The sequence below is a fragment of the Bombina bombina genome, chromosome 5, assembly GCF_027579735.1.
Source record: "Bombina bombina isolate aBomBom1 chromosome 5, aBomBom1.pri, whole genome shotgun sequence".
Classification (NCBI taxonomy): domain Eukaryota; kingdom Metazoa; phylum Chordata; class Amphibia; order Anura; family Bombinatoridae; genus Bombina; species Bombina bombina.
The window spans coordinates 170323566-170569705 of record NC_069503.1 but is presented as its reverse complement, the minus strand read 5'-3'; the positions used below and the strand labels follow the sequence as shown (position 1 = coordinate 170569705).

General features: G+C 39.1%; 3 protein-coding genes across 3 annotated transcripts in view; 1 reads left to right on the top strand and 2 right to left on the bottom strand.

Moving 5' to 3' along the window:
* GORASP1 (golgi reassembly stacking protein 1) overlaps positions 1-6830 on the bottom strand; it is a 155261-nt gene extending 148431 nt beyond the window's left edge. Inside the window, exon 1 of the mRNA XM_053713785.1 lies at positions 6655-6830. Within this exon, the coding sequence (XP_053569760.1) occupies positions 6655-6717 (63 nt within the window). The 5' untranslated portion in view covers positions 6718-6830. The remainder of the gene's footprint in view (positions 1-6654) is intronic.
* A 2589-nt stretch (positions 6831-9419) lies between these two features.
* TTC21A (tetratricopeptide repeat domain 21A) lies at positions 9420-170931 on the top strand. The gene is made up of 29 exons (XM_053713784.1): positions 9420-9602; positions 11108-11237; positions 21000-21110; positions 23572-23738; positions 26480-26602; positions 32045-32202; positions 33519-33603; positions 35948-36046; positions 39142-39334; positions 40184-40281; positions 44210-44410; positions 48981-49110; positions 56233-56390; positions 56904-57104; positions 59463-59701; positions 93184-93256; positions 94243-94353; positions 96550-96688; positions 97607-97710; positions 105634-105822; positions 107443-107553; positions 109324-109405; positions 112406-112556; positions 118530-118691; positions 134555-134750; positions 138049-138273; positions 140346-140466; positions 169505-169572; positions 170495-170931. Exons 1-29 carry the CDS (start codon positions 9576-9578, stop codon positions 170570-170572), a joined length of 3930 nt encoding a protein of 1309 aa, XP_053569759.1. The 5' UTR covers positions 9420-9575; the 3' UTR covers positions 170573-170931.
* Positions 77095-78763, bottom strand: LOC128660136 (DBIRD complex subunit ZNF326-like). The gene has a single exon (XM_053713783.1). The coding sequence runs from the start codon at positions 78649-78651 to the stop codon at positions 77476-77478; it is 1176 nt and encodes a 391-aa protein (XP_053569758.1). The 5' UTR covers positions 78652-78763; the 3' UTR covers positions 77095-77475.
* Positions 170932-246140: the final 75209 nt, after the last annotated feature.

Below are 246140 nucleotides of genomic sequence, written 5' to 3'. Positions count from 1 at the left end.
AGATATTGACTACGGGTTCATTCTCCTCCATTGTAGGGAGGTCTGCTGTTTTTATAGCCACAAGTGTTTCTCTCTCTTTCCACGGTTTAAGTAAATTCACATGGTAAATCTGTACCTCCTTTCGCCTCCCAGGCTGTCTTACTTTGTAATTTACTGCCCCCACTCTGTCAATGACTTCATATGGCCCATGCCATGTTGCCAAAAATTTGTTCTCTACAGTGGGAACCAGGACTAGTACTCTGTCTCCTGGATTAAACACACGAACCCTGGCATTTCTATTATAGCTGTTCTGCTGGTGTTGTTGGGCATTTTCCATGTGTTCTCTAACTATGGGCATAATGGCTGTCATCCGATCCTGCATCTGAGTTATATGTTCAATCACACTTCTGTGAGGGGTTGACTCCTGTTCCCAAGTCTTCTTAGCTATGTCTAGCAACCCTCTGGGGTGTCTTCCATACAAAAGTTCAAAGGGCGAAAACCCAGTAGAAGCTTGAGGGACCTCTCGGATGGAAAACATTAAATAAGGCAAAAGGAAATCCCAGTTTTTCCCATCTTTATCAATTACTTTTTTGAGCATAGCCTTTAGTGTTTTATTAAATCGTTCTACCAGACCATCAGTTTGTGGGTGATATACGGATGTTTTCAGATGCTTTATATGAAGAAGATTACACAACTCCTTTGTAATTCTCGACATAAATGGAGTGCCTTGGTCTGTTAATATTTCTTTGGGAATCCCAACACGGCTGAACATTATCATTAACTCCTTAGCAATTGCTTTTGCTGAAGTAGTACGCATGGGTATTGCCTCAGGGTAACGTGTAGCATAGTCTACTATTACCAATATATACTGGTGCCCCCTTGCAGACTTTACAAGAGGACCCACAAAATCCATACCAATGCGTTCAAATGGGACCTCAATTATGGGTAAGGGTACCAAGGGGCTACGGTATGCTGTAAGAGGGGCAGTTAATTGGCATTCAGGACAAGAAGAACAATAGTTTGTGATAGATGCCATTACACCTGGCCAATAAAACCTCCTAAGAATTCTCTCTCTGGTTTTTTCAATCCCCAAGTATGTGGCTATGTGCCAGATTTAATACAGTGTGTCGATATGCCTGGGGTACTAACAGCTGTTTGACAGACTCCTTTTTCCCAACTCTGTACAGTAAATCATTTTCCACTTCAAAGTATGGATAGGTGAGCGCTTTATCAGTATTAATGGGGGTGCCATTTCTTATGGAAATATAGTTTCTAGCCACAGCTAAAGTTGGATCCTCCCATTGTGCAGCCCTAAAGTTACTTGGGCTAACCTCTAGGTCAGTTATTTCTACATCAGGTTCAGATATATTAGATTGACCTGTATTATTCTGTTCAGTATTACCTCCAACTAGGGTTTCCATAGGGGTTGAGTGTTTCCCTCTAGCAGGAGTTATTTTGTCTAAGTCATCCCCCAATAAATCATAAAAGGGAAAGTCACAAACAGCGCCCTCTACTGAATCCGGTGAATTTTCCTCAGCAGCATCCCATAGATTCAAAAAATGGGGAAAATCTCTGCCTATAATCATTTCATGGACTAATTTATCCACTAAACCAACTCTATGATTTATAGGGCCATTTTGAGTTTCAATAAGTACTTTAGCAGTTGGATACTTGTGTATGTCCCCATGGACACAAGCAATATCTAGGTTCTGGTAATTATCAATAGGAGTATTTCTCAACAGACCCCTGTTTATGAGCGTAACCATGCTACCAGAATCCAGCAAAGCTTTAATTTCATTTCCCTCCACCCTTACAGTGCACCAAGGGTGGCCATTTAAACAATCATTTTTGGTAATTGCATATACTGAGCGAGTGTACAATGAATAATTGTCTCTCATATTGCCAACGTTACATTCCATAGCAACATCATTCTCAGGGCAGTCCTTTGCAAAATGTCCATACTCTTTACATTGAAAACATTTAATATTAGCATTAGACAACATTGAAAACATTTAATATTAGCATTAGACAACATCTTTGAGGCTATTGTGGACCCTTCCTGCCTCACAAAACTCTTGTCCCTTGCAGTAATGTCCCTCGGGATGTAAAAACCCATCTGCTCCTCCCGATACCCCCTTTTCCCCGGAACAGTCTTACCCAATTTACTGGGACTCTGGATCTTCGGGGTTCTAGGTCTTTCCTGGTTGGGGATTTGTAGAAACTCTCCGGCAGTCAAATAGCGTTCCACCAGGGCAACTAGACCATCAGCAGTTTTATGTTCACTCTGGCTGACCCACCGCCGCAGGGAAACAGGCAATCCTCGCAGGAACCGGTCCATCACGAGCTGTTCCACAATGTGACTAGCTGAGTTGACCTCTGGCTGTAGCCATTTCCTGGCAAGATGTATCAAGTCAAACATCTGTGACCGCACGGCTTTGTCTTGACTGTAAGTCCAGGAGTGAAATCGCTGGGCCCTTACTGCTGTCGTTACTCCCAGGCGGGCCAAGATTTCTGTTTTTAGCTTTTTATAGTCACTGGACTGCTCAGGCTCCAAATCATAATATGCCTTCTGAGGTTCTCCACTCAGAAATGGCGCAAGGAGACTTGCCCATTCAGACGCAGGCCACCCTTCTCTTTCGGCTGTCCTTTCAAAAGTCATCAGGTAAGCCTCCACATCATCTGTAGCCACCATCTTTTGCAAATAGTTACTCACTCTCAGAGTCTTAGAACTGTGTGGAATTTCTGCAGCACACCTGCCCAGTCTTTCAGCTAGGCCTCGAATCTCCTGCTGCATGGTACGTGTGATATTCTGCTGTTCCTCTCTTTGTGTTAATACCAGTTTTTGTAGCACTGCAATATTTTCTTGCTGGCTGGCAGTAGCTTGCTGCTGTGTGGCAGTGGCCTGTTGCTGTGAGGCCGTAGCCTGTAGTAAAGCCTTTACAACTTCCTCCATTTTAAGTGTGGTATTGTTTCCTTAACAGACTATTAGTGTGTTGCCCGCATTCTCCACCATATGTGACCTGGGATCTTGGAAACACACAGTCCTCAAAGCTGGAAACACCACACAAGGTTGTAGCTTTATAAAATACAGTCTGTTTATTATCAGGTCTGGCAAAAAAACAGGCAAAATAAACATAAACAAAAGAGGCTTGCTCCACTGAGCACTTACTAACAAGTACAACTGTCTGCACTAAGTAGCTTTTCACAAAAGTAATATTGCACAGACCTTTCAAACTTTGTCCTTTAGAGAGAATTCCTCTCAGTCTCTCAGGAGAGTGTTTGCAGTTTTCCTTTACTGCTGGCAAATCTAAATCTCAACCCCTGACTGGGGATTTTATTAGCACCTGCTGTTAATTACCACATGCAGGTGAGTAGCTAGCTGAGTCAGACAGAATTCCTGGACTGGACTTTTTGACATAATGTGCTACTTGTAAACTGCGGGGTGGAGCACTGCAACACTTTTGAGGGAATATAGACACCTTCCATTACTATGCCTTGGGTTCTGTCACAATATATACACACACACATATATATATATATATATATATATATATATATACACACACACATATATATATACACACACTGTACTGTTCTGTCATGCCATGCCTCCTACAAACTATACATGACATATTGAAATTCATTCACAAACAATCATAATGATTGTCTGTGAATGAATGTCAATGTCATGGTTGTAAATGATGCCTGATGAGCCTGTCACATACCTACCAATATTTCAAAATTTGAAAGAGGGACACCCCCGCACTGTTGTCAGTCTGCCGCGGCACACCTGAGGATCTCTCACGGCACTCTAGTGTGCCACGGCACACTGGTTGAAAAACACTGATCTAAACAATCTCTTATAACATATTGCAAGGTCAGCTTACCAAAGCATAGTTACAAATGATTCCAAGGGGAATAGAAAAAGCTCAATTCTCATAAGCAAATTACAAAAAAATAGTTGACAAAAATCTTGAATGTATATGGCATCATTTTATTTTTGTATTTATTTACTGTAGTACCAAAGATTTTTACCTAGGAGTTATGTTTGTATGTATTTCCCTTTTGCAGTACAAGGATAAACATCTGACAAGCAATCACATGACCCACAGCATGTGTCTAATAAAAGATGTCTATGCCCACTCATACTGTCTTGTTATGCAACAACAAACCCAAGAATTAGGACTGGCTGAATACAGATGATTCAACCATGAGAAATGTTGCCAAAATTATGGGCAGACATGATCTAATCTCCTATAGCAGTGGGGCCTGTGTGTGCTTCTAAAGGAAAACACTCTGCTGCTTTTGCCTGCACATGCTACAAGGTCTGTTAGATCTGGAAACTAAGTAGCCAGTGCTAAAATTTCTTGGTTTAATAAATAAAATATGTTTAGAGGAACATTAGCAAAAAGAAAATACAATTTTAAAACAACTTTCCAATTTACTTCTATTATCAAATTTGCTTCATTATCTTGTTATCCTTTGCTGAAGGAACAGCATTTCACTACTGGCAGCTTGCTGAACACATCTAGTCAGCCAATCACAAGAGACAAATGTGTGCAGGCACCAATCAGCAGCTAGCTCCCACTAGTGTATGATATGTGCCAATTCTTTTTCAACAAGGGATACCAAGAGAACAAATCACATTTGAAAATAGAAAATAATTTAAAAGTGTCTTAAAAATTTCATGCTGTATATGAATCATGCAAGTTTAATTTTGACTTTCCTATCCTTTTAAAGAAAGCAAAAATCCTTTTGTAAGAAAATAACAAAAGCGTTGTACAGGCGATATCTTTAATAGCTAATAGTGGATACAATTGCAAGATGTCATGGGCTTCAGTGTCCTAAAAGCTTTCAATTGTATGACCAGAACATCGCTTTTGTTATTTTCTTACAAAGGGATTTTTTACTTCCATTGAATACACTTAACACAGCACTGCCCTTTTTTCACCTTTTCTTTTCAAGTAAGAACTTTAATGTAATGTTTTCTCTGTGGACTGAAAATGGTACTGCCCTTTTTCATTTCACTTTGCAATAAAAAGTCAGAGAACTGCCTAGTTAGGCCAATCTCTAATTAATATTTTATGCTATAGAGATGATCACTGGGAGTGGTGAGATTACCCTTAAAGGGATACTAAACCCACATGTTTTCTTTCATGATTTAGATAGAGCATGCAATTTTAAGCAACTTTCTAATGTATTCCTATTATACATTTTTCATTGTTCTCTTGCTATCTTTATTTGAAAAGGAGGAACGTAAAGCTTAGGAGCTTGCCCATTTCAGGTTCAGCACTCTGGATAGTGCTTGCTTATTGGTGGCTACATTTAGTAGGTGCTGAACCTAAAATGGGACGGGGCTCCTAAGCTTTCATTCCTGCTTTTTAAATAAAGATACCAAGAGAATGAAGAAAAAAATAATAGGAGTAAATTAGAATGTTGCTTAAAATTGCATGCTTCATCTAAATCATGAAAGAAAAATGTCACTTTAAGGGTAATCTCACCACACTCAGTGATCATAAACGTGGAAAAGCGGTTTAAAATTTAAAGGAACATAAAACCGCAAAAAGTAATTGCTTTAATGTGACATAATTTCATTATTGCACTATTTATTGCATTTGCATTATTCAACACAGGAACATATATTAAAAAATTAAACTACGTTAGAAAGCAAAAATAACTTATTCGAGTATGGTGACCCTTTAAAAGAATACAAAAAAGTGAATTAGTATGCTGGGGATGTATTCTGATGCACTTTGCAATATCACATAACATATTAACATGACATACTCACTGCTACTAAATCAGCTACTTTTTTATGTCAAAAACACACACACAAAATATATAAACAAAAATATAAATATGCTATAAAATAACGATATACAAAATACAGCGCTCATTTTATTGCCTTCAATTATGGCCAATACCTAACTACATTTACAGAAATTATAAGAATAGTTCATTTTAGGGACATGAACCCAACATTTTTCTTTTATGATTCAGATAGAGCATACAGTTTTATACAATTTTCCATTTTACTTCTATTATCAAATTTGTTTCTTTCTGTTGGTATCCTTTAGTGGAAAAAATACCTAGGTAGACTCAGGCGCAGTAATGCACTACTAGGATCTAGCTGCTGATTGGTGGGTGCACATATATGCCTTTTTTCAATGGCTCATCTGATGTGGCCAGCTAGTTCCTAGTAGTGCATTGGTGCACTTTTAACAAAGAATACAAAGAAAATGAAGCAAATGTGATATTAAAAGTAAATTGGAAAGTTATTTAAAATTGTATGCTCTATCTGAAATATGAAAGAAAATGTTTTGATTTCATGTCTCTTTAAGCTGCACTAAATTTATGTATTGCCTTTTCCATCCACTACTTGAATCACCATGTATGGGCAATACATAAAACCAGGCACCTGCGATGGGATATGCAATAATAATAATTATTATTTAAATGACAACGTGGGATACATTCCCAGCTCACAAGCTTCTCTACACCTGACTTAGTGAAGAATGAGCACATTAGTGAACTTTAGTGAATATTATAGGGAGAGGAGAGCGCATTTAGAGAACAGCCAGCTATACAGTGATAGTGTAAGCAGTATCCAGCGAGGCACACACAGACGTGTACAGTAAGTGTCAACCCTACCGGTGGGTTGTTTAGCAGCCTTACCCCATGCACGTGGTAGCCCTCGTTGCCACGGTCCGGGCTATCTGAGCTCATTGACAGCCCCATGTTGGGGATACCGGGCACAGTGCGGTGACAGTAAGGAACACAGAGCCGGTGAAAACATGCACGACAGGTCAACTAATCCAACGCCGAGTTAGGCCAAGTCACTGTCGGGGATCGACTGCTACGGCTGGCGACGTCACTTGACAACGGGGAAAGGAGGCGGTAACCAAGGACGCACTAGGAAAGGAGCACCAGGAGAGTCTGAGATGCAGAGAGCGTGAGGGAAGAGACATCTACACAAGAAAGAGAGAGCCGGGTAAAGCTGAGAAGTGAGAGTACGGGGGAGAGAAACGGAGCCGGGAAACATAAAGAGTGGGAGAGGATTAGAGGTAGATGTTAGATAGAGATACAGAGGGAGAGCTATATGGAACAAAGACAGATAGTAAGTGGTACCAGATATATAAAGTAATTATATTTTGGAAAAAGATACGAGAGAGACAAACTAAAAATATATAGCTAGGGAAGATGCAAGAGAAAGCTGCAAAACATCGTGAGACATGTGACGTAACTATTAGGGCTTCTGTGGGTAAAAACACAGTACTACGTCATCGTGGCTGACTATAGATATAGCTGTATGTAAACTTGATAAATATGACTCAGATATGTACAGGGCAATCACAGCAGCATGATTATGGTCTGAGCAGCACTCACTTTATAAATAGCCAGACACCTGTATTTATTATAAAATTGGGTTTATCCATTACTGTTCAGTTATAGTTTGTATGTAAGCACATGATGGGCATATATGGGGAAGATACTACAAAAGGTAGTGAAGGAATATGTACAGCGCCAATAAAGGCTAAGGGATAAATATAAACAATAAAAAACTAAAAAACGAAATATATACCTGCTAAGGCTGAAAAAGGATTTATTACAATTAAATAGTAATGGTACCAATGGATAAAATGAGTAAAAACAGTTAATAAAAACAATGGTAAGGTAGAGTGATGTGCTGATACACTCACAAAGTGCAAATGGCAATTGGATCCAAGGGTTGGAAAACTAAAATGGTGAAATCCACGTGTGGGTGTGGACACACAAATAAACCAAAATGTGTATGCAACATAAATGTGTATACAACTTAAATGTGCAACATAATAGTGCAAATGTTTTACAACATGAGTGAGAGTAATTTTGGTCACTGGGTATATAATAAAAAGAAAAATCGATTCACATCAAAAATTCACAAAAAATCACAATAAAATATATTGAAAAGTCCTGATGACACTGCAGTGCAAAAAATGAATCACAGGTGAGTTAATGCCATTGAGTGGCAAATGTGGAAGAAGGGTGGTTTGACACAAAGCAAAGAAAGGAAATCCAGTGAAAAAACAAAAATAAAAATCAAAAAACAAAAATCAAAAACAAAAATGATGTTCAACAAAAGATCAAAAAAGAACAAAAAGAAGTGTTGTAATCCAAATAACAGTAAATTAAAAGGCAATCATATGAAGGAACCTTGAATCCTGAGGGGAAGAGTTCCCAGGCGAATCCTAACAACGGTCAGCTCTTTGTCCAATGTCCTAGAGATGTCCCTGTAAAAAAAAATTATTCCAAGTTTTTTAACCACTTTGAGGACTTGTTACGCTATGGTACTCCCTTTTTTTACAGGGACATCTCTAGGACATTGGACAAAGAGCTGACCGTTGTTAGGATTCGCCTGGGAACTCTTCCCCTCAGGATTCAAGGTTCCTTCATATGATTGCCTTTTAATTTACTGTTATTTGGATTACAACACTTCTTTTTGTTCTTTTTTGATCTTTTGTTGAACATCATTTTTGTTTTTGATTTTTGTTTTTTGATTTTTATTTTTGTTTTTTCACTGGATTTCCTTTCTTTGCTTTGTGTCAAACCACCCTTCTTCCACATTTGCCACTCAATGGCATTAACTCACCTGTGATTCATTTTTTGCACTGCAGTGTCATCAGGACTTTTCAATATATTTTATTGTGATTTTTTGTGAATTTTTGATGTGAATCGATTTTTCTTTTTATTATATACCCAGTGACCAAAATTACTCTCACTCATGTTGTAAAACATTTGCACTATTATGTTGCACATTTAAGTTGTATACACATTTATGTTGCATACACATTTTGGTTTATTTGTGTGTCCACACCCACACGTGGATTTCACCATTTTAGTTTTCCAACCCTTGGATCCAATTGCCATTTGCACTTTGTGAGTGTATCAGCACATCACTCTACCTTACCATTGTTTTTATTAACTGTTTTTACTCATTTTATCCATTGGTACCATTACTATTTAATTGTAATAAATCCTTTTTCAGCCTTAGCAGGTATATATTTCGTTTTTTAGTTTTTTATTGTTTATATTTATCCCTTAGCCTTTATTGGCGCTGTACATATTCCTTCACTACCTGTTCTCTCCCTTGGGGGTTGGTTAGACCCTTCATTTGTATTCAGCTTAAGGGATTATCTTAGCGCTTGGCTACCACACCTCATTTTTGAAGATACTACAAAAGACAACTATCATTACCGTTTTTTATGTAAGTAAATATGAATTAAATAACATTTTAGATAAATAATTAAGAGTATAACGTTTTAAAAGACAGAGTATACAGGTTCAAGGATTGCGAGTCATAGAAGGGAATGTAAAGAAAGGAGGCTCAATGTTATGTCTCAGAAAAGTCAGAGCAAAGTTTCATTCAGCTGAATAAACTAAATTTCATTTTACAGGTCCAAGAAAGAAAATAAAAAAGAGAATCAAAAGGTTCATCACACAGGTGACAGAAGATTACAAAAAGTGGCATCTAATGCCTGTGCTGTAAAACAATACAGAAGCACAGAACTAATCTATAAACAGCAAGACCAAGAACATAAAAAAGATAACACTGAACCATGGCAGAGACAGACTCTCACATCATGGTGAGCTCATGCAAGCTGATCAGACATTAGTGGTTAAAAAAAGGGGTAGTTTAAAGTAACTAAACTTAACAAAATGTTTATTTATGGTGTTTTGTTTAATTGTTTCACTCCTTATGTTATCCTCAAATAACAAGTGACTACTTAGTAATCTAATTTATGTGCAAGGCTGTGAATATAACCAGGATTAAATATATGCCGAGGGGCATTAAACACTTTGGTTGTAATATTAACTTATTAAATATGAAGAGTAAAAAAAAAAGCGAAATACTTGTATTATTTACAGGGCTGTCTTTAATATTGATTGGACCCTATGTATAATACTAATATAACTGTGTTGGTTATGCAATAATGCAAAACTGGGGAATGGGTAATAAAGGGATTATCTATCTTTTAAAACAAAAAACAATAACAATTCTATGGTAGACGGTCCCTTTAAGAATGTGTGTTAAAAATAATGAGAGGTAGATGAGTGAGGAAGTTTAAAAAACCCCCAATGTATAACACATTGTGGCCCTTGATTATTAGGCTAGAGGACCCAATTATTAGAGAGGCACAGTTAATGTATAAAGCTTATGAAAAATGTTTTATATGTTCTGTTCCAAAGAACTTGCAATCTAATCCAATGATTAAACTCATAAATTTAATCTACTAACCCCTGAATCATACTAGAAGAACTACAATAAAATATAATTATTAGATAATCTTCCAGTTCTTCCACATCACTGTAAATTACAGTTTAAAAGGTTTTGCACTAAATGGTTCATAACATTAATAATAAAAAAGTATATTATTTTATCTAAACTTCCACAAGACAAGGGAAACATAACTTATGTTTCCCTTGTCTTGTGGAAGTTTAGATAAAATAATATACTTTTTTATTATTAATGTTATGAACCATTTAGTCCACTGCTATTTGCAATAAAAATCTGTATGCAACATAAATGTTTTAAAGCGTAGTGTCATCAATATTTGCATTGCTTGTCTGTTTTAGAGCAGTCCAGGGACTCTTGAAAAACCTCATTATCATTATTATTATCTCTTACTGTTTCCAGTTAGTACCAGATATAAATGATCAAGTAATCACTAGGTTGAATGTTGCAGGTTTAGGCTCTGAATTTTGTAGGATCCACTCCAGTATCTATAGTTGCAAAGACAATACCACCATTTTCAGATGTAAATTACATGAAAAGCAAGCAAAATACATAGTCAATGCACACTACATTTTTTGTTATGCATTAATAATCTTATATATGTACCTTTAACTCTTTTCTCTAACATTTTTCCTTTTGGGTTGCCTCACCATATTTATTGGTTCCAGATCACTAAATCAGCTAGTCATTGAAAAAAATATTTCTAGGATACTTTTGCATAAATACTGATAACATAGCAGTGTCATTTATAAATAAGAACATTTAAAAAGGATTAGTTTCTCAGTAATATACGTAACCCATTGTGTGTTATACACAACATAATGCTAGCTCACTGACTGCTCTGTTTCCTTTCAGGCTGCTATTATTTATTACAGCCACAAGAAATACTTCCGCCATGTGCAGAACCTAACAAGAGAAGGTCTTCAAAAACACAGTCATGACCCAGTGCTTCTATTTTTTAAAACATACGGCATGCTAATGGAAGGTAACTAAAAAACTAAATTTATGCTTATCTGATAAATTCATTTCTTGAATAGGGGTGAGAGTCTACAAGAAATTACTCATGGGATCATGATTTGAATTGCATTAGTAATGGTTCATTAACTCTCCCCACCTTATGAAAGAAAACAAAATTTACGCTTACCTGATAAATTCATTTCTTTAATAATGATGAGTCCACAAGGCATTACTCCTGGGATCAGGATTTGAATTGCAGGAGTAATGGCTCATTGACTCTCACCACCTTATGAAAGAAAACAAAATTCATGCTGACCTGATAAATATTTTTTTTTATGGTGGTGAGAGTCCACAAGCCATTACGCATGTGATTTAACGCCTGATTACAGGAGCATTGACTCGTGGACTCTCACCATCTTATGAAAATGATGAGAGTCCACAAAGTATTTCTCCTGGGATCAGGATTTGAATTGCAGGAGTAATGGCTCATTGACTCTCACTACCTTATGAAAGAAAACAAAATGTATGCTGACCTGATAAATTATTTTTTATGGTGGTGAGAGTCCACAAGCCATTACTCATGTGATTCATCTCCTGATTACAGGAGCAATGGCTTGTGGACTCTCACCATTTTATGAAAGAAAAATGCAGTCTATATAGATACAGGTTACAGAGTTGCATGTTATGATACCCTGAGTGACTTTTATACACATATATTATTTGTTTTATTGAATAAATAGTACATCTCAGAGTTCCAGGTCTGACCGGAGTTTGTGTATTGAACTATTATCTTAGAGCTATTGTACGTCTTTGTAATGTGAGTAACGCTTTGGCCTGTTGGTTTCATACACTTTAGTGTTACAGCATTGCACTATGTTTCTTTTCTCTTCAAGTAATCTATTTAGAAGTCACAGCATATGGAGTAAATCATCAATAAAACAAAGAGAAGGCACAATATAACTATTGTTTGATGTTCTCTCTTATAATGCCATCCCATAGCAAGGATACTCACAAAATAGAAGCACCTAGCACAAGGTGCAAAATAAAGCAGTCTGGGAGAATTTGGCGCTTCCCAGCTAGTTCACCGGTATACAGTATCCTTATGGCCACTGCTAATAAGTATTAATAGATTCACACTGTTAAGTGTATAATCATCACTAAACTCTGATACACTTAAAAACCCTTGTAAACCACTTCAGCGATTATTTATTAAAAGATATATAATGAAAACAAATATCCGGACGCGTTTTGTAATACAGCCGTATTGCTTCCTCAAGCGGTATAAAAACAATGCACTCACAGGTCCTATATACAGTCGTATGCAAAAGTTTAGGCACCCCTGACAATTTCCATGATTTTCATTTATAAATAATTGGGTGTTTAGATCAGCAATTTTATTTTGATCTATCAAATAACTGAAGGACACAGTGATATTTCAGTAGTGAAATGAGGTTTATTGGATTAACAGAAAATGTGCAATATACATAAAAAAAAAATTAGACAGGTGCATAAATTTGGACACCCTTGTCATTTTGTTGATTTGAATACCTGTAACTACCTAGCACTGATTAATTGGAACACACAATTGGTTCGGTGAGCCCATTAAGCCTTGAACTTCATAGACAGGTGCATCCAATCATGAGAAAAGGTATTTAAGGTGGCCAATTGCAAGTTGTTGTTCTCTTTGACTCTCATCTGAAGAGTGGCAACATGGGGGCTTCAAAACAACTCTCAAATGACCTGAAAACAAAGATTGTTCAATATTATGGTTAGGTGAAGGCTACAAAAAGCTGTCGCAGAGATTTAGGCTCTCCGTGTCCACTGTGACGGACATAGTGAGGAAATGGATAACCACAGGCACAGTTCTTGTTAAGGCGAGAAGTAAAATATTGGAGAGGCAAAGGATGGTGAGAACGGTCCAAAAACAGCCCACAGACCACCTCCAAAGACCTACAACATAATCTTGCTGCAGATGATGTCACTGTGCATCGTTCAACAATTCAGCGTATGGGAGAGTGATGCGGAAGAAGCCTTTTCTGCACACACACCACAAACAGAGTCGCTTGAGGTAAACAAACGCACATTTGGACAAGCCAGCTTCATTTTGGAAGAAGGTGCTGTGGACTGATGAAACAAAGATTGAGTTATTTGGTCATAACAAGGGGTGTTATGGATGGCGGCAAAATAACACAGCATTCCAAGACCAACACTTGCTAGCCACAGTAAAATTTAGTTGATGTTCCATCATTCTGTGGGGCTGTGTGGCCAGTGCTGGTACTGGAAATCTTGTTAAAGTTGAGGGTTGCATGGATTCCACTCAATATCAGCAGATACTTGAGAACAATGTTGAGGAATCAGTCACAAAGTTAAAGGTACGCCGGAGCTGGATATTTTAACAAGACAACGACCCAAAACACTGCTCAAAATCTACTCTGGCATTTATGCAGAGGAACAAGTACAATGTTCTGGAATGGCCATCCCAGTCCCCAGACTTGAATATCATTGAAAATCTGTGGGGTGATTTGAAGCGGGCTGTCCATGCTCGGCAACCATCAAACCTAACTAAATGAAACAAAAAAAGAAAGGGCGCCTCCTAGTGTAGCCAGTATATATAAGGATAAATAGAATGAGATATAGATTTTGTACTCACATGTAGTGAAGGCAAAGATAATGCCTAGATAAGCAGTCTGGAAACTTATCAGTGTCCCAGTTGACTGTGCATTAGAATGCTAGGGCAGCTCCTCTTAGTAGATTTCCAAAATTATCTGAAAAGTAAAAAGATATACAGAGGGCGACTCCTAGTGTGGAATTAGTAAGCAGAGTGTGAACCCACCAGCTTAACCCTTCAGAGATATACTCACAAAGTATAGAGCACACTGTAGTGCTAATGAAGCAAGCTGGGTATATTAAAAGTGGCCCAGCGCACATACCACTCTGGTGAAAGATGGTCCAATGTATTCAAAATGTTCAGATAAAAAATCCAGGAGACTCCAGATATATATAAAAAACACTTTATATAAAGATATAACAGTGTACAATAAAAATCAGTAGAATTCGCTACGCGTTTCTCAGAGCTACCACTCTGTTTCCTCAGGCAAGTTATACTGATCTAGAACTGAAGTCTCCTATTTATACATCCTCAAATAAATTAAAACATTGGTCACACCCAATCTACCAATTACTTATGCAAATGTTGCTATGGTGACCTTCACAATACAAACTGACTTTTCTTGATACCAGTATGTGAATATATAACCCATTGTATGCATGTACTTTAACATATACAGCTAGTATCAAAACAAGTATGTGGCAGATATTACAATATATCTCATAAACATTTCAGAAGAAAACATATATAGTTTGCACACTAGTGTTTCAGCAAAAAAACAAATACAGCACTCATATAGTCGGTTCATTAGATTTTCAGCAATCTCTCTTTATGAAAATGAATGCACTATTTATTTATATTCTATATGGTTAATAACTTCTTTATTTCCTGAGGATTTCTTTCCTCCCCTTTGTTCATAATAGAAAGTCTAATTTATTTATTAATTAAAAGTATCAGCTCGTTTGTTTGTATCATATATAAAGCTGTCAGCTTGTGGGTGTGTGTCATTAGCCTATCTCACACTCCCATATGTGTGGGTAATGGCTAGTGGGCGTGTATCATTTATCGCCGGTCTTTAAATACAATTCCTCAACTTTCTTCCTAATGTATTCTTACCCCTTTTGACATGATCTCCTACAATAAACTGTTTAAATGTTATCTGAATTGTTGTATTGTGCATATCGTAAGCTGATTTTATGAAGGGCTATGTCTATTTGTTTAAAGCTCCCTCTCTGATTTCACAATGTCCAATGTGTAGGTGATAATCCGTGGGCGTGTAGCATAAACCAATCGCGCATCACTATGTGTGTGAATCACAGCTTATAGGCGTGTGTTTTCTATCGTTAAAAAAATAGATAAATAAACTATTGTCTATTTGTTTAGGCTCTCTCTCTGATTTTACAATGTCAAATGTGTGGGGGGTGGTTCGTGGGCGTGTAGCGTGAACCAATCACGCATCACTATGTGTGTGAGTCACAGCTTGTAGGCGTGTGTTTTCTAACGCCCAAATGTGAAAAAATAAATGATACATATACCATCTCAACTCTGTTGAGAAATCCAATTCCCGATTCTTCACTACAACTCCTCAAACTGACATAAGCTGCCTACCATAATCAGTTGTGGTATTTAGTGGTTGCACGTCTAAGATTTCACATGTCCGCAACTCATAAATGAAATGTATTATTATTTTTTTGGGGTATGAACTGCTTTGCTATTATGATGTATTTATATATAACCCTATGGCTATGTTCGAGATAGTATCAGCCAATTTGTGTAGCCCTATGGTGTTACTGCTCTGTGAAAACATATCCTATCCTCACAATATTCGTCAATTTTTACTGAATCATAACATTCAAAATAATGCCAGTCTCGTAATCATTGCGCTTCAATCGAATAGATGCATATACTAATATATTTTTATATATTGTAACCTGTAAATGTATATAAATAAAACTTTATATATATAAAAAAATATGAATTATAGTCTTCCATTTTTTGTGTGTGCTTTCTGTGCCCTAGTGAATTAATAAATTGTTCTATATGAAAAGACATTTGAAAAAACATATAGAGGAAAAATTATGGTTACTATATGCTATAGATAGTGAGTATTAGTGAATTCTATGTGAGACTAGTGTTAAGTACTCTAACTATATCTTTTTTTATGTAAATAAATATATATAAAAATAGATGTGCTATTATAAAAACATATGTGACTAGAGTGATAATATATAAATAATATAACTATAATAATATTATGTGTATGACCATGAATATATCAATTCCTATGTGACTCATATGATTATATGTGTATAGTGTGACAATGTTAAGTGTTTATAATTAATATAATAAATTCTCTATGTGTATGAATATAGACAAAGTGTATGTTTATAGTATTCTAAATATGCATATCTCCATTAATGTGATTAAATGTGTTTTATAGTGATATGATGCTTGAATGATTGTAAGATGGATAGTAAATACTGAATATATTTTCAAGATGAAACATTACTGGTATATTAAGATATTTACTGGGTGGTGACCTCAGGTGATCTATACTTACATTCCTTCTGAATAATATATATCAATATCAATGAGGATATGATCCATTATATACACATTAATATTAAGTACACTACTAATGTGAGAGAACAGATATAAAGCTTGTATAACAGAACCCTTAAATTGAAAGATAGAATGTACTGAATGTTTGTACTCGATTGATCTAAAAGGCTGCTGTATCAATTACTTCATTGAGGCCTTCTGGATGTAAAGATGAAAATCTATAGATCCAGAAGGTCTCCCTTTGACGAAGTTTAATCATTCTATTTTGGGAATTACTAGCAGTCACTACCTCAAGTGGGGTTATCTTCATAAGGCATTTGTTAGTGCCATGTGATGCTGTATGATGTCTAGAAGTACTGTATTTATCTAATCCTTTCACAATGCATCTGAGATGTTCAGACCATCTCTGTCTTATCATCCTGCAGGTGCGGCCTATATAATGTAGGCCACAGATGCAGGTGATACAATAGACCACATAAGTAGAACTGCATGTTATTTTTTGTGTTAATGTAAAAGTTTCCCCTGTGTTATTTGCTTTGATACTCTTTTGTCCATTGATGGTATATTTACACATACTGCATCTATTTTTGTGACATCTGAAAAAGCCTATTTTTGCACCTTGAGTGCTACCTTGTATGTTTCCTCTATTGAATGGTGCATTTGTTTCTCTTTTGCACATCACTATCTTACTAGGTGCAAGTTTTTCCTTTATTGTTGGGGCTCTCCTAAAAGTGCATATTGGTTTCTCCCCTAAAATGGATCGCAGAACAGGGTCTTTCTTTAATAATGTCCAATGTTTAGATAAGATCTTTCTAATCTCCCTATGGTTGTCATTATATCTCGTAATGAATGTTGATTCATATCCTGAATCAAATGTAGATTCTTTCTTCTTTTTACTAGTGAATAATTCATGCCTATTTTGGGCACGTGCCCTATGGTAACTATGTTCAATGAGAGATGCAGGGTAATGTTTTTCTTTAAAACGATCTATGAGGGTCTGGCTTTGGATATCAAATGTATTGATATCTGTACAATTTCTTCGAATTCTTCGAAACTGACTGTATGGTATGTTTATTTTCCAACTGGAGTAATGGTTACTGTGATAGTCTAGTAAATTGTTGCTATCGACTGTTTTGAAAAAAGTGCATGATTCCACCTTATCATCTATGCCCCACATTAGGGAAACATCCAAAAAATCAATTTTATCTATTTGCACGTTCCATGTGAACTTAATCCCCATATTATTCATATTTAGTTCATTCTGAAAGGCTGTCAGAGAATCCAATGGACCCTTCCATAAAAAAAGCAGATCATCTATATAACGGCCATAGAAGACCAGATTTTGCTCCCAGTTGGAATCATAGATGTAAATTGATTCAAAATAACCCATAAATAGGTTAGCGAAACTGGGAGCAAATCTGGTCCCCATGGCCGTCCCTTTAATTTGTATATAAAAGTTATCTAAAAACTGAAAATAATTATGGGTCAAAATAAAATTGATGAGTTCTAATATGTAATTTTTTTGAAGGTCCGACATATATATGTCTTCACTTAAAAAATAATCTATTGATTTTAACCCTATGTTATGTGCAATATTTGAATAAAGCGAAGTGACATCACAAGAGACCCAATACAAATTTTCTTCTTTTTTGATGTTAGAAAGTTTGATTAATAGATCAGTAGTGTCTCTAATGTAGGACCTCAGTTGTGATACATATTTTTGAAGATAAAAATCAATATAGGAAGATAGATTGTCAGTGATACTATTCATTCCTGCAATGATAGGCCTACCGGGTGGGTTATTTAGTTGTTTATGTATTTTGGGTAGGTGATAATAATAAGGTATGTTCGGACTTTTGGGAATCAAATATGTTTTTTCTTTTTTATTCAAAATGCCATTTGTATGTCCAAAATTAATCAATGTTATTAACTCTTTTGAAAAGTTGTCTGTGGGATCTTTTTCTAATTTATTATAATATTCTTTGTCAAGAACTATTCTGTATGCTTCATTGATATAATCCAGGTAGTTTTGGATCACTATCCCCCCGCCTTTGTCCGCCTGGCGGATGACTATGGAACAAGTACAATGTTCTGGAATGGCCATCCCAGTCCCCAGACTTGAATATCATTGAAAATCTGTGGGGTGATTTGAAGCGGGCTGTCCATGCTCGGCAACCATCAAACCTAACTAAACTGGTGATGTTTTGCAAGGAGGAATGGTCCAAAATACCTTCATCCAGAATCCAGACACTCATTACAGGCTATAGGAAGCATCTAGAGGCTGTTATTTCTGCTAAAGGAGGCTCTACTAAATATTGATGCAATATTTCTGTTGGAGTGCCCAAATTTATGCACCTGTCTAATTTCAATTGATGCATATTGCACATTTTCTGTTAATCCAATAAACCTCATTTCACTACTGAAATATTACTGTGTCCTTCAGTTATTTGATAGATCAAAATGAAATTGCTGATCCAAACACCCAATTATTTATAAATGAAAACCATGGAAATTCTCTTGATCTCATTATTACAAAAGTAATCAGGTGTATAACAATAAACTGGAATACCTCTTCAGCACTATCCGATGGAGTAAATCATGTACTTTTCATTATTTCCTCCTAATTTTATCTCCATACTTTTGTAAATGTGTTACCTTATTGGGATAAGTGCACAGTGTTTATTTTTTAGCAGTTATTTGTATTATATAGGGATATGACCCAAGATATATCTGTATTTTGGATTTAATTTCTAGTTCTTGGTTCTTACTAGATATTACTTACTAATGAGACAAGTAAAAAGCAATACAAAGATTGGGTGGGAAAATGAGAAAATAGAGCAATATATTGACATTTATAATAGTAATAAAGCAAAGGATATATGTGGTGTGATATAGGAACTGGTAGTGGCTCAAATCCTTAGTGACTTTATTTTGCATTGTATATGGCTTTACAGTAAATAGCTTTTTTATTTACACTGTTTGCCTATCGTTTTTAAAACAGGTATCTGGCTACAATAGAGCTGATGTGGCTCTAACCCACATGAGCAGAAACTTTAGGAACAGAAATGAGTCAATTCTTCCATATTTCTATTTTTATTAGCTAATAAAAAAAAAACTGATTCTGTACAGATATGTTTTTAAAAAAAAAAGTACACACAATGAGAAATAGCTGACAGATGCACAAGCAACTGCACTGTCCCTAAGCTAAAGTGAAAGTAATTGAGGATGGCAGTGCTTCGCTTAGTTTCCCACCTCCCTATGCTAGTAAAGTAATACTTTGTAACGATTTACAGAAGTTGTTACACATGTATGGTCAGACTCCCTGCACATCACTGCAAACGAAGTAGCTAATTTGTCAAACGATTACAGCTCCTTTCCCATTTCCTGTGTTCTCTGACCCATTTTTTCATGCAGAAAGTGCCGAATGAAAACAAAACAAATGCAACTAACAGACATGCAAAATTTCTTTACTTTGCTATTTCGGTCCCCGGTTCATAGATGGTATACTGATGAATGCCCGAATGGACCAAACTTTGGATGAATACCTATTTGTTTGAAGCCAAATGCATGTCTAGTAGAAAGATATTTCAAAACAAATAGAAAAAATCATCAATCTAAAATAGATGGTTCCCTAGCAGTTAATTGATATGTCTAGAATACATAGGCTTCTCAGAATTAGTATAATTTAACTATAAAAATATATATAAGTTACACCACAACAACAAAACATTGGCATTAGACGGTAATAAAAATTGACAGCTATTGGTGGTTATCTTAAAGGGATAGGTCTGCTGATTCCCAAAGTGCCAACAACAACTCCTCTATCTCTAAGTGCTCAGATTGTAAATAATGATATTGTTCTAGAGTCAGGGTGTCATGTACACTATTGCACTTTTTATGATTTTTTTTATTCAAGCTTCTTGTAGGAAGAGGATTTTCCACACCGGAAGACTACTCATTCACTCATTAATAAATCCTGTGCCATTTGAAGGCACATATACAGTATATTATCAATGGATTAATACTGGGTATTTATTGATATTTGTATTCACTATTACTTTTTTATTAATTTGTGATGTGTAAGTTGTGACAATTTTATAAGAATTAAACTAGTTGTTCAGATGACAAACTGGAATAACACCATAGCTCCCAACTGCCCCAGGTCTTAAGGGATTGTGAGAGTTTGGAGGTCTGTGTGCTGTACCTCCCGCAGTTTCCTCAGTCAGGGCAAATATACCAATTTCCAGGTATTTCCCTAATCAACGCCCATGATAGAGTTAACCCCTGCTCAATCCCACCTATGACACGCCCATCCTGTCTTTGGCTCACCTATAACCCTGCCCATCCTGACGTGGTTCCACCCATAAAATGCGATTGGGCCAGCGTCCACAAGTCCCCGTCACCTCATTGTCCTGGAAAGCCTCTGGGAAATCTTGGGAGGTTTGTAACACTTTTGTCTAGATTTGGAAGGGATAGATCATTTCTGATATGACACTGTACAGTTTATAATTTAGGCACAACATACTTTATCTAAAAACAAAGAATACTCTCTGAAATCTAATCTATGGTGTAATTTACACATTTGTTTACCTAAACATTTCACACATCTTTTGTTTGCAGATCGTGTACAGGAAGCCATTAGAGAGCTTGACTCCATCAAAGATGTCCCCGAAGTGTCGTTATGCTGCTCCATGGCACTTATTTATGCCCACAGGAAAAGTGAATTAGTTGGTAAGAATTTGGTCTTAATAAAAAGCTCAATATTTTTGAAGGGACAGTCTACTTGAAAATTGTTATTGTTTAAAAAGATAGCTAATCCCTTTATTACCCAGTTTGCATAACCAACACTGTTATATTAATATACTTTTTACCTCTGTGATTACCTTGTTTCTAAGCCTCTGCTGACTGTCCCTTACCTTAGAGGGTTTTTTTTGCTTTTTACAATCTTGCATTTTAGCCAATTAGTGCTAATTATCGTGAACCCTTTATCACTCTCCATGGGAGTGAGCACATTGTTATCTATGTGGCACAGATGAACTAGCACTGTCTGGCTGCATTGCAAGATTGTAATTTATTTATTTTTTAAAAACACAGAGATAAAGAACTGCTGGCAGGGGCTAAGAAACAGGCAAACTTAGAGGTTATAAAGTATTTTAATATAACAATGTTGGTTGTATAAAGCTGGGGAATGGTTAGTAAAGGAGTTATATATCTTTTTAATTTAAAAAAAAATTAAGTAGACTGTCCCTTTAGTTGAAAAAATAAGGGAGAATGCAATATTTTGAGTATCTAAACATATAAAAACAGAATAATTATTGGTTTTCAGCCAGTGTGTTGGAATATGCTGGTGTATCTTGGGAACCAAGGGCTGGGAATAATAACTGACTGGTAGATAATCAACAAAGCCAGATCTTTAAGCAACGTATAGGATATTGTCTGGGTGTTGCAAAGATATTTCTAGATATAAATAGTTCTGCATAATTTGACATCAGGACACTTTGTGTTATGTCTGTATATCTTGTATATTGCTGGTTTTGTGTCCACACTGACAGGCCTAGATTACAACTGGAGTGCTAATTCATCACACGCCGGCAAACAAGACAAATTTGCCCGTTTACTGGCCCACGATAAATAACCAGCCATTACAAGTGGCTGGTTATTGGTACCGCAAGCTTGCGGTAGCAATTAGTGCTCAAAAAATTAACCAAAGGTCAGACCCCCCAATTACCCCCCAAAATAACACGTGAGGTCCCTTTTTTGAAAAAAACCAAAATGTAGCTTTTTTTTTTTTTTAAACTGCACTAAGCAGTTTTTAGGGGCTAAAGTTGGTGAGAGTGGGGTGTTAGAAAAAAAACGGCACTGAAATTTACATTGCGTTCTATGGGGAACTGTGTGATCCCAGTAAATATATATGTATATGCTTAAATACTGTACATATATATTAATGTGTTAATATGTGCATTTGCTGCCCATTGCTGTGCTACTTACACCCTTCGCTGCACTAGGTTCTCATGTCTTGTCAGACACAACATGAGAACGAGGCTCCCATTGGAGCCTATTGAAGCGGGCTCTTGTGAGCACAATGCTTCCGTGCAAAGCGAACGCAAGGTCGCATTCGCATTGCACCCAACTTGTAATACCAGCGCACATTTGTGTGCACTGGTATTACTAAGTTGAGCGCAAATATCGATTTCGCAAAAGCAATATTTTGCGCTTAACTTGTAATCTATCCCATAGTTTAGAAGGTATCTTATTGGATATTTACATGCAGATCACCTCTTTATCTTAAACCTTTTTGTATCCAGGAGGGCCATTGAGTCTGCATGTGCCATTTAAATAATTCTCTACAGCAGATCGTATGTAGATGATGTTCTGGAATATAAAGGGAATTTTCTTGCATTTTGTATAATTTTTATAATTATTTTCATATACACGAAAGCCTAACATTATCTGCAGTTATTTGGTTGTTGTCAATCACTCTCTAATAACACAAAATTGTCATGAGCCCACTGCTTTGTATAATCAAGTGAATTAAATTCAAAACGTGCATATTTTTTAAATTTTAATTGTATGGGATTAAATTAAATTTGCTGCATTCTGCTTGATTTTTTTTTTAAATCCAACAAAGAAAGTCACATAAACTGTGAACACTAAAGGATAAAGTTTTTAAAAACAAATACAAAGTTATTATTTATGCGTAGTTGCAAAATATTTACAGACAAAGAAAAATGTTTAATAGCATTTGGAACTGTAATTTTGCTAGCACACCCTATAAAATCCTTCATGAGTATTCTTATATGACCTCCTTTTGCTGCGACCAATCAGAGACCAGATCTCAATAAGCTTTTTCACTGATCTAACCAATCGTGTAGTATGTAGCTGAGTCAAACTGCAGCTTACTTATTTATGGCAAATGTATATCAGCCTTTATTAGGCTAAGCAGAGTTACAATTTGTATTGGGAATAGATACTGTATATAGAGGGCAACATTTATCATTTGTGTAAGTTGCATTGTTTATTTATTAATTTATTTTACTATGCTCAAAGTTATGATTTCATGGAGGGTTACATTTCATTTTTAAAGATTATTTCCTCCTTTTTATAAATTTGTCTTTTTCTTCAATGTTGTATTGTGTTTCATAGGTGAATAATAAATACCCTTTCTTTCTCTTCTTTCTTTCTTTCCCTTTAGATCATGAGGTAGTTACTGAGTTAGAAAATAAGGTTAAAACTAACCGGAAGACAGCAGGTGCCAAAGCCTTGTACTATGCAGGTATGTTCCTGTGGCTACTGGGAAGAAATGACAAAGCAAAGGAATATGTGGACAGAATGCTAAAGTTATCTAATATGTCGAAAGAGGTAAGTAACATTGCATGTTTTATATAGCAACTGGGCAGGCTTCCCTTAGTAACAAGGCTTAGTAACATAGCAGATTTCACTTAAAGAGACATTTTACCCTTAAAGGGACATTAAACCCAAACTTTTTCATTAATGATTCAGATAGAGAATACAATTTTGAACAACCTCCTAATTTACTTCTATTATCTAGTTTGCTTCATTCTTTAGATATTCTTTGTTGAAGAAAAAGCAATACACGTGGGATAGCCAATCACACGAGGCATCTATGTGCAGCCACCAATCAACAGCTACTGAGCCTATCTAGATATGCTTTTCAGGAAAGGATATCAAGAGAATTAAGCAAATTAGATAAAAGAAGTAAATTAGAACGTTGTTTAAAATCACATGATCTTTTTAAATCATGAAAAAAAAAATGTGGGTTTCCTGTCTCTTTAAGTTAAATCACATTTAAGCGATGCAGCATATCTGAAAAAAGCAGACTAGAAAATATTACATGAATTTCTTTGTGTGAAAAAAGTAAGAAATTTCACCTAAAAGTACTCTATGATTCAGAGCTGCTCGTTTTACTGTCATCTGCATGGTGGAAAAAAAAAAACAGCCAATCAGCATCATCAGTGCTGAGTTTACACTTTGCTTTACTGTTATCTTGTGAAAATTTCACTATAACATTGCAAGATGTTTTGATTATTACCCTCTTCAGTTTAAGTAGGCTTAAAGTGACAATTCCTACACATTCCAGATGCATGCTCCCTTGCAAGTCCTGGGACAAGTAACCTGATTGGATGCATAAAGCTCCTTTGCAATAGTATATTGAGTTAAATATATTCCTTTTTTTACACAGATGTTCATGTAATATTTTATAGTCTGCTATTTACAGACAGGCTGCATTACTTTCAAGTGATTCAGCATTTGCAAAAAATGTCCATTTAACAGTATTTGACTATTTTTCCTACATTTACTTAGCAACCCAGCACATTTTAGTGGGGCACTATGGGAAAATTTACATTAACATAACATAATCATAGTATTAAAAAAAAACAAGTTAAAATGATTAACTGCATTAATGTTTTAATTTTACCTCATGTAATTCACTTTAATGCATCACTTACAGCCCTTGAAGTAACATTCATTGGTTTATAATTCTCCATGTTTAAAATGACATAATTGTAATCTGATGTTATCTTTTGCAGCTGAAATCCCACCCCCTCCATTTAGGCATTTTTTTTAAGCAGTGGCTTGTGGAAATTCAGCTACTCAGAAATCACGTCATCATAGCCTTTTTTAGTCCAAGGGAGCATGCTATACGGTACTATGTGCATACAATAAGCACTGTAATTAGTGCGTTAAAAGTAACAGTTGTATTATCAACTTACCCGAAGAGAAACCTGTGTGTTCCCACCGATTAAAATAGCTGGATAACCACATGTCTCTTAATAATGTATAAAGGCTGGATCTATCCTTTCAGCTCACAAAAAAAGGTAATTTAAAGGGACATAATACTCATATGCTAAATCACTTGAAACTGATGCAGCATAACTGTAAAAAGCTGACAAAATATCACCTGGGCATCTCTATGTAAAAAAAGGAAGATATTTTACCTCAAAATTTCTTCAGCTCACCAGAGTAAGTGCTGTGTAATCAGTTATACTTCAACTTTTGTCCAACTGCAAGTTGAAAAAAAAACAAAAAAAAAAAACAACAATAGCCAATCAGCATCAGCAGTGTGTAGTTAATGCTTTACCTTTGCTGTGATCTCATAAAAATTTCACTAAAAATTTCATGAGATTTCATAGAACTTACTTAAACTGAATAGGGAAATAACATGACGGTGCCTGCACATGAAAGATGCACACTCCATAGCTTGTCCTGGGACAAGCATCCTGACTGGCTGCTTAAAGTCTCTATAGTGGGGTGTAAATACTTAGGAAATTTGAGGTAAAATATATGTACCTTTTTTTTAAATAGAGTTGCTCAGGTGATATTTTCTAGTCTGCTTTTTACAGCTATGCTGCATCACTTTCAAGTGCTTCAACATTTGGGTATCACGTCCCTTAAAGATTAAAATAAAAAAATAAATAAACCTTAATTAAATAAATGTATCACTTATATCCCCATTTATTAATAATGAAAATAAGGTTAAAACTAACCGGAAGACAGCAGGTACCAAAGCTTGGTATTATGCAGGTATTCTCCTGTGGCTAATGGAAAAAAGCGACATACCTCTCTCTACAAAGTATCCTTATGTGCCTCTTGTGTGATTTACTGGTTAGTATACTATTTTAGTTGCATCACAGAACTGATTCTAGCAATATACACTGGATCTGTCTTTAGTGAAAGGTTTTACTGTTATTTTCAGTAAACATTTATTTATATGTAAAGGCAGCAGAACATATTGCATTCCCTATTGTTTTTTGTCAGATATACATTTTAAGATGTTCTTACTGTCTTAAAATTTTGCAGAACAGTCCCAAGTTGGGAACTTGCCCAGAACTCCCCCTCTGCTTTCCAGTTTTTAAAAGACTGTATATGACAGGGATAACTATCCATCTTGTCATTTTATTCCAGCCTAACACCCAAACCACACACACATTTACTGTCTCAGGAGCTGAGCAAAAACGGCACCTGACCACCCACACCCCGGTTTCCCACATCCTACCCCCAGATGACAATAACACGCCTTCTTGATTCTGGTTCCCAAAGGTATTTCTGTGGTACCTATTAACACTATGCTCTGTTCTTAGGGACTAGTGCTAAAAGGATGGTTAGATTTGACATCTGGCAAAGATTTTTCTATAAAGAAGTCAATCAAATATTTCAATGAAGGTGTCCAAGATTCTAAAGAACTATTTGGGATTATTGGAAAGGTAGGTTATTTGGTTAGTAGTTTAAAAGTCACATTGTATATAAAGTTGCATGTGCTTACATTGGGATCAAAAATAAAAAAGAACAAGAGTATTGCTCTAAATAGTAGGAGTTGGACTAACCATGCATTTTAAACCACAAGCTTTCAAGGGGTTCCTCTCTTCTTATGGTCTGATGAAGTATTGAGCAATATGATCTTAAAATACAAAATGATGAAAAGGTCAGAAGGTGATAGAGTAGTGAGGGCGAATTAATTAATTTGCTAATTTGTTAGAGCATGTGACTTTAAGACTAGCGAACCTGCACCTCTATGTGCTTAACTCTCACAAAGAATTTGTCATTTTTCTACTATAACTGCCCTATAAAGTGCCATAAAACATGTTGAGATCTGTGCATATCCTAAAAGGGCTAATTAAGTAAAAATAGTTTGCATAAATATTTTTTTTAGAAAATTGCTGGCAAGTATTTTTTTTTATCTTTCAAAAATAAGCAAAATGACTTACATAGCCACGCTGTCTGGAGTAGTCTGATCCAACCCCCTTTAGCATCAGAAACACAGGCATTGTATTTCAACTGAGTTCACAACTGCTTATTTGGTTCTAGGTATGCTGCAGCAGATAATGACTGTGCAGTTCTGTATTCTACCAAATAAAAGGTTGATATAGATACAGCCATAAAAGGAATTTTGTGGGGGGAGATAGAGCTGTACAATTCGGAAACTTAAAAGAAAGGGTTAATGGCGAGGCACTGCAGTATAAATTTGCAGGTAACGTAATTGAAGTTCATATTATTATATTTTGTCTCTATGCCAACTTGTTTTATGTCCCTTTAATGATTCAGATTAAAACAACTTTCCATTTTATTTTTTATTATCACATGTACCTCCATTTAGTAAGAGCATACTGAGGTAGGTTCAGAAGCATGCTTCTCTTGAGTTGTAAACACAGATGCCATATAGTGTTTAGGACACATTCACATTTGTGAGCCTACTCAGTATGCTGTTTCAACAAAGGATAACCAAATAATGAGGTAATTTCTTTATAACAGAAGTAAGAAGAGATAAAAGGATTATTTTTACCTGAATGCTCTCTCGGAATCATAAAAATGTAATTTTGACTTCATGTCCCCTTAACCCCTTAACGACCGAGGAAGTGCAGGGTACGTCCTCAGAAAAAAGGCAGTTAATGCCTGAGAACGTACCCTGCACGTCCTCGGTTTGGAAAGCAGCTGGAAGCGATCCTGATCACTTCCAGCTGCTTTCCGGTTATTGCAGGATGCCTCGATATCGAGGCATCCTGCAATAACAATTTTTGCCCCTCCGGTGCAGAGAGACCCACTCTGTGGCCCTCTCTGCACCGGACATCGATGGCCGCATTCGTTGGTGGGTGGGAGCGTAAATGGGAGGTGGGTGGGCGGCCATCGATGGCTTCTTAGTCAGAGAGGGGGGCGGGATCGCCGGGGGCGCGCACAGGCGCGCGCGCGTGCACAGGGGGCGGCGGGAGGGCGCGTGCACGGGGAGGGAGCGGGTGGGAACCGCTTACACTACAGAAACTTGTACATATTTTTGTACAAAATAATAAAAATAAAACGTAATGGAAGGGATCTGGGAGGGGGTGGGGGATTGATCGGGGGGGGGGGAGCTACACTACAGAAAAAACTGAAATAAATGAAAAAAAACCACTTTTATATGCAAACTGGGTACTGGCAGACAGCTGCCAGTACCCAAGATGGCCCCCAAAAAGGCAGTGGGGGGGGGGTAGAGAGCTGTTTTGGGGGGATCAGAGAGGTTGGGGGCTAAGGGGGGATCCTACATAGCAGCATATGTAAATATGCTTAAAAAAAAAAAAAGTAAAAAAAAAAAAACCTTTTATTTTAGTACTGGCAGACTTTCTGCCAGTACTTAAGATGGCGGGGACAATTGTGGGGTGGGGGAGGGAAGAGAGCTCTATGGGAGGGATCAGGGGGTCTGATGTGTCAGGTGGGAAGCTGATCTCTACACTAAAGCTAAAATTAACCCTGCAAGCTCCCTACAAGCTACCTAATTAACCCCTTCACTGCTGGGCATAATTCACGTTTTGTGCGCAGTGGCATTTAGCGGCCTTTTAATTACCAAAAAGCAACACCAAAGCCATATATGTCTGCTATTTCTGAACAAAGGGGATCCCAGAGAATCATTTACAACCATTTGTACCATAATTGCACAAGTTGTTTCTAAATAATTTCAGTGAGAAACCTAAAGTTTGTGAAAAAGTTGACTATTTTTTTTAATTTAATCGTATTTGGCGGTGAAATGGTGGCCTGAAATATACCAAAATGGGCCTAGATCAATACTTGGGGTTGTCTACTACACTACACTAAAGCTAAAATTAACCCTACAAGCTCCCTACAAGTTCCCTAATTAACCCCTGCACTGCTGAGCATAATACACTTGTGGTGTGCAGCAGCATTTAGCGGACTTCTAATTACTTAAAAACAACGCCAAAGCGATATATGTCTGCTATTTCTGAACAAAGGGGATCCCAGAGAAGCATTTACAACCATTTGTGCCATAATTGCACAAAATGTTTGTTAATGATTTCAGTGAGAAACCTAAAATTTGGAAAAATTTTACTTTTTTTTTTATTTGATCGCATTTGGCGGTGAAATGGTGGCATGAAATATACCAAAATGGGCCTAGATCAATACTTTGGGATGTCTTCTAAAAAAATATATATACATGTCAAGGGATATTCAGGGATTCCTGAAAGATATCAGTGTTCCAATGTAACTAGCGCTAATTTTGAAAAAAAGTGGTTTGGAAATAGCAAAGTGCTACTTATATTTATGGCCCTATAACTTGCAAAAAAAGCAAAGAACATGTAAACATTGGGTATTTATAAACTCTGGACAAAATTTAGAAACTATTTAGCATAGGTGTTTTTTGGTGGTTGTAGATGTGTAACAGATTTTGGGGGTCAAAGTTAGAAAAAGTGTGTTTTTTTCCATTTTTTCCTCATATTTTATAATTTTTTTTATAGTAAATTATAAGATATGATGAAAATAATGGTATCTTTAGAAAGTCCATTTAATGGCGAGAAAAACGGTATATAATATGTGTGGGTACAGTAAATGAGTAAGAGGGAAATTACAGCTAAACACAAAGACCGCAAAAATGTAAAAATAGCCTTGGTCCCAAACGGACAGAAAATGGAAAAGTGCTGTGGTCATTAAGGGGTTAAAGGGATACTGAACCCAATTTTTTTTCTTTCGTGATTCAGAAAGAGTATGCAGTTTTAAGCAACTTTCTAATTTACTCCTATTATCAAATTGCCTTCATTCTCTTGGTATCTTGATTTGAAAAGCAAGAATGTAAGTTTAGAAGCCGGCCCATTTTTGGTGAACAACCAGGGTTGTTCTTGATGATTGGTGGATAAATTCACCTACCAATAAACAAGAGCTGTCCAGCGTCTGAACCAAAAATTGGCTAGCTCCTTAGCTTAGATGCCTTCTTTTTTTAAATAAAGATAGCAAGAGAACGAAGAAAAATTGATAATAGGAGTAAATTAGAAAGTTGCTTAAAATTGCATGCTCTATCTGAAACATGAAAGAAACATTTTGGGTTCAGTGTCCCTTTAAGGGGTTTGAGGGGAAAGGCGCAGGGGGTCTGGCAATAGCCAGTATAGGAAAACAGGCAAGGAGAGAGACTTCATAAGCACATTTATATTATAGTTTAGCAAAAACACATTATTGCAGCACTGAATCTCTAGACAAACATGATGGCTCCAATCATCCTGGCATCAAAAAGGTGAGAGAGTGTTACCCAGAAGTGTTAAAAGTTTACATTTAAAGTGGATAGAACATAAAGGGACTTGAAACACAGATTTTTTATTTCATGATTCAGATAGAACATACAATTTTAAACAACGTTCTAATTTACTCCTAGTATCAATTTTTCTTCGTTCTCTTGCTATCTCTATTTGAAAAGTAGGAATGTAACGTTTAGTAGCCAGCCCATTTGAGGGCCATCAATCAGCAAGCACTATCCAGGGTGCTGAACCTCAAATGGGCCAACTCCTAAACTTTACATTCCTACTTTTCAAATAAAGATAGCAAGAGAACGAAGAAAAATTGATAATAGGAGTAAATTAGAAAGTTGTATAAAATCACATTCTCTATCTGAATCAAGAAAGAAAAAAATTAGGTTTAGTGTCCCTTTAATGTCTCTTGAGAACTTGATTCACTAGCATAGAGAAAGATTGTTTGCTCCATAAAAACATTGTATCCTCTACAAAGAAAATTCAGTACGTAATGGGAACCACTGACTTAGGAATAGATTACGCACAATCAAATTTAACACGCGTCGAGCTTGTTTGACTTCAGAGCTCTGCTTAACTGTTAGTGAGGCAAAAAAGTTGCACAAAACACATCAAAAATACATTTAAAAGTACAGTTACACTCATGATAATACTATCTAATACAATTATTAAAAAAATATTGCATTGAAAGTTATAAGGTCTCAAAGATTTGAGGTCTCAGGTGTTAGAAAATGAAAGGCTGCAAAGGGCTTTAACATAGAGATACATGCATGTCTTAAGATGTATATATGTGTGTACAGATGTATGTGTATTTACTGTACATATTTCACATTCCAATGTTCTTTACTTATAGGATAATGTCCTTTTTATTGTAAATACATAATTCTATATTTTACATGAACAGTATCAGATATATATATATATATATATATATATATATATATATATATATATATATATATATATTTTAGTAATAAAAAGTATATTAATATCTGATACTGTTCAAGTAAAATACATATCTATACTTATATCTATAGGAATAGATATACAGGTATAGGTATATATAGAAATATGTATTTACAATAATTTATATCGGGTTAGCGTGCGAGTATAGGTGTTCGTTTTTTTCAGTTTGTGATCTCCATTGACTTCTGTTGGAGAAGTTAACGTGGTTGCAATATTTTTTTTGTGCGTGTCGGGTTTAATCTAGCATGCAAACGTTTTACTTTCAACTTGTAATACAAGGGCAACCCGACCTAAGCAAAAAGCATCTGTCTAGCATAGTTTATGCTCAAGCGGCAGCGCTAAAAAGCGTTCCTCCTCGTATTCTAGCCCTTAAACGGGCACTTCTTCAAAGCTCTAAATATTGAAAAAATGTATCTACACGTACCAGTGATTTGAAAAAAGTGCAACATCACTGGCTTTAAACCATAAAATGAAGTACAGCATAAGTAAATATTATTGAAGTTGATACGATCTAAAGCACATTTCCCTCTGCTCCAGAAGTTAGATTAGGAAACTTTTAAAGATAATGTGTTTGGTTGCACAGGCAGCAATATGGAGAGTTTTGATGTTAGTGGCTATTATGCCCCCTCAGACACCTCATAGTATTGTGATATAAGCACTTACCAAAATCTTTCTTTTCCACAGGCAACACTTTTTATGATGACTCAGAATTATTCAGAAGCACTGGAGGTCATAAATCAAGTAATAGTTAGTTTTCCTGCCTTCATACCTGCTCTGATACTCAAGATGGAGCTGTTTTTAGCACAGCAAGACTGGGATCAAACGTTAGAAATTGCCCAAAGGTAAGTTTAGAAAAGGAACAGTCCACAAGACATCACATTTAGGATTCCACTCGATTCCACTAGGAGGCAAAAACACATTCATACTGGGATTTTACTGAGATTTTAATCCCTCCCACTTTCCCTGAATTCTTCAGTCAGTTTATTGCACCTAAAGTTAACCAAGGTAGATCTAGTATCACAGAAATTTCACAAACTGCAAAGATGGCATCTTATGACAGTGCCAGATTTAAAGTCACTGTGCTCTTTAGTATAACCCATTGTACTGCCAATGTTTTTCTATGGAGATTTAATGGATCTGTGCTAGATTGTATGCACCTGTTAGCAGTTTGTGGCTAATAACACCTGAGCTCAATAATGAGTAGATTTGTTGACATACTTTTGGCCATATAGTGTACGGAAAAAAATGCAAGTACACTCATAGTTCCAATTAGAAGATGATCTGATCTGGCTGGTTTTGGTCCTCAATATGCCTTACTCATAGATCTAGTTCATTCAAATTACAGCCACATTTAAAAAGACCTCATTGCAATATGGTTGGTTACAAATCAAACATTAACTGTGTAGACATAGCTGAACAGGAATGCTCACCTGTAATATAACACACATGTTATTTTACTCTATTATCCCTGGTTGTTCTACCTATATATTGCCTGGAACATGATGTGCACATATATGACACATTTAGAAGTTCAGTTTACACAACCTTTAGCAAAAGAGTCACCTGTAATAGTCAATCTCAATCAGTAATACATTCTTACAATATCACAAGATCTAGATTTATTGCACCTCAAACAAGAGTTGATAGTGTTCAATTGTATCCTTAGGAATACAAAATTGGGGAATGGGTAATAAAGGGATTATCTACCTTTTTAAACAACAAAAATTCTAGTGTTTACTGTCCCTTTAATGTTACAGGGACACTATCCTCTGTACCTGTTTTTTATGTATTTTAGGCAAAGATAAAACATTACATTGTATCTTAGATGTTTTCAACGGTATATAAATTATTGGATTACATTTTAATCTATCACTTAAATGGACATTTAAAGGGACATGAAGTCAAAATTAAATCTTCATGATTCAGGTAGAACATTCGATTTTAACAGACTTTTTAAAAACAGATTATCACATTTTTAGGTATGTTAATATGAAGGTGCGTGAATGTGTGTGACGGTTTAAATATAGAGGCTGAAAAGTGTTGTTGGAGGAGTGTAGAGAGTATGTCTGATATTGTTTACTATCCAATGGCTTCTTGTTATGCCCCTATTATAATTCTCTCTGTTGCGTGATGATGTATCACGTTTATTTTATTACAGAATACTAACAAAGGATGTGACCAACTTTGATGCTCTTCAAATTCAAGCAATTCATAGTCTTACAAGAGAAGGAAATGTAGAGAAGGTAGGTGAGCTATCTAACATGTAGCTATGAGTTTCTCCTAAATGTATGGTTCTCAGGATTTATAACCAGGCAAGCTACTTACTATAACACTGTAATATTGCAGTCCATGATGGTGACCTTTGTAATGTTTTAGATTTTGCTCATAATGTAGCGTCCTTAAATCGTCCTTAAAGGGATATGAAACCCAAACATTTTCTTTTGTGATTTAGACAGAACATACCCGATGCACGTTAGATTAAATTGAGTTTGGGTGAACAAGTTTACTTTCAACTTGTAATACGAGTTCTACTTCCAATGCACACAAACACCCTCGATAAACCCCTTATTGCTTGTGCGTAACCTTTACAGCGCCACGCTAATCTGGCCCTAATTAAACTTACACTTTATGGAAATGTTACAAGGTTACTATCAAAGCGCCAACAAAAATGAGGCAGGGTCTATAACTCTAATATTAGGCTAAAAAATATATTTATTAAAATACATGTACAATCAAAATGTTATCGAATAACAAAAAACAATATTAAAAAAGGTTAATAGTATAACCCTAATAGTTCTTTTCCAAGAACTATACTAGATATGCAGATATCGTTAATTTACTTGTTAATAACAATGAGTCACAGATATAATTTAACAATTCCTAAAATCCTTAAAATTCCCTCATGGATCCATGTTTACAGTCTTAAATATTGAAATATGTTCGTGGTTGACCAATGTTAATAATATTGGTCTGATAATGTCCTGAGTATAAAACTGATAGTGTTATTTCACTCAGATATTATCTTGCTCAGATATTGCTCACATCAGAGGCTTAAAATAGTAGTTTCAACTAAGCCTCTGATGTGAGCAATATCTGAGCAAGATAATATCTGAGTGAAATAACACTATCAGTTTTATACTCAGGACATTATCAGACCAATATTATTAACATTGGTCAACCACGAATATATTTCAATATTTTAGACTGTAAACATGGATCCATGAGAGAATTTTAAGGATTTTAGGAATTGTTAAATTATATCTGTGACTCATTGTTATTAACAAGTAAATTAACGATATCTGCATATCTAGTATAGTTCTTGGAAAAGAACTATTAGGGTTATACTATTAACCTTTTTTAATATTGTTTTTTGTTATTCGATAACATTTTGATTGTACATGTATTTTAATAAATATATTTTTTAGCCTAATATTAGAGTTATAGACCCTGCCTCATTTTTGTTGGCGCTTTGATAGTAACCTTGTAATTGTATTGACCACTAGGGGTCAATTTATCTTAGCTAAGGGTCATCCCAACAGGCGCTAGGTGTTATATATATTTTTTATATTAAACTTTATGGAAATGTGTCAAGACTTGTTGGGCTTATGGTTCTTATTTGCTGCCAAAATCTATGTTAAATAAATTAAAATAAAATTTAAAGCAAAAAGAACGAATAAAGCAAAATATAAACAAGACAAACCATCATCTTTGAAATAGCGACATGAGATACTTTACAAGGACAATACAGTATTTTCCATATGTTGGGTCATGGTGTAGGTGACAAATCGTGGCCATGCCTCTGGAAAAGCCTATAGAGACACCTATTGTTCTATCCAACTAGACTACGTTATCATAACAACAGGCGTGAGAATATTTTACAATTCCTAACCTTTATAAAAACCACTTTGTGAGCATGTTTACGATGTTTAGCCCTTGTAATTTAAGGGATAGGAAAGTCAAAAATGAAACATATTTGTTATCTTGGTATCCTTTGTTGAAAAGAATATGTACATATCCTACACTACTGGGAGCTAGCTGGTGATTGATGGCAACACATTTGCCTCTTGTCATTGGCTTTCCCAATGTGTGAGCATAAAACGCAGGGGTTCCGAGGCTGCTCTTGCAGCCTATTAAATGAAGCCCAGTGTCTTCTATCTAACACTTAGCTGACCTCTCTGACTGACTCTAGCCAAGTGAGCAACATGTTTATTTAAAGGGACATGAAGCCCAACATTTTCCTTTCATGATTCATATAGATTATACATTTTAAAACAACTTTCCAATTTACTTCAGTTATCAATTTTGCTTCATTTTCCTGGTATATTTTATTTAAGATGCAGAAATGCACTTCTGTGAGCTAGCTGAACACGATTGTAAGCCAATGAAAATGGGCATACACGTTCAGCCACCAGTTATCAGCTCCAACCTAATGAGCCTATCTAGATATGCTTTTCAATAAAGGATACAAAGAGAATGAAGCAAATTAGATAATTGAAGATTGGAAAGTTTAAAAGTGTATACTCTATCCATGTCCCACGTTTATATGTTCATTTTAGCACAGAAGAAACTCTACTCTTTATTTTACAGGCTCTACATTTCGTGAAAGATTTTATCAGCTCTTTGGAAACAATAGAACCCAGAAATCCTAAACTGCACCTCCAGAAAGTCCTTGTCCTTTGTAGTGTGGTAAGATTTATTTAAATTTACATTACTATATCAGAAAAAATAATGAATGTATTGATGTTCAAATATTCTGCTACAAAATGTCTTGTTTGTAATAGCTTCCTTTACGAGTGATGTGAAACAGATCTATTGCAGTAAATTAAACATTAATAAATGAAACTGCAGTGTATTTGGTTTTAAAAATACATTTTTTTTTACTTAATGTAGTTTTTAATGTAAAATATCTCCGTTCCAATCTCTTTGTGCAACCCTGTATCGTTATTCATCTAAGAGGCACATGCCATTAAAGGGACAGTCTGCACCAGAATTTTTATTGTTTTAAAATATAGATAATCCCTTTATTACCCATTTCCCAGTTTTGCATAACCAACACAGTTATAATAATATACTTTTAACCTCTGTGATTATCTTGTATCTAAGCCTCTGCAAACTGCCCCTTTTTTCAGTTCTTTTGACAGACTTGGAGTCTAGCCAATCAGTGCCTGCTCCCAGATTAATTCTCGTGCACGAGCACAGTGTTATCTATATGAAATACGTGAACTAACACCCTCTAGAGGTGAAAAACTGTTAAAATGCAATCTGAAAGAGGTGGGCTTCAAGGTCTAAAAAATTAGCATATGAACCTCCTAGGTTAAGCTTTCAACTAAGAATACCAAGAGAACAAAGCAAAATTGGTGATAAAAGTAAATTGGAATTTTTTTTATAATTACATGCTCTATCTGAATCATGAAAGTTTATTTTGGCCTAGACTGTCCCTTTAAGTGAGTTTCAGGTGTATTTGGCTCCCATAATGCACAGCAAGTGCTGATGAGCTTTTGAGTGCTGTTACTACAATTCACTGTACATGAGGCTCAGAGCCAGGGAACTGTTTTAACACACAAAAAAAAAACAACCAAATAATGGCCATTGTATAATATAATATAACAATAATTAAACCACATAGGGCGCAGCTTTATTTATTGGGGCATGTATTGTAATCTAAAGATTTTTAACTGTTATAGCCATTTAAGTTTACAATTAACTATCCAGTGACTACAATAAAAGAAAATATCTCCCTATTGTTTATGTTATTCTATGGAGTCAATATTTAGAGAGCTGCCACTCTGTTTAGTGAATCAACCACATTAGGATAACAATTGGAAAAACATTGAATTATTTTGAAATGTTAGAAAATCTAGGCTGTGTAAAGCAAAGAGCAAGTATTTTTATGTTAATATTTTCATGATTGAGACAGAGGTGCTGATTTATCAAGGGCCGAACGGCCCCTGATGTGCCGGAAACAGCAGTTATGACCGCTGCTCCTTAACTGGTCTGCAGCCTCTGAGGCTGCGGACATCAATTCACCCGATCCTAGAAGATCGGGCTGATTGACACCCCCTGTTAGCAACCGATTGGCCGCGAATCTGCAGGGGGCGGCTTTTCACAAGCTGTTAACAAGAACTGCTTGTGCAGTGATTCAGCGATGTCAGGTGGATATGATACTCTACAGTGGATCATGTCCGCCAGACAATGATAATTCGGCCCCAGAGCATACAATTAACAAAAAAAATTACTTCCATTATCAAATTTATATATGTCTCTCTGTATCATTTGTTAAACGTTTGTTTCTTTCCATGACAGCATACTTAGGTAGGTAGTGGAATGTTCACATATTGAGTACTAGAAGGCACCAGTGTTTGAAACAATGTTTGTATTAATGTTGTAAGCCAGCATTGCAGATCTTGAGCAAGAAACAGCCAGTGATTGGCGACTGCAGCATTTGATTGGCTCACTGGCTGTGTTCCGTTTGGTAGCTGCAATACTTACGGCTCTTGAGCAGGACTTTCTCTTTGCGTATAAACTCTTTGTGGGGGTTATCAATAACACAAACATTACATGCTCTAACAGTTTAGAGCAGGAGTAGGCAAACTACAGCCTGGGAGCCAAATCACCACCTGTACGGCCCACGAGCTAACGATGTTAAAAATGCTTCAAAATGATATGAAATTCAATTTCAATGTCCGTAAGAAAGTTTTTTGGAACATAGTCTGTCCTATTAATCTATGTATTACTTAATCTACATTAATACACACCGCAGAGTCTTACACCAAATCCAATAAGCAAAAAAAGAAACAGCAGCAGCAATTCAAAAGGTCCAATTTAGTTTATTGCATCTTGAAGATATACAGTGCACAACGTTTCAGATCACTATCATTAATTATGTCTGAGACATGACACGTCTAAAGTAAATTGGACTTTTTGAAGTGCCGCTGCTTGTTTTTGTATTACAAAAGCAGAGCTGAGTAGTTGTGACAGAGAGACCGTGGCGCTCTCATTGCTTTGCACTACTGCTTGGTGCACTACAATATACGTCAACATAATATTCCCAAAGGAAAGCAAAATTAGAACATTCAAAATTAAATCTTATCGCAGCATGATTTCTTCACAGAAATAAATAATGAGTCTTAAACTAAAGTGACTCATTTGTTTTTCCTTTTAATTTGAATTTAATTAAAAAAAAATGTATGGAAATTCATTTTGTCACGTTATAGAAGTATCTACATAATATCCTCACTTTTATCACTTGGCCTGTCAGGTCCTTTATAGAAAACATTTGCCAACCCCTGATTTAGAGCATGCATTTTTTTTTAAATTAGAACGTCCCTTTAAACCTTTTTTTCCCACTGTGAAGTAAAACCTGTTAAATTGAAACTAATAAAGCAATATGAGGTAATGGGTACTTCCTACAAATTCTTATTGGCAGATGTATAAATGTTCTTTATGCCTATCAGCCAATAAGCATTACTTAGAATTACACAGCTGATATTGCTGTATTACTTTTAGTTTAAATCTAACCCACTTTTACTTAACATTGCTTAAGGCAGAAACTAAATTTTAATGTATTTTATGCTGCTCATTTATGTGGTCGATTGAACATAGAGTACAATGCCTCTTTAACTCTTTGATGATAATCACACATTGTAGGGAAGAGGGTAAAATACTGCAAGTAATTTTTTCACTTTATTTATGTTAAAGTGAAGAATAACTGTAGATATGGTTATATAGCAAATATCAAGAAAACATGATGGTAATTATAATTTTTGTCATTTTCTTTTCAGTGTGGGCACAACCGAGAAGTTTTAGATTGTGTTTTTCAGCTGATGGAGCGTTCATTTAGGATGGCTCCTACACATGTAGAATTTGCCACTGAATTTGGCTATCAGAATCTTCTTCGTGGAAATGTTACAGAAGCTGCCAGATGGTATTTAGCAGCCATGAAGCTGGATGAAAGTTGCATAGAAGCACTAACTGGTAAATGTACAGATTATAATGTTAAATACGACATTAGAGAGTCCTGTACGTAGGGTTGCCACGTTAGCCATGTTTTCTTGGACAGTTATGAGTTATACATGCTGCAGGGTGTGCAGGGAGGAAAATGCACTGTGTATCTGGACAGCCAATAGTGCTGCTGGACAACACTATACATGTTCCTCCCTGCACACCCTGAAGCATGTGTAACTCATAACTGTCCAGGAAAACATGGCTCACCCTATCACACATGATTCCCCAAAAAAAACATTACAACTAAAAACTATAGTTAACTAGTGCTTTCAGTATTGTATGAAAAAAATGCTTTTCTCAATCTGACAGAGATAAAGAATTGTAAATTATTATAGATTATTCTTAAAGGGGCATATAGTTTACTATTTTTTTACGATATATTTCTGTTTGTAAAAATGCCTCTTGTTTAATTAGCACTGGTCGAACATTTCACGTGTGGAAAAATATAGTTGTGTTTGGATAAATAAATATTAAAGTGCAAGAAGAAAATACTCTGTGTGGGAGCATTTTGTTATTTCACTATCGACTGCGTATAACAGTGTTTAACCTCTGCAAAAGGATTTAAACACATAGTTCAGAGCAGCAATGCACTACTGGGGGCTAATGGAGCACATCCAGTGAGCCATTGGCGAGAGGCGTGTGTGTAGCCACCAATCACCAAATGGTGCCCAATTTGATAATAGAAGTAAATTGAAAAGTCTTGTAAAATTGCAAAACAGTAGGCAGTACTATCTCTGAATGCTATTAAATAATAAGGTTAGTACAAATTACATACATTTCTGTATTTCTCTCACTGAATCACTCTAATATGTATTCCAGGTACTATATGGTGCCAGACATTACAGGGTCACCTAGAAGAGGCAAATCAACAGCTTGATTTCTTACATGAAGTTGAGCAATCAGTAGGGAGGTCAAAGGTTGGTATACAACATGATGCACTCTCTTCTATTGTGTCATTTATTGAGTTACTAATACCCTAACTAGTCACACCAATTCTATAGCTGGAGAGATGTGAGAGTTGTCCCGGTGTTATGCTCTAGCTGTTTTGCTATTAATAATGGCATGCGTAGGATCTAGCCCATAGTGTGCTCAATCTGTGATTCCACAATTCCAAAATCATTTTAAATGATGGTTACCCATAATGCTTTTTTCTCAATTTGAATCAAATCTTTTACAAACCATTGTTTAATGGATGAGTTAAACAAACCATCCACATATCATCAGTATGATCGTGTTTATTTTGACTTATTCCATGAGTAAAGGGAAACGACAACATGCCATTTAACTTTCGATGGGGAAAAGAGCCTCATTTGATTTCCTGATAGGAAAATGTGGTCACCAGGCTTTTGTCATTTGAAATTCCTATTTTAATAGACATATATAGTCGATATTCTTAAAGGGACAGTCTAGGCCAAAATAAACTTTCATGATTCAGATAGACCATGTAATTTTAAACAATTTTCCAATTTACTTTTATCACCAATTTTGCTTTGTTCTCTTGGTATTCTTAGTTGAAAGCTTAACCTAGAAGGTTCATATGCTAATTTCTTAGACCTTGAAGCCCACCTCTTTCAGATTGTATTTTAACAGTTTTTCACCACTAGAGGGTGTTAGTTCACGTATTTCATATAGATAACACTGTGCTCATGCACGAGAAGTTATCTGGGAGCAGGCACTGATTGGCTAGACTGCAAGTCTGTCAAAAGAACTGAAAAAGGGGCAGTTTGCAGAGGCTTAGATACAAGATAATCACAGAGGTTAAAAGTATATTATTATAACTGTGTTGGTTATGCAAAACTGGGAAATGGGTAATAAAGGGATTATCTATCTTTTAAAACAATAAAAATTCTGGTGTAGACTGTCCCTTTAACCACTGGAATACAATCATTACCAAGTTACTAATAAATTTAAATGTCCAAATAACAACAGAATTATATCAACAGTTTTAAGTAAAGGTCTTGATCAGACACAAATACAGCACTAAATCCACATTCCATCAAAGTGTAAGAGCTATTGAAAGTAAAAGAGGTCCTTTGCTGTGACTCAAAGCTTGTAACTGTCATGGATCCAATAGCTTACCAGAGCACGGTAGTGGCTGCGCCAAGTGTAGGATCAAGGCTGATATTAGAGTCTGGGGGTGCGCTAAACTTACGGCTGGGCTAAGAGGTGTCTGGTTAGCACTGCTGCAGGCTTTGCTAAATGTGTCTCCATGTTGAAGATGGATCCAAGAAGGTGCTCTAAGTTGAACGCACAGGATCTAGAGACCTTCCCTGTTAATAATACCTGTGTTCCCTGACCTGGCTGTTAGATGTGACCCTGCAGATGTTTTAGAGGCAAGACCTATGGGAAGAAATGTTAAAAGGCCAAAGCTGCTATTAGAGTCTAGGGGCACGCTAAACTTATAGCTCTTCAAACTCTAGGTATAGAGCTCCCCTGAACCCTAAAGCAGATATGATCCTACACATGATAGCACCTTTATAATCTTTAGTATTTTTGGGATATCTCCAATATTCTGTTTTTAAAACATGTGTATAGTAATCATTCTATGGTTTAAATAACATGCTGATCAGCAACTTGAGCTACAGCCCTACCAGTTTGTCACTTAACTTTCTAATGTGTAAGCTTGAATGACTCTTGTATATTCCTATGGAGTATACAACTTCGGATGAGTATCAAAATTGCTCTTCATAGTGTCGTATTGAGAGCGCACGTCAGTTGACAAATATGGTGACTGTAGTATATTTTCCTACTAGATAAACTGTATTTGAAATCTGTATTAAATAGATGAAGTAACCGATACATTTAATCTAAAAAGAGGCTGCTTCTTGGATGGTAACTAGCCATAGAACAAGCTATTATGCTATTGTTTGTTCCCAGGTTGAGCACTTCTCTCTTTTTATTTAGATAAATGAATCTAGTCTGTGTAGTTGCAAGGGTTTACTGATAAATAAAAAGGAGGGGCTGTTCCATCACTCACAGTTATATCACCAAGAGAGGGTCCTTACTACTCAGATCCCTTGGTCTTACAGACTACAGGACACAGGATATGTTCATCTCCTCATTAATCTCTGCAGCCACAGTCAGTCTTTCTCCTCGAGCAGTTTCTTTACCACTTCCCCAGTGTAACTGCTTTATTGCAACTATCCGAGTTCCATACTTGACTTGTTAGTTCCTGACATCATAGCCATCTTTTGGAGCACCTATCATTTTAAAGCAATTCTAGAGATTTTTCAGTTTGATCTAATGTTCAAAAAATTAGAGCAGAAAACAAATTCTTAAACAGGTCTACTCAGTTTTCTCAGATGGAACAATCTGGCTGGTGATTTACAACTGAAATGGTAGCAAGTTTACTGAGCTTTTGTTAAAGAAGATGGACCAACCTATCAGGATGTCCACGTGTCCATTTACTGTACTATTTGCATAAATAAAATACAGTACTTAAAGTGACAGTGTGCTGTAAAATTTTCTTCCCTTTAATACCTTTGCAATTATTCATTTTACCTACTGATAGTATTAAATTGTTTAAAAATAAGTCATTTACCATTTTTTTTTTTATATTAAAAAAAAAATATCTTTTTCTTGTTGAATTATCCACCTATGCTAAAAAAATAAATACTGCATTATTGGCTACAGAATATCTATGCGAGTAAAGGTATCAGAATAGATTTAACCTCCCACTGGGGGGTGAGAGAGAGAGAAAGAACCCAGCCCTTTTTAATGGGTTTCCAAAATCAGTTTTAAGTACAATTAAAATAATATGAAACCCAAAACTTGTGTTTCATGATTCAGATAGAGCATGCAATTTTAAACAACTTTTGAATGTGCTTCTAATATCAAATTTTCTTTGTTCTCTTGGTATCTTTTGTTGTAAGGCAGGGACGTAGGCTTAGCAGCCAGCCCATATCTAGAGCACCAAATGACAAAAGTTTTGCAAGAACGTTATCCCTTTGCAAGAGCAGTAGAGGGCAGCACTATTTCCTGTCATGTAGTGCTCCACATGCTTAAAGGACAAGTCAATACAGTAGATTTGCATAATCATCAAATGAACTTCAAATGAGTAGTAGATTTTTTTTCTGACAATTTTAAAAGTTATGTCTTTTTCCACTCCCCCTGTACCATGTGACAGCCACCAGCCAATCACAAATGCATACACGTACCATGTGACAGCAATCAGCCATTCACAAATGCATACACGCTTATTCTTGCACGTGCTCAGTAAAATTTTAAATTTAAAAAGACTGCACATTTTGTTAATGGAAGTAAATTGGAAAGTTGTTTAAAATTGTATGCTCTATCTGAATAATGAAAGTTTAATTTTTATTGAGTGTCCCTTTAACTAGGTATTTTATTCAACACAGAATATCATGGCAACAAAGCAAATTTGATAATAAAAGTAAATTGTAAACTTTTTGAAAATAGAATCACAAAATGGAATTTGTGTGTTTCATGTCCCTTTAACTCTTTATCTGCTGCATGCCTGAGTACATTGTCCCTTTTAAGTCTTCAAAAAATGACATTTTACTCAAGAACTTTCCATCATTCAGATGAAAGAATTCCATTTCCACCTCTTTTTGCCTGAATATACATTTTGTTTACTTCCTACTAATGCTCATTGGCTAAAAGGTGCAATGACCATTTGTATCTATCATCCAATACACATTATTAGGTAGCAGCCTTTTGTACTTTACTTAACTTCACAATTCTAGGCAAAAAACCCCAAAACAACATGTTCAAATAATGTTCTTTAATAGTGATGATAGAAAAATGATAGAAAAATACCCTTTAAGTTTAATAAATATCTGCACAGTGAGCTTGAACTGTATGTGTCGTGTTGCTTCTTTTCAGGAGATGTGCTACGCTGAGGCAATTCTGGCTTCGAAGAGTGACAAAGGACAAGTTGTTGTAACAAATCTCTTGAAAGAGGCTGTGGGAATGCACTTCGCAGTAATGGATGGGCTGCCTCTTGGCGTGGAATACTTTGAAAAGCTGAGTCCCAACTTCCTTATTAATATTGTGAAAGAATATCTAGCGTTTTGTCCAAAACAGGTAATGGGTCATCTGCAGCTGTTTCCATTATCTTATAAGTGAGTACATCATTTTATAATTAAAATTCACTACAGCTCTACAGGGAACTGAAATGCACTCATATAATGCCATTAAATAACCCGTTAATACAGTAGATTTGCATAATCAACAAGTGCATGATAGAAAGACAATGTAATAGCACTTAGTCTGAACTTCAAATGAGTAGTAGATATTTTTTTCTGACAAATTTCAAAGTTATGTCTATTTGCACTCCCCCTGTATCATGTGACAGCCATCAGCCAATCACACATCCATATACATATATTCTGTGAATTTTTGCACATGCTTAGTAGGCGCTGGTGACTCAGAAATTGTAAATATAAAAAGACTGCACATTTTGTTAATGGAAGTAAATTAAAAAGCTGTTTAAAATTGCTGCTTTATCTGAATCATTAAAGTTAAATTTTGACTTGATTGTCCCTTTAACTATGTCAAAATTAAACTTCATCATTCAAATAAAGCATGTAATTTAAACAACTTTCCAATTTTCTTCTAATATCGATTTATGCTTAGTCTTTTTATATGCACACTTTATGCCCACTTTCTGAGGCATCAGATCGTACTATGCATGTGCAAGCATTCACAGTGTGTATGTATGTCATTCTGTAATTGGCAGATGGATGTCACATGATACAGTGGGCAGGGAAATTGAATCAATCTTTGAAATTTTTCAGAATAAAAATCTACTAATACAGTAAATTAAAATTCACAGTAAGTGCTATTGCATCGCTTTGTATTGTGCATTTGTAGATTATGCAGTTCTACTGTATTTAATGATAGGTGAAATGAACTTCTATAATGGTCTATATTCACTACAGTGGTAGAGAGAGGTGAGGTGCACTCACATAAATCCTAAATTCACTATAGTGAAAGAGGAGAGATGCACTCATATAATGATCTGTATTCCGTTCCGTTCTAGAGAGAGGTGAGACAGTCATATTATGGTCTATATGCACTACAGTTGGGGAAAGATGCATTGATCTAAGCCAGCGGTCGCCAACCGGTGGTCTGTGGACCACTGGTGGTCCGCGTAAAGATGTTGGTGGTCAGTGACACCATCAAGCAGGAATTAATCTCCTCTGATGGTGTCACGCCCAAACTCCCTACAGTGCCTGGTTGGACATCAGTGAAAACTGACGGAGGAGGAGTTAAATTTCAATTTCCCTACACACGTTGGGTAGTACTGCTAATTTTGCGTGGCTAGATTGTATTTTTAACTCCTCCCGCCCGGCGCGCTGTTTAGAGGAAGATGCTTCCATTCTAAAGCCAGCAGAGGTTGGTATAGTCTTGGCTTGAAATAGTGGAATTAAAGTATATAAAAAAAGAATAGCTTAAAAAAAAATTCTCTCATATTTAATTTATTTTCTTCATTTTACCTGTCTCTTTGTAGTAGTTTTCCTAATTCCTTCAGATGGATTTACATCACTGTTTGTCTTCCTCCCCTCCATCTTCTTTTTTATTATATATTAGTTACCGGTATTTTTCATTCTAATAATTTTCCCGGGCACAAAGCCATTCCACCTGAATTCCAGTAATTGCCATCCAGCAGATTAGCAATGTCCCACCAGTATTATAGTAATTGCCAGTAACATCAGTTGTGGTTAGTTCACATCCATATTGAGAGCTTTCTGATATTAATTTATGATTCCAATGTCTGTTTTGAATAATTCCTAACTGAGGAGGTAACTTGGAAGTCTTGTGGTCCTTTTAAACCTAATTCTTTTTTTCCCACTTTCTGCCTCTCTGTTTCCAGCTCAAAAGTTGGCACTCACCCTTCATCTGTCATTTGGAAGTATTCTCTCAGTTTTGTCATTCGTTTAGTTAGATCCAAAAAATAATTCTTAAAAATGTGTAAATATGTACATAATGTAAACTTAGCTACAGCTATACTAGTTATGTACAGTATATGTGTGTGTATAATATATATATATATATATATATATATATATATATATATATATATATATATATATATATATATATATATATATATACACATATACACATTATAGAGGTTTATAAAAATTTTAAAAACTTCATGTTAATGGTCCACGGGATTCAAAATTGTGAGTTTAGTGGTCCCTGAGGTCCGAAAGGTTGGCGAACCCTGATCTAAGCAACCAAAATGATTATGATTAACTGCGTCGCTGCTGGGAATTTCAGAGGAAAACTTACCCAAAATACTGTATAGTTTTTACACTCTGTTTAAACAGAAATAGAGCCTTTGTTTTTTTTATTAACTTATGAAAACTATAAAAAGTACACAACCCAAGGTATTGATCTAGGCCCATTTTGGTATATTTGATGCCACTATTTGGCAGCCAAATGTGATCATATAAAAAAATGTATTAACTTTTTTGCAAACTTTGGGTTTCTCAATAAAATTATTTACACACAACTAATGCAGTAATAAGACAAATGGTTATAAAAGCTTCTATGGGGTCCCCTTTGTTCAGAAACAGCAGACATACATGGCTATTGTTTGTTTTTTGGCAATTAGAAGACTGCTAATTGCAGCTGAGTATCAAACTTCTTAAATTCCCGGCAGTAAAGTGTTAATCAGGTAGCTTGTAAGGTTAATATTAGTTCTAGTGTAGGGATTACCCTACCACCCACCCCCTGATCCCTGTATGATCCCTCTCAAACGGCTCTTTTCCCTCCTCGCCCCCACTATCTTAGGTACTGGCTGCAATTTGCAGTTTAGGGATATTTATTTATTTTTTGTAGTGTAGGAAACCCTCTTCAATCACCCACCTCCCTGATCTCCCCCCCAAACAGCTCTCTAACCCTCACCCCTCCCACTACTTTCCACCATCTTTGTTACTGGCTGACTTTTTCATTAGGTTGTGAATTTCATAGCTGTGTTACATCAGTGGAGGTATGCAAAGTGGCTCACACAGTTTTTCAACAAGTTTCCAAATTCATGGCCATTGGTGTGAGTTGAAAATTCATAGGATACCTTGTTATCTCGTGTTTGGAGTTAACATTGGAGTTAACATTGTGCAATGTTAATACTCTCATTGGAAATCTAATCCACAGTTAATTTGTGTATGTTTTTTTTTCCTATTTCTAACTCAGCCAACTTAATCTTTTGAAAACCCATGTTGAACTATACAGAATGGCATATATTAGCTGTATACATAGTTTTTTTTTTGTGTGTGCTTGCTCAGTACTATGTACACATTAATATACACAACAGCTTCCTGGTTTAATAAAAAGGTAAAAACCATAGTGCAAGTCTTACTTTTAAAGTACCATAAAACGTTGAAATCTGTGCATATCCTAATTAAGTAAAACATAGTTTGCATAAAAAATTGTTCAGAAATTGCTGACAAGTATTTAAAAATATTTTTCAAAAATAAGCAAAATTAGTTACATAGCCATTCTGTCTGGAGGAGTCTGATCCACCGCCCCTTATCAGTGTTTAGCATTAGAAACACAGGCATTGTATTTCAACTGAGTTTACAGCAGCTAATTTGCTTCTAGGCATGCTCCAGCAGATAATGAGTGTTAATGTATTGCATTCTACCAAAGCAAAGGTGGATATAGATACAGCCATTTTAAATTTGCAGGTAAAGTAAGTAAAGTACATATTATTATATTTTGTCTCTATCCCAACTTGTTTTATGTCCCTTTAAACTATGAAACTATTATACTAAATACTAAAATATGATATTCAGAATGTTCATTATGATTTGAATTAAAGGGGCATTCTAGTTTACATATAAAAAAAAACTGTATTTAATAAGAGGATTTAATTTTTAAACAAGTTATTTTCTTGTAGTATGTGTTTAATGTTGGGGTTAATCTGTTGCAATATCCAGACAAGAAAAGGCTGTTTAAGCTGAATGTTTTTTCACTGGAGAGGCAGTTGCTACATCTAGAAGAAGCTCAAATTAAGATTTAAAAGTGTGTAAAATGTCTCTAGCAGTCAAAACCAAAATGAGTAGACACCATGTTCATTGCTATGTGTAGGGCAGGTTTTATGGTAGTAGATAGTTCTGTAGGGCAAAGCCTAGAAATAGAGCAGTTTAGTAGAAAACTAATGACTAGCAAAGAATATTGAAGGGTGACAAAGATTGGTAACCCCTCAGCAAAACTCTCATACAACCACTCGCGATCTCTACCACTGATATTATAGAAAATAGATTTTAATGCCAGATAATAACCAGAAGACCCGACAATTCCGCTCATGTTTCATTCTGAAGTGTATAATTCAGTTTTAGAATAGCCATATCCCTGTCATTCTTGACTTTCTTATATGTATCCTTACCATTTCTATTATCTCGTCCATGTATCAGCTACCCTTTATGTAAAGATGTACTCCTGCAAATTATACCTGAACACACTACCCTAGATATTGACCCCTTGTTTATTGTTGCTCTTTGCAATGTCTATTTCTGTTAACGTTATTTTATAAGAGACCAGTATAAAATACAACATATTTTTTCAATTAAGGGCAAGTTCAAATACAAACTTACACTTGTTACTAATGAATTCTAACATAATTTAAGGTATTTTTCTTTTGTAGCCCAAGGCCCCAGGTCAGCAGGTGCCACCATTGCTGCATCAGATTGCGGCTATTTTATCTCCCATCATCGCTGTAGCTCCGGCTTTAACAGAACCTCTTTTTTACATGGCTAAAACCAAATACTTAGCAGGTAAGTGAGCATTACTATCTCAGTATTATAGTCTTGTTTACTTTGTCTTGCTGGAACACCATCATTTCTTCATTGATAAGAGTCTTAAAGGGACACAACTTCAATTTTGTTTTTCCTTGATTCAGATAGAACATACAATAAAAAAAAAAGTATTTGTTTATAGAAAGATAGGATATTTCTAATCGATATCCCTAGGGGGCACACAAGCCGTGTGATAATAATAATAATGTTTGTAATAATATAGTTATTTCCCCCGTCGTGGCCAGTGCTATCAACAGGGCTATATAATAATAATATAGATATTGACGAAACATAGATATTGACAGCAGATAAGAGCCATAGGCCCAGCAAGTCTGCCCGATTATGGTGAATAAATGGTGAATAAATATGCAAAGATACAATATGAATGATATAATACTATTGACAAACCACCTAATAACTAAATATAGTCCTTTTAAAAAACTTGTAGTCCAAATTAATGTGGCAAAAAAGTTCAGGTGTAACAAAGGCAGCTACACTTCGACCACAATTGTAGAAGTCAGTCTAAGAAGAAGAAAAACAATGGGCGCCTCATAGTGTAACCATGCTATAAACAACAATCAGTATGCTGGTAAGAATTGCACTCACAATTTGGTGTTGCACCTAATGCAAAATGCTGCTGGCAGAACAGGCTGACACCCGCAGTGGTCAGCTCACTGATATCATACGGTCACAGCTCCTACCGGGGGTCTCAACCTCCTCTGTCTGGTCTGTGGGCCAAGGTGTGTATACAGCTTCCACTGGAACAGGTCGGATGGCAAAATGTAACCGGAACTCTACAAAGCCATATAGGGGCTCGCCGGAAACAGAAGTTATAAAGCAGCGGTCTAAAGACCGCTGCTCCATAAATTGCCCGCCTGCTCTGAGGCCGCGGACAGAAATCAACCCGATCGAATACGATCGGGTTGATTGACATCCCCTGCTTGGCCGCAAATCTGCAGGGGGCGGCATTGCACCAGAAGTTCACAAGAACTGCTGGTGCAATGATAAATGCCGACAGCGTATGCTGTCGGCATTTATCGATGTGCGGCGGACATGATACGCTACTTCGTATCATGTTGGCTCGCATATTGATAAATATGCCTCATAGGATCAAAATAACGTTCTGTTTGTGTATCAACAGGATGGGATAAACATGTATCCAATACACGGTTAAGATTAAAATCCTTTAATGCAACACGTTTCTTGGCCACACACGGACCATTTCCTCAGGCAATAAATGATTAAAAACAAAGAGCTCTTTTTAACACACATCATTACGTTGCATCCGGATGTACTCAATACAAACTGAGCAATTACAAAAAAGTAACAATGTATTACATGTGTGCATATATAATGTAATGTGTTAACATTGAACAAGCAAACATTTAAATTACTAAAAACACAATAAAATACATACAAAAACATGACTATTATACAAGAGTACAAAAATACCAAAACCTTTAAAAATAATCAATGTTAAAATAATATTGGGATAATTGACGGGGTGTAAGAGTGAGTGCCAGTATTGATTTATAGACATGAAACTATCTGTGTACTGGGACAGCGGAATGTGGATAATGTGTCCCAGTACACAGATTGTCATTTTATTAGCAATATCTGAATTGTTTAGCTGTTGAGGGACATACCCACTGAAAGGCATCTTATCTCCATTTGCCAATTTGGGACAGACATAAATGAGCAAATGCACTGATCAAGCAATCACTGTGTAGAATGAAGTAGGGTCAGTAATCGGAACAGATTTTCTGAGTTAAATTATAACTTTGTTGCTGAAACTTATTGAGATGATTAGCCCTTTAATTAATAATGGTATATACGGATAAACTGTATTTTATAATTACACTAGAGTTTGTGAGAATTGTTTTAATTACAATTTTTTCATTCTAATTATAATTTCTTGTGCGACTGTGCCCCCCTGCTCTTGCGTAACAATTTGTGTAAGAAGAGCTTGTCAATTATCATCACCGTCTTAAGAAAGCAGCTATTTAACTTACGTTTAATGCCCATTCACGTGAGCCTGCAATGCTCAGGTTTCAAAGCTGCACACACAGTTTCATAAGCGGAGCCCATAATGTGCGTATCATAATTATAAAAATTGATTATGTTTTACATGATTTTAGAAGTTGAATTTATACAATGTTACAAAAGAAACTGTCTACTTTTAAAAACAAAATTTACATAGTGCAAAGTTTATAAAACACATTATTGTAAACCAGTAACCTTGTGACCACTGTCTTCTGCTGGATATATCCCATAATAAAATCTTGTTCCCAACAATGAAATATTTTAATAACGAACTTAAAGCGACATCAAAACCAATTTTTTTTCTTTTATTGTTCAGATACGGCTAGATTTAGAGTTTTGTCGGTAACGACCCGCGTAGCTAACGCTGGCTTTTTTCTGGCCGCACCTTTAAAATAACTCTGGTATTGAGAGTCCACAGAATGGCTGCGTTAGGCTCCAAAAAAGGAGCGTAGAGCATATTTAACGCCACTGCAACTCTCAATCCCAGAGTTGCTTACGGAAGCGGCCAGCCTCAAAAACGTGCTCGTGCACGATTCCCCCATAGGAAACAATGGGGCTGTTTGAGCTAAAAAAAAAACTAACACCTGCAAAAAAGCCGCGTTCAGCTCCTAACGCAGCCCCATTGTTTGCTATGGGGAAACACTTCCTACGTCTGCACCTAACATTCTAACATGTCCCCCGAGTCTAAACACCCCTAACCTTACACTTATTAACCCCTATTCTGCCGCCCCCGCTATTGCTGACCCCTGCATATTATTATTAACCCCTAATCTGCCGCTCCGTAAACCGCCGCTACTTACATTATCCTTATGTACCCCTAATCTGCTGTCCCTAACACCGCCGACCCCTATATTATATTTATTAACCCCTAATCTGCCGCCCACAACGTCGCCTCCACCTGCCTACACTTATTAACCCCTAATCTGCCGACCGGACCGCACCGCTATTATAATAAAGTTATTAACCTCTAATCTGCCTCACTAACCCTATAATAAATAGTATTAACCCCTAATCTGCCCTCCCTAACATCCCTGACACCTAACTTCAAACATTAACCCCTAATCTGCCGACTGGAGCTCACCACTATTCTAATAAATGTATTAACCCCTAAAGCTAAGTCTAACCCTAACACTAACACCCCCCCTAAGTTAAATATAATTTAAATCTAACGAAATTAATTAACTCTTATTAAATAAATTATTCCTATTTAAAGCTAAATACTTACCTGTAAAATAAATCCTAATATAGCTACAATATAAATTAGTAACTTTGTATTTATTTTAACCAGGTACAATAGCTATTAAATAGTTAAGAACTATTTAATAGCTAAAATAGTTAAAATAATTACAAAATTACCTGTAAAATAAATCCTAACCTAAGTTACAATTAAACCTAACACTACACTATCAATAAATTAATTAAATACAATACCTACAAATAACTACAATGAAATAAACTAACTAAAGTACAAAAAATAAAATAGAACTAAGTTACAAAAAATAAAAAAATATTTACAAACATCAGAAAAATATTACAACAATTTTAAACTAATTACACCTACTCTAAGCCCCCTAATAAAATAACAAAGACCCCCAAAATAAAAAAAATGCCCTACCCTATTCTAAATTACAAAAGTTCAAAGCTCTTTTACCTTACCAGCCCTGAACAGGGCCCTTTGCGGGGCATGCCCCAAAGAATTCAGCTCTTTTGCCTGTAAAAAAAAACATACACTACCCCCCCCAACATTACAACCCTCCACCCACATACCCCTAATCTAACCCAAACCCCCCTTAAATAAACCTAACACTAAGCCCCTGAAGATCTTCCTACCTTATCTTCACCTCACCGGGTATCACCGATCGGTCCTGGCTCCAAAATCTTCATCTAAGCCCAAGCGGGGGCTAGACATCCATCATCCGACGGCTGAAGAAGTCCAGAAGAGGCTCCAAAGTCTTCATCCTATCCGGGAAAAAGAGTAGATCCGGACTGGCAACCATCATCTTCCAAGCGGCATCTTCTATCTTCATCCGATGAGGACCGGCTCCATCTTGAAGACCTCCACCGCGGACCCATCTTCTTCCGACGACGACTTCCCGACGAATGACGGTTCCTTTAAGGGCCGTCATCCAAGATGGCGTCCCTCGAATTCCGATTGGCTGATAGGATTCTATCAGCCAATCGGAATTAAGGTAGGAAAAATCTGATTGGCTGATGGAATCAGCCAATCAGAATCAAGTTCAATCCGATTGGCTGATTCAATCAGCCAATCAGATTGAGCTCGCATTCTATTGGCTGTTCCGATCAGCCAATAGAATGCGAGCTCAATCTGATTGGCTGATTGAATCAGCCAATCGGATTGAACTTGATTCTGATTGGCTGATTCCATCAGCCAATCAGATTTTTCCTACCTTAATTCCGATTGGCTGATAGAATCCTATCAGCCAATCGGAATTCGAGGGACGCCATCTTGGATGACGTCCCTTAAAGGAACCGTCATTCGTCGGGAAGTCGTCGTCGGACGAAGATGGGTCCGCGGTGGAGGTCTTCAAGATGGAGCCGGTCCTCATCGGATGAAGATAGAAGATGCCGCTTGGAAGATGATGGTTGCCGGTCCGGATCTACTCTTCTTCCCGGATAGGATGAAGACTTTGGAGCCTCTTCTGGACTTCTTCAGCCGTCGGATGATGGATGTCTAGCCCCCGCTTGGGCTTAGATGAAGATTTTGGAGCCAGGACCGATCGGTGATACCCGGTGAGGTGAAGATAAGGTAGGAAGATCTTCAGGGGCTTAGTGTTAGGTTTATTTAAGGGGGGTTTGGGTTAGATTAGGGGTATGTGGGTGGTGGGTTGTAATGTTGGGGGGGGTAGTGTATGGTTTTTTTTACAGGCAAAAGAGCTGAATTCTTTGGGGCATGCCCCGCAAAGGGCCCTGTTCAGGGCTGGTAAGGTAAAAGAGCTTTGAACTTTTGTAATTTAGAATAGGGTAGGGCATTTTTTTATTTTGGGGGTCTTTGTTATTTTATTAGGGGGCTTAGAGTAGGTGTAATTAGTTTAAAATTGTTGTAATATTTTTCTGATGTTTGTAAATATTTTTTTATTTTTTGTAACTTAGTTCTTTTTTATTTTTTGTACTTTAGTTAGTTTATTTCATTGTATTTATTTGTAGATATTGTATTTAATTAATGTATTGATAGTGTAGTGTTAGGTTTAATTGTAGGTAATTGTAGGTATTTTATTTAATTAATTTATTGATAGTGTAGTGTTAGGTTTAATTGTAACTTAGGTTAGGATTTATTTTACAGGTAATTTTGTAATTATTTTAACTATTTTAGCTATTGTACCTGGTTAAAATAAATACAAAGTTGCCTGTAAAATAAATATAAATCCTAAAATAGCTATAATATAATTATAATTTATATTGTAGCTATATTAGGGTTTATTTTACAGGTAAGTATTTAGCTTTAAATAGGAATAATTTATTTAATAAGAGTTAATTTATTTCGTTAGATTTAAATTATATTTAACTTAGGGGGGTGTTAGTGTTAGGGTTAGACTTAGCTTTAGGGGTTAATAAATTTATTAGAATAGCGGTGAGCTCCGGTCAGCAGATTAGGGGTTAATGTTTGAAGTTAGGTGTCGGCGATGTTAGGGAGGGCAGATTAGGGGTTAATACTATTTATTATAGGGTTAGTGAGGCGGATTAGGGGTTAATAACTTTATTATAATAGCGGTGCGGTCCGGTCGGCAGATTAGGGGTTAATAAGTGTAGGCAGGTGGAGGCGACGTTGTGGGGGGCAGATTAGGGGTTAATAAATATAATATAGGGGTCGGTGGTGTTAGGGGCAGCAGATTAGGGGTACATAGCTATAATGTAGCTGGCGGCGGCGTGCGGACGGCAGATTAGGGGTTAATAAGTGTAGGTAGCTGGCGGCGACGTTGTGGGGGGCAGATTAGGGGTTAATAAATATAATATAGGGGTCGGCGGTGTTAGGGGCAGCAGATTAGGGGTACATAAGGATAACGTAGGTGGCGGTCGGCAGATTAGGGGTTAAAAAAATTTAATAGAGTGTCGGCGATGTGGGGGGGGGGCCTCGGTTTAGGGGTACATAGGTAGTTTATGGGTGTTAGTGTACTTTAGGGCACAGTAGTTAAGAGCTTTATGAACCGGCGTTAGCCCAGAAAGCTCTTAACTACTGACTTTTTTCTGCGGCTGGAGTTTGGTCGTTAGATTTCTAACGCTCACTTCAGACACGACTCTAAATACCGGAGTTAGAAAGATCCCATTGAAAAGATAGGATACGCAATTGACGTAAGGGGATCTGCGGTATGGAAAAGTCGTGACTGAAAAGTGAGCGTTAGACCCTTTTTGACTGACTCCAAATACCGGCGGTAGCCTAAAACCAGCGTTAGGAGCCTCTAACGCTGGTTTTCACGGCTGCCGCCAAACTCCAAATCTAGGCCATAGAGAATACAATTTTAAAAAACTTTCCAATTTACTTCAATTGTCAAATTTTCTTTATTCACGTTATTCGTTGTTGAAGAGATACCTTAGCAGATAGTGTGCTCTTGCCCGAAGCACTGCCTGACAGGAAATAGTGCTGCCATCTAGTGTTCATGCTAATGTATAACATTGTTGCAAAACTACGGCCAATCCCCAGCTCAAATGATTATTATTTATTTTGAATTTTAACTATTGTTTTGAAACTAAAGCGTTTCAGTTCACACATGTAAATTGTATCGCCATTCCACACTGTCTAGACTCTAAAGGGATCATTTACGTTAAACCCTTGATGCATATGGCGATGCTGCTTTGAACATTTCACCTCTGACAGAGAACCTCGCATCCCACAGTGAAGTGTACTAAGACTCTTATTGGCGAGACTATGTTCAAACAGTGATTCTATCCCTTTAGAACATTTCATTTGTCCTATTGATTGTGATGCAGATACCTTTACAACGTATTACTTTTATGAAGCCGCTTTGAACACTGGGCCCATTATTTAGTTCTGTTTTTTATTTTTTTATTACGAACACAAAAATATTCTGAACTGTTTTATAGGAGACTTAGAGGTAGCCCAGGGATTTCTGCTGCGTTGTATCGAACTGGCACCAACCTCTGCTGATGTTCATCTTCTTATGGCTCAGGTCCACCTTTCACAGGGCAACTTTACTGAGTGCTCACGGTCTCTGGAAACAGGCGTCAGCTACAATTTTAAGGTAAACAGTGGGAAGTAAAAAATAAATCGAACACAATCTAAAATTTAAGTATAAATCTAAATGTTGTAGCTTTGTCTATTTTCAATAAAATATTGATTTAATGTATTGCGGAAACACTTTCTAGTAATCTGGATGATGAAGCCCAGTAGGGATGATCAATTTATCTGGGTAATGAGATCTAAATACGTTAGCTCAAACATGGTCTATTAAAGGTTCCATTGGCACAGCAAAAGTACTGTGCAACGTGTACATAGAAATGAAGATCATTATTACTAGGTCGTTTGTAATTGCAGTGGAAGTGGGGATGGGGTTTGTACAGCGGAGAATGCACCAATAGATTCAGACTCTGTGAAAGGGGTATCCAATCTGGTATGGCAATGTCAGGTTCTTCCTAAAAGTCAGGAGAATAGTCATTCTTATTATGCCATATTGAGTTTATTACTTATAAGTTGTATGTAGGACTACTGAACAGAAGCATACGTTTTTTTTAATCTTCCCTTTTGCATTGGTCAGGTTCGAGAGCATCCTATGTATTATTTCATCAAGGCAAAAATTCTGAAAAATGCTGGAGAGGTGCAAGAAGCCATAAAAAACATGAAAATGATCATGAGTCTACCTGAAGTGAAGAAAGGCAAATCAGATATTATGACTGTTAGCGAGCGGGCCTCAATATATCTTGAGCTTGCAGAACTTCTGCGTCTAAATGGAGAACAGGTAAAAATATTGTCACAACAACACAAGTTAAGTTTCTGAAAATGCACTTCCAGACATATTTGATTGATGTCTCATATTTATGTAATTGTTAAATAGAATTATGACCCTTTTTAAACATTTTGGAGATGATTACAAGCAGAGCACAAAGATATTGGTGGATTTTATTTCTGTGCCTATTTTACAAGTTAAGAGTAATATATTAATGCTCGAGCAAAAGCCAGACGTGCTAACATCTGGACGTCGTATAGCGTAGGTATGCTTAATCCCTCACATAATAGACCTCTATGGGGGTGCGCTGAAAAACTCATGTCGGCTATCGCTCAAGCGCTAAGCCAAAGGTGTGCTTGAAGGCGGTTAAATAAATTTTATTAGGGCAGACTTTTAAGATATATGTAAAGAATGTCATGAGATTTAATATGCAGTGGATGCTACCGTCTTCGCCCAAAGTTTCCGCTGACGGCGGGGTAGATAAGGTAGATGGTGGCGGGGTAGATGGGGTAGATGGCGGCGGGGTAGCTATGGTAGTTGGAGGCGGGGTAGATGGGGTAGATGGCGGCAGGGTAGCTAAGGTAGATGGCGGCGGGGTCCGGGAGCGGCGGTTTAGGGGTTAATAACTTTATTAGGTGGCGGCGGGGTCCGGGAGCGGCGGTTTAGGGGTTAATAACTTTATTAGGTGGAGGCGGGGTCCGGGAGCGGCGATTTAGGGGTTAATAGCTTTATTAGGTGGCGGCGGGGTCCGGGAGCGGCGGTTTAGGGGTTAATAAGGTAGATGACGGCGGGGTAGATAAGGTAGATGGCGGCGGGGTAGCTAAGGTAGATGGCGGCGGGGTAGCTAAGGTAGATGGCGGCGGGGTAGATGGGGTAGATGGCGGCGGGGTAGCTAAGGTAGATGGCGGCGGGGTCTGGGAGCGGCGGTTTAGGGGTTAATAACTTTATTAGGTGGAGGCGGGGTCCGGGAGCGGCGGTTTAGGGGTTAATAACTTTATTAGGTGGCGGCGGGGTCCGGGAGCGGCGGTTTAGGGGTTAATAACTTTATTAGGTAGCGGCTGGGTCCGGAAGCGGCGGTTTAGGGGTTAATACATTTTTTGCACAGATTAACAGCTGTTTCAAAACGCATGCGCAAATTGTTGTCTCCTCGGGAGCACGCTTCAAGCCTACGTAAGAGAGCAGGAGGGACTGCTCTATAAGCAATACAGGAAGTCAAGGATGGGAGGAGTTGGCGTTCAAGACGTAGATAAGTTATAAATTAAATTATAATATCACAAGATGCTTATTTTCCAAAATAAATATTGCGGTTTACTTTGCAAGTATATTAGGAATTAATAATGTTCATTATAAAGCATATAATTTACATTCACTTTAAAGGGACTCTGAACCCAAAAAATTTTCTTTTGTGATTCAGATAGAGCATGCAATTTTAAGCAACTTTCTAATTTACTCCTATTAGCAAATGTTCTTCATTCTCTTGGTATCGTTATTTGAAAAGCAAGAATGTAAGCTTAGATGCCGGCCCATTTTTGGTGAACAACCTGGGTTGTTCTTGCTGATTGGTGGATAAATTCATCCAGCAATAAACTAAACTAAACTAAAATAAAGTGCTGTCCAGGTTTCTGGACTTTCTTTTTCAAATAAAGATAGCAAGTGAACGAAGAAAAATTGATAATAGTAGTAAATTCTAAAGTTGCTTAAAATTGCATGTTCTATCTGCATCACAAAAGAAAAAATTTGGGTTCAGTATCCCTTTAAGTCGGATGTCTGTAACCCGGGGACTGCCTGCATTTATATGTATGTATGTGTGTGTCTGTATATGTATGTGTGATTTCTGCTATGCTTAATTTTCATTAAAATTGTGTAGCACAAAACTAAATAAAAAAAAACCTCCATTACTTGAGGGGATTTTTTTGTGCGCCATTGGCTTAGCTCTCAATCATTATCTTTTAGTGTGAGCCCCCATAGAAGTCTATTATTTGAAGGAAATAACACACCTGTGCTATATGAGATGCAGATTTTATTGTGTGCTAGACAAGCGAATGCGCAGTAGAAAAAAAATTAAACTTGTAGCATGAGCACAAATATGGATGCAGTATGTATTGTGCTTTGGCGATATTATTGCACCTTACCACTTGCATTTTTGCTCTCCACTTGTAATTTAGTATTAAAATAAATCTTCAATATTAAAAGAAAGCAAAAATATAATATAACCATGAATTTTAAGAGTATAAATTATACAGGTTTGCTTTGAAAACAAAAAGTTGGATTATTTAGAGAGAGAATTTGAAATATTTTAAAATAACCAATTTAAGGGTAAAAACAAACTCCTCCTTACATTTTTTTTTAACTGTAATATTTTTATTTCAGCATGAGTCTACAAAGGTGATGCAGGATGCCCTCCATGAATTCAGTGGTACTCAAGAAGAGGTCAGAGTCATTGTTGCAAATGCAGATTTGGCTGTCAGTAAAGGTGATGTGGAAATGGCTTTGAACATGTTGAGAAATATCTCTCCAAAGCAACCATACTACATTGAAGTCAAGGAAAAAATGGCTCATATATACCTCACTAATCGGAGAGACAAAAACTTATACATTGGATGTTTACGGTATGTTACCATAGAAACATGAATGAACCAGAAGGCCCATCTGTTCTACACAAATTCCTTTCTGGTAGCCATATTCCAGTCATTCTTGTATTTGCTTACTATATTTGTCACTATCACAAATATTGGCAGTCTGTTCCATATATCAACCAAATGTTCTTACCCTCACTAATATGCCTGCGCTGATATTAAAGAAATTAAATTACAATATTACATTTATATATAAGCAAATGCATTTTATACCCTATAACATTGCAATGTGTTTTAAAAATAGTCAGTAAAGAGTAATGAAAGTCACAATGAAACTTTCATGAGTCAGACAGCGCATGTCATTTTAAATAACATTTTACTTCACTTATTAAATTTAATTTGTTTTCTTGGAATACTCTCTTGAAGAGCATGCCAAGGTAGGCTCAGGAGTGTGCACATGTCCTAAGCACTATTTGGCAGTAGTATTTGTAACAATTTAAAAAAATGTTTCGCCTATATTGCGAGTTTTGCGCCATAGAGGGTGCAAAACAAAGCAATAAAAGTTGCGTTATTTCACCCTCCATAGCGCTGCCATTACAAGTTTCTAAAAAAACACATTGTGTGTGCAATATGGTGGCGATAAGCTCCAAGCCGCACAAAAGCCAGGGGCTGCTTTGACGTGCTCATGTATGCTTTCCCCATAGACATCAATGGGGAGAGCGTGTCAGAAAACCTGAAGCGCAGAATATAAAGCTCAGTAACGCAGTAGCAAAGAAAAGATCGGAGCACCGAGTCCAACAAGGTTAAAAATCAATTTTATTGAAAAGCGTACAGAATTCCGGGTATTATTAGGGAATTAAATTACTGGCTCCGTAACGCAGCCCCATTGATGTCTATGGGGAAAAAAGTTAAGTTTAAACCTAACACCCTGACATAAACCCCAAGTCTAAACACCCCTAATCTGCTGCCCCGACATCGCCGACACCTAAATAAAGTTATTAACCTCTAATCCTCCGCTCCCAACATCGCCGCCACTAATAAAAGTTATTAACCCCTATTCCGCCGCTCCCTGACATCACAGACACTAGAAAAAAGTTATTAACCCCTTTTCCCCCGCACCCCAACATCCCCGACACTATAATAAAGATATTATCCCCTATTCCGCTGCTCCCCGACATCGCCACCACTAAATAAAGTTATTAACCCCTAAACATCTGGCCTCCCACATCACCGCCACTAAATAAACCTATTAACCCCTAAACCGCCAGCCCCCTACATCGCAAAAAACTAAATTAAACTATTAACCCCTAACCCTAACAACCCCCTAACTTTAAATTAAAATTACAATATCTCTATCTTAAAATAAATAAAAACTTACCTGTGAAATTAAAAAACCTAAGTTTAAACTAACAACCTAACATAACTATTATACTAAAATTAACTACCAATTAAATAAACTAAATTACATATTAAAAAAAACCTAACACTACTAAAAAAATTGAAGTCTAAAATAATAAAAAAAATAAAAAATACTAAATTACAAAAATAACAAACACTAAATTACGAAAAATAACGAACAAAATTATCCAAAATAAAAACAATTACACAATAAACTACCAATAGCCCTTAAAGGGGCCTTTTTTAGGGCATTGCCCTAAATAAATTAGCTCTATTACCTGTAAAAAAAAAAGACCCCCCAAAATATAAAAACCTAACTCTAACAAAAACCTAAGCTACCCAAAGGGCATTTGTATGGGCATTGCCCTTAAAAGGGCATTCAGCTCTTTTATATTGCCCTTAAAAGGGCATTCGGCTCTTTTTAAAAAGCCCAAACCCTAATCTAAAAAAAACCCCACCCAAAAAAAGTTTAAAAAAAACATAACACTAACCCCTGACGATCCGCTTACAATTTCTGAAGTCCGGACATCCAGATGGTGAGGTCTTCATTCATCCAGGCGGCGTCTTCTATCTTCATCCCGGCAGCGTCTTCTATCTTCGTCTTGGCGGCGCGGGTCTATCCTTGAAGACATCCAGCGCGGAGCATCATCTTTATACGGTCACCGCCGTACACTGAATCTTCAATGCAAGGAAGCATTTTCAAAATGGTGTCCCTTGCAGGAAAATCAAATCAGCCAATAGGATGAGAGCTACTAAAAACCTATTGGCTGTTAAAATCAGCCAATAGGATGAGAGGTAATGAAATTCTATTGGCTATTCAAATCAGCCAATAGAATTTCAGTGGCTCTCATCCTATTGACTGATTTAAATTTCAAAAATCAAATTAGCCAATAAGAATGCAAGGGACGCCATTTTGAAAAGGCTCCCTTTCATTGAAGATTCAGTGTACGGCAGTGACAGTATGAAGAGGAAGCTCTGCAACAGATGTCTTCAAGGATGGACCCGCTCAGGGCCGCTGGGATGAAGATAGAAGACGACGCCGGGATGAAGATAGAAGTTGCCGCCTGGATGGATGAAGACCTTGTTGCCTGGATGAAGATTTCTCGCCGCCTGGATGTCCAGACTTCAGAAACTGTAAGTGTATCGTCGGGGGGTTAGTGTTATGTTTTTTTTTACTTTTTGGTTGGGTTTTCTTTTTAGGTTAGGGTTTGGGCTTTTTTAAAAGAACTGAATGCCCTTTTAAGGGCAATGTAAAAGAGCTGAAGGCCCTTTTAAGGGCAATGCCTATACACATGCCCTTTTCAGGGCAATGGGTAGCTTAGGTTTTTGTTAGAGTTAAGTTTTTATTTTGTGGGGTTGGTTGGGTGGTGGGTTTTACTGTTGGGGGGGTATTTGTATTTTTTTACAGGTAAAAGAGCTGATTTATTTTGGGCAATGCCCTACAAAAGGCCCTTTTAAGGGCTATTGGTAGTTTATTGTAGGCTAGGTTTTTTTTATTGGGGGGTGGTATTTTTATAGGACTATTAGATTAGGGGTAATTGTTTTTATTTTGGATAATTTCATTTGTTATTTTTCGTAATTTAGTGTTATTTTTTGTAATTTAGTATTTTTTTATTTTTTGTAATTTAAGACTTCAATTTTTTTAGTAGTGTTAGGTTTTTTTAAATGTGTAATTTAGTTTATTTCATTGGTAGTTATTTTAATTTTAGTATAATAGTTATGTTAGGTTAATTGTTAGTTTAAAGTTTTTTTTTAATTTCACAGGTAAGTTTTTATTAATTTTAAGATAGGGATATTGTAATTTAAATTTAAATTTAGGGGGTTGTTAAGTTTAGGGTTATTAGTTTAATTTAGTTTTTGCGATGTGGGGGGCTGGCAGTTTAGGGGTTAATAACTTTATTCAATGGCGGTGATGTTGGGGAGCGGCGAAATAGGGGTTAATAGCTTTATTATAGTGTCGGCGATGTTGGGATGCGGGGTAATAGGGGTTAATAACTTTATTATAGTGGTGGCGATGTCGGGAGCGGCAGATTAGGGGTTAGTACGTTTTTAATAGTGTTTGCGATGTGGGAGGGTGGCGGAATAGGGGTTAATAGATAGTTTATGAGTGTTAGTGTACTTTGTAACATTTTAGTTATGAGTTTTGTGAAACATTGTGAAACTACTGCTTTCAGATAGCAGAACAGATCGTGTCAGTATAGGCTGGAACGCAAGCATTTTAGCCTCACCGTACAACCTGTAATACCGGCGCAATGGAAATCTCACGCAAAAATGTCATTTTTTGAGTGTGGGATTGACGTTGCGTTACAGGATAAAATGCTTGCGATATAGCTATACCGTCAAGACCCTTAATGGCTGCGTTACTGTTTTTTACGCTGAAATGGCCATTTTTTTTAAAAACTGTAACCCAAAACTCGTAATCTAGGTGTTTATTTTTTATTGTCAGAAAGACAAGGATAGATTAAAAACATTGGGTACATATCTAAGTTGATGCTTATTCAGTCTTACCTGGCTTTTGAAGTAATAAATGCAACCAGTAATATAAACTGTCAAAACCATTAACATTTAGAAATAATCTGAAATACTGTGTCATTAAAAAGTGCAGTTGCCTGTTGGACAATCCAAATGGCCAGCCAGCCTTTCAAAGATACTATTATTGCTGCCACATAAGCCATTCCCCATTCAAAAGAGATTTGTGCCCACCATCTATAAGTCTTAACATTCCAAATATAGTCTCTATTTAGTCAGAAACTTACTCTATTTGTGACTATCTACCAAGGTATTAAATTGCTTTTTATTTCCAATGGCATGGAAAGTCCACAAATCCATTCTAATTACTAGTGGGAATTCAACTCCTGTCCACCAGGAGTAAGCAAAGAATACCCCAGCAGAGCTGTTAAGTATCACTCCCACTTCCCATAACGCCCAGTCATTCTATGCTTCGTTCATATTCGAGGGGGTGTAAAGATGGTGTCTGAAGAAAATCAACTATTTAATCCTTTAATGGGTACTTTTCCCTGTAAGCAAGGATGTGGGCAATGCTGTGTCCATGTAAATCTCTTTAGTAAGGGTAATGTTGGCTTTTAGCAGTTGGAAGACGGCATGGTAGTCCTTGCTTACCTTCCAGTACTTATGCTACCCCTATAAAGAAAACCAGGGTTGGTTACTCTGTTTTTCTTATTTCTTCAGGTCCCTGTCAGTAGTCGGATGAGACTAACACACGTGGAGCTGCTGCGACTGCTCCACAGCAGAAGACCCTGGACTGTAAGTCCTTGCCTTTATATAACTTAGCAGGGCTCATCAAGGGACTGCTCAGAAGAGAGGTGACCGGGTGGCATCTTATTCCCTCAGACGGGGTCTGGAACTGTTGAATCATATCCTCATTATAGGATATTATATGTAAAAGAGCAGAATGTTTTAACTTGCCCTAATTTGTAGGAGACATGGAGCTCCTGTTTTATTATAGCAACAGCGATTTGAGTGACAGGGCTAACCGGATTCTCATATGAAGAGCGGGAGAGCAGCCTCAGAAAATCACATAGGATCCGGTGTTAATTAGCCCTCATTGCTAGATCTGGGGTCTTTTATTATATCCCTTACTAGGGATATCCTTTTAAGGATTAGACTACAGGTTTTTCCTTGTCAGGACCCGGGGTACATAGTCGCCTTAAAGGGACAGTCTAGTCAAAATTTTACTTTCATGATTCAGATAGGCCATGCAATTTTTTTATTTTTTTTTATATTTTTATTTATGAACCAAAACATATTTCAAAAAACAATGATGATACATAATACATTTGTTATTAAAAAAAATAAAAAAAACAATAAGACACAGTACGGCCTAATGGCCTTGCATAGTTTATACAATATTATGCTAATTCTGCTTAACATACATATTTGAGATTATGCTTAGTATTTTTCAAAATATTGAAATAACTACTTCATTTGTCTCTGAAAATGCCATGGGTTTTTTTTTTATTTTATTTTTCCCCCCGTTCCCTCCCTTTATCATTTCTAAAAAACAAACAAACAAACATATTTTACGCCGCGTAAGGCTGATTATCTTTCCATATTACACAGAGCAACCAATGGTAAATATTTACAATTTGCAGAATTTTGTCAATTTATTTCAACCAGAATAATTAAAAAAGAAAGAAAGAAAAAAAAAAAAAAAAAAAAGGAAACCATATTAACTAATCTCTTCCCCTCTCCGCAATTTCTACATCTACCAGACCCCCAGGAGAACTATTTCTGAATTTTTAAAAGGGAAAATTAAATAATCAATTTCGGTTTCCTGGAGTGATTTAATAAATGTTGCCCATTTGCTAAATTTTCTTTATGTCTGATTCCTTGTCAATATCTATGTCCTTTTGTTCTAGCATACATTGTTTTTTTTAAATAATTCCTGATTTCAGAAATTGTCGGGAGTGCTCTTGTTTTCCATTTTTTGCAAATCAGGTATTTAGTAGTTAAGATAGAGAGGGTTATTATTTTATCATTATCCTGATGGCTATTTTCCATCTTTAGGCGCAATATAATTTGATATAGTGATAAAGGAGTTATGTTAACTTTTAATGTAGTTTTTAACCAAAATTCTAATCTATTCCAAAATCTTCTGATCTTTGGGCAAGACCAGAACATATGAATCAGGTCTGCCGCCTGAAGGGAACACTTAGGACATTTATTGAATTGCTGGTTGTGTATTCTGAGGCCTTTCTCTGGAGTAAAGTATGTCCTATGAAGAAGCCTAATATGGGCCTCCCGCCAGGTGGCAGATATCGTAGAGGCAGCTACTTTGTTTATTGATAATTGTATAGTTTTCGAGTCAATATTAGTCTGGGATATTAATGAACTCCATTTTAATGCCATATTATCTAGTAAGGGAGTACCTTTACTTATATTAAGTATACTGTAACATGGGGTAATAGACATATGATCGTTTTTTGTCAGAGTTAGCCAGTTTTCCAGTTTACCTAGCGTCCAACAGTAACCTTGCTGTTTAATTAATTCCGCAGCAAAATGCCTTATTTGCAAATAAGCAAAAAAGTCTCTATTAGGGAGATTAAATTCTGTTTTAAGTTCCTCAAAGGACTTGATGCATTTTCTATCTTTATCTAATATACAGATTATTTTATCGAGGCCAGAGTTATGCCACTTATTAAAGATAATTGAATTTATACCTGCTTGAAACTGTGGATTCCCTATTATAGGAAGATGTTTCAAAACACTTCTGGGGATTAAGAGGGATTTAGTCAATTTACCCCATGCCTTAATCGGGATATATATAGTGCTAAGTCCTTTAATATTCGCAGGCAACTCCCGTGATAAAGAGTGAATCATAGCCACTGGGAGATAAGGCTTACAAATATTTAGTTCTAACTCATTGTTTAAAATATAATTTTTTGTGTATATCCAATCAGCTACTATGCGTGCCAGAAAGCTAAGGTTGTAGAATTTAATATTCGGTAATGCTAGACCTCCAAGATCTTTGGATATAGTGAGTTTAGCAAGGGATATCTTAGGTCTCTTACCCTGCCATATAAATTGACTAAGTGCAGCATTGATAAAGCGGATATCCTTTTCTAGTAAAAGCAATGGCACATTCTGAAGGATATATAGGAGTTTAGGGAGGAGGATCATTTTAAATAATTCTACTCGGCCAGAGACTGACAAAGGCAAATTCTGCCAAGATTTGAGTTTCTTCTTAATAGAAATTAATATGGGTGATATGTTAAGTTTGTATAAGTCCCCTAATTTAAGTGGAATGTGAATCCCTAGATACTTAAAAGAGTCTGTGACCACTCTAAATGGGATATTTAAGATGGAGCTATTATTTTTCCTCAGCCAGAGTATTTCAGATTTTAATTTATTTACCTTGTATCCCGAGAAGGAGCCAAAATGGTCAGTTATTTGAAGGATTTTTGGTATGTTTAGTTTTGTGTTAGATATGTAGATTAACAGATCATCAGCATATAAACCGATTTTTATCTGATAATCTCGGATCCTTATGCCCTCTAGGGATTCCCTTATCATAATAGCCAGCGGTTCGATGGCTATATCGAAAAGAAGCGGGGAGAGAGGGCAACCCTGACGCGTGCCTCTGTCTATCACAATTGGGGAGGAAACAGTGTCATTTACTATCAACCTTGTTTGGGAATGAGTATGCAAATTTTCCACAAATTTGGGAAGATTACCAACTATCCCAAACTTTGTTAAAGCTTTCAATGTATGATTAAAAACTACAGAGTCAAAAGCTTTCTCTGCATCAATTGACAAGACTGCCAGGTCAGGGAGGCCCTCTCTCCCTGTGGCAGAGGGGTGATGGTTCTGAATGTAATCCATTGTAACAAGAAGTTCTCTCATTTTTGCCGCCGAGTTACGCCCATTTAAAAAAACCAGCTTGATCTGTGTGTATTATTTTTGCTAAAATGGGTTGTAACCTGCTTGCAAGAATGGAGGACATAATTTTGTAGTCTGAGTTGAGCAAGGCAATTGGTCTATATGACTCTTTTTGCAATGGATCCTTCCCCTCTTTTAGGATCAGAGTTGTATATGATGATGAAAAGGAGGCCGAAATCGGATTACCGTCAACATAAATCTTGTTATAGAGATTATTCAGGTAAGGTGTTATTTCTGCTGACAAGATTTTGTAAAATTCATTTGGCAGCCCATCAGGGCCTGGGGCTTTATTAGAGGAGAGTTTGAGAATTTCTCTCTCTATCTCTTCCCTTAAGATGGGGGAGTTAAGATTAACGATTTCCTCGGCTGTTACTGTAGGAATTGTAATTTTACTCCAAAACTCAGCAGCCCTTTCCCCATCATAGCCTTTACAGGCATAAAGATCCTGATAATATTCTAAGAATATGTCGGAAATTTCCTTCGGGTCTAAGATTTGCTTCCCCTTATTTTGAAGTTCTTCAATAGTTGGTTTCTTTCCCTCATTTTTGACTAATCTAGCTAACATTTTTCCAGATTTGTTGCCAAATTTATATAATTTGGCTTGAAATCTGAGTTCTTTGTGTGTTTCCTGAGACAGTATAAAAGAGTCTCTAGCGCTTTTGGCACAAATATATTTTGCCCAATTTAAGGGATTTTTTTCCAAAAGAAAGTGGTTATATGAGTTAATCAATGTATTATTGATTTCTTTTTCTCTTACCTTCAGCTTTTTAGTTAAAGTAGCAACATAAGTGGTGATTTCGCCTCTTAGTACCGTTTTGGCTGCCTCCCAGAATATATCTGGGCGCCCTACGAAGTCGCTGTTGTTATTAGCATAATTTTTAAATTTATTCCTGATCCGTTCCTTAAATTTGAAGTCCGTCGCTAAGTAATAAGGGAAGAAAAAACGAGAGAATTTGGGTTTTGGATGGCCCAGATGAATTACGAGAAAGATAGGCCCGTGATCGGAAAGAAAGATCGGCATTATTCCTGCTCTTACATTTGTTAAAGATAGACGTTCATCCGTTAGAAATAGGTCGATCCTAGAAAGAGTTTTATGGGCTTTGGAGAGACAAGTGTAATCCTGTGTGTCAGGATTTTTAATTCTCCAGATATCCCGGACTGCCAGGTTTTGCTTAATTTTGTTAAAGATTTTTGTATCTAAGTTATCTTTCTTTTGTTTTATTTGCATGGGATTTCTCCTGAGCCTATCTATGGGAGATTGTGGTGCCATGTTGAAATCTCCTCCTAGGATCAAATACCCTTCAGAAATTAATAAGAGTTTGGACTGTATGGTGTTCCAAAAGTTCGGGTCAGAAACATTTGGACCATATATATTACAAAGTGTGTATGTCAATTGGGCTGCCTTAAATTTCATGAGGATATATCTCCCCTCCGAGTCTGCCTCAGAACACAAAATTTCCACTCGTGATTTCTTCCCTATTAAAACGGCTACACCTCTCTTTTTCCTAATACTTGGTGCTACAATAACATCTTTAACCCATTGGGCTTTTAACTTTAGAGATTCTTCCAGATTTAAATGAGTTTCTTGTATAAGAGCAATATCCACCTGGGTTCTGCATAGATGAGAAAGTATTGCTTTACGTTTAATGGGGGTCGAGATGCCTCCCACGTTCCAGGATACTATTTTTAGATTATTTGCCTTTTGCGTCATTTACTAGAGGAACGGAGAGGGGGAGAGAGAGGAAGAGAGAAAAAAAAGGGATAACATATATAAATGATTTAGAGATTTACCATCGAAACTTCCCCCAACCCCAGGGGATTCCCCATCCATAGGCCTTATTCTATTTTTATGACACAGGATCATCATCTGTCTAAGATCACTGGTCCAGTGTTTTAAAGAAATCTGCAGCCATTTGAGCATCTTCAAATAAATGTGTTGTGCCATTAGCTTCAACTCTAAGTTTAGAGGGGTATATTAGAGTGGCACGGTACCAATTTTGTATGAGCTTTGTACAGATCGGGGCTAACTCTCTTCTCTTAGAGGCTGTATGTGCCGAGAAGTCTTGAAAAATCAGGATTCTAGCTTTGTCTATGATGACTGGCTGATTTTTACGGTAGGACTGCAGTAACATGTTTTTGTCTTGGAAGTTGAGTAGTCTCGCAATAACAGGTCTAGGGCGATTCTTATCTCTGTTGTCTAAACGAGGAGGACCCATTCTGTGCGCTCTTTCCACTAGAATCGGATGATAGGTTGGAGGAATATTTAGGGCCTTAGTAAGTGTATCTGATATAAAACGACATAGGTCATCATATTGTTTGTCCTCAGGAAGGCCAATTATTTGAATATTATTTCTTCTAGATCGATTTTCCAAATCCTCCAACCTATCATGGACTCCCCTGAAGTTAATCTTTAAGGTCTCAAGTTTAGAGTTATGTGTTGTTGTTGAGTCCTCCAAGTCTGACACTCGTTGCTCTACCTCCTGTAATCTGTTGGAGAACTGTCTTATCTCCTGAGTTAACAGAGATATATCTTGTTTAATTTCTGCCCTTAGCATATCAAATTTAGGTGTGAGGGCTTCGGAGATGCTAGTAACTAGGCTTTGTATATTGGTAGACTCAGGTATAGATGCCATATGGGTAGTAGTTGATTCAGTGAAGGGGTCTTGAGTATTCTTAGTTTTCCTGTCTCTATTTCTAGCTGCCATATTTGGTGAAGGTGTCTTAGAGGTATTAGAAAGAAATTTGTCCATGTGTACTGTATCTATTTGAGGGGTTGAAAAGGGGGGGACGTGTAAGTGAATTGTTTATCGGTGAAGTGAAAAGAGAAAAAAAATTTTTTTTCAAAAAAGGGCAGTGAACAATTGAGAGGAGTAAAGGTGCGTTTGTATGTTAAAGGAGTTTAAATCATGAGATGTGAAGGACGTGGTTGTGAGAATGTGTCAGTGTAGGGTGACAAAAGGGTGTAAGGTATAGTTGTTAAAAAAAAAAAAAAAAAGTAATTATTTTTGTGAGAAGGAAAAAGGAAGTGTTTTATTTTTAGTTAACTTCCCCTATTACTAGCTGTTATGCTGTGCTATAAAGTGAATATTTTGTGATAATTCTGTTTGCAGGTATAGACGTGGAAATTATACTGTTAGACTTGTTAAGGAGGGAAACGAGACAGGAAAGAATACTAAATAAATTTAAAGTATTAAATGTTTCTAGTGTCAGCTCATATGTGTGGGAAAAAAATTAACCAAAGATTAACAAATGGAATGAAAAGAGGTATTTCACCTGTTAATTTTCCCTGTTAGAATATTACTGACGTTGTACTCAGATATATATAACACATCTATAAAACAAGAAAGTTTGCTTTTCAGGGTTTTGTTTGTAGGTAGCTAAAATGGTAAGGAATCTCTACATTATCACATCTCTTCTTTCATTCTTTTGTTCTTCAGCAATGTATTTACTGTGATTATATGATTTCACCTGAGCAATGGATATACTTTTTAAATAAGCCTTTAGTTTTGTCATGAATAACACATCAGTTTTCTTTTACACCGGGGGCTGTCTAAGGCTGTTTACAACCAATGCCTACTGACTCCACCAGTTCAATTTCACTATGAATTATTACAGCGGGTGGAAAATAATTATATGCAAAAGCTTCCTTAAGATAAATACAGAAGATTTTGTGTCCAGCAATAATTGTAATAATTTTTTAAGGGCTTCTAGAATTTATGAAGCCTCAGTTTAGGACAGAAGCAAGTAAATACAAAGGGGCAAGGATAGTTATAACTTTTGCCCCTATATCTTTGCAAGTATCTTTTTATAACAAGCTTATGTTAAGCCATATCCCACACAGCGCCACCCAATTTCAGTTAGTTTGAGTTACTTAGTTTACTTTAATTTAACTAAGCAATTTTATCTAACTCGAAGATTTGTTTGATAGCTGATAGTTATTTAACGTGAGTAGGCAACATTCTTAATTCATGTATGTGGCATTAATTTTCTTATCCCCAACTGGAGAGAAAAAGAAAAAAAGATATAACTAGAAACTGAAAGCAGCCCAGTTAGCAAGTAGATAAGTGAAAGGAGCATTAGTATCAAGCTGCTGACAATTAAATGGTTATAAGTAAACAGTATTTTTAAAGCAGATTCAGGTCAGAAAAAAAAGAAAAAGTCTGATGTTCCAAAAAAAAAAAAAAAAAAAAAAAGAAGAAATAACAAGATGAAGTTATGTCTCTTTGTTTAAACTCGGCCGTGCTTGCTCCAGAGGGCCATGTTGAAAGAATAATTATTTAATAATTATTGCTCTATCCCAGTACACCCATCAAAGTTTGCCCAATTTATATAAAAAGTGAAACACTGTTCCAAGTGGGGAGGGCGGTGGGGGGTAGTAAGTAGTAAAGCAATTTTAAACGTTACCCGTTGTTGTCTGTAAATGTAGCTTGAAGACTGCAGGACTTTTCTCCAGGGCGATCCCCCTCACGCAGCACCGGTGGGAGGGGGAGCGCTTTTACACACGGGCCTCACCTGCGGGGAACAGAAACAGCCGGCTATCTTGTGTTCAGACCGGTGTTGGAGAGCGAGAGGCCAATCCAAAGTCCAGAAGATAGGAACAGCGGTCCGTGCCCCTCACGCAGCACCGGTGGGAGGGGACACCCGGACCCGATGCAGCAAACCACACAGCCGTCCGCCTCTCCACACCCTTCACCGCAGGCAAGCAAAGCCAAAAGTAGCCGGGAAGTGTCCAGCAGGAAAAATTCACCACCGCGGGAGGCCCAACAGGAAATCAGAGTCCGGTCTCCATAGGGTCCGCAAAAGCCGGTGCAGACAAACAACGGGCAGGCTCCCACTTCAAACCCCGCGAACACCGCCAGATCAGTCACAGGGAGACTTTAATCAGGTAAGTCTTCTGAGGTTGGGAACTGATAACCTCTGTCCTTGTGTGTTTGCAATAGCAAGTTTATGCGAGGAGACAAAAGAAAAAATAAATCTTCCAGTTTGGGGACCAGGAGAGAGAAGAATAGTCTCTTAAAGGTGTACAGTATATAGAGATAAGGACCTATAAATGCTGCAGAATGCAGCTCAGTGCATAGTCGTGGCACTGCTGTGGTTCCAGGAGCGGTGAAACAGCTAAGTAGGCCACCCTGGGTCTGAGGGTTTGGGCGCGAGGGTTTCGCCAATAGCCTAATGTGGAGGTAATGCTTAGACAGGTGCTGCAGCAGCCCTACACCTGAGCTCCTCCCCCGGAGTCCACCTCCTAGGGTATGCCCACTAGGGCATGCAATTTTAAACAACTTTCCAATTTACTTCTATTATCTAATTTGCTCAATTCTTTAGATATCCTTTGTTGAAGAAATAGCAATGCACATGTGTGAGCCAATCACACAAGGCCTTTATGTGCAGCAACCAATCAGCAGCTACTGAGCATATCTAGATATGCTTTTCAGCAAGTGATATCAAGAGAATGAAGCAAATTAGATAATAGAAGTAAATTAAAAAGTTTTTTAAAATGACATGCTCTTTCTAAATCACAAAAGAAAAAAAATTGGGTTCATGTCCCTTTTAATCCTCAAAGATAGTATTCGCTCAGCTGTATTTTAGTATACCCCCAGTGGGGGATGACTTATGAGAGCGTATCGGTTCTCTTTTAAAGCCGTTAGTATCGTGCTTGCTTATGCCTATATAGGCTTTTCTGTGTAATGTCGGCATCTCCATCTACAGTATAACAGGAGACTTCTGCAGCCTGCAGTTTTTTCAGTTGGCCTTTTTTTATAGAGGGGATCATAGACAATTATACTGTATATGGCTATACACATTACTTATGCACCATTCCTGCCTCTTACGGCAGCTCACTTGTGTGGGCAAGTTCTCAAAATAGGGTTGTCATTAGGATCCTATTATGTTTAGTGTTCCACAGTTGTTTATTTTCTTAGTGACTGTACCTTCAGGTGTCATCTAATTAGTTAGGCCAATAATATTCTCTTTTCATAATGGAAAGATTTTGGCTAAGATAATTTTCTTTTGGTTATGTCCAACGTAAGATCTTATCTTCCTTAGTGACTTGAGGATAGCTTCCCTGCTTTGCGTGTAGGAGGTCATGGGCATGCTTATTTCCATTCCGTCATTTATGTTCTGGTGATCTTAGGTCACTAATACGTTTATTTTATGTATTTGGGCTTTTAGATATATTCTCATAGTAAAGATATATTCTGCCCAGGCCTGTTGCATCAGGTTTTGATCCTATGTCAAAGCACAATCTTATTTATGTTGTTGAGACATTTATATTGTCATCCTCAGACTTTGGATGTATTCAGCTTTATTACTATAAGGTTTCTTATAGTAAGGAGGTCCCTTCTAAGGACTTTTTCAATATATATTGTACAATGTTCAATCTCTTTTTTGGACTCTTTATTCCTTTTGCTCGTTTCCATTTAAGAAAATGGAACGGAGACCATTCAGATCTCTCACAGAGGATAGTTCTAGATCCCTTAACAAAAAACTCTCTATCTTGGGGGATCTTCTGTCTCAGGGTACATGCTTCCTGAGACCATCCTGGGTGATTGTGACCACAGATGCCAGCCTGTCGGGCTGGGGAGCTGTTTGGGTTTCCTTAAAGGATCAGGGTCTTTGGACTCGAGGAGTCTTCTCACCCCATAATCATCCTAGAGTTGAGAGCAATCTTCAATGCTTTATCAGCCTGGCCTCATTTAAGTTTAGTCTGGTTTATCCAATTTAATGGTCATCTTCTCCTCAGTGGCATTCATAAACCAACAAGGAGTTCATTAACTATGAAGGCGGTGTCTCGCATTCTCCAGTGGGGATTTTTTTCGATTGTCTCTGCTCTGCCATCCATATTCCAGGGGTGGCCAGCTGGGAAGTGTATTTTCTGAGCAGGCAGTTCTTCGTCCCGGGCAGTGGGCTCTCCATCCGGAAGTATTCTCAATGATAATCCTCAGGTGGGGGGTTTCGGAGTCGGATCTATTGGCGTCTCGTCTAAACGCCAAGCTTCCAGGTTTGGGTCTAGATCAAGAGATCCACAAGCTGCGGGGGCGGAACTTGGCCATGCAGGAACATGGTAGCTTGGTAAGCTAGCTCCGTAGCTGTTATTTCCAAATCGGCCATAACAAGGTACTCCCAACTTAAATTATATGCTCGAAGGCACAGCAGAATATACCCTCATCACGCTGAGCTGCACAGCCGGATCTGTCGACAACAGAGAAGTCAATGTCGGAGCTCCGTGATGTTGAGGCCTACCTGAAAAACCATGTGATCTCTAACTACGCACTTTAGAGCAGAAGACATCACGGCAAGTAACCAGATCACTGCCGACACACAGCAGCCGTAAATCTCCAGCCTTTACAGTTGGCTAACAGAGGATTCTACAACCATGAGACGGCCAGACATGGATCTATAACAATGCTATAAGCGCTTAAGATGCAATGCCACCTGCAAGTAAACAAACCTAAAAACAAAAACATCACACTGCAGTCCCTACGATGAACAGATAACCTTCTACATCACATATGAGGGAATACATATAGCATATAAAAGGAGAGTGCAATCTAATGAAAGGAACCACCGCCTAATTATTTTTACTAACAACTGAGAGACTTAAAACCTATATAGACAGTTATATGTGGAGTACAACGCATAAGACACAGATGTATTATTAAATAAAAAGAGAGAAGCGCTCCACCTGGGAACAAACAGTAGCATAATAGCCTGTTTTATGGCTAATTACCACCCAAGAAGCAGCCTCTTTTTGCTCAACATGTGCCTTTCACAGAGAGGAACTTTCCTGAAGCATATCAGTCTGACCCTGACTTCACAGTACAGTCCAGCCCCGAAATTCCAGGCAATCCCTCTCTGAACAAGAGACACAGCAAAACCCCAGACGTACGTTTCGACCTATTGTGGGCCTTGTCAGTGAGGTGCAGCCATATCCCTCTAAGCACACTGAGCAATGGGTCCACGTCTGGATTCCCGCATCACACTAAGGGAGACTTCCCTAAGTGTCATAATTTGCATAAATAAAAAGAGAGAAGCGCTCAACCTGGGAACGAACAGTAGCATAATAGCTTGTTCTATGGCTAGTTACCACCCAAGAAGCCGCCTTTTTTTTGCTCAACATGTGCCTTTCACAGAGAGGAACTTTCCTGAAGCATATCAGTCTGACCCTGACTTCACAGTACAGTCCAGCCCCGAAATACCAGGCAATCCCTCTCTGAACGAGAGACACAGCAAAACCCCAGACGTATGTTTCGGCCTATTGTGGGCCTCGTCAGTGAGGTGCAGCCATATCCCTCTAAGCACACTGAGCAACGGGTCCACATCTGGATTCCCGCATCACACTTAGGGAGACTTCCCTAAGTGTCATAGTTTGCATAAATAAAAAGAGAGAAGCGCTCAACCTGGGAACGAACAGTAGCATAATAGCTTGTTCTATGGCTAGTTACCACCCAAGAAGCAGCCTCTTTTTGCTCAACATGTGCCTTTCACAGAGAGGAAGTTTCCTGAAGCATATCAGTCTGACTTCACAGTACAGTCCAGCCCCGAAATACCAGGCAATCCCTCTCCGAACGAGAGACATAGCAAAACCCCAGAGGCTGCTTCTTGGGTGGTGACTAGCCATAGAACAAGCTATTATGCTATTGTTCGTTCCCAGGTTAAGCGCTTCTCTCTTTTTATTTATGCAAATTATGACACTTAGGGAAGTCTCCCTAAGTGTGATGCGGGAATCCAGACATGGACCCGTTGCTCAGTGTGCCTAGAAGGATATGGCTGCACCTCACTGACGAGGCCCACAATAGGCCGAAACGTACGTCTGGGGTTTTGCTGTTTCTCTCGTTCAGAAAGAGATTGCCTGGTATTTCGGGGCTGGACTGTACAGTGAAGTCTGGATCAGACTGATATGCTTCAGGAAAGTTCTTCTCTGTGAAAGGCACATGTTGAGCAAAAAGAGGCTGCTTCTTGGGTGGTGACTAGCCATAGAACAAGCTATTATGCTATTGTTCGTTCCCAGGTTAAGTGCTTCTCTCTTTTTTTTTTTTTTTTGAAACAGATAATTTTTATAAAAGCCAACAGCAAAAGTGTACAAAATAAAAATCGGCGTATCAAGTCAGCCTGCATAAATGTTGTTTGTTTTTTTTTGGGGGGGGGGGGGGGGGGAGAAGATGTATCAGCGGTGCAGCAATTACATTAACATACTGAAATGGATAAGCTTTATTAACCTGAACGAAAACAAACACTCTTCAGGCAAATATAAACTAGCTAGGATGCCATCAGGAAGTTGACTGGTATACGTAAGAGGAGGATGTACTGTTAAAGGCACACTGACATCCTCTAATATAGGGGTCAACAACTTTGGCAACCATGACAATCCTGACTGCCCCTTCAAAAATCGAAGACATTAAACATCCGTTTTACAGTTAGCGTTTTCTTTTTTATAACAAATCAATATTTAAAAAACAGAAGCATCAATTTGTACTTTGAATATATACTACAACTGGTACACAAATGCCAAGACTTTAAATCAACTGTGTTAAAAATCATTTATAAATTTAAGATGGGAAAATATAAAATGAAAAATAACCCTCGTAATATATCTATATTTAACCTGACAAAACAAAATAATTAGTACTAAATATGCACCAGAAAAATTTATTTTATGCAGAACAAAGTAAAATTGCACATTTATAACAATGAGGAAAAACTGAATCTTGAATTAAAACAGAATTGCTATATGTTCACCAGACGAGATCTAAAAAAAACATTCAATTACAACTTAGCATAATTGTTAGCCGTCTCAGGCAGCCATGGGGTCTGAAGTAAAATATTCCACATGAGCAACACATTACGCTTCTTGCATTTTTTCCACTCCTGCTTCCTGTATTTCTTTCTCTTCTTGTGGTACCTGATCATTAGCCTCAGTTTCCTTTTCTTCAAATGGATTTTCACCCTTCAAATACTGTTCACATCGTGATTTTATACCAGGATTTCTCATCATTCTTTGAGCAGTCAAAACGCTATTTTTTTTTTATTTGTTCCTTCAAAGTCTCTTTGTTACTTATATGCCCAACAGATTTTAGATGCAGCTGAACAGAAAAATGTAGAGCAGGAATATATACATCGCATGCACTGCAGTGCACAGTATCAGACTTCACCATGTGATCATCTGGGGCTGCATCATCCAGTAAATTTGGTTCAGAAAGTCCTTTAACTACCCCACTCTGCGTCTTAAAAGATGCTATTTTTCTGTACTTGTTTACCAAATTTTCATGCAGAAATTCAACCACAGCTTTTTCAAGCACACCTTGCTTCTGTATGTAATCCAACATTTCCTTGTGCCAATCACTCTCAAAATGTTCTTCAATAGCCTTATGGTCATATGATCGGAATTTACAAAGTGTACATAAGTAAGGCTTCCATTCATTGGTCCCATTTTTCTCTATGTTCTTGTCTCGCCGACGTCGTTTCTGTTCATTAACTTTATCATCGTCATTGGCTGTCCGATTTTTTTTGGCAGCTGGGCTTGCCCCAGGAGTAGTCTGCTTTCTTTTCTTCATAGGCATTCCAGGAGATGCAGGTGTCTGTCCAATCTTTCTCTTTCCTCCTCTAGTATTAACAAAGCCACCTCTGCCTCTGCCACGTCCTCTTGTTTGTTGCTGTCCTCTGGCGTACGGCTGTCCTCTTGTTTGTGGCTGTCCCCTGATGCGCAGCTGTCCTCTTGTTTGTGGCTGTCCCCTGGCACGCTGCTGTCCCCTGGCGCGCAGCTGTCCCCTGGTGGAAGCAATGCGTCTACCACGATTCCCACTGTCATAAGCATGCATGCCTCTCCCCTGAAAGCCAGCTGATGGATCATTCTGATAGAGTAAAGCCAATCTGTTGAAGTGGCTCTCTCTTAATCTTTCTAATCGTTCAGCTTCGTATAATTGTTTCCAGCTAGATCCATTCTCATTTCTGTCGTCTAATGAGAGAAATCTGTCCCGATACAGGTTTGCATATCGATCCTCAATAGAATCTTCAAAGACCCTTTCTTTAGGTTCGCTATAACCAGATCTAAAAGGCCCTCTCCCACCCTGAGAAAGTCTGGGTTCATAGGAGACAGACCTTTCACTGTCACGTTCCCTCATAAACGACGGGCTTGCCAAGCTGTCCGAACCCCTTGCTTCATATGCTTGGTTTCTGTAGTCGTGATCCATAGCGATGAGTTCTCGTTGCAGAAAACAGAGTAGACCGTCCTTTACTTAACGACAAAAGCAACAACAGCCGCTACCACCGCACGATGCTTCTGTACTCTCGGTAGAGCCGGGGCCTAATCGCTTCTCTCTTTTTATTTATACAGATGTATTATTAACCTTCATAATATCTCCTTTAACTACTAATTCTCAGACAACAGGTAGACAAGAAATTTGTACTTAACAGGGAGAGGCTCTATTATTTCAAAAAAAATACTCCTTATTTACTGAGGTAGTGGAAAAGAATACCCAATATACTTTGAGAGGCAGACTTGTGAAACTTTTATGAAACGGCCCTTATAATTAAGGTCAGAAAGACCACATGGCTAATAGAAGGCCTAACAAGGCTGACAAAGGCGGCAAACAAAATTTACAAACCTCTAACCTAACCACATTCTTCGCTCCTTAAGAAAATAAGGACATAAGATAAATCACAAATGTCAAAAGAAGACAATATAGATCAACAGCAAACCTCTCTTGCTACACCTGCCTCTCAAGAGCAGTTACCACACATTCAAAACATCATTGAAAAACTTTTTTCAAAATCCGACATAGCAGATCTTAAAACATTCATAAATTTGGAACTATCAGCAGTGAGAGGATATAAATGACTAAGGGTCAAGAATTGTAGACCTAGACGAGGGACAAGAAACACTAAACACGCTAGTCTCTTCAGCAGAATCAGGCCTAGCACAACATGCATCCTCTTTAAACTTTACAGGAGAAAGTGGAAGACCTCGAGAACAGAGGCAGAAGAAATAATTTAAGGATTAGAGGGATACCGAAGGACATAACCCCAGATAAGCTCCTGTCGTACCTAATCAACATGTTCAACAATATAACACAATCTACTCATTTTTGCAGACATTTCTATTGAATGGGCACACAGGGCCCTAAGACCTGCTCCACCAAGAGATGTGATAGTAAGATTACTGCATTATAGAGATAAAGAACACATCTGGACAGCTGCAAGATATTCCCAGTCTCTCAAATATCAAGAGCATGACCTTCAAATCTATCCCATTTAGCTTAAAGGGACAGTCTACCATAGAATTGTTATTGTTTTAAAAGATAGATAATCCCTTTATTACCCATTCCCCAGTTTTGCATAACCAACGCAGTTATATTAATATACTTTTTACCTCTGTGATTACCTTGTATCTAAGCATCTTCTGACAGCCCCCTGATCACATGACTGTGACTGTGTATTATCTATTGTCTTAAATTTAGCATTGTTTTGTGCTAGATCTTAAATAACCCCCTGTGCCTGAACACAGTGTTATTTATATGGCCCACGTGTACTTTCTGTCTCTTTATGTTGAAAAGAGATTTAAAAAGCATGTGATAAGAGGCAGCCCTCAAAGGCTTAGAAATTAGCATATGAGCCTACCTATGTTTAGTTTAAACTAAGAATACCAAGAGAAAAAAGCAAATTTGATGATAAAAGTAAATTGGAAAGTTGATTAAAATTAAAAGTCCTATCTGAATAATGAAAGTTTAATTTATACTAGACTGTCCCTTTAATCATATCACATGCTGGACAACAATTTATTTATAAGGACATATCGGATTTGGGAACATTATCAAAAGGTTTAAATATCAACATTACTCCACCTCCAAGTTATGTTGAAAATGGATCTAATGTTTATCTCAATCGACCACCACCTCAACCCAAAGATCAAAGAACAAGATGGTCAACAGTACAGAATAAAAGGAAAGAATTATCTTCTACTACACATGAGACAACCTGAGACAACTTGCCAGTGCAATCAACTATATCAGATGAGTATAAGAGAAATGTTGTTTACATAGCTGAACTTTGTTTCCCTTAAATGTACTTTCAGGCATTGTAAATCTGATTAAGGTGGAAAACAATGGACCTTAATCAGAGTCAACTTAGCCCACCCCAAGCTTCTAATAATAATTTTTTACTCTACACTCACAGAGACAAACGCAAAGATGGAAGGACTAAACTCCCATGATGTTTCCTATCATGAGGACTAAACTAGATTGCAAGAAAGTTTTATTATGTTGTGAAGTTATAATTTTTGATATGTTCAGAGTTCATAGAATAATTATATTTAGCAACAGCTAGTTTCACTTGAACAGGTGATATTCCTTACCTTATAATCATATTCCCCAACTTTACTTGCAGGGGACTTGTTAATTCAATTTAATTTTTCTTTTATTTTCTACATTAGGGGTACTATATTGCTTCATTTGTTTAATTTTTCAGAGATAGTTTGAAACAGCTTCCTCTTGCTATTATTGATATATGATGGAAAATATCAACTTTTTCACAATTATGTTTGTTATTGTTATTTGATATCTATAGTGACTGGAATGTACTAATATTTCAATGCTCTCACAATGTTTTAACTGGTTTTGATACCCAACTCCATACTTCAGGCATCTTTATTATTATAAACACGACCAATCATTAAGAATCCTTGCAATTAACTCCAAAGGCCTTAACTCCCCTAGGAAACGCTCCACTGTATTATTTGACATCAAAAGGAAACCCATTTCCTTAAAGGCAAAGAACCTAAGACCTTTACGTTTAAATATGGCACCAGCTATTATGCATCACACCCAAAGCGTAAAAATTCAAGGAGTTGGCGTTCTAATTAAAGCTGGAATACCTTTCCAAGAACTCAAAATTATAAGGGATGGAGAGGGAAGATATAGTAGTCAAAGGCCTATTATACGGCCGCCCAATCACAATTATATCCTTTTATGCACCACAAATAAAGCAACACATATTTATCAAAAAAATATCTAATATTATACTGGAACACCAAAAAGGCACACCCATTATGGGAGGTGACCTAAATATACCACTACACCCTGACTTAGATTGCTCATCCAGACACTCCTCTACACCAACATCAGTGATAACTAAAACTAACTCCCTGCTGAAACAAATTACTGTCAAAGACATTTGGAGAACTTTACACCCAATCAAAAGAGACTATACCTTTTATTCTTATCCACACAAATTATATACAAGAATAGATTATGTATTTCCGTACATTACAGGAATGGGTTTGTTTGAGGCGGCGGGTATATCTTCAGTCTCATGGTCTGATCATGCATTATTAGTACACTCCACTTTCAAGTGGCCTACCAAACCTATTACGAATTATATATGGAGACTTGATGACAGGATGCTAGCTGACCCAGACATACAGCAAAAAGTATCAGAGCGCATCACAGAATACTTTCAAATAAATAATGCACAAAACATTCCCACAAAACAATTGGGAAGCACATAAATGTGTCTTGAGAGGGGATCTAATAGCACATAAAGCAAGATTAAACAAAATCAGAAGAGAAAAAACAACAGAACTAATCAAAGATATAGATAGCATAAAACAACAACACAAATCTAATCCCAAGGACACTAACCTCTTAGACATGCTTTCTAAAAGACGCCTTGAACTAGCGTCCATACTTAACAAAGAATTCAGACGTCAAAACGTATTCCTTAAACAACAAAATTATGAGCTCCATAGCAAACCAAACAGATCTTTAGCCAGATACCTAAGGAAAAAAAAAACAAATCAACCTAAATACTCCAAATTAAAGATAAAGGTAACCGGGGTGCGGAGCTAGCCACAGAGGAGACCAGACGCACATCTCATGAGCTCCTGTGATGATAATCTACATTTAGCCTAACGGAGACCATAATTTATGTTCCCTAACTAATTTAGTGGTTTATACATGTGCAGAGGGTCGGCAACTCTTCCCTATACAGCTTGATGAAACTTCACATGTGTCCTACAACCACTCTTAAGAACTGCGCTGTCTGGCTTGCCCACGAGGCTGCAGGGACTGCCTGATTTCTAATTATATCGGCATTTACACTACATCCCTTCTTGCTTAAGCAAATATGGTAGTTACTTATGAGCAGATCCTCATATCTCTAGCCAAACTTGGGGAGAAGATGGATAGCTGTTTTCTGGATTTGCGGCTGGTAGCAGGAGACCAGCTTAAAGGGAATGCTAGCTCAATATCTAAAATGGCGGATAGCAAAGATTTCCCGGAGTTACCCCAGTTCAATTCAAGGGCAATACCCTTAGTGCTTGCAACACCACAGTCTCACAAGGAGTCTCTTCTACAGGTCAGTTCCCTATGTGCCGCGACAGATCTCACAGTACAGAGTGGATGCGTTCTGTTGGCGCAACCTGATGAATGTTCCTATCTCGGAACTGAAGCTCCACACGCCGTTACTCCACCGTCTAGAGCTTGTTATCCCTATATGAGGAGCGGATCTCTTGACATCGCACTGACTAGGGCAACTAAGGAGGTTAGTGCCGATGCTTGCGGCTCTCTATGGTACACGGAGACAGACGGAACTATGTGGTCGCAGCCTTCTGCAACCACGCACACTCAGGATTTCTGTAAGTCTGACCTGACGAAGCTGCCATCTTGTTGCTGGACACTCAAAAATACTGTCGGAGTGGGCTGAAGATATTGAGGGCCCTAACAAAAGTGTTAGCAAGTCCCTAGTAATCAGACTAACGTTTTTACTTATTTCCAATGACTATGTGTTATTTCAGCTACTGAATCCAACGCTGAGCTTTTGATATCAGGGCACATTAATGAGAACCGTATTGTTTGAAAAAAGTGCCCAACCTGTTATACCTCGTATCAGTTTAATATATACATTGCTAATAGCACACTTGCTTACTATATCTGCTCTTAGTTAAATGTTCCCTGTCATTGTGCAATATTTAAATATGTTTTAAGGACCTTTCTGTAAAAATGATAAGGTTCAGTTACAAATGTTTATACTAATTTCTATGCATAGCTAATTTGTCCCAGCTACACATACCCCCTAGAGACGTATTGATAGCGCAATTAGCAATACCTGGACAATGGAACTATAGTTCTCCCTTTCGAACATAGCTTTGCTTTATATGAATATCGCCTGACCTGCTCGCAAGCTACTTTTGCATCATTATATACATCACTATAGACTATTTATCTATAAATATCCTACACATGTTAAGATAAGTTTAGGAGTGGGTTTTTATAGTTTTTCCTTGCTGTACTGAGGGGCATACTTAATGATGGTATGGAGGTCTCTTTATGGGGTACTCGTTACAGATTTAGTGACTTTCCTTGTAAATGAGAAGCGACAGGTCATGTCTACAGGGTAAAACTGTATTATTATTTGTAAGCCCAGAGCGTCCCTATTTGATCTTCATGGCTCTCCCATATGTCCCCACTTTCAGATAAGTTTAAAATATTTAATATCTTTGCCAGGCTTGTCATGTTGTTTAGTTATATGTTTTCTTTTTGCTCTTACTACCCAGTCCGCTTGTATTGCTTTTCTGTTTACAGGAGTGTATCTTGAGGTCTAAGGAATGGCCATTTAGAATAGAACAGGCTTTAATGTTTTCAAATATTGCTTTAGATTATAGATTAGTTGTGGTAAGTGTACATTTCTAATACGGCCAGAGGTGTAGGACAAGAACAGTTATTATGCATATTACAAATTAGGTACACCTGCTCTATTTGTCCCACATGTTAGTTATAATGGTAGAATAGACCCCCTATACATGTGTCCGCTCCTATGAGCTTACTAATTACTATACTCCCCTAGAACCATCTTGTATGAGTCTCCCTTCCCAAAGTAGGTTAAGAGTCACACATTAGACTCAGAAATACGCCTCATGTGTCCTAATTGGTGGTTATGTAGCTTCTTAAACGCATATAGAACCTAAGCATAGGGTCAGTGAGAATAGGCTAGAGAGGACTCTGGTACTTCCTCAAAAACCTTAAAGCAACTTGTATTTCTTCACTGTCAGGCAAGGGTTCATTTTTATTTGAGGTTACTGACTAGGTGTTTCTCTGTCCTTTAGAGTTTGACATTTTAATTACAGTATATATTCCTTACCTACTACCGATTGGATCATGAATAGCAGTCACATGCCAGTACAAAGGCAAAACATGTTACAAACTACCCTAACTGCAGCCATATTCCTAATACCTAGTTTAGCTCATTAGAAGGTTACACTTCTGAGGGTTGTATAGCCTCCTATATACTGATTCAAAATGGTTCTCTTACAGACATGTATATCTTTCTTGGGAAGTTACCCTTATTTTTGTACCTACCTAAGTTAGGATTTACGCACAATGTAAATAGATGACAAGTTTATTCTGTAGAGTGCATTATAGTTCTGAGTCCTCAGCATATTCCCGTACATGGTATGCTAACTAGCTCCGCCCTCCCACCCCTCCCACCCCCCCTATTATATTTTGAGCGGCTCTCGCCCGCTGCATCCCCTCTCCCTATAAAACCTATTGAGCTTCCTCCTCCCCAGCCTTAACCTTTCATGTTTAGATATCCAAACCTCTTCGTATATAGCTGGGAGAGGACCATTTTAGCTTATGTTACCTTTCAGACGCTCTATAACAAAACTGAAGTCTTTTCTATGAGTCAGCCCACATTTTATTGTAATGTTTAAGACAATTGAATACGCTGTATTACTAATTATGTTATGTCTACATTGTTCTGTTTACGTTTTGGGGCATACCCTATATTTTGTATCTGTATATGACTTCAATAAAAAATTATTTAAAAAAAAAAAAAAAAGATAAAGGTAACCAAACACACCAATCATCTCACGCAATAGCCAGTACGTTTCAAACTTACTACAAAGACCTTTATAACTTACATGCTACACAAACCACATATAAACTTAGTCCAACGCAACATCGAGAACAAATTGATTCCTTTCCAATTTAAACATCAAGAAACTTTCACAAGAACAAAGAGACAACTTAGAAGATCCTATAACATTGGAAGAAATAAAAAATATAATTAAAAACCTACCAACAGGGAAATCGCCCTGATGGTTTCACATACAGTATGCATACTACAAGAAATTTCAAGATTTATTATTCTCACACTTACATACATATTTCAACACCATAGACGAGAAACACCCATTCCCTAAAACAGCATTAGAAGCACACATCATAGTACTCCCAAAACCAGGCAAAAATCTAGAAAACCCATCTAATTATCGACCCATATCACTTCTAAATTTGGACGTTTTATGCAAAAATATTAGCCAACAGATTGAACCACATACTACCGGAACTCATAGATCCAGATCAAGTGGGATTTTACGGTTCGTACATTAAACATATTACATTATGCACATGAACAAAAGATACATTTGGTTCTTTAGTTGACAGACGCCCAAAAGGCTTTCGATCATGTGGCACATTAACACATATGGGATTTGGTGACCTAATAATTTAATGCATTTTTGCATTATACACACAATTTAATGCAAAAGTCCTTCTTAACGGTATCCTCTCAGATCCCTTTGCCATCAATAATGGTACTAGACAAGGCTGTTCCCTATCCCCCATCCTATTCTGTTGAATAACCTGGATGTTGTGCATACTCTAAAATTTTACCTTTCAAGTGTCTAAAGATTTTCGGGAATCAATGGCCCTGTTCGTTGTTTTCTCTGGTAAGTGTAAGGATCAGAAGACCACTTCTACTTCTCTTTCTTTCTGGTTAAGAAGTGTTATCCAGTTAGCTTATGAGACAGCTGGACAACAGCATTCTGAGAGAATTACGGCTCTTTCCATTAGGGCTGTCTCTTCTTCCTGGGTTTTCTAAATGAAGCTTCTATGGAGCTAATCTGCAAGGCGACCTCTTGCTCCTCATTACATTCCTTTTCCAAATTCTATAAATTAAATCCTTTGCCTCGGCTGAGGCTTCCTTTGGGAGAAAATTTCTTCAAGTGATGGTGCCTTCTAGTTAGGTCCGTCTGTCTTGTTCTCCTGCCCTTCCATTCTGTGTCCTCTAGCTTGGGTATTGGTTCCCACTAGTAATAAGAATGGATTTGTGGATTCTCCATGCCATTGGAAAGAAAACAAAATGTATGCTTACCTGATAAATTATTTTCTTTCCTGGCATGGAGAGTCCACAACCTGCCCTTAATTTATTTTTAAGACGGCGTTTGTCTATTTTAAACCTCAGGCACCTCTATACCCTTGTGTCATCTTCTCTTTCTATGTTCCTTCGGCTGAATGACTGGGAATTATGGGAAGTGGGAGTAATACTTAACAGCTCTGCTGGGGTGTTCTTTGCTTCCCCTTGGTGGCCAGGAGTTTAATTTCCACTAGTAATTGGAATGGATTAGTGGACTCTCCATGCCAGGAAAGAAAAGAATTTATCAGGTAAGCATACATTTTGTTTTTATTTATTTATAAAATATTTTACCAGGAAGGATACATTGAGATTTCTCTCGTTTTCAAGTATGTCCTGGGTCCACAAAACATTGCATTGATACAATAGGCTACAATAAAATACAAAAACAATATTAATACGTAATATATGCAACATTTAACATGGAACAGGTAGGAAATATATAATCAACCATGACGGGTACATTCTGTTTTGAGATATGTAGAGAGGGATCTCTTAAAGGATTTTAGGCTTGGGGAAGGTTTGGAAGTGTGAGGTAGGTCTTTCCATAATTGTGGTGCTCTGTAGGAAAAGGAGGATTGAGCTGCTTTCTTTTTGTATTGAGGCAAACTAAATAATGTGCTGGTATTGGTTTGGAGGTTATAGGAGGTGGGAACAGCCGGGGAAAGCATTCTGCTCAGGTAGGGTGGGAGCTTCCCAGAAAAGCTCTTAAACACAAGGCTGGAAAGATGGAGGGAGCGTGTGGATTCCAGCAACAGCCAGTTTAGTTCTCTTAGCATGTCACAATGGTGGGTCCTGTAGTTACATTGTAGCACAAAGCAACAGAACAATGTATTAATTTTTTTAAGGTGAGTTTGTGGTGCAGGTGCATATACTACATCCCTATAATCCATGATTGGCATCAGCATTTGCTGTACAATCATTTCCTTTACTGTAGGGCTTAGGCAGGGCACCTAGTTTTGGATAGAGTTTAGATGCAAGTTTTTCTATGTGGAGGCCAAAAGATAGATTGGGGTCTAACAACATACCCAAGTATTTGAAAGAATGGACTGCGGTCAGTGTGCAATTTGATTTTGTTTTGATGCGTAGATGGGAATTTTGTAGTTTGTGTAATTTAGGTACCGTTCCAAAGATCATTGTGACAGTTTTGTCAGTGTTTAGGAAGAGTTTGTTTTTTGAGATCCACTTTTCTACCTCTGTGAACTGGTCTTGGAGCACTGCCTCAAGCTGCGGTAGATCGGATTTGCTTGCATAGATTACTGTGTCGTCTGCGTACGTATGTACAGTTGAGGATTTGCAGACATTTGGCAGATCATTTATAAATAATGTGAATAGTAGGGGGGCGAGAATGGAACCTTGGGGAACACCACACATGACTGGGAGAGGGAGGGAGTCACTGTCAGAAATGGAGACATATTGTGATCGATCCGATACATATGATCGAAACCAGGTTAGCGGACTATCACCAATACCTATGTTTTTTAGTTTGAACAGTAGTATGTCATGGTCTACTGTGTCAAAGACCTTTGCAAAATCTTGGAAAATAGCTCCAGTTAGGTCTCCTTGTTCCATGCCAGTTTGGATGTCGTTGCAAACTTTTAGGACGGCAGTTGTTGTGGAGTGATTCTGGCAAAAACCTGATTGATCAGGGGTCAGATAGTTAGATTGTTGGTAATACTCACATAATTGCGTATGGACACATTTTTCTAAGATTTTTTACAATACTGGGAGCAATAATATTGGTCAATAGTTAGAAACCAAGGTTATCTCACCACTTTTATGGATAGGCACTACTCTTGCAGTCTTCCAAAGTTTGGGTATGTATCCAGACACCAAGGATTCGTTAATTAGGGTTGTGACAGGTTTAGCAGTTGCAGTGAGCTTCAAAAGCATTGCTGGGATTTGATCAGTTCCAGACTGGTTTTCATTTTTAGATTATTAAGGTGTTTCTTTATTACATTGATGGGTACAGGTCTAAAATTGAACTTCTCTATATTGGGTCTTTGCAGATTTAGTGGGGCCTGATCCACATTTGTAGTTTCAGGATGTGTGTCATTTGTTAATTTGTTAATCAGGGTGGTGAAGCATCTGACAAAATAATTGTTAAAGGCATTTGCTACTTCTAAGGGAAGTTGTAGGGTTTGGTTGTTCACTTTGACAATGGAGGGTTGGGAGTGGATTGGGGGAGTGTGTAAGTTATTTATGACTTTCCAAAACTTTCTACGGTTTGATATGTTATTGTTCAGATTTTCACAGAAATATTGGGCCTTGGAGAATTTTGTTTGTTTAGTGCATATATTTCGCCTTTGTCTATATACACAGTGATCGTTCATAGAGCCAGTATGCTTGAACTTTGACCACAATGAATCCCAAAACTGGTACATTTGAATGAGGTCAGCTGTGATCCAATTCATATGTGCTCCTTTTACTCTCACCTTACGCAGCGGGGCATGCAAATTTCAAACTTGTAGGAGTTGGACTGAAAGAATTCAACTGCAGAGTCTATATCTGGGATTAGGTTTAATCTGTGCCAGGGGAGGAGCTATAGCAAAACAAGTTGTTTTAACTTACTTACATTGGGAGCTTAAGCACTCTTCCAATGTCCTACATTGTTGACCACTTCAGGGCAGCATTATTTGCAAATCTAAACGCTTAAGAATGCACACACTCCTGTAGCTAGATATTCTCTGTAATAAAGGATACAAAGAGAATGAAATAAATTTGATAATAGTAGTGAATTGGAAATGTGCATGCTCTATCTCAGTGATGCCCAACTTCCTAACATATGGGGCCTACATATCAATATTTTAGAATCCTTAATAAATATAATATACATTTATGTCTATGAAACACACAAATAATAATAATACATTTCCAAAAAATGTGCTTTGACCCAGGGTATGTACATATGTACATAAAATGTTCAGGTTGGTCAAGTTGCTTTTTCCCCTACAGAGGGCTCTTTTGAGTTTGGCCATCTTGTCTGCCCTCCCACCAGAAGTCCCCAAAATGCAAATTTTTAGTTTTTCCTCGGGCACAACAAAATCGATGGCACACATTTTTAGTAATGCTTTTTCCCATTGTCTAAATTTGGTACTTCCTAATGTTGCTGATTCTGTATATGAATTATTGACTTCACAAATGAAGATATGTTATTATTGATGGGTTCATCTTAACATACTAATCCTCCATATTTTTCTTTTGAATTGGTAAAATATTTTTTGTTTCAAAGGTTTGCTGTAAAATTATCCAATCTGATAGGAGGAAAACTAGATTTCAGTTATTGTATTTGTAATTTAACAAACTGTAATGCCAGAGAAAAGGAACCATGGCCAGTCTTTGGCTTCTCATCTGACAAACACATGTTTTTTAAATGTAATTCACTGTGTATTTGGTCTGATTCTGTTTACTTAAAACATGGTAAATATTATCTATTTTGAATGGTTGAGATTAAAAATATCTCTGCTAATCAATTCAGAAAATTGTAAAAATCATTTACTGTGTATGTTTAAAGTATAATCACTGTTCCCTTTAGAATTTGAAAATTATCTTCACTCTTTTGTGAGGGCATATTCCTTAGGCAAAGTTTACATTGATGGAAATAATTTTTTTTGGTCTGGCCCAGTACCTGTTAAAATTGCTGCCATGAAAGATTTTTTTATTTTGCACTAGCCAAATTACAACGGAACAGTGTTTTGTTTACACTCCATGAACAACTTTTAGCTAGTTGTATGCTGTCATCAATGGACTGAAGTTTTCTGCTTTCTTTACTAAGCATAAAGGTTCAGCGTTCCCTTTACAACTAGTATTACCAAATTTGCATAAATAAAAACAGATAAGCACTCAACCTGGGAACGAACAACAGCATAATAGCTTGTTCTATGGCTAGTTACCACTCAAGAAGCTGCCTATTTTTGCTCAACATGTGCCTTTCACAGAGAAGAACTTTCCTGTAGCCTATCAGTCTGATCCTGACTTAACAGTGGAGTCCAGCCCTGAAATACCAGGCAATCCCTCTCTGAACGAGAGAAACGGCAAAACCCCAGATGTACGTTTCGGCCTATTATGGGCCTCGTCAGTGAGGTGCAGTCATATCCCTCTAGGCACACTGAGCAACGGGTCCACATCTGGTTTCCCGCATCATCCTTAGGGAGACTTCCCTCTGGGTCATAATTTGCATAAATAAAAACAGAGACGCGCTCAACCTAGGAACGAACAACAGCATAATAGCTTGTTCTATGGCTAGTTACCACCCAAGAAGCAGCCTCTTTTTGCTCAACATGTGCGTTTCACAGAGAGGAACTCAGTGTGAGCGCTTCTCTGTTTTGATATATGCAAATTATGACCCTGAGAGAGGTCTCTGTAAGGGTGATGCAGGAAGCCAGACGTGGACCCGTTGCTCAGTGTGCCTAGAGGGATATGGCTGCACCTCACTGACCAGGCCCACACTAGACTGAAACGTACGTCTGTGGTTTTGCCGTTTCTCTCATTCAGAGAGGGATTGCCTGGTATTTTGGGACTGGACTGCACTGTTTAGTCAGGATCAGACTGATATACTACAGGAAAGTTCTTCTCTGTGAAAGGCACATGTTGAGCAAAAAGAGGCTGCTTCTTGGGTGGTAACTAGCCATAGAACAAGCTATTATTCTATTGTTCGTTCCCAGGTTGAGCTCTTCTCTGTTTTTATTTATGCCCATTATGACCCTGAGAGCGGTCTCCCTAAGGGTGATGCAGGAAGCCAGACGTGGACCCCGTTGCTCAGTGTGCCTAGAGGGAAATGACTGCACCTCACTGTTGAGGCCCACACTAGGCTGAAACGTACGTCTGGGGTTTTGCCGTTTCTCGCTTTCAGAGAGTTATGGCCTGGTATTTTGGAACTGGACTGCACTGTTTAGTCAGAATCAGACTGATATTCTACAGGAAAGTTCTTCTCTGTGAAAGGCACTTGTTGAGCAAAAAGAGGCTGCTTCTTGGGTGTTAACTAGCCATAGAACAAGCTATTGTTTATTGTTTGTTCCCAGGTTGAGCTCTTCTCTGTTTTTATTTATAGTATTACCAAATGTCAAAGGTTTTAAAACACACACATATTCAATAGAAGCATAACAAAATTGAAGTATTATTGTGTATTTTATATAAATGATACACACACACACACATATATATATATATATATATATATATATATATATATATATAATGTAGAGAAAATAACTCATTGTGTAAACCATTTACAAATCTAAACAAGTCAGAAGACTTGCTTATACCCCAGAAACTCTCTGATTACACTGTTTCCAATGCAGCAAAGGACTCTGGGGGAAGATATGCAAATTAGGTTCACAATGACTCACTTTTTTACTTCTAGCCTGCTTTTTAAGACAGACTTCCCTTTACGCCATAGCATCGCTGCATTACACAGCTTCTAAGCTTAGCTAGGGTTAGTACAGTGATTCAGACCAATCCCAGGACAGCTGTCCTGGGATTGGTCTGAATCACTGTACTAACCCTCTAGGCACAGAAGCTGTGTAATGCAGCGATGCTATGGCGTAAAGGGAAGTCTGTCTTAAAAAGCAGGCTAGAAGTAAAAAAGTGAGTCATTGTAAACCTCATTTGCATATCTTCCCCCAGAGTCCTTTGCTGCATTGGAAACAGTGTAATCAGAGAGTTTCTGGGGTATAAGCAAGTCTTCTGACTTGTTTAGATTTGTAAATGGTTTACACAATGAGTTATTTTCTCTACATTTTGGATTTAGTGGAGGATTTTAAACTCACTTTTCGCCTCCCCATATTTTAAATTGCTGTTTTGTGTGTGTGTGTATATATATATATATATATATATATATATATATATATATATATATATATATTACACATATATTACACTAATATATAATTGATTTTTGAAATTGATGTTTTTAAATGAATTTGTTTAAGTTATTAAATATTTGAAAATATTTTTTTAAAGTTAAGCTATGTGCGCCTACAATAAAGCTTTAAACCAAGTGTAAGTGCTCATCACAGGATGAAGGATACAATGATCATTAATTTTCAAAAGCTTAAAGGGACAGTAAACATAGAAAATAATGTTATATAATTCTGCACATAGTGCAGAATTATATAACATTATATTAGTGCTAGAGTTATATAACCTAATATTGCCTGCAAAGTTTTATTAAAAAATAGTGTTTTCCAGACCCGCTCTCTGTGCTCTTCTGAGCGGGTCTGGTTTTACACAGAGCGCATCTGGCCAGCTGTCTAATCACAGCCCGGCCCGACCGCGCCATTACACTCAGTGCAGCTTGCTCCTACTCTGTCTGACAGCGCAGAATTATATAACATTATTTTCTATGTTTACTGACCCTTTAAGTTTGCATTTTGCTTTCATTCACACAGCGACTATTGAAATCAACCAATTGACTATAATTTGTTTCAGTAATAGAAACATATACTGTTGTAAAATGGGGATTATAAAAACCTTGCTGAGATAGGTTTGCTATAACATTAGACTAAGCCAGGCCTGGCATTATTTCTTTATAATAGGGAGCTGAGTGAACAATTACCTGGTCCCCAGACGAGCCTCCTTCTTGGAGATGCCTATATGAGCATTCAAGAGGTATGTTGCCATTTATTTACTGGAGTTACAATATTGCTAGTGTTGACCTGGAAATTAATTGAAATGACATGAAAGTCAAATTTAAACATTCATGTTTCAGATACAGCGTGCATAATTAAGTATGTTTTTAGTTTATTTCTATTATTTGACTTTCTTTGTATCCTCTGTTAAGAAGCAGTAGACTCAGGAGAAGAAGTGTTCTGCTGGGAGCTAGCTGGAGATTGGTGATTGTCTCTTGTCATTGACTCGCCATGTGTGTTCATCTAGCTCCCAGTAGTGCATTGCTATTGTGGAGCAGACTTTAACTATGTGCTTAACCTCTTTGCTGAGGCTATTCTGTGTTTATTCAATGAATCTCATTAATTGCTTTCCTTTCTTCAGTGATCAAGCTTCCCAGAATAATATATTTGTTACAGAGACTTAAATTGAAAGTCAATTGCGTTGTACAAACGCTAGGATTGACTATTGAAACAAATAAAGGGGACTTTCATTCATGAGGTATAAGATACTTCATGTAGAAAGCTCCTTTATTTGTTTCAACTGATCGCCGTTCTTAGCTGCTACAGCAGCCCACGGCAACTTTTTTTAATTTTTTTTTATCGTATACTTCATGAATGAAAGTCCCCTTTATTTGTTTCAATAGTCAATCCTAGCGTTTGTACTTTAAGCCCGTTTTCTAAAATTGTAAATCTAGCTGATGGCTTCTGGTTAGGAGATTTAATCTTATTGTAGGAATGAAGGTTGAGCTGTGTTCAATTTTGCAAACATTTAGACAAATGTGGCTTTTTAAAGTTGTTTTGTTTTTGTAGCCTTCACATAATGAGATTATAGCAATAGTAAAAACCATGTTAATTCAGTGTAGCATTACCATATCTGTCCTTGTGCCAGCAAATCTGCTCTGGTTTATGACACTGTTAATATTTTTTCACAAATACACAAACCAAATTATACAAAATAACCGATATGTAATTTTGTTTCGATTATAGCCAGAAAAAGCTTTAGAGGTGTATGACCAAGCTCAGCGGAAGAATCCACAGGATGCGGTTCTGGCTAGCAGAATTGGGCAGGCTCTAGTGAAAACCCATCAATATAAAAAGGTATTTAGGAAACACTTTTTGGTTTCCACAGGTTCAGGTACTACACGACACAGTGGGCCAGATTACAATTTTTGTTTTCGCTCTTGCTCTAACTTTGTTCAAAGGAAAAAAATAATTGCGGCTGCTTTAGTGCACATATTGAGTTAAGTTAAAAATAAAAATTAGACTAACGCGAGCTAACTTTAGGACTTAGGATATTATAACCCAGGGGCGTATTTAGGTTTTGTGCTGCCCTAGGCACTCAGAATCCTGCAAACCCACCCCCCCCCCACCCCCCCTTCCTGGATTTAGGTCATATTTGGCTATATCATTTTTTGGTCAGGGAGTCATGTGACCTTTTTTTTTTTTTTTGCTGCATTTTAAAATTAATTAGTGTAGTAATTAGTGTACTAAAGTATAATAAAATTATTTTAAATAACACATAAGACGTTATTGGCTGGTCAAATTTGGGTAGTGATAATCTATTCTAACTCAGTTAGGCTATAGTAGGCAGAGCATCATTATTAAATCTGAACTTGTTGGCCATTCACACAGTAGTGAGATGTTTTCCCCATTACTACAATTGTTTACTTTTTGGCGCTATAACTAACACTAGTGCTAATTAAATCAAGCACAAAATCTATGCTGGTATAAACAACTAAAAAATAACAATAACGTGTATGTTACGTCGATATAAGCACATTTCTCCGTCAACTGGTAGTTTTTTCCCCCTATTTAAATATATTACATACGTTTCAAAGCCTTCCCTGCCTGAGCCTTAGTTAAAATATTATCAGTTAAAGGGACACTATACACAAACATTTTCTTTCATGATTAAGGTAGAGAATACAATTTTAAACAACATTCCAATTTACTTCTATTACCTAATTTGCTTCATTCTTTAGATATACTTTAATGAAGAAATAGCAATGCACACGGTGAACCAATCACAGGAGGCATCTATGTGCAGCTACCAATCAGCAGCTACTAAGAATATCTAGATATGCTTTTCAGCAATTAATATCAAGAGAATGAAGAAAATGGATAATAGAAGTAAATTAGAAAGTTGTTTATAATTGTATGCTCTTTCTAAATCATGAAAGAAAAAAATTGGGTTTAAGTTTAGCTCAGTAATGCATAAGCAAGAAAGATATCGTAACTTATTTCCTTTTTTTTACAATTATTTCTTCCCACGAATGTAATCGCCTTGCAGGGAGAAGTGAACAGTGAACCATATATGGTTTGTACGTGTTGCATAAAGTCTCAAGTATTTCTTTGGTAGCTAGGTCAAGGTAGTACTACCGGTGACTTACCTGCCATAGCAGCCCCACAAGTAGTGATGACCACAGCCACCAGTACCCCTGCAGATTCCATTCCTGAGGACCAACACTCCGCCGGCGTGCACTGTGAGCAGACAGTAAGGCGGGCGGAAGGAGGGAAACTTCACGTGACATCGGCAAAAGCCGGGTCACGGGACCGCCGCACAGGAATTTCTTTTTTATAATAAAAATAATAATGCCGACATTGCTAAGTGCCAACTTATCAGTGGCAGTGCTGCTCCCTCAAATCTGTCGAACTAGGCACCGGCCTTGTTGGCCTATGCCTAAATACGCCCCTGTCGCAACCACGTTAACTTCTTCTCCCCATGCACTTCTATGGGAGCGCTGAAAAAAAACAAGTAGTTATTGCTAGCTCGCTAACCCGACACTGCGCTAGACCAACTGAGCTAAACCCGCAAGTTCATTAGGAATACTTCAAATTTCTACGTTCTTCACATAGAAGTAAATATTATTTTTATTTTTAAATATATATATATATATATGATAATTTTTATTTAAATATATATCTATAGCTATATATCTGTATGAATATATACAGACATGTGAGGAATGTCCTTTATAAGCCAATAAACAATAGCATTAATACTCCAGTCATTTAAGCCATTAAAGGGACAGTGTACACCAATTTTCATATAAATGCATGTAATTGACACTACTATAAAGAAGAATATTCACAGCTACTGATCTAAAAATTCAGCATAAAACCTTTTAAATACTTACTTAAAAGCTCACAGTTTAGCACTGTTGATGAGGTTATGCAAAGAAAAATCTAGTGTCCCTTTAAGCAATAATAAGAATCACACAGTTCAAAGACAGACTATTGATGACTAAATATTATGGTAAAATCCAGTTGCACTGACTTTTAATATCTCCTTAGGCGATTAATTACTATGAAGCGTCTCAGAAGATCAGTGGGCAGGACTTCCTCTGTCATGACCTTGCTAATCTTCTTATTAAGATGAAACATTACAACAAGGCGGAAAAAGTCCTACAACAGGCGCTGAATCACGAATCTGGTATTTCTTCTTCCTTCATTTTTTTTGAAACCACACAAATGTACATTTTTATGAAATACAGATTTTCAGATATGTCAAATGTGTAAACTAGTTCTTGCTAAATTTATATTTATAATTAATATACTATTTTTATTCATAGAAATAGTGTTTAACTGTTTCTTTTGGATCTAAATATAAATGTATTAAAATATAAAAGAGAAAGTGCAAAGCTTAAATGTAAAAATACTAAAATGGCCCAATCTGAAATGTGCTGGAGAGTTCCACCCTTTTTCTTTTGAGCATTTAGTGAATTCAGCCCCAGTGAAGTCTGCACTACAGTTTCTCTCTAAGCTTGATAATCCTTTAATCATCAGGCATTGTATATTGTATAGATTTAAAGAATTTAATAAAATGAATTACTTTGCCATTTAGATGATTTGTAAAATGTTAAACAACATAAGTTGACCTTTCATTGTGTATTACTTTATGAAAAAAGGTTATTTGTAGTGCTTTCAAATTTGTTAAAGGGACAGCGAGTCAAACATTTAAATTTCATGATTCAGATAAAGTTTCATACTAGTTTCCTATTTACATATGTTATCTAATTTGTTTGTTTCTGTTGGTGTTCATTGTTAAAAATAATACATAGGTATGCTTAGGAGCAGCAGTGCACTACTAGGAGATATATGCTGATTGGTAAATGCATATGCCTCCTGTGATTGGTACACCCAATGTGGTCAGGCAGAATTGTTGCTTCTTTAACAAACGCTATCAAGATAATGAAGCACATTAGATGATAGAAGTAAATTATAAAGTTGTATAAAGTCTAATTCATGGAATAAAATATTGGAGTTGTATGTCCCTTTAACTGTAAACTTTTTCGGTAAGATTACTTGGCTGGAAATTATGTTTGTAAATTCTTCTTTTATTTTATTCCAGTTATTGATTTGATGTCAATGATAAATGATGTAAAGTGCCTGATATTACTAGGAAAGACGTATGAGAATTATAAGAATGAAGAGGTGTTTGATACATTAAATAAGGTAAATTTCCATTACCATTTTTATATATTAATTTGCTGGCTGGTAGGTTGATTTGTATATGCAAATGCACATGGGAAATGTATTGTCAGAATCTAGAACATATTTATGTTTGTCAAACAAATAGAAATACAGGTTTGTTATATATGTTCTACATTCCACCACCATTCAGACAATCTTAGTGTAATATTCAATAGTATATGCCTCTCCCTTCACTATTAAATTGTCATATTGTCATATATGTAAGATATGCTTAGATAACACTGATATAGTGCTACATTCTAATAATTTGAACTAGATAACAACATTCGGTTTAAATGAAGTCTTTTTTTATTATGTAATTGGCTTAGTTTTAATGATATGAATGTATGTATGAACACCATTGTGTAGACATGTTCTGTAATGGGATGTTTGATTAGGAGTCAAAGAAACTGGGTGAGTGACCAGTCAGGCACCACAAAAACATACCTCCAAAAAACTTTCTGGACTCCTAGTGGGACTGGTAGGTCTAGGCTGTGTGATGGAGACTTGGTGCAGAACTGTAGGTGTTTCCTGGGTTGAGCCTTGTGGCAGTTGTATGAGTGGATTTAAGGCTGACTTTGGGTGGAGTCTGGGCAGTATGTTATCTAACACATACTCTGTTTATCAAATGAAAATATTTTTATTATACATTCTTCAGTAGATTAAAATACAAGAAAAGTGCAGCAATAAAAGAAACATGTTAGCATAGCTAAGGAAGCCCGCAGACGCGTTTCGTACTATACAGCACTTGGAAACCAAGACATTTGCATTGCAGGAAATGTGTAGGAGGGACAATTGGGCAGTGCTCCCTTACCATGCAAATTCTGCATTGCTGGACAGGAAGAAATTAAATCAGTTTATTAAAAACAAAAAATAAAATGGCTAATAAAGCAAACAAAGCTATCTCATGGGTTTTGATGGGGAATTCAAATGAGTCTGATTACATTACTTTCATAATAAATTCATTACAGAAATAGCATTCATATTAGTATCTAATAGATGATTGGGCTACAGACAGCAAGCATTGTAGGAACCAGAGACAAAGAAAAAACAAACAAGTTTGTATGCAGGAAACGTATGCGTTATGGTTACACTTCATCTTATCTTGTGCCCAGTACAACTATCTGTTGCTTGGTATTTCGGGGCTGGACTGTACTGTTAAGTCAGGATCAGACTGATATGCTTCAGGAAAGTTCTTCTCTGTGAAAGGCACATGTTGAGCAAAAAGAGGCTGCTTCTTGTGTGGTAACTAGCCATAGAACAAGCTATTATGCTATTGTTCATTCCCAGGTTGAGTGCTTCTCTCTTTTTATTTATGCAGACTATCAGCTGCATGTTGAAAACCAACAACCAATCAGCTTAATCCATGCAGGATATGTCACTGGTCATTAAGGAGTTAATATAGGGCTTGTATTCATTTGTAACTGTTTCATGTGCTCACTGTAAAAATAGGGTTTGGAATATTTAGTCTTCAGACTACATTGTGTCATACAGCTAAGCATTACCAGACAATTGAAGGTTTATGAATACTGTATGCAAATTAATATTCAGATACAGCAGCAGAGATCTTTATGCAAACTGTGAACTCTTGCACATGCTCAGTAGTAGCCAGTGCTTCAGAAATTGTGCATATATAAAGGCTCATCATGAAATTTGTATTTTTTTACTTTAGTGTGTCACTTTAAGGATTGCTAGAAAGGCATACAAAATAAGGGTTAATCACAATCCTTTAGAAAAAAAGTATCTATTGATTTTTCTACAAAACTCATCATTAAAGTCTTATGAGGATTTTTGTTGATAGATCATTTTACAACCCCAATATGTTTTAAAACAATATAAAACTGCATTTTTCAGTCCAGGGACATGACCCTTTAAACCAAAGCATCTTTCATATGTTTACGTCTTGTGGTCAGTGATGGATGGACTGCACTGAACAAGCAGTCACTATAATAGAATGAATGTTATAGAGCCAGTTTCTTTTTCCTGTGGAATGTGCTGCAGATTCTCCTGGCTAGTAGGAACATTTTCTGACATACATGAAAAGGGAATAAAATAAGTAGATAAATATTGTGAACAGCAGAAGGCCTATGTGAAATGCACTTTCTATATAGATGTAATATATGACCTGTTTTATGGCTAAACATGTTATTGGAATTTGTATTTACTTTAGATCAATAAATACATAAAAAATAAGCGCTAATAAACTTTGTTATAGCTTTCTCTTGTTAAGTATATCCAGTCCACGGATCATCCATTACTTATGGAATATATTCTCCTTCCCAACAGGAAGCTGCAAGAGTCCACCCACAGCAAAGCTGCTATATAGCTCCTCCCCTAACTGCCATATTCAGTCATTCTCTTGCAAGCCTCAACATAGATAGGAGGTCGTGAGAGTCTGTGGTGCTTTCTACTTAGTTTATTCTTCAATCAAAAGTTTGTTATTTTTAAATGGCACCGGAGTGTGCTGTTTATCTCAGGCAGTATTTGGAAGAAGAATCTGCCTGCGTTTTTCTATGATCTTAGCAGACGTAACTAAGATCCATTTGCTGTTCTCACACATTCTGAGGAGTGAGGTACTTCAGAGGGGGAATGGCGTGCAGGTTTTCCTGCAGATAAGGTATGTGCAGTAAAATATTTTTCTAGGAATGGAATTGACTAAGAAAATACTGCTGATACCGAAGTAATGTAAGTAAAGCCTTAAATGCAGCGATAGCGACTGGTATCAGGCTTATTAATAGAGATACATACTCTTGTAAAAATGTGTTTTAAAACGTTTGCTGGCATGTTTAATCGTTTTTTAACATATGTTTGGTGATAAAACTTATTGGGGCCTAAGTTTTTTCCACATGGCTGGCTTAAATTTTGCATAGAAACAGTTAACTGAAGCTTCCCACTGTTGGCTGTGGCAGTTTGTTGTGTCTGTTTTTAAAAACGTCTGTCTTTTTTTTTTTTTTTTTTTTTTATCTGTTTTTTGCATTAAGGGGTTAATCATCCATTTGCAAGTGGGTGCAATGCTCTGTTACCTTATTACATGTACTGTAAAAATTTCGTTTGTTTTACTGCCTTTTTTTCACTGTTTTTCAAATTTTGACAAAATTTGTTTCTCTTAAAGGCACAGTAACGTTTTATATATTTGCTTGTTAACTTGATTTAAAGTGTTTTCCAAGCTTACTAGTCTCATTATTAGTCTGTTCTAACATGTCTGACATAGAGGAAGCTCTGTGTTCATTATGTTTTAAAGCCATGGTGGAACCCCATCTTAGAATGTGTACCAGATGTACTGATTTCATGTTAAACAATAAAGATCATTTTTTGTCTTTAAAAACATTATCACCAGAGGATTCTGTCGTGGGGGTAGTTATGCCGACTAACTCTCCCCACGTGTCAGACCTTTTGACTCCCGCTTTAGGGACTCACGCTCAAATGGCGCCAAGTACATCAAGGGCACCCATAGCGTTTCTTTTACCAGGGTATTCTGTCGAGGGGAAAGTTATGCCGACTAACTCTCCCCACGTGTCAGACCCTTCGACTCCCGCTTCAGGGACTCGCGCTCAAATGGCGCCAAGTACATCAAGGGCGCCCATAGCGTTTATTTTACAAGACATGGCAAAGGTGGTGAATAATATTCTGGCAGCAGTATTAGTCAGACTACCTGAAATTAAAGGAAAGCAGTTAGCTCTGGGGGTAGATACAGAGCATACAGACGCTTTAAGAACCATGTATGATACTACCTCACAATATGCTTAGTCTGTGGGTGATTTTTTTTTTGACTCAGGGAAGATGATTTAACCTGATTCTGATATTTCTACATTTAAAATTTATGCTTGAGAACCTCCACTTGTTGCTCAGGGAGGCTTTGGCTGCTCTGAATGAATGTGTACAATCGCAGGGCCAGAGAAATTGTGTAGACTGGATAAATAATATGCAGTGCCGGTGTGTACTGATGTTTTTCCAATACCTAAAGAGGTTTACTAAAAATTTTTTAATAAGGAATGGGATAGACCAGGTGTGCCGTTCTCTTCCCCTCCTATTTTTTAGAAGAATGTTTTCTAATAGTTACCACCACACGGGACTTCTGGCAGACAGTTCCTAAGGTGGAGAGAAGACTTTCTACTCTAGCTAAGCGTACCACTACCTCTGACGAGGACAGTTGTGCTTTTTAGATCCAATGGATAAAAAATGTTTATTCAACAGGGTTTTATCCTGCAGCCCCTTGCATACATTGCTTCTGTCACTGCTGCTGCGGCGTTCTGGGTTGAGTCTCTTGATGAGGCTTTACAGTTAAGCGACTCCATTGGATGAATATATTTGACAAGCTTATGCTAGCCAATTCCTTTGTTTTCTGATGCCTTGTTCATTTGACTAGACTAACGGCTACGAATTCTGTTTTTTACTATACTGGCGCGCAGAGCGCTATGGCTTATATCATGGTCAGCTGTCGTGACTTTAATAAATAAGCTACTTAACTTCCCTTCAAGGGGCAGACCCTATTCGGGCCTGGTTTGAAGGAGATTATTGCTTATATCACTGGAGGAAAAGGTCATGCCCTTCCTCAGGATAGGTCTAAATCAAGGGCCAAAAAAAAAAAAAGGTCTAATTTTCGTGCCTTTTAAAAACTTCAGGGCAGGTGTGGCATCCTCTTCCTCTAAGGCAAAACAAGAGGGAATTTTTGCTCAGTCCAAGGCGGTCTGGAGACAATCGGACCTGGAACAAAGATAAGCAGGCCAAGGAGCCTGCTGCTGCCTCTAAGGCAGCATGAAGGAACGGACCCCTATCCGGTAACGGATCCTATAGGGGGCAGACTTTCATTCTTCGCCCAGGCGTGGGCAAGAGATGCCCAGGATCCCTAGGCATTGGAATTTATATCCCAGAGATATCTTCTGGATTTCAAAGATTCCCCCCCAAAAAAAGGGGAGATTTCGCCTTTCACAATTATCTGCAAACCAGATAAAGAAGGAGGCATTCTTACATTGTGTACGAGATCCATCCAGTTCCAAGAGAGGAACAGGGACAGAGTTTTTACTCAAATCTGTTTGTGGTTCCCAAGGAGAGGGAACCTTCAGACCTATTTTGGATCTAAAGATCTTAAACAAATTCCTCAGAATTCCGTCATTTAAGATGGAAACTATTCGTACCATCTTAACTATGATCCAGGAGAGTAAATAGAGGACTACAATGGATTTGAAGGATGCTTATCCTCACATTGTGATGCATAAAGATCACCATCGTTTTTCAGGTTTGCCTTTCTAGACAGGCATTACCAGTTTGTAGCTCTTTCCTTTGGGATATCTACAGCCCCAAGAATCTTTATGGAGGTTCTGGGGTCGCTTTGGCGGTCCTTAGACCGCGGGGCATAGAAGTGGCCCCTTATTTAGACGACATCCTGATACAGGCGTCAAACATCCAAATTGCCCAGTCTCATACGTACGTAGTACTGGCATTTCTGAGATCACATGGGTGGAAAGTGAACAAGGAAAGAGTTCTCTATCCCCAATCTCAAGGGTTTCCCTCCTAGGGACTCTGATAGATTCTGTAGAAATGAAAATTTACCTGACGGAGTCCAGGTTGTCAAAGTTTCTAAATTTCTGCCGTGTTTTTTCATCCCATCCGCGCCCTTCGGTGGCTCAGTACATGAATGAAATCGGCTTAATGGTAGCGGCAAGGGACATAGTACCGTTTGCACGTCTACATTTCAGACCGCTGCAACTATGCATGCTCAGTCAGAGGAACGGGGATTACACAGATTTGTCCCCCTGTTAAACCTGGACCAAGAGACCAGAGATTCTCTTCTCTGGTGACTATGTCGGGTCCATCTGTCCAAGGGTATGACCTTCCGCAGGTCAGATGGGACAATTGTTACAATAGATGCCAGCCTTTTAGGTTGGGATGCAGTCTGGAACTCCCTGAAGGCTCAGGGATAGTGGACTTAGGAGGAGACCCTCCTTCTAATAAATATTCTGGAACTGGGAGTGATATTCCATGCTCTTCAGACTTGGCCTCAGTTAGCAACTCTGAGGTACATCATACTCAGTCGGACAATATACACGACTGTGGCTTACATCAGCCATCAAGGGGGAACAGAAGTTCCCTAGCGATGTTAGAAGTCTTACAATAATTCACTGGACAGAGACTCACTCTTGTCTATCAGCTATCCATATCCCAGGTGTTGAGAACTGGGAGGTGGATTTTCTAAGTCGTCAGACTTTTCTTCCGGGGGAGTGGGATTTCCTCCGGAGGTCAAGACCAAGCAGGAGAGGGCTTTGGTGTTTTTGACAGCGCCTGCGTAGCCACGCAGGACCTGGTATGCAGATCTGGTGGACATGTCATCCTTTCCATCACGGTCTCTGCTTCAGAGACAGGTCCCTCTACCTCAGGGTCCTTTCAACCATCTAAATAGAATCAATCTGAGATGGACTGCCTGGAGACTGAACGCTTGATGTTATCAAAGCATGGCTTCTCCGAGTCAGTCATTGATACCTTAATACAGACATGAAAGCCTGTCTCTAGGAAAATTGAACATAGATATGGTGTAAATATCTGATTGTTATGAATCCAAGGGTTACTCATGGAGTAAAGTCTGGATTCCCAGGATATTATCTTTTCTCCAAGATGTTTTTGAGAAAAGGGTTGTCAGCTAATTCCTTAAAAGGGGACAGATTTTTACTCTGTCTATTTTTTTGCACAAGCGTCTGGCAGGTATTCTAGACGTTCAGGCATTTGGTCAGGCTTTGGTTAGATCCAAGCCTGTGTTTAAAACTGTTGCTCCGCCATGGAGCTTAAACCTGATTCTTAAGGTTCTTCAAGAAGTTCCGTTTGAACCTTTTTTGTTCCATAGATATCAATCTTTATCTTGGAAAGTTCCTTTTGGGTAGCTAATTCCTCGACTCGTAGAGTCTCCAAGTTATCTGTGTTACAATGTGATTCTCCTTATCTGGTCCTTCGTACGGATAAGGTAGTCCTGCGTACCAACCTGGGTTTTTTCCTAAGGTGGTATCTAACAAGTACATCACTCAAGAGATAGTTGTTCCATGCTTGTATCCTAATCCTTCCTCAAAGAAGGAACGTCTATTACACAATATTGGATGTGGTTTGTGCTTTAAAGTTTTACTTACAAGCTACTACAGTTTTCATCAAACGTTCACCTTGTTTGTTGTCTATTCTGGACAGAGGAGAGGTCAAAAGACTTCAGCAGCCTCTCTGTCTTTTTGGTTAAAAAGCATAATTCATTTAGCTTATGAGACTGCTGGACAGCAGCCTCCTGAAGGGATTACAGCTCATTCTACTAGAGCTGTGGTTTTCACTTGGGCCTTTTTTAAATGTGGCTTCTGTTGAACAGATTTACAAGACGGAGTCTTGGTCTGCGCTTCATACTTTTCAAATTTAACAAATTTGATACCTTGCTTCTTCGGAGGCTATTTTTGGGAGAAAGGGTTTTTTACAGGCAGTGGTAACTTCCGTTTAAGTACCTGCCTTGTCCCTCCCATCATCCGTGTACTTTAGCTTTGGTATTGGTATTCCATAAGTAATGGATGATCCGTGGACTGGATACACTTAACAAGAGAAAACATAATTTATGCTTACCTGATAAATTTATTTCTCTTGTAGTGTATCCAGTCCACGGCCCGCCCTGTCACTTTAAGGCAGGTAATTTTTTCATTTGAACTACAGTCACCACTGCACCCTATGGTTTTTCCTTTCTCTGCATGTTTTCGGTCGAATGACTGAATATGGCAGTTAGGGGAGGAGCTATATAGCAGCTTTGCTGTGGGTGGACTCTTGCAGCTTCCTGTTGGGAAGGAGAATATATTCCATAAGTAATGGATGATCCGTGGACTGGATACACTACAAGAGAAATAAATTTATCAGGTAAGCATAAATTATGTTTTTTGCTTGATTTGTATCCAGGCTTATGAGCTCCAATTACGGATTCTAAAGCGGGTCCCTCTAGAACAACCGGAGATAATGCCCGCACAGAAGCAAGTGGCATCCGCTATCTGTGTTCAACTGGCTGAGCATTTCCTGTATAAAAAAGACTATGAGAAATCCCTGAAATACTACAAGGAAGCAACAGGTTTTTCAGAAACAGATATAAAAGTGAGTAGTAGGCGGCACTAGCGGAAGAAAAGCAAAACCTTTTAAACACATTTATCTACAAATTGTTGAAGTTTCTGGAAGTTTTTGTAGTTAAATCCTGTGATAAGCAGTAGATATAATGGTATCCTATTGCAATGATGCAAGTGAGGGCTCCAAAACCACCAGAACAGTTTTACTTGCAGTAGTCTCCTTGACGCATTGTTTTGAATGTGCTCCATGACAAGCAGCATTTTGGCACCATAATTTCAACAGTTACTCAAATATTCAATGTGATTCTGCTTATTCAGAATACTTAAAGGGACAGTATAGACCAATTTTCATATAACTGCATGTAATAGACACTACTATAAATAAGAATATGCACAGATACTGATCTAAATATCCAGTATAAAACCTTTTAAAAGCTTACTTAGAAGCTCCAAGTTTAGCACTGTTGATGAGGTTAGGCTGGGACAACCACTGAAAGGGGCTGGGAAAGCAAGAAGTGCAGACACCCCCCTCCCCTGCATATGAAAAGACTTATTATACAAACAATAGCAGCTAGAATCTGTAGACATCCGTATACATCTGACACTGTATTATTAAAAAAATAAGCAAAACTCTACATTGTTACAAAAGCACTCCCAGATGGGCTATGTAAATGGATCATCTGTAAAACATTAATGCAAAGAAAAATCTAATGTACAATGTCCCTTTAATCTTCAAAACTTCACTGTAGCCTGGTATAAAGAGATTTGGTTATGAAGCCACTTAAAACATCAGCAAAAAAACTGCAAGCTGATAAAAAGCCAACAGCATGACCCAATAACGTTTATAAATCAAAATGAAAGGGACAGTCTACTTTATTTTTTTTATTGTTTTCAAAGTTGGATAGCGCCTTTACTATCCATTCTCCAGCTTTGCATAACCAACATTGGTATATTAATATACTTTATAACCTCTAAGTATGCCTGTTTCTTAAGTCCCTGTAGGTCACAACTCATTGGGGTCGATTTAACAAGGGCTGAATGGCCCTTGTTCCCGCGCAAGCCTTCAGGCTCTCCGGAAAAAGCAGTTATAAAGCAGCGGCCTAAAGACCGCTGCTCCATAACTTGTCCACTGCCTCTGAGGCTGCAGTCTTCAATTCACCCGATCCTATACAATCGGGCTGATTGACACCCTCTGCTAGCGGCCGATTGGCCGCGAATCTGCAGGGGGCGGCATTGCACAAGCAGTTCTGGTGAACTGCTTGTGCAATGATAAATGCCAACAGCGTATGCTGTCGGCATTCAGCGATGTCTGTCGGACATGATACGCTACAGCGTATCATGTCGGACAGACATTGGTAAATCTACCCCATTGACTAAAATGCAAGTTTGTGAAAAGATCTGAGATAAGGGGGCAGTCTGCAGAGGCTTAGATACAAGGTCATTACAGAGGTAAAAAAGATTATTAATATAACCGTGTTGGTTATGCAAAACTGGGGAATGGGTAATAAAGGGATTATCTATCTTTTTGAACAATAACAATTTTCAAGTAGACTGTTTAATACCTACATAGTTTCTGTTCTCACTGAATATTCTGGATTGAGATAACATTTAACCCATATATTTACAGCACAAATGATTTCCTTTTTTCCAGGTGATGCTGGATTTGTCACGTCTTTACCTAATTATAGATGACCTGGAATCATGTGAGCGACAGTGTGACGTCCTTTTACAGAATGAAAAGTTTAATGAAGGTGCAGCAATGGTAACGTTGTTGTTCCCTACTATTTAATATCAAAAATGTTGTTTTTTTATCAAAATGTCTGTAAATGCACTCGGCATGGTAGTGAGATAGTTATTTTATTTATTGAATTGCTGGTATGGAGAGATTGCTAAGCACTGGCTGCTGACACCAACTATTAACCCTAACCCAACCTTAGCCCTAATTACCCTAACCCCTAACTCTAACCATACACTTACATCCATGCATATTAAAGGGACATGAAAGTCTAAAAAGAAAATGTAATATATTGGAGCATTTTATTGTTGCACTATTGATTGCATATAGCTATGTGTTTTACCCTTGGAAAGAAGTTACAAATATTTAAATTGAGCTCTAGAACAGCAATGCATTACTGGGAGATAGCTGTACACATTTTTTTAACCAATGACAAGACACATATATGTGCAGCCACCAATCACCATCTAGCTCCCAGAAACTCATTACTGCTCCTGAGCCTACCTAGGTATGCGTTTGAACAAATGATACCAAGAGAACAAAATGAATTTAATAATTCATGTAAACCGAAAAATCTCTTAAAACTGTATGATCTATCTGAATCACATTAAATTTGACTTTTATGTCTCTTTAAACTGTTCGCTACCAGGAATTTCGGACACAAACTTGCCCAAAATACTGGAGAATTTTTAGCATTTTTGTAATCTCTCTGTTTAGAATTAAATGATAGGAAATAAAGGCTAAAAAGTAATACAAGTATATATAAAGTTTTTTTTACTGCTTATATAATTAAACATTTTATAGTGAATTCAATATGAGTTGTATTGCCCTTTATTTGAAGCGGTTTTCTACTGTGTTGGAGATAGTTTGTAGTAGCTTTGTCAGACTTATTATTAAAATTGTCTTCATGCTTTTGGAATCTTTTGTTAAAGGAGCAGCAATGCTGCTAGCTGGACACATCAGGTGAGCCAATGACAAGATGCATAATGTGCCACCATCAGCAGCTAGCTCTTAGTAGTACATTGCTGCTCCTGAGCCTGCCTAGGTATGCTTTTCAACAAATCTGCCCTATCTGACCCATGAAAGAAATATGTTGTATAGCGTTTTTTCCACATTGATTTCAATGTCTCTAATTTCATTACTAGGAAACCCATCCAGAATCTTAAAACTGCTAAAGTTACTTTTAAAAAGCCAAGAAATATTTAGATACAAAATGTCTACACCAAAGTGATGTGGTCCTAGGAGCAACATCAAATAAAATAGATTTAATAGCATTAAAGGGAAAGTCTACTTGGAATCTTTTATTGTTTAAAAAGATAGATAATCCCTTTATTACCTTTATTTCCCTTTTATTATTCTCCAGTTTTGCACAGTTATATTAATATACTTTTTACCTCTGTTATTACCTTATATTCTAAGCCTCTGCAGACTGCCCCCTTATCTCAGTGCTTTCTGCAAACTTGCATTTCAGCTAATTAGTTCTGGTTCCTGCATAACTCTACAGGAGTGAGCACAATGTTTATCTAAATGGCACATATGATCTAGAACTGTCTAGCTGGGAAAAGCTAATAGAATGCACGGAGATAAGAGGCAGCCTTCAATGTCTTAGAACTTAGCATATGTGCCTACCTAGATTTAGCCTTCCACAAAGAATGCCAAGAAAACAAAGCAAATTTGATGATAAAAGTAAATTGGAAAGTTGTTTAAAAATGCCCTATCTGAATCAACAAAGTTTAATTTAAACTTCACTGTCCCTTTAAGTGATTGATATATTTTCCATATTTTGATATTTGCTAGATGATGGCTGACATTATGTTTCGGAAACAAAATTATGAGACCTCTATAGAACTTTTTAAGCGAATATTGGAAAAAGCACCAGGTAAGCATATTTGTATTTGTCTAAACTCTTATTTTCTTGTGTTTTCCTTTACACACATGCACCTGTGCACATGCATGCACCACATGCAAAAGCGAATACACTTTGAATGGTGAGGAATATTTACAGTTCATGTCTAACATCAAAAATATTTATATACATAATATACTACATGGGACATTTCGACAAAATATGCATGCATTAGAAAATGTAAAACCTTTTGCAAAATCCACGTCTGTTCATAATCAAGTGTAGGCAAATCTGCGTGTAAAATGCATGAAATAAGTGGATCTGCTATTTAGAATCACTTGTTCTGGCAGAAATAAAATGCATATGTTGTCACTCCCAGACGTGTTAAAGGGACATAAAACCCACATTTCCTTCTTACCTGATGAGAGTCCATAGCTGCATAACATGTGGGATATATTCCAGCCTATCAGGAGGAGGTAAATAACCCTCACAGAGCTTTAGCCCCTCCCACCTCCTCTCCCTCTCCAGTTATTATTGGACTCTGAGGAGAGAGGTTATAGATTTCAGAGGTGCTCTACTATCAAGAGTTTATTATTTTTTTCATATGATTTGTGGGCTCTGACCTGACTTGGGACCCAGTACCCCTTGGCAAATTTACTCCAAGAAGATTTAAGACTCTGAGTCAAACAGGGATGAGGATTACCTCTGTTATGTGCTTTCCAGAGCCCTAGTGGCTAATCTAACAGCCATAACTGCCCTCAGGCGTCGCAGGGATCGTTCTCTAGCCTCCACCTGAGGGGGTTACAGGTATATCCGCAGTATCCTCTGCATTACAGTAACTTGCACTGGATGGGCCCTCTACTGGGTCAGCAACCTGTGAGGTAGAAAGGCCTCAAAATGCTGGTAGTGGAGGGGTGCTGCAGTCCAGGTAAGTGACTCATGCACTACACAGCCCAGGAGCTATACAATAGTACTCTCCTTTCAGGTACTACATAGCTGGGGGTCACAGCCTTACACCTGATAAGCTTTACCTATGTGTTTAACATGGGAATTTTAGGGGACCGAGGCACATTTTTTTTTTTACCTCAAACACCTTATTTATGCATTGTTGTAAAAAAGAGTACTATCTCTTTAATAGAGCCAGTAACTGTCTTGTGCAGTTATCAGTTAAATCTCTCACAGTGCGTTTATCAGTTAGATCTCAGTTTGCTTAATTTGACAGCGTGAAGGTTAAATGCTTAGACCTCAAGATCAGTGGTTTCTCTGACTCTGATATCTATACTTTGCTTTATGCAAGTAAGCCAGATAAGCAGATACTTTTTCATAACATATGGAAAGCTTACTTTCTTTGGTGTCCTTCTTGCGCTTTTTTTTGGAAATCTTTTAAAATTCCCAGAATACTTCAGTTCCTTCAGGATGGACTAGATAAGGGTCTATTGGCTAGCTCTCTAAAGTGTTAGATATCAAATTATCTGTTTTGTTTCACAAAAAAGTTGGCTTAGTTGCCAGTTGTTTAAACTTTTGTTCAAACCCTGGTGAGAATTTGTCCTGTTGATAGACCAATTTCTCCTCCTTGGAACTTGAACTTTGTTCTCTCTGTTCTGCAAGGTTCTTCTTTTGAACCTATGCATATTTTAGACTTTAAAATGTTGTCCTGGAAGGTTCTTTTATTCCTGTGGGCCAGATATGATTTTCTTCCAAATGTTGTATCTTCAGAAAGTATTAATCAGGAAATAGTTGCTCCTCCTTTGTGACCAAAGACTTCTAATCCAAAAGGAAAGATTACTTCACAACCTAGATGTTGTCAGAGTTTTAAAGTTCTATATTCAGGCTACTAAGACATTAGACAAACTTCCAGTTTTTTTTTTGTCCACTACTCTGGTCCTAGGAAGGGTCAGAAAACTACTGTGGTGGCCCTGGCATCCTGGCTCAAGCAGATTTGTAAGGCTTACTCTGTTTCAGTAAATCTACCACCTAAGAGATTAACTGTTCACTCCACGAGATAAGTATCTACTTCCTGGGCTTTCAAGGATGATACCTCCTTGGAACAGATTTGTAAGGCGGCAACTTGGTCTCCCCTTTACACATTTTCCAATTTTTGTCATTTAACATTCATGCTTATTCTGGTGTTGTTTTTGGCAGGAAAGTCCTTCCGGCCACAGTGTCCGGCAAATAGGAACTGTCTACTTTTAGTCCCACCCGTTAGTATGGACTCTCAGCTTGGGTATTGTATCACACATGTTAAGAAGCTATGGACTCATCAGCTAAGAAGGAAAACAGAATTTATACTTCCTGATAAATTTATTTCCTTCGGGCTGATGAGAGTCCATAGCCCCGACCCTATTTTTGTATATGGTTGACAGTTCTCATTTGCACCTCGTAACCTTTTTTTCTCTCTCCTCTGCTTGGCTATACGTAAACTGAAGAGGGAGAGGAGGTGGGAGGGGCTTAAGCTCTGTGAGGGTTATTGACCTCCTCCTGATAGGCTGGAATATATCCGACATGTTATGAAGCCATGGACTCTCATGAGGCCAAAGGAAATAAATTTATCAGTAAGTATAAATTCTGTTTTTTTCTTTCATGATTCAGATAGAGAATACAATTTTAAACAATATTACAATTTACTTCTATTATTTTATTTGCTTCATTCTTTAGATTTCCTTTGTTGAAGAAATAGCAATGCACATGTGTGAGCCAATCACATAAGGCATCTATAGGCAGCCACCAATCAGCAGCTGAGCCTCTTTAGATATGCTTTTCAACAAAGGATATAAAGAGAAAGAATCAACTTAGATAACAGAAGTAAATTGGAAAGTTGTTTAAAATTGCACACTCTTTCTAAATCATGTAAGAAAAAATAATGGCAGTTTAATTCTGACTTGACTGTCCCTTTAAAGAATTGAGTGTTTGATCTAACTGACTAATGCTTAAGTTTTATTTAATTTTGCGAATTTCTTTTTGAACAAACATAAAATATTACCTTTTTTAATCTTGCTGAATGTTTTCTTTAATCCTGTGTTTTGTACTTTCCAGATAACTTTATTGTGCTAAGAAAATTAATCGATCTGCTAAGAAGAAGTGGTAAACTTTCTGATGCCACTGCATTCTTTGACATGGCATTGGCAAAATCCTCACGAGTTGCTTTGAAGCCCGGATATAATTACTGCAAAGGCCTTTATCACTGGTAAAAAAACAAAAACATCTACCGAAAATAAGATGAGCTATTTCTATAAAATCCATAAGCAGTAGCAAGATTCTGGTAATTCTTTTCTCTGATGTGTTCTCTGAAATGGGCAGTGTCTCTCATCATAGAGTTTTATATCAGATTTAAAGAGCCAGGAAATGCCTTGTAATTAAAAGACTTTTCTGAATTAAACAATCATACCCACCAAGTGTGCAAATAAGTTTTTTGATATACATCATAAAATATTTTATATTACAATTTCAAAGTTGTTTATGTCCCTTTAAGCAACCGAGACAGCTGCATTGTATTCCACCTCTTGCAAAGTAAACGGTTAAAGTCACATTGTACTGTAAAAATGTGTCTTTTCTTTAATGTGTTCCCGCTTTTCTATTGTACTTGCTGTATTGTATTAAATGGTTTATAAAGAACCCCTTTACCTTTATTTTGTTTTTTAAAATAGTTGCTTTAAATTGTTGAAACCACAACCTATCCCTTTAAGACCTTATATCGTAAATTAGAAGAATATGATGAGAAGTAATAGTGAGTTCATATAATCTCCCTCTCCAAAATATGTGACTCTCGCGCATTGCTTTTCTAAATTTATCTCACTAGAAAATGTTGTTGTCTTCTTTTCTCCAACATAGGTGTGTCCGGTCCACGGCGTCATCCTTACTTGTGGGATATTCTCTTCCCCAACAGGAAATGGCAAAGAGCCCAGCAAAGCTGGTCACATGATCCCTCCTAGGCTCCGCCTTCCCCAGTCATTCTCTTTGCCGTTGTACAGGCAACATCTCCACGGAGATGGCTTAGAGTTTTTTGGTGTTTAAATGTAGTTTTTATTCTTCAATCAAGAGTTTGTTATTTTAAAATAGTGCTGGTATTTACTATTTACTCTGAAACAGAAAAGAGATGAAGATTTCTGTTTGTAAGAGGAAAATGATTTTAGCAACCGTTACTAAAATCGATGGCTGTTTCCACACAGGACTGTTGAGAGGAATTAACTTCAGTTGGGGGAAACAGTGAGCAGACTTTTGCTGCTTGAGGTATGACACATTTCTAACAAGACTTGGTAATGCTGGAAGCTGTCATTTTCCCTATGGGATCCGGTAAGCCATTTTTATTAAATAAGAATAAAGGGCTTCACAAGGGCTTTAAAGACTGGTAGACATTTTTCTGGGCTAAAACGATTGATTTATAAGCATTTTTAATAGTTTATAGCTTTGAGGAGTTATTTTATTCTTGGGAATTATGTTGAATAACCGGCAGGCACTGTATTGGACACCTTTTTCTCTGGGGGCCTTCTCTAATCATAGGCAGAGCCTCATTTTCGCGCCACTAATGCGCAGTTGTTTTTGGGAAGCAAGGCATGCAGATGCATGTGTGAGGAGCTCAGATACATAGAAAAAGCTTACTGAAGGCGTCATTTGGTATCGTATTCCCCTCTGGGCTTGGTTGGGTCTCAGCAAAGCAGATACCAGGGACTGTATAGGGGTTAAATATAAAAACGGCTCTGGTTCCGTTATTTTAAGAGTTAAAGCTTTCAAATTTGGTGTGCAATACTTTTAAGGCTTTAAGACACTGTGGTGAAATTTTGGTGAATTTTGAACAATTCCTTCATACTTTTTCACATATTCAGTAATAAAGTGTGTTCAGTTTAAAATTTAAAGTGACAGTAACGGTTTTATTTTTAAACGTTTTTTGTACTTTGTTATCAAGTTTATGCCTGTTTAACATGTCTGAACTATCAGATAGACTATGTTCTGTATGTGAGGTAGCCAAGGTTCCTTCTCATTTAAATAGATGTGATGTATGTGACAAAAAATTTAGAGAAAATGATGCCCAAGATGATTCCTCAAGTGAGGGGAGTAAGCATGGTACTGCATCATCCCCTCCTTTGTCTACGCCAGTCTTGCCCACACAGGAGGCCCCTAGTACATCTAGTGTGCCAATACTCCTTACTATGCAACAATTAACGGCTGTAATGGATAATTCTATCAAAAACATTTTAGCCAAAATGCCCACTTATCAGCGGAAGCGCGACTGCTCTGTTTTAGAAAATACTTGCATTGTTCCTGTCACTACAGCAGCGTGTTTCTGGTTCGATGAACTAGAAAAGTCGCTCAATAAAGATTCTTCTTATGAGGAGATTTTGGACAGAATTCATGCTCTTAAATTGGCTAACTCTTTTACTTTAGACGCCACTTTGCAATTGGCTAGATTAGCGGCGAAAAATTCGGGGTTTGCTATTGTGGCGCGCAGAGCGCTTTGGCTAAAATCTTGGTCAGCGGATGCGTCTTCCAAGAACAAATTGCTTAACATACCTTTCAAGGGGAAAACGCTGTTTGGCCCTGACTTGAAAGAGATTATTTCAGATATCACTGGGGGTAAGGGCCACGCCCTTCCTCAGGATAGGTCTTTTAAGGCTAAAAATAAACCAAATTTTCGTCCCTTTCGCAGAAACGGACCAGCTCCAAGTTCTACATCCTCTAAGCAAGAGGGTAATACTTCTCAAACCAAGCCAGCCTGGAGGCCTATGCAAGGCTGGAACAAAGGTAAGCAGGCCAAGAAACCTGCCACTGCTACCAAGACAGCATGAGATGTTGGCCCCCGATCCGGGACCGGATCTGGTGGGGGGCAGACTTTCTCTCTTCGCTCAGGCTTGGGCAAGAGATGTTCTGGATCCTTGGGCGCTAGAAATAGTCTCCCAAGGTTATCTTCTGGAATTCAAGGAGCTACCCCCAAGGGGGAGGTTCCACAGGTCTCAATTGTCTTCAGACCACATAAAAAGACAGGCATTCTTACATTGTGTAGAAGACCTGTTAAAAATGGGAGTGATTCATCCTGTTCCATTAGGAGAACAAGGGATGGGATTCTACTCCAATCTGTTCATAGTTCCCAAAAAAGAGGGAACATTCAGACCAATCTTAGATCTCAAGATCCTAAACAAATTTCTCAAGGTTCCATCGTTCAAAATGGAAACCATTCGGACAATTCTTCCTACCATCCAGGAAGGTCAATTCATGACCACGGTGGATTTAAAGGATGCGTATCTACATATTCCTATCCACAAGGAACATCATCGGTTCCTAAGGTTCGCCTTTCTGGACAAGCATTACCAGTTTGTGGCACTTCCATTCGGATTAGCCACTGCTCCAAGAATTTTCACAAAGGTACTAGGGTCCCTTCTAGCGGTGCTAAGACCAAGGGGCATTGCAGTAGTACCTTACTTGGACGACATACTGATTCAAGCGTCGTCCCTACCACAAGCAAAGGCTCATACAGACATTGTCCTGGCCTTTCTCAGATCTCACGGGTGGAAAGTGAACGTAGAAAAAAGTTCTCTATCTCCGTCAACAAGAGTTCCCTTCTTGGGAACAATAATAGACTCCTTAGAAATGAGGATTTTTCTGACAGAGGCCAGAAAATCAAAACTTCTAAGCTCTTGTCAAGTACTTCATTCTGTTCTTCTTCCTTCCATAGCGCAGTGCATGGAAGTAATAGGTTTGATGGTCGCGGCAATGGACATAGTTCCTTTTGCGTGAATTCATCTGAGACCATTACAACTGTGCATGCTCAGTCAGTGGAATGGGGATTATACAGACTTGTCTCCGACGATACAAGTAGATCAGAGGACCAGAGATTCACTCCGTTGGTGGCTGACCCTGGACAACATGTCACAGGGGATGAGCTTCCGCAGACCAGAGTGGGTCATTGTCACGACCGACGCCAGTCTGGTGGGCTGGGGCGCGGTCTGGGAACCCCTGAAAGCTCAGGGTCTTTGGTCTCGGGAAGAATCTCTTCTCCCGATAAATATTCTGGAACTGAGAGCGATATTCAATGCTCTCAAGGCTTGGCCTCAGCTAGCAAAGGCCAAATTCATACGGTTTCAATCAGACAACATGACGACTGTTGCGTATATCAACCATCAGGGGGGAACAAGGAGTTCCCTGGCGATGGAAGAAGTGACCAAAATCATTCAATGGGCGGAGACTCACTCCTGCCACTTGTCTGCAATCCACATCCCAGGAGTGGAAAATTGGGAAGCGGATTTTCTGAGTCGTCAGACATTTCATCCGGGGGAGTGGGAACTCCATCCGGAAATCTTTGCCCAAATAACTCAATTGTGGGGCATTCCAGACATGGATCTGATGGCCTCTCGTCAGAACTTCAAGGTTCCTTGCTACGGGTCCAGATCCAGGGATCCCAAGGCGACTCTAGTAGATGCACTAGTAGCACCTTGGACCTTCAATCTAGCTTATGTATTCCCACCGTTTCCTCTCATCCCCAGGCTGGTAGCCAGGATCAATCAGGAGAGGGCATCGGTGATCTTGATAGCTCCTGCGTGGCCACGCAGGACTTGGTATGCAGACCTGGTGAATATGTCATCGGCTCCACCATGGAAGCTACCTTTGAGACAGGACCTTCTTGTTCAAGGTCCGTTCGAACATCCGAATCTGGCCTCACTCCAACTGACTGCTTGGAGATTGAACGCTTGATTTTATCAAAGCGAGGGTTCTCAGATTCTGTCATTGATACTCTTCTTCAGGCCAGAAAGCCTGTAACTAGAAAAATCTACCATAAAATATGGAAAAAATATATCTGTTGGTGTGAATCTAAAGGATTCCCATGGAACAAGATAAAAATTCCTAAGATTCTATCCTTTCTTCAAGAAGGTTTGGAGAAAGGATTATCTGCAAGTTCTTTGAAGGGACAGATTTCTGCCTTATCTGTTTTACTTCACAAAAAGCTGGCGGCTGTGCCAGATGTTCAAGCTTTTGTTCAGGCTCTGGTTAGAATCAAGCCTGTTTACAAACCTTTGACTCCTCCTTGGAGTCTCAATTTAGTTCTTTCAGTTCTTCAGGGGGTTCCGTTTGAACCCCTACATTCCGTTGATATCAAGTTATTATCTTGGAAAGTTTTGTTTTTGGTTGCAATTTCTTCTGCTAGAAGAGTTTCAGAGTTATCTGCTCTGCAGTGTTCTCCTCCTTATCTGGTGTTCCATGCAGATAAAGTGGTTTTGCGTACTAAACCTGGTTTTCTTCCGAAAGTTGTTTCTAACAAAAACATTAACCAGGAGATAGTCGTGCCTTCTTTGTGTCCGAATCCAGTTTCAAAGAAGGAACGTTTGTTGCACAATTTGGATGTAGTTCGTGCTCTAAAATTCTATTTAGATGCTACAAAGGATTTCAGACAAACATCTTCCTTGTTTGTTGTTTATTCTGGTAAAAGGAGAGGTCAAAAAGCAACTTCTACCTCTCTCTCTTTTTGGCTTAAAAGCATCATCAGATTGGCCTATGAGACTGCCGGACGGCAGCCTCCTGAAAGAATCACAGCTCATTCCACTAGGGCCGTGGCTTCCACATGGGCCTTCAAGAACGAGGCTTCTGTTGATCAGATATGTAAGGCAGCGACTTGGTCTTCACTGCACACTTTTACTAAATTTTACAAATTTGATACTTTTGCTTCTTCTGAGGCTATTTTTGGGAGAAAGGTTTTGCAAGCCGTGGTGCCTTCCATCTAGGTGACCTGATTTGCTCCCTCCCATCATCCGTGTCCTAAAGCTTTGGTATTGGTTCCCACAAGTAAGGATGACGCCGTGGACCGGACACACCTATGTTGGAGAAAACAGAATTTATGTTTACCTGATAAATTACTTTCTCCAACGGTGTGTCCGGTCCACGGCCCGCCCTGGTTTTTTTAATCAGGTCTGATGATTTATTTTCTTTAACTACAGTCACCACGGTATCATGTTATTTCTCCTATGCAAATATTCCTCCTTTACGTCGGTCGAATGACTGGGGAAGGCGGAGCCTAGGAGGGATCATGTGACCAGCTTTGCTGGGCTCTTTGCCATTTCCTGTTGGGGAAGAGAATATCCCACAAGTAAGGATGACGCCGTGGACCGGACACACACCGTTGGAGAAAGTAATTTATCAGGTAAACATAAATTCTGTTTTTTTCCCTCTTCAATAGGTACATTGGGCAACCTAATGAGGCACTGAAGCTGTTTAATAAAGCTCGTAAGGACAGCGAGTGGGGTCAAAGTGTCATAAACAATATGGTTCAGATCTGTCTTAATCCTGACAATGAATTAGTAGGCGGAGAAGTGTTTGAAAGTCTGGATGACGATGAAAAGTAAGAGCTGATCAACTGTGTCTCTGTAACATTTTACCTGTAATTTGTCATTCTGTGTGGCATTTCCTTTTTGCAGTTGGGTTATTAACACTCTTGGTTGCTATAGAGATGGTGACTTGGTCAGATACATTTGTTTTTACAGAAATGTGTACAAAATTAATTAATTAATACAATTAATAAATGAAAGAGGAAAACTTTGTTCACCTAAGTTGAAAAGATTTTCTCACCATTTACTACAGTATTTTAGATAGATAGATAGATAGATAGATAGATAGATAGATAGATAGATAGACAGAAAGATATCTTTAAATATTTCTATAAACCTCGTTCTTAGGGTCTAAGTTGCTAATTAATATTCAGGAAATGTCCTATAATTTTATTTAACAACAATGCTGCTAGACTATCTATGTTTCTGTTATTCTAAATATATACTGTATCTGTTTGTACTATTCGTGGAAGGATTTATTGGTGAATGCAGCTAGAAATGAACCAAGAAAAAATAAATTTCTCCAAAAAAAATTACATTTTCCAAAATGTGAAAATGGAATTGTGAGTAACATTTAGATATTTATTATTATTGTTTTTTGTTATTGAGGTTTAAATGGATATGTACAGACATCAGAAAGCATGGTTAGGCAATGTACCAAGTACAGATATCAAGATGTCCATATTCCACTTTAAGCATAAATTATTACACAGACATCTAGTCCATAATAGGTAAATTAAAACAGATGAAACACAAAACCTAATTTTTTTTCTAAGATATGGAGAGTCCACTACATAATTTAATTACTAGTGGGAATATCACTCCTGGCCAGCAGGAGGAGGCAAAGAGCACCACAGCAAAGCTGTTAAGTGGCACTCTCCTACCCATAATCCCCAGTCATTCTCTTTGCCTCTGTCAATGGAGGAGGTGAAGTTTGGCACTTCAGAAGAATATTTCATATGCAGTAGACGGGGACATTTTTAAAATCCTTCATACAGGATGCTCTTTGTCAGTGGGCAAGCACATTATGTATGTTGAGACTAGGTGTTAATCTTCCATTTATTGGGACATATTTTCTCTTTGGGCTAATTTTGTTGAAACATTTTATTAGTATGTGTGTGGGGCTTAAGTTTTATACAGGGATTTATGTATAAACTTAAAATTTGACAGTTTGTTTTCTTTGCTTGCTTAGCTAGAACACGCTAACTGACAGACTGCTTGAGCGTTTGTGTAAATTTAGCTCCGGTGTTGTAGGCAGAGGAAAACACGTGCCTTTTACTTGCTGCATAGTTTTCTCTCTCTGCCAGTCATTTGACTTCTCTCTGCTGTCAGATATTCACGGAGCGGAGCGGCGTCATTGAATTTGTCTCTTCAGTGTTGATCTACTATACGATCGTTTTAGAGATATCTGGCAGGCAAATTGTGTTTAAGTGTTACGGTAAGGTACCTCAGCCTGTCTGAGGTGTAGGGGGCCTGATTGGTTTATTACTTTAAAGAATTTTTGCATAATGTTAAGCGTCTGTGGTATTAAAAATTCTTAAAGTGACAGTGTATTTAAAACATTTCTACAATTTGGAGAATTTTTATTTAGTATTATGGACATGGAAGACTCTGTTTCTTTTGACAAATGCTTGCTATGCCTAGAGGCACAAATTGTTTTGCCTATGCAATTCTGTGCTGCATGCTTAGCTAGAACACTTCAATTCAAAGATAAATGTTGCCCGCTGAGCCCAATGTCTCTCAGGATGATGCTGTTCAGGCAATGCCACAGCTTTCTCCTCAAACGTCCCAAGCCTCTATGGCGTCACATACAGTGCCCTGCAGTTCCTCTCAGCCTTCTGGACAAGTTTATTTGCCTGCAGATTTTGCTGCACAGGTATCTTCTGCAGTATCTGTGGCATTATCTGCTTTTCCTATGCTGGGAAAACGTAAGAGGAAAATTAGACATTCAGATAGTAAGGTTTCTGTTCCACCTACTGCTACACAGGTTGCCCTCCCTCATAAGTCTGATGAGGAGGATACGTCAGTAGCCTCTGAGGGTGAAATCTCAGATTCGGACAATATTATTCCTTCATCTGATACTGAAGAAGTAAACTTCAGATTTAAGCTTGAACACCTTCGTGCACTGTTAAAGGAGGTATTGGCTACTTTGGATGACTCCGATACTTCTGTTGTTGTCAACCCTAAGAAGTCTAGTAAACTTAATAAATACTGTGATGTTCCTTCCTTTGTGGAAGTTTTTCCTGTCCCAGACCATGTGACAGAGATTATTTCACAGTAATGGGAGAAGCCAGGGATTCCTTTCTCCCCGTGACTCCATTAAAGATTCTTGGCGCACAGTGCCTAAAGTAAAAGGGGCTTTTACTTTAAGGATCCCATGGACAAAAAGCTGGAAGCTTATTTGAAGAAGATGCATGTTCATCAAGGTCTTCAATGGCAACCTGCAGTTTGTATTGCCACAGTAGCAAGTGCGGCATCTTATTGGTGCAACACCTTGTCTGAATCAATTTTAGTAGAGACTCCGTTGGAGTAGATACAAGATATGATTAAGGCTCTCAAACTAGCAAATTCCTTTATTTCTGATGCTAACATGCAAGTTATTAGACTGGGAGCCAAGATGTCTGGCTTCACTGTTCTAGCCCGCAGGGCATTGTGGCTAAAATCTTGGTCAGCTGATGTTACCTCTAAGTCCAAGCTTCCGGAGCTTCCTTACAAGGGGAAGACCTTGTTCGGACCTGGTCTGGTAGAAATAATTTCTGATATTACGGGTGGAAAAGAGTCTTTTCTACCGCAAGACAAGAAGAACAGACTCAAAGGATGTCAAAGTAATTTTCGTTCCTTTCGTAACTTCAAAGGTCAAAAGTATTCCTCTCCCTCTTCCAAGCAGGAGCAGTCCAAGTCTTCTTGGAAGCCCAATCAGTCTTGGAATAAGGGAAAGCAATCAAAGAAACCCTCAGCTGAGTCTAAGTCAGCATGAAGGGTCAGCCCCCGGTCTGGGATCGGATCAAGTTGGGGGCAGACTTTCTCTGTTTTGTCAAGCGTGGAGACCAATGTCCCAGATCCTTAGACTGTGGACATAGTATCTCAGTATTGCAAAAAAGAATTCAAAACTTTCCCTCCCAGGGGCAGATTCCATCTCTCAAGATTATCTGCAGACCAGGTAAAAAGAGAGGCATTCTTGAACTGCGTTCTGGACCTTTCCTCCCTGGGAGTGATTGTTCCAGTTCCAGTAAGGGAACAGGGTCTAGGATTCTATTCAAATCTGTTTGTGGTGCCCAAAAAAGAGGGAACTTTTCGATTCATTTAAGACCTAAAGTGCCTCAACAAGTTTTTCAGGGTACCGTCCTTCAAAATGGAAACCAATTTGTTCCATTCTTCCTTTGGTCCAAGAGGGTCACTTCATGATGACCATAGACCTGAAGGACACGTATCTTCATGTTCCCATTCACAGGGATCATCACAAATTCCTGAGATTCGCCTTTCTAGACAAATACTTTTAGTTTGTGGCTCTTCCGTTTGGCCTTGCCAAGGCTCCCAGAATTTTCTCAAAGGTTCTGGGGGCTCTCTTGGCAGTGATCAGGTCTCGGGGAATTGCAGTGGCGCCCTACCTGGACGACATATTGGTTCATGCGCCATCTTTTCAACAAGCAAACTCTCATACAAAGATCTTGTTGTCTTTTCTATGTTCCCACGGTTGGAAAGTGAATCTGGAAAAGAGTTCCCTTGTTCCAGCTTAGGGACCATAATAGATTCCCTATTTATGAAAATTTCTCTGACAGAGGTTAGAAAATCCAGAATTCTCTCCTCTGGCCTTTCTCTACAGTCTGATGTTCAGCCATCAGTGGCTCAATGTATGGAGGTATTTGGTCTGATGGTCGCTTCCATGGACATCATTCCCTTTGCTCGATTCCATTTCAGAGCTCTGCAATTATGCATGCTCAGACAATGGAACGGAAACCATTTGGATCTGTCTCAGAGGATATATCTAGACCAGTCGACAAGAGACTCTCTCCCATGGTGGTTTCTCAGACCATCTGTCTCAGGGCACATACTTCCAGAGACCTTCCTGGATGATTATGACCACAGATGCCAGCCTGCTAGGCTGGGGAGCAGTCTGGGACTCGTTAAAAGCGCAGGGACTATGGACTCTGGAGGAATCTGCTCTCCCTATAAACATCTTGGAATTGAGAGCGATTTACAATGCTCTGATGGCTTGGCCTCATTTGTCCTTAGCCCGGTTTATCAGGTTTCAGTCGGACAACATCACCTCAGTGTCTTACATCAACCACCAGGGAGGAACTCAGAGTTCCTTAGCCATGATGGAGGTGGCACAGATTATTCAGTGGGCGGAAGCTCACAATTGTTGTCTATCTGCCATCCACATCCCTGGAGTGGAGAACTGGGAAACGGATTTCCTGAGCAGACAGACATTTCATCCCGGGGAGTGGGCTCTCCATCCGGAGGGTTTCTCCAGGTTAACCCTCAAATGGGGGGAGTTGGATCTGATGGCGTCTCGGCAGAACGCCAAGCTTCCATAGACCTGAAGCTTCCATAGACCATAATAGATTCCCTATCTATGAAAATTTTTCTGACAGAGGTTAGAAAATACAGAATTCTCTCCTCTGGCCTTTCTCTACAGTCTATTGTTCAGCCATCAGTGGCTCAATGTATGGAGGTAATTGATCTGATGGTCGCTTCCATGGACATCATTCCCTTTGCTTGATTCCATTTGAGAGCTCTGCAATTATGCATGCTCAGACAATGGAACGGAGACCATTTGGATCTGTCTCAGAGGATATATCTAGACCAGTCGACAAGAGACTCTCTCCCATGGTGGCTTTCTCAGAACATCTGTCTCAGGGCACGTACTTCCGGAGACCTTCCTGGGTGATTGTGACCATGGATGCCAGCCTGCTAGGCTGGGGATCAGTCTGGGACTTGTTAAAGGCGCAGGGACTATGGACATCTTGGAATTGAGAGTGATTTACAATGCTCTGATGGCTTGGCCTCAATTGTCTTTAGCCCGGTTTATCAGGTTTCAGTTGGACAACAGTACCTCAGTGGCTTACATCAACCACCAAGGAGGAACTCGGAGTTCCTTAGCCATGATGGAGGTGGCACAAATTATTCAGTGGGCGGAAGCTCACCATTGTTGTCTATCTGCCATCCACATTCCTGGAGTGGACAACTGGGAAGCGGATTTCCTGAGCAGACAGACATTTCATCCCGGGGAGTGGTCTCTCCATCCGGAGGGGTTCTCCAGGTTAACCCTTAAATGGGGGGTGTCGGAGTTGGATTTGATGGCGTCTCGGCAAAACGCCAAGCTACCAAGGTACGATTCAAGCTCAATAGATCCTCAGGCCACGCTGATAGATGCTCTGGCGGTTCCTTGGGATTTTGGTCTAGCATACCTGTTTCCTCCGTTTGCGCTCCTTCCACGAGTTATTGCTCATATCAAACAGGAGAGAGCATATGTAATTCTAATAGCTCTTGCATGGCCTCGCAGGATCTTGTATGCAGACCTAGTGAAGATGTCATCTCGGCCACCTTGGAGGTTGCCTCTGAGGAAGGACCTTCTAACTCAGGGTCCATTCCTCCATCCAAATCTCGTTTCTCTAAATCTGACTGTTTGGAGATTGAACGCTTAGTTCTGTCAGTCATTGAGACCATAATCCAGGCTTGCAAGCCTGTTACTCGAAAAATTTACCATAAGGTATGGCGTAAATACCTTTATTGGTGTGAATCTAAGGGGGTCAGGATTCCTAGAATTTTGTCTTTTCTCCAGGAAGGTCTGGAGAAAGGGTTATCAGTCAGTTCTCTGAAAAGTCAGATTTCTGCATTATCTATTTTGTTACACAAGCGTCTGGCCAGATGTTCAATTTTTTTGTCAGGCCCTGGTCAGAATCTGGCCTGTGTTTAAACCTGTTGCTCCTCCTTGGAGCCTTAATATAGTTCTTAACGTTTTGCAGCAGGCTCCATTAGAGCCAATGCATTCCATAGATATTAAGTTGCTATCTTGGAAGGTTTTGTTTCTTATTGCTATCTCTTCTGCTGTGAGAGTTTCGGATCTCTTGGCTTTGCAGTGTGATTCGCCTTACCTCATCCTTCGTGTGTATAGGGCGGTTCTTTGTACTAAATTGGGGCTTCTTCCTAAAGTGTTTCGGATAGAAATATTAATTAGGAAATTGTTCCTTCTCTCTGTCCCAATCCTTCTTCTCATAAAGAATGTCTGTTGAACAACTTGGGTATTGTGCGTGCTCTAAAATTCTACCCACAGGCGACTAAGGATTTTCTCTATACTTCTGCCCTGTTTGTTTGTTTCTCAGGAAAGTGTAAGGGTCAAAAGGCTACTGCTACTTTTCTTTCCCTCTGTTTGAGAAGTATAATTCGTTTTGCTTATGAGACTGCTGGACAGCAGCCTCCTGAGAGAATTACACCTCATTCCACTAGGGCTGTCTCCTCTTCTTGGGCTTTCACAAATGAAGCTTCTGTGGAACAGATTTGTAAGGCTGCAACTTGGTCCTCTCTGCATACTTTTTCCAAATTTTATACTTTTTCCTCGGCTGAGGCCTCTTTCGGGAGAAAGGTACTTCAAGCGGTGGTGCCTTCTGTTTAGGTCTGCCTGTCTTGTTCTCCCTCCCTGTTCATTCTGTGTCCTCTAGCTTGGGTATTGGTTCCCACTAGTAATTGAATGACATTGTGGACTCTCCATATCTTAGGAAAGAAAAAAAAATGTATGCTTACCTGATAAATGTATTTATTTCCGGATATGGAGAGTCCACGACCCCACCCTTTATTAAGTCCGTTATTTTTTACTAAACCTCAGTAACCTCTATACCTTTGTGTTATTCCTTTTCCATTTCCCTTCAGTCGAATGACTGGGGATTATGGGTAGGGGACTGACACTTAAAGGGACATTAAACCCCAAAATTTTATTTCATTATTCAGACAGAGAATACATTTTTAAAAAACATTCCAATTTACTTCTATTATCTAATTTGCTTCATTCTTTAGATATCCTTAGTAAAAGAAATAGCAATGCACATGGATGAGCCAATCACATGAGGCATTTATGTGCAGCCACCAATCAGAAGCTACTGAGCCTATCTAGATATGCTTTTCAGGAAAGAATGTCAAGAGAACGAAGCAAATTAGATAATAGAAGTAAATTAGAAAGTTGTTTAAAATTGTATTCTCTATCTGAATCATGAAAGAAAAAATTTTGTTTAATGTCCCTTTAACAGCTTTTCTGAGGTTCTCTTTGCCTCCTCCTGCTGGCCAGCAGTGATATTCCCACTAGTAATTGAATGACGTTGTGTACTCTCCATATCTGGAAAGAAATTTATCAGGTAAGTATAAATTTTGTTTTTCTTATTTTTTTTAAATAAATATGTCATACTACTAGGTGACCCTCTGAAACCAGTTTGAGGCCACTTTTGGACCTCCTGGACAACTTGAAGTTAACTCATTAGAGGTTACATTGGAAAAAAGGAGATCACTCATGGGTCTCATGAAACAAATTTAACTATCCAAAATAAAATATCTGTTAAGCTACAACAGAGAACAATGCTTGTGATATGATTGGCATTGCTACAACTATCTATAGTAAGAGTGGCATAGTCTAAACTGTAGGTGCAACGATGAGCAAATGCTTGTTGTATGATTGGCATTTCTAACATATAATAAAATAAAACCACAGATTAGCTGGACAAATTCTATAATAATGTGCTCAAACAAATATGAAAAGATTATACTGAATTTAAATATACTTGGCATCATTTATAGAGTGGCTTCACTGTACAGAAGTATGTGGTATAAAGTATAAATGATTAATTAGTTCTAGTAAAATTAATAGCCGAGCTCAGGGAACTAGGACTTAGATGGTGTATAGAAGGAAAAATATAGTAGTTTGGTGCATACTGAAGAATAACCATAAACTTAAAGGGATACTAAACCCATTTTTTTTTTCTTTCAGGATTCCGATAGAGCATGCAATTTTAAGCAACTTTCTAATTTACTCCTATTATCATTTTTTCTTTGTTCTCTTGCTATTTTTATTTAAAAAGCAGGAATGTATAGCTAAGGAGCCGGCCCATTTTAGGTTCAGCACCCTGGATAGCGCTTGCTTATAGGTGGCTACATTTGGCTAACCAATAAACAAGAGTAACCCAGGTACTGAACCAAAAATTCCAGCTTTTTAAATAAAGATAACAAGAGAACAAAGATAAATTGAGAATAGGAGTCAATTAGAAAGTTGCTTAAAATTGTATGCTCTATCTGAATCATGAAAGAAAAAAAATGGGTTTAGTGTCCCTTTAACAGTAGTTCACTGAAGGACCACATGGGCTAATATATGGATAAGAGAAAGGAAACATAGCGCACTTTAGAGCTAAACAGGCCATAATTAAATCTATAATTCAGGATATGACTCAATTGCAATAACTGCTCGCTCCACAGACTCTCCCCTAGTTTTGAAAGCTTCAAGCACTCCCTAAAGACTCTACTGTTCAGGGATGCATACAACCTACACTGACCTTTCTTTATACCAGTTCCTCTCCTTCATTGCTATCCCCTGTACCCCCTTAGCATCTAAGCCTAAGAGTCCAGCTGTTTGTAGATCACCTTCTTAAGAGCTGATAACAACAGTGCGACTCTTGGCAGGGCCCTCTACCCTTTTGATCCCTATAAATGTTTTGTTGTACTCCACCTGTGTCTATAGCGCTGCAGAATCTGTTGGCGCTCTACAAATAACCGATAATAACTGATCTTAAAAACAAAATATAAGGATAGTATCCACTCAAACAACATTTGTTGTAATATTGGTATATACTATATAAAGACTCACTAAAGCCTGCGGGTGAGTTCCAGTAGACTTAAAGTAAGGGATATATTATAGGTTACTCTAAATACTAAATATATTTCAATAAGCACATAAGTCAGGGAGCACCTCTCCCATTAAGCTCGATGAGGAACTATTGTGAGTTAGGTAAAAAAAATAGCATAAATCTTTTAGAGAGGGGTAAAACCAAAAGCACATAAATTGAATGTATAAATATAAAAGGATTTGGACATATCATGGGAATCCCTTTCTTGAGACCTACATTTAAGGTATAATATAGAACTGGGTATTGAAATATGAGCTAAAAAGCATCCCTCAATTAAATCTAACATAATGTAAGGCAAAAATATACAAACCAGGGAATGAGAAACTGTAATCTAGCATAGGTCAGATCTCAATATAGGTAACAAAAGAGAAAATAAAACATTATATGATACCCAAACATCAAACCAATAGGTCTTCACAAGAGGTATTCCTAATGTACCCTGTTGTTCAAATCTACTCCAAATTTATTTCATAATCCCTATCTATAGAAATTTTTGCCAAAGTATAGAAACTAAAAATTCCAAGCAAAACAAGTCCCAATAATAAACAAATCTAAAATAAGCTAAGGACTAAAGCACTGTTAGGTGTTCTGTCGAAATTTGCTCCCTCGTAGAGATTTGCTACCTGGATGTGCTCATGCACACAATTACGTAATCGCATCTTCAACATATGTTTGACGAGGGAGGACTAAATTACTCCTCGCATTTATTAAAGCAGCCATGTAAAAGCATGACTGTTATTAAATTTGGACGGGGTAATGTTTGCTTCAATTGCACAAGGTTTTTCACTGCTCAAGGTTCTGAGGTTTTTTTTTCCGGATCTGGGCTTATTTTCGATCCAGTTTGGAAATTAAGGGGTTAATTGTGAAAAAAAAATTGTGTTGCAATCTTAACTACCTATAGAGGGTCTACATACAAAATTTTGAAAAATTTGGTCCATGTTTAGGCTGTTTGGCAGAACGTGTATGCTTTTTTTCTCTTAAAGGCGCAGTACCTTTTTTAAGATTGCTATCTTTTTCGCTAAATAAAGTGTTTTCATGCTTGTTTGAAGTCATTACTAGCCTGTTCAACATGTCTGACATTGAGGAAAGTGAAAGTTTAATATGTTTAGAAGCCATTGTGGAACCTCCACTTAGTATGTGTCCCTCATGTACTGAAAGGTCAATTTATTGTAAAGAACATATTTTAGCTACTAAAAGTATGTCGCAGAATGATTCTCAGTCAGAAGAGAATCAGGGTATGCAATCTAATTCTCCCCAAGTGTCACAACCGTTAACGCCCGCACAAGCAACGCCAAGTACTTCTAGTGCGTCTAATTCTTTCACCCTGCAAGATATGGCCACAGTTATGAATACTACCCTCACTAAGGTTTTATCTAAGCTGCCGGGGTTGCAGGGGAAGCGCAGCAGGTCTGGTGTGAGAACAAACGCTGAGCCCTCTGACGCTTTCTTAGCCATATCCGATGTACCCTCACAATGTTCTGAAGTGAGGGATTTGCTGGCTGAGGGAGAGATTTCTGACTTAGGAAATATGTTCCCTCAGACAGATTCAGATATGACGGCTTTTAAATTTAAACTAGAACACCTCCGCTTATTGCTCAGGGAGGTTTTAGCGACTCTGGATGATTGTGACCCTATTGTAGTTCCAGAGAAATTGTGTAAAATGGACAAATTCGTAGAGGTTCCTGCCTACACTGATGTTTTTCCGGTCCCTAAGAGGATTTCGGAAATTGTTACTAAGGAGTGGGATAGACCGGGTATTCCATTCGCTCCCCCTCCTACTTTTAAGAAAATGTTTCCCATATCAGACGCCGTGCGGGACTCGTGGCAGACGGTCCCTAAGGTGGAGGGAGCTATTTCTACCCTGGCTCAGCGTACAACTATACCTATTGAGGACAGTTCTGCTTTCAAAGATCCTATGGATAAAAAATTAGAGGGTCTCCTGAAGAAAATATTTGTTCATCAAGGTTTTCTTCTCCAACCTATAGCGTGCATTGTTCCTGTAACTACTGCAGCGTCCTTTTGGTTTGAGGCTCTGGAAGAGGCTCTTCAGGTTGAGACTCCATTAGAGGATATTTTGGATAGAATTAGGGCTCTCAAGCTAGCTAATTCTTTCATTACAGATGCCGCTTTTCAATTGGCTAAATTAGCGGCGAAGAATTCAGGCTTTGCCATTTTAGCGCGCAGAGCGTTATGGCTTAAGTCCTGGTCTGCTGATGTGTCATCAAAAGCTAAGCTTTTAGCCATCCCTTTCAAGGGTAAGACCCTATTCGGGCCTGAACTGAAAGAGATTATTTCAGCCATCACTGGAGGGAAAGGCCATGCCCTTCCTCAGGATAAGACGAATAAGATGAGGACCAAACAAAATAATATTTTCGTTCCTTTCAAAACTTCAAAGGTGGTCCCTCTTCCTCTTCCCCTCCCGCAAAGCAAGAGGGGAATCTTGCTCAATCCAAGTCAGTCTGGAGACCTAACCAGACTTGGAACAAGGGTAAACAGACCAAGAAGCCCGCTGCTGCCACCAAGACAGCATGAAGGGGTAGCCCCCGATCCGGGACCAGATCTCGTAGGGGGCAGACTTTCGCTCAGGCTTGGGCAAGAGACGTTCAGGACTCCTGTGCTTTAGAAATAGTAACCCAGGGGTATCTTCTAGATTTCAAAGATCCTCCCCCAAGGGGGAGATTCCATCTTTCTCAATTGTCTGTAAACCAGATAAAAAGAGAGGCGTTCTTACGCTGTGTAGAAGACCTATATTCCATGGGAGTGATCTGCCCAGTTCCGGAAACAGAACAGGGGCAAGGGTTCTACTCCAATCTGTTTGTGGTTCCCAAAAAAGAGGGAACTTTCAGACCAATTTTGGATCTCAAGATCCTAAACAAATTCCTCAGAGTCCCATCCTTCAAGATGGAGGTCATTCAGACTATTTTGCCAATGATCCAGGAGGGTCAATATATGACCACCGTGGACTTAAAGGATGCGTATCTACACATTCCTATCCACAAGGAGCATCACCAGTTCCTCAGGTTCGCCTTTTTGGACAAGCATTACCAGTTTGTGGCTCTTCCCTTCGGGTTGGCCATGGCTCCCAGAATTTTTACAAAGGTGCTAGGGTCCCTTCTGGCGGTTCTAAGGCCACGGGGCATAGCGGTGGCGCCTTATCTGGACGATATCTTAATCCAGGCGTCAATTTACCAACTAGCCAAGTCTCATACGGACATCGTGTTGGCTTTTCTAAGATCTCACGGGTGGAAGGTGAACGTTAAAAAAAGAGTTCACTTATCCCTCTCCCATGTCACGGTGGACATGAAAAATTTTCTGACGGAGGTCAGGAAATCAAAGATTCTATCCATCTGCCGAGCTCTTCATTCCATTCCTCGGCCCTCAGTGACTCAGTGTATGGAGGTAATCGGTTTAATGGTAGCGGCAATGGACATAGTTCCGTTTGCTCGCTTGCATCTCAGACCACTGCAACTTTGCATGCTCAAACAGTGGAATGGGGATTATGCAGATTTATATCCTCAGATAAATCTGGACCAAGAGACCAGAGACTCTCTTCTTTGGTGGTTGTCACAGGATTATCTGTCCAAGGGAATGTGTTTCCGCAGGCCAGCGTGGGTCATATTGACAATGGATGCCAGCCTATTGGGCTGGGGTGCAGTCTGGAATTCCCTGAAAGCACAGGGATTGTGGACTCAGGAGGAGGCTCTCCTCCCGATAAATATTCTAGAACTAAGAGCGATATTCAACGCGCTTCAGGCGTGGCCTCAGCTGGCGTCGGCCAGATTCATAAGATTCCAGTCGGACAATATCACGACTGTAGCATATATCAATCATCAGGGGGGAACAAAGAGTTCTCTAGCGATGATAGAGGTTACCAAAATAATTCAATGGGCAGAGACTCACTCTTGCCATCTATCAGCAATCTATATCCCAGGAGTGGAGAACTGGGAAGCGGATTTTCTAAGTCGTCAGACTTTTCATCCGGGGGAGTGGGAACTCCATCCGGAGGTGTTTGCACAATTGATTCAGCAATGGGGCACACCAGAATTGGATCTGATGGCGTCTCGTCAGAATGCCAAACTTCCTCGATACAGGTCCAGGTCAAGGGATCCTCAGGCAGTACTGATAGATGCTCTAGCAGTACCCTGGTCGTTCAACCTGGCTTATGTGTTTCCACCATTTCCTCTCCTTCCTCGTTTGATTGCCAGAATCAAACAGGAGAGAGCTTTGATGATTTTGATAGCACCTGCGTGGCCACGCAGGACTTGGTATGCAGACCTGGTGGACATGTCATCTCTTCCACCATGGACTCTGCCACTGAGACAGGACCTTCTGATTCAAGGTTCGTTCCAGCATCCAAATCTTGTTTCTCTGCGACTGACTGCTTGGAAATTGAACGCTTGATCTTATCCAAGCGGGGGTTCTCTGAGTCGGTCATAGATACCTTGATTCAGGCTCGAAAGCCTGTCACCAGGAAAATTTATCATAAAGATATGGCGTAAATATCTTTATTGGTGCGAATCCAAAGGCTACTCATGGAGTAAGATCAGGATTCCTAGGATTTTGTCCTTTCTCCAAGAAGGATTGGAGAAGGGGTTATCAGCTAGTTCCTTAAAGGGACAGATATCTGCTTTATCAATTCTACTGCACAAACATCTGGCAGATGTTCCAGACGTTCAGTCGTTCTGTCAGGCTTTAGTTAGAATCAAGCCTGTGTTTAAACCTGTTGCTCCGCCATGGAGTTTGAATTTAGTTCTTAAAGTTCTTCAAGGGGTTCCGTTTGAACCTATGCATTCCATAGATATTAAGCTTCTATCTTGGAAAGTTTTGTTTTTAGTTGCTATCTCTTCGGCTTGAAGAGTTTCTGAACTATCTGCATTGCAATGCGACTCGCCTTATCTTGTTTTCCATGCTGATAAGGTGGTTCTGCGTACCAAACCTGGATTCCTTCCTAAGGTTGTTACTAATAAGAATATTAATCAGGAAATTGTTGTTCCTTCTCTGTGTCCTAATCCTTCTTCTAAGAAGGAGCGTCTATTGCACAACTTGGACGTGGTTCGTGCTTTAAAGTTTTACTTGCAAGCGACCAAAGATTTCCGTCAAACATCTTCTTTGTTTGTTGTCTATTCTGGAAAACGTAGAGGTCAAAAAGCTATGGCTACCTCTCTTGCCTTTTGGCTAAAAAGCATCATCCATTTGGCATACGAGACTGCTGGACAGCAGTCTCCTGAAAGAATTACAGCTCACTCTACTAGAGCGGTGGCTTCCACATGGGCTTTTAAAAATGATGCTTCTGTTGAACAGATTTGTAAGGCTGCGACTTGGTCTTCGCTTCATACCTTTTCCAAATTTTACAAATTTGATACCTTTGCTTCTTCGGAGGCTGTTTTTGGGAGAAAAGTTCTTCAAGCAGTGGTACCTTCTGTTTAACCATCTGTCTTGTCCCTCCCGTTCATCCGTGTCCTGTAGCTTTGGTATTGTATCCCACAAGTAAAGGATGAATCCGTGGACTCGTCTTACCTTTATAGAAGAAAACTAAATTTATGCTTACCTGATAAATTGATTTCTTCTATGGTAAGACAAGTCCACGGCCCGCCCTGTCATTTTAAGACGGATTATATTTTTTGATTTAAACTCAGTCACCTCTGCACCTTGTAGTTTCTCCTTTTCCTTCCTGTACCTTCGGTCGAATGACTGGGGGGTGGAGCTAAGGGAGGAGCTATATAGACAGCTCTGCTGTGGTGCTCTTTGCCACTTCCTGTAGGGAAGGATAATATCCCACAAGTAAAGGATGAATCCTTGGACTCGTCTTACCATAGAAGAAATCAATTTATCAGGTAAGCATAAATTTAGTTTTACCTGTACAACAGTTTTTAATATGCTTAGCGACTGCTTAGCAATTGCTGGTTTCACATGTTCAGCTGGCTCTCCCTGAGCCTCGAGATGGGTTAACCCTTTATCACGAATAATGCATATTTCCTCTTTTTTATTTTAGCTATAGTAAAGTCTTTTTGATCAGCCATATCTAGCCCTTCCAACAAAGCAGGAAGCCAGTCGTCATCCCCTTTAAAGCCCAAATATACTGCTGCTGCAAAACATTTTGCCATAGCACAAGCTATTTTGTGGAAGTGTTCCTCAAGTAGTGCTGCAATTGACCTGCCAAATTCTTCAGTTGTAGGTGCCATTCTGCCCTAAAATCTTACTAGAAAACGCAGTGTCTTGCAAGATAGCACTGCTGGCTGGTCAGGTTTAAGAATTACACTGCCAAGGAGGTATGGGGGTAGATTTATCAAGCAGCGGATGCTGCAATCTACAGTGGATCATGTCCGCCCGACAGTTGATAAATCTACCCAATAGAATGAGGCCGCCTTCCCCAACAACTGAGGCCTCCACAAAAAGTTCTGGAACATAGGAGCTGGAGCTAAAATAATGGTATAAATACATTCCCCAATGCACAACAAAACATAAGTACAAATTGTAGATGGATTTCATAGATATTTCAAGAATATTAATTCTTTCCAACTTTCCTCCAGCTCACATTTTTGCGACCAGTCATGGCCGTAGCCAGGACATTCTCCCCCAGATATTTATTATTTAATGTAATATTATTTAATATTTTAGGTAACAATACATGGTCTACAAGACAAAAGATCATATATTCTTGTATATTCTGTGATATAGTGAGTTTCCTCTTCATTTACAATTTACTGTTGATTTAAGCGTGAACTATGAATCTGCAGTTTTGCAAGATATATAATACATATATAAGATTGCACCTCTGACAACAGACTTTATATACGTTGAGAAAGGTGTTCAACTTGATGTAATTAGTGTTTGGTTTTGAAAAATTGATCAAATTGTTATGTCACACTTTTTTTGCTCTTGTTCCTATTATTGTTTATTTATTTATAAATAAAGGTTTAAAAGTGACGTTTTTTTGTATGTGAAATAGACATGGAGCTATTATTTTTCGTTCATTTGTAATTTGAATTCAGTATGTCAGGGGAAAGAAGAGAATCCGAAAAGCTGGGTATTCGCACAGCAGAGAAATTACTGAAAGAATATCATCCTAGCACAGTACAAGGACAGAACCATCTGATCATGTTACAGTGCCACTGCCTGATGGCCACCAAAGATAAAGTAAACGTGGAAACTGCTCTAGCTACATTTACAGAATTTGCTACTAATGAGGTACCACGCATTCTGCAAATTCTGCCCTATTTTTTTTAATATATTACATATGTGTTTATTTTTATTAAAGGGACAGTAAAGTCAAAATTAAATTTTCATGATTAATAAGTTGCAATTTTAACCAACTTTTAAATTTACGTCTATCATCTAAATTGACTTTGTTCTTTTGATATCCTGTATTGAAAAGCATACCTAGGTAGGCTGAGGAGCAGCAATGCAGGGGTACCAAGAGAATGAAGCACATAACTTCTGTGCTCTTTCTGAATCACAAAATAAACTTTTTGAGGTTTCATGTTCTTTTAACCCCTTGAGTGCTAACGACGGCTCTGAGCACTCTCCCACCTTGAGGGAGATCTGGGGGCTCCCACTCCCTCCTACCCCGGCGATCGTGCCTGTAGAGTGGCAGGCATCGCCGGGGCTTCCCGTTTTGCGTGGTGACGTCGTTGTGCGTAATGACGTGATGACGTCACCGTGCAACTTTATGTAAAAAAAGACAATGGACAATATAGGGAAAGGGGGCATGCCGCTTAGAAGCCTGTATCTATGGCATCTAAGCAGCTACAGACCCCCAAGACCCACCATTGGAAAGGTAATCGCCTAACCCTTCCAACAGTGTATCTTGGGGATCTGAAATGAAAAGAAAAAAAGTAAAAAAAAAAAATATATTAAAAATGTAAAATTAAAAAACCCTCAAATGTGCTTAGCACCCAGGTGGGAAAGTGCTTAGCACTCAAAGGGTTAAGTAAAAATAGCTAATATGCACATAAGACTAGACATAGGTTGCTTGGTACTCAGTTCTGATTTTTCCCACTTGTGCCTTTTGATGTCACCACTGCCATGTGTTGTTGCTCTCTTTGATTGGATGTACTTTGTGACTTATTGTGTAGCACAGGGGTGGGCAGACGTTTGTAAGGCAAGGTCTTCCTCTAATTTTATTCTAAGTGCCGTGTTCACCTAACTAAAAAAAAACACCAGTCTTGATAATAATAATTACAATAATGTATTTATTCAAAAAACACAAAGAATAGTCCAGCACACAAAAACACAAAATAGTCCAGCACACAAAAACACAAAATAGTCCAGCACACAAAAACACAAAGAATAGTCCAGCACACAAAAACACAAAATAGTCCAGCACACAAAAACACAAAGAATAGTCTAGCACACAAAAACACAAAGAATAGTCTAGCACACAAAAACACAAAGAATAGTCCAGCACACAAAAACACAAAGAATAGTCCAGCACACAAAAACACAAAATAGTCCAGCACACAAAAACACAAAGAATAGTCCAGCACACTAAAACACAAAGAATAGTCCAGCCCACTAAAACACAAAGAATAGTCCAGCCCACTAAAACACAAAGAATAGTCCAGCACACAAAAACACAAAGAATAGTCCAGCACAAAAAAACACAAAGAATAGTCCAGCACACAAAAACACAAAATAGTCCAGCACACAAAAACACAAAGAATAGTCCAGCACACAAAAACACAAAGAATAGTCCAGCACGCAAAAACACAAAGAAAAGTCCAGCACACAAAAACACAAAGAATAGTCTAGCACACAAAAACACAAAATAGTCCAGCACACAAAAACACAAAGAATAGTCTAGCATACAAAAACACAAAGAATAGTCCAGCACACAAAAACACAAAGAATAGTCCAGCACACAAAAACACAAAGAATAGTCTAGCACACAAAAACACAAAGAATAGTCCAGCACACAAAAAAACACAAAGAATAGTCCAGCACACAAAAAAACACAAAGAATAGTCCAGCACACAAAAAAACACAAAGAATAGCCCAGCACACAAAAACACAAAGAATAGTCCAGCACACAAAAACACAAAATAGTCTAGCACACAAAAACACAAAGAATAGTCTAGCACACAAAAACACAAAGAATAGTCCAGCACACAAAAACACAAAGAATAGTCCAGCACACAAAAACACAAAGAATAGTCCAGCACACAAAAACACAAAGAATAGTCCAGCCCACTAAAACGCAAAGAATAGTCCAGCACACAAAAACACAAAGAATAGTCTAGCACACAAAAACACAAAGAATAGTCCAGCACACAAAAACACAAAATAGTCCAGCACACAAAAACACAAAGAATAGTCCAGCCCACTAAAACGCAAAGAATAGTCCAGCACACTAAAACACAAAGAATAGTCCAGCCCACTAAAACACAAAGAATAGTCCAGCCCACTAAAACACAAAGAATAGTCCAGCACACAAAAAAACACAAAGAATAGTCCAGCACACAAAAACACAAAGAATAGCCCAGCACACTAAAACACACAAAGAATAGTCCAGCACACAAAAACACAAAGAATAGCCCAGCACACTAAAACACACAAAGAATAGTCCAGCACACAAAACACAAAGAATAGTCCAGCACACAAAAACACAAAGAATAGCCCAGCACACTAAAACACACAAAGAATAGTCCAGCACACAAAACACAAAGAATAGTCCAGCACATACTGTATTGTTGCTACAAATAGGATCTGCTGGCTGCAAATTGTATTTTTGCCACAAATAGGACCTGCTGGCTGCAAATTGTATTTTTTTTTTTTTACACAAATAGGACCTTCTGGCTGAAAATTATATTTTTGACACAAATAATACAGCTTTAAAAATCAGCCACACTCTTTAACAAATACAGCCTTGCTCTGTCTTTACTTACTGCGAGAGCTCTCTCTTAACGTCACGCTGGGACCGTCAAGCAACCTTATCTGTGTACCGCGCCTGCCTATGATAAGTAGTCTCACAATCAAGACAGCTCGAGACTCATTCTACAAACTAATTTTATTGGCTGTACTCCATGTCAGGTTGATGTGTGTTATGTGTGTTGTATGATAGTGTGTGGTTTGTGTGTGTATTGTATGAGAGTGTGTGTGCTGTGTGTTGTATGAGAGTGTGTGTGTGTTTATTACCTTTTACAACACTTTCAAGTTTAACTACTATCAGGAATAAATGACGCACACATTTTAGTCACTTTGACAAAAATTGCAGCTATCTTGTATATTTCTTTTCATACCAAGCATAAAAATAGGGTTGCGAAGGTATGTGGTATCATGGCACTGGGTCTTGGGGAAAATTTTGACATAGAACTAACAAGCATTTCATTTTATACCAATACTTTCCAGACGTTCTTTTATGATGATTTTTTCCCCAATGAGAAATGTTTTCATTAGAACCTGCATGTCTCCATCACAAATTCAAAGAATATCTTAGTTAATGCGGTATGCACGTCTGATTTCTTTATTATATTGCTTATGTTTGTAGAAAGAAAATGTGCCTGCTATTCTAGCCGTTGCCCAGGCTTACATGATTCTCAAACAAATTCCACGAGCCAGGAACCAGCTGAAGAGGTTGTCAAAAATAACCTGGTCCTTGACTGATGCAGATGATCTGGAAAAGAGTTGGTTGCTGTTGGCTGACGTATACATCAAGTCTGGAAAGTACGATATTTCAACTGAACTGCTGAAACGCTGCCTACTCTATAATAAGGTATGAGAAAAAAAAGCAGATGTTATTAAGTTGTCTTTACTGTAAGAAGCTTAATTATATTCAATAGTACAATCCCCTAAAATGAGTCTTTACTTCCTATTTATCTATTATTTAATTATTATACAGTATATTAAAGGGATAGTAAACACCAAAAATGTTATTGTTTAAAAAGATAGATATTTCCTTTATTACCCCTTCCATAACCAACACTGTTATAGAAATATACTTTTTAACCTCTATTATTACCTTGTATCTAAGCCTCTGCAGACTGCCTCCTTAACTCAGATCTTTTGACAGACTTGCATTTCAGGCAAATAGTGATGACTCTTAAATAACTTCACGTGCATGAGCACAATGCTATTTATATGAAATACATGAACTAACGCCCTCTAGCTGTAAAAAAAACTGTCAAATGCATTCAGATAAGAGGTGGCATTCAAGGGCTTAGAAATGAGCATATGAGCTTACCTAGGTTTGGCTTTCAACTAAGAATACCAAGAGAACAAAACAAATTAGATGATTAAAGCAAATTGGAAAGTTGTTTAAAATGACATGCTCTATCTGTATCATGACATTTTAATTTTGACTTTACTATCCCTTTAAATTAAAAAATGAATACTTATCGCTTGCTCGTTAACCCAACACTGATTTAAAACCACATCACTATACCCGAAAGGAGTTATTTATTTCACATTCCAATGTTCTTCACATACAGGAAAATGTTATTTTTATTTGAAATAGATATTTCTATTTATCTATACCTGTATATATTCATAAACATATATATTTTACATTAACATCATCAGATATATATAGAAATATATATTTAAAAATAAAAATATTTTTTATTCTATGTGAAGAACATTGTAATGTGAAATATGTCTTTGTGTTTTGCGCTGTAGGTCTATTGCGGTGTCAGGTTAGCAGGTGAAGAATTAATTATCTTAAGGCACGTTATGTAAATATTAAATATAAAATATTGCAAAAAAATAAGAATTATTAATAATTATAGATGTTATTAAAAATTCTAAAAAGAATTTAAATATTTATGTATATTTTACAGTAACTATAATAATTATTAATAATTATTCATATTTTGTTCAATATTTTTATATTTAATATTTACACAACGTACCTTGTTACAAGGTTTTTTTCTGCAGTCTTGCAATAAATGAAGATACTAGGTGTGTGTGATTGTTTGTAATGCATTAACACCATATTGGCTGCAATTGATTTGCAAAAACCAAACACTATCACCACCACTTGACTCATTTGCCTAATTTGTAACAAGAACTTTGGATATCCTGGTTGCGATATCCAAATTTCTCAGTTGTAACAAAGTATTTTATGCTATTCTATGGTTATTAGACCAAAATAATACACATTGCAGTTGTGATAAACATTAATAATTATATTTTTTCATCTGAAACCATTAGCAATGATCTGATATACTTCTTGTGCTTAATATTACCAATGAGAAGTACACTTTTAGTAAATGTCCTGACATCACCTTATTAGCAAGCACTAAAATCTCTGTAACCTCTGAGACACAGCAATCAGCATTAGTCAGATGAATTTACTGCACCCCCTCTCTGCCTGCAAAATTATTTAATATTATTTATTATTTTTATACTTTATTTATAAAGCGCCAAAAAAATCTGCAGCACTGTACATGGATACAATAGATACAGTGATACAATACTTATTAGAGACAAGACAACATTTGTCAAACAAATACATTGAGGGCCTTATTCATGCAAGAGCTTAATGATACAAATTCATAGTTTACCTGCACTTAGCGTCTAACAGTGGTCTGATCATTATAGTCCAGCACCATCTATGTACATTAAACACGCCAAGCTGCTTTATATCCTTTACACACTACTCATTCATTACTTTTTAAGATAAAAAACTGTATGTTTGCCTTTTAGGAAAAATTCTTATTATTTGTATACGATTAAAAAGGTTAATGATATGTTATTAACAGATAATCACTGTGATACTGTCTTGATACACTGTCCATTCATCTATAGAATATTATTAACCAAGCTTCCGTTTGTTTTTTAATTCAGTCTTGCTGTAAAGCATATGAATATTTGGGTTATATTATGGAGAAAGAACAATCGTACAAAGATGCTGCAGAGAACTACCAACTTGCATGGAAATACAGCAGTCAGTCCAACCCTTCTGTTGGTGAGTGCTCTACTCTATTGCCGTATGCCAGAGATTATCTTAGTCTTGTACTTAGTCTTGCACTTGGTCTTGTACTTAGTCTTAGGCTTTGAGTTCACATGATTTTTAGCTTGAGAGCTGTGTATTGTGCAAAGCAGTGCTCTGGTTTAAAGGGTGAAATAAACATTACAATATAATGCTCAGGGAGAAAAAATACACTTTTCTTTCTAATGACACGGTGAGTCCACGGATCATCATCAATTACTGTTGGGAATATCACTCCTGGCCAGCAGAAGGAGGCAAAGAGCACCACAGCAAAGCTGTTAAATATCACTCCCCTACCCACAATCCCCCAGTCATTCTCTTTGCCTGTAGTGCAAGGAGGAGGTGAAGTTTAAGTGTCTGATGAGAAGTTTTCTTCAATCAAGATTTTTTTTTTTTTAGCAGAGTAAACTTACTCTGTTACTTTCTGGGATCTAGCCTAGTCCACATCAGTCTCTTCAGTAGGGCAGTGGTGGCTTTTGAGCACTTGAGAACTTGTGAGGTACAATCCTCACTGCGTTTTCTCAAGAATCTGGTTCCCTAACTAGAAATCCTTACTAGGTTTACTCAGTTTTTCTCTCTTCACAGGTCCATGTTAGGTGCTGCACCCTCTCAAACTAGGTGAGCTGTCCTGCTGCCGGACAGCACTTTCAGGTAAGTGCCATTTTAATTTTCTTTTGCAAGAAGATTGCTGGCACTTGTTACAGCTAAAAGCTATCTTATTTAATATGGGACTTTATTAAACCTTCATGTTTGAGGTTTCTTTTAGGCAGTTTTGACATTGAGACTGTGAGGTGATTTATGGTGGCTCAGTGTGTTATAGTTGTTTTTATACTTTAACTGCAGCTCACAGAGTGACTTCCCTCACAGAAGAAACAATCCACTTTTCAAATACAGAGCGGTTACAGAGCCCTAACTGCTGAAAAAAACGGCTTACAACAGGTCATGGAGATTACTGTTGTAAGCCGTTTTTTTCAGCAGTTAGGGCTCTGTAACCGCTCTGTATTTGAAAAGTGGATTGTTTCTTCTGTGAGGGAAGTCACTCTGTGAGCTGCAGGACAGGTAGGCACCTCAGTAAAGCTACTGAGGTGTATAGGTAGCCTGAGGTCTATTTGGTTTGTCGCGCTAACACACATTTCTATTTAAAGACACAGTACACATTTATTTTTTATTTTCAAATAAAGAATTTTTATACTTTATCCTTATTTATTACATAAGATGGATCAAGAGTCTTTTCAAACCATTATCCCAGGCGAAGTTGCTGCTTTTAAGTTATGTTTTGATGCTCAGGTGGAACCCCCAGTTCCTTTTTGTTCCTCATGCATTGAGAGAACTTTAAGTTATAGGGATAAAATATTTGACCATGAGCCACTATTATCCCAGGCAATTACTGTTCAGGTGTCTCCTGTTGCAGATATGCCGCAGCTTTCTCCTCAAGCGTCCCAACTTTTTCAGTCTCCACATACAGTGCCCTGTGTTTCCTCTTGCAATCCTGCTTCCCAGGTATCCCTTGTGGTATCTGAGGCCTTGTCAGCTTTCCCCATGTTGCAGGGAAGGTGTAAAAGGAAATTTAAGTTAGTAAGGTTTCTGATCAAGTTCTGGCTATCCAGAGTGTCCCTTCCCATAAGCCTGAGGAAGAAGACATGTCGGTAGCATCTGAGGGGGAAATCTCAGACTCAGACAGTGTAATTACTTCTTCTGATGCTGACGTGGTATCCTTCAGATTTAAGCTAGAACACCTTCGCTTATTACTTAAGGAGGTTTTTGATAATTTGGACTACTCCGATACAACTATCGTAGTCAATCCTAAAAAGTCTTGTAAATTGAACAAATACTTTGATGTTCCCTCTGCGGTGGAGGTTTTTCCGGTTCCTGACCGTGCTGCGGAGATTATTGCTCGAGAATGGGAAAGACCTGGTATTCCCTTTTCTCCATCTCCTACTTTTAAGAAGATGTTTCCTATAGCGGATTCTATTAAGGAGTCGTGGCAGACGGTTCCTAAGGTAGAAGGAGCAATCTCCACTTTAGCCAAGAGGACTACTATTCCCATAGAGGATAGTTGTTCTTTTAAAAATCCAATGGATTAAAAATTGGAGGCTTTACTAAAAAGATGTATATCCACCAGGGTCTACAATGGCAACCTGCGGTGTGTATCGCCAATGTTACCAGGGCTGCGACTTACTGGTTTGATGCGTTGTCTGAATCTCTTCAGACAGATACCCCTTTTGAGGAGATCCAGGACATGATTAAGGCTGTCAAGTTAGCCAATTCCTTCATTACAGATGCTTCCTTACAGATTATTAAACTGGGAGCCAAAATTTCTGGTTTTGCGGTCATAGCCCACAGGGCCTTGTGGTTAAAGTCCTGGTCTGCTGATGTTTCATCTAAATCTAAGCTCATGGCTATTCCTTACAAGGGCAAGACCTTGTTTGGACCTGGTTTGGTGGAAATTATCTTAGATATTACTGGAGGGAAAGGTCCTTTTCTTCTTCAAGAAAAAAAGAATAAGCAGAAGGGACGTCAGAGTAATTTTCATTCCTTTCGTAACTTTAAAGGCAAGTCTTCCTCCAAACAAGATCAAGCCAAGCCTTCCTGGAAGCCCAACCAGTCCTAGAATAAGGGAAAGCAATCTAAAAAGCCTTCAGCTGATTCCATGTCAGCATGAAGGGTTGGCCCCCAATCAGGGAGCGGATCTTGTAGGGGGCAGACTCTCTTTTTTCTTTTACAAGATATGACAAGTCCACGGATTTCATCCTTATGGGATTACGCCTCCTGGTCAGCAGGAAGTGGCAAAGAGCACCACAGTAGAGCTGCATATATAGCTCCTTCCTTCCCTCCCACCCCAGTCATTCTCTTTGCCTGTGTTAGTGATAGGAAGAGGTAAAGTGAGGTGTTAGTTTAGATTCTTCAATCAAGAAGTTTTTTATTTTAAAATTGTGCCAGTGAGTACTATTTTTCTCAGGGAGAAATCGTCAGTCACTTAATTCCTAAGAGGAGTGGAGACATCTTATTTTTCTGCCCTGATGTTGATGATCTTAGCAAACATTATCTAAGATCCTGCTGGTTCCCACAGAGCAGTTGAAGGTAGTGTAAAGGAATATCTTCAGTATGGAGAACCGTGTCATGCTACAAGCAGCATTGAGGTATGTTCAGTCATTTGTTTCTGGGGAGACTTGATACATCAGAACAGGCTGACATTATTCCCTTTCTGGGGAGGAGTAATAAGTATGCACTATATGTATAGGAAATGGTGTACCTGGAATTCCCTTTTTATTTTGATCACTTATCAGTATGTTTGGTGTGTTATGTTCTATGTGGGCTGACGCTGGGTGATGCGGTTTGCTGTCTAGGGCTGTCGTTATTATATTACTATAACTGGCCTGAGAGAGTAGTTTTCATTAAGGTTGCGCTTTATTATTGATGCGTATGTATAGAGGGGCACATGCCTTTTTTAACTTTTTAAGTTGGGAAACCGACTTGCTGGTTTACTTCCCATGCGGGTCTCAGTACGTCTCGAGTTACGCCCACGGTGGGGGGGGGGGCCTATTTTCGCGCGCTCAGTCGCGCAGTATTAATCCGGATCGGCAGCAACGTCCAGGGCTCCGGTGGGGCCTAAATTGTTTTGTACACGAAGGGGTACAGAGAGACTTAGGAGCGCTACCTAAGCAGAATCAGTGTGATCTGGGGGCAGGTAGGCGGCGCAGCAGAGCTGTGGCGAGGTGCAGGGGTTAAATTTGATAAAATTGATATAAATTGTTATATTACATAACCAAGCAAGCGGTGCAATATTGTTAAGTTAATTTGGGCACATAAAAGCATTTTTTATTGCTGCAAACGTTGTTTTGTTCAATATCAGAAAAATTGTTGCGCTTTTATTATTTAAAGGCGCAGTACACTTTTAGTTCAAAATTTTTGAGTATATGTTTTGACTTCAGAGTTCAATATATCAAGTAAAGAACGACTATTATTGCTATTGCTAGTCTGTTTAACATGTCTGAACTTCAGGAAAATACATGTTCTATGTGTTTAGATGCCAATGTGGAACCCCCTCTTACTTTTTTCCCCTCATGTACTGAAAGGGCCTTACAATGTAAAGAACAGATTTTCTTTAATGCAAATATGTCTAAGGATGATTCTCAGACTGATGAGAATCAGGGTATGCCGCTACTTTCTCCCCAAGTGTCACAACCTTTAACGCCCACCCAAGCGACGCCGTGTTCCTCAACTGCGTCCACTTCATTTATTCTGCAGAATATGGCTGCAGTTATGTCATCTACCCTTACAGAGGTTTTATCTAATTTGCCAGTGTTGCAGGGCAAACGCAGCAGGAAAGAGGCCACTCTAATTCCTGCGACTTCTGATACTTTGATGGCTATTTCCGAGGTACCCTCACAGGGTTTTGGGTCAGGGAACTTCTGTCTGAGGGGGAACTTTCCAACTCGGGAAGTGTGTTACCTCAGACGGACTCGGACGTAATGCCCTTCAGATTTAAGCTTGAACACCTCCGCCTGTTACTTCGGGAGGTTTTAGCGACTCTGGATGACTGTGACTCTATTGTGGTTCCACCAGAGAAATTGTGTAAGATGGACAAATATTACTCTAATGTTTTCCGGTTCCTAAGAGAATCTCAGAAATTATTACACAGGAATGGGAAAGACCGGGTATCCCGTTCACTCCTTCTCCTAATTTTAAGAAAATGTATCCCATAGCTGACACCATCTGGGACTCTTGGCAAACAGTCCCTAAGGTGGAGGGAGCTATATCTACCCTGGCTAAGCGTACTACTATTCCTATTGAGGACAGTTGTGCTTTCAAAGACCCTATGGATAAAAAGTTGGAGGGTCTTCTAAAGAAGTTATTTATTTATCAGGGTTTTCTTTTACAACCGACGGCCTGCATTCTACCAGTTACAACTGCGGCGGCCTTCTGGTTTGACGCCTTAGAAGAGTCTCTTAAGACTGAGACTCCTTTAGAGGAAATTTTAGATAGAATTAAGGCTTTTAAGCTGGCTAATTCTTTTATTACGGATGCCGCCTTTCAGATTGCCAAGTTGGCGGCTAAGAATGCCGGATTTGCCATTTTAGCGCGTAGAGCGTTATGGTTAAAGTCTTCTGATGTGTCATCTAAGTCAAAGTTTTTGGCTATTCCTTTCAAAGGGAAAACCCTATTCGGGCCTGACTTGAAAGAAATCATTTCTGACATTACGGGAGGTAAGGGTCGTCTCCTACCTCAGGATAAAGCAGCTAAACTGAGGTGTAAACAAAATAATTTTCGTTCCTTTCGGAACTTCAAAGGAGTCCCCGCTTCTTCTTCCGCTAAACAGGAAGGGAATTTTGCTCAAGCCAAGACCTTCTGGAGAACCAACCAGGCTTGGAACAATGGTAAACAGCTCAAGAAGCCCACTGCTGCTCCCAAGACAGCATGAAGGGGCGGCCCCTGATCCGGGACCGGATCTAGTAGGGGGCAGACTTTCTCCCTTTACCCAGGGTGGATAAGAGATGTTCAGGACCCCTGGACACTGGAAATCGTGTCCCAAGGGTATCAACTGGAATTCAAAAATTCTCTCCCAAAGGGGAGGTTTCTTCTTTCACGATTTTCTGTAGACCAGATAAAAAGAGAGGCGTTCTTACGTTGTGTAAAAGATCTCTCTACTATGGGAGTAATTAATCCCGTTCCAATACTGGAACAGGGGCAGGGGTTTTACTCAAATCTTTTCGTGGTTCCCAAAAAAAGGGAACGTTCAGACCCATTTTAGATCTCAAAAGTCTAAAACTCGTTTCTCAGAGTCCCATCCTTCAAGATGGAGACTATTCGAACAATTCTACCATTGATCCAGGAGGGTCAATATATGACTACCGTGGACTTGAAGGATGCATACCTTCACATTCCTATCCACAAGGATCATCATCAGTTCCTAAGGTTTGCCTTCCTGGACAAACATTTTCAGTTCGTGGCTCTTCCCTTCGTGCTGGCCAGAGCACCCAGGATCTTCACAAAGGTTCCAGGGTCCCTTCTGGCGGTTCTCAGGCCGCGGGGTATTGCAGTGGCGCCTTATCTAGACGATATTCTGATCCAGGCGTCGTCTTACCATCTGACAAAGTTCCACAGATAAGGGTTCCCTTCTTGGGAACTCTAACAGATTCCATATCCATGAAAATCTTCTTGACAGAGGTCAGAAAGTTAAAGATTCTGAATACATGCCGAGCCCTTCAGTCCAATCCTCGGCCATCAGTGGCTCAGTGCATGGAGGTAATTGGATTGATGGTGGCGGCAATGGACATCATTCCGTTTGCTCGTTTTAATCTCAGACCACAACTGAGAACAAGCATGCTCAGGCAGTGGAATGGAGATTATGCAAATTTGTCTCCTCAGATAGATCTGGATCAGGAGACAAGAGACTCTCTTCTTTGGTGGTTGTCGCCGGATCATCTGTCCCAAGGGACGTGCTTCCACAGACCCTCATGGGTGATAGTGACAACGGACGCCAGTCTACTAGGTTGGGGTGCAGTCTGGAACTCCCTGAAGGCTCAGGGTGTGTGGACTCGGTCGGAGTCTCTACTTCCAATCAATATTCTGGAATTGAGAGCAATATTCAATGTGCTTCAGGCTTGGTCTCAGTTGGCTTTGGCCAAATTCATCCGTTTTCAGTCGGACAACATCACGACTGTTGCTCACATCAATCATCAGGGAGGAACAAGGAGTTCCTTAGCGATGACAGAAGTATCCAAGATAATTCGGTGGGCGGAGGCTCGCTCTTGTTATCTGTCAGCAATCTACATTCCAGGGGTGGACAACTGGGAAGCAGACTTTTTAAGCAGACAGACGTTTCATCCGGGGGAGTGGGAACTCCATCCGGAGGTCTTTGCCACCCTGATTCTCAGATGGGGCAGACCGGAATTGGATCTGATGGCGTCTCATCAGAATGCCAAGCTCCCAAGATACGGATCCAGGTCAAGGGATCCTCAGGCCGAACTGATAGATGCACTGCTGATAGCAGTGCCTTGGTCGTTCAACCTAGCTTATGTGTTTCCACCGTTTGCTCTCCTTTCCCAGGTGATTGCAAGGAGAGGGCTTCGGTAATTCTAATCAGGCCTGCGTGGCCTCGCAGGACTTGGTATGCCGATCTAGTGGACATGTGGATATGTCCTCTCTGCCGCCGTGGAAGATTCCATTGAGGCAGGACCTTTTCATTCAGGGACCCTTCCAACATCCGAATCTAGTTTCTCTGCAGTTGACTGCTTGGAGATTGAATGCTTGATTTTATCTAAGCGGGGTTTTTCTGATTTGGTCATTGATTCAGGCACGTAAGCCTGTCACTAGAAAGATCTACCATAAGATATGACGTAAATATCTTTATTGGTGCGAATCCAAGGGCTACTCATGGAGTAGAGTTAGGATTCCCAGGATTTTATCTTTTCTCCAAGAAGGATTGGAGAAGGGGTTATCAGCAAGTTCCTTAAAGGGACAAATTTCTGCTTTATCGATTTTACTACACAAGCGTTTGGCAGATGTTCCAGACGTTCAGTCCTTTTGTCAGGCTCTGACCAGAATCAAGCCTGTGTTTAGACCAATTGCTCCACCCTGGAGTTTGAATTTAGTTCTTAATGTTCTTCAAGGGGTTCCATTTGAACCCATGCATTCCATAGATATTAAGTTGTTATCTTGTAAGGTTTTATTTTTGGTTGCTATTTCTTCTGCTCGTAGAGTTTCCGAGCTTTCAGCGTTACAATGGGACTCTCCTTATCTTATTTTTCATTCAGATAAGGTGGTTTTACGTACCAAACTTGGTTTTCTTCCTAAGGTTGTTTCTAATAAGAATATTAATCAGGAAATTGTTGTTCCTTCATTGTGTCCTAATCCTTCTTCTAATAAGGAGCGTTTGTTGCATAACTTGGACGTGGTCCGTGCCCTGAAGTTTTACTTGCAGGCGACTAAAGAATTTCGTCAATCATCTTCTTTATTTATTGTTTTCTCTGGAAAGCGTAAGGGTCAGAAAGCTACGGCTACCTCTCTTTCTTTTTGGGTGAATAGTATCATCCATCTGGCATATGAGACTGCTGGACAGCAGCCTCCTGAAAGAATTACGGCTCATTCCACTATGGGCTTCCTCATGGGCATTTAAAAACGATGCTTCTGTTGAACAGATTTGCAAGGCTGCAACTTGGTCGTCTCTTCACACTTTTTCCAAATTTTACAAATTTGATACTTTTGCTTCATCTGAGGCTGGTTTTGGGAGAAAGGTTCTTCAAGCAGTGGTGCCTTCCGTTTAAGTTCCTGTCTTGTCCCTCCCTTTCATCCGTGTCCTATAGCTTTGGTATTGTATCCCATAAGTAAGGATGAAATCTGTGGACTCATCATATCTTGTAAAAGAAAAGGAAATTTATGCTTACCTGATAAATGTATTTCTTTTACGATATGACGAGTCCACGGCCCACCCCTGTCATTTATAAGACAGGTATTTACTTATTTTTGTTACACTTCAGTCACCTCTGCACCTTTGGCTTTTCCTTTCTCTTCCTAACTTTGGTCGAATGACTGGAGTGGGAGGGAAGGGAGGAGCTATATATGCAGCTCTGCTGTGGTGCTCTTTGCCACTTCCTGCTGACCAGGAGGCGTAATCCCATAAGTAAGGATGAAATCCGTGGACTCGTCATATCGTAAAAGAAATAAATTTATCAGGTAAGCATAAATTTCCTTTTTCCCAGGCTTGGATAAGAAATGTACCGGATCCCTGGGCGGTGGACATTGTCTCCTAGGGATACAAAATAGACTTCAAATCTTTTCCTCCCAGAGGCAGGTTTCTCCTCTCCAGATTATCTGTAGTGCAGTTAAAAATAGAGGCGTTCTTACATTGTGTCAAGGACCTTGCCGCCCTGGGGGTAATAGTTCCAGTTCCCTTTCAGGAAAGGGGTCTGTGATTTTACTCAACTCTGTTCGTAGTTCCCAAAAAGGAGGGAACTTTTCATCCTATCCTAGATCTAAAATGTTTAAACAAGTTTCTCAGAGTGCCATCCTTCAAGATGGAGACTATACGCTCCATTCTTCCCTTGGTACAAGAGGGTCAGTTCATGACAACCATAGACCTAAAGGATGCATACCTTCGTGTTCCCATTCACAGGGACCATCACAAGTTTCTGAGATTCGTCTTTTTGGACAATCATTTCCAGTTTGTGGCCCTTCCATTCGGCCTTACCACAGCGCCCAGAATTTTTTCAAAGGTTCTGGGGGCTCTTTTAGCTGTGCTTCGATCTCGGGGCATTGCAGTGGCACCTTATCTGGACGACATTCTGGTTCAGGCGCCATCTTTTCAATAAGCAGAATCTCATACGGAGATCTTGTTGTATTTTCTTCGATCCCAGCTACAAGGGTCGGATTTTTGGGGACCATAATAGACTCCCTGTTAATGAAGATTTTTCTGACTGAGGTCAGAAAAAGAAAGATTTTCGACTCTTGTCTTGCCCTTCAGTCCTCTCCATGGCCGTCAGTGGCTCAATGTATGTGTCAGCCGCTTTGGAATCAGTCCGGGATGCAACCCAACTGCTAGCGTGAATAGAAAGCACACGCTAGCACACTGAGAAATATCCAGGACGTGACCCACTCAGGAAACAGATGAGAAAGATTACAAAAAATAATAGTTGCTCCAGAATGCAGGGAAACCACAAAGGAAAAAACGTCCCTTTAAGCAGGTCAAAGAATATAAAGGAAATGCTCTTATTTGCAGCTTAGAAAAAAGGTCCTCATTAGCAGGCTTGTAACAAAGTTCCCTTTTGCAGCTTTGAAAAAGTAAATGTCCCTTTAAGCAGGTTTATAACAAAACAGAAAGTCAAAGTTCTCCTTTGCAGTTTGTAAAAGAAAATGTCCCTTTAAGCAGGTTTATAACAAAACAGAAAGTCAAAGTTCTCCTTTGCAGTTTGTAAAAGAAAATGTCCCTTTAAGCAGGTTTATAACAAAACAGAAAGTCAAAGTTCTCCTTTGCAGTTTGTAAAAGAAAATGTCCTTTTAAGCAGGTTTTATTAATCAAAGAAAAGATTGTGGAATAAGGCAAAAGCAAGGTCAGGCAGGCAGAAGTCGGCATCCAAACATAAGCAAAAAGGGTTAAGGCAAAAGGCTTGGTCAGACAGGCAGAAGTCAGTATCCAAATATCAGCAAAAGGGTTAAGGCAAAAGGCTTGGTCAGACAGGCAGAAGTCGGTATCCAAATATCAGCAAAAGGGTTAAGGCAAAAGGCTTGGTCAGGCAGGCAGAAGTCGGTATCAGGAAAACAGATTTTGACAAGGTACTCACAAACTCCAAGGGAAACAAACAAACGGGCCCCGATTCAGATCTCCCGCCGTGGTTTAAAGGCAGGAGCGGCAACGTCATCAGAGGGGTGTGTCGAGAAAGCGTCACGTTGCTTAGAGGAGATCCAGGAGCCGCGGCGACACGGCAATGAACGGACGAAATCATGACAGCACCCCCCTCCTCAAGGACCCCTCCGGGGGACAGGACCAGGCCTATCAGGATGAGTCTTGTGGAAGGTCTTGATCAAAGTAGGAGCATTTACTTGATGAGCCGGTTCCCAAGAACGTTCCGTGACTGGATAACCTTTCCAATGAATGAGATAATACAATTTCTTGCCACGCAACTTGGAATCTAGAATATGGCTGATCTCAAACTCAGGGTGTCCATGCACAAATAACGGTGGAGGTTTAGAAAAAGGCTTAGAATACCTGTTAGTCATCACAGGTTTTAAAAGAGAAACATGGAATACCGGATGGACTTTGAGAGTCTTGGGTAAAGCCACCCGATAAGCAGTAGAACACACCTGACCCAGTATTCGGAAAGGACCCACGTATCGTGGTCCCAATTTGTTAGAAGGTTGTTTCAGGCGAAGAAATCGAGAGGAAATCCAAACTTTATCACCAGGGCGATATTTGGGAGCTTTCTTCCGTCGAAGGTCTGAAAAGAACTTGTAACGTCTAGAAGTTACAGAAAGAATACGATGTATTTTCTGCCAATGTCGAGTTAATCTTCGGGCTGTAAGATCAGAAGCAGGATTCACTGTGGAGGAAGTATGCAAAGGGAATGTTCTGGGCTGATATCCGTAAGCTGCATGAAAAGGAGAAGTCTGAAGGGAGGAATTGTACCGGGCATTATGAGCCAATTCAGCCAAAGGAAGGTAAGAAGTCCAGTTAGAGTGATAATGATCCACATAATGTCTAAGATATGTTTCAAGACACTGGTTTACTCTTTCAGTCTGGCCATTCGATTGTGGGTGGTGAGAAGTAGAGAGAGATATAGTAGTTCCAAAATGTTTACAAAGTGACCTCCAAAATCGAGAAACAAACTGTACCCCTCTATCTGAAACAATATCTAGAGGAAATCCATGGATTCTTACAATATGTGAAATAAAAAGTTCAGAGAGTCTTTTGGCAGATGGTAATCCTGGTAAGGGTACAAAATGGGCAGTCTTAGTGAACCTGTCGACCACCACCCAGATAGTATTGTTTCCAGCGGACAAGGGAAGGTCGGTAATGAAGTCCATGGATACATGAGTCCAAGGCTGGTGAGGTATAGGCAATGGTTGGAGCAATCCTGAAGGAAGTTGGCGTGGAGTTTTGTTCATGGCACATTGTGTGCATACTGAGACGTAATCCTTCACATCTTGAGAGAGAGTAGGCCACCAGACATGTTGTTTGAGGTTTCGAGTGGTAATACTGATGCCAGGATGTCCAGAAAGGGGACTATCATGAGCCCAAAATAAAATCTTGGAACGAAGGCGTTCAGGAACAAAGAGTAAACCATCGGGAGGTTTACAGGACAAAGGAAGATTCCCTTGAGCAGACTGTAATTCTTGTAACCAGGAAGTTGTTAACTGGGCTATGACTTCATGAGGTTGGAGAATGGTACCAGACTCAGGAACTGGGGAATCTTGAAATTGTCTGGAAAGGGCGTCTGCTTTAATATTTTTTGAACCAGGTATGTAAGATAAATTATAGTGAAACCGGGAGAAGAATAATGACCAGCGTGCTTGCCTGGAATTCAATCGTTTGGCTGTTTGGAGATACAGAAGGTTCTTATGATCAGTGAGTATAGTAAATGGCAAAGAAGTACCTTCCAGCCAATGTCTCCATTCATCCAATGCCATTTTGATGGCAAGCAACTCTTTATTCCCTACGTCATAGTTAAATTCCGAAGGCGTGAATTTTTTAGAGAAGAAAGCAACAGGATGAATCTTTCCAGTCTCTGGTATTCGTTGAGACAGAACAGCTCCAGCAGCAACAGAGGAAGCATCAACTTCCAGGATAAATTGAAACTCAGGATTTGGATGACGAAGAATAGGTGCAGAGGAAAAAGCTTCTTTGAGAGACTCAAAAGCTTCTATAGCCTCAGGAGGCCATCTTTTACAGTTTTGTCCTTTTCTAGTGAGAGCAGTAAGAGGAGAAGTAATAGTAGCAAAATTCTTGATGAACTTCCTGTAGTAGTTGGCGAAGCCTAGAAAACGTTGTAAAGCCTTCAAAGAATCAGGTCTAGGCCAATCCAAAATGGCAGAAAGTTTAGTAGGGTCCATTTCAAATCCAGATGCCGATATTACATAACCCAGAAAGGGTATGGATTTTTGATGGAAAGAACATTTCTCCAATTTAGCAAACAGATGGAATTCTCTTAAACGTTGAAGTACTTTCTTGACGTGGTGCACATGATCTTGGTGATTCTGAGAAAAAATTAAGATGTCGTCAAGGTATATGATGACAAAGATATTCAAAAAATCACGAAAGATCTCGTTTACAAAATGTTGAAAAACCGCCGGAGCATTGCATAGCCCGAAGGGCATGACCAAATATTCATAATGCCCAAATCGAGTGTTAAAGGCAGTCTTCCACTCATCTCCTTTGCGTATACGGATCAGATTGTATGCACCACGTAGGTCGAGTTTGGTGAATATGGTGGCTCCCTGAAGATAAGTAAAAAGTTCAGGAATAAGGGGTAGAGGATAACTGTTCTTGATGGTAATCTGATTTAATCCTCGATAATCAATACAGGGTCTTAATCCGCCATCCTTTTTTCCTACAAAAAAGAAACCAGCCCCTACAGGGGAAGAGGAGGGTCGAATAAATACTCTAGCCAGATTGTCTTTAATATATTCTTCCAAAGCCATGTTTTCTGGTTTAGAAAGTGGATATGTCTTGCCTCGAGGATAGGCAGCCCCGGGAAGGAGATCAATGGGACAATCAAAAGGGCGGTGAGGAGGAAGACGTTCAGCTTCTTTTTTGGAGAAAACATCCACAAAGTCATGATAAGGCATAGGTAAGGAGTCCAGAGTTTCAACTGTGAGAGCAATAGTGAGTGGTAACTTGGTAATCTTTTGAAGACATTTAGTCTGGCATGTAGATCCCCAGGAAGTGAGTTCACCGAAAGTCCAAGAAAAAATGGGATTGTGAATTTGGAGCCAGGGTAATCCCAAGATAATGGGAAATTGTGGAGTGGGGATGACGTCAAAACAAATTGTCTCGGAATGAAGTATTCCTACGGTGAGGAGTAAGGGTTGAGTAGAAAACTGAATATATCCAGAACCCAAAGGATCTCCACTGACCGTAGAGACTGAAATGGAATACTCCTTCTTTAGTAAGGGTATAGAGTGAGTAGAGACGAATGTAGAGTCAATGAACACTCCTCCAGCACCAGAATCAATTAGAGCTTGGGTATAAATCTTCTTATGTCCAATTAGAAGGGTTACTGGAACAAAGAGTTTCTTGTATAGGGAATGGCAACTGTTTTGGCTTAACTCAGTTCCCTGGACTAGAGTTAAGCCCTGGCTTTTACTGGCCTAGTAGGACAATCCCTTAATAAATGCCCTTTAAGGCCACAGTACAGACATAAGCCAAGAGTCCGTCTTCTCAAGCGTTCAGTCTCAGTTAATTTTATACTTCCCACCTCCATAGGTTCAGCCTGATCAGTAGTAGGAGAGACTGGAGTGACTGGATTAGAAAAACGAGGAGCCAAACGAAAAGGAGTTCGAGTTGAAGACCTCTGTGTTCTATCCTTTTCTTGTTGGCGTTCACGAAACCTGGCGTCGAGACTGATACAGAGATTTATTAAGGCTTCTAAGGACTCTGGAAGTTCACGATACACCAATTCATCCTTGAGACGCTCAGAAAGTCCTTTACGGAATGCGGCTCTGAGTGCTCCCTGATTCCAAGTGGTTTCAGAGGCAAGGGTGCGGAACTCAATAGCGTATTGAGAGACTGGTTGATTACCTTGACGTAAATCCAGGAGATTGGCTTCAGCAGCGGATGACCTTCCAGGTTTATCGAATACATTTGAGAACATAGATAGAAATGTATCAACATCCAAAAGTATAGGATCATTCTTTTCTAGCAAAGGTGATACCCAAGCCAAGGCTTTTCCTTTCATTAAGGAAATAAGAAATGTGATTCTAGAAGAGGGAGTAGCAAAAAGAGTAGGGCTATTTCGGAAATGAAGACGGCATTGATTCAGAAAGCCTCTACATTCTTCAGGATTCCCATCATATTTATCCGGAAGAGGTATCCTGGGACTTAGTTGTACCTGAGACTGATTGTTAGGAATCGAAGGAGGTAATGCCTCAATAGGATTAGGATTGGGATTAGGATTGGGAGGTGCGGTAGCAACCAAATTTTGTAATAGAGCAGTTATTTGATCAAGTTTAGTGTCCAGAGACTGCAAGTGAGTGGCATGAGATCCCAAAAGCTGTCCCTGGTGAGCCACGGCCATGGATAATTCAGTGGGGTCCATTTTTTAGGCCCGTTTGTAATGTCAGCCGCTTTGGAATCAGTCCGGGATGCAACCCAACTGCTAGCGTGAATAGAAAGCACACGCTAGCACACTGAGAAATATCCAGGACGTGACCCACTCAGGAAACAGATGAGAAAGATTACAAAAAATAATAGTTGCTCCAGAATGCAGGGAAACCACAAAGGAAAAAACGTCCCTTTAAGCAGGTCAAAGAATATAAAGGAAATGCTCTTATTTGCAGCTTAGAAAAAAGGTCCTCATTAGCAGGCTTGTAACAAAGTTCCCTTTTGCAGCTTTGAAAAAGTAAATGTCCCTTTAAGCAGGTTTATAACAAAACAGAAAGTCAAAGTTCTCCTTTGCAGTTTGTAAAAGAAAATGTCCCTTTAAGCAGGTTTATAACAAAACAGAAAGTCAAAGTTCTCCTTTGCAGTTTGTAAAAGAAAATGTCCCTTTAAGCAGGTTTATAACAAAACAGAAAGTCAAAGTTCTCCTTTGCAGTTTGTAAAAGAAAATGTCCTTTTAAGCAGGTTTTATTAATCAAAGAAAAGATTGTGGAATAAGGCAAAAGCAAGGTCAGGCAGGCAGAAGTCGGCATCCAAACATAAGCAAAAAGGGTTAAGGCAAAAGGCTTGGTCAGACAGGCAGAAGTCAGTATCCAAATATCAGCAAAAGGGTTAAGGCAAAAGGCTTGGTCAGACAGGCAGAAGTCGGTATCCAAATATCAGCAAAAGGGTTAAGGCAAAAGGCTTGGTCAGGCAGGCAGAAGTCGGTATCAGGAAAACAGATTTTGACAAGGTACTCACAAACTCCAAGGGAAACAAACAAACGGGCCCCGATTCAGATCTCCCGCCGTGGTTTAAAGGCAGGAGCGGCAACGTCATCAGAGGGGTGTGTCGAGAAAGCGTCACGTTGCTTAGAGGAGATCCGGGAGCCGCGGCGACACGGCAATGAACGGACGAAATCATGACAGCATGGAGGTAATCGGTCTGATGGTGGCTTCCATGGGCATCATTCCGTTTGCTCGGTTCCATCTCAGACCTCTGTAGTTATGCATGTTCAGACAATGGAACGGGGACTATACGGACCTGTCTCCGCGTGTATATCTTGATCAGGCGTCAATAGACTCTCTCTTCCGTGGTGGCTTTCTCAGGATCATCACTTCCAGGGTACTTGCTTCTGCAGACCCTCTTGGGTGATTGTGACCATGGATGCCAGCCTTCTAGGTTGGGAAGGAGTATGGGGCTTGCTGAAGGCTCAGGTCTTATGGACAGTCAGTTAGTCCTGCCCATAAACATCTTGGAGCTGAGAGCAATCTTCCATGCTCTTTTGACCTGGCCTCAGTTAGCCTTAGCCCGGTTTATCAGATTCCAGTCAGATAACATAACCTTGGTGGCCTACATCAACCACCATGGGGAAACTCGGAGTTCCTTGGCCATGACAGAGGTGACCCGAATTATTCAGTGGACGGACACCCACAACTGCTGTCTTCCTGCGATCCACATCCCAGGAGTGGACAATTGGGAAGCGGATTTTCTGAGCAGACAGACTTTTCCTCCCGGGGAGTGGGAACTTCATTCGGATGTGTTTTCCAGCTTGACCCTCAAGTTGGGGCAGCCGGAGTTGGATCGCATGGCTTCTCCTCAGAATGCCAAACTTCCAAGATACGGCTTGAGGTCAAGAGATCCGCAGGCATTTCTTATCGTTGCTCTGGCAGTTCCTCAGAACTTCAGTCTAGCATACCTGTTTCCTCAGTTCGCTCTCCTTCCAAGAGTCATTGCTCGAATCAAGCAGGAGAGGGTGTCTGTAATGCTCATAGCCCCGGCGTGGCCTCGCAGGATTTGGTATGCAGACCTAGTGGAAATGTCATCCTTTCCACCTTAAAGACTTCTACTTCAGGGTCCCTTACTTCATCCAAATCTCATTTCTCTGAAGCTGACTGCTTGGAGATTGAACGCTTAGTTTTATCTAAGCGTGGATTTTCAGAGTTGGTAATTGAGACCTTTGAGTTGAATTGAGTTGTCTATTTTGTTACATAAGCGCTTGGCGGATGTGCCAGACATGCAGTCGTTTTGTCAGGCCTTGGTTAGAATTCGACCTGTGTTTAAACCTGTTACTCCTCCATGGAGTCTTAACCTTGTTAAAGTTTTACAACAGGCTCAGTTTGAGCCTATGCATTCTTTAGATATTAAGATGTTATCTTGGAAAGTTTTGTTTCTTGTTGCTATTTCCTTTGCTCGGAGAGTTTCTGAACTCTCTGCTTTACAGTGTGATTCCCCTTATCTTATATTTCACTATGATAAGGTGGTTCTGCGTACTAAGTTTGGTTTCCTGCCCAAGGTTGTTTTCGGTCAAGAATATTAATCAGGAAATCGTACCTTCTTTGTGTCCTAATCCTTCTTCTCACAAAGAACGCTTGTTACATAATCTGTATGTTATACGAGCACTAAAATTTTATTTGCAGGCAACTAAGGACTTTCGTCAGTCTTCTGTATTGTTTGTTTGCTTTTCTGGGAAACGCAAGGGTCAGAAAGCTACGGCTACTTCACTTTCCCTTTAGCTGAAGAGTGTTATTCGCTTGGCACATGAGACTGCTGGACAGCAACCTCCTGAGAAAATCATAGCTCATTCCACAAGGGCTATTTCTTCTTCCTGGGCCTTCAAAAATGAAGCTTCTGTGGAACCGATTTGCAAGGCTGCAACTTGGTCATCTTTGCACACTTTTTCCAAATTCTATAAATTTGATACTTTCGCCTCGACTGAGGCTTCTTTTGGGAGAAAGGTTCTTCAAGCAGTGGTGCCTTCTGTTTAGGTTCCTGTCTTGTCCCTCCCTTATCATCTGTGTCCTCTGGCTTGGGTATTGGTTTCCAACAGTAATTGTTGATGATCCGTGGACTCACTGTGTCATTAGAAAGAAAACAAAATTAATGCTTACCTGATAAATTTCTTTCTTTCTTGACACGGTGAGTCCACGGCCCACCCTGTATTTAGACAGTTTCTTTTTATATAAACCTCAGGCACCTCTGCACCTTGTGTTACTTCCTTTCTCTCCTTTCCCTTTGGTCGAATGACTGGGGGATTGTGGGTAGGGGAGTGATATTTAACAGCTTTGCTGTAGTGCTCTTTTCCTCCTCCTGCTTGCCAGGAGTGATATTCCCAACAGTAATTGATGATCCGTGGACTCACCGTGTCAAGAAATAAATAATTTTATCAGGTAAGCATTAATTTAGTTTTTTTACATCGAAGCCCTAGTGATACCGCGTGCCCTTCCAGTGCTTTAGTGTCGCCTCCTCTCCTTGACACAGTAACAATGTGTGTTCCATCTAAACAACTGGGTATTTTGCTGTGCTTTCTCATTTAAGACCATGTCTCTCCATACCTGTATTTCCATACCACGCTACTGATACCGTTTTGCCGCATACAGAATGCACACACAGTTATCAACAGGTGGCAGATGAAGTTGGGGAAGAATAACTCTTAGAAACAGAATGATATACAATACGGTTATCGACTCCCCTCTGGTTTCAGAACCGCTGCCTTCCCACAGTCTCTCCCAAAGGCTGTTCAATAGATTTGTATATACGGAAGGAGGAACTGGTCCACCAAAGGTCCCAGAAGATTCACTGTCTAGACCCCATGGTTTCATCAAACTCTTGTCAGGGTATAGTGGCTCCTGTTACTGATTAGAAATATCATATTGGTGTGTTGTATCCATACACAATCATAAAAAGTGTAGATACTCACAGAGTAGTTTGAAATAAACGGCTCCTATATAATCAAGGACATTTTCACCAGCTTTTATGTATCAAAATGCAGCTATATTGTGTCCAATGCGTTTCAACGGCTAGCACCGTCTTTATCAAGAGCATTCAAAGTTAGATTGCTTACAAAATTTGCATAAAGTACAGCAACTCAGGCGGCTTTAAATATACAATAATGGACGCTATCTGTTACCTCATTAACTAAGGTCAGATTTACACCCAATATACAAAATTAAAACTCTAAAAAATGCAAATAATCACAGTACCAAATACATCAATAATAAATAAAAATTCTATATATGTCTCTATAAAATTTAGCTCAATTAGCAAAGGTTAAAATTATACATAAAGTAAATTAATTATTGGCGACCAATCAGAATTCATACATTCAAAATTGCTTCAACCTATCCTTGAGCATGAACCGTTTCAGTTCCCTTTCGAGCCGTTTCCTATGCATGAGTTCCAAATCAGGTCTGTTACAGTTCTTTCTAGTCACGTGTGTACATCTGTCCAATCAGTGACAAGCAATAATGTTCCTTGTAAAGGAGTTCATGTATCTCATCGGCAACAATTGCCGGAATGCACTAAATAACATTGGGATATAAAGTGTGAGATCTTATTCTTATATTGATGACGTCTATGTCATATGCACCAATATCAACCCTAATTATAATAATATATCTTGCTGTGATAATTGAGTATAGAGTGACAAGGAAAATAAAAATAAAAAAATAATAAAAATATATCGTTCTTAAGATTCATTTTTGTACACCACATTATTAGTAAAATATTTGCATGATTAACAATATTAGCCAAGATGAAAAGTTTGCATCCTAAAGATCTTATTTATATTTTAAGCTAGACATGTTTATCAACATTATATTTCTAAACAAATAGAAATTAACATTACCACCACTAACCCTAACAGTTTGAGTGGTGATGAGAACAATTTAGATATAGAATACATCGTTCTTAGTGGTATAAATATCTCTAATGGAATTAAACTAATAAAATCACTATTAAAAAAGAAGAAATCATAAAAATGAATAAACTTCTTGAATACATACGATAACATAGCAAACATATAAATCATATGATCACAAAAATACTAAACAAAAGCAGTAATTCTAGTGCCCTTATTAAGGCCCCATTGTACCTATGTCTTAAGTGTATGAATCCATCTCAGTTCCCCTTGGGTCTAATTCTTTTGCCATATCAGCCCCTCTCCAGTGAACCATAACTTTTTCTATTCCCAGCCACAGGAAAGTTTCTTTCTTAAAGTGTCGACAATGGTATTCCATGATCATCGTGCTCTTTTTCAATTTTATTGAGATGTTCTAATATCCTTGTCTTGAGAAATCTGGACGTTTTCCCTAAATATTGACTTTTGCATTCACATTGTAGTAAATATATCTCGTATTTTGTTTTACGTTATAAAATCCTTTATTTTGTATGTTTTCTCAGTAACTGACAAACTAAATGTTTTGTGTGTTCTTTTTGTGTAGTTGCAACCCTTACATTTACCACGTGAAAAAACCTGTTAAATCACTAATTTCTATAGTTTTTTTTTGGGGGGGGGGTATCCCTTTGATCATTGAAGGTGCCAATTTTTGTTTAAAATTTTTTCCTTTTCTAAATATAATTACCGGCTTATCAGGAAGCGTTGAACCCAAAAATTCATCCTCCTTAAGGATGTGCCAGTGTTTTTCTATGATTTTTTTGATAGATTGATGTTCAACATTAAATGTAGTCATAAACTTGGGAAAATGTATCATTGTATTTTCTCTTTTGGTGTGGGTGAGGAGTTCTGATCTATTTCTACTTCTTACTTCATTTCTTTCTGTTTTAAGAGTTATGTTTCTGGGGGGCGGAGCCAGCTCTGAGCCTGAGCGGTCGCATGGAACCATAGCTCCAGCTATCTATAGCTAAAATGTATATCTTTAACCGCTCAGCTCAGAAGAAGCGATCATTGCTAACTATCTGACAACCCATGGCTCATGCTGGAGTAGTTTGAGGATTGTAGAGCATATTGGGACAAAGCTACTCGACCGGATCGTGTTGTGCTGTTTAGCGGGTCCCATGATGGCAGCCATCTTTTGGCCTCATGAGAGGACTCACGCAGGAGGGATTTGTCGTTAGCAGCACTTACTGATCATTAAGACCCGCTGACTATGTTGCAGCAGTGAGTTTTTGAGCTAGATACACGAAACAATACTAGTGCGGCAGCCTCTTATAGCCATGGCAGTAACCGGCTCTCGGTGGGGCGACATTACTCATGATGTCAACATGGGGACCTGCAATGAACATGTAACTACCGCTACTTACCTGGACATTAAGAAGCTTCTCAAGATTTTGATTGAGGAAGTGGAAACTCTATTTGCATCTAGCTGTGTCCCACCTGATGCGGCTAACTACTTACCATTAACCCAGAAACGGTGTGACGGGACCCGCTCTCCCAGATGGACAGATCTAAGCACTTAGGTATCAGTCCTTGCAGCCCCTCTGGACCCGCTCAGCTGATCCCATTACATGCGAGCAGTGACACCTGCTCGCTCTCACCGCCAGTCTACATCACGGATCTCACTGAGAGTAAACCCTGCCATATTTATGTTCCGTCAGACTGGGTAGTGGATGTGTCATATTCCCTTCATCAAGCACACCCAGCATTGCCATTACCCAGAGTGGATGACAGAGGCAACGATTGGGCAAGCATGTGTCTGGACATCTCCCTGACTTGTGAACTGCAGCACTTCCTGGACTGGAGACATGTTGTAACGGGTCTTATACAGACTGGAATCGGCTAGGAGGTTTCTAACTCATATTATTCAGAATGGATGATATAGTATATAGGGAATGTGCTTATGTTGCCGCAAAAGTTAGATGCAGCTCATAGACATAGCACACAAACATTAGTAACTCTTTGCAATATATGCTTTAGATCCCACTAATGATGGCAACAAGCCTGATGTCTGGAGGACCCTGAACTGCTAATTACTAGTGCACTCCTTTGTCATTCATTGCTAATAAGGGGGCTGATTGCATGCAGATATATATGTTCTGTAGTTACTCAGATAATTGTTAATTTGTTGTCTCTTACTATGTTTAGACCTAAGGTAAGCTACACTATCTCCCCACATTTACCGGTAAATAGCTAATTTCACAACTTTATGGTAGTAAATCACAGGTCATAAACCTTACCACTCCCTTCTCCACATACCTCATGAGGTCAGTGCAGTACCGCGCTCAGAATAGGCTTCTCTTAGCCATGTACAAGTAGACTCTTACACTAGAGTAATGAGACATATTCTTTGTATTTAAATGACCCCTCCAGTACAAATATGCCATTCCCATACCGCCCTCATACCATTGCTCCCACCACAGTAGATAGTTAATTGTTCTCGGACGTGTCGCAACACATAAAGTGGTTTCTTTGATATTTTTGAGACACTTAACGATCTAACAGGACTCTGATTGCAGACATCTAAATATTAGTTCACTCATCTATACACTTGGTGAAGATAGGGACAATGCCGCCTATAAGTCTCAGGGGGATTTTGGGATAGCTTCTGTTCTAGCTCCTTCTATTTTAATCCACTTACATGGGAAAAGTTTGAGGCTCATTATGATAGTATAGGACTCTTCATCCCCACCATTCACTAAAAACATTTAACTTTATGCAACATACACTAAGGTGAGGTATCAATTGGTTGCCGCTGTCATTTCTTGTGATATGAGTATTGGCTAGAGCTGTTATACCTTTGGGCTTAGTGTATTAACTTATTCATACAGCTCTGTTACATATGATACACTTCATATGTTCTATGATATGCAACAATACTTCAACCTATTGTAATGTCTAGCCCTTCTTAGAGCCTTTACTTTATCTTATGGAACTTCCCTGGTTTTACTTTTTTATTAATATAGTGGTAATTATGTGTTATATTTCAGTAACTACGTAAAGGGAGGTACCTTCTCCGTTAACCCATATTAGTTAATGCTCCGAGTAGATTTTTAACTTCGATACCTCATTTGAATAGTCTGAGCTAAATAATAAATAGCTTTCTCCCTTTCTCCCCTAGTCACAGATATCTAACGTTAGAAATAACCACCCCTTACATTTCTATTCGTGCTGTTTGCCTATCTTCCTCACCTCCTGATTATCCTACTATGATGTCTCTAATAGTATGGCTCCCTCCCCCCCCCCCCCCCTTCTCACTCTTTCTTTTGTTTCTCCTTTCTTCTCCTTTCCCCTATACGTCGAGCGGCTCTTGCCCGCTGCTTTTTCTTTCTCTTCCTTATACAATATGGCCTAGGTATGGCTAGTACAGTATCCAACCCCCCACTTCTAGTTATTGCCAGAATAGAAAGTTACTAACTACCCTTCCTATAGATGTGGGGATCATATATTTCGTTTAAAATACTATAAAAATGAAGTTCAATTTCTATGGCCCAAACATTACTATCTCATCTAATCAGGACATGATCTGTAACCTCCTAACTGTATGTTAAGATTTGTGTTTTCGTCTTTATCTTAAAAGTCTAGCTCCTCTCTCTATATAGACAAGTACTTCTGCTCATATCTATATACTCTTCAATAATAGAATATGGTCTTGGTATGTGATGTTACAGCATTTGTTATGTCTTAATAGGTTACCCTTCATATGAGAGTAATGTATGTCATGTCCTGTTGTACGTTATCTTAATGGGTGAATTATGTATGTTCTTTTACCTTGAAACTTCAATAAAAAACTGTTTAAAAAAAAAAGAGTTATGTTTCTATATCCTTTTTGTAAAAATCTCTGTTTGAGGATATCAGACTGTTTGTCATATTCCTCTAACGAATCCTAAGAAACTGACATTTGGGCACTGCCTTTAACAAATTAGTGTGATGACAACTGTCATGTTTTATATATGTGTTCGTATTGCATTTCTTAAAAAAGGTCTTACTATGTATTGTATTGTTATTAACATATAGGGGCCGATTTATCATTGTGCGAGCGGACATGATCCAATATTGTGGATCATGTCCGCTGCACATCGATAAATGCCGACAGCATACGCTCTTGGCATTTATCATTGCACCAGCAGTTCTGGTGAACTGCTGGTGCAATGCCGCCCCATGCAGAATTGCGGCCAATCGCCACTAGCAGGGGGTGTCAATCAACCCGATTGTATTCGATTGGGTTGATTTCCGGACAGGTTATGGAGCAGCGGCCTTTAGACCGCTGCTTCATAACTTGTGTTTCCAGCGAGCCTGAAGGCTCGCCAGAAACACGGGGCATCAAGCTTCTTACGGAGCTCGATAAATCGTCCCCCTAGAGTCAGATCCAAAAGATTAATTTCGTTATTGTGATGTTCCGGAGTTAGGATGATAGACAAATTGTTTTCATTAATACTTTTTACAATTTGAGCTAGTCTAGTCTCCCCTCCCTCGCAAATACAAATTACATAATCTATATATCTATGCCAGGACACCAGGACTGCACCAAATTCTTCATTTTGCCATATGTGTAAGTTCTCAAAATAATCCATGTAAATATTGGCATAACTTGGTGCAAACCTGGTGCCCATAACATTTCCGCATATTTGCATAACTTTGGATGGTAAAGTTTACTACATTCAGGTGTCCATTTTAAAATCCCTGAATTGTAAAACCCGGGTTATAGACTCTGTTATTTGATACATTGAAGTTGTATATATTGTTACTTGTGTGCATGAAGCACTAGGAGCAGGTCATTACAACAAGGAAAGTTGCTACAGCTACACCCTACAAGCGGTTACTATTCAGTTAATCTTTTGGATCTGACTATATGTGTTAATAACAATACGATACATAGTAAGACCTTTTTTAAAAAATGCGATACGAACACATATATAAAACATGACAGTTGTCATCACCCTAACTGGTTAAAGGCAGTGCCAAAAGGTCAGTTTCTTAGGATTCGAAGAAACTATAGCACTTTAGAGGAATAGGACAAACAGTCTGATATCCTCAAACAGAGATTTTTACAAAAAGGATATAGAAACATAACTCTTGAAACAGAAAGCAATGAAGTAAGAAGTAGGAATAGATCAGAACTCCTCAACCAAACCAAAAGAGAAAATACAATGATACATTACTACATTTAATGTTGTCGGAAAGAAAAATAGTAGTACCACACTCCGTAAAAAATATATCTTTATTAAAAAATTATTTTAAAATTCAATAACGAAATATGTGACAGCCTTTCCACTTGTTTGGAGAGAGAGCGCAGCACACGGGCTTACGCGTTTCGGCAGGTTGCCGTTATCATAGCCTGTTGTGTGTCTGTCCTCCTTGCCATTAAGAACACTTTAAACTAATTTGATTGGTTAAAACATATACACTGTCCCTCCTTCTGATGCTCTGTAAATGCTAAACACCTACAGCTTGATATTTAACCCTATCATTCCTTTCACTCTTTTTGTGTGTATTTACATAGTTGGCAATTGTCTTACTAAAGGCATTGTAATATTAAGTGATGAGTGGAATGGTTTTATGTCAACCCGAAACATTTAATATTTGTGTATACCATTGTATTTGGGTGTATTTTTATGAGAACACACATATGTATTTCTCAACAGAGTAAGGTATATTGGAATAAAGGCTTATTATGTGCATTAAATGTCATAGTTGTTTCTCACCTGACATGACCTTAAATGTAAACAAATAGGTATTTGGGTAATTAAACCTTTGGCATGATAATATGTATGTCAATTAGTGGGTTAGGTTTGTGTAGATGGCTCAATACTTTTTGGGTTGCCCTATACTTGCTAATTTCTCTATGTATTTTAAGCTATTTGATCAGTTACCATAGAGGCAATTATGAGATTTTACTATTAACCCCATTTGCTATTAACTGCTCTCTTGAAAAGATTCATTATTCCCCTATTATACACATACCTACTAGCTCAAAATACACTGTTATATACCTGAAAAGAACAGAGTAATGATAAATGCGGAAGAGGTGAAAAGGGGTAGAAATATCTTATTCCCAATAGTTTATGATATCATATCTGGGATTAAGACCTTCTGGTATTCTCGTTCTGAGTCTCAAAATCCAGAACATCTCCCTTCTCGCCAGGAGTTTATCTAAATCTCCACCCCTCTTAGGGACCTTTACTTCCTCAATGGCACACCATTTTAATGTGCTTATCTCACCCTTATGTTTCTCAGTGAAGTGCCTTACTAAGGGTGTTTGTGATTTGCCTCTCGAGATAGTGGATATGTCCTCCCGTATTCTTGTCTTAATGTCCCTGGAGGTAAGACCTATGTATTGAACTTTACACGCTTGGCATGTAAGCATGTATATGACACTCATAGTCGTACAGTTAATACATGTATTGATCTGAAAAACCTCTCCTGTCACATGGGACTTAAATGACTTGGTTTTGTCAAGGTAATCACAGGGCTTACATTTTTTATGACTGCAGTTGTACATACCCCTGCTCGTCATCCAAGTGCCTTGAAATTTAGTTTGAGACTTAAGTTCTGTAGGAGATAGTAATGACCCCATAGTGGGACATTTTCTAGAGCTACACCTCACACCCCTTTTAACCACCTTGACAAGTTTATTATCTGCTGCCAAAATTGGGAAATGCTTCCTTATTATATTGGCAATTTCAGAGAACTGGGCACTATAACTCGTAACAAATGTTACCCCCTTATTGTCAGCCTGTTGCTCTTTTCTTCCTCTAAGAAAAGTGTCCCTTGTCCTAGGCTCCACCTGCATTCTCGCTTTCTTTATTGTTTTCGGGGCATACCCTCTTATTTTTAATCTCTGTTCCAAGGCAGCTGCTTTCTGGCGGAAATCTCCGTAATTCGAGCAATTCCTCTTTAAGCGAATAAATTCGCCTTTTGCTACTGCTGCTGCTGTGTGTCTGGGGTGTTGTACATCAATCTATCAAAAAAGGACAACATTTTAAACAAAAATTGGCACCTTCAATGATCAAAGGGATGGTCCCCAAAAAAACTATAGAAATTAGTGATTTAACAGGTTTTTTTTCACATGTGATAAATGTAAGTGTTGCAACTACACAGAAAGAACACACAAAGCGATATAAAGGATTTTATAAAATGTAAAACAAATTTTTTATATATTTACTACATTGTGAATGCAGAAGTCAATATTTAGGGCAAACGTCCAGCTTTCTCAAGACAAGGATATTAGAACATCTCAATAAAATTGAAAAAGAGCACGATGATCATGGAATACCATTACATTGTAACAATCGTCAACACTTTAAGAAAGAAACTTTCCTGTGGCTGGGAATAGAAAAAGTTAAGGTTCACTGGAGAGGGGCTGATATGGCAAAAGAATTAGACCAAAGGGAACTGAGATGGATTCATACACTTAAGACATAAGCACAATGGGGCCTTAATAAGGGCACTAGAATTGCTGCTTTTGTTTAGTATTTTTGTGATCATATGATTTATATGTTTGATATGTTATCGTATGTATTCAAGAAGTTTATTCATTTTTATGATTTCTTCTTTTTTAATAGTGATTTTATTAGTTTAATTCCATTAGAGATATTTATACCACCAAGAATGATGTATTCTATATCTAAATTGTTCACATCACTACTCAAACTGTTAGGGTTAGTGGTGGTAATGTTTGATATTGGTGCGTATGACATTGATGTCATCAATATAAGAATAAGATCTCACACTTTATATCCCAATGTTATTTAGTGCATTCCGGCGATTGTTGGCGATGAGATACATGAACTCCTTTACAAGGAACATTATTGCTTGTCACTGATTGGACAGATGTACACACGTGACTAGAAAGAACTGTAACAGACCTGATTGGGAACTCACACATAGGAAACGGCTTGAAAGGGAACTGAAACGGTTCACGCTCAAGGATAGGTTTGAATATATGAATTCTGATTTGGTTGCCAATAATTAATTTACTTTATGTATAATTTTAACCTTTGCTAATTGAGCTAAATTTTATGGAGAGATAAATAGAATTTTTATTTATTATTAATGTATGTTTTTTAGAGTTTTACTTTTGTATATCACGTGTAAATCTGACCTCAGCCAATGAGGTAACAGATAGCATCCATTATTGTATATTTAAAGCTGCCTGCGTTGCGGCGGCGTTGCGGTACTTTATTCTACTTTTGTAAGCAATCTAACTTTGAATGCTCTTGATAAAGACGTTGCTAGCCATTGAAACGCGTTGGACAAAATAAGCTGCTTTTTTTATACATAAAAGTTGGTGAACATTCCCTTGAATACATAGGAGCCGTTTATTTCAAACTTCTCTGTATCTACACTTTTTATTATGGTGTATGGATATAACACACCAATATGATATTTCTAATCAGTAACAGGAGCCGTTATACCCTGACAAGAGTTTGAAGAAACCGTGGGGTCTAGACAGTGAATCTTCTGGGACCTTTGGTGGACCAGTGCCTCCTTCCGTATATGCAGAAGATTAACTCTTATCTGCAGGTGGCTCATTAAAGGGACATTTCAGCTGGTATAATAAGCAATTGGGAACACATTAAGAGAAAACCAATTTACCAGTACAGAGTTTTAAATGTATGGGAAATTTTTCCTTTAGGTTTATTTTTTATAATTGAAATAGATGGTTTTGTTCAAGGATATGCCCATTTAAATGCTCATTATATGTATCTATGTATGCACAAAGGCCAATTGTTTTGTATTAAAATGTTTATTATTGTTGTGTGTGGGGTTTTAATGTAAGCTTATGAGCCGGTCCATTTTTGGTTCAGCAATCTGGATAGTGCTTGCTGAATGGTGGCTGCATTTAGCCACCAATCAGCAAACAGTACCCAGGTGCTGAACCAAAGATGGGCTGGCTCGTAAGCTTACATTCCTGCTTTTTCAAATAAAGATACCAAGAAAATTTTATAATAGGAGTAAATTAGAAAGTTGATTAAAATTGCATGCTCTATCTGAACCATGAAAGAAAAAAATGTGGGATCAGTATCCCTTTAAGGAACAAAACCTGCTGTTTTCAAATATAAAAATCTCTCTTTCACTCCTTCCCCACTCGGAGTTTGATTTCTCTTGCTGCCTCTTGTTTACATAGTTTTTTTATAGCCAATGCAGCAGTATCAGTAAAGGTGATAGTTTCAACAGGCAAAAGCAGCTATTTCAAATTACAAAATAAAGATAAACAAGCTGTTTGCAGACAATTTAATACACCCCAGTATGTAAAATGGATAACTGAGAACACATTAAAGAGGAGAAGATTTTAGTTACATGTCCCTTTAATTCCCTGTCTATAAGAACAGTGTGTATAATTCTGGTTATGTGTGTATATGCTGGCTTATGGCATCAGTGCATTCACAGTCAGTCTTTTAGATACATAACATGCAACACCAACTTGTGCCGTAGGATATCACACTAGAACTGCAAATGACGTATCTGGTCACATGTTGCACAATTATTAATGTTCCTCACTGCATCCAGTAATGTTGCTAATAGCTGTTATGTTTTGTTTGCAGGCTTCAGACTTGCATTTAATTATTTAAAAGACAAGAAGTATGTGGATGCGATTGATGTCTGCCATAAGGTAAAGGCTTCATGTTTTGCATAATCATTATATACACCATATTAGGGCTTATTTCCACTGAGTTGTTAAAAATGGAGTCGTAAGCTACCGAATTTGCAGACAGTTAAAGATAGTTTTATAGATCCATTTTAATACCAGGTTTCCATTGGAATATTTTGTGCAGTCGGTCTTTTCATGTATGTGTAAGTTAACGTTGTGTTAGCCCTTCCATCCGACATCGTATTTCTTGAAAATAGCACCTTAACAAGTTCTTTGCTATGGTAACCTGACCTAACACTATAAAAGTTACGTTTAATGCCTGCACTCTTTACCTCTGATTGCCTCTAAAGAGAAAGGTGTTATGTAGGTCACTAAAACAAAGATACAAAATATTTAAGGAAAAACATATAATTTTTTGTTTTCTAAAAATGTTTAATTTCCTGATATATGTAATACTTATTGCTTCCCTAGGCATAGGCCTAATTGGAATTATGGATATATGTGCTTGATTATATTTTTGTATGTAAATACATATTAATATTTAAATAGGAACCTGGGCCAGCAATAAATATTATATATAACAATACATTGTTTGCCAACTTTATTTTCTCAATAAGAACTAGGCCTCACACAGCTTATTTGTTCTCTTTTACACCTACATTTACACATGCCATAATGTTTTAGATATTATTGTCCATTTCCGACAGTGTTTTACCTGTTTGCGCATTCAGTGGAAACCTGGTATAATTTCATGATTTTCAGGTTCTATTATTTCTTATGGGACGCTTAATATGTAAAAAGCGCCATTGGAATCTGTCAATAAGCGTAATGACTTCCCACAATCGTTTTTTAATTTGCTAGCTTGCGAAAACCCAATTGCGGCTCAATAGAAACGAGCCCTTAGTATTTAAAAAATATGTTAACCAATCTATTTTCATTTTAGGTTCTCAAAGATTGCCCAGCATATCCCATAATAAGGAAGGAAATATTGGAAAAAGCTCAAGCCTGTTTGAAGCCATAAGCCTTAAAAGTCGTGTGCTGTTTACCAGGAGATATCTTGGTTCATTGTAACAATAAGAATTAAATATTACTTTGCACTGTTTTTTATTACAATATCTGTGTAGAGAATTTTCTAATGTGTTATTTGTTTTTGTTGACTGGAAGTGCCTGAACGTTTGCCTATAAAAGCAGTGTTCACAGTTTGTATTTATTTTATATTTTCTGTTGAGAAACGGTTTAGTATTATATATGTCATCCGATGTGAATATTAAAGCAAATAATATTTCCAGAAATATTGTCATTTTTGTTAAATAAAAGACCAAAGAGTTGACGTTGTTATTCCAGTGTTTGTTGACATTAAATGTTAAAGGATGCAATGAATATGTTTTATTACCATTTTTTCAGTAATGGATTGTCCATTTTAACCTGAAAAAAGTGATGACTCCTGCAACTATTTGTAGCTTTGTGTCCAGTTAGAATCTCAGTGTAAATGATTTTCTCTTTAAATTGGTTTGTCCTTAAACTATGAACGAAATCAGCTGAGATTCTGTTTAAAAGTTTAGGAAGTGTCAGTACAGGTACAAAACCCTTAATCCAAACTGCTTGGGACCAGAAAATGTTTGGATTTGGGAATATTTGTATTATTTGCATCTGTAAAATGGGAACAAGTGTAAACTACAGTGTCTTATGTCGTTAATGCAATATTTACAATACAGCTTATAAAATATAAATATTTAAATATAGACTATCATTTGCATTTGAACACAAAAAAAATAAACTAAAGATGCAGGCAGAAAAGATTGTTGGAAAGTACTGTGACGGAAAGTAGTTCTGACGCCATCCACTCACTTGCACGCCAAGGCACACGCGCGCACAAACAGGTACAAACGAAACACTAGGCTCAATCATTGCTGAGAAGAAACTTGTGACAGCACCCTCCGCCTTACCCACCTGTGAACAGGTAAGGAGGCATCCCTGGTACCCCTGGTTCCATGACAGAGCCCCCCACCAAGGAGCGGCCTCTGGATGCGAACTTGGGAAGGTCTGTCAAGATGTCTCCGATGGAAGGCACGCACCTTGGCCGCAGCATGGAGATTGCCCACAGGTTCCCAGGAACGCTCCTCGGGACCATACCCTTTCCAGTGGACAAGATATTCTAGACAACCTCATCTACTACGAGAGTCTAGAATGTCCTGGACTTTGTACTCATCAAACAAAGATGTCTAGTAGCCAACCAAACTTTGTCACCTATTTTGTATATAGGAGGGCGTTTACGCTTGCAATCAGCCTGAATCTTTTGTTGCTGTTGGACTGTGGTGAGTTGTTGATGAAGGCTGCAAAGCATAGCTCTAAGGTTGCGTAATCGGTGGGAAACATCAGGCACAGGGATAAGAGAAGGAAGGTGAGGAAAAGATGGAAAATTGTATCCATAATTTGCATAGAAATTGCTCCAGCCCGTAGATGAGTGTTTTTAGTTATTGTATGCGTATTCAGCGAGTGGTAGATGATCTACCCAGTCATCCTGTAGATAAGAGGAATAGCAACGAAGATACTGCTCGAGGGTCTGATTGGTCCGTTCAGTTTGCCCGTTCATCTGAGGATGATAAGCGGAGGATAGATTACGGGTTATATGTAGACTGCGACAAAAGTGTGTCCAGAAGCGAGAGGTAAACAGATCCTCTATCTGAGACTATAGATGTTGGGAACCCATGAAGACTATATATATACTGAATGAAATGCTTGGCAGTACGTTGAGCAGTAGGCAATCCAGCCACAGGAATAAAATGCGTCATCTTTGTAAAACGGTCAACTATGACCATGATAGTGTTGTGACCATGGGACAGAGGTAAGCGACTATAAAGTCCGTACTAATATCTCGTCAAGTGTGATTTGGCACAGGTAAGGGTTGTAGCAATCCGGTAGGTTTTGAGGTGGATTGTTTATTTTGGGCACAGACAGTACAGGAGTTGACAAAAAGATTGCACATCAGAAGGTAGAGAAGGCCACCAAAAGTGACGTTGGATAGTTCAATTGTGTTCTGAATTCCTCTATGACCGGCTATAGGGTTATCGTGATGGTGTTGCATTATGGGTAGATGATGGCTTGCATGGATATATATACTTTGCTGGTGGTAATGAAGGCCATGAGTAATGGGTAGATGAGCTGCTTCAGTAGGTACGTTAGTACTGGCTTGTCGGATCTCCTCGATAAGAGACTGGTGAGAATCCAGAAAGTATGCAGAAGGAAGGATAGTCTCTTGATGATGGCATACAGGTTCTTTTTCAGAGGCATACATACAAGTTAAAGCGTCTGCCTTCCCATTTTTTGATCCAGGACGATATTTGATGAGTAGATCAAATCGGGAAAAGAAGAGGGCCCATCTGGCTTGATGAGGTTTCAACCTTTTGGCAGTGTGGAGGTACTCCAAGTTTTTATGGTTGGTATACACCACCACGGGATGGATGGTACCCTCCAATAGGTGTCTCCATTCTTCAAGAGCATTCTTAATGGCCAATAGTTCTCGCTCTCCTACATCATAATTTCTTTCCGCACTAAGTTTACGCAAAATGAAGGCTATAGGATGTAGGAGATTCTTTTCACCTGTCTTTTGAGAGAGGACCCCACCAATGGCTACCTCGGAGGCATCTGTTTCAAGGTAGAATAGAGATTAAGTATTTGGTTGTGCCAGAATTGGAGCTTCAGTAAAATGGGAATTAAGCTGAAGAAAGGTCTTTTGAGTGGCAGTATTCCAATCAAAGGTGGTGTGATTCTTGGTGAGTGCAGTAATAGGAGCACAGATAGAGGAGAAGTTCCTGATAAATCTCTGGTAGAAATTGGCGAAGCCAATTAATTGTTGAACCATACGTTTGTTTTGAGGTACAGGTCACTCGAGAATGGCCTTAATCTTTTTTGGATCCATCTTCACTTGTCCAGGTGAAAGAACATACCCAAGAAATTCAATGGATGAGACCTCAAAAATGCTTTTTTCAAGTTTAGCATATAATTTGTGGAGTCGGAGACGCTGTAGGATGATTTTCACATGATTCTCATGTTCAGCAAGTGTTCTAGAAAATATTAAGATATCGTCCAGATAAACGACCAGGAAAGTATCAAGAAGGTCTCTAAAGATGTCGTTGATGAAACACTGGAATGTGGTAGGGGCATTGCAAAGCCCAAATGGCATTACGAGATACTCCAAAGTGCCCATATCTGGAACGGAATGCCGTCTTCCATTCATGCCCTTTCTTGACACGGATGAGAGATCAATCTTGGTGAAATACTGGGCATCTTTCACTTGGTCCAGTAGCTCGGTAGCGGTTTTTAATTGTGATGTCGTTGAGGGCACGATAATCCACACAAGGACGAAGACCACCATCTTTTTCCCCCACAAAAAAAATGCCAGCACCCACGGGTGACATAGAAGGGCATATGAACCCCTTGGCTAGATGTTCCTCAATATATTCTTTTAATACCTTAGGCTCGGAGAGGTTATAAAGTCAACAACGAGGAAGTGGGGCCCCCGGGAGGAGATCGATTGGGCAGTCATATACCCTGTGGGGTGTTAAAACATCAGGCTCCTTTCTTCTTGAAAATGTCAGAGAAATCGTGGTACTTAAGGGGTAGAGACGTCTCAGTAGTCATAACCAAAAGGGTAGTTGGTTTGAAATTAGGAAGTAGACAATCAAATAAAAAATGAAGGGACTTAAAGGATATGAGGTTAAGAAGAATAGCAGGCACTGCACACAAAGTTTCGTTTGCAAGTAAAATCCACAGTTTATTGAAATAAACACAGTAAATACCAATCCAATACAAACGGAGCAATCCATCAATGGTACTCACAGTCAGGCAAAGGTGTGGACAATAGCTTGTGTCTGACGCGTTTCGCGCCCCCTACAGGCGCTTACTCATAGACATAATACATGTCTTAAACTAAGTGCTATTTATATGCCCTAACAAATGAAAATTAACCCTATAGTGACCATGTTGTGGTTTAAAAACAAGACACAAGGGTATTAATTAATACTTAATACTTAAACAGGCAGTACACATGTATAAGCAAGCAGAACTATGTACTCATTAAATGTAAACCTTAAGTTTCTAAATGTACTGAAATACATATATAAATGATAACAAAGCATTGACATGTCAAAAATGCTAAATGTTTCAAAATGAACATTAAGACCGTATTTAGAGAATTTAAACATACCTATAAGGAAGATTTTCCACATAAATATAAAATTACACAGAACTCATTACAATACGGCAAATACAAGATAGACATAAATAAAGGATGCTGAAAATAATGGCTCTATAATATTCTCTTAAAGGTATATTGACTTAATATATATGATGCTAATAGATGGTGATAACAAAAGTTAAATATGCAAGTTAAGAAGAATGATATTGTTAAGGTAGAATTTAGACATCAATAAAAAAATTGATGTCACATTCTCAATTCATTCCAAATGGACTTCTTGTCTTTAATTGAATAATCCAATAGATTTCTTTTCTTTGTAATATATTGTATCTATTTCCACCTCTGGGGGGTACAATGGCAACATCTATAATACGGATAAAGAGATTAGCTGTATTAATAAAATGTTCACCATTAAAATGGCTAGCAATGGTTGACGCCTTCACATAATTTTTAGTATCCCTAAGATGTTCAAACCTTTTTCTGACCTCCCTAGAGGTTTGGCCAACATATTGGAGCTGGCACAAATTACATATAAGTAAATAAACAGCAAAGGTAGTGCCACAATTGGCATAAAAATTAATATTATACCTTTGTTGAGTGATATTACTTGTAAAATGATCACCAAAGCCAATACAGGCACACATATTACAATTTTTGCTAAGACATTTGAAGTTCCCTTGCTTACTAAGCCACCTAGAGCCTGTTAAATGTGCTCTTTTAATATTACTAGGAGAAAGGCTTCTGGCTAAAGTTTTTGGGTTTTTTTGGGACAAATTTACAGTTTTTAATTATGGGATCTCCTTCAAGTATGTGGAGATGTTTCTGAAGAATCTTAGATATTTTAGTGTATTGACTAGTGTATTCTGTGGTAAAGACAACAGCTTCATTAAAGGTGCTGTCTCTGATTTTTTGGTAAGAAGAATCATATGATTTAATATCTTTTCTACATTTCTCTAGCAAATGTTCGTTATATCCTCTGGCTATAAGTCTATTTTTAAGATCTATTGATTGAGTTTCATAGATATCTGGTGACTGAGTGTTTCTTTTTAGCCTTATAAACTGTCCTCTTGGGACAGCTTTACTGAGGTGACTGGGATGCTGTGAGGTAGCATGCAAAATCGTATTGCCTGCAATTGGCTTACGATAAGTTTTAGTGACAATTTTCTCACCATTAATCTGTAAAGTAAAATCAAGATAATTCACTTCAAATGAATCAAATAATCCAGTGAATTTAAGATTCATGAAGTTATTGTCTAAAAAGCCAATTAATTTGTTAAACAAATCTTCATCCACAGGTTTTTTTAGAATGATCAAGAGATCGTCTATATATCTCACAAACAGCAATATGTCTTCTAACCATGGATTTAATACACTATAAATATAAGTCAACTCCCACCAGGAGACATATAAGTTTGCGAACGCCGGGGCAAACTTTGCCCCCATGGCTGTCCCACAAATCTGTCTGTAAAAGATCCCTTCAAACATAAAATAATTATGTGACAACAAGAACCTAAGTACATCACCTATGTATTTTTGGTGTCATGTTCCAAACTTAATTCCCTTTCTAGGAAAAATTCTACAGCTTCAATTCCAAGATGTAGAGGTATAGAAGTATACAGTGAGGTGATGTCTATTACTAACCAAGTGTAATCTGGTTCCCAAACCACAGTATGTAAAGTGTGTATAAGATGTGAACTATCTTTAAGATAAGATAACTGTTTAACAGCTAGCGATTGACGAATGCTATCTAACCATGCCCCCAATGGCTCAAACAAAGATCCTACTCCGGAGACAATAGGTCTACCCGGAGGGTTGGTGAGGTCTTTGTGAACCTTGGGTACATGGTAAAAGATTGGTACAAGAGGATTCTTAGGGACCAAAGTATCAAAATCGGTGTCTCTAAAGACCCCCAAATTTATGCCTTCAGTTATCATCCCTATAACGTAAAACCGGATTCCCTGTAAGCTTCTGATAGACCTAACGGACTTAAAGGATAGTTGTCCGGTACTCCAGTTAATCTGTGGGTTATGTTTGCGTAGCCATGTAATACCCAAGATGACAGGAAATAAAGGTGATGGAACAATATCCCTGACAACAATCTCCTGATGTCGGTTTCCAATACAGAGAACTATTGGGTATGATTCTTGGGTAACTGGACCAGTTTTTAAGGTACTGCCATCCACCATATGAAGTAGTGAAGATTGTTTCTTCTGTCGAATAGGAATGCGTAATTGGGAGACTATTTTTTTTTTTTTTTTTTTATTTTTTTTTTTTTTTTTTTAAAAAAAGATTTATTTGAAAATGAATAAAGACATTGTACATAGAATAAAAATACAAAGGGAGCAGTTTGTGGGAGCGCAAAGCGCAAAGCCACATTACAAAAACCTGAGTACAAAGATGAAAAGCTTGACATTTTTATAACTGTTAGTTGAACAATTCTGTATGTGCTATATGGTAATACATGTTATACCGTCTCGATCTATCGAGACACACTTAGGAAAGGTAAAAGAGAGAAAAGTTATGAGTAATTGGGAAGAGGAAGAGGAAGAGGGAGAAGGGAGAGAGAGAGAAAAAAAAAAAAAAAAAAAAAAAATTTGTTCAAAGAATGGCAAGGGTCTGAGCTTTGTTCTCGAACAAGGAGGTAAACCCCTTTAGATTTTACGCTAAGGGAAGGAGACCAGGCAGCTAGCATTAGTTCATATATCTCCATTTGGTTGCACCTGAAGTAGTGCAGTTTTTCCATAATCAAAAGGTCATTGACGGCGGCCCGCCAGTCAGTTAGAGTAGGTATATCTTTTGACTTCCACATTCTAGGAATAATCCTTTTCGCACCGGTAAGCATAAGTAAAAGGAGAGCTCGGCTATGTGTAGTTTTGATGTTGGGGAGGTGTAAGAATAGCAGGGTCTCGGGGGTGTTGGGAATGGTTATATTCAGTTTTTCTGATATTTCCTTCATAACTGCCTCCCAAAATCTGGAAAGATTGGGACAGGACCACCATATGTGAACAATGGAGCCCTGTTCTCCACACCCCCTCCAACATGTGGCACTAACCGCGGGGAAGAGCTGATGAAGTTTTGCAGGGGTATAATACCATCTGGTTAATAGTTTAAGGTGTATTTCCTGTACAGTGGCTGATACCGATGACCCCTTGGTCAAAGCAAAGGCTTTAAGCCAATCGTCCTCCCCAACCTCGCTTCTAAGTTCTCTATTCCATGTCCTAGTGTATGTAGGTAGCTGGGTGTCTGGTGGTATGAGTAAGAGTTTGTATATCTTTGAGATCAGTCTTCTAGGAGGAGTGATTTCAGTGCACAAGGACTCGAAAGGCGTCAGGGTTCTGAGAAAATTATGTTTTTGTTTGTGGGTGAGTAGGAAGTGAGAAAGCTGGTGGTATCTTAGCCAGGAAGAGAAGACTGAACCAGACTGGTCCTGTAGTTTTAGTTGTGATAGTAGTCTGCCCCCCTCTTGTGCGTAATGTAAGATTCCTGCTCTTAATCTATAGGGGGAGTTTGTGCGTCTACTGACTTCATAGTATGGTAACTCTGGGTTTTCTATTATGGGGAGCATTGGAGAGACAGGGGACGATATGTGTGTGCTGGTGGCTATCAATTTGTCCCACACAGTTAGTGTTTCATGTATTATATGGTATTTTTGTATTATCTTGGGACGTTTATTCGTAGGTATCCACGCCAGGGCTCCTACATTATTTAGTTGTAGTATTTGTCCGTCTATTCCGACCCATTTTTTTTGCATGGAGTTCTGTGACCACTCAGTCAGTCTTTGTAGAAAAATGGCCCTCCTATAAGAAGCTAGGTCTGGGAAGCCTAGTCCTCCCTTATCTCTAGGAAGATACAATGTCCGTCTGGGTATTCTCGGTCTCGTACCCTTCCATATAAACTGTTCTAAGGTGCTTTGGAGTTGGGGTAGGAAGTCGTTCGGTAAGCGAATCGGGACTGTTTGCATTACATACAATATTCGTGGTAGAATATTCATTTTGATGAGGCCTATCTTCCCTAACCATGAGAGTGATTTATTACTCCATGAAGACAGGTCATTGACTATCTCTTTACGTAGGGACAAATAGTTGTTTTTAAAAATGTCAGAGGGGTTTGCAGATAGGTATATACCAAGATATTTCAATTTGGTGGGTGTTAGTGTCATCTTATAGTTATTGGATAGGAAGTCTATGTGTTCAGTAGGGGCGTTTATGTTAAGAAGCTCTGATTTAGTTAAGTTTAGGTGAAAATTAGACAGTTTGCCATACTCATTAATCTCTTTCAGAAGTTCAGGGACAGATGTTTCAATGTTTGTTAGTGTGTAAAGGACATCGTCGGCGTAGAGGGCCTGTTTGTGTTCTTCATTTCCAATTTGTATTCCCTTTATGTTTGCATTATGTCTAACTTTTTGAGCGAGCGCTTCTATTAAAAGGGCGAATAATAAGGGGGATAAGGGGCATCCCTGTCGGGTTCCGTTGGAGATGTCAAATCTATCCGACAGAATACCGTTCACTCTAATACGTGCGTTCGGGGCAGAATATAATGCAAATGCCATGTTTGTGAAAGCTGAACCGATATTCATTGCTGACATGACTCGGCGCAGGAAGAGCCAATCGACCCGGTCGAAAGCCTTCTCTGCGTCAGTCGCCAGGAGGGCCAATGGTACCTTTTCAATTTGGGCAAAGTTAATAATTTGGAGGACTTTGGAAGTGTTATCTCTTGCCTCTCTACCGGGTACAAAGCCCACTTGGTCAGAAGAGACAAGAGAGGGGATATACTTATTGAGGCGGTTCGCTAGGATTTTTGCTAGGATTTTGATGTCCATGTTCAGCAAGGATATGGGTCTAAAATTCGCAGGGGAGGTAGGGGGCTTGCCGGGTTTGGGTATAAGTGAGATATGTGCTTCGAGCATTGTGTCAGCTAAAGTGGGCTCTGTTATCAGGTTGTTGAACAATTGGAGTAGCAGTGGGCTTAGTGTTTTGCTGTAAGTTTTGTAGTATTTTAGCGAGTAGCCGTCTGGGCCCGGGCATTTCCCGGTGGGGAAATCTTTAAGGGCTTTAGAAAGTTATAAGGCAGTGATGGGCTCGTCTAGGCAGTTCTTCTGGTCGGGATCTAGTCTTGGCAGTTCAAGGTCTGATAGGTATTGATCTATGAGCTGAATTTTAGTGTCTGTTGGGACTGCATGTTCCCCTTGGTCAAGCTTGTGCGGTATATTATATAATGCTTTATAGTACGTGTTGAAAGAATTTGCAATTTGTTTACTACTTTTCAGTGTTGTGCCATCAGGGTTCTGGAGACTGTGGATATATGTTTTGAGTTGTTTTCTACGGGTCGCTCTGGCTAGCAGTTTCCCCGGTTTATTGCCTCCCTCATAGTATTGTTGTTTTATTGCTAAGAATTTGCGCTGGCAGGACTCTCTTAGGTGGGTCTGGAGCTCCCTCCTAGTGTTTTCCAATCTAAGTTTAGCCTCCCTGTCCCACGGGGCTTTTTTATGTGCAGCTTCAAGTTGTGTAACCGTGTTCAAAAGTTGGGTATGTTTTAATCTATACTGTCTATTAAGGCGCGCTCTGTGTTTGAGAAATTCTCCCCGGATAACACACTTATGAGTCTCCCAGAAGTTTATTATTGAGGTCTGTGAGGGATTGTTATGTTGTAGATAGTCTGTAAGAGATTTTTGGATTTCAGAGCTTATTACAGGGTTGTCTAGTAGTGTATCGTCTAGTCTCCATATATATGTCGTGGGTGGGAGATCGGGCCATTGAACTTCGCATGTGATTGGGGCGTGGTCTGACCAAGTAATCGGGCCTATAGTGCAAGATGTTACCATGTCAAGTCCGATGGAGTCCGTAAGAAAATAATCTATTCTAGAGTATTTGTTATGTGGGGGAGAATAATATGTGTAGTCTCTAGTTGATGGATGCAATGTTCTCCATATGTCGTGTAGAGCAAGACTTGAGATAGTGGATTTAACTGATTTGAGAATTTTGGTAGGGGTACTGTCTAATCCATTGGATGTGTCTAATGACGTTTCCATGGATATGTTAAGATCACCTGAGAGGAACACTGTTCCTTTCGCGAAGTCTAAGATGAGCCTCGAAACCTTTTGTAGGAATAGATGCTGTTCTGTGTTCGGGCTGTAGAGAGTAATAAGGGTGATCGGATGGTCATATAATGTTCCCGTTATCAGCAGGAATCTACCCTCTGTGTCCTTTTCTACATGTGCAATTTTTAGCGGGACTGAGTGGTGTATCAAGATCCCTACTCCTCCCTTTTTAGAGAGGCCTGACGCGAACAGGGCAGTGGGGTATTGGGCATTAAACCACTTGGGTTCCCTGCCTCTGCGGAAGTGTGTCTCTTGAAAAAAGAGTATGTGGCTATGCAAATTTTTTAGGGCTCTGAAAGCTATAGACCGCTTACCTGGGTTGTTCAAACCTTTGGCATTAATTGAGGTTAATGTGAGGCCATGCGATCCGAACTTGCTATGTTGGTGGTTCATTCTGAAAAAAAAAAAAAAAAAAAAAAAAAAGGGGAGGGAGGGGGGAAAGTTTTGAAGGGGGAAAGTGGACAGGGGGATAGAATAAAGTAGGAGTTATAGATTAGAGATATAAAGTAAATGAAGAAAGTGTCTTGTAGCGAACAAACAGAACACTGAAGGACCGTAAATGGTTGTCTACATAAATTTAGTAACCTTCTAAATAACAAGTAACAAACAAAGGAAATTGGGGTTGTAATCCCCAGGCAATAACAATAATTAAAGTATGTAGAAACTCTTGGTGGCTGATTTGCCACATGTTCAAGAGTTGACGTAAATTTGGCACAGAACAATGATGTATGATTGGAGGGAGGTGAGTTAGGGTAGAGAGGGTTGGGTCAGAGGGGTAAAGGAGGGTGGGGGGAAGGGATGTGGTGTAAAAGGGGTCCACAGATAAGATGACACTGGTATTTTTGAAAGTTATATAACATTGAATCTACAGGTTGAATAACATTTTGAATAGGCTGGCTGGGTAATGGAGTTAAAAAGCATTAGACAGATACTCACTGACTACAGGTATGTCTCCATACCGATATGTAGTTATTTTTATCCTAAAAATCATACAGAGGCATATGTCAATGAAAACATAAGTGTAAAGAGGAGCTTACCCAGTGTCCCGGAAACTTCAAACGAAAATTGAAACTCAGCAATTAGCTTTTCTAAACAATATTTAAACTATGGGTTGAGTAACATTTTAATTAAACAAATTGGGTGGTTAGTCCAGATATCAGTCCATGGCTGATAATAAGCCGGAGACACTTAGGTTAGAGGGCCCGACTGGAGGATCCAGGGGTTACTTCTTGGGGGTGACGCAGATTTTCTAGTGCTAAGCATTCGTAGAATGATTGGACATCTTCTCCTGCTTTGTATATTGCTGTCTTGTTGTTATGAGTTGCCACTATGGAGACTGGGAAGCCCCAGCGGTAGGGAACCTTGTGGGCTCTCAGGTTAGATGTTATGTGTCCTAAGTCTCTCCTTTTCTGTAAAGTTGTTGGAGATAGATCTGAGAATATCTGAAGCTCCTCACCCGCATGTTGTACCGGGTGATTGGTGCGGGCGCACCTTAGGATTTCTTCCTTGTCTTTGTAGTTTAGGAAACGGACAATAATGTCTCTAGGGGGCGCTTTGGGGGGTGGCTTCGCCCTAAGCGCTCTGTGAGCGCGTTCTAGCATTATGTCTGGAGAGGAAGGGGTGTTTTTCAGGGTGCGGAACAAACTCTGCAAGTATCCTTCTATAGCAGGGGGGTGTACAGATTCTGAGGCCACCCTGATGCGCAGGTTGTTCCTGCGCCCTCTATTGTCCAGATCTTCTAGTTTGTCAGATAGTTGCTGCAGTGCATCTGCTTGGTCTTTGATTTCAGTATCCATGAGCTGAGTGGTGGCCAGGGTTGAAGCTTGGGTGGTTTCAACCTGAGTGACTCTGGTGTCCAGAGTGTTAATGTCCTTTTTAAGTTCATTAAAGAGGGTGCGCATTTCTAAAACAGCATTTTTTATGTCATCTTTTGAGGAAAGGTGGCGCAAATCCTCTTTTGTGATTTGTTGTGATGCCTGCATCTCTATTTCTTGTGTTGTATCCCCTTTATCAGGCTTTGTAGCTCCCTCTGTGTCAGATGGGGGGGGTAGTATTCAGACCCACTTGTTTCAGGTATTTGTTTAAGGTGCGCACTGGGGTATGTGTGGTAGCCTTGTTTTGCTTCTTACAGGGCATCCCTTAGGTTTCTCCCTATCAGTGAATAGGGGTTTAGGAGAACTAGTTGTGCAGGCCCACTTTTGGCAGTTTTGCTAGGAAAAGCAGTATGATGTGAGAGTAATGAGGCAAATTAGTGGCAGTCTGGGCCCTGCTCAATGACAACTTTCAGATGCTGCTGAGGTGCAGTGAGCAAAAGGAAGATGCGGTATAAAATTATCCTATGCTCCGCTAGCAGAAATAGTGATATTATGAAAATTTTGTTGAGAAGGGGTGCACTAAAATTAGCGTGGGAGTACTATCGGTGTTGTGCAGGATGTACTTCAGCTTAAGTTTCTCATTTTGAAACCTTTTATGGCCTTTCGTGGGTAGATCTAGTCCCAAGCCAGTCCTGGCTTCTGATTGCGGCTTTAAAGTTCTATGAGTAGCGTGGCAGGCATGAGTGCAGCGGGGCCTACCTCTCTGGGCTGGATGTGGGCAAGTGATATCTGTGCGGTGTATCGCTGCTTAGAGTATATGGAGCAAGGTGGGGTTAAAAGGCCCGAGCACTTGGCGATATGTAAGTTCCCAGATCTCTAATCAGGATTAATGCCTCTACTTATCCCTCGGTCACCGTGGCCATGCAAAAAAGTGTGCAAGCAGGGGGACTATTTGCTTACCGGGTTTACTCTGTATCGCGGCACCCGATGTCCCGAGGCCGGGGGGCTTGATGTCGGCGATCCTTTACTTGCACTTGGGCGTGCAAGCGGTAGGTGATATGATCCTTGTAATCCACCCGGTCTCCGGTGTTAAGAGCTCAGTATATTTATGTGTCACTGACGGCCTTCTCGCTGCCAAGTGGGAGTAGAAATGGCGCGGTTGCGCTCTCTTCGTCTGTCCCCTATAAGATGTCCAGAATCAGGATATTGGGGATTGTTTTCGGTTGTGGGGTACTTTAAGAAGTAATATCCTCCGTTATGGGTCTAATTTGAGTCGTTCTGTGCCTTTTATTTTAGTTGTTATGCCTGAGGGTTTAAGAGCTCTCCTTCTACACAGCCATCTCCCAGCGTGGCTTGGCTCCGCCCCCCCGGGAGACTATTTATTTTAACATCAAAAAAGCAGCTGCTGGCACCAGAATCTATGATAGCAGAAAGTTCAATGACTTTCTCATTCAGCTGCAGGAAAACAGAAATGACAAGGTGAGAAGAAGAACTGTAAATGGGTAAATTAAGACACGTAGCTTGAGCTACTAAAATACCCATTACAGGTTTAATGGGACAATCTTTTAAAATATGACCAGGCTTGGCACAATATAGACAAAGGTGGAGATTCCGTCTTCTTGCTCTTTCTACTGCAGACAGGGGTCCGCAAACCAGCCCAATCTGCATAGGCTCTACTACATTAGTAGTCTCAGCAGCAGGGGGCATTACAGGAATCGGGGGAGGATAGTAATCTGATTGTCTAGGCCATAGTAGCATGGCATTCTGTTTTTCCTGCCTCTTTTCACGAAAGCGACGATCCAATTAGGTCACTGCTACAATCAATTCTTTTAGGTTAGTAGGTACCCCAATCTGGGGGAGTTCGTCTTTAAGTTGATCAGAGAGACCAATGCAAAAATGATCAATGAGAGCCACTTTGTTAAGTGCGGTATCAGAGGCCACCTCCCTGAACTCAGAAATGTAATCCTCCACTGGTCTCCTCTGCCGTAAAGATCATAAGGTGCCTCGGGCAGTAGCAGAGCGTAGAGGATCATCATAGAGGACATTCATAGCGGTGACAAATGACTTCCAGGTATTGAGATCTGGATGGTCACTGTGCAAGAGTTTATGTGCCCATGTTTGAGAAGGGCCTGTGACTAACGAAATTGTAGTGCACACCTTAATATATTCGGTGGCATAGGTGTGGGGTTTCAGGGAATATAATAATTCACAAGAAGTGATTAAAGCAATGTATGTCTTGCGATCACCAGCAAATTTTTCATGTAAGGCAATAGTTGGTTCACTCGCCAGGACCTCATACCTAGGAGGTGGAACTGCAGAAGGGGCAGTAGTAGTGCGTTGTTCCTGAATTCTTACTTGCTGTAACAGGGACTCATGACTGGTTTGTAAGTCCTGAAGTGTTTGCGTCATAACAGCTAATTGTTGGGAAAGGGATGCTATAGTGTCGAATGCTCTTGCGGGTTCCATGATAGGTTAAGTTATTATGTCAGGGAGCAGGGTTACCCTGAGTGCGGGAGAAGAACCCTATAGCAAGAAGCACACAATTCAAAGGCAAGGTACAGGCAAGGACAATTCAAAATGCGTAGTCAGGGTAATATAAGTCGGTCCAGGCAGCAAGTATCGTAAACGGAAGTCAGGCCAGGGGTCAAAACCAGGAATTCCAAAATCAGAGGAAGGGAATAGGAATAGAGAAAATACAACGCTTAGTTATGCAGATAAACTGGGAAAATAACTCGGCAAAAAGCCAGGGCTCAGACCGGAATGTAAACCTAACAGGGCCCAGGAACGCCCCCAGTATTCAAGACAACGATAGCATCAGATACCTAGTACCCAATGAGAAGGCAGAGAGAGGCGTTTCACAAAGATTCCCCTAGCAGATGGAAAGCACCTGTGACGCCATATGCACGCACACGAGAAGGCGCACCAGCGCGCACAAACAGGCGCAAGTGAAACTCTAGGCACAATCACTGCTGAGGAGAAACTTGCTGAGGTGCCCTCTGCCTTACCCACCTGTGAACAGGTAAGGAGGCATCCTTGGTACCCCTGGTTCCATGACAATGGTAAAGTTAAAAAATACAAATTGGTTTGAGGAGCACTTGAACCTCTGAAGTTAAACATCAGCATAACTTCCACAGTCAGTGAAAACTCAATTTGTAAATTAAGCTTAAAATTATTTTAATTTGATCAAGTAATGAAACCAAATGTAATATCAGTGGAAACAAAAAAAAAAAACATTTAAAGCTTTGTATCTATCAACCTACACCTGAATAAAGCCTGAAATACATTCCAATGTGAGATGTATGTTTTTACCAGATCTCATGAAGATGGATAAAGTAGTTTTTATTCTAGCCCTGTCTAAAATTCCTCATACAGGCAAAATAAAATAAAGTCTTTATAAATCAAACAAGTATTCAAAAAACAAATACTCTTTTGAACATAAATTGTATAACGATTTTAACTTAAATTAATTAATTAATTAAATTAACAGTCAAATAACAGATATTTAGCTTTTTAAAGTAACCAGCTGTTTATACAGTATTAGACTGACGTCTCACATTGGCCAGTTAATTAGTACATCTAATCTTGAAATTCCCTGAGCATTAGCCCTAGCATGAAGTCCATTAGGCTTCAGGATTGAAAAGGTTTTCTAGAATGAGAGATATTAACACATAAAATATAATATGCAATTTGTAGATTTTAAGAATTGTACATAGTTTATAGATGTTGCTAAGCACTCACTTTATTGTTACAGGCACATAATTTATTCATGTTTATAATGCTATATAGTTTAGCTATTTGGGAGTTTATCGATAAAGGTAATTATTCCAAATGAAAGAGAAAATGCTTTACTGAATTTCTTAATGAATAGATGTATTTCAATGTTATCTTTCATTATTATATACATTAATAAATATAATAGTTTCAAATAAAATGAGCACGAAATCTAGTGAAATTAAATGCCACTGTGAATTAACTTTTTGTATTTTCACTCAAGGTTATAAAATTGTTTGTCTCATGACCACTCTCAATGGCGCCAGTATGCTACTTGTGTTTTAGCTCAAGATTATAGGATTGGGTTTTATTTTGTTTGTTTTTTTACTAATTACTCATGAGGTAATGCCAAAGGATTGTTTATCTGAACCAAAATGCTATCAGACTGTCTAGTATGGCTCCAAGCAGGGGCGTATTTTGGCCTAGGCAAACAAGGCACTTGCCTAGGATGGCAGATTGGGGGGCAGCACTTTTTTAATCTCTGTTAGGAGCGGCAGGTAATTTAACTAGCAGTAGCAATCTATATTATATATATATATATATATATATATATATATATAAGTATACATACATATTTATATATGCTGTATATATACACACACATACATACATATATATATATACTGTATATATACATATTATTACTGCTCACATTTATACTGTGTACACATGTGCTAATTCAACCCACCTGAGTGTATGCAAGTGTTTTGCAAGCCCTGGTGAACATGTCATTAGAAATGCCATGAAAAAAGTGTCACATTACACCCTAACCAACCAATGTTGTGGGGGGGGGGGGGCAGAAGAGTTTTGAGCGCCTAGGACAGCACAAAACCTAAAAAGAACACTTGCTCCAATGGGAGCCTCGTTCTCATGCCATCAGGTAAGTTGTGCAGCGGTGGCAGCAAATTGTAAATGTATATGATTATGTACACATATTTATTTGTTAATATGTGTATATACATATATATATTTACTGGCAACACACAGTTCCCATGGACCGCAATGTGATGGCACTTTCCAGTGCCGTTTTTTTTTTTCTAACAACCCACACCCGCCAACTTTAAAACCCTAAAAGCTGTTTTTTGCAGTTGTTTTATTAAAAAATAAAGATGCTGCTATCTTTATATTTTAATAAAATATATGACACATTTATAAAATTAACCAGAGATCTGATCTCTTGTTAATTTTATAAGCGCTAATTACTAATGCGAGCTCACGGTAGCAATAACCAGCCACTTGTAATAGCTGGTTATTTATTGCGTGCCCATGACAAATTAGCGCTCCACTTGTAATCTAGCCCATTATTGGTTTTGTAGTTGTCAAATTTGAATTTGTGTCTGCAGAAATGACATGCCCCTTCTTCACAGCAAAATGTTATAAAATAAAATACAGAGTTGAGAAATAGAACTTAAAGGGACATAATCATGAAAAAAATCTTTTGGGATTCAGATAAAACATACAATGTTCAGATTTACTTCTATTATCAAATTTGCTTCATTATTTTAGTATTGTTTGTTTAGAGAGAGCAATGCTGAACACATTGGGTGAGACAGTGACAAGCAGCTAGCTCACAGTAGTGCATTGCTTCTGAGCCTACCTATTTATGCTTTTCAACAATGGATACCAAAAGAGCAAAGCAAATTAGATCAGAGAAGTAATTTGGAAAATTGTTAAAAATGGACAGTTCTTTCTGAATCATTGAGGTTTATTTTTTACTTTACTGTCCCTTTCATGCCATTGCTCCCCTTCAAACCTATGTACACAGAATCAACCCATACTAAGTTTCAAAAACCTCACTGAGTAGAAAATTGTTTAAAATGGAAAAGATCTGAACAAGGACCTAAGTGTGAGCAGGGAGGGGCAAACATTAAACATAAAACATAATGTTATTGTGTTAAAGGACCACTCAATGCAGTAGAATTACTTAAAGGGACACAAAATGTTTCTTTCGTGATTCAGATAGAGCATGCAATTTTAAGCAACTTTCTAATTTACTCCTATTATCACATTTTTCTTCATTCTCTTGGTATCTTTATTTGAAATGAGAGAATGTAAGTTTAGATGCCGGACCATTTTTGGTGAATAACCTGGGTTATTCTTGCTGATTGGTGGATAAATTCATCCACCAATAAAAAAGTGCTGTCCAGAGTCCTAAACCAAAAAAGAAACTTAGATGCCTTCTTTTTCAAATAAAGATAGCAAGTGACCGAAGAAAAATTGATAATAAAATTGCATGCTCTTTCTGAATCACAAAAGAAAAAATTTGGGTTCAGTGTCCCTTTAATTAACAAGTGCATAATAAAAATATAATAATTTAACACCTACTCTGAATTTCAAATAAGGAGTAAATAAATTTCAGACAAATTTATTTTTTCTCCTATTTGCCGGCCCCCTGTATCATGTGATAGACATCAGCCAATCATAGACTAGTATAAGTATATACCCCTGTGAGCTTGTGCACATGCTCAGTAGGATCTTGTTCCCAAAAAAATGTGACTATAAAAAGATTTGATAATGGAAGTCAATTGGAAAGTGTCTTAAAATTGCTGCTCTTTCTGAATCATAAACGTTTATTTTGACTTGAGAGTCCCTTTAAATAAAACTATGTAAATTGTTATTATTAAAGTAATCGTTATTTTTCCTTCCAATAAAGTACAGCTGAAAAGTTGATCAAATATGAATGATTCACCTATTAAACTGGAGATAGTTCACCTCCCAATAATTTGATGATATATCTATGCATATCTAAAGATATATAACCAAATCAGTAATTGTAAGTACCCACAGGAACAGGGCCCTCAATTCCCCCTGTATTTGTCTGTAAAATTTTGTGTCTTATCGTATTGTTTCTCCACTGTACTGTTATCCTTGTACCCATGGGTAGCGCTGCGGAATCTGTTGGCGCTGTTATGTAGTTATTATGCAAATACTGTGACTCTGTTTGTTTATGGTAATATTGCATTGCCTTATACTTCCTCTTTCCTGTTCCTACCTCTGACCTGGATGTAGTTCTATAGTGCAATATGATTCCTCACACTAACAGCTTGTAGTGTCTTTATTTCTATACATGAAACATGGTGTCAGAAGTAACTAAAATCAGGACTGAGCCTCTTGCTTGGAGCACAGCAGCTTTAAGATACAGCACAGCTTTGTGAGTTACAGCCTAAAACGTTTTTTTTTTCTGATATTTGAGAGCTTAGAGACTTAAAGACAATATGACTGCCATGAATTGCATACCTCCCCCAGAGGAAATGAGAATCAGTGGGGATTGCAGCAGCAATTGGGAAACTTTCAGAGCTGAATTTGAAGATTATTCCCTGGCTACAGGGTTGAATGAGAAATCTGCAGCAGTGCAGGCAGCAACTCTGAGAAGAGTCATGGGCAGTGAATGCAGGCATTTGTATAAGCACAATCTGACCCTCACAGCAGAGCAGCAAGAGAATGTTACAGCCATTTTAGATGCACTGGAAGCTTATTTTAAACCTGCTAAAAATGTTATATATGAAAGGTATATGTTTGGATGCTGCAAACAAGAAGAGGGAGAATCTCTTGATTACTTTGTTACACGCTTGAGAGAAAAGGCTGCAACTTGTGAATATGGTACTCTAAGGGATGAATTAATAAGGGATAAAATTGTTCTTGGTGTAGCTAGTGAGAGCACGCGCAGGCGTCTACTAAAAGAACATGACTTAACTTTAAACACAGCCATTGAAACGTGCCGTACAGCAGAGCTCACTGACAGACGTCTGAAAGTTATGGAAAAGGACAGACAGCACACGACAGCATAAACATTGCAATGCAGCGACAACACATAAGCAAACCACAGCAACGCCGCTTGTTTAGCACAAATGCTGCAAACCCTACAGCATGCAAATATTGTGGGGCTGTGCATCAAAGAATTAAAGAGCAATGTCCAGCTTATGGGAAGTCTTGTAGGTCTTGTGGAAGAACAAATCACTTTGCTAACGTTTGTTTGTCAAGTAAAAGACAGCCATCACTAGGAAAGTTACACACCATTGAGAACACATCTGCATATGAGGAAGAGCCACACTCCGCTGAAGTGATATACAGTAGTGAATTGATCGGCACTGTGCAAGCCAGAGGAAAGAAATGTTTTGTCACTTTAAATTTAAATAATAAGCCCCAATCCTGCCAGCTTGATTCAGGAGCAACATGTGATGTAATGTGTTTGAGAGACAAAATGATGTTAGCACCAGAAGTACGTCTACTGCAAAGTGACACCAGACTAAAGTTATACTCAGGTGAGATTATGAAATCTCTAGGACTCTTCAGGACAGAATGTGTCATACGTGGAAGGACACACAAGCCAGAGAAATTGTGGAAACCTGCCAAAAGCCACTGTTATCCGGCTCAACCTGTGAGCGTCTAGGGCTGATACATTTCTCTATCCCCGCAGAGCTCAATGTGATGGACAATCAATTCAAAGGGCCCTTGACAAAACATTTGCTATTAAAGGAATTTAGTGATGTTTTTACTGGGCCAGTAGAATCTGTACCAGGGGAAGTTCATTTTGACCTTGACATGAGTATCCCTCCAGTACAATGCACACCACGCAATGTGCCAGTGGCCATAAAACAGGCAGTTAAGGCGCAGCTCGACCAGTATGAGGCTGATGGACATTTAGCTACAGTGACTGAACCAACTGATTGGATAAGTAACATGGTGATTGTAAAGAAGCCTGATAAGCTAAGAATATGCATAGATCCCAAATTCTTGAATCAGGCACTGAGGCGATCTCACTACATCATGCCAACTCTCGAGGATGTTTTGTACAAGCTGCCTAAGGCACGTCTGTTCACGCTTGTTGATTCCCGTGATGCATTTTTACAATGTAAGTTGGATAATGCAAGTAGCTACATGACAACCTTCTGGACTCCCTGGGGCAGAAAAAGATGGCTCAAGTTGCCTTTTGGAGTATCAGTTGCACCAGAGGTGTATCACCGTAAACAACATGAACTATTGTCTGGACTCAGTGGTATCGAACCAATAGCTGATGACATCCTTGTGGTTGGCTGTGGGGACACAGATAGGGAAGCAGAGCAATATCATGATGGCAAACTATTGGAACTAATGAATCGTTGTAGGCAGGTGAAACTAAGACTTGGCATGAAAAAACTGCAATTCAAAGTAAAAGAGGTCCGCTTCCATGGACACATACTATCCTTTGAGGGTTTGAAGGCTGACCCAGAAAAAATCAGAGCTATACTGGATATGCCACAGCCGGCGAATGTGAAATCCCTGCAGCACTTTATAGGATTTGTTACCTACCTATCAAAATTCCTACCACACCTCTCAGAGGTTTGCGAGCCGTTGAGAAGGCTTCTGGACAAGGATGCAGTTTGGCATTGGCTACCTAAGCATGATAATGCAGTGCAGGACATCAAATGTTTGGTCACTGATACACCTGTCCTGAAGTACTATGATGTTACAAAACCTGTAACTATTCAAAGTGATGCAAGCAAAAGTGGACTAGGGTGTTGCCTATTGCAAGCTGACCAGCCTATCGCTTTTGCTTCAAGAGCACTGACCCTTACTGAGCAAAACTATGCACAAATCGAAAAGGAATGTCTGAGTATTGTGTTTGCCTGCCAGCGCTTTCATCACTACCTCTATGGTCGTGACGAGATCACGGCAGAAACTGACCATAAGCCTCTGATATCTATTTTCAAGAAACCACTTTTGTGTGGACCAAAACGTCTACAGAGCATGTTGCTCACATTACAAAATTATTGCCTAAATGTTGTCTATAAACCTGGACCTGAAATGTACATTAGTGACACTCTTAGCAGAGCTACAGCAGCAAGTGGTACACCTGAGAGTGCACAACACACAGTTTGCAATGTTCAACAGGACCTGGATGTCCTGTTGCAGATTAATCATTCAGACTATTTAAACGTTACAGACCAACGATTGCTTCAGATAAGACAGCACACAGAAATTAACGAGAGTTTGCAAGCACTTAAGTATGTTGTTCTGAATGGTTGGCCAGATTCAAAGGCAGAGGTGCCATTCATTGTAAGAGAATATTGGACTTTCCGAGACGAAATCGGCATTCAGGATGGTGTACTGTACAAGGGGTCAAGGGTCATCATTCCTAAATCATTAAGATCGGAGATGCTGACACGTATTCATGCCAGTCACATTGGTGGTGAAGCATGCTATAGACAGGCACGAGATACCCTATATTGGCCTAACATGCAAAATGAGATTAGAGACTTTGTTAGCCGTTGTTCAGCATGCAATGAATATGCGCAGGCACAACAGAAAGAACCCATGATGTCACATGTGCTGCCCACACGGCCTTGGCAAATTGTAAGCATGGATTTACTGAATTATGCTGGGCAAGATTGTCTACTAATCGTTGATCACTATTCTGACTTTTGGGAGATTGAGCTCCTTCCCGACCTGTCTGCTGATACTACAATCAAGCGTTGTAAAGCACAGTTTGCACGTCATGGGCAGCCAGACAGGGTAATCTCAGATAATGGACCTCAGTTTGCATGTGAGCAATTCAGACGGTTCTCTACAGATTGGTGGTTTGAGCATCTTACCTTTCCCCTCGGCACCCTGAAGCTAATGGCAAAGCGGAATCAGCTGTAAAGATAGTGAAGAATCTTTGCAAAAAGGCCAAGTATGAAGGTAATGACCCATGGAAAGCCATTCTACATTGGAGGAACACTCCAACTGAAGGTATGGACAGCAGTCCTGCACAGCGCTTGATGTCAAGGAGGCTGAAGACTTAATTGCCAGTTGCAAATAAATTACTTGAACCTTGTGTGGTAACAGGGGTACTGGAGAAGCTGCGGCAGAGAAAACAGATATCCAAACTGACATACGATGTGTCTGCCAAAGACTTACCTGAACTAAGCATTGGAGAGCCAATCCGTATGAAGCCGCTCCCTGGAGACAGGACTGGTCGCTGGAGACTGGGTACCTGTGTTCAGAGGGTTGCTCCTTGTTCATATCTTGTGGATGTGGAAGGCAGTCTCTACCGCCGCAATCGAGTGGACCTGCGAGTGGCAGAACATCTCACCACACAAACCTATAACCATCCGGCACTTGAGCATTCCGAGGCTCTCAATGCACCTAGTCCTACTGGACCACATAAGCAAGGCAGAGACAATACTGCTGTCATATCAGAAGGATACAATGAGGATGCCATAATGCAGCCTCATACACCAGCAAGTTCTTCCGTGCCAAACACACCAGCAGGGACAGAGGGCAGCTCCTTAACACCTTCTGGAGCTGAACAGCTTCACCCAGGCAAAATCCCTGTGGCCTTGCGTAGTGGTCGAGTTTCAAGACCTCCAGATAGTCTCAATCTGTAGTGTATCTACCAGTAATGTAGTATGTTATGTTTAAGACTGTTCAGGATCTGTTTTAGGTAAATTGTTAGCAAATTTTGGATTGAATGTAAAAAGGGGAGATGTTATGTAGTTATTATGCAAATACTGTGACTCTGTTTGTTTATGGTAACATTGCATTGCCTTATACTTCCTGTTTCCTGTTCCTACCTCTGACCTGGATGTAGTTCTATAGTGCAATATGATTCCTCACGCTAACAGCTTGTAGTGTCTTTATTTCTATACATGAAACAGGCGCTTTATAAATAAAGAATAATAATAAACAAACAACTTCTGCAACTCACTTCCTCTTTCGGTCTGTCACAATGGACTGATTCTCCCACTCACAAAGACGGTCACTCTCTTGACCTGATCTTTACCTATCGATGCACTCTCTCAAACTTCTCAAACTCCCCTTTTCCTCTTTCTGACCACCATCTCCTTACCTGCAACATATCATCCCTTCCTACAACTCTCCCACCTTCTACTCCTCACACCAAACTTCACAGAAGCATTAGGTCTTTAGATCAGCAACAACTTGCTAATTCCCTTAAACCGCTCCTTTCATCCTTCTCCTCCTTTTCCTGCCCTGAACAATCTATCTGCCACTATAATTCCACCCTTATATCCGTCCTTTACAATCTCGCCCCTCTTACCACTGCTCGGAAATCACACACTCATCCCCAGCCCTGGCATACTCCTCTGACCCGGTACCTACGCAGATGTTCCCGTACTGCTGAACGGCATTGGAGAAAATCACGGAGTTCAGCTGATTTTCTTCATTACAAATTCATCTTGAACTCCTACTACTCTGCCCTTAATCTCCACAAGCAACACTACTTCTCTACCCTTATCTCTAATCTTTCTTCAAACCCAAAACGTCTGTTCTCCACTTTCAATACTCTCCTCCGCCCTCCCCCACTTCCTAATACAACTTCTCTGTCAGCTCAAGACTTTGCCAGTCACTTCATTAACAAAATTGATTCCATCAGACATGAAATCAGCTCTCAACATAATTCCATTTTCTCCCCCCCTCAAATACTCTCACTCAACCACAACCCTCATAACCTGAAACTTAGTTCATTCTCCCCTGTTACTGAGGAAGAAGTTTCGGCACTTATACTGCGCTCTCACCTCACTTCCTGTCCCCTTGACCCTATCCCCTCACAGCTGCTCCCCTCTCTCTCTGCTACCCTTACCCCTATACTAACACATATTTTCAACCTCTCCCTCAGCACTGGTACATTTCCCTCATCGATGAAACATGCACTGGTCACACCTATCCTCAAAAAACCTTCCCTTGATCCTACCTCCCCATCCAACTACCGCCCTATTTCCCTCCTCCCTCTTGCTTCAAAGCTTCTCGAAAAACTAGTATATGCACGCCTATCCCATTTCCTTACGTTAAACTCCCTTCTTGACCCGCTGCAATCTGGATTTCGTCCCTATCACTCCACAGAGACAGCTATTGTTAAGGTCACCAACGACCTACTTACAGCTAAATCAAAAGGCCACTTCTCTCTGCTTATCCTCCTTGATCTGTCCGCAGCCTTTGACACTGTCGACCACCCTCTTTTGCTCCAAACCCTCCAATCCTTCGGCATCTGTGACACAGCCCTTTCGTGGCTCTCTTCCTACCTGTCAAACCGTACCTTCAGTGTAGCCTTCTCTGGGGCCTCCTCTGCCCCGTCACCACTTTCTGTCGGAGTACCGCAAGGCTCTGTCCTCGGTCCCCTTCTCTTTTCAATCTATACGTCATCACTAGGTTCCCTAATTAAGTCCCACAGTTTCCAATATCATTTGTATGCCGATGACACCCAAATCTACTTCTCTGCAACAGAACTATCTCCTTCCTTGCTAACCCGTGTCACTAACTGTCTTTCTCACATCTCTTCCTGGATGTCCTCTCACTACCTCAAGCTAAATCCCTCCAAAACTGAGCTCCTCATTTTCCCCCCTTCTTCCAAAATCTCCACCCCCAATATCTCTATAACTGTCAACAACTCCATCATTACCCCTACCCCGCATGCCCGATGTCTCGGGGTCACATTTGACTCAGATCTTTCCTTCACTCCTCACATTCAGTCCTTGGCTACAGCCTGCCGCTTCCACTTTAAAAACATCTCTAAAATTAGACACTTCCTTACACAAGACACAACTAAGATTTTAATCCACTCTCTCATTCTTTCCCGCCTTGATTACTGCAACTCTGTCCTCTCTGGTCTCCCCACCTGCCGCCTAGCTCCTTTACAATCTATAATGAATGCCTCTGCCAGACTCATCTTCCTTACACGTCGCTCTTCATCTGCTGCGCCTCTCTGCCAATCCTTCACTGGCTTCCTCTTGCCTCTAGGATCAAACACAAAACTCTCACTCTTACATACAAAGCCCTCAACTGCACTGCTCCCCCCTACATCTCAGACCTTGTCTCCAGATACTCTCCCTCCCGTCCCCTTCGCTCTGCTCATGACCTCCTCCTCTCCTCCTCTCTTGTCACCTCATCATACTCCCGTTTACAGGACTTCTCCAGACTGGCTCCCATCTTGTAGAACTCTCTGCCTCGCTCCACAAGACTCTCTTCTAGTTTTAAAAGCTTCAAGTGCTCCCTAAAGACTCTACTGTTCAGGGACGCATACAACCTACGCTAACCTTTCCTAATACCAGTTCCTCTCCTCCACTGCAATCCCCTGAACCCCCTTAGCATGTAAGCCTAAGAGTCCAGCTGTTTGTAGATCACCTTCTTAAGAGCTGACTACAACAGTGCAACTTTTGGCAGGGCCCTCTACCCTATAATTGTTTTGTTGTACTCCCCCTTTTTTTATAGCGCTGCGGAATCTGTTGGCGCTCTACAAATAACCAATAATAATAATAATAATAATAATCAGCAATGGTCTGATATAACCGGGAAAATAATCTAATAATTAATTATTCTTAAAATGAAAACCATGATTTAAAGGGACACTAAACCCAAAAATGTTCTTTCATAATTCAGATAGAGAATACAAATGTAAACAACATTACAATTTACTTATATTATTTATTTTGCTTAATTTTTTAGATATCCTTAGTTGAAGAAAAATTAATGCACACGGGTGAGCCAATCACATGAGGCTTCTAAGTGCAGCAACCAATCAGCAGCTACTGAGCCTTTCTAGATATGCTTTTCAGCAAAGAATATCAAGAGAAAAAAAACAATTATGTAATAGAAGTAAATTAGAAAGTTGTTTAAAATTGAATGCTCTTTCTAAATCATGAAAGAAAAAATGTGGGTTTCGTGTCCCTTTAAATTAATTTAAATCTGTTTCACTGACTAGTGAGTTAAATCAATTTGGTTAGTTGATGATGTCATGTTTGATGCCATTAGTGATATTATCTGTGATGCCACAAGGTGTAGGAGAAGACTGAGTTCCAAACATCTGAACTTAAAGGGACATGAAACCCAAAATATTTATTTCTTGATTTAGATAGAACAAACAATTTTAAACAATTTTCCAGTTTACTTCTATTCATTCATTCTCTTGGTATCATGTGTTGAAGGAGCAGCAATGCACTACTGGTTTCTAACTGAAAATATGTGTGAGCCAATGGCAATCTGTATATATAAGCAGCCACCAATCAGCAGCTAGAACCTAGGTTCTTTGCTGCTCCTGAGCTTACCTAGATAAAAATTTCAGCAAAGGATAACAAGAGAAGGAAGCAAATTAAATAATAGAAGTAAACTGGAAAGTTGTTTAAAATTGTATGCTCTGTTTAAATCATGCATGTCTAATTATGACTTTACTGTCCCTTTAATTTTCTTTCTTTGAATAAGAATTGATATTGTTATATTTATGTATATTTTCTGTGGACATTTAAGGGGCCACATTGGAGATATAGTCACTAGCGTTTAAAGGGCCACATTGGAGATATAGTCTCTAGCGATTAAGGGGCCACATTGGAGATATAGTCACTAGCGATTAAGGGGCCACATTGGAGATACAGGTAGCCCTCAGTTTACGCCAGGGTTAGGTTCCAGAAGGAATGGTTGTAAATCGAAACCGTTGTAAATTGAAACCCACTTTATAATGTAAGTCAATGGGAAGTGAGGGAGATAGGTTCCAGGCCCCTCTCAAAATTGTCATAAGTAACACCTAATACATTATTTTTAAAGCTATGAAATGAAGACTTTAAATGCTAAACAGCATTATAAACCTAATATAATAATCACACAACACAGACTTCCTTTGCATTTTTCTGCAAACAGTTCTTTCTATGCATTCCAATCTGGACTGATTTATAGACAGGAAGATCTTGTTCCTTTGAAATCTGCTCGATAGCTCAGGTCTGGTTAAAATGATTAATTTCAGCTTGCTTGACTTTGCTGCAATACAAGCAGACAGCTCCACCTACTAGCTATTTTAATAAATGCACTGCTTCTCAATGCTTTTCAATAGCAGTCACATGACTGGAAAAAAAGGTTGTTATTCTGAAACGGTGTAAATTGAACCGTTGTAAAACGAGGGCCACCTGTATAGTCACTAGCGAATGCATCCATTGCACCTCTTAAAGTTACACCTATAGCTTCTATTTCTACAATTTACACTCACTGTTGTTTTGTGCTTTATTGCTAAATATGTGAATGATCCTACAAAGTATATTAAGTATTGTACCATCCAAACTGTTAATTTCTTACTAAAAAAATTCACAAGAGGCTCTAACTTAAAAAATATCTAATGTTATATCACCACCCAGTGGGCAAAGTCATGTATTGCAGTTGAATTATTTTACTACCAAATGTATGGAAGCATAAACACATAACATAAGTCCTGATGATCGAAAGTGCAGCGATGCAATGGTGTATTTAAAGGGAATCTGCCACAATGTTGAGTGAGCTAGTGAAATATTTCAAGCTGCTGACATCATTGCTTAAAGGCAGCATTGCCAAGAGGCGTTTTACTATACATCTCAATGGGTGACGATGCTGACGATTTTATTCCAAGAAGCAAAGCGACCTACATTGATGATGTAAAGTAAAGGATCCCTTTTAAATATATCACCAAACCTAATAAACATACTTATACCTGTAAAATAAATCCTAACCTAAGTTACAATTAAACCTAACACTACACTATCAATAAATTTATTAAATAAAATACCTATAATTATCTACAATTAAACCTACCACTACACTATCAATAAATAAATAAATTAAATACAATACCTACAAATAACTACAATGAAATAAACTATCTAAAGTACAAAAAATAAAAAAGAACAAAGTTACAAAAAATAAAAAAATATTTACAAACATAAGAAAAATATTACAACAATTTTAAACTAATTACACCTACTCTAAGCCCCCTAATAAAATAACAAAGACCCCCAAAATAACAAAATGCCCTACCCTATTCTAAATTACTACATTTCAAAGCTCTTTTACCTTACCAGCCCTGAACAGGGCCCTTTGCGGGGCATGCCCCAAGAAATTCAGCTCTTTTGCCTGTAAAAAAAAACATACAATACCCCCCCCCAACATTACAACCCACCACCCACATACCCCTAATCTAACCCAAACCCCCCTTAAATAAACCTAACACTAAGCCCCTGAAGATCTTCCTACCTTGTCTTCACCCTACCAGGTTCACCGATCCGTCCTGAAGAGCTCCTCCAATGTCCTGATCCAAGCCCAAGCGGGGGGCTGAAGAGGTCCATGATCCGGCTGAAGTCTTCATCCAAGCGGGAGCTGAAGAGGTCCATGATCCGGATGAAGTCTTCTATCAACGGCATCTTCAATCTTCTTTCTTCCGGATCCATCTTGCAGACCTCCGACGCAGAACATCCTCTTCTCCCGACGCCTACTAGCCGAATGACGGTTCCTTTAAGGGACGTCATCCAAGATGGCGTCCCTCGAATTCCGATTGGCTGATAGGATTCTATCAGCCAATCAGAATTAAGGTAGGAATATTCTGATTGGCTGATGGAATCAGCCAATCAGAATCAAGATCAATCCGATTGGCTGATCCAATCAGCCAATCAGATTGAGCTCGCATTCGGCTAGTAGGCGTCGGGAGAAGAGGATGTTCCGCGTCGGAGGTCTGCAAGATGGATCCGGAAGAAAGAAGATTGAAGATGCCGTTGATAGAAGACTTCATCCGGATCATGGACCTCTTCAGCTCCCGCTTGGATGAAGACTTCATCCGGATCATGGACCTCTTCAGCTCCCGCTTGGATGAAGACTTCAGCCGGATCATGGACCTCTTCAGCTCCCGCTTGGATGAAGACTTCATCCAGATCATGGACCTCTTCAGCTCCCGCTTGGATGAAGACTTCAGCCGGATCATGGACCTCTTCAGCCCCCCGCTTGGGCTTGGATCAGGACATCGGAGGAGCTCTTTAGGACGGATCGGTGAACCTGGTAGGGTGAAGACAAGGTAGGAAGATCTTCAGGGGCTTAGTGTTAGGTTTATTTAAGGGGGGTTTGGGTTAGATTAGGGGTATGTAGGTGGTGGGTTGTAATGTTGGGGGGGTATTGTATGGTTTTTTTTACAGGCAAAAGAGCTGAATTTCTTGGGGCATGCCCCGCAAAGGGAGCTGTTCAGGGCTGGTAAGGTAAAATAGCTTTGAAATGTAGTAATTTAGAATAGGGTAGGGCATTTTGTTATTTTGGGGGTCTTTGTTATTTTATTAGGGGGCTTAGAGTAGGTGTAATTAGTTTAAAATTGTAATATTTTTCTTATGTTTGTAAATATTTTTTTATTTTTTGTAACTTTGTTCTTTTTTATTTTTTGTACTTTAGATAGTTTATTTCATTGTAGTTATTTGTAGATATTGTATTTAATTTATTTATTGATAGTGTAGTGGTAGGTTTAATTGTAACTTAGGTTAGGATTTATTTTACAGGTAATTTTGTTATTATTTTAACTAGGTAACTATTAAATAGTTCTTAACTATTTAATAGCTATTGTACCTGGTTAAAATAATTACAAAGTTGCCTGTAAAATAAATATTAATCCTAAAATAGCTACAATGTAATTATAATTTATATTGTAGCTATATTAGGGTTTATTTTACAGGTAAGTATTTAGCTTTAAATAGGAATAATTTATTTAATAAGAGTTAATTAATTTTGTTAGATTAAAATTATATTTAACTTAGGGGGGTGTTAGTGTTAGGGTTAGACTTAGCTTTAGGGGTTAATACATTTATTATAGTAGCGGTGAGCTCCGGTCGGCAGATTAGGGGTTAATGTTTGAAGTTAGGTGTTGGCGATGTTAGGGACGGCAGATTAGGGGTTAATACTATTTATTATAGGGTTAGTGATGCGGATTAGGGGTTAATAACTTTATTATAGTAGTGCTCAGGTCCGCTCGGCAGATTAGGGGTTAATAAGTGTAGGCAGGTGGAGGCGACGTTGTGGGGGGCAGATTAGGGGTTAATAAATATAATATAGGGGTCGGCGGTGTTAGGGGCAGCAGATTAGGGGTACATAAGGATAATGTAAGTAGCGGCGGTTTACGGAGCGGCAGATTAGGGGTTAAAAATAATATGCAGGGGTCAGCGATAGCGGGGGCAGCAGATTAGGGGTTAATAAGTGTAAGGCTAGGGGTGTTTAGACTCGGGGTACATGTTAGGGTGTTAGGTGCAGACGTAGGAAGTGTTTCCCCATAGCAAACAATGGGGCTGCGTTAGGAGCTGAACGTGGCTTTTTTGCAGGTGTTAGGTTTTTTTTCAGCTCAAACAGCCCCATTGTTTCCTATGGGGGAATCGTGCACGAGCACGTTTTTGAGGCTGGCCGCTTGCGTAAGCAACTCTGGTATCGAGAGTTGAAGCTGCGTTAAAAATGCTCTACGCTCCTTTTTTGGAGCCTAACGCAGCCTTTTTGTGGACTCTCAATACCAGAGTTATTTTTATGGTGCGGCCAGAAAAAAGCCGGCGTTAGCTACGTGGGTCGTTACCGACAAAACTCTAAATCTAGGCCTAAGTAAACTATATCAACCTATTCTCCTTTATCTATATTTTTGCCTACCTCCTCATAGAATCAAATTAGATTTGTTTAACATGAACTATTACCCATAAAACCATGCTGATTTGAAATCATAATCTTATTTTCCCAAATATACTCTTGAATATAATCCCTTGTAGTATCTTCCCACTACTGATGTCAGGCTAACTGGTCTATAGCTTCCTGGCTCAGCCCTGGCTGGCACCATATCAGCTTTATGCCATCCCTGGGGTACTATGCCAGAGGATAATGAGTTTAAAAAAAAATAAAAGCAGAGGTTTGGCTATGATAGTGCTAAATTCCCTTAGAGCACTTTGGTGTATTCAATCTGTACCTGGAGCTTTATTTACTTTGATATTATCCATTTTTTTCCTGATATCCTATAGAGATAACCCAGTTATTGGTATGTACTTGTATGTTCTAGTTTGTTTCAATGTATCTCCCATTGGTTCCTCTCTTGTGTATACTGAAGAAAAGAACTGGTTAAAGGGACACTAAACCCAAATTTTTTCTTTCATGATTCAGATAGAGCAGGCAATTTTAAGCAACTTTCTAATTTACTCCTACTATCAATTTTTCTTCGTTCTCTTGCTATCTTTATTTGACAAAGAAGGCATCTAAGCTAAGGAGCCAGCCAATTTTTGTTCATAACCCTGGACAGCACTTGTTTATTGGTGTTGTCCAATCAGCAAGGACAACCCAGGTTGTGAACGAAAAATGGGCCGGCTTCTAAACGTACAATCTTGCTTTTCAAATAAAGATAGCAAGAGAATGAAGAAAAATTGATATTAGGAGTAAATTAGAAAGTTTCTTAAAATTGCATGCTCTATCTGAATCATGAAAGAAAAAAAATTGGGTTCAGTGTCCCTTTAAGTACCTCAACCTTCAGGTCATGCTACCCTTCTCACATTTTAATGTACCTATATTTTCCTTCTTAGGGTTTATATACTTAAAAATCTTTTCGGGTTTGTCTTACAATCGTTTGCAATAACTTTCATTTTAATTGTTGGCTAATCTGATCACTCTTTTGCATTATTTGTTACATTTATTAAATATTTAAACTGTTGAGTACATACTATTTTCTTTGAACAATTCAAACGCCATATTTTTTTTCAAAATTTCTCTTAACACATTTGTATTTAGCCACATTGGTTTGAATTTATTTGTGGTATGTGTTGCTATGTATATATATATTTGTATACTGTAGATTGTCTGACCCAGCTACATGCTACAAAGGGAATGGTTAGGTCAGTGGAGGAGCCCATTTACATCTGACTTCTGTCTAGTCATAAAGAAGACCAGATAACAAACTAAAGAGGACTTTCAGGTTCTGGATTTGCAGAACCACACAATGCATGCCCCCAACCAAACAAACTGAGATACAAATAAGGGTGAAACAGGCCTTCTGTAATTTCCCCAGAAGCATAGAAAACACGGAAATGGACTACGCTTTCAGACCGCACTGGGTACACATTGGCCAAATTCCGAAACTAACTCTTTTATTTTGCTTTCAATCGAGCAAGTGAGTGCCAGACTTTCTCTCTGTTGTGTTAATATTTTTGTTTTGTCATATTCTCATGGGCATTGCTCCCAGGCTGAATATATATATATATATATATATATATATATATATATATACAGTATATACAAAACACGGAAGGGGACTGCACTCTAAGACTGGACTGGGTACATATCCTGTGACCCTGCAATATGCTCAGCCATGATTGCTCAATGACACTCACAGGAAGCTGTGCTGTCCCCAGAGTCAGAGGCAGTTAACCCCAGACAGGTCTGGGTGCAAGGCCCATAGGGAAAATTACAAAACAAATTAGTACAACACACAGAGAAAGTCCAGCACTCACAGGCTCTCAGCTAAGATTAAAAGCAAAAATTGAAGCGTTAGTTACCGCATCTGGCCAAATGGAACAAGCCCAGGTACCACGTCAAAGTCCCTTCCAAAACCTGAGTCCCTAAACCAGCCAAACAATGCATGCTCTCAATCAAACAAACTGGGAACAAGTGAAGGGTGCACAGCCTTATTTAATCAATGCATTTCAGACAGAAATAAGAATGGGTATATACACTCCGTACTCAATGCAAGTACGAAAAGAAAAGAGAAGATCATCTTACCGGAAATATATCATCAATAACGAGATGTATTTGAAGAAAGGAGTCGAAATTCTTCCACCCAGTAGGTCCTACGATTGTCCCATTGATCTCCTGCCCGGTGCACCTATTTGATTTAGCAAAATCTACTCGTTGGCAGAGAAAGAGTTACAAATCTTAAAAGAATTACATCCAAGAAAATCTACAAAAAGGTTTTATTCGACCTTCTACCAGGAGCCAGTATATTTTTTGTTGGAAAGAAAGACAGTAGTTTACGCCCTTGTTTTGATTACCGTGAACTTAATCGGATCACCATCAAAAACAAGTATCCACTTCCTCTTATTTCTGAACTCATGGAATGCCTCCAAAATGCCACTATATACTCCAAACTGGACCTACGAGGTGCTTACAATCTTCTACGAGTTCGTCAGGGGGATGAATGGAAAACCGCCTTCAGCTCCCGTTATGGACACTACGAGTATCTGTTAATGCCCTACGGGCTATGCAATGCCCCTGCCTCCTTCCAACACTTCTTCAACAATGTGTTTCGAGACCTACTCAACCAGTACGTAGTGGTTTATTTGAACGACATACTTATCTTCTCTCCTGATCTACGCACACACCGCCTTCATATGTTAGAAGTGTTAAAGAGGTCACGACACAACAATCTTTATGCCAAGATAGAAGAATGTGTTTTTGAGACCAATTGTGTCGAATTTCTAGGGTTCATAATTCGTCCCGGAAAAGTGGAAGCCATCCTGAATTGGCCAATACCACAAACCAAGAAACAGATACAGAGCTTTAAAAACTTTGCCAACTGGAGCCAAAACCAATTATGATGTTGGAGATAAGGAACTCCTAGCTATCAAGCGTGCCTTTGAAGAATGGAGACATCTCCTAGAGGGTACCACACATCCCAACAAGGTATTCACAGACCATAAAAATCTAGAATATCTTTGTTGTGCCAAAAGACTCAACCCTTGTCAAGCTCGCTGGGCACTATATCTCACATGCTTTAACTGCCATGTATCATATAGACCTGGTTCCAGAAATCAAAAGGCTGATGCTCTATCCAGAATAGAAACTCCACAGGACCAAGAAAGAAGAAACCATTTTACAAAATCATCACTTTCTGGGGGTTACGGCCCACCTTCTCAAAGACATCCAAACTGCTGCTCCCTCCATGGGCCTTCCTCTCACACCAGATGGTTACCCTTTGGCTCATGGGAAGATATCTGTTCCTGAATCCTTACGTCTTAAAATTCTACAGCAATTCCATGATGTACCCCTCACAGGTCATGTAGGGCAACGTAAAACTCTCCGTTCCATTTAACAATAATTCTGGTGGCCTTCTCTCCGACAGGGTGTTATAAACTATGTTAAGTCATGTATTACTTGTGCAAGGTCGAAAGATATAACCACCAAAACAGCTGGACTCCAATCCTTACCCATGCCAACCAGACCCTGGAGTCATCTCACTGTTGACTTTATTGTAGACCTACCTGAATCCCAAGGATACAATACCATCATGGTAGTAGTCGATCGTCTAACAAAGATGTTCCACTTCATTCCTATCAAAGGACTTCCAACAGCTAAAGGAACAGCAGCATTGTTTCATGATAACATCTTCAGACTCCATGGGATCCCTAACTCCATTCTTTCTGACAGAGGTATTCATTTCACGTCTGGCTTTTGGAAAGCCTTCTGTTCCTCTATTCAGATCTCTGTGGATCTCTCTACAGCATTCCATCCACAAACCAATGGACAAACAGAAATAACCAACCAGACATTGTAGACATATCTTCTATGTTATACAACCCATCTTTAATCCGATTGGAAAGAAATTCTGACTACAGCAGAATTTGCCTATAATTCAAAAGTTCATGATTCCATTCACACCTCTCCATTTATGTTAAACTACGGATTCCAACCCTAAGTCCTTCCTGGCTTACCTTCACTTACCCCAGTACCAGATGTCACGTCATGACTCCAAATTCTGACTCAAGGTTTCAAACAAGCCCAAAGATCCTTACAACACAGTCAAGAATATTACAAAACTTATGCTAACCGCAGAAGAACATCACACCCTGTGTATCAGGTTGGTCAGAAAGTTTGGCTGTCTACTAGACACCTCAAGTTATTTTGCTCCTCCAAGAAATTAGGTCCCAAGTATATAGGACCTTTCATTATCAACAAAATAATAAGTCCTGTCGTAGTTCAGTTGAACCTACCTGATCAGTATCGCATACATCCTTCCTTCCATATCTCCCTGTTAAAAAGTCAATGAAAATTGATTCCCTACAAGGGGTTTACCACCTCCTGATCCCATCACAGTGTCCGGTGAACCTGAATATGAGATCCAGGATATCCTCGAAAAAGGGGAACCTCATTAGAATACTACATCCAATGGAAAGGGTATGGCCCAGAAGAAAGATCCTGGGAACCTGCTGACAACATTCCATATGAAACATCCTTCAAAACCTGCTCCTCGATGTCTCATGAGGCGACACCCTAAAAAGGGGCTACTGTTCACACACAAACTTACCCCTCTCTTCCTTGTCACATTCCTGTGTGGCCGGCTCCTCCATACTGCATGCCCCACTGCACCAGAAGCAACATGCGGGACATTCATCTGGGCTCCCTGAAACATTATCAGTGTGATGAGCAGACTGGTAACGTGAGGGTTATTCTTTAGTAAGTGGAATCTCAGCTGCAGAACTATGTCTTGTGCAACTTGTAGCTAAGTGGTTGTTGAGTATCACAGTTCACCAGAATGTTACAAAGTGGAATGTTACACCAATAGTTATTTTGTGAGCTATTCTGGAATATGTTGCAGTTCTGGTTGTGCAACACTAACTAGCAATAGGATAAGGAGCTCTGTGCAATGGAGTTAGTATCCTCAGTGCATACTTTGTGTGTAACCCTTTTACCCAGGTAATGGAGAGTTCTGAGAGAGAAGTATGCACAGTGGTGTCCGGAACCTGTTACATCACAGGGGCGTGGCTATAACACGCCGATTTGGATTTACCAAGCTTCTGGCTTTATTTGTCTCCTCAGGTAAGTCAAATACAGACAAGTGCAAAGAGAGATCCGACTGAGCCCTTGAGATGTTAGGTACAGCTTATGCTGTGATGCGGCGGTGCCAAGTACCTGTTACGTCACAGGGGGCATGGCCTAATCGTCGCTGTTAGTTCCAAACTAGATGCGGCTTAGAAAGTAAAGTCACCACTCGCGCTTGGTTACTATGCAGTCCAACATATGTAAGAGGTAGTCTGTTTACGGTAAGTAATCCCGGTGGTAATGTGATTCAGAGAACAAACAAAGTTAAACTGCTCTCCGGTGAGAGGTGCTTGATGCTGGGGTGAATTGCAAGTTTCACTGGAATTCAGGCTTGGATAGATAACAACAATAAATCCTTGAGGGAGTTTAGATCCAATGCAAAGGTTGAATTATGTAGGTAGCTTTAATCAGAACTTGTAGATTCCTTAAGAAGAGGTGTGCAGCGACTAGCACATCTCCAGCAACAAAATACTAAGCACCTGTCTGATGTTGATTGACAGGCTTTATAAAGGAAGTGGGTGGAGACAGGTAAAAGGTAGAACCCTGACAACAAGCCGCAAGTCACAACACACTATCACGTGTTACACGATCCAGGCCTCTTCCTGCAGCCACCATGCACTTACTGAATACTCCTTAGGCGCACACGCACCGCCTCTTAAAGGGACAGGTACTCAAACCACACCTGGTACATGGAAGGATGTGCCTCTCTCTCCCTATAAAGACGCCTGATAAGTCTGCTCAGTGTTCAGATATACTGTGTACCTAGTGTTACAAACTTTGCTCTTATACCTGTGATCCTGATACTGATCTCTTTTGCCTGTTTATTCGATTACGAACCTTTGCTGCCTGAACTGACCTTTGGCCTGTCTGACCTCGCTTCTGTCTCATCTTTGTCTGTACCTCAAAATCAATATTTGTGCAGCCTCTTCTTCTGCATCCTGGGCTCCCACAGCTAAACCCTTACAGATGTGGTACCTGGGCTTGTCCCATTTGGCCAGATGTGGTAAATAACCCTCCCATTTTTGCTTTTAATCTTAGATGAGAGCTTGTAAGTAAGTGCTGGACTTTCTCTGTGTGTTGTATTTATTTGTTTAGTTATTTTCCCTATGGGCCTTGCACCCAGACCTCTCTGGGGTTCACTGCCTGTGACTCTGAGGACAGCACAGCTTCCTGTGAGTGCCATTGAGCACCCAGGGCTGAGCATGTTGCAGGGTCATGGGATGTGTACCCAGTCCAGTCTGAGAGTGCAGTCCCCTTCCGTGTTTTGTATATGTCTACTCTAGGGTGATTACATAAGCCTGTGCACCCTTCACCTGTTCCCAGTTTGCTTGATTGAGAGCTTGCATTTTTTGGCTGGTTTAGGGATCTAGGTTTTAGAAGGGACCTTGACATGGTACCTGGGCTTGTCCCATTTGGCCAGATGCGGTAACTAACCCTTCCATTTTTACTTTTAATCTTAGCTGAGAGCTTGTAAGTGAGTGCTGAACTTTCTCTGTGTGTTGTATTTATTTGTTTTGTTATTTTCCCTATGGGCCTTGCACCCAGACCTCTCTGGGGTTAACTGCCTGTGACTCTGAGGACAGCACAGCTTCCTGTGAGTGCCATTGAGCACCCAAGGCTGAGCATGTTGCAGGGTTATGGGATGTGTACCCAGTCCAGTCTGAGAGTGCAGTCCCCTTCCGTGTTTTGTATATGTCTAGGGTGATTACATAAGCCTGTGCACTCTTATCTTGTTCCCAGTTTGATTGAGAGCTTGCATTGTTTGGCTGGTTTAGGGACCCATGTTTTGGAAGGGACCTTGATGTGGTACCTGGGCTTGTCCCATTTGGCCGGATGCGGTAACTAACGCTTCAATTTTTGCTTTTAATCTTAGCTGAGAGCCTGTGAGTGCTGGACTTTCTCTGTGTGTTGTACTAATTTGTTTTGTATTTTTCCCTATGGGCCTTGCACCCAGACATGTCTGGGGTTAACTGCCTCTGACCCTGGGGACAGCACAGCTTCCTGTGAGTGCCATTGAGCACCCAGGGCTGAGCATGTTTCAGGGTCATAGGATGTGTACCCAGTCTAGTCTTAGAGTGCAGTCCCCTTCAATGTTTTGTATATGGCTAGGGTTATTACATAAGCCTGTGCACCCTTCACTTGCTCCCAGTTTGTTTGATTAAGAGCATGCATTGTTAGGGACCCATGTTTTGGAAGGGACATTGATGTGGTACCTGGGTGTCATGATCCGGTGTACATGCGCTCAGGAAACAGACCCTCTGGGCAGTGGTAGGGATTTGAAGACACCGACCCCTGACCCGGGGAAGAGTATCCTGGACGTGGATAGATGATATTCTGTGATTCATAGTTGTTAGAAGTTATTGAAGAATTAATGGAGGGTGCAATATTTGTTTACAATATATTCTGGCTTCACTTCACAGGAGTAGCTGCAGGATTCAATGAGAGAAATATATAGCAATGTTCAGGCTCCAAAGTAAACAGGTAGAAGTTTGATACTTAGATGCAAACTATGGTTTGTTGTAGGATCACAGTACATAATGTTTTATAAGGTTGTATGTCAGGGTTAAACACAGCAGCACAAGTGATAAACAGGTTGCAAGTCTTAGGCATTAATTACTGTTTTGTGCATATATATATGCAAACCAAGGTTTGTTGCAGGTTCACAGTTCATTATATTATGTAAAGCTGTATATCAGTATAATCAGAGCAGCACAAGTGATAGACAAGTTACAAGTCTCAGGCATTAATTACTGTTTGATCAAATTAGGTTTGTTGCAGGTTATTTCAGCAATGACAACTAGAAGCACAGAAATAGATATAAAGTTCTGAGTAAGATGATGTTATTGTAATTAGAGAGTAATGGTAAGCAAAAGCATAGTTTATTTTAAAATAAAGTCAGAGGTTGTTAAGTAGCTGTGTCCAGGAAACAGAATGGAGATATTTTTGATACTTGCGGTTTGATGATATTTAGCATAGGTAATAGAAAATGCTGTATCTTGGAATAGTTGATAAGTTCAAGCAGGAAACTGACACAAGCATCTGTTGTTCAGGATCACACTTCAATGTTAATGCAAAGCACATTAGACCTGAGAAGGCTTAAAAAGAGGCTGAGGTAATCAGGTGCATGAATGATTAATCAGGCAGGCAAGCAAGCTGAATGTGAATACTGCCCAAATGCAGCAGTCAGAGAAGGAAGTCTTAAAGGGATAGTGACATTAGGCTGAGATATGTTACACTGGGCTTGTCCCATTTGGCCAGATGCGGTAACTAACCCTTCCATTTTTGCTTTTAATCTTAGCTGAGAGCTTGTAAGTGAGTGCTGGACTTTCTCTGTGTGTTATATATATATATATATATATATATATATACACAGAGAGAAGCACACTCACAGGAACGAACAATCAGCTCAATACCATTGTTAGCCTGTTCTATGGAGATTTACCACCTGGGTGCAGCTTCTTTTAGCCCAGTAATGCTTTTCACAGAGTAGAACTTTCCTGTAGTATGTCAGTCTGATCCTGCCTATTATTGTCAGTCCAGCGCCAAAATACCAGGCAATTTCTCTCTTAACAAGGAACACAGCAACCCCAGATGATCGTTTCGGCCTTCATTGGGCCTCGTCAGTGAGGTGTAGCCATACTCCTCTAAGCACACTGAGCAAGGAATCCATGTCTGGTTTCCCCTTTTTCCCATATGGAGACTAAATACACACAGAGAGATGCACACTCACAGGAACGAACAACTGGCTCAATACTATTGTTAGCCTGTTCTATGGCGATTTATGACCTGGGTGCAGCTTTTTAGCTCAGCAATGCTTTTCACAGAGTAGAACTTTCCTGTAGTATATCAGTCTGATCCCGCCTATTACGGTCAGTCCAGTGCCAAAAAAACAGGCAATTCCTCTCTGAACAAGGAACACAGCAACCCCAGACAATCTTTTCTGCCTTCATTAGGCCTCGTCAGTGAGGTGTAGCAGTATTCCTCTAAGCACATTGAGCAAGGAGTCCAAGTCTGGTTTCCCCTTTTTCCTATAGGGAGACTAAATACACACAGAGAGAAGCACACTCACGGGAACAACAACCAGCTAAATACCATTGTTAGCCTGTTCTATGGTGATTTACCACCTGGGTGCAGTTTCTTTTAGCCCAGTTATGCTTTTCACAGAGTAGAACTTTTCTTTAGTATATCAGTCTGATCCCGCCTATTATGGTCAGACCAGCGCCGAAATACCAGGCCATCTCTCTCTGAACAAGGAACACAGCAACCCCAGACGATCGTTTCGGCCTTTATTGGGTCTCGTCAGTGAGGTGTAGCCATATTCCTCTAAGCACACTGAGCAAGGAGTCCACGTCTGATTTCCCCTTTTTCCCTTCAGGGAGACTAAATACACACGGAGAGAAGCACACTCACAGGAGCGAACAACCAGCTCAATATCATTGTTAGCCTGTTCTATGGCGATTTACCACCTGGGTGCAGCTTCTTTTAGCCCAGTGATGTGTTTCACAGAGTAGAAATTTCCTGTAGTATATCAGTCTGATCCTGCCTATTACGGTAAGTCCAGCACCGAAATACCAGGTAATTCCTCTCTGAACAAGGAACACAACAACCCCAGACGATTGCTTCGGCCTTCATTGGGCCTCGTCAGTGAGGTGTAGCCATATTCCTCTAAGCACACTGAGCAAGGAGTCCATGTCTGGTTTCCCCTTTTTCCCATAGGGAGACTAAATACACACAGAGAGAAGCACACTCACAGGAACGAACAACTGGCTCAATACTATTGTATCCTGTTCTATGGCGATTTACCACCTGGGTGCAGCTTTTTAGCCCAGCAATGCTTTTCACAGAGTAGAACTTTCCTGTAGTATATCAGTCTGATCCTGCCTATTACAGTCAGTCCAGTGCCAAAAAAAACAGGCAATTCCTCTCTGAACAAGGAACACAGCAACCCCAGACGATCGTTTCGGCCTTCAATGGGCCTCGTCAGTGAGGTGAAGCCATATTCCTCTAAGCACACTGAGCACACTGTATGATAGATATTGTTAATACTCAATTAAAAAGCAGGCAGGGTTGTCAAAACACAAAAAAAGCCGAGGATAACTGCCCCCAAACTCATTAACTACTTGCTCTCTCTAGCATGGAGTGGGAACTCCTAGTACTGCAGATATTTGTAATGCTGAAATATGAAAAGAAAACATAACAGCCTTTTCCATTCCTAATGTGTTTGGGAGTTTAACAGGTGTACAACACTTGTAATTGCATTGCAAATAATAATGAGTAAGCACAGATAGAACAATTACTACATTTTAAGCTCCCTAAAGCTATAGGGTCACATTTAGCCTTCCTATTTACAAAGTGACTGGGACTTAGCATTAGTGATGTCGCGAACCTTAAAATTTCGGTTCGCGAACGGCGGACTCGAACGTCTGCAAGTGTTCGCGAACTGGCGAACCGCCATTGACTTCAATAGGCAGGCGAACTTTAAAACCCACAAGGACTCTTTCTGGCAACAATAGTGATGGAAAAGTTGTTTCAAGGGGACTAACACCTGGACTGTGGCATGCCGGAGGGGGATCCATGGCAAAACCCCCACAGAAAATTACATAGTTGATGCAGAGTCTGGTTTTAACCCATAAAGGGCCTTAATCACCTAACATTCCTAATTTATTTTTGAATAATGTGCTTTAAAACATCAGGTATGATGTTGTATCGATCAGGTAGTGTAAGGGTTACGCCCGCTTCACAGTGACAGACCAAACTCCCCGTGTAACGCACCGCAAACAACTGCAAACAGTCCATTTGCACAACCACAAGATAGATAGATTTGATAGATAGATACATAGATTACATAGATCAATAGATGCAATATACATATGATAGATACAAATTACATAGATCAATAGATGCAATATACATTTGATAGATACGAATTACATAGATCAATCGATGCAATATACATTTGATAGATATGAATTACATAGATCAAAAGATGCAATATACATTTGATAGATACGAATTACATAGATCAATAGATGCAATTTATATTTGATAGATACGATTGATAGTTAGATAGATTCGATAGATAAATAGATAGATTTGATAGATATATGATTTCCCTGACAGAGTATAACAATAAGACATGCGGTCTGGGACCCGTGGTGTGTTAAGTAGTATTATTCTTAGCAGTTTGCTACCTGTTACTCCCCCTATCGGGGGAGGTCTATATGACCTGCATTTTTGGAACAGGGAGATGGAAGAAGATGATTGGTCTGTCCTCCTACTTCAAATTTGGCCTAAACACAAGTGGCTGTCTCAAATCAGTCCGGCCACGAGATAGATAGATTTGATAGATAGATATACATAGATTGATAGTTAGATAGAATCAATAGAAGATAAATAGATCGATTTGATAAATATATAATTACCCTGACAAAGTATAATAATAAAACATGCGGTCTGGGACCCATGGTAACTAGGTTGTGTTAAGTAGTACTATTCTTAGCACTTTAATACCTGTTACTCCCCCCGATCGGGGGAGGTCTATATGGCCTGCATGATTACCCTGACAAAGTATAACAACAAAACATGCGGTCTGGGACCCATGGTAACTAGGTTGTGTTAAGTAGTACTGTTCTTAGCACTTTAATCCATTTTACTCCCCCTATCGGGGGAGGTCTATATGGCCTGCATGATTACCCTGACAAAGTATCACAACAAGACATGCGGTCTGGGACCCATGGTAACTAGGTTGTGTTAAGTAGTACTGTTCTTAGCACTTTAATACCTGTTACGCCCCCTATCTGGGGAGGTCTATATGGCCTGCATGATTACCCTGACAAAGTATCACAACAAGACATGCGGTCTGGGACCCATGGTAACTAGGTTGTGTTAAGTAGTACTGTTCTTAGCAGTTTAATACCTGTTACTCCCCATATCGGGGGAGGTCTATATGGCCTGCATGATTACCCTGACAAAGTATAACAACAAGACATGCGGTCTGGGACCCATGGTAACTAGGTTGTGTTAAGTAGTACTGTTCTTAGCACTTTAATACCTGTTACTCCCCATATCGGGGGAGGTCTATATGGCCTGCATGATTACCCTGACAAAGTATAACAACAAGACATGCGGTCTGGGACCCATGGTAATTAGGTTGTGTTTAGTAGTACTATTCTTAGCACTTTAATCCCTTTTACTCCCCCTATCAGGGGAGGTCTATATGGCCTGCTTGATTACCCTGACAAAATATAACAATAAGACATGCGGTCTGTGACCCATGGTAAGGTTGTGTTAAGTAGTACTATTCTTAGCACTTTAATCCCTTTTACTCCCACTATCGGGGGAGGTCTGTATGGCCTGCCTGATTACCCTGACAAAATATAACAATAAGACATGCGGTCTGGTAGCCATGGTAAGGTTGTGTTAAGTAGTACTATTCTTAGCACTTTAATCCCTTCTACTCCCCCTATCGGGGGAGGTCTATATTTCCTGCCTGATTACCCTGACAAAATATAACAATAAGACATGCGATCTGTGACCCATGGTAAGGTTGTGTTAAGTAGTACTATTCTTAGCACTTTAATCCCTTTTACTCCCCCTATCGGGGGAGGTCTATATGGCCTGCCTGATTACCCTGACAAAATATAACAATAAGAAATGCGGTCTGTGACCCATGGTAAGGTTGTGTTAAGTAGTACTATTCTTAGCACTTTAATCCCTTTTACTCCCCCTATTGGGGGAGGTCTATATGGCCTGCCTGATTACCCTGACAAAATATAACAATAAGACATGCGGTCTGGGACCCATGGTAACTAGGTTGTGTTACGTAGTACTATTCTTAGCACTTTAATCCCTTTTACTCCCCCTATCGGGTGAGGTCTATATGGCCTGCCTGATTTCCCTGACAAAATATAACAATAAGACATGCGGTCTGGGAGCCATGGTAAGGTTGTGTTAAGTAGTACTATTCTTAGCAGTTTAATACATTTTACTCCCCCTATCGGGGGAGGTCTATATGGCCTGCCTGATTACCCTGACAAAATATAACAAAAAGACACGCGGTCTGAGACCCATGGTAAGGTTGTGTTAAGTAGTACTATTCTTAGCAGTTTAATCCATTTTACTCCCCCTATCGGGGGAGGTCTATATGGCCTGCCTGATTACCCTGAAAAAATATAACAATAAGACATGCGGTCTGGGACCCATGGTAACTAGGTTGTGTACTGTTAAGTAGTACTATTCTTAGCACTTTAATCCCTTTTACTCCCCCTATCAGGGGAGGTCTATGTGGCCTGCCTGATTACCCTGACAAAATATAACAATAAGACATGCGGTCTGGGAGCCATGGTAACTAGGTTGTGTTAAGTAGTACTATTATTAGCACTTTAATCCCTGTAACTCCCCCTATCGGGGGAGGTCTATACGGCCTGCCTGATTACCCTGACAAAATATAACAATAAGACATGCGGAATGGAAGCCATGGTAAGGTTGTGTTAAGTAGCACTATTCTTAGCAGTTTAATCCATTTTACTCCCCCTATCGGGGGAGGTCTATATGGCCTGCCTGATTACCTTGACAAAATATAACAATAAGACATGCGGTCTGGGACCCATGGTAACTAGGCTGTGTTAAGTAGTACTGTTCTTAGCACTTTAATCCCTTTTACTCCCCCTATCGGGTGAGGTCTATATGGCCTGCCTGATTACCCTGACAAAACATAACAATAAGACATGCGGTCTGGGAGCCATGGTAAGGTTGTGTTAAGTAGTACTATTCTTAGCACTTTAATCCCTTTTATTCCACCTATCGGGGGAGGTCTATATGGCCTGCCTGATTACCCTGACAAAATATAACAATAAGACATGCGGTCTGGGAGCCATGGTAACTAGGTTGTGTTAAGTAGTAGTATTCTTAGCACTTTAATCCCTGTTACTCCTCCTATTGGGGGAGGTCTATATGGCCTGCATGATTACCCTGACAAAATGTAACAACAAGACATGCGGTCTACCACCATCAACAGGCACAACAGCACAACAGCATGAAATACCACATATGCCATCCTTTTGCACAATAGAGTACAGGTATGTCATCGATTTTAGAAACCTGGAGATAATTTTTAGGAACCGGGAGATGGAAAAAGATGCTTGGACACCCAGTACAGGTTGTTCTCCTTCAGCCTTTTTATACGAGGGTCCCGGATCCTCAACAGAAACAACAGCATGAAACACCACATATGCCATCCTTTTGAACAATCCAGTACAGGTATGGCATCGATTTTAGGAACCCGGAGATAATTTTTAGGAACCGGGAGATGGAGAAAGATGCTTGGACACCCAGTACAGGTTGTTCTCCTTCAGCCTTTTTATACGAGGGTCCAGGACCCTCAACAGAAACAACAGCATGAAATACCACATATGCCATCCTTTTGCACAATAGAGTACAGGTATGGCATCGATTTTAGAAACCCGGAGATAATTTTTAGGAACCGGGAGATGGAAAAAGATGCTTGGACACCCAGTACAGGTCGTTTTCCTTCAGCCTTTTTATACGAGGGTCCAGGACCCTCAACAGAAACAGAAGCATGAAACACCACATATGCCATCCTTTTGCACAATAGAGTACAGGTATGGCATCGATTTTAGAAACCCGGAGATAATTTTTAGGAACCGGGAGATGGAAAAAGATGCTTGGACACCCAGTACAGTTCGTTCTCCTTCAGCCTTTTTATACGAGGGTCCCAGACCCTCAACGGAAACAACAGAATGAAACACCACAAATGCCATCCTTTTGAACAATCCAGTACAGGTATGGCATCGATTTTAGGAACCCGGAGATAATTTTTAGGAACGGGAGATGGAAAAAGATGCTTGGACACCCAGTACAGGTCTTTCTCCTTCAGCCTTTTTATATGAGGGTCCAGGACCCTCAACAGAAACAACAGCATGAAACACCACATATGCCATCCTTTTGAACAATTCAGTACAGGTATGGCATCGATTTTAGGAACCTGGAGATAATTTTTAGGAACCGGGAGATGGAAAAAGATTCTTGGACACCCAGTACAGTTCGTTCTCCTTCAGTCTTTTTATACGAGGGTCCCGAACCCTCAACAGAAGCAACAGCATGAAACACCACATATGCCATCCTTTTGAACAATCCAGTACAGGTATGGCATCGATTTTAGGAACTCGGAGATAATTTTTAGGAACCGGGAGATGGAAAAAGATGCTTGGACACCCAGTACAGGTCTTTCTTCTTCAGCCTTTTTATACGAGGGTCCAGGACCCTCAACAGAAACAACAGCATGAAACACCACATATGCCATCCTTTTGAACAATTCAGTACAGTTATGGCACCGATTTTAGGAACCCGGAGACAATTTTTAGGAACCGGGAGATGGAAAAAGATGCTTGGACACCCAGTACAGTTCGTTCTCCTTCAGACTTTTTATACGAGGGTCCCGGACCCTCAACAGAAACAACAGCATGAAACACCACATATGCCATCCTTTTGAACAATCCAGTACAGGTATGGCATCGATTTTAGGAACCCGGAGATAATTTTTAGGAACCGGGAGATGGAAAAAGATGCTTGGACACCCAGTACAGTTCGTTCTCCTTCAGACTTTTTATACGAGGGTCCCGGACCCCCAACAGAAACAACAGCATGAAACACCACATATGCCATCCTTTTGAACAATTCAGTACAGGTATGGCATTGATTTTAGGAACCCGGAGATAATTTTTAGGAACCGGGAGATGGAAAAAGATGCTTGGACACCCAGTACAGATCTTTCTCCTTCAGCCTTTTTATACGAGGGTCCAAGACCCTCAACAGAAACAACAGCATGAAACACCACATATGCCATCTTTTTGAACAATTCAGTACAGGTATGGCATCGATTTTAGGAACCCGGAGATACTTTTTAGCAACTGGGAGATGGAAAAAGATGCTTGGGCACCCAGTACAGTTCGTTCTCCTTCAGCCTTTTTATACGAGGGTCCCGGACCCTCAACAGAAACAACAGCATGAAACACCACATATGCCATCCTTTTGAACAATCCAGTACAGGTATGGCATCGATTTTAGGAACCCGGAGATAATTTTTAGGAACCAGGAGATGGAAAAAGATGCTTGGACACCCAGTACAGTTCGTTCTCCTTCAGCCTTTTTATACGAGGGTCCCGACTCCCGGACCCTCAACAGAAACAACAGCATGAAACACCACATATGCCATACTTTTGCACAATAGAGTACAGGTATGGCATCGATTTTAGGAACCGGGAGATGGAAAAAGATGCTTGGACACCCAGTACAGGTCGTTCTCCTTCATCCTTTTTATACGAGGGTCCACGACCCCAAACAGGCACGACAGCATGAAAGACCCCATATGCTTGGTCGGTCCTCCTACTTCAAATTTGGGGCACTGCGCATGCAATCTACTTTGCCACCAGATATGAGTGGTGTGTTAATGAGTACTATTCTTAACAGTTTCATCACTGTTATGTGCCTTTTTTTTGTTTGGGTTTTGTAGCCAGGCATGTCCAAATGCCTGAAAAATTAGGTATTGTTGCAGCCGCTGCTGTTGCAGCCTCTGCTGTAGCACCGTCCAGAAAAATTTATGTTTGTAAAACAGTTAGAAAGTGCCCTAAAACCTTGCGGCTTGAACACTAGTTGTTGGCGGATAAGTCACGCAAGTCATCCGGCATTCGAAGAAAAAATACGGCAGCGTGTGTACCATTTGTAGCCCAAGGCAGCTCCTCTCATCATCAGGCCTTTTTTACTCAAATGTATCGCCCAATGTCAGTCCCTTCAGGATCCATCCCTCATTCATTTTAATAAAGGTGAGATAATCAAGACTTTTTTGACCTAGGCAACTTCTCTTCTCAGTGACTAAACCTCCTGCTGCACTGAAGGTCCTTTCTGACAGGACACTTGAAGCGGGGCAGGCCAGAAGTTCGATTGCAAATTGGGATAGCTCAGGCCACAGGTCAAGCCTGCACACTCAGTAGTCAAGGGGTCCATCGCTCCTCAGAGTGTCAAGATCCACAGTTAATGCTAGGTAGTCTGCTACCTGTCGGTTGAGTCTTTCCCTGAGGCTGGATCCCGAAAGGCTGTGGCAATGCATAGGAGTTAAAAAGGTCCGCATGTCCTCCATCAACAACACGTCGGGAAAGCGTCCTGTCCTTGCCGCCGTGGTCGTGGGAGGAGGAGGAGGATTACTTTCATCTCTTCCCCTGTTAGATTCCCATTGTGCTGTGACATCACCCTTATACGCTTTGTAAAGCATAGTTTTTAATTTCTTTTGGAACTGCTCCATCCTTTCCGACTTGCGGGAATTTGGTAACATTTCAGTCACTTTATGCTTATACCGGGGGTCTAGTAGCGTGGACACCCAGTACAGGTCGTTCTCCTTCAGCTTTTTTATACGAGGGTCCCTCAACAGGCACGACAGCATGAAAGACTCTATTTGCACAAGGTTAGAGGCCGAGCTAATCATGTACCGTTCCTCGTCCTCACTGATGCCACTGAAGGTATCTTCTTCCCCCCAGCCACGTACAACACCATGGGTACCAGATAGGTGACAACAACAAGCACCCTGGGATGCCTGTTGTGCTTGTCTTCCACCTCCTCCTCAAAGCCACATTCCTCCTCTGACTCCTCTTCCTCACAATCCTCTTCCTGCGTTGCCGCAGGTCCAGCAAGCGATGCTGATAAGGCTGTTTCTGGTGGTAATGTAGACCACAACTCTTCCTCTTCCTCTTCACGCTCATCTACGGCCTGATCCAGCACTCTTCGCAGGGCACGCTCCAGGAAGAAAACAAATGGTATGATGTCGCTGATGGTGCCTTCGGTGTGACTGACAAGGTTTGTCACCTCCTCAAAAGGACGCATGAGCCTACAGGAAAAAAAATCCCCAGCTCCCCAGAGGCTGTCCTAGCACCCCGGTCATACAAATACTCGTTAACAGCTTTTTCTTGTTGGAGCAGGTGGTCGAACATTAGGAGTGTTGAATTCCACCATGTCGGGCTGTCGCAAATCAAGCGCCTCACTGGCAGGTTGTTTCAACGCTGGATATCGGACAAGTGCGCCATGGCCATGTAGGAACGCCTGAAATGGCCACACACCTTCCTGGCCTGCTTCAGGACGTCCTGTAAGCCTGGGTACTTATGCACAAAGCATTGTACAATCAGATTACACACATGTGCCATGCACGGCACATGTGTCAACTTGCCCAATTTCAATGCTGCCACCAAATTACTTCCATTGTCAGAAACAACCTTGCCAATCTCCAGTTGGTGCGGAGTCAGCCACTGATCCACCTGTGCGTTCAGGGCAGACAGGAGTGCTGGTGCGGTGTGACTCTCGGCTTTCAGGCAAGTCAACCCCAAGACGGCGTGACACTGCCATATCCGGGATGTTGAATAGTACCTGGGGGGGGTGCCGTTGATGTGGAGCAAGACGCAGCAGCAGAAGAGGACTCAGCCGAGGAAGAGGTTATGGAAGAGGATGGAGTAGGAGGAGTAGAGGAGGTAGCAGCAGGCCTGCCTGCAAGTCGTGGTTGTGTCACCAACTCCTCTGCAGAGCCACGCATTCCATGCTTGTCAGCCGTCAGCAGGTTTAAACAATGTGCAGTGTATGTGATATACCTGCCCTGACCATGCTTTGCAGACCAGCTATCAGTGGTCATATGGACCCTTGTCCCAACGCTGTGTGCCAGACATGCCATTACTTCCTTTCGCACAATCAAATACAGGTTTGGGATTGCCTTTTGTGAAAAGAAATTTCAGCCGGGTACCTTCCACTGCGGTGTCCCAATAGATACAATTTTTTTGAAAGCCTCAGACTTCACCAACTTGTATGGTAAAAGCTGGCGGGCTAAGAGTTCAGACAAGCCAGCTGTCAGACGCCGGGCAAGGGGGTGACTTTGGGAAATTGGCTTCTTATGCTCAAACATGTCCTTGACAGACACCTGACTGTGGGCAGATGACCAGGAACTGCTACGAGAGACTGAGTGGAGGATGGTTGAGAGGGGGCTAGGAGGACAGCAGTGGTTGACGTGGCTGAAGATGCTGGACCAGGAGGAGGAGGGCGGCTTTGAGTTTGTGTGATGCTTCTACTCATGTGTTCTTCCCATCGGCATTTGTGATGTGAGACCAAAGCAGTTGTACCTAGATGGGTGTTGGACTTCCCACGACTCAGTTTCTTTTGGCTCAGGTTGCAAATGGCATCGCTGTTGTCAGAGGCAGACACACAAAAAAAATGCCACACTGCTGAGCTCTGCGATGACGGCATTCTGGTGGTGTCAACAGCATGCGTTGATTGGCATGCTGTCTGGCTGACCCAGGGTGCCGATGCATGCTGTCTGACTGTGCCACTAGCTCCTTGCGACAACCTCCCCCTGCTTCCATCTCGTCTCCTCCTCCTCCTCTCTGTCTCCCCATCTGAACTTTCCCCCTGTTCTTCTTCTCTTCTAGCGGGCACCCACGTGACATCCACGGACACATCATCATCAACCGCTTCACTTGTATCTGACAAATCAACAAAGGAAGCAGCAGCGGGTACAACATCATCATCATTATCACACCGTACGTCCATGTCTGTAATGCTGCCTGACTGAGACATATCACTGTTATCTACATCCTCTGTCAATGATGGTTGCGCATCACTCATTTCTTCCAACTGATGTGTCAATAACTCCTCTGACAGATCAAGTGAAGCGTCTGTGGTGCTAGTGTTGGTGGTGGCAACAGGCGAGCGAGTGGCACTGGTCACTTGAGAGGTGCCCGAAGTACAGCTGGAGGTGGATGGTGCGTCAAGGTTAGGACTAGGAGCGGAAGCTGTAGAAGATTGGGTGTCCTGTGTTAGCCATTCAACTAGGTCCTCCTCAGAACTTGTCGCGTCCATGGCACCTGGCCTCTGAACACTGTGCGTAGTTGTAGGGTCTAAGGGAATCACAGCACCACGACCACGACGGCACCTACGGGGTGGCATGCCTCTGCCTGTCATTTTTTTTTATATGTACACTTACACTACTATTAAACAAATTATGAGTGGTGGCACTGGGCAAGTGGGCACAGTATACGCTGTGAGCCTGACACAAAAAAGCAGACTGATGTTTCAAAGTCAAAAATGTTTATTTATTAAATATTAAAAGTACTGTTACAACAAATATGAGTGGTGCCACTAACTTGGCAAGTGGGCCAGGCACACACGCTGGCAGGGAGGCAACTTCAATTAGATTACTATAGTAGACTGATGTTTCACAGTCAAAAATGTTTTTTTATTAAATATTTACAATACTGTTATAACAAATATGAGTGGTGGCACTAGTTGGCAAGTGGGCCTGGCACACACGCTGACAGGCAGGCAACTGCAATTCAATTGCACTAGCAGACTGATGCTTCACAGTCAAAAAAGTGTTTATTTTAAATATTTACAATACTGTTATAACAAATATGATTGGTGGCACTAGTTGGCAAGTGGGCCTGGCACACACGCTGGCAGGCAGGCAGGCAGGCAACTGCAATTAGATTACACTAGCAGACTGATGTTTCACAGTCAAAAAAGTTTTTTTTAAATATTTACAATACTGTTATAACAAATATGATTGGTGGCACTAGTTGGCAAGTGGGCCTGGCACACACGCTGGGAGGCAGGCAACTGCAATTAGATTACACTAGCTGGCTGATGTTTCACAGTCCAAAAAGTTTTTTTTTAAATATTTACTATACTGTTATAACAAATATGATTGGTGGCACTAGTTGGCAAGTGGGCCTGGCACACACGCTGGCAGGCAGGCAGGCAGGCAACTGCAATTAGATTACACTAGCAGACTGATGTTTCACAGTCAAAAAAGTTTTTTTTAAATATTTACAATACTGTTATAACAAATATGATTGGTGGCACTAGTTGGCAAGTGGGCCTGGCACACACGCTGGGAGGCAGGCAACTGCAATTAGATTACACTAGCTGGCTGATGTTTCACAGTCCAAAAAGTTTTTTTTTAAATATTTACTATACTGTTATAACAAATATGATTGGTGGCACTAGTTGGCAAGTGGGCCTCGGACACACGCTGGCAGGCAGGCAACTGCAATTCAATTGCACTAGCAGACTGATGATTCACAGTCAAAAAAGTTTTTATTTTAAATATTTACAATACCCTTATAACAAATATGATTGGTGGCACTAGTTGGCAAGTGGGCCTGGCACACACGCTGGCAGCCAGGCAGGCAACTGCAATTCAATTGCACTAGCAGACTGATGATTCACAGTCAAAAAAGGTTTTATTTTAAATATTTACAATACTGTTATAACAAATATGATTGGTGGCACTAGTTGGCAAGTGGGCCTGGCACACACGCTGGCAGGCAGGCAGGCAACTGCAATTCAATTGCACTAGCAGACTGATGATTCACAGTCAAAAAAGTTTTTATTTTAAATATTTACACTTTTGTTATAACAAATATGATTGGTGGCACTAGTTGGCAAGTGGGCCTGGCACACACGCTGGCAGGCAGGCAACTTCAATTAGATTACACTAGCAGACTGATGTTTCACAGTCCAAAAAGTGTTTTTTTTTAAATATTTACACTACTGTTATAACAAATATGATTGGTGGCACTAGTTGGCAAGTGGGCCTAGCACACACGCTGGGAGGAAGGCAACTGCTATTAGATTACACTAGCTGACTGATGTTTCACTGTCAAAAAAGTTTTTATTTTAAATATTTACAATACTGTTATAACAAATATGATTGGTGGCACTAGTTGGCAAGAGGGCCTGGCACACACGCTGGCAGGCAGGCAACTGCAATTCAATTGCACTAGCAGACTGATGATTCACAGTCAAAAAAGTTTTTATTTTAAATATTTACAATACTAATATAACAAATATGATTGGTGGCACTAGTTGGCAAGTGGGCCTGGCACACACGATGGCAGGCAGGCAACTGCAATTCAATTGCACTAGCAGACTGATGATTCACAGTCAAAAATGTTTTTATTTTAAATATTTACAATACTGTTATAACAAATATGATTGGTGGCACTAGTTGGCAAGTGGGCCTGGCACACACGCTGGGAGGAAGGCAACTGCAATTAGATTACACTAGCAGACTGATGTTTCACAGTCAAAAAAGTTTTTTTTTAAATATTTACACTACTGTTATAACAAATATGATTGGTGGCACTAGTTGGCAAGTGGGCCTGGCACACACACGCTGGGAGGCAGGCAACTTCAATTAGATTACACTAGCAGACTGATGTTTAACAGTCAAAAATAGTTTTTTTTTTAAATATTTACAATACTGTTATAACAAATATTATTGGTGGCACTAGTTGGCAAGTGGGCCTGGCACACACACTGGCAGGCAGGCAACTGCAATTCAATTGCACTAGCAGACTGATGATTCACAGTCAAAAAAGTTTTTATTTTAAATATTTACAATACTGTTATAACAAATATGATTGGTGGCACTAGTTGGCAAGTGGGCCTGGCACACACGCTGGCAGGCAGGCAACTTCAATTAGATTACACTAGCAGACTGATGTTTCACAGTCAAAAAAGTTTTTATTTTAAATATTTACACAAATGTTATAACAAATATGTTTGGTGGCACTAGTTGGCAAGTGGGCCTGGCACACACACTGGGAGGAAGGCAACTGCAATTAGATTACACTAGCTGACTGATGCTTCACAGTAAAAAAAGTTTTTTTTTTTTTAAATATTTACACTACTGTTATAACAAATATGATTGGTGGCACTAGTTGGCAAGTGGGCCTGGCACACACGCTGGCAGGCAGGAAACTGCAATTCAATTGCACTAGCAGACTGATGATTCACAGTCAAAAAAGGTTTTATTTTAAATATTTACAATACTGTTATAACAAATATGATTGGTGGAACTAGTTGGCAAGTGAGCCTGGCACACACGCTGGCAGGCAGGCAACTGCAATTCAATTGCACTAGCAGACTGATGATTCACAGTCAAAAAAGTTTTTATTTTAAATATTTACAAAACTGTTATAACAAATATGATTGGTGGCACTAGTTGGCAAGTGGGCCTGGCACACACGCTGGCAGGCAGGCAACTTCAATTAGATTACACTAGCAGACTGATGTTTCACAGTCAAAAAATTTTTTTTAAAAATATTTACACTACTGTTATAACAAATATCATTGGTGGCACTAGTTGGCAAGTGGGCCTGGCATACACGCTGGGAGGAAGGCAACTGCAATTAGATTACACTAGCTGACTGATGTTTCACAGTCAAAAAAGTTTTTTTTTAAAATATTTACAATACCCTTATAACAAATATGATTGGTGGCACTAGTTGGCAAGTGGGCCTGGCACACACGCTGGCAGGCAGGCAACTGCAATTCAATTGCACTAGCAGACTGATGATTCACAGTCAAAAAAGTTTTTATTTTAAATATTTACAATACTGTTATTACAAATATGATTGGTGGCACTAGTTGGCAAGTGGGCCTGGCACACACGCTGGCAGGCAGGAAACTGCAATTCAATTGCACTAGCAGACTGATGATTCACAGTCAAAAAAGTGTTTATTTTAAATATTTACACTACTGTTATAACAAATATGATTGGTCGGACTAGTTGGAAAGTGGGCCTGGCACACACGCGGGCAGACAGACAACTGCAATTAAATAACACTAGCAGACTGATGTAAAAATTTTTTTAAAAAAAGTTACACTAATGTTACAACAGATAGGAGTGGTGGCACTGAGGATGGAAGTAGGCACAGTATGTGCTGGCAGCCTGACACACAGGCTGGTACTAGTGGCAGGCTGGCCTGGCAACTAAAATTAAATAACACTAGAAGACTGATGTAAAAGTTTTTTTTTTACAAAATGTAAACTAATGTTACACCAGATAGGAGTGGTGGCACTGAGGATGGAAGTAGGCACAGTATATGCTGGCAGCCTGACACACAGGCTGGCACTAGTAGCAGCCAGGCTGGCCTGGCAACTAAAATTAAATAACACTAGAAGAGGACTGATGTAAAAGTTTTTTTTTTTTTAAAAATTACACTAATGTTACACCAGATATAAGTGGTGGAAAACAGAGCTATTAATCACAGTATATGATATGGGCCTGACACACATGCCTGATGGAAAATGAAATTAGATTACACTAGCAAAATGATGTAAAAGTTTTTTTTTTTAAATTTAAAATAATGTTGACCAGATATCAGTGGTGGCACAGAAGAATTAATCACAGTATATGCTGTGAGCCTGACACACAATTAGATTACACTAGCAAAATGATGTAAAAGTTTTTTTTTTTTTAATGTTACACCAGATATCAGTGGTGGCACAGATCAATTAATCACAGTATATGATGTGGGCCTGACACACAGGCCTGATAGAAAATGAAATTAGATTACACTAGCAAAATGATGTAAAAGTTTTTTTAAAAAATTTACACTAATGTTAAGCAGATATCAGTGGTGGCACTAATCACAGTATATGCTGTGAGCCTCACACACAGGCTGACAGTCAGGCAAATGCAAATAAAATTACAAATTAAGAAAAAAAAAGACTGAAGTTCTAGCCCTAAAAATGGCTTTTTGGGCTGAAGTTCTAGCCCTTAAAGGGGCTTTTTGGGGTGCTGTCCTTACAGCAGAGATTAGATGAGTCCTTCAGGACTGTAGTGGACACTAAATACACTAGCCTAGCTATCTATTTCCCTATAAAATCACCAGCTGCAGCACTAACCCTCACTAAGAATGCAGGAACGTAATGAATCTAAAATGGCTGCTGCCCAGGAGCTGGGAGGGTCTGTGAGGGAGTGTCTGCTGCTGATTGGCTCAAATGTGTCTGCAGGCTGTGAGATACAGGGTCAAAGTTTCCTCAATGATGACGAATAGGGGGGGGATCGAACATCGCATATGTTCGCCCGCCGTGGCGAACACGAACAAGCTAACATTGCCGGGAACTGTTCTCCGGCGAACAGTTCACGACATCACTACTTAGCATATCCTTCAGATTTTTTGTACGTCTGTATCCTATCTGTATTTTCTCACCTATGATAGCATTGAGACTAGAATCTGCTCTGATAATATTGAGATGTTTGTTCAAAATTCGTATTACATCTTGAGATTGGGGCGAGTATGTTAGTATCAATCTGGTTGTATGATCTTTGATTTTATTCTTTTTCTTTAGGAGTTCCAATCTATTGGTGGAATTCGCCCTTTGTCTTGCATTTTTGATAATTCAATTACTATAACCCCTTTCTTGTAATCTTTGTTGTAGTTCATCTGCACGCATTGTATATGTTCTTGCAGTTCCTCTTAACTCTGATGAATTCTTCTATTGGTAATGCATTTACTGTGTTAGGTGAATGTCCACTAGTAGCATGGAGTATAGTGTTGGTTGCTGTCTTTTTTCTGAAGAGATCTGTTTGAATAGTACCCAGTTCGTCTTTGGATATCTTCAAATCCAGAAAAGTCACTTCTTTGACTTGCAAATCAGTGCTCATTCCTAGGTCACTTCACGTGCATGAGCTAAATGTTATCTATATGAAACACATGAACTAATGCCCTCTAGTGGTCAAAATGCATTCAGATTAGAGGCAGTCTTTAAGGGCTAAGAAATGAGCATATGAACCTCCTAGGTTTAGCTTTCAACTAAGAATAGCAAGAGAACAAAGCAAAATTGGTGATAAAATTTAAATTGGAAAGTTGTTTAAAATTACATTCCCTATTTAAATCATAAAAAAATTTTTTTGGACTTGACTGTCCCTTTAAGTTAGAGTTGTTGCACTAATCTATATACTTTTTTTAAACCTGTCACTTATAACCCCTTTTTTCTTTGGTTTCTTGTTTTTTTTTATTTTGATGTTTTAAAAAAAATTACGTTAATAAATTTGAATTATCTGTTCATTTCCGTGCGCAGGATAGACACATTGTGCTTTTTCATTCTCATTAAGACATGTAGGTTATATTTTTCATTATCCTTCCAAATGATGATCAAGTCATCAATGTATCGAATATACAATATTGTCGGAATGGAGTGAAGTATTTGAAAATATATGTTGGGTCTCAAAGTACACCATAAATATTTTTGCATATGCAGGGGCAAATTGCCATTCACAGATGGGAACTTCCCTGCAGTATATCGGTATGCTCCTGATTAAAAAGCACAGACATATAGACCTATGCCACAAGCTCCAACCATACTGCCTATGTAACTGCCTCATCTGCCCATGGTCCTCCCAACCTCTTCCAATGGACTGTCCACAATCCACACTGAGCTACCGGCTGCCCTGCATTTTGTGGTATTGTAATGGATTGGGATCTCTGTGCCTTATGATTCTTTCTCTCAAAAATTTAGGACCTTCCCCTAATCATTGACCTTAAAAATTCCTGTGAGTTTGTTTACCTGATCTTTTCCAATAGGTCAGAGGTTAAATATGAATGAGCTACTGCACTGGTCTAATCAATCACAGTGCAGCTGTAGCATTAAAATGCATAAGAGAATGCAGAATCTCTCCTCTCATCCATCTCCTCCTTTTCCTGCCCTGACAAATCTATCTGCCACTATAATTCCACCCTTACACCGGTCCTTGACAATCTGGCCCCTCCTACCATAGCTTGGAAATCACACACTCACCGTGAGCCCTGGCATACTCCTCTGACATGGTACCTGTACAAATGTTCCCGTACTGCTGAGCGGCACTGGAGAAAATCTCAAAGTTCAGCTGACTTTCTTCACTACAAGTTCATCTTGAACTCCTACTACTCTGCCCTTAATCTTTATAAGCAACACTACTTCTCTACTCTTATATCCACTCTCTCTTCAAACCCAAAGTGTCTGTTCCCCACTTTCAACACTCTTCTCCGCCCACCCTCACCTCCTAATACAACTTCTTTGTCAGCTCAAGATTTTGCCAGCCACTTCATTAACAAAATCGATTCCATCAGAAACTAAATCAGCTCTCAACATGCTTCCAACCTCTCACCCTCTCAAAAGCTTGCAATTAACGAAAACCCACATAGCCATATATTTAGCTTTTTCGCCCCTGTTACCGAGGAAGAAGTTTCTGCACTTATACTGTGCTCTCACCTCACTACCTGTCCCCTTGACCCATCCCCTCACAGCTACTCCCCTCCCTCTCTTCTACACTTACCCCTATAATCACACACATTTTCAACCTCTCCGTCAGCACTGGTATATTTCCCTCATCTCTAAAACTTGCATTGGTCACACCTATCCTCAAAAACCTTCTCTCGATCCAACCTCCCCATCCAACTACCACTCTATTTCCCTTATCCCTCTTGCCTCAAAGCTTCTTGAAAAAGCTAGTACATGCACACCTATCCCATTTCCTTACATTACACTCCCTCCTTGACCCACTGCAATTTGGATTTTGCCCCATCACTCCAAAGAGAGAGCAATCGTTAAGGTTACCAACGACTTACTCACAGCAAAATCCAAAGGCCACTTTCTGCTTATCCTCCTTGATCTGTCTGCAGCTTTTGGTACTGTTGACCACACTGTTTTGCTCCAAACCCTCCAATCCTTCGGCATTTGTGACACAGCTCTCTCGTGATTCTCTTCCTACCTATCTAACCATTCCTTTAGTGTAGCCTTTCTGTTGGGGTAACGCAAGGCTTTGTCCTCGGTCCCCTTCTCTTCTCAATCTACATGTCATCATTAGGTTCCCTAATAAAGTCCCACGGGTTTCAATATCATTTGTATGCCGACAACACTCAAATCTACATCTCTGCTCCAGACCTATCTCCTTCCTTACTAACCCGTGTCACTAACTGTCTTTCTCACATCTCTTCCTGGATATCCTCTCACTACCTTAAGCTAAATCTCTCCAAAACTGAGCTCCTTATTTTCTCCCCTTCTTCTTAATTCTCCACCCCCCATCTCTCTATAACTGTTGACAACTTCATAATTACCCCTACCCCGCATGCCCGATGTCTTGGGGTCACACTTGACTCAGATCTTTCTTTCACTCCTCACATTCAGGCCTTGGCTAAATCCTGTCGCTTCCACCTTAAAAACATCTCTAAAATTAGACATTTCCTTACAAAAGAGACAACTAAAATTTTAATACACTCTCTCATCCTTTCCCGCCTTGAATACTGCAACTCTGTTCTCTCTGGTCTCCTTAGCTGCCATCTAGCTCCTTTACAATTCATAATAAATGCCTCTGCCAGGCTCATCTTCCTTACACGTCACTCTTCATCTGCTGCACCTCTCTGCCAATCCCTTCACTGGCTTCCTCTTGCCTCAAGGATTAAATACAAAATTCTGACTCTGACATACAAAGCCCTCAACTGCACTGCTCCCCTCTATATCTCAGACCTTGTCTTCAGATACTCTACCACCCATGCCTTTCGTTCTGCTCCCGACCTCCTACTCTCCTCCTCTCTTGTTAACTCCTCACATTCCCATTTACAGGACTTCTCCAGACTGGCTTCCATCTTGTGGAACCCTCTGCCTCTCTCCACAAGACTCTCCCCCAGTTTTGAAAGCTTCAAGCACTCCCTGAAGACTCTTCTGTTCAGGGATGTCTACAACCTACACTAACCTTTCATAATACCAGTTCCTCTCCTCTACTGCTATCCGCCATGAACCTCCTTAGAATGTAATTCTAAGAGCCCAACTGCTTGCAGATCACCTTCACAAGAGATGACAGCAACAGTGCCACTCTAGGTAGGGCCCTCTACACATTTGATCCCAATAATTGCTACTTTGTATACCGCCTATGCTTATAGCACTGCGGAATCTGTTGGCGCTCTAAAAATAACCGATAATAATGATCTAAAGCTCTCCCCTCAGGTGAGGTGATCTGAAAAATCTTATCCTACGGTGAGGTCTTTCAAAGAATTTTACAAATACAAATTTTATCTTGAGAGATGTTTATCTCACTATGTAGGTTCTGTATGTGAAGGAGAGATTCCAATACTACAATATATGGTCTACAAAAATACCAAAGATTTTGTATGATTTCTTTCCATGGCAGCGAGTTGTTGATTATCAGGCTCTAGTTATGATTAAAATGCAGAATACTTAGAGAAAATATACAGGAAAAATATACAAAATTATTAAAAAATTAACTTTGTATTGTTAATTCACACAAATAAAATATTAGTTGGGAGACTTTTACTTGGGAGTAGCTCCTGATGAATTACTGATTTACCTTTTCTCTTTTTATTTTGCAAATATACGGCTAGATTACGAGTTTTGCGGTATGAGTGAAAAAGCAGCGTTATGACTCTTTTTCACTACTGCTGGTATTACAGGTTTAGCTGCTCCGCACACATTTTTGGCCGGAACGCAACATAAATACAGCAGCTTTCAAAAAGTCCTTTTTCAATGGGACTTCCTTTGCGCTGGTATTATGAGTCTGCCTGTCCGGCCAAAAAGTGAGCAGCCTAAAACTACAAGATCCATAACGTAAACTGAAAGTCAGTAGTTATGGGTTTTATGCTACAACGCCGTAACATAAAACTCATAACTAAAGTTCTAAAAAGTACACTAACACCCATAAACTACCTATTAACCCCTAAACCGAGGCCCTCCTGCATCGCAAACACTAAAATAAAATTATTAACCCCTAATCTGCCGCTCTGGACATTGCTGCCACTATAATAAACATATTAACCCCTAAACCACCGCACTCCCGCATCGCAAACACTAGTTAAATATTATTAACCCCTAATTTAATGTCCCTAACATTGCCGCAACCTACATTACTGTTATTAACCCCTAATCTGCTGTCCCCAATGTCATCGCTACTATACTAAAGTTATAAACCCCTAAACCTAACCCTAAGTCTAACCCTAACACCCCTAACTTTAATATAATTAAAATAAATAAAAATAAAAATTACTATCATTAAAGGGACACTATACCCAAACATTTTCTTTCATGATTAAGGTGGAGAATACAATTTTAACAACTTTACAATTTACTTCTATTACCTAATTTGCTTCATTCTTTAGATATATTTTAATGAAGAAATAGCAATGCACATAGTGAACCAATCACAGGAGGCATTTATGTGCAGCTACCAATCAGCAGCTACTAAGCATATCTAGATATGCTTTTCAGCAAATATTATCAAGAGAATGAAGCAAAATAGATAATAGAAGTAAATTAGAAAGTTGTTTATAATTGTATGCTCTTTCTAAACCATGAAATAAAAAAATTGGGTTTCATGTCCCTTTAACTAAATAATTCCTATTTAAAACTAAATACTTACCTGGAAAATAAACCCTAAGCTAGCTACAATATAACTAATAGTTACCTAACTACTTACACTACAATTAAATAAATTACATTAATTAAATCCAATTAACTAAATTACAAAAAAAACACTAAATTACACAAAATAAAATATAAATTATCAGATATTTAAACTAATTACACCTAATCTAATAGCCCTATCAAAATAAAAAGCCCCCCCCCCAATAAAAAAACCTAGCGTAAACTAAACTACCAATAGCCCTTAAAAAGTTTTATTTTGATAGGGCTAATAGATTAGGGGTAATTAGTTTAAATATCTGATAATTTATTTTTTATTTTGTGTAATTAACTGGTTTTTTTTTTGTAATTTAGTTAATTGGATTTAATTAATGTAATTTATTTAATTGTAGTGTAAGGTTAGGTGTTAGTGTAAGACAGGTTAGGCTTTATTTTACAGGTAAATTTGTATTTATTTTAGCTAGGTAGTTAGTAAATAGTTAATAACTATTTACTAACTAGTCTACCTAGTTAAAATAAATACAAACTTGCCTGTGAAATAAAAATAAAACCTAAGCTAGCTATAATGTAACTATTAGTTATATTGTAGCTATCTTAGGGTTTATTTTACAGGTAAGTATTTCGTTTTAAATAGGTATTATTTAGTTAATGATAGGAATTTATTATTATATTTATTTTAATTATATTAAAGTAGGGGGTGTTAGGGTTAGACTTAGGGTTAGGTTTAGGGGTTTAAAACTTTAGTACAGTGGCGGCGACGTTGGGGCTGGCAGATTAGGGGTTAATAAATGTAGGTAGGTGGCGGCGACATTGGGGGCGGCAGATTAGGGGTTAATAAATGTAGGTAGGTGGCGGCGATGTTAGGGGCGGCAGATTAGGGGTTAATAAATGTAGGTAGGTGGCGGCGATGTCGGGGGCGGCAGATTAGGCATGTTTAGACTCGGGGGTTTATGTTAGGGTGTTAGGTGTAAACATAACTTTTTATTTCCCCATAGGAATCAATGGGGTTGCAGGACTTTTTTTCAGCCGGCTCTCCCCATTGATGTCTATGGGGAAATCATGCACGAGCACGTAAAATCAGCTCACCGCGGCACTAGTATTGTAGTGCGGTATGGAGCTCAATTTTGCTCTACGCTCACTTCTTGCCTGCTAACGCCGGGTTTATGCAAACCTGTAATAGCAGCGCTATAGGGAGGTGAGTGGTGACAATAACTTGCAAGTTAGCACCGAGCAGCTCTTACCGCAAAACTCGTAATCTAGCCGATAGTCATGTGTAGATGCTTTGTGATGTAATACAAGTAATCAAGTAGATATAAATCATCCTTATTTCTTTGGATATAGGTCTCTTCTTAGATGGTTTATAAAGATGACCCTGAGTATTTCTACCACTTGTGTGGTGGAACATTAGTTGGTAAAGACTGGGTGATGACTGCTGCCCATTGTGTTAGCTTGTAAGTAGCAGGGGATAGTTTGTCATTTTCACACAATATTTGTACATGTTTATAAAGTCACATGGCTTATGGAGGACCACAAATACAACCCCTAGTCACTCAGCTTTTGAAAATCTACAAGATAACTGAACTTCAAGCAGGAGAACATGTATTCATACCCTCTCTATACCTATATATCTATAGATCTATATCTATATAAATATATATATATATATATATATATATATATATTTATTGTTTATACAGTACTGTGCAAAAGTCTTAGGCCACCATTACATGTTTTAGCAAAGTTTTAATGACCATCCATATTTAGTTTTTGGTCGATTTGTTGAGATACAAACAGAAAATACATGAAATATTTACACAAAACATAAACCCCCCCACTATTTTCAGAACAAAATGGCTTCTTCAGGCAAAAGTCAGTATTTACTGTTACCTCCCTTGGCACTAAGGACATCTTGAACTCTTTTGGGTAGACTGCCCAAAACCATTCCCAATCAGGTGCTTTCCAGAAGGAATGGCACAATAAATTAAAACCTGTCTGTACTTTTCAGTATTCATGATCCCATCAATTCGGACAATATTGCCAACACCACTGGCAGAAATGCAGCCCCAAACCAGGACTGACGCTCCACCATGTTTCACTGAGGCTGCAAGCACTCATTCTCATATCTCTCTCCAACTCTTCTTCTCACATATTGTCAACAATTGGACCCAAAAGTGTAAAAAAAAAATCAGCCAATAGGATAAGAGCTGCTTAAATCCTATTGGCTGTTCAAATTAGCCAATAGGATTGAAGCAGCTCTCATCCTATTGCCTGAAAAATTCAAATCAGCCAATAAGATGAGAGCTGCTTAAATCCTGCATGGCTCCGTGGTCGCAGGTCCTGTTCCGCGGTCACCTCCGCTCCGCGCCGCCTTCGTCCTGGATGAAAATAGAAGAGGTCCCCGCGCTGGATGAAGATGTCACTGCCTGGAAGAAGACCTTCACCGCCAGACTTCAGGAATGGTGAGTACCTATTTAGGGGTTATCCTTTTTTTTTTTTGAGGGGGGTTTAGATTAGGGATTTTTTTATTTTAATGGGCACAAAAGAGCTGATAGTCCTTTTAAGGGCAATGCCCATACAAATGCCCCTTTAGGGGCAATTGGTAGCTTATGTTTTTTTTAGACTTAGGTTTTTTTATTTTGTGGGGTTGGTTGGGTGGGGGTTTTACTTTTAGGGAGGAATTTGTAATTTTTGTAGGTAAAAGAGCTTTTTAACTTAGGTCAATGCCCTACAAAAGGCCCTTTTTAGGGCTATTGGTAGTTTATTGATAGATTAGGGGTGTTTTTATTTTGGGAGGGATTTTTTGTTTTTATATGGCTACTAAATTAGGTTTAATTTTTATTATTTTGGATAATTTCATTTATTAATTTTTGTAATCTTAGTGTTTTTTCTATTTTGCGTAATTTTAGTGTTTGTTATTTTTGGTTATGTTAGGTTTTTTGTTATTTTTCGTAATTTTAGTGTACTTTTTTGTAATGTTAGGTTTTTTAAAATTTTTTGTAGTGTTAGGATTTTTTAATTTTGTAACGTAGGTTTTTTTTTTTTTTAATTTTTTTTTTAATATAGTAAGGTTAGGTGAATTTATAGTTTAATCTTTTTTTTTTTATTTCACAGGTAAGTTTTTATTTATTTTAATATAGTTATATTGTAATTTTAATTTAAAGTACAGGGGATGGTTAGGTAAGGGGTTAATAGTTTAATTTAGTGTGTTGCGATGTGGGGGGCCAACGGTTTAGGGGTTAATAACTTTATTATAGTAGTAGCGATGTGGGGAGTGGTGGTTTAGAGGTTAATAACTTTATTATAGTAGTTGCAATGTGTAGGGCTGGCGGTTTAGGGGTTAATAACTTTATTATAGTATTAGCGGTGTGGGGGCCCGGCGGTTCAGGGGTTAATAACTTTATTATAGTAGTAGCGATGTTGGGATCGATGGTTTAGGGGTTAATAGGTTTATTTAGTGTTGACGATGTCGGGGGGCCACGGATTAGGGGTATTTAGACTATGGGTTTATGTTAGGGTGTTAGGTTTTAACGTAAAAAAAATTGATGTCTTGGGTTTTGTGCGGTATGGAGCTTATTGCTACATATCGCACAACAAAAGAAGGTTTTTCAGTAACTTGTAATGGCAGTGCTATGGAGAGTGTGATATTGCTCATTTTTTTGCGTTATTTACGCACCTGGTTTAACGCACAACTTGTAATCTTGGTGAAGTTAAACAAAATTTGCCATGGCCTGAACAAACTATTTTTCTTTGCGTTAATTTAATAACTGATGCAGAAGGTTACAATTTGCTTACGATATTTGTATTTTCATTGCAACTGGAGGCAGTATCTCAGACACACTGCAGCAGGCCGTTCTGCCAGGTATAGATCTGGCTGTCTGTTCCCAGCCAAACTGGTGGGATGACAATGCTAATGAAAATATAGTTTGTGCTGGAGGAGATGGGGAGAAATCTGGATGCAGTTTAAGAAACTATTATCTTGCAAATACTGATGTTTGAAGGATATTGTAGTTTTTTTTTCTAAAATAAGGTGTCTTCAAATGTATTTTTTTCCAAAAAAGATTTTGTCCCAGATAATCTGTTTACTAGACAAGATTGTGCAGACATGTCCTTCTCCACCAATAGGGCTGTGAGTGTTGTCCTTACCAGCCAGTGAGCGCTGGAAAAAAGTAGAAAAGTGATACTGCTTCATTAGTTTAAATGGAAACAGTTTTTACTTACAGGGCTTGTGTACTGTAAAATATTTTCCCCTTTAATATGTTCCCAATGATCTCTTTACCTGATGAAGTGTTTACGAATAGCTCCTTTATCTTTATGTTGTCGTTTTAAATACTTGATTTTGCCTGTTCAAACCAGCATCTATACTGAAAATGTCAGTACTGTAGTATTCATTATTGAAAAACAAGAGGCAGCAGCATAAATCAATTTCCAAGTGAAGATGGGAGAGGGAAAGTGCTCAGCCCTTTTAAAAGGGTATTCATCCAGCATGTTTAAATACAGTTAACTTGTATCTGTTTATCTAAATGCATGATACATAATTTTTAACTGCAACATCCTTTTAAAGCCCTGTTTTTTTACTGTTACAGTCAAAAAATACCCTGTTTGCACCTGTTCATCTATAATATCTTGAATGTTAGAATCAAAGCTAGAAAGATTAAAAGCCTTAGACAAATATACAAAGGCACTCTGCTTATAAAACATGCACCCACTACCTCACTACTCATGCTCCTACCACGTTAAGTGGCACTTCACCTTATATAGATACACATATACATTACATCAGGCACACATATGAGAGATCTGGTCTTAGATAGATTTATAGGGGTAGATTTATTAAGCAGCGGGTGCTGCTTTCTACGCCCATTGGAAGTTAAGAAGCAGCGGTCGCAATACCGCTGCTCATGGCTGACTGAAAGCATCCCGATACCCACTGATCAGATGATTGACACCCCCTGCTAGCGACCTATTGGCCACCGGTGAGCAGGGGGCGGCATTTGCAATGATAGATACCAACAGCATTTGTTAAATCTAACCCATAGTCTCTGATGAGGTTACAGAGGTGCCTTGTAAAGATGAGGTCATGTTAGAAATTAATTGAGCATTACTTCACAAATATTTCCACTGATTACTTCCTGCCATTAGTATCTATAGTTGTGTGTGCTACCAATACATGATATCCTATCCCTTTAAATGCAAACTGCTATTTGTAACTACAACTACACCCGCTAGGGAACACAATGGTTTATCTCATTTTTGTACTTATTTGTAAATAATTTGCACGTCTGTTTTGTTATGGTGAAGAAATCTCACTGGACAGAATAAAAAGTGTCTACATGGGCTGGATTTGCACGTTCCAGTGCTTTCTATATATAGGCACAGTCTTAATTTTTCATCTATAGTTAGAGACATCATGCAAAATTCATATAGACTCCCTGGTTTATATCATGTTTAATTAGCTAGAACACACTGACGGCTTACTTTTTATTCCTAGGGAGACTCAGGTGGACCACTAAGCTGCTGGAGGGAAGGAGCCTGGGAAGTGCACGTGTTGTGAGTTATGGTTTGGTGCCATATTGTAGCACCTCCCAGAAATCTACGGTTTTTGCTCGGGTGTCAGCCTACATTGACTGGATTTACAGTGTAAGTTCAGACTATATCGTTTTCTTTGCAATATTATCATTTTATTAAATATTTATTCTGTAAAATTCAGCGAAATGAGCTACATAGAATGAAAATTATTCTATATTATGTAAGGGACAGAGACATGATGCCAAGGCCTGAAAAATCCAAGGGTCTGAATAGCCAAAGCAAACTTTGTAAGCAAACTTTCCATTAGGTGCTAAGGGGGTCCCTTGGGTGGGAAACAATATCAGTGATGTTGGTGTCACATTAAAGTTATTGCAATTGAGTAATGTTAATACTTTAGTGGATCATGGGGAGACTCAGTTAGGGTTAATGCTTTGGATTTGTGCATAGGGTTAATTGCAATGTGGCTTCTGGGTTTTCAGAGGATCCCTCTAATATAGGAATACACTAGCACCTACACAATATAGGTAACAGTACTTATTGTGACAACGGTAATAAGCAAATCGGACAGCGATTATGATATGCTGCAAAAATGGAGCAACTATTAAAAATATGCTGTTGATATTATAATTTATTCAGAAAATTATATTTAAAGTGTCAATCAATCAATCTGATGGAAGAATCTGGTTGTGTAGGATGCCAGGACAACACTACCTACTGGAATGCCTAGTGCCTACTATAAAGTTTGGTGGAGGATAAATAATGGTCTGGGGCTTTTTTCAGGGTTCAGGCTAGGCCCCCTAGTTCCACTAAAGGGTCATCTTAATGCCACATGATTCAAATTTTAGACAATTGGGTGCTTTGTGGCAACAGTTTGGGGAAGGCCATTTCCTGTTCCTGCATAAATGTGCTCCTGAGTACAAAATGAGGTCCAGTGTAGAGGAACTCTAGTGACCTGCACAGAGCCTTGACCTCAACCCCACTCAATACCTTTGAAATTAATTGGAATGCTGACTGGGAGTCAAACATTTGCATCCGACCTTCAGTCCTGAGGGCCGGCTCAAACATAGGACAAAATGGATCCAAGGGACCCAGGCAACACTTGACACATTTTTTTCCTTTTGTGTTCTAATTTTGGTGACCCTGCATAAGCGAACACCCCCCACTCATGCCCAGGTATCCAGTTATCAGCCAGGAATACTGGGGGGACCTAATAACAGACTATTTGTGTTACTTTTTCCTTAATGTTTATTATTTACAAATCTTTCACCTAGGTATCTTCCTAAATCAATTTAATTTAGCTAAAGAAATATAGGAGTTGTGTGTGCACTCACAAACTCTCTTATTTGCACCTTAGGGTGCTAAATATTTTTTACATTGCACTTGACAAGGGCAGCACTTCAGTGATTGAGTTAGTCACTGTCAGACCAAGACCAATCCTATCCTCTGTCTTAGTGGGGGAAGTTGCAGGTACCCAGCAGCATACCCTCATCATGCGCAAAGACACAGAACCAGTCACGGACGACATTCATGTTGGGACAAGTGCATCTCTGCTCTAACTTCCTTCCTACTTATTGCACAATTGTGCATAACCATTGGTCGCATGCAGGTAGGCTTAGTAAGGTCAGTGGCCAGGCTAGTAGGTTGGTATGAGGGGGTGTCATTGTATTCTTTGACTTAAGCAGCACAATATATTGAGCCGGCCCTGTCAGTGTCTGACCTCAAAAACGCTCTTTTGTCGAAATGGGCAAAAATTCACACAAACACACATCAAAATCTTGTGTGCTTTGTAGATCTGTCTGAAACCCAGATAACTGGTTTTCATGGAATAAAAATGTAATATTGAAAACATACTCTCCTTAAATTTGCAGCAGTAAATTCATAAAATACAAGCCCATTTTTCTAAACTTAGAATTAATATGTTTTTTTTCCAGACTATGAAGATTCATCATGGATTCTGGGAACAATGCAGTGTGTCTTCTTCACAGCTGATGAACAATAAAGCATATTTTGAAAATGGAATCCTGTATTTTGTTTTCTAGTTGATCTTTTGTAAGTCAGATTTCATTTGCAGCAGTTTTATAATTATAGCCCTTCAATGCACACTCTAATGTTAAGATTACAAGTGGTGTGTTAATGATAACGCGGGATGCGATACACGTGACTTGATATTACATGTGTATATATTTAAGTGTATATATGTAATTATGTATACAGTATCCCACAAAAGTGAGTACACCCCTCACATTTTTGTAAATATTTATTATATCTTTTCATGTGACAACTTTGAAATTACACTTTGCTACAATGTAAGTAGTGAGTGTACAGCCTGTATAACAGTGTAAATTTGCTGTCCCCTCAAAATAATTCAACACACAGCCATTGGCAACAAACGTGAGTACACCCCTAAGTGGAAATGTCCAAATTGGGCCCAAAGTGTCAATATTATTTGGACATTTCCACTTAGGGGTGTACTCACGTTTGTTGCCAACGGTTTAGACATTAATGGCTGTGTGTTGAGTTATGTTAAGGGGACAGCAAATTTACACTGATATACATGTTGTACACTCACTACTTTACATTGTAGCAAAGTGTCATTTCTTTAATGTTGTCACATGGAAAGTTATAATAAAATATTTACAAAAATGTGAAGGGTATATATATATATATATATATATATATATATATATATACAAAATGAAAAAATAGAGTCCAGCACTATTAGGCTTATTTTACCTGGCTGTGTGCTCGTTACAATGGGCTATCAGCAAAAACCCAAACAAATACAGTCCATATGTAGAAAGTAACAGCACCACTGCATCAATATTCTTAAAGGTGAATTATTTCTTTATTGGTGATATCACAACCATTAAAACAGCGACGTTTCTGACCTACATGGCCCTTAATCATGCATAGTTAAAACACAGTAAAACACACATTTAAAAAGGGTGATCTAACCAATCAGATTTCAGCTCACATTATTAATTGAATTAACCCATACCTATCCAGGTATGGAGATATAAGTATTTACTTTTTCTATTAGTGGCCTCTAGTGGTGCCAAACTGAATGTCACCCTAATTCAATACCAGAATTCATAAAAACAAATACAAATCATAGTCCCTATTCAGACCATAAGGATGTAGTGTATTTAATTTCTTAATCCACCAGACCTCTTTTTGTTTTAATTTAAGTTCTCTGTCACCCCCTCTCCTATGTATGGGGATATGATCAATGACTTGGAAGCACAACTGACTAACTGTGTGTCCCATTTCAGTAAAATGTGCAGATACTGGTAAAGACATATCTTTAGATTTTATTGATGCCTTGTGCTGGCTAAACCTATCCCTGGCGGCCTGGGTGGTCTCTCCGATGTAACAGAGGCCACATGGACATTTAAGTAGATAGATTACATAATTGGTCTGACAAGTATATAGACCATTGATAGTGTACTGTTTGCGCTTATCATTCTGTCCCAAAAATGTACCTCTAATTACTGAATTACACTGAGCACAGTGGAGACATGGATAACATCCTTTATTAGGAGTGGTCAAATAGTTAATTTCAGGCGGTTTTATTGTCCCCACATCCGCTCTAACTAGATTTTCCCTTAAATTTCTTACCCGTCTATATGATGGCATAGGTGGTAATCTAAAGGACTCAACTTCTGGATTAAATTTAGATAGTAAATGCCAGTGTTTCCTCACTGCTTTAAAAATATGTTGACTTCTCTGGCTATATTCCATAGTAAGCACTAATCTGTTTGCATTATTTTTGTTTTTGGGTTTAACTTTACCTTTGTCAAGATCTGTAATGTTTTTATTAATGATCTCCTGAGGATAGCCTCTCTGGATAAACTTATTACCCATAGATTCTAGCCTATAGGGTAATCTATCTTGATCACTAACTATCTTCTTTACAGAAAGAGTGATTGATTTATGGAATAAACTTCCTCAAGAGGTAGTAGCAACAAACACTGTGGGGGACTTTAAAAATGCATGGGACAAGCATAGGGCTATCCTACGAACTAGATAAGTTTATACTGTTAGGTAAGGTCGGGCAGACTTGCTGGGCCTATGGCTCTTATCTGCCGTCAATATCTATGTTTCTATGTTTCTATCCTCTTGGTGCGTAATAACTGACTTCTTGGGATAGAATTGAACACTGTCTCAGGATGGAAACTTTCATACCTCAAAAGGGTATTTCTATCTGTAGATTTAGTAAAGAGATCAGTGTTCAATTTATCATCTTGTATGTATACAGTAGTGTCAAGAAAGTTGATCTCATGTGATGAATATGTTAATGTAAATTTGATGTTGGTCATTGAAGCATTGATATCCTCCACAAACTGTATCAAGGACTCCAATGAGCCCTCCCATATGCCAAAAATATCGTCTATATACCTTAGCCAAAGCTTACAGCAGTAATTAAATGACTTATTAGTATAGACAAATTTATTCTCAAAGCCACTCATAAACAAATTGGCATATGAGGGGGCTACATTGGAGCCCATGGCTGTACCTCTTTTCTGCATATAATATGTGTCTTGAAACAAAAAATAATTGCAGTATAGAACAAGTCTTAACAGATCATCAATGAAATCTATCTGTGTTGGATCATACAATTTGCTATTGGTCAAAAAACTTTTTGTAGTATCAAGGCCTGCCTCGTGAGGGATAGATGTATATAAATTAACCACATCTAGAGAAAAGATAAACCAATTTTCTTCCATTTTAACCTTTTCTAGTTTTGCCAGGAAATCATTAGTGTCTTTTAAAAAAGACCTCTGTTCTTTAACCATTGGAAAAAGAATTCTATCCAGAAATATTGACACATTTGAAAAAACAGACTCTGTACATGCCACAATGGGCCGCCCTGGTGGGGATGACATGTTCTTATGGACTTTGGGCAAAGTATAAAAAATTGGTGTTATGGGGTGTTTTTTATAGAGAAAATCAAATACCTGTTTAGTTATAGTATTACATTGAAGTGCCCTATCAAGAATTATTTTTAACTCTTTTTGTATTTCCATAAGAGGATTATGGTCTAATACTTCATAGACCCCTCCATCAGAGAGTTGATTGATGAATTTCCTGAATATAATACTTAGTGTCTAATATTACAACGGCTCCGCCCTTATCGGCGTTATTTATTGTAATATCCTTGTTATTTTTTAAAGATAACATAGCTTTATATTCTTCTCTTGTTAAGTTATAATTTTTCATTTCTGGATTTAAATTAAATTTTTTCATCAAATTGCTAATATCCTGTTGCACAAACTTGATAAAAGTTTCCACACCAGAATTACTGGTGGGAGGTATAAATGGAGACTTTTTATATAAATTAAGATTTTTCAGATCAAGGGGATTTGTTTGCATAACATCTTCATTTATTGTGCTTTCAACACCCACATTACTTGTATTGCTACCACCATACATAGCTTTTAGCCTGAGCATTCTAAAAAATCTGTATAAGTCCTTATCGACTTCAAATTCATCACAGTCCTTAGTGGGACAGAAGGAAAGTCCTTTCATTAACAAACTATGTTCCGTCTCGGTTAGCTTGTATTCCGAGATGTTGATAACCAGACTTTCCTTGTCCTGTATTAGGGAAATGTAATCAAAAAGCAAACAAATATATACAATACGGAAGAAATGTAAGAATGTACAATGTAAAGTAGTGAGTGTACAACCTGTATAACAGTGTAAGTTTGCTGCCCCCTCAAAATAACTCAACACACAGCCATTAATGTCTAAACCGTTGGCAACAAAAGTGAGTACACCCCTTTTCTCAAACAAGCCAAAGAACTGGAACATGAATTAATTTCTTAGATGGACAACTGTAAAAAACAGAAACAGAGGCGCCACATGTGTAGATCAATGGATACCACAAACACCAAACTGGACAAGATACAGGGTACTCACAAACATAAAGGCACTCTCGTGTGCCTATTAGAGGCAGGCTGGTATTCTAAACAGCAAACCAGCTGGCTGTGTGAACGAATCCCCGTCGTGGTGTCCTGAAGCAGTGGATATCCTGAAAGGCAGCCCTTGCCTAGATCGTTTCCTATAGGTTGGAACAGGGGAGAAAGGCTAAACAGCCTTTGGGTTACAAAGCTGGGAATACCACAGTTCAAAGAAAAGATTATCTACAGCTTCAGCTCAGCTGTCAGGAATGAAGAATCCGTTCCGTTGAGCTAAAGTTTACGTTTTTTTATGCAACCAGTGAAATCTGCAGGGAGGGGAGGGGACAGAAAGCTGAAGAAGAACGTAGGTTGGCTGAGACTTATGAAATAGGCGTAAATTAGTCTAGCTACTACTAGATCAGATGAATATCTTCTCTTCTGTCTCACTCAGTCTGCAGCGGCAAGAAAAGCCAGCAAGGATTCTGTGTGTGTCTATTCAAAAGAGATTTACTACCCAGGTCTAGACGACTAGAAGACAGAAGAGAAGATATTCATCTGATCTAGTAGTAGCTAGACTAATTTACGCCTATTTCATAAGTCTTAGCCAACCTACGTTCTTCTTCAGCTTTCTGTCCCCTCCCCTCCCTGCAGATTTCACTGGTTGCATAAAAAAACGTAAACTTTAGCTCAACGGAACGGATTCTTCATTCCTGACAGCTGAGCTGAAGCTGTAGATAATCTTTTCTTTGAACTGTGGTATTCCCAGCTTTGTTACCCAAAGGCTGTTTAGCCTTTCTCCCCTGTTCCAACCTATAGGAAACGATCTAGGCAAGGGCTGCCTTTCAGGATATCCACTGCTTCAGGACACCACGACGGGGATTCGTTCACACAGCCAGCTGGTTTGCTGTTTAGAATACCAGCCTGCCTCTAATAGGCACACGAGAGTGCCTTTATGTTTGTGAGTACCCTGTATCTTGTCCAGTTTGGTGTTTGTGGTATCCATTGATCTACACATGTGGCGCCTCGGTTTCTGTTTTTTACAGTTGTCCATCTAAGAAATTACATCACTTGTGAAGTGAAGACCGAGAGCTGCCTTCTTCATTTATTCCTTTCTCATACGGACTTATTTTGGGACTGTACATTTGCACCACCTATACTGGACACCATCCAGTGCAACGTGTGTATATATACATATATACAATTTTTTTATATTAATCATAATAACTCTTTTAATTAAGTTTGCATTTTATTTTAATAATTTATTTATTAATTCTGTATTTTAGTTTTGCTCTTACCATAACTTTTTATGGGTTTTTTATAAATATTTACACTAGGGTCACCCACACCATCTGTTAAATAAGCGCCTCCTATAGGTTATCTGTGACACACTGTCACAGAGTTTCCAGTTCTCAAAAGAACTGGAACATAGACTCCTGGACAGAGGCTACAGTAAAAGCAGCATTAAAAAGGCTAAAACCAGGGCTTTAGGCACCAAAAGTATGACGCTACTACAGAAGAAACAAAATAAATCTGATATGCCAGCGGAGAACCCAACGAGATTAATATTGAGCTATAATCCACAAATTCACCAAATATTGAACATCCTTAAAAAACACTGGAAAGTACTACAATCTGACGCTGATTTGAAAGCCCTATTAGGGGACTCTATATCAATGGGATACAGAAGATCTAATAACCTGAAAAATATCCTAACAAGCAGCCATTACACACTGAAAAAAAACTACAACAGCCTATAATCAAGGCTCCTAAACCTGTGGAACCTGTTCTACCTGCCCATATATGGACAAGACCAAGAAAATTAAGGACAGGTTTGGGCAGTGGCACAAAATTAACAAATACATAAGTTGCACCAAAGAAGGTGTAATTTATGCACTGAGATGTGGATGCAACATGATTTATGTTGGGATGACGAGCAGAAAACTCCGAATACACCTTCAGGAACATATAAGGAACATCAAGAACTCCCAAAAAGATAAAGACGAAGGAAAAACTTTAACCACAGTAGCTTCACATTTCTTACATTATCATCAATCCAATCCCTCAAGTTTGAAATGTATAGGATTGGAGAAAGTCTCCCTGGGAATTAGGGGGGGGGGGGCAATTTAGAACAGGCCATATTGAGGGCTGAATGTATGTGGATCTACCGATTAAATATTGTTCACCCACATGGAATGAATGAACAGAACAATTTCTACTGTTTTTTGGATTGAACAATCCATTTATTAATCATTATAATAATATTAGATAGAAAGCAACCCTCTGAAAGGTACATAGTTATATTCAATTTTAGATATTTGGATATCATTTAGACATCTAAAAATAATAATACATTTTCATAATTAACCCAAAAATATAAAAAATATTAAAATAACATTAATTCATAAAATTTGAGTATGAAGACAGTCTAGAATTTCAATTGAACTCACAATGAATTTAATTTCACTTTCTTTATTCACTTCTTTCACAGTTAATGTCTGTTTTTTCACTACACCTGTGGTTATGTT

Excerpts from the sequence above, each read along its gene's own strand:
- LOC128660136 (XM_053713783.1), bottom strand. The coding sequence starts at position 78,651 with ATGGATCACGACTACAGAAACCAAGCATATGAAGCAAGGGGTTCGGAC.
- TTC21A (XM_053713784.1), top strand. The coding sequence starts at position 9,576 with ATGGCAGAGACAGACTCTCACATCATG. Across the intron at positions 33,604-35,947 it reads GAGAAGGAAATGTAGAGAAG|GCTCTACATTTCGTGAAAGA; the intron begins GTAGGTGAGCTA and ends TTTATTTTACAG. Across the intron at positions 138,274-140,345 it reads GCTGCCTACTCTATAATAAG|TCTTGCTGTAAAGCATATGA; the intron begins GTATGAGAAAAA and ends TTTTTAATTCAG.